The 288,358-nt window shown below is 38.5% G+C and overlaps 9 protein-coding genes across 17 annotated transcripts in view; 5 read left to right on the forward strand and 4 right to left on the reverse strand.

Annotated features, from left to right (window-relative positions):
- The window catches only part of Dhx15 (DEAH-box helicase 15), a 30,387-nt gene extending 26,477 nt beyond the window's left edge, over nt 1-3,910 (reverse strand). The window contains exons 1-5 of one of the 2 annotated variants that reach the window (XM_071592805.1): nt 3,779-3,910; nt 3,505-3,555; nt 3,336-3,425; nt 3,092-3,232; nt 2,608-2,784 (exon numbers count right to left, since the gene is read on the reverse strand). In XM_071592805.1, coding sequence (XP_071448906.1) covers nt 2,608-2,784; nt 3,092-3,232; nt 3,336-3,425; nt 3,505-3,555; nt 3,779-3,828 — 509 coding nt within the window. In that variant the 5' untranslated portion in view covers nt 3,829-3,910. Of the gene's footprint in view, nt 1-2,607; nt 2,785-3,091; nt 3,233-3,335; nt 3,426-3,504; nt 3,556-3,775 lie in introns of both variants that reach the window. The other variant, XM_071592804.1, reaches the window with a different exon arrangement.
- A 412-nt stretch (nt 3,911-4,322) lies between these two features.
- Nucleotides 4,323-25,060, forward strand: Ddx56 (putative ATP-dependent RNA helicase DDX56). The gene is made up of 11 exons (XM_071591842.1): nt 4,323-4,703; nt 4,805-4,966; nt 5,048-5,182; nt 8,380-8,570; nt 9,401-9,661; nt 13,403-13,576; nt 14,164-14,308; nt 15,883-15,983; nt 19,105-19,246; nt 20,958-21,200; nt 24,710-25,060. The coding sequence occupies exons 1-11, from the start codon at nt 4,626-4,628 to the stop codon at nt 24,767-24,769; spliced, it is 1,692 nt and encodes a 563-aa protein (XP_071447943.1). The 5' UTR covers nt 4,323-4,625; the 3' UTR covers nt 24,770-25,060.
- A 6,095-nt stretch (nt 25,061-31,155) lies between these two features.
- On the reverse strand, nt 31,156-88,948 carry LOC139693839 (uncharacterized). The gene is made up of 23 exons (XM_071592140.1): nt 88,533-88,948; nt 79,514-79,645; nt 79,033-79,184; nt 78,199-78,336; nt 77,224-77,411; nt 74,749-74,904; nt 69,743-69,851; nt 67,687-67,902; nt 63,796-64,059; nt 60,364-60,661; nt 59,257-59,405; nt 58,099-58,305; nt 55,014-55,170; nt 54,758-54,912; nt 53,831-54,117; nt 50,368-50,554; nt 45,520-45,790; nt 42,028-42,077; nt 39,605-39,775; nt 36,226-36,369; nt 34,788-35,100; nt 33,814-33,932; nt 31,156-31,703 (listed from the first exon to the last, which is right to left on the reverse strand). Exons 1-23 carry the CDS (start codon nt 88,582-88,584, stop codon nt 31,353-31,355), a joined length of 4,266 nt encoding a protein of 1,421 aa, XP_071448241.1. The 5' UTR covers nt 88,585-88,948; the 3' UTR covers nt 31,156-31,352.
- Nucleotides 88,949-93,233: 4,285 nt separating this feature from the next.
- Nucleotides 93,234-123,010, forward strand: LOC139693924 (serendipity locus protein alpha-like). Its single transcript, XM_071592260.1, has 11 exons — nt 93,234-93,318; nt 96,057-96,245; nt 96,331-96,507; nt 100,776-101,021; nt 105,142-105,282; nt 106,554-106,703; nt 108,690-108,870; nt 111,032-111,234; nt 114,052-114,238; nt 117,508-117,717; nt 121,594-123,010. The coding sequence occupies exons 1-11, from the start codon at nt 93,283-93,285 to the stop codon at nt 121,704-121,706; spliced, it is 1,833 nt and encodes a 610-aa protein (XP_071448361.1). The 5' UTR covers nt 93,234-93,282; the 3' UTR covers nt 121,707-123,010.
- Nucleotides 123,011-123,143: 133 nt separating this feature from the next.
- Pex13 (peroxin 13) lies at nt 123,144-145,767 on the reverse strand. Of its 4 annotated transcripts, XM_071591675.1 has the most exons (5): nt 145,559-145,767; nt 145,144-145,443; nt 134,616-134,851; nt 130,413-130,598; nt 123,144-126,616 (listed from the first exon to the last, which is right to left on the reverse strand). In XM_071591675.1, exons 1-5 carry the CDS (start codon nt 145,624-145,626, stop codon nt 125,577-125,579), a joined length of 1,830 nt encoding a protein of 609 aa, XP_071447776.1. In that variant the 5' UTR covers nt 145,627-145,767; the 3' UTR covers nt 123,144-125,576. The 4 variants fall into 4 exon arrangements, with proteins under 4 accessions (XP_071447776.1, XP_071447778.1, XP_071447777.1 ...); XM_071591677.1 differs by lacking the exons at nt 145,144-145,443; nt 145,559-145,767 and adding an exon at nt 137,070-137,174; XM_071591676.1 differs by lacking the exons at nt 145,144-145,443; nt 145,559-145,767 and adding an exon at nt 136,607-136,674.
- Nucleotides 145,768-145,880: 113 nt separating this feature from the next.
- Nucleotides 145,881-197,648, forward strand: LOC139693498 (reticulon-4-interacting protein 1 homolog, mitochondrial-like). Of its 4 annotated transcripts, XM_071591680.1 has the most exons (13): nt 145,881-146,149; nt 146,235-146,339; nt 151,662-151,896; nt 154,044-154,204; nt 155,790-155,945; nt 158,438-158,606; nt 159,485-159,671; nt 162,270-162,488; nt 165,185-165,383; nt 167,756-167,958; nt 172,885-172,958; nt 177,323-177,445; nt 197,071-197,648. In XM_071591680.1, exons 2-12 carry the CDS (start codon nt 146,292-146,294, stop codon nt 177,433-177,435), a joined length of 1,764 nt encoding a protein of 587 aa, XP_071447781.1. In that variant the 5' UTR covers nt 145,881-146,149; nt 146,235-146,291; the 3' UTR covers nt 177,436-177,445; nt 197,071-197,648. The 4 variants fall into 4 exon arrangements, 3 of the variants coding, with proteins under 3 accessions (XP_071447781.1, XP_071447782.1, XP_071447783.1); XM_071591681.1 differs by lacking the exon at nt 177,323-177,445 and having other exon boundaries at nt 145,883-146,149; XR_011702055.1 differs by lacking the exon at nt 172,885-172,958 and having other exon boundaries at nt 145,884-146,149.
- eIF2alpha (eukaryotic translation initiation factor 2 subunit alpha) lies at nt 186,199-199,200 on the reverse strand. Its single transcript, XM_071591683.1, has 6 exons — nt 199,117-199,200; nt 198,701-198,981; nt 197,818-198,046; nt 195,754-195,986; nt 191,822-191,937; nt 186,199-187,939 (listed from the first exon to the last, which is right to left on the reverse strand). The coding sequence occupies exons 2-6, from the start codon at nt 198,936-198,938 to the stop codon at nt 187,745-187,747; spliced, it is 1,011 nt and encodes a 336-aa protein (XP_071447784.1). The 5' UTR covers nt 198,939-198,981; nt 199,117-199,200; the 3' UTR covers nt 186,199-187,744.
- Nucleotides 199,201-200,053: 853 nt separating this feature from the next.
- Nucleotides 200,054-208,826, forward strand: EloC (elongin C). 2 transcript variants are annotated; one of them, XM_071592830.1, is made up of 4 exons: nt 200,054-200,157; nt 200,378-200,418; nt 200,503-200,693; nt 206,124-208,826. In XM_071592830.1, the coding sequence occupies exons 2-4, from the start codon at nt 200,389-200,391 to the stop codon at nt 206,263-206,265; spliced, it is 363 nt and encodes a 120-aa protein (XP_071448931.1). In that variant the 5' UTR covers nt 200,054-200,157; nt 200,378-200,388; the 3' UTR covers nt 206,266-208,826. The 2 variants fall into 2 exon arrangements, with proteins under 2 accessions (XP_071448931.1, XP_071448932.1); XM_071592831.1 differs by having other exon boundaries at nt 200,054-200,128.
- A 709-nt stretch (nt 208,827-209,535) lies between these two features.
- Nucleotides 209,536-215,220, forward strand: strat (RAB interacting factor STRAT). Its single transcript, XM_071592829.1, has 2 exons — nt 209,536-210,217; nt 214,675-215,220. The coding sequence occupies exons 1-2, from the start codon at nt 210,080-210,082 to the stop codon at nt 214,921-214,923; spliced, it is 387 nt and encodes a 128-aa protein (XP_071448930.1). The 5' UTR covers nt 209,536-210,079; the 3' UTR covers nt 214,924-215,220.
- Nucleotides 215,221-288,358: the final 73,138 nt, after the last annotated feature.

The raw sequence follows: 288,358 nt of genomic DNA on the forward strand, positions 1-288,358 counted from the left end.
TACCAATTTCATAGATTTTGAAAAGCAATTTGATAGTGGATTGGGAAAAACTAATGAGTGTATTGAAGAAAATAGAATAGATTGAAGAGATAGGAGGATCAATTCGAAACCTGTACTATCTCAGACTGTTCAGGTGCGAATAGGGGATGGGGAGTCAGGATGGGCAGTATTAGGAAGAGGTGTAAGGCAGGGTTATCTATTACCACCGATGTTGTTCAACGTATATGAGGAGGAAATGATTATGAAGGCATGGGAAGAATGGGAGATTAGAACGAAAGTCAGAGGCGGAAACGTTGAAATAGTAGGTCAAAAACCATAGCAGGCGGAACAGTTTATGTACCTCGGTAATGTACCTCGGCAGACCAAAATGGTTCAAGTAGTAGGGACATAAGGAGAAGAACTGCCTCAGGCAAAGAAGCTTTCGCAAGGAGGAGGGAATTGATGACAGGGACTTAGAGAATGTTACGAAAAGGCTCATTAAAACTTTGATACGGAGCATAGTTATGCACAGAGTGGCAACAAGATCATTGAAGCAGGATGATAGGCGTAGAATTGGAGGCTTTTGAAATGTGGGTGTGGCAAAGGATGAAGAAGGTGAATTACACAGAAAGGAAAACCAAGGAGAAAGTGCTAGCTGGGTATAGTGGGCAGGAGAGGGGAATTTAGGGATAAATCATAAAAAGGCAGTATAAGTGGATCAGAAGTGTGATGCTGAGGACTGTTATAGAGGGGAGAATGTTAAGCAAACTGGAAAGGTGCAGAAATAGAATAGGGATGTTGAACGGAATGAAGGGAGGTAGGAAACATGCGGAGATGTAGAGGGGCCTGTTGCAGTGTAGGATGTTGGGCTGTGTTTAGTTAGGCGAGACCAGATAATTTATTGGTGATTGTGCCCATCTAAAAACCAACTTTAACCGGTAGATTACCTTAAATAAAACTTTGTAATAAAGTAGGTTTCGCCATTTTGCATTTTAAAAATACAAAATCTACCATCACTGTTTCAGCACCCCATATATTTGAGAGAGAACAGCAAATCATCTATATTCGATGTTTTAAGGCTTATTTTTTGCAAAAATTCATTATCACTGAAGTAATAAAACAATATCTTTCCACCAATTTTATTGGGTACGACTAGTTTCGACGCATCAGCATCATTTTCAGCTCATTATCTGAGGATGATGCATTGAAACTAGTCGTCCCCAGTAAAATTGGTAGAAAGTTACGTCGTTTTTTTACTTCAGTGAGCAAAGCATCTTTTAAAGAGAAGCCTTTATTTAAGATAAAGAATCAGTGTCATCTCTGAGTAATAGTTAGTCATCCACCATTCCAACACCTTGTCCTTTCTTCTACATCCCCAAACCATCCTCCTCTCTCCCCATCAATGAAAATTAATAAATCATCATTACTTCATCAAAAATAGCTGGACAGGCTTTTTTGCATTGGCCCAGATAATAATAAAATGAAATTTGCAACATTAAGCAACCCTAAAACATTAAAATTAAATTGAACACAATATGACAATGAAAATCTAATGTTTAAAAAAATCCTGTTGATGACAGTCTTGGCTAACAGCTCTGCAGAAAGGCCGGGATGTTTTCCATGAGGAAACAGAGAGAATGATGGTAAAAGAACAAATGAATCTTAGGTATTGGCAGTTATGTTAAATTACATGAATAACTACTTAGGGACTGTTTAAGGTGATATGAATGAACATGGAGATAAATTTGTACCTTTCAGGAGAATGTTTGCTAAGGACGCAGGATAAATGAAGGGTATGGAGAGCATGCACATGCCAGCAGAAAGGCTATTGTTGACACGTGAGATACAATGTCCCTGGAAGAAACAAGTTTATTTTGAGGTTTATCCCTTCCTGCACTATTGTATGAAAGTGAAATGTGGTACTACTAGAGGAGTGTTTGTGGTAAAATTATGACATGTATGGCAAGGAATGAGGGGTCATGAGAGAAGGTGGTCTGGATGCACAAGTTTATTTAAGGTGCCTAAAGATGATGCAAGATAAGTGTGCAAAAAATACCTCATTTGTATTCTTCATTCCTCAAGATAACTTCCAGTGAGTCAAGTCTGACACCATCTAGAATACCAATCAGGAGTCTCAATAACAGACAAACATGCTTGAATGAGATAGCGGTGAAAGAAGTATGCAAGGCCAGGGAACCGTGAAGGGAATTATTAAAACGCATTAAGAACCTACATTGATTTAAAAGTGAGCTATTGGACAACCTACCCTTACCCTGTACCTTTCAGGTACTGGTTAAGGGTAGGTTGGTGGAAACTGGTGTGAAAGGCTACATATAATGAAATCCAAAGAGTGATAAATGAATTACATAGATATTTTTTCAGGGAGGATATAATTATGATTAGGGTGAGGATTTGAGATCCTATGAAGGTTTTTAGTCATCAGGGAATTGAATATGGAGATGAATCCATGGATTATAACTTCCTGAATAAAGTCAGCGCTTTTTATGCGAGTTAATATGTTTTCAGAAGTTACCTGCATTAGTCACTGACCCCCTCATGATTGATATTTTTTTCTACTTATACAACATACGCCAACTAAATTCACGCACTATAGTCGAGATTGCTTACTTCAGGATTGTTTTTGGAGAGGAGCAGTCCTCAAATCGAATGCTGTAACCAACTTCTTGTCCCAGGGCCACATCCATTTCCTCGGAAACTCTCTGTGCCACCGACATGGCTGCGACTCTCCTCGGCTGCGTGCACGCGACACCTTTGGTGCCCCTGGCCCGCGTGTACTCCACACACCTTAAACAGGAAAGCCAACTTGTGAGAGACATGGAATAAATGGCGATTATGTGCAACAATTTCCTAATTTGAAATTGAGATTTTAAGATTTTCTCAACTTTTATGGGGAGTGACAGTCAACAATATCTGGCTTTCGATTAATCCAAGCCTGTAATGTTTATGGAAAATTAATGTGACGATTAATCTCAGTACAAGGCAAATTATATTTCGAGATTAATTTTGGACCGGTTAAATTAACACGTAATTGTTCGTGATGGAAACCATACACTATTTTCATCTCTTATCACAAGGTGCAGCGCGTACTCACCATTGCGGAATTTGCGTGGTTTTTCCGGACCCAGTCTCACCAACTAAAACTATACATTGGTTAGTGTCCAAAAGTTTCATAAAGTTTTCCCGGTATTCCCAAACTGGCAGCTGGACTCTCTTGCGAAAGAAATCGTAGTATCTATGCAAGGACCGATATTATGCTATTAATATATTTAAAAACTATGGAAGGTCAAATTATTATCAACATAAATTGGCACAGATCATCAATCAAAAGAGCATACCTTTGGGTGTAAAGGACGCCTGTGAAGGGATTGACCTGCATTGCTGGTTTGTTTGTAGTAGGTACAGGGGCTGGCTTTACCTCTTTTTCCCTATATACAACAAATTTACGAACATTATAAATGAAAATTACATGAATGAAAGTAATTCAGTCTAATAAGCGATACTTACTTATCTTGTATTCGGTCGTTGCCATCATCCTGATCGCCATCATACTCACGGCTAGAGGGAAGAGAGAAAGACTATTAGACCAATTTCAAAGATTCTAAATACCTCAAGAAGCATGGATTACAGAAACTGTGAATTATTTCAACCTCCTGTATTGAAAAATACAAGAATAAAACAGATCTTGGCTAAAAACTATCACTCGATAGGCTTTTGTTATTATTTATGATACTTCTATTCCAGCATTTATAATTCCATATTTCTAGTAGTGATATACCACCTCTTCTTCTTTACATAGGGATCACCGACATCTATTCTTCGTTTAGACATGTCTCATTAACAACTGCTCCTCCGCTTTAACAAAATCCGCGACAATTGTCTCGTGAACGAAAAACCACTCGCATCGACAGCAATGGCGTAATCGTCACTAACAGCGAATTTCGAATTTCGTTTTGTCATGGAAAACACAGATAAATCGGAATTTAATGGTTTCTCCCGCGCACTCTTGCAAAGTGTATTCGTCAACAATCCAAAAACTATTAGATAAAAATTGTTTTCTGCTATTTTGTAATATTTATGCCTATTTACGATCACGTAACTCTTTTATTCATTTAAGTTATAAATTTAAAAATATGGTATGTGCTCTTAAAGAGGGTAGTAGATATTTTTTAATAAAAAAAGACAATGAACGCCAAATATCGCTAGCATAATGCTGCATGTACCCTTATTTTATTAAACTTACTTATTTACTCACGATGCTCATATCCGCTTTTACCGCGCTGACGATACCAGCGGTCACGAACAATACTAATGATGCTAATACTAAAATTCTCTCTCACATAGATGAACCTTGGGTTCCCCATGTGGTTATCGTTCTGGTCGAAAGTTTAATTCCCAAGCATTTTTAGTGTTTTTTTTATTATTTTTACTTGAGTTTCATACCTTTGGATAAAATTAATTCATGTTCGATGTTTGTGGTGGATTGACGAGCTGTGAAGTAAATAAATATGCGCTTCATAAATGAATACCCAACACGAAGGAATATAGCATATAGAAGTATTGTGTTGTTGCAGTGTGTGTAATCGTGAAGTTTTACGCTCTTGTCGCATATTAATTATTTGTGCAAAATGACTGCGGAAAAACAAGAAATGGAAGACGGAAAATGTCACTTCCACGAAATGGAACTGGACGACAGAATATTAAAAGTAATCAGGTGACAATATTACAAAAGAATTCGTTGTTATCATTGTGGATTCGTCATTAATTCTTTTCCCTTTCTTTTATTGCGAAATGTAACCTTCATCAGGCCATTGCCAAACAGGGTTGGCAAGAGCCTACTCTCATTCAGGAAAAGGCAATTCCATTGCTTCTCGAAGGGAAAGATGTTCTTATTAGAGCTCGTACAGGTTCCGGAAAAACAGCTGCGTTTGCAATTCCATTAATACAGAAAGTTCTTACTTCGAAAAATGTGAGTAAAGCGAGAACTATTTACGTGGTGAGATTTGTTCAAAACGTTAGATTTCTGATGTTATTTCATTCTTGATTACAGGTTGCGAAGGAACAGGCCGTGAAAGCACTTGTTTTATCTCCTAGTAAAGAGTTGTGCCAGCAAATACATAGTAACTTCACATCTTTGACCTGCAAATGTTCGAGAGAAGTGCGCTGCGTGGATATATCACCGCAGGTGAGAGGTGGTAAATTATGTGTACTAATCCTTAAATTGATGTCACGCAGTCACATGGTGAAATATGTGATTCTTGTCATAAATCAAATGTATTCTCTCGTCATTAATCAGTGCCCTTTATATTTAAATGACTGCAGGCATACTGTTTGCCTTTATTATGCTTATCACAGCAGTGGCTCATTAAAAACGTTCTTATACCCCATCCAAACATTAATGTAACACTTTTTATTTAATAAAATTGAATACAACATTGAAATCATAATATCGTCACCTGGTAATGACTAGCTATTCTGTTGGTATCCTTATGGTTGGATGCCTCTAGTGATTTAACTCGTTTGTGGTTCGTGGCCCTTCAGCTGGTAAATTTATCCACGGGTGCAAACTCTGAATGTGTTTCTGCCCATATTGTAGTATGTAGATTCCACTTTTAACTTCTATAGCCATTGATGGTGGTATTTCATCCACCACATAGTGTTGTTCATCCAATCTTGATCTCAATCCTTCACTAGTTTCCTGCAATTTTGACTACAAATGTGGCTCTGCCGAAATGTATCAATATTGGTGGCAAAACCCATTTTGGACTCCCTTGCCTCCTTTAATACAATGGATCTAAATGTATATAAATGCAGTGGATCTAAATATAAATAACCTCTGATATCAGTTTATCTTCCTGATTATAAGTAATTTGTTGTATAAATTGGAATGGTTCATGGTCATTGAAATGGCTGGGGATACATCTAAAATATTTTTTATTTATTCACCAGGTATCCACCAAAGTCCTGAAAATACTCACACGCTGATCAAAATCAGGATTTGTCCGATCATAGCTTTATATATCAGTTCAGCTTGTATTACAGATTGATGTCTGCATTCATTCAATTCAGAGTAGTATGCTGGACCAGAAGGAACCTGGCCATTCACTCACTCAAATCACCCAATTGTATTCATCTTCATCTTGCATTCCTTCTCATGGGTTTGTGGAATGTCTACAATGTTTCCAATTATACCCTTGCTCATGGAGCTTTACTTTAAAGGATGCATGTGAAACAATCTTGAAGTGCTGATCCCAAAATGACAGAATCACTCCTTGATCCTTCCTGTGGTATTGAAACCTTTGCTGGACATGAGTGGAGACAATTCCACAATAGAGATATTAACTGATCATATTTTAAGATCTTAGCAATCTTGGAGACAGAGAAGTTTTTGGCATAAATGTAGATTTCTGGCCTCTTGGTATGTACATTTCAAGCTACTGGTTGAGAAATATCCAAAGGCTCTGCACTTCCTGTTGGATATTCATTATGCTTCTAGTGTTAGAATTTCATTTTAAAATCTTGGAATAATATTTTACAATCTTGGAAATCCCATTCTTATTACTGGTGTTCATGGCTGTATGCAGACATTTTTTTGTGTTCTCACCAATTATCATTGACAATACCAATTCACTAAGAATTCCTCTTCACTATCCTAAACATCCACATAACAGCACTCATGTAATCAGATGTCAACTTTGACAAAACATTGCAATCTCAGCACATCAAATGTGTAAATTAGTAACCATAGGCCTCATGGAAGTGTGCTTAATATTGTGCCATTGTGTATTTCATGAGACTGAAAGCTTAATGCTATGCATGCTTCGTTCTCAATGGATCACCTTCATCCCTCCAAAATATTTCATCGCCACATTTGATATTTTTTATTCCTAAATCACAGATGTGTTGCATGAAACAATATCACAATTTTAGTAGAGTGAAAAGAAATCACTTGGTTGGATTTTGAAGGATCCAGGTTTGAAACCCAGTTCAGGCAACAGGTTCAACAATTTTTACCCTAAATAGCTGCAGAGTTTAGCTGTTACAATGCAATATTCTTTTGCAATTTGTTTTTCACATTCCTCGTTTTCAATTTTAATTTTATATTATCCGGGAGCAATATGTTTTTGTGTATAAACTTCCCAGTGGTGCAATGGTAATTCTAGGAATCACACACTTAGCATTATTTGTGAATGGTTTTACTACACATTGCAATGAAAGAAGTAACTTTTTAATTCCTCACACACTTCATTTAAAACATGACCTAGGTTTCGACATTGGACATGTTTTTAATAAGGTGTGTGTGGAATCACAGAGTTACTTCTTTCTTTCAATATGTTCTGTTAATTCCATAAAGTTACACCTGAGACAACAAATTTTGTGGTTTTGCGAATTGAAATATGGAGGAAGTTATGAATATTGTGTAAAATTAACTCTGCATTAATTTCACTAAAAACTCATTATGGCACCAGCTGGTATCAACATAACAATGTGGCTTTTAGGTGTGGTCATATAATTTTTGCAATACCATAATTTCACATGTTGGGTGGGACTAGATAAGTCTGGGGCATCATCAATGTCAAAGGAAGTTGGAGGGAAAGTGATTGTATAGAGGGGATGCACAGTTGATTTCCACAATTTTTTTTGATGTTTGTCATAAAAATAAAATTAAAGTTTATCATAAACCACATGGACTAAAAATTGTAATTCAAATTACAATTGTGGAATCTTTTCAGCTATAGTCTCTTTTGATTTCAAATTATTTATATGCCAATTAACTGGCATGTACTTGTAAAAGATTAAAAAGCTTAAAATAGAATGAAATCTTAAGCTTAGCATATGGGATCCTCATGAAGTTTGATTGATTGCAGAATAGGATTGTGGTCACTTAGGGGAGCTAGATTTGTGAAACATTGTAATGACAAAATAAGTGGCAAATCAAAATTATCAGAGGATCTAGGTGGGGAAATACTCAATGGAGTGGAGGCTAAATTACAGATTAAATCTCTTGTATATAGTGAAAAGTGGTCTCTTTAGCAATGATGTTGAAAGTATCGTTAGCCCCTTTGCACTATGGTAGGAGGGATCATGTCAAATAAGGGAGATTTAAGTGCATAACAGATAGATTTAAGGTGTCATTTTTCCCTCAAATGATGAGGGATCAGAATAAAATAACGTTTGTAGGACTGTGCTATGAGGGAAAGGTGTTTTGGGTCAAGGGTGGTCTGGTGTGTAATCATCACCTGCCACACACCCTGGTGGTGGCTTGCAGAGGACTAAATAAAACTGAATAACTACAAATAAGAATCAAAGATTACTGTACTCACATATACATGACATACTCTGTGGAATCATTAAAGCATGCACTTTATTTTTGTCTGTCAGGTGGAAATGGCTGCTCAGAGACCACTTTTAATGGAGCTTCCAGATATTGTTGTTGGCACACCATCCAGAGTACTTGCTCACTTGAAAGCTAAAAATCTCTGTTTGAAGGATTCACTAGAAGTACTAGTCATCGATGAAGCAGACCTGGTGTTCTCCTTTGGTTATGAAAGTGATCTGAAAGAAGTTCTTTCGTAAGTGAAGTAAACAGTAGATCAAATTTGGAATGAGACAATAGCAAATGTATGGCTAGTATTGCAAGACATCCCGACTTTCCCCAGACAAATCCAATTTTTATGTTCATTTCTGTGCATTGTCCAGATTTTTTTCTGGAGTGAAAAGTATTGAATGCTTGTAGATGTGTGTTTGCATGTGTAAATCAGGCTTTGAAAATGTTTGCCTTTATTATGAGTGTCAATAATATCCCTATTATTAGTCTGTAGTAAGCAGCAGTTTTAATATACAAATATACAAAGCGAACGGTAACTACGGCCGTATAAATATAATGGGAAGAGTTCACCCCAGCCGTACTCTTATAAATGGGCAAAGGATGGGTGGGGGAAATTGGACTGCTGTTACTGCTTGTATTTTCTCCAATTTCCCCCACCCATCCTTTGCCCATTTATAAGAGTACGGCTGGGGTGAACTCTTCCCATTATAGCAGTTTTAATATTTCATTGAAAATACTTCTTTAAAAAAATCCTGAAGAAATCATAAATATATTCAATTTAGTGCATTTAGTTTGGTCTCATATGTGGTTCTGCCATTGAAACTTAATGGAGAAGATTTAATTTGGATGAAAAGGAATAAGTTACTGGAGGCAGTTGATAAAATTATGAGTGAGGATATGGAGATGGATTGAGTTGAAGAAAGATGGAAATATCTCAAATAAGAAATAAAGAACTTTGTAATCCAAACAATAGGAATTATAAATAGAAATAGTATTGAGACAAGAGAGTAAATTAGTATTTAGGTGAAGATCAGGTTGTATTTCTTCCTGCTCACACATGCCTTTTCCCCATAGGCACCTCCCCAAGGTGTACCAGGCCATCCTTGCCAGTGCCACTCTCTCACAGGATGTCAACCAACTGAAACGACTCACACTGCGCAACCCTGTGGTTTTGAAGCTGGAAGAACCAGAGGTGGCTCCTCCATCACAGCTGGCTCACTACCACCTTTCAGCTGAGGAGAATGACAAGGCAGCCATCCTCTATGTCCTCCTCAAGTTGAGACTGGTGCGTGGGAAGACAATCATCTTTGTGAGCACAGTGGACAGGTGCTACAAGTAAGGATTTCTCTTTCTTCCTCTTTTCACTTTCTCAGATGGAGTGTTTGATTTTGCATAATAAATCTCAAGTAGAACACGAGATTGCAAGGGTAATAAATACTTTCTTCTCACAAATTTCTGTGGAACTTTGCTTAATGAGCTCTTTCATAATGAGCAAAAAATACTGTATAAAATGACTTGCTCAATGATTAATGTTTTGCATAATTAGTGATGGGGGGAGGGGAAGTCCAAGGTAATGCTGCTGCATCAGTTTAGCCCTGATCTTGTTGGCACCTTAAGTGCCACCCATAATCACTCATTTTACCAAAATTGCATTCAGACATATTATTCCTGATTTAATTATACAAATGGTAATAACCCTTCCAAAAATGACACTAAAGAAAAGGGGCAAGAAGACAGCCTTGAGAGAATAAAAATAAAAGAAGACATCACAAATAAAAAAGCGAGAACCAGGTGTGAGCATGGCTGATCTAGCATGCACATATAATCAGTCTGCATCAATGGTTTGTACTCTCCTCAAGAGCAAGGGCAACATTAAGGAGATCAATGCTTCAATAGGAGTGACAAGAATATTTACACAATGAGCAAGTATTCTCAACAATGTTGAAAGGTTGCTTCTCACACGGATAAAAAATTGCAGTGCGGCATAAATAGCTAGAACATTATTTGTGAGAAGGGGAAAAGGATTTAGCCGATTTCAAAGGATTTAGCAGATCTCATTAAGAAGATGTCAGGATCAGCGATAGCTGAAAAAAAGTAATTGAGGGAAGCCTGGGGTGGTTCAGGAAGTTAAAGAAAAGACCCAGCACCCAAAGCAGTGTGAGGCAAAATGAAGCAGCATAAAGGCAGCAGAGAACGCTATCGGCAACCCTGCGAGTAGGGGGATGGAGATTATTCCCACAGTATCCCTTCTTGTTGTAAGAGGTGACTGAAAGGTTAAGGAGAAAACCCATAGAACAAACTTTCTGCCAGCAGGGGATGCATCTGGAATGTTCTGTGGATCCACTGTCTGTGTGTGGCCATACCATCTGGCTTGCGATCCACTTGGGTATTTGCCATGCCCAGAGACCCATAAGGGAGAGAAGGAGATCCTGGAGGGTGAGCTTTTTGGTTCCAAGCAGGGTGTCGGATGCCCTGTATGGACCGCAGGGTGATACATCCCTTTGGCCCCAGATTTCACGTAAACTGATGGCTGGTAGCTAGCCACTGCCAGCCAATTGGCTTCAACTGCATTTTTGTTCTGGTGGCGAGTGCCAAGGTTGTGGCCATCTGCGTAGGGAGGTCATAGATGTAAGAGTTTTGGTGGGGACCTTGCATTGAAGATCCACCCTGAAACAGATAACTACGCCTGAAGTGTTATATCCCTCGCCTAGCCTTCCTGTGTCCTGGCGATTGCTTTGATTCAGTGGAGCAGTATCCCAAATGTGTGGATCCTTGGTGGGTGGGTAAGCCAGAGGATGAATCTTTATTGGTATGGAGGAAAAAACCCTTCCATCAACCAAAATATTGGTATGCGGGCTGGGGAGATAATGGTTCTGCCGCATGTAAGTGGTACTTGATAATGTCCTGTGCAAAGGAAGATGAGACCTTGAAAAGGTGTCACCTCTCCTTATACTGAGTGCTTTCGCAGGTCCTACCTGGTGACCTTTAGAGCATCAAGAAACTGAGGGATAGTACACTGCTAATTGAGACCCTAAACAACAAACCAAGTGATAAATTGTTGGCAGTAAGAATGCTCCATTACATTCCAATTGAGATGGAGGTGCACCACACGTTGAACACCTTTTGGGGAGTCATTAGTCGTTACGATCTCTTATACGTGGAAGTTAAGGAGATCAAGAGAGAGATGTTTTTTCAGGGAATGATTGACTGTCATCGACTGACCACGAGGCACAATGGAGAAACTAAGAACAGTACTTCTGTGGTACTAATGTTTGCACGAAACAAGCTATCAGACAAGGTGTTCATTGGGTATGAATCTGTCCCAGTTTGGCCATTCATACCAACACAGTGCATTGCTTTCAAAGCCAATGCTTTGGCCACATCACAATGTGAAGGTAAGGCCATCTGCTCATGCTGTGACTAAGGACCTAGCGAGGTTAAAGAGTTCCACTCAGAACCTCTGTACGTCAATTGTGAGGGTACACACCCAGTGTACTCCCATGATTTTCCAACGATGAAAGACGAAAGGAAGGTCATGAAGATAAAGATGCTGGACCAAGTCCCATACTTGGAAGTGAAGAGAAAATACAGTGAGCTAATTGCCCTAACTTTATCCCGGTCTCTTGCTTCCATTGTAACCATCCCATTGCCAAATTGTACCATCGCCATGAAGACAGATGATCTATAAGAAACACTGCGGACATACTAGCACCAAAGAGGAAAAGTGTAAAAGAGACTAAGAGTAAGGTGGACAACAAGGCATCTTTCAAAGAAGAGCCCACCAAAAGCCCACCAACAGCGGCATGCCAAAAGGGCATGAGAAGACAACATCCATCTCTCCTCTGGCTAAACCAAGGAAGGCGGAGATAATGGAAGAGGGCTTGCAGTATCTCTGATACTGAGGTCCTCATCAGCAAGTGGAAGAGGGAACACCACTTCAACCAATAATCTTCCCACACGTTGGTCATCTCACCACTTTTCATTACTTTATTTATATATTTTAAGGCAAAATCATGGCTTTCATAATGCAGTGGAACTGCAACGGTTATTATGGGCACAAGGAGGGGCTGGCTGTTATAATTCACAATTTTAACCCCTCTGGCATGCAAGAGACACATATTAAGGCGGCTGACTGGGGTATTTTAAAGGGATACACTTTCTTTAGACTGGATGACACCATTGGTCAATGAGCCCATGGCGGAGTAGCTGTTGCGACTCGTGAGGCCTTTTACACCTCCGAAGTCCAACTGAATGCTTCATTCCAAGCAGTGGCCATCACAGTGTACCTCCCTGAGAGGATAATGTTATGTAATGTTTATCTACCAGAGGGTGCACCGGTGACACATTTTCACATGAAAGCCCTTGTCCATCAGTTTCCTCAGTCATTTATATTCATGGGCGATTTTAACATGCACGATCCTTTATGGGGAGGGCCAATGTCCTGGAATAACAAGAGAGGATGGATCTTATCTAATTTTATTGAGGATTTTAACCTTTTTTTATTAAATAGTGGTGAAAAAAACCATTTGTACAGTTTTAATGAAAAATTGTCAGCCATAGATCTCTGTATATGTTCGAGAAGTCTAGCTTTAAAGTTGAAGTTGTCCGTTCATCATGATCTTTGTCGGAATGATCACTTTCCTTTTTTACTCGCAAAAGGGCCCATTTCTTCTAACTGTTTTAGATCTCCATTAGCCACGTCTGATGAGCCAGTTTTCAAATCAATGGCCTCTATTCAAGCGTGATTTCACTATTAAAAACAGTGTTGGCTAAAATCAGTAGCCACTGCAAGTATACTGTCAAAAAAATTTCCATGAATTTTTCTCCGCTTAGCTCATTGCAATGTAAATCTGTGAATAATGTAAACCTATCATTAAGAGACTGTCTATTTATTTTGGATCTGTTTGTTGTATGGATTGGTTGATTTTGGATCTTGGACTATCACTGTGTATTTATTTTGGAGAACAAGGCGTTGGTCTTCTTTAAAATTGCGCTAAAATTGTGAATTGTATTTTATCTCTTTCTGTTCAAACACTGATTATCAGTTAATACGGCTTTGTTTTCTCCCATTGACAGACTGAAACTCTTCCTGGAGCAGTTTAAAATACCTACATGTGTCCTGAATTCTGAACTGCCATCTTCCGTGAGATGCCACTCAGTGCATCAGTTTAATCAAGGGCTTTATGATATCATCATTGCTTCTGATGAGAAGGCATTGGATGACCCAAAAATGCCAGGGACATCAGCTGGGTATGTCTACATCTGATTTTTTGCCGAAGGGAAATATATATGCTGGCATTTTATTTCAAATCACTGTTAGTATTCCTAATCTATCTTAAAGATATAAAGATATTGTACTGTCTCAGAGGCTGTTTCTAAAATTCACAAGTTAATTTAGCAGCCCTTTAAAATTGTATAAAACCCTGTAAATGTATGTGAAAAGGAGAAAAGTGATTACTTTCTACAAATATTTGTTATATTTCATAGAATTAAATATGTGGCAAGTAATAATTGTGTCATTCATCAGTTTATGCTCTGATGTTCAACTTTTACTAGATGCCTATGGTGGAATGTAAATTGTGGTATGAATAGTGTACTACTATCAAAAGCATAGCAATAACTGAAAAACAGGTAGTGAAAAGGGATAGTAAAACTATAAATTTATTAGTTACAAAAGTTGAAGAATCCTTGTTCCAATATTTTTCTGTCTCTTTTAAATAGCTAAAGTATGAGATTCAGAGCTCAGATATTGATACATAATCAACTTCTTATGGAATTTATGTGTGTATCATTTTGAATTAAATATTATGAAAGTCTCTCCTTAATGTGTCTTTCAGGGGCAAGCGCAAGAAGGACCATGAGTCAGGGGTGGCTCGTGGCATCGACTTCCAGTTTGTCTCCAATGTCATTAACTTTGACTTTCCCAAGGACGCGTGTTCCTATGTGCACCGAGCAGGTCGCACTGCCCGTGGCAATAACCAGGTGAGGAGTGGTGGCTCTATCTGGTGGCCTATGCTATCTACAAGATCTGTTGAAAAAGTTTCCTAAACTTTTTTATTTAAAAAAATATTTCACTTTCAAATTATTGGTCAGGGTCCTCTTTAAAGTAGTCTCTTCATTTATGGTGTTCAGTTAACTAATGTGTCCAAGCAGGTTGTTCCTTTTTTCTTCTTGAAAGTGTTTTATTTCTTAGGCCTCTCTCCTCACACACTTTAACCATTTCCTGCCAAAATGTTTTATATCCACTTATTTTTGGTTATTAAGTAATCACTACCAACTATTCAACTAAATCTGTATCCCTGTCCATCCCTTGTTTTCCTGTGAAGTCTTGTCTCCTATGGCTTACTTTTTGCCCTCACTGCTTCTCTCTTTCCATCCTAGAATCCCACTACTTAACTTGCAAGTAAAGACCCACCATACCAGGGCTAACCAAAGTATGCTCAATACACTCTTCCCCTACTGCACCCTCCTCAGCCGATTCGACAATGGCCGAGGCTCACCTCTTAAACAGTTCAATGAAGTTTTCTTCTCTGTGTTTCCATGTGTAGCATGCATGTAGTGTCCCTAAGTTTATACTGCCCCTCTGAGTTCATTATTTTCAAAATTAAAAACTGGTTATAATTTGGTTTTTGTTTAAAATACTCAGATGATTAGATTTGGAAATCCTTTCTTCCTTGTGAATGTAGTATTTCTGGTTGAAAAGAATTGTCATTCTTGGATACCATTGTTTTCCACAAGCTGTTACACCGAGTCCTAATTAGTGTCATGGATTTGCAAAGCAACTTCCTTGTTTTTTCCTAGGAGCTTCCCATTTCATCAAGAATCAAATGTATGTATCAGAGCGTACCAATTGTGTCAGAGTTGGGGCAAATTGCTCGAGATAGTTATGATAGATAGATAGAGGTCTTTATTAGGGCAAAATTGGGACCAAATGGCGCCTTCTTCCATTTAACCCATCATCATATACATATATTATAATGACCATAAAAGTAAAAGTACATGCATACACAATACCTATACATGCCCGTACACTTAAATACATGTAGATGGAGATAGTGAATGTAAGAGAAAGAGTAAGGTCAGTCAGTTTTTTTTTGCATGAACTAAATAGAGTCCCTGATCGTAGAAATTGAAGTGGGATAATAGAATGGGAATTTTGCCTTTCTATGAAATATGGATCTCCTTGTACGTGTTTATGCATGCGTGCTTGATATACCTTGAATTGAACAGGGATTGTCTAGGTGTTAAGGTTTGAGTGGCTGTCTAAGGACAAACTGACAAAGAAAAATGGAAATGGTAACTATTCATTGTAATGCCTCTTGATCAAACTCAAAAGAATGCAATGCAAACGCATGTGCTCATTGCAAACTTTTGAATATTATCCATTCAAATAAATTGTTTTATCTTTCCTTTGATTTGTAGAGAAAAAACTTGGTCTTTTACTAAGCCATGTTGAGGGTACTGTGTCTATTTTACAAACCATTACAGCCCTGCCCATCCTGAAAAGAGGATAAATACAGTGGAACAAGGATTTTATGAGTATTTTTGCTTTCCAGGGAACGGCACTATCTTTTGTGAGTATCTCCGAGCGTTCTGCAATGGCTGAGGTGGAAGAGCACTTGAGGAAAATGACAGGCGATGACAGCATGGCTCTGAAGTGAGTTCCAATCTCTAAACAGTCACTCTTCCAGTGGTCGCCCTATCTTTCCTTACCCCCCCCCCCCCCCTAACTCCCTCATTAATTGGTCTTCATGTCTATTCATCCACCGCTGATGGTTGTACTTAAAACCCTATAAGTGTCATGTGTAATTGCTTAATTTCATGTGAAAATCGCCTGGGTCTTTGAAAAAAAGATGCAGACTTCAAGTGGTTCATTCAATAATTCCAAAATCCGATTTTTTGGATGGTTTCAATAAGTTGAAGAAGTGCTGGGAAAAGTTAAATCTGGCTAAAAGTAGATTATGTGGAAAACTAAAAAAATCTCATATTAATTTGTTTTTATATTTTTCCTGAGGATTTATTGAACAACCCTCGTATAAAAAAATGACTGAAAACATCTTTTATAATAATTTTCTGAATATTAAATAAACTCTTGAAATGAGGTACCACAAAAAGAGGAGATAAAAAAAAGAATGATTTGATTGTTATTAACATTTAAAGCCACTGGGAAAAGAGTTACCTAGAGAGATGCTTGTATTGCAGGGAAACTTGATCTGTGTCACTCACAGTGATGTTGACACTAAAATGGTTCATAAGTAAGGATGTGCAAAACTTTGTTATTATTGATTTCAAAGAGAATCGGCCACTATTTCAACAAATCAAATCTGAGAGGAAAAGATTTGGCATTAGAAATTGAAGAGCTACATGCTGTATGGATGAAATAAATAAATCCCTGTTGAACTTTGAATTCCACTGCAAGGAAAAATTACTACTAGTGAGAGTTTGCATACATGTGATATCTAGCATGGACAACTGTGATCTATGATTCCCAACATTTCTGGTTATTAATACGTAGAATGCATTAGTTCAAAAGACTATGTCCAGTGATCAGTCCTTGGCCATGTCTGAGGAAATGCATTCACTGCAAAGGCACTGCACAGCATGCTCTCAGCCCATTGGCTTATAAAAATAGGAATTCACCAGTCCTATTCTTTCAATCTTTCCTGTGCTCTTTATGGCCTCGAAATGAATGTGAATTGTTTGGTTTCAACAATAATTTTTTCCTTTATGTGATATTTTTGTAGCTTGTATTTCACTCTTGTGTATGTAATCTTTCTGCAAGTAATATTTTCACCAGATCATAGAGTAATTTGAAGATAAGTCTGAATTTGTGCATCACGTCCACAGAGTTCTCTCCTAGCTGTGATGTAATAAATTAATGTAATCACGGCTGTGAAATGGAGGGATGCACACACTATCTACAGACCACATAACACTGTACAGGTGTAAAGGGTGATGTGGAAATGAAGCCCATGTGGGAGTATAATGTCCTTCAATAACCAGACTGTTTTTTAAAAACCACACAAAAAGAGCCAAAATATATCAGAAATATTTGTTTATAAATAAATTGTTCAAATGTTAGCTTTAGGTAATATGCTGTTAGAGTAAGATATTAATATTTGACTAAAATGTTGATACAAAAATATAAAAAGAGAATATTTTCCAAATAGAGCTAAAATACTAGTGATAGCCCATTCTTCTTAGGATAGATATAGATAAACAATTCAAAATATTTCAGAAGCCATGTCATTTATTTTGTTGAAATGTTCAATAATTAAAGAACATATGATGCATTTAAATAGTTAGCAGTTGATAGTAATAAATAAAAATTTTTGAGATAAAATATTTGTTTATGATTTGATTGACATTGCTTTTCTCATTTTGCTAATTTATCAAAATGCCAAAACATAAAAAAATTATTTAAAATTAATTACATCGCCCCTTTTCATAGAGAGATGTATGTATGTACCCCTCATGTTATAACATATTTTTTAAAAGGTTTTTCCAAAAAAAAAAAAGTCATGTATACAGTTATTATTATTACTTTTTATTATATTCAAAGAGTGAGTTATGTAAAAAAAAAGGTGGAAGCCTTTACGGAGACTTAATTAAATATCGAATGACGAGTGGAAGCAAACTGAACTTATTCTTTGCATATTATCACACAAGAGACTGAAAAATGCATTTTATTTGCCTTAATCGAAGTGATGGAGACCTACATGGCACACCATTGTACCAGTTTCTAAATATTATCGCATATAGTCCATCCATCTCATATTTCAGAAAGCTATGAGTACTGATAAATAAAAAAGATTTAAATATGATAAATTTATTGGTATTATTAGCTAACTGTTTTGGAGGATGTTTACTCAACATGTCAATGGGACAATTATTCTCCAGTTTGACAGTTGGTTCAATAGTGTGATACCCTATAGTGATAACATGAAAAATTTTAATTCACTCTTAGAACTGGATAGTTCACATGATTTCCTTGTCACTGCAATGAAACTGCACTGAAAATGCACTGAATGTTAATGAAGTAGCTCAATTGTGATTAGGGTTTATCAATATTTGTGTGATTGCTCAAGATTATGACAGTTTATTATAAGGAATTCAGAGGAACTTGCCTAGAGTTCCTAAAGTGAATAGGTGCCAAAGTTATGTTATTTTACGTTAGATTTTAGTTCTGCCATAGAGAATAATGGCATGAATGAAATAAACTTTTGCAGCAATTCAAGAATCTTAATTTAATATTATAGGTGGTTCCAACACATTGTTTATTACAAATCAAAAGAGCTCAAAAAGTCTTACCCATAGCCTTAGATATACCTATTGAACCTTGTACAATAACCAGTTTTCTTAATAAATATTTTATTTAAACGGTTAATTCAAGCTTCACTGTTAACCCAGAGTGATGACTCCGGGTGCATATATGTTTCTGTTATTTTTAAAGGTATGGATGATAGATGCAGAAAGTTGGAGGGAAAATTATTTTTGGCCAATGGTACATTTAGAGAAGAAGATACAAAATTCAATAAATAACTGTAGGGGTCATTCTCGCCACTGACAACAGCATTCAGGGAAATGTGGTGAATGGATTACACAGGTTCATTTTGTTTATGTGGATTCACTTTTAAAATATGATTTTTTTTAAAATTTTTTGAACTCTTTCCGTATTATTTGAAAACCTTCAAAATACTGTTTTGTATTTGCCTATGTGTGAAATTTTGTTGCATAAATTTCTCATCTATTTCTCCTTCCATCCCCATGCCCTATAGAGCCTATCAGTTCAAATTGGAGGAAGTTGAGGGATTCAGGTACAGAGCAAATGATGCCTGGAGGGCAGTGACTCGGATAGCAGTGAGAGAGGCCAGGTTGAAGGAAATCAAGCAAGAAATTTTCAATAATAAGAAGTTAAAGGTAGGTTAGCAAGTATTTTATATTTGGTGGCTTGAGGGGTGTGTTGTATGAAAACATTGCTTAAAGTTAATCTTTCTTAAGTATGAAGGTAGTTTTGGTTTGTGTCCTTTTTTCATGTCAATCGTCTTCTCAAAATATGTACGTTAATATTGACCTACAGTGTAACCTCAATTATATGTTCGCCCGTGGGTCAACTTTTTGGTTGCCTAAAATCAAGTTATGTCTTTAATTCTGAAGTATAGGGTACAGTATTATTATTATGCATAAAAGGATTTACAAAAGGGTTACATGCAGTTCTCATTAAATTACCTTTTGTGAAAAGTATGTAAGTTTACTTATCAAGCTAGTAATTTCCAGAAATAATATATGGGAGATGACCATTTCTCTGGGCATGTGTAACAAAGGAATATTAGCTCCCTCTATAGTCTGCTTAATTGCATTCTAGTTTGTATAAACACACAAATTTACTTCCACGTCACCTAAAATCCTGCCCTTCTAACTGAAGCTAGTACTTTCAAAATGTTGATTCAAATGTTTTATAGTCAAACACCATGTGACTATGTATGAAGTTATCCCCATCATTAACAGTACAGTGAAAGGTTTAAAGAAACCTGCCCCAGCCTCATCTCGCATATAAGTGTCAACAATGACCAAGTGACATCACTAAGGTTTTGATACCCAAAAGTTGAAAGAATCAACAAGTCTATGCTGTTGTGACACTCCTTGATCAGTGTTTGGAATGGAATGCCTCTCAGAGTAAGGAGTTATTGCTTTAAGCCCAGCTGATTTAAGGGGTTAAAAGCCCCCATGAAACATTCTGTGGAAACAAAAGAGTTAGTGATTGGTATGCCGGGGCAATTCATCCTTTTTGAATGTTTCAGTGTGTACAAAATAACATTCTCACGTCTGTTAAATCTATAGCTATCATGTCGGATGCAAGTCCGCCCTCAGAACATGGGATGTGATGACTTCATAGCCAGATTTTGACTTCAAAAATATCTAGTCTTGGTGTTCCTACTGAGTAAGAAGTGGAACAATATTTGGAGGAATAGCTTCTTCCTCCTCAGAAAAATATTTTGCTGCTCTGGAAAATAGTAGCATGAAATTTGTCAGTACTTTCAACAGGAAGAAGTAACTACCATTCCACACCACCTGCAACAGCCCACCTAGAGGAACTGTTCAGTACAGTTGGGTTATAATGTGTGAAAAAAAGAGGAATCCCTTTGACCCTCAGAATGTTAAAATGCTAGTTATGTTATAGGAAAACTGAACCAAAATTTTTTGTACTTTTTTACGCAGTGTTTCATTATATTCTGCAGTAAACGTTAGGATTTGAAGTAAGATTTGGGGAAAAATTTGATATTGGAATTTAAGATTGAGATGTGAAGGAAATAGAATTGAGCACATCTCTTCTTTTCAATCCAACATTGGCATCTTTTTGAGCCTATTAAGGCCCTAGATATAGTCGATGTTATATTTCCTATATCTGTGTTTAATTCAAATAACCTTCAGGTTCATCTGCAGCAGCAGTCTGAGATCAATTTATCTACAGTACGCTAATCAATTAAGATACACTCAAGATTTAAACTTACGCTTCACTGAGTGAATTTTTCTGGCAAACATGTTAACTGTACTTAGTTTATATACTTGTTAACTTTCTTAATTTGTTGTAAATTTGTGCATTTCATTTTGGCTTATTATTGCATTACAGAGTTACTTTGAGGACAACCCCAATGACTTCAAAATCCTTAGGCATGATAAGGCTCTACACACAGTGAAGATTCAGCCACAATTGGCAGATGTGCCAGACTACATTGTGCCACCAACCCTGAGGCAGCTGGTTGGTGGTATTGGGGGTGGTGCCATGAGGCGGCGGCGGCAGCGAGGACAGCACATGGCACAGAATGAAGGCGATCATGGGCCCCATCACTCCAAAGCCAAGGCCCGATACAAGGTGAGAGGGCAAGAATCTTGATGCGAATACTCCCTCCCACCTGAGGACCCCTCTTGATCATGCCTCTTTATCACTGAAAGTTTTCTTGTTTTAGTGTCTACAAATAGTTACAGTTGCTCCCTAAGTCCTTAGGAAAGAGATAGAAAAACAAATTATTTAGGATAGATATTTTCAATATAATCTTCCTTTAGCTCAATACATTTTCCCCTGGGTTTTCCAACTTCATGAAGCCATCTGAAAAGTAGGATTTTGGGAGGTCCTGAGAATAGGCATGTGTCTTGGCGAAGACCTCCTCATTTGACATGAAATATTTTCTGCTGAGCCATTTTTTGAAGTTTGGAAGAAAAAAGTCCCTGCAAGCAAAACTGTTGAATATGGTGAATGTTGTTATAATTTAAACCTTAATTCCATAATTTTTGTCATTGAAACTGCACAAGTGTGCACTTGGGCATTGTCTTGATGGGAGAAAATTTTTTCTTTGGTAAATATGTACGTTTTTCATTGTTTTATTCACTCAACCACTGCAATAATAATACATAATACTCTCTCTCCATTTCTTGTTAAACTGCATAAACCCAATATTGTGATCTGTCATATGGTTTCAAATGAATTGGCTCCAACCACATTTTAGTGAAGAAATAAAATGATATTTACAGGAAGCACCCAGGTTTTTCCTCAAAGGCAACCTGGCGGTTTGTTTGACGACAATACTCACAAATGTACCCTCGTTTCCTCAACATATGTAACCTGTTTTCTAGTGTCTCCAAAATAGAAGTCCTTCATCTTGAAGAAGACATCCTAATTCAGAAGGCTCTTCCACATTAAAAAATTTGTCTTTCACAAAAGTACTTCAAATTCAATGGAAAAATTTTCAAACAAGAGGATGGTTTGGCTGCAAAATCACCCGTATCCCCACTACTAGCCTAAATATACATGAGGAATCTGGAGGCGGACTTATTCTCATCCAGGGAAACCAGTGAAGGATATTCTTTGCTGGTTCCAGTATTTACACAATGTTTTTTGTGTGTAGTCAGGTATGGTGAGACAACTAGATAACTTTCCACATTATTAAAACTCCAGAGCCATTAATTTCACTATTGAAAAAGAAACTAACCCATCACTTAATTTCCTTGACATAACCATCACGAAGAACCATAAGAAGCGTGTGTTTTCAATTTTCAGAAAAGAGAGAACCTTGCATTCAGACACCATTTTCCACAAAAGTTAGTAGTCTGCCTCTCAGTGATCCACAGCTTCCAATATTCAAAATTCCAAATATCCCAATTCCACAAGTACACATCCAAAGAGAACTGATAACCATCAAGCAAATTGCAGTAAACAACGGATACAGTGAGAAATAAATTGATAAATTATATCACTGGAGGTCATAAAAATTGGCAACAGAAGCAATATTTAGCAGCACTCCCGACATCGAAAACCAAGTGAAGTGGTGCATATGTAGGGCCCCTATCGCTTGGCGTGACCAAATCCCTGTGAAAACATGAAATTAAAACTGCTTTCTACCACAAAAACAGCTTTAAAACATTCTCTTCAACAGTAAAGACCAAGTACCATTTTCCAATTAAAGTGGAGTGTACAAACTGAATTGCAAATGTTCAGCATTGTACGTGGGCCGAACAGGAGGAAAGTAGAAGGAAAGGGTGAAGGAGCATAGAGCCTGTTTTCTGAAAGGGAACAAGTCCAACTTGGCCTAGCACCTGGGCACTGTGCACACAGGCAACTTCATTCCCAAAGTGTCACACCTGGAGAAGAAAGCAACTCGGCTCAACGCCCTCAGGCAATTAGAGATAATAGAAATTTTGAACTCAAAATGTGGAAATACTTAATGAATGGCTGTTTACCGCCAATCCACTTCATGCTTCCAACCATCCTCCCAACATTCACTTTGTACAATGGCGTGCCTGTATCCTGAAGACTGTGGTTCCTCCTCCCCCACTTTCTCCCTCCTACATGCCTTTGTCATCCTTTCCATCCCCAGCACAATTCCACGGTCCACCCCCCCCCCCTCCAACAGCCATCACCGTCCACAGCTCACACCCCATCTACCAAGGATATATACTATATCAATATATATCAAATGCAGTCCCTGTATTTGCGCCTGGTGCTACGTCTCGAAACATAGATTGTCTAAATAAATAATTCCTGTGGAAATACAAAGTGTTCTTTTGAGTCAAGGATTCCTTCCAATAATTAAATATGGAAACTACATCATATATCAAATTTGGAAATCAAATGTAATAAATAGTCCACTTGCATGAAATGCTATTGGCATTCGACTACAGAGACAGTGTGAGTCAACAGAGGAGTAATTGTGTATTACTTGAAGGATCACAGCAAGGTGCTCATACACAAGATTAAATGGATAATATTTTCAATTATTATTTATTTAGAGTAAAAATGGAAAAAAAATGTTATGATGTGGGGCAAAGGTAAATTGTTTTGGATCTGTTATGTTAATACAGATGATTGACGGCAAAATATGCCTTAGTTTGGATGTAACAAAATCCCATTTATATTAAAGGAGAAAGCCAGTCCCCTTAAATTTGTTAAAAGCAAGTTTTACTGTACCTCAAATCCTAAGAAATGAAAAAATGTTAAATATGAAAAGTGAAAAAATATTCAAAGGCCAAACTCGTGCATTAGCTTTTGGGCTGTAGAGTGGTTTCTTGGTGATTAGGGAAGGAAGGTTATTACTAGGAGGAGGACACTTGAGGTAATAGAGATTGTTTAGGAGGAGGGCTTAATGTTGCAAGCTGTGGAAGAACCCAGGAGCTGTATACTATAGAAGTTTAAGTAGTGAATAGGGAAGATTGATTGAAGTGGGGTTTAAGCAGCCAAAGACTTTTTTTTGGTAGCTTAGGTGAAAGTAGGGTGAGAGTGCAAGAAGTGAGTTTATTTACGTGCCCCTACTAGATGTCAATGGTTGTCAGGAGAGAAAAGGGGAGGATGTGTTCAAAGTGATGCATTGACATCGCTGTCATTGGAATAGAGGACGGGGATCGGGATTGGTGCGGTGGCTATCGTACTGGCTTCCCACCCAGAGGCCTCGGGTTCAGATCCTGGAGGTGTTGAATATTTTTCAGAGGTATCTCGATCCCTACTTGATGTGCTTTGTGGAGGGCACTTTGAATGAGTATGCCATGCGTCGGATGGGACATTAAGCTGCGGACCCCTTGGCGCCTTTCGTAAAGAGTAGGCTAATGCCGACGCTGGGTTTCTCTTCACCCTTCATCCTTTCCTGTCCATCCCTTATGGCGCAAATGACCTCAGCAGTCGGTCGCCTCCCCTAATTACTACTACTGGAATAGAGGGGGCCATGAGGAAGGAGCAATGAGTGCTGGTTTAAATGCTTCAGAAGGGAAGCAATTTATTTTTATGGCACATTAGTCATGATATGCACATAAACCTGGGCAAAAGAATTTTTTGAGTAAATGTTGTGGTGGGACTGGGCATTGTTTCCTTTGCTAACTACTGCTCTTAATCAACAGGCGCTTGCATCCAACCCACTGCTGCGGCTAGATGTCACAGGCAAGAAGAGAAAGAGATGAATGAGAGGGGATGGCCATTGCCTCTGGCGCACTCGTGTCAAACTCAAATGAGGTGACACTTCTTGAAACAGATTTGCGACTACACAGATAATCCTATTAAGGAGGATTGAAAAAATGTGGATCTTAATCCAAGTGTATGCATGTGAATTATATCAAAGATAAAGACCATTTCCATCTCATTGGGATCATCTCTTGTATTTTCCTATTGCCAAATGTATAAAAATAATTGTCATTAAAAGTGAAACTTATGTATGGAAGTGATTGGAAATATTAAAAATTTGTTATTTCAGAGTTCATATTTTTTTCTTACTGCTATTTCCAAATGAAGCCTCTTGATCCCATTCATTTTAAATTGCATCCCAGTTAGTTATCCAATCCTAATCTCCCACACAGATTTTATGTATTTTGCCTTGTCTCTTAGGATATGTGAACTTTTTTATTCACTTCAATCCATAAACATCTTAGTTTTCAATTAATTTATGATTCTCTATTTTTATCATTTACAATTTCACCAAACACCGCTTATAACAATATTTTGCTCAGCATTTATAAGGTTTTATTTCTATATTAATGCAATTAAAGGAAAGAAAAAAAGGCTACCTCTAATTGACAGGGAATATCAAGTTGGTCAAGCACTGATGTGTCATATATCCTTATGCTATTAATTATTCAATGGCGAGAGATTTTTTTTATTATTAACTGGAGTCGACCAGCTTAGGGTTAGTTTTTTGATGCACCTTAACCATACACATTGTAATACTCATATGCCAAAACTAATGTGATACAAAAAAATTCTCATCCCATGGTGCATATTATAATAACTCATTACTTAGCTTTCCATACTTCATACCTCCTTCGATTCCATCGAAAATGCCTATTCTTGGCCTTTATGTACTATGCTTTCCTAGTATCATCACCTGTATCACTGTTTTCAGCATTCTATTACTACTCCGTATTTCCTGTCTGGTGTGGCGGACCAACCCTAGAATCATCATTGAGCGCCATTGCGAACGCGCCTTCGCCGGCAAGTGTTTTGGCTTCCGGCGTTCGCCACCAGGGTCCGCCGCCAGGGCGCAACCACGCCGCCAGAGCCACTCTCAGTCTCACTCTCTCTCTGACTGGCACTGGACCGTCACGCGCGCCGCCATCGTGGTCAACCCAAGGACGCTGCTTCCTGGTGAAGGATTCTCTTCTGGCTTCGCCACCGCACGGCCGAATATTTACTGAATAATTACTGTTCGATCGCCTCATTTGCTGAACACAATAAACCTTATTAATTGTTAGGAGGTGTCATCATTTCCACCGCGATTCCTCCTTCAGCCATGTACAAAAGCCTCCAACCCTCTTACCTAAATGACTAAGTTTCTGAGCCATGAAAACTATTGCTCCGTATTAAAGCTTCCCTAGTTTTTTTTCATCTGTTAAAGTTCCAGTCACCAACACCCACCTCTCTCTAAATTCTTCTTTATCTCAAGCAATTTTTGTTTTGTCCCTACTACTCTTACCGCCATCCAAAGCACCTCCCAAACAGTTGAGCTGTTCCACCTGCTCTAGGTTATGTCCTCCAACTTTAAAATTTATCATAGCCTCCTAATTTCTTAAGAATGTCATTACCTTCATTTTCTCATGACTGCTTCTTATCCCAAAGCTATCACAATGATTCTGCAATGTGCTATGTAATGGTAACTCCTCAAAATCTGTGGTACTAACCCTTTGGCTGACTGACTACTGCTAGATCATCTACAAATGTTCCTGGTTTGAAGAATTCTTCATCTGCTTTGACTCCAGCCCTCTCCTTGCCTTGCTTGCCATTTCCTCCACATTTGTTTCTAAGGGATAAAGGGAATATCCCCCTCTTAATCCTCTGCATAGCACTACCCATGCCAAATTTTCATTCATTACCCGCACCTCTGTAGTCTGAGACATGCTCAGATTCCAGATAAGTCTTTATGTCCCTGCAATCTACATTAATATATCCCAGTTCACTCTTTTGAACTCAAAATCTCAGAATCACACAATTATTATATTCTGATTATACTCTTTTATGTTTCTTTCTACTAGTGACCTCACTATTACATCAGCATCACCAGCACCCATCCCTTTTTAAAATCCAAAATAATGCTATTCTTAGGAGTAATTTTCTTTCTTCTCCATCGTTTTGTTGATGAGCCTAAGTAATACTTTTGCTGTCTGTGTGTGAAATCAAACACTGTCTTCAAGTACCTTTATTCAAGCTTTCCCTTTTTTGGGATTGACCTTACAAAGTCTTCTGGTTGAATTCTTTCAATCATCAATGCCTCAAGTTAGCCCCTGAAAACTATTCCTATCCCTTTTCCTAAATTCGTGAGTACTCCTGCTGGGGTCTTATTTATTCCCACTGCCGCCTTTATTTCATTTGTATTAATGCTTTTTCTATCTATCAGTCAAATATTCCTGGTCCTAAGATATCCTTATCGACATTGTATGCCCTGTAAACTCTACATAACCTTGCACTGCTCTTTCCGCCATGTTTTCTTTGTCCTAATATTTGCTTGTCTCAGTTTATTGTTTCACTCTGTGTACTTTTTTTCCCCAATTTTATGTTCACTTTCTTCAGTTTCTTTCTTTCGTCCATCTTCCTCATTTCCTTCATCATCTTTAGCTTTGCAACCCTTATTCTGTTCACTGTTCCTATTATTTTGCTCACTGCTTTCTCTACGCCTCTTTACATATATTTCCATCTTCTACTCTACCCACCTGGTTGTGTAGGTGTCCCTTATACTCCCTCAGAGTTTCACTAACCCCCATTACTCGTTTTCATCCCAGTTGTCATCCACCTTCCATTTTCATACATCCATTCTCCTTATTTTAACATTACACTTCACAAGAACTAAATTGTGATCAGAATTCACATATGTTCATGGGAAGGGAAAATATGTAAGATGACTGACTACACTATTCCCAAATCTATGCTTTCCGTAATATTATCTCATTGATAATACTCAACATTTTCCATGTACCTATATCAATTGTGGTTTTTAAGCCAGGTCTTTATTACAATTAAGCTATTTCTCCTGATAAACTCAATAGTTTTCTTCTTGCGGTCATTCTTCTCTCTGACCTCACTCCCATCTCTCACTTCACCTGTTATTGCAGTGGAAAGATAATCTATCAGCAGAATCCCTTACGCATTCCAGAAAACTGAAGCCATGTCCGGCCAATGTTATTACTTTTGCTTTCTTTGGTGATGGTGAATCAACATGTTTCCACTGCTTTGATGGCTGTTTTGTCTCCCAAGTGAGCTCAAGTTTCATCTGTGGTCACAAACTGGCATAGGAAATCTTGTTGGTTGCTCTTAAAACGGGTCAAACATTGTTTAGAAGTTTTCATTCCGATTCGTTTGTGATCCTGTATCACAAGTCCCCTCTAGCAGATAATTTTCTCATTTCCAATTAGACTGTTAAAATGTGATATACCTGTTCAGATGAAATCCTTACAGCTTCAGCGATTTCTCACACTTTGTGATCCTCCATGACTATTTTATGCCCTTGTGCAATGATTTCTGGGGTTGTGCATTTTGGCTGACCACTACCCAGATCATCATCTAAGCTGTTCCGACCAAACAAACTCGTTTGTCCTCTTGCCAACTGTTGAATAGGAAGAAGCAGTCCCCTCAGAGTGTCTAGTTACAGACCATATCAAACTAACTATGAATCCAAGAATTTCACCTCGTTAAGGTCTAAAAAGTCGAAATACTCTTTTGCTTGCTATTATCAAACTTTCATGTCCTAAATATTGTCCTAACATTCCAAGACCCTATTTCTAACTGGTTCAGCCTTCTTCCAGGTCTTCTGTGCTGTTACTGTCCATTCTACTTGGCAGGAATTTTTCCCGATGATTACCTTGCTTCCTCCACCTCTGGACACAACACTTGGCCTCATGGACTGAGTTCTCTTGTTACCAGGACTTTATTTGGGCATGCTTTCTCATTTAGTTCCATTATATTTTCTTGGGATAAACAATTAACAGTTTCCTTTTGCCTTCCTCAATATTGCTTTTACTAGGATACGATCACTTGCCCACCTTGTTGAAGCCTTATTGTTTTTGCAGCCACCTAAATGAGGAACAGACTATCTCCCATTTTCAGTCATTTTATATGATCAACTTGCTTCAGTATTCAACCAAAGGTTCGTTTGACAGGTGAGACTAGACCTTACCTATCCATGCATGGGTTGTGAAATATACACCAAGTGGTGAGGCATCTTTATCCCCAGTGCCAACTGTTGTTTCCCAGGAAGATCTGGTTTCTGAAATACATCGCACAGCTTGGGTGAAGAAGAGGGTGCTCAGATGCCTTATCTAATCAGGGCCAATCAGTTAGTAGCCCAGTGCTCTACCCACTGGATTGCCTCGAATAATATATGTGGACTCAGGTAATGAGTACATATATACATGCAAGGCAACCTACACATTTGTTCTATTAAATATTTAGAGAGCATCCTCTGCTGCAAGCTCCCAGAAAAGAGAAGATGGCTGGTTTTTTAAACTTTTTTTCATCTCATTTCTCAACTATTAATTATTCTATTAATTTCATTTATTTTAGCCCCTTGACCATCAAAATATCTCCATTGAAGGTTCACAGAGGAGGAAATATCTTCCCTGGCCATTATAAATTTTTTTGATGAAGAAATCCCATCGATGGGAGAGACATGCAATATCTTTCCGGCGAATGAGGAGAACCTATCACCCACCCGAGTAACAACTGATAATGCCCAAGTCTGTGCAGTAGGTACCATTTCATTTCTTGGGAATAATAATCAAGGTAGTTTTCCCATTGCCTTCCTCAATGTTTTTAATGTGGCACCATCACTCAAATGGGTGTCCACAGGGGTCAGATGCTTTTGCAGTCTTAAAAAGGTATGAGAGGTAAAAAGGTTATTTGAAAAGGTTGAGAAATTTTATCTTTTGCTCATTAGGCGACCGTTAGAAATTGCTTCAAGTACATACATGTGATCCTCTTAAGTTGGATTGATTGACCAACTGGATCACACGCATTGTAGAGGAGCTAAATTTGTAAAACATTATGACAAACTTAGTAGTGTATCAAAATTAATCTAGAATCTAGGCTGGGATTCACTCGCAGAGCTAAGGATTAATTACAGATTAGATCTCTTGCATAAACTGGAATGATGTCCCTTTAGCAATGATGTTGAAAATGTATTTTTACCCCCATGGTACTATGACAGAGAGGTGAGATCATGTCAATGAAATTAGAGAGATTAAGTGTAGAACAGATTTAAGATTTGATTATTTCCACATATGAGAAGGGATCTGAGTAGCATCTGACTGCACAACGTGAGGAAAGATGTGTCAAAAGGAGTCCAATCATCTCCCGCCACACACCTTAGCATTGGCTCACAGGGTAATATCTAAATAAATAAAGAAAAACAGAATGCCCCCCATGCTATATTCCTAACAGTTATTTTTGCCTGGACGTAAGTTACCTCACTACTCTAATGGTATACCACACATTCAGCGGGGTCCTGGTTTTCTAGTGGGTAGAATACTACGAGTATATTGCTGACCAGAGGGCCCAGGTTTGATTACTGGGGATGCCTCTGGGCACCTTCATTTCCATGAAAGCCTTGGTGATTTTTCAGGGACCATATCTTCCTGAAATCACAGGCAGCACAGGGAAAGGAACTGGCCTCTGATGTGTGAATTAAACACTCCACCTGGCTTAGTACTAGGCCAGCTCTACCTTCATCGATTAATCTAACCTTCAGATTGATAACTGTGGTTGATTGTTGTTCCGTTTCACATTCATCTATTTTAACTACATGGAAGCCAATAATGTAGTAACTAAAATATCAGAGCCATGTTGACACCCCCACATCATAATTCAAGCAAAGCAGACATTCCATCAATAGCATATGCCAATTATTTCCAGTATTTATCTTAAAGAGTTTTAGGTCTATTAATTTTCATGCTTTGGATCATTTTTCATAAATCTCATCCCTATTTCAATAGTTTTAGGTTACTATTCAAAATTATTTTTAAACCATGTACAAGATTTACAATTTCTCTATTAAGATCTTAGTCATGCCAACCACCATTTCGAAATTCTAGTTCATATTAACTGACGGGAATTCCAAAACTTATCATCCAAAGCTTATGGAAATTATATGTGTAGTTCTGGGGGCACCTTCCAAAAGGATAGATAGAAACACCGGTGTCAAGTTTTAAGAACCTTTGTCACAAGACTTAATTATTTTCAGCTAATGTAACTTGCTCTTCAAAAGTTGACAGCTAACACTCAATTTTGAGCGTGGCACTCAAATCTTGATCTCTAAACTGGCAGTTCAATTTTGTGGCTCGCTGAAACAATTAAATGTGTAAATGTCACAAAAAATATTTATTTGATTTTATTCAATAAAATACATAAATATCTCATTTAATAAATATTTTATCACAATGTCTGAACAATTGATTTCATCAAGCACCATTTTGTATATAAACTAATGACTGGAATTTTTGGGAAACTGGAAGGTCAAAATCCACCATGTCCTGGGGAAGGCAATGTGGAAGCGTTCATTGACTCCACTTACACCACTCCACACGCATACCATGCAACCACCATGAGCAAGGTACCACTCCAAGAATGTGCAAACAACAAGAGACTGCCATCGATGCAGCGCAGGCCCCTTGATGCATACACATCACCACCCTCACTGTTGCTCAGCTGCTCCTCCTCCTCCTCCTCTTCTTTCAGGCGTGACCCCTCTTTGCCACTCCTCACCTCTTTTATGTCGGTGAACACAATCGAGTCAAAGGGGCTCTTGTGAAGACCATCCAGTGCAATTTGAGACTCCTCTTTCAGTGAGTCATTCCGCTTCTCATGCAACCTCATGGAGACCAGCTGGGAAAGTTGCAAGATTTGTGCTCTGCCCAGGCTCTGCTCAATAGGATAAGCATTCATGCTGTATCAGGTTATTTTCTTGCAAGAAAACTCACAAGGAAACCATGGTTATAACTGGTATGAATCGCACACAATGGTGTAAATTAACCCAATGATGGGTGTTAAACATTGTACAATTGACTTTCAGAATATCTGAAATTTTTTATCAAAATGAGATTATTTTTTTGATAAAAGAGAATTTAAAACAATCGACAGAAAAATGTCCAGTGGAATCAAAATTGACATGTTGGCATAAAGAACAAACAATTGATTTGAGATATTACACAAGAAAAAAAATTAGGAGAGAAAGCTAAATTTTTATACTTCTGTACACTGAAATGTCCCATTTTGAGAGAGGGTTGAGACTGATACTTGTGGAAATCCATTTATAAAGCACAAAGAAGGAATCAAGGATTTTGCCTTTCGACAGGAAATTTCCTGAAGAAAATTCTAGTCTTTGATTCTTTCTTTGTCCTTTGAAATGAACCAGACTCGCCAATTATGAATTCCTTCAAATTTTATATTTGAATTAAGAGACAAAAGATTCATGTTAGCGCACCTTTACAGATTTAAATCTTCACCCAATAGAATACACCTAGTCTTTATATTATAAGGAGCAGCTAATAAAAAACTAACCAAAGAGGTATATTATTTCTTACCTTTATAAGCATGTAAAAGTATTTAATAAAATGAACTAATATGATATGAAAATCATGGACCACATATCTGCATAAAAGATTAATTTTTGTGAAAATGAGGCGCATGCATTACAGACCTTTAATTATCTGGGATGTATAGAAATAATCATCCTTGATGGTGAAAATTCCCATTAATCCACACCCACATACAAAATTTTAGCAGCACACATTTCATTAAAAAGTTTTCTTTTTTCCTGACCTGTAGAATGTTCTTTATGCATGCATATAATACTGGTGCCTAATATTGATGCATATGGTGAAGGTGTATATCTGTTGAATAAATCAACTAAGTAGAGGAGACTATGAGAAATGAAACTAAGTAGCCCTGTATTTGATTTAAAAATCAACAATATCTACATAGTCTTAAATAAGAAATTGCTAACTTTTTTATCCTGAGTTGGTATGACACCATGGCTCTATGCTCATCTGTGAAATGGACTGTTGGCTTAGGCATGTGTTCTATCATAATTATTATTGAATAATTAACTTAGGAAGTAATTAATTTAACATTCAATAAAACAAGTGGTTGACATTTTAAAGCTAGATAATAAAGATTAAACTTCAATATGTTGGAAATCTGTGATTTTTGGGAGAGGGGAATTGTTAGTTAAATAAATTTTTACCTATCTCAGAGGTGTTCTAGATCAAAATGGATGAAATTAACAGGGGCATATGAAGAAGAATTGAATTTCCCAAAGAATGCTTTCACAAGGAGGAGGAGTTGATAGGGACATTGAGTAAGGATGCTACAAAAAGGTTTGTCAAAACTGATTTGGAGCATGGTTATGTATTGAGCAGAAACAAGGTCATTGATGCAGGATGATAGGCATAGGCTGGAGATTTTTGAAATAAGTGTGTGGAGAAGGTAAAGTGGACAGAATGAAAAGCGAAGTGCTGGGTACAGCTGGGGAGGAGAGGAGATAGTTGGAAGAAATCATAAGGAGGCAGGAGAAATGGAGAAAAGCTTATTGATTGGCAGTGCAGTGGATGTTGAAGACTGAGATAAGAGGGGAGAATGTTAGGCAAACGAGGAAGGGGCAGGAATTGGATAGGGATGCTGATGGAATGAAGGGAGGGAGGAAGGAAGTACGCATATGGAAGCTTATTTAAGTGCCTGATTTGAGGTTACTATAGTTTGTACAGTTGAATTGAACAAAATTAAAGAAGGGGCTACTGTAGAGTGGGATGTCAGGTTGTGTCTTGTCAGGAGAGGTAAAAAAAAAGTATCGTTGTGTTGTTGCATAGTCTGTGTCCATCCAAAAGCTACCTCAAAGTTTAGAATACATTAGTAATAACACAAGGAAACAATATTGATCAGTCCTAACTCTAAGTCAACCCTAAAAATTTAATAACACAGACAAAATAAGCATTTATTAGATGAAAAGACAAATTAAAATATTTCCGCTCACCTTCAGCACATGGCCTGGCATGCAGTCAATGGCCAACATGTGCAGCCCACTCAATGTTGCATGCTGTTTCTCAACATTCTCATCTTCTGCCAGAGAAGCCAAGGTCTCTGCATCCAGACCTATCATTAAAACATTAGAGAAATGACTCATCATAACAGAATAATGTGTGTTAACCCAATTGGAAGACCTTTTTATGTTCCAACAAATTTTTCCTTAAGTTAAATGGAACAATCATTTGCCTTTTAAGGAAATTTATTTGTACTTCCAGAGTTTCTTAAAATTAAACTCTTATGAAGTGGACTTCTTGCTTAAAAATGCCCATCTACTCTTTTAAGTATTACAATATCAAGAGTAATTCAAAGAAAAACAGTGGAATGCAGTAAATAAGAATTTTGGCCAATTATTGTGCTTACTATAGTGAACTTCAAATATCGACGATACAGGAGGAATAAGAAGAGAAATTTCCCCAATGCTTGAGAGCCAATAGGAATGAAGGGGTATATGGCATAACTGGCAGAAAACTATCTCTATCAGGTAGCCCTACAGCCCTGACTGCCATTCATGAGCTTCAGCTCCCTGGGCACTGAACTATGTTTCCAGGTGTGTTGAATATTTCTGAAAGGTGCATCACCTCACCAATTGAATTATGTGAAATAAGGCAGTTTCGAGTTGAAACCCCCTATCTCAACATCATCAACAATACCTACTGGTGACAAAAAATTGCAGAACAGTAACAATATAATAAGTGGTTAAACATATCTGATACATATTAAGTGGTTAAACTTTTTAGGCAGTTACAAGTGTAGCAAGACAGGTTTTGGACAAATTTGCCCTCAGGAGAGAGCAGATACTACAACAAAAAGACTTGAACAAATCCCCATCAAAAGCAAATTTATACAGCTTTTTCTGCTAGCTGTGTTAAATGTATTAGGATTGGTTCGACTTCAATGGGTAATTATTGAAATGATAGTAACCTGCAGCCAGTATTCCCATGGAGGCCAGCTCCGCAGCTGTCCAATGGTTCCTCCCAGTCGACTTCCCCAGCCATGATGATGTCACCTTTGCCAGTACCCTCAGGCACTGCTGTGGGGGACAACCCCTCCCCCCATCACTCACACCCCAGCCCAACGACTCTGAGACAAACTGTGCCACACTGAACATCACCCGAGGCTCAGGCAACTGCTCTGGTGGCACACTGCACAGCAGGGCCCCCATGGCAGCAACCACCTCTGCCCTCAATGGTTCCTTAACTCCTGGGGGCAGGACATGGGTTACAAGCTTGCCCATCTGCCACAAGAAAAACAAATATGAGAGATAGAACAACCACATCCCATATCCCCGGGTATGCTGGTGGGGGAATAAATATCTATGAATGTATCTTGAAGGAAAGTCTCACAGATGTAAATAATAATAGCACTAGCCAACAAAAACAAATGCATACAAATGAAACTCGCATGTATTCCAAATTGCTGATGACCAAACCACCTTCCTCTGGGAAAAGAAGGAACTTCTTTTTTTCTCAAGAGGAATGAGAATCAATATAAATGAAACAAAGTTTATGCCGTGTTCCAGATATTGAAAGGCTAAGTTAAGCATTAAAAGAGGAGGGCAGAAACTAGAGCTGGTTGAACTGTTTACGTATCTTGAAATGTTTTGGATCAAAATGGTCAAAGTAGGAGGAACATAAAGAGAAGAATTACTTAAAGAAAAGAAGCTTTTACAAGGAGGCAATTGATGACAGGGATGTTGAATAAGGGCATTAAGAAAAGGCTAGTTAAAACTTTTTTATGGATCATGCTTATGTATGGAGTGGAAACAAGGTAATTGAAGCAGGATGATAGGCGTTGATAGGAGGCTTTTGAAATGCGGGTGTGGATAAGGATGGAAAAGGTGAAGTGGACAGAAAGCAAAAATGAGGAGGTGCTAGGTAGTGTGGGGGAGAATAGAGGAATGCTGGGAGGAATTCAAAGGAGACTGGAGAAAAGGATGCAAAGCATATTGATCAGCAGTGGGATATTGAGGGCTACAATAAAGGGGAAAATGTCGGGCAAATGAGAAAGGGGCAGGAATAGGAAAGGGATTTTGGATGGAATTAATGGAGGAAGGAAGTATATGCAGTAGAGGGGCTGCTTGTACAATAGTATGTTGGATTGTATTTTTTTAGAAGAGACAAGATATGTAATTGGTAGTTGTGTCCATCCAAAACCTACCCTAATAGGTGGATTAGCTATAAAAATATGCGTGTTCGTGTGTACATATATATGCATCTGATAAATAAAAGAAGCATAATTGCAGGAGCACTGATAAATATTCATTAAATAATCTTATTCTCAGTATAGTGGAAAATCCAAGTTTCCAAAGGAGCTACGATCCGACACCAACCACGAACACCCATCAAGACAGTCAACTTGCCATTTCCCAGTCTGAAATTTCTCGTCCCATTGCAGCCACTGCATCCAGATTCGATGAAATTGTTACATTGAATGACAGCAGATCCTCTAATGACATCACTGAAACAATTTTTCCCAGGTTCTCCAGTGCCAATGGAACTTGACTCTGATATTTGGAAAGAAAGAAAAACTTTATTAACAGTTATGTCAAAGAAATCTATTGTATCACCTCAATTTTCCTAAACAAATAAAGATTTTGGTCTGCCAGTGTGAAAGAAACAATGGGCTCATAACATGTCAGAGAAAAATTATACCAATAATTCTAAGTAGAAATTTAAATGCAATATTATAATTTCCAATTACAAACCTACAGTGTTCCTAAACAGGAAATAAAACTTAAAGGACCATTTGTTAGAGGGTCCCCCCACACAATAATTCTCAAATGTTTCAGGAGACAATAATGCCATTCAATTTAATCCATATTCTTACTCGTTTCATTAAATGCTGTACACGAAACTTCTTTTGATATCTCTGAAAGTATGCAGAGTACAGGTTTCACTTCGGTTGAAGAATGGGATTTATGTCCTGATATGCAAAAATTCATAGTTACTATTTTTAGCTATAAATTTTTTGCAACATTCTTTCCTTTTTTATCACCTCCTACCTAAATAGAAGTGATTTTGATATTTTTATATGGGAATACCTTTTTAGATTTGTTTTTCAGATACTTTTCCACTGGATGGACTACTGGACATTAACGACATTGACAAACTTTATTTTTGGTTTTCATTGCACATAAAAAATAGGAGACCAAAACATGCCCACTGTTATTTTTTTACATGTATTCATCTATCTGGTTGGTATCAAATGGTTTTCCATAAAGGTAAGGTTTCCAAATCTACACCTGTGACTTATGGTGTGCCACAAGGCTCAATACTTGGGTCTCAGCTATTTATCATATACATTTGGCCAATCTGCCATTTAATATAATTCTTTTAGATTGGGTCACTTTTTGCTGATGGATTTTTGAATTAACCTCCTTGGTGAATATAACGGTGGTATGGTGTAAAATAAGTCACACTCAAATGATTGGTGCTCTGCAATGAATTTTACGCACTTTCATATTGGTCTCTTCTGAAATTCAAAACCCACTGTGACAAACTTGCAAGCGAAATGAATAAAAAGGAATCTTTATGATCAGGAGATTATTAAGCTATATGAAGTCTGGATGAGCAGTTTTTAAAAACCATCTATTTTGCTCATGTCCACAGTCACATAAGCTATGGTGCTCTATTGTAGGATACTACTGCTAATACTATTAGGTTTGGGCCTTGTGTGTGCTTCCAATAGAACTTCCCCCAGGGGGGTTATTCTGTAATTCATAAGTCGCCCAATGCTATTCCCAAAAAGCAGGCTTAACGTGATGCTAAGGTCATAGGAAACTCTTGTGTTGTACTGTCTGTAAAAAGCATCACCCTAATAAGTCAGTGGCTATGCATACCAGATATTTATTTAATGATAATTCAGAGTTACATTAAAAAAAAATTACAGAATGGGCAAAAATGCTCAAGACAGCTTTCAAATGTAAAGGAGTTAGGTATGTATCATAAATAATAAAAAAATTATTTAGATTCTTCTTTGCTTTCTCTAATAAAGTTTGCATTCCCGGTTGCTTCATTCCACAATAGAAGAAAAGATGAACATGATCCGTGATCCTAAACAGTGTATACCTGGTTTTCTTTTAACATAACCAGTACATAATTATTTTTCCAGCATGGAATGGGTTTTTGTATTTTGAATTCATTGATACACAAAAAGTTGTTTCACTAAAGAAGTGTTTCACTTTACGAGGAAGATTCTGGAATGAATTATGTTAGTTGGAAGAGGTTCCACTGTACATATATATAAAATTATCAAATATTCATTCAGGTTAACATACTGTTCATATTCATGACACAAGGACAAAAATATCATTAGGCCATTATTATAAATACAGTAAAACATTAAATTGTTTTGAAAGGTTTTCAATTAAATGTGATAATTTCTTGCCTTTATGTGTAAGGGATTTTCCAATTTAAAAATTTTATAGAAGGTGCATTGGTACAAAATTGTATGCATACAGAGTTAATGACTTTTTTGAACATAAAATTGGAAGCATTTCTAAGTTTTGCCAATTCAATACCTGTAATAATGTCTTTAGCCAATAAAAGTATCATAATTAAAATTAATGAATGCCAAGATATTTACAGCACAGTGAACACCAGTTATAATTAGTGTTATGAAATTTAACTAGAATAATGGTTTCACAATATGGTAACAGTTTATTTGTGATGACATCAAAGGAAATTCAATTTGTCATGAACTCTGCTTGGGGCTATGTTTTTCCAATTATTCTCTAGGTAGCCTTGCTGTCACTAGACCAGAGAAGACATGACTCCTAGCTCAGCTCAGGTCAGGTAGCCCACAAACCCACCCTCTGCCCCCCCCCCACCCAGACCAGTCCCACCATGCCCAATGACAGGAAGGCAGTGAACAAATATGGCAACTAAATCCCTATTGCAGCCTGTGATATTCAAATACTCTGTTCTAGCTGCTCATTATTTGTTGCATGCTTTCTGGTTTAGACAATTGTCAATCTCAGAGTTGTAGAACTGTCGTTTCAAGTATTTTCTTTTCTTTCAATTTGGAGATATTTTCTCCAAGGGTAATATGCACCCCATAACCTTTCAGCAGAACAGAAGACAATTTTTTTAAAAATTTAATTGGAGATGATTTTTATATTAAACATGTAGAACAAAACATGTCATTAATTAAATGTATCAATTGTGCAAAAGTGATTTTTTTAACTTCCAAAAAAACCTGGGAGCAGATTCATTTCCATTAAGATAATTTGGGAAATTGGCTTTAGAGATATAAACCATGGACAATAACTAATCATTTTCCCAAGACTAGGTACTACTGTATTGACTAATGTGCCACATTTTTGCTCAGTAGAGTAATGGAAATATGCATCAATATGTTTAAAAAATTGCAATCCAGAGCAAAGAATAAGTTGACAGTGCAAAAAAAGTTATGTTAAGATGCTACTTGCACTTTGCATTTTAACAGTATCAGTACATATGAGGCAACGATTATGTTTCACACGAAAAATCTTTTGCCAAGGGTATTAAGATGAGGGACTGAATTCTAGAAAATCTGGATTCATATTCAAGAAATGTTCAGTAAAATCTGTGAAAGAGGGCATAAAATTAATATGAGTAACTCATGTAGGGACTTGTGTTATGAAACTAAAAATGTATTATTGTATTTTGCCCCTTAAAGAAACTGACCTGGTGATAATGTGATCTTGTAGATTCAAACCCAATCCTTGAAAAATCGCATTGTTTGAGAGAGCCACTTACCTGCTTTGCTTTCATCCACACCATCTTCAAGATGTCACTTCCCAGGCGAGCCAATCCAAGGATGTCAACACATTCACCCACTTCCTGAGGGGACATCAGGTCTATGTCTTCAGGTTTTAGGGCAAGGGCCAGCATTTCTGGTCCCACAGCTCTTATGGCACTGCAAGTTACCTAGGAAGACGTTTGAATGGATGAATAGTTAATTGAAATACCTTCTCTATTATCCTGAATGTGGGTTGCAGTAGTCTAGCATTGGACCAGTGACTGGAGGGTCAAGGTTCGATTCCCGGGCGCCCTTGGCTCCAGCCAAGCTATGTATTTTTTTGGGTACCATATCTTCCTGGGAAACCATAGCCAACCCAGGTAGAAAATCTGACCCCCCTACCCAGATGATGTGTGAATTTCACATACCATCGGCCTTAGTACTGAGTGATCTCTACCATCACCTACCAAACTGACCTTCAGGTTGACTACTGTTTTTATGGTTTTTTATTATGCTGAATGGGGATAAATAATTTTATAATGCTCTCATCGAAAAGACAGAGCACCCCTCTTCTGGCAAATATCTTGGGCTCTAGCTGGAGAGCCCAAGCTTTTCTTTGTAGCCAATGCAACAGGAGATGCACCCTTTATGAACACACATTTCAAAACATAGCTATTGTCAAGTAACTTTCTAGATTTGCAGTGGGTTAAGCATGACATGGCTATTTTATTTTGCCCATTTAGATGCTAGTGGCTAGAATGCTGCTGTTTACCCTTCCATTCCATTCTTCAGTCCATTAATGTTTTATCTCTTAGATCTAGGACCCTTTGCAAATAATAAGATACATACTGGTGCTAAGGTATTTACTCTTACCTGTCAAAGTTAAAATTATTTGGAAATGGAGGTGCTGTTGAATTGAGATGTCAATTTTTCATTCTGCATTCTAACAGTGTTTGAAATGATCAAACACTTTCTGCCTCTAAGAATATTTCTCAAATTGTACAAAAATCCCATTAAATAGGTAAAAAATGACTCGAATGCCTTGATGGCTCAAGAGACCTCTACCTCAACTAAGATCAATGGCAAACAAGAAAGTTATCAGCAGTTGCCTTAAAACAAGCAGAGCAAAATGCTAGTATTACAAGGTCTGTTCAAAAGGTTCCAAAACTTTTTTTATTACAACAAATACTTCACTAAAAAATGATTGGCCAAGGTCCCCATCAAAGCAGTCTCCAACCCAATGTAGACACTTATCCCAATGGTGTTCCCACTTTTGAAACAGTCCTGGAATGCTTCTTCCGGAATGCTCATAGGCTCCATTGAATTTTTCTCGATCTCTGGAATGGTGGCAGATCTTCCTTTCAGTAGGGTTTTTGGTTTGAGGAACAGGAAAAAGTCACGTGGGGCCAGGTCTGGTGAGAAGGGTTGGTAGGGAAGTAAAGCAGTCTTGTTTTTTGTTAAAAACTCTCCAGTTCCTCCAGTCCAAGTTTTGAGAGAGGAATGAGCTGGCGCTTTATTGTGATGAAAAAAACCACTCCTCCAAAGATCAGGCCTTTTTCCCCCGATTGTCTCTCTAAGATGGGCATTACAATACCCCCAGGTAGTACTCTGTGTTGATTGTCTGGCCTTCAGGCAGGTATTTTTAATGAACCACTCCCTTTGCATAAAAAAATAGTCAACATCACCTTGACATTCTATAGAATGTTGTCCAGCTTTTTTGGGATGGGGAGATGTTTCACCAATCCATTGTGAAGTTGCACTTTTGTTTCGATGTCATGTCCATAAACACATGACTCATCACCTGCTATGATCCTTGACAAGAAGATTTCATCCTCTTCAGCTTGATCAAACAGTTCCCGAAAGCCTTGAACTCCATGTTGTTCCTGATCTGCTGTCATCAGGCAAGGCTTGAATTTGGTGGTGATTCAATGTTTCCTCATTATGCAGTCAGGATTTCATAGCATGAACCAATCAAGATGCCACACTCCTCTGCAAGTTCCCTTGCAGTCAAACATAGATTTGCTTGGACGAGATTGTTCACTTTCTTGATGTAGGGGTCATAAGTAGACTTTGATGGTCATCCGGAATGCTTGTCTTTCACTGATTGCTGCCCCTTTTCAAACTAGGTAGACCACCCATTACATTTCATAACATTCTCAATATGTGCCTAGGTAATCAACTAAAAAGTTCTGTGAAGGATTCATAGAGTTTCATGTGGACTTTCATAGAACAATGCTACTCCTTGAAAGAGCTCTTTTCCATGGATCCAATTTTTTGCCACACCTCATGAAATACCCTTCACATAAACGACCATAAACCATCACTTTGGTGGCTTACAGTTGTTTAAATCCTGGTAGATCACTTGTGATTAAACAAAATATTCAAATATTACAAGTCTTCACCAAAATACAAAGTATACATCTTAATGCAGCATGCTTACCTTCATGGCTGTACTCCTGCTTGATCCAGCTAAATCATCATTGTTTCTTTCTGTAATAAAGATTTTAATAATATGAATCCGATTTATAAAATAGCTTACTGATGCAAGTGACAAAGAACAATGTTATTTTTCTTTTTGATAAGTATAACTCTATAAAACTGCAATAAGTCAGCCCCAAGTTGAAAATTCATAAAAAGAGAGGGCAAAAACTTAATCTCATTATTTCACCATGGAATTAGGAATGAGTTTTAATACTGAATGGACGTAGGCAAAAAATAAAATGGGAGAAAAAACCACATGTGTCCCAATGATTTCTTGCCCTCACAGCATGAAAAGAAGTGAGAATAATGCTTAACCCTGGAACGGTAACACTTTTTTTTCACCCTATTCTGGTAGCATGCGGTGACAATTTTCAAAAATTCGTATCTCACAACCATTATGACTATGAGCCCTATGGGGGCTCATTTTTTTCATATTTTAATGTAAAATCATGTGACCCTGATTGATGGGAATTATAGTATAGGTCCTGAGTCGCAAATGTAAGCCGTTTTCATTTAGTGCGAGATTTCAATCCACCCTGGGGTGTTTTTTCACACCCACCACCATTCTAGGGTTAAATATAGCTGTGGCTATTGAGGATGCAACCAAGAAATGGTACATGGAAAAGTTCTGAAGTTCAAATTCTTACACCTTAAAGAGTGGTGGGGCTTAGTAGTCCCATGAATATAGTCAATGGGCTACCGATGAAAGTACTATGATTTATTCATCATCTGATTTTGATGCCTTTTTATATTAAATCAAGCCACAATAGTTGGTAAGATAGCACAGTAGGTTACCTACTAAAGGGAGAGCTCAGATTTAAAAGAACAAATTCCTTGTCGCTTTCACAATATTAATTAAGCAACCCAGGTTTATTGCTGTGCTACATCTTCCGATGAGTTACACAAAATTATCAATAAATAAAGTCATCAATTAAATAAAATTATCAATATCAAAAAATTTAAAAGTAAGTTCCCAACTTATCATTCGCACAACAATAGGTAAAGCATTTGTTAGCTGATTGCAAAAAACCCTCAGGAGAGTCGATCCTGGAGCCAAACATACAATCACCCAGGAGATCCTCCCCAATTTATCTCAGGCTTTTCCAAAAACAAATTTCAACATTCTCCAGAGCTCCAGACATTAATCCCAGCAATCAAAAGAGATCAATTTCCAATGACACTAGTTGTACACCCCAAGTCGTGCAAATAGTGGAGAAAGGCAATGTGGGGGTCATCATGGACAATAGCATTTATATTATGAAAGGTACAGAATTATTATTAACCAACAACAAACATGAACTAGCTACAGACACCATGCCCAAATTCCAGAGTATGTAATCATTCAATTTCTTTGTGCTCGGTGATTTTCCATTCAGGTTAAAAGTAACTAATCCAAATGCATTCCCTTGTTCAGTGGTTTTTCGGTCTTCTGAAGGTCCACAATATTGCCATTCCCATGAGACCAGTTGTGTCTGATATATTGACCCCCAATCACCTCATGCATTGAGCAGCCTATTTTGTCAATTTTTGATGTTCTCACGGACACATTGAGTCAAGAACTTGCAAAAGTGAGCTCACAAATATCCAACCCCAAACATTTTTACCGCCATAGTGTATCCTCGAATCATTCAATATGTGCCATTTGTTTATCAGAGTACCCACAGCAGAATCTATGAATCTAGCCAAAATAGCCCTCAAGATGGGCACCCGAGCTCGAGCAACTTATGAATGAATTTCCCTTCTTAATCAGTGTGCTTACCAAAATTACTTCATATTAATTAAAAAATTCTACAAAATTCTTAAGGTCTGGCTGTAGGTTCTTTGCTGTCTCCCATCCTAGCTGAGAACATTTTTAAGGGCAATTTTGGATGAAATTATTTTCATGTGATCATGCATTTGTAAAAAAATATTTTCTGTTGACCTAGAATGTCAATATCTTTGTGTGTCAGATGGGGCAGTCTGAGACAACTCAACAAATTCATGAACGTACCAATGGCAGAAACAAATAAGCCAAATTCACTAAGTACACCTAAAACCAAGGGACACGAAACATCTTCAACACAAGCTGTAAGCTGAATAATGCACAGAATACACTGACCAAATCATCCGGTGCAATTAAAGGAATCATCTCTCACAAAACAATGGCAGCCTTTCACTCTATACAGGTTGATAACAATCCCCCTGTCTCAACCGAAAGGAAAACAGAACTAAAAGTCATAGAATGAATTACCAATGACAACAGTTATTATACCAAAATCATAGACTCACTGTACAATCAACAATGCATCAAACTAGCCATCAAAGAAGTTTGCGGAACGCTCCCCATTGACTCTGGCACTCCTAAATGGTAGCAAATTGAGTGGATTTTGTAATAAATCGATCATATAGACCTTCCATTTTTTGTCTACAGTTATATATTGAAATGGAAATGCCTGTTTATTCTCCACTGAGAGCACCCATCTTGCCAAGATTTTGTTTAACAACAAATTTTTCATAAAAAATTGAAACATTTTAGCTCCTTGTGATACATATGCCCGTTGCCTAAAGTACTTCTCTAAATTTGATTTTTTGATCACTTAAAACCATATTGTGGCTTTTGTCAATCATGCTGAAACTATAACAGAAGTCTAGTTAGATATGAGGCTTACAAAAGGCAAACCTTTTCCAATACTACGAGCACCATCTCTAGGACTTTCTGAGGACTCAGACCATTGAGTTATGCTAACTGCTTCTAGCCCCATTTATAACCTAGTAAATTAGTTTTCATTCTGTAGCTTGCTGGTGATCACATACAGCAAAACTTTTCATTTCATGGGTATTATGAAAACTATATATGCAACAGTACATGCAGATACTTCCTCAATAGTTAATAACTTTGGAGCAAATTCAATTTTTTTATTTGCTGAATAATAATTAAATGAGTCGCTTAGCAGTACAATTAGCACTTGTGATGGCTGAAGTATTTATGCCCAAGAAATCCAAGATATGTAATCCAATACTCTCAACTCATTTCTTGAAGGTTCCATGTTCATTCTAATTATAAGGGTAAAAATATAAGAAAACGGGGAGAAGTAATAACTATGTAGGTCATTTGTAACCTGTGAACATTGTAAATACACCCCTTGGCTAAACAACAAAGTTTTATCCACCAGCTCCTTAATAGTGATGACAGTACCACTCAAGTCAAGCCACTCTTGAATAATTTCTTTGTAAAGAATTGTATTTTTCAGGCATCATGCAACAAGCTAAGCTCGATTGTTTTTATTGCTCTTTGTCTACTTAAATTCTGGTTATATCACAATAAAGGTAGTCCAGGGGGTAGATCATTGGATTAATGACTGGAGGGTCAGGATTCAACTCCTGGTGATACTATTGCCCACACGCAGCTTTACCCAAACTGTGCGATTTTTCAGGTACCAGACCTGGTAATGCTTGTATATCACAGTCTTACCTCTTCGAATCGGGTTTCCTGATCCATCCCATGGTGAGTCCTGATGCCCGGCACGTACATTCAGTGAAGGTCTCCTGAGGCCTGGAACCCTGAGAACACCACCCCCAGCACCCTCAGGTGATGACCCTACACTCAGTCTATTCAGAATCTTCCAGTGGGGCGTTACACTGTCCATTTGCTGCTGCACTGCCTCCAAAAGGGCTCGAGACAATGCCTTCACCCTACTCACATATACAACTTCCTCTGCTTCTGATAACACCTTAGCACAGACCTGCAGAATTCAAAACACTTGGGAATTATCAAGACTGTCTGATTAATCCATCCTTCTTCACCCAGCAATAACTTCTACCACTTAGTCATACCGGCAAATAGTTTCTATATAAACCTAGTATTACCAGAATTACCTGGTGGCACACACAAAACAAATGAAAGACTTTTTGGTGGTAAAAAGCATCTCAATTTGAAATGAGGGCCAATATCCATCAAACCAATCACATTGTGAAGAAATAGTGAAATGACCCAATAGCACATTTATTTCAGATCATTTACCCCAAATTATCTATTGGTATACTGTTACCGAAATTTAATTTACATCGCACACTTGGCCACGAATTGCAGGGAAAAATGGCAAATTAAATAATTTTGAATATATACTTAATTTTATTCTATGAGCATTCTACATTTATTTTGATCATTTAAGAGAAATTTCAACATTGCCTGCATTACATAATGCCTAGGATTCATGCCTAATGTGCAAGAACAAAAGTTAAAATTTCTCGTAAACATTCGTACCATATTAATGGAGACTGGCAGACCTGCAGAACTTTGTTCCAATAATTCTTGCCAATTACTTCAATAAAAAATTTCATATACTTAAAATTACTGATGGTTGATTACTTGTAATTACCAAACCTCATTATTATGCTGAAAAACCGATAATAACTTTTTCCATTACTAAAAAAGAAAGAAAGACTTACTCTTCCACAGATTTTATTATACGGTACAACGCGTTTCACCGACTTGCGGCATCATCAGGTACAAATTTGCAAAACAGACAGAGCAAGCATATATACCCTCAGGACAGAGTGGGGGCGGGGAGGGTTGGAAGGATTTGAGAGGGGTGGGGGCTCGCAGGTGCGTTGATGGATTGTTTTGACCATTTCCAGGCTAATTTCTCGGAGAGGAGTGGGGAGGGGTATGGGAATCCTTTTTTAATCCTTTTGGGATTAAAAATGGACGCTCTCGAGCAATTAGAGATTAGAAGGCACTTGGTGAACCCCAACATGACACTTTGTAATGAGCAATTATTCCCATACCCCTCCCCACTCCTCTCTGAGAAATTAGCCTGGAAATGGTCAAAACAATCCATCAGCGCACCTGCGAGCCCCCACCCCTCTCAAATCCTTCCAACCCTCCCCGCCCCCACTCTGTCCTGAGGGTATATATGCTTGTTCTGTCTGTTTTGCAAATTTGTACCTGATGATGCCGCAAGTCGGTGAAACGCGTTGTACCGTATAATAAAATCTGTGGAAAAGTACGAGTCTTTCTTTCTTTTTTAGTAATGGATATTAATTAATTCCACGAAGTGAAGCCTGAAACAATAGAATATAATAACTATTTGTCCACTGACCATACACACAATACAGGTATGCAAATGTGAGTCATCAAATACAAAGAAAAGTGCAATGTACAGATACAATTCAACCCTATGAATATGCTTATAAAAGAACATATACTTTAAAAAGTGCAATAAAAACAATACATTAAAACTGCCTGTCATTTAAAAATTCATTCAATGAATGATAGCACTTTATTAGAAGTTTCTTGAGTTTCAATTCGGAATTGCATAATGTATCACTCATTTTCAATGACTAGCGTAATTTGTTATAAATTTTTACACCTATTGCCATTGGGTTTTAAAGGAAATTAGTGATTCAAGGTAACTTGTGTGGATGTTGTGATGATATCTAGTGTAATAAAAGTGAGTACCATGATTCGATTAAAAGAGATGGTATTATTTTATTATCAGGACAGACACTGCTAATATATACATAGTTGGAATAGTAAGGACATTTAATTTTTTGAACAAGGATCTAAATAGGGTCCCATGAGTGGCACCAATATGCGCCTGACTTTTTCTTTGAATCAAGATAAATTTGTGCAACATGCATGCAGAGAATCCCCAAAACACTAATGCATACAATGTCCTGGAGAAAAAATTAGAATAACACAGGAGTTATAATATCTTTAGAGACAAGTGTTATTCAGGAATCTAATAGTGTACATCACAGTTATTAATTAACATGATTGATTATTAACATGAATATTCCATTCACTGGTTTGTTAAACACTTATGTAGACCTAAGAACTTAGTGTTAGATGCACAAATAATTCTTTCAATGTCAAGATTTCAAATTAATATCCTCTTGCATTTAATCAGGCATTATTGCAAGGACCTTAGTCTTTTTGCAATTTCATTTAAGTCTGAGTCACAACACCAGTTCTAGACACACTGTAAGACCTTGTGTATTTTAACCAGAAACCTTTGACTACTCTTGTGGGAAATTATAATGTTTGAGTCATATGCAAATGTTATGTAATTAATGCTTTGATCATTTTTATTTCTTAATGGTAGTTCATTAAAAATAAAAATAAGATAGGCCCAAATATTAAGCCTTGCATAACTCCCTAGCTAATAGGATAGGAATCTGACAGATTTCTGTTTTTTGCCCTCTTTGTGATCATTCAAATAAATAAGATTTTTAGCCATTGCAAGGCTATACCTCTGGCATCCACTTTATCAGCCTTACTCAAAAGGAAGGTATGGTCAACAAGATCAAAGGCATGAGTAAAATCTAGAAAAAAATAAGGACTAAAGACTGGTTATCTAAGGAATTGGATATAGAATCGAAGGTACTCATGAGTGCTGACTCCATAGAATTACCTTTTCGATAACCCCTCAGTAAATCAGAGATACTTTGAATTTATCAAGAAACCCTTCCTAATCTAAAATAAAAAAGAAACGCAAATAGTTTAGCAAATTGAGATGAGAGATTTGTCTATAGTTGCTAATTATTTCCATTTTTCCACTTTTAATTTTTTATACTGAGAAGATCTTGCCAACTTTTAAATGATCAGGAAATATTCCACCTTTCAAGGATTCATTTATTAAACATTTTAGAGGTTCAATTATATAGTTCTTGCATTCCAACAACTAACTCCAGGCATTCCATCAATCCCTGGAGATGGTTTTCTTCAAAATCTTTTGAAGGCAGGCTAACACCTCTTTATGATCACTGCGATATCAAGACAGTGTTTCTTATAACTTAAAATTATTATCTTTTGTTCTAACAGTCCAAACGAAACATTCAAATAAATGACAGAATTTCTAGTGAAAAGTTTAAAGCTGGTTTCAAAAGAGTGCCGAGTAGACTTCTGCCCAAGTTCTTTATTCAATAGATTGAATAATTGACAGACAGTCCTGGATCAGACACAAATGAAACATTTTATGGGATCTTAACTCGTTAGTACTTAGTCAATTTGTGTTTTGGACTTCTTACTCTAGCATGCTCTAAAATTAGTTTTCAGGTCATAAGAGGCAAAAACATTGCACAGCTCTAACTTTTGGACTGAGCCTAAAAGGAAATTACGACATCACCTGTTAGAATAAGTTTTCTCTGGAGGATACATTAATTTCAATCCAGCTTCTCTGTAAACAATTTGATATCACCAGAGGGGGAGTGATATATAGCCCTTTTAAAACAATTTTATGATAACTAAATGAAAGGACTAACTTTGTAGTTCCACACGAAAACGATTTATTCACACGACCCGGGTTTCGAAGTAAAGCTTCATCATCAGGTAGGAAGTTTTACTTCAAAACCCGGGTTGTGTGAATAAATAGTTTTCGTGTGGAACTACAAAGTTAGTCCTTTCATTTATTTATAATGAATCGGTTCCATAAAGTTACGCCAGAAACCATTAATTACAATTTTATGATTATCACATTTCCAGTCGCAAGCAACACACTTAAAGCATAATTCTTCAGGATAACTTTTATCTCATGTACATCCAAATCCACATTGTCAAAAACTAAAATAGCGACACCACCATATTTACACTTAGAAGAATAAAAATGCATAATATTTTCAGTTGCAAGTTTTGTTCCAAAACATTTTTCCCTACTTTTTAAACAAATCTGGAATATTAATATTATCAATTATATATAAACATTTTTGTGGGTCGCCATAGTCCATGGGTAGAGTGTTGGACTACTGACCGGAGGGCCCAGGTTCGATTCCCAGGCAAGCCTCTCTGGGCACCTGCAGCTCAACCCAATCTATGTGATTTTTCAGGCACCACATCTTCCTGGGGAACCGTAACTGGTGCAGGGAAAGGAACTGGCTCCCCTACCCTGACGTGGGAATTTTACATGCCATAGGGCTTAGTACTGGGTGAACTATCATCACTTACCAAATTGACCTTCGGGTTGATGACAGTGTTCATATATAGTAATTAACCCAAGTTTTTTTTATTAACAATGTACAACAAAATCTGGAATGAGGGCCCACCTTGAGTCTCAAATGCTTCTAACCAAATTAGAAAATCATGCACCACGATCCCAAGGACCCAAATTGATGAGAATTAATTCTAGCCCCACACCAAACTGGGATGTCAACTAATAGTGATGAAAAGAGGAACTCGGGTAAAAAGACTTAGTCAAGGATTTGTTTTCCCTCCTGCCAAAACTCACATGCAGGGAGAGGCACTAATACCTCTCCTTTCCAATTTAACACTCCCATTTTCACACTCCTAGGTTAACATTTAAACAGTAATTATCACACTTACTTCATAGTAGCTTAAAAAACCTGCTGGTGTTTCCATGCTCCTCCTGAAATATCTTGTGTTTTCAACCAATGTATCAGCTGCATTAGCCCATGATGCCTCAGGAACTCGATCTAATGACTCCTGTGGCACCACCAACAGAAAGTCACCAATTGTGGCCAAGGAGGACCCTGTCCACTGATCTGGTGGTCTGTAAATAATGGAAAGCTTTTCATTATTCTGCGACTAATAATTCAATGAGCAATGAACCCTTATGAATTGAATTAACCTTTTTACAACTATGGCAACTTTTTTGAAAATAATTTCACTGGTCTTAAGATGCTTATAGGTAGAAACATCAGTTTTATTTGTTTAAAATACACTATATTCAGTTGTACACTTATTTTCTTAAATAATTTAGGGGTTGCATAATTCAGTGTGTAGGAATGAAAGCTGATAACTACCTAAATTAAAATCCTTCTCTACCACAGGTGCTTATCATACTGTAAAAATTCAAATGGAGATTTGGTGAAACAGTGGGTAGAGTTCTGAACTATTGACCAGAGGGTTCAGGTTTGATTCTTGGTGTTACCTCTGAGCACTCTCCGCTTCACCCAAACTGTCATCTTTCAGGTACCATATCTTACTCGGAAACTTGAAGGAGGCTAAGGATCTTGGAATCCCGACAATTTCACTGCCTGAATTTCACACATGCATAGGGCTTAGTAATAGTCCATGACTCTGACCTTGCATTATAGGCAAATTGTAAAATCAACCTTCAGGTTGATTACTGCAATTTCTTAGAGCTTATAATAGCTACTTTGAGGTTTTTAATTCTTTACTCATGGTTACCAAGAATTTTTTGCTAGCCACCCAATAATTGTGAATTTAGTTTAGCATTGAGAAATAAAACCCAAATTAATAGCAAATGAAACAACCCCATTTCTCCATATTTGGTCTCCACTTTGAATTATCTACTCTTGGTCAAAGCTTTATTCATCTCCTCCTTTCATGTATCATTTCTTGTTATTCCATGTTCATCACTGCAGATGTCTTTGCATCAGTGTGATATCTGCTGCTGTAACAAATGTCTACGATTTCTTAGTCCACAATATATCCAAAATCGAACTATGAAGGTATTGCTGTTAGTAGAGGGGTTAAGACACACAAGATATTCATTTCATCGCCATGTTTCCTGAAGCATACCTCAAGGTTCAACCCTGGGGCCACTATTCTGATATGTTTTCCCCGACCAAACTGCTTTAAGAATTAAGAAGGAATAGTACAAGTTTTTATGTTGATGGCACTAATGTTATACTAGGGCAATGCAAAAAGTAAGGTCTCCTATTTTTGTTTCATGAAAAATCAAATTTTATTCTCAACTTTGAGTACATCATTGGAAAGGTTGAGCATTTAGCTATTTTTCTACATAGTTGCCTTGATGATCAATCATTTTTTGCATCCTTGTCGGCAGCTTTGAAATACCGGCATCGTAACTTTCTCCCACTGCGTCGCAAAGCCAACTGAGGACTGCTTCTGCGATATAACTTCATCGCCATTTAATTGAAGTGTACGGTGAGAAGTGTATGGACATCAAAAATGTGCGGAAGTGGTGCACTGAGTTTTTTGATGGCCGGGAAAATGTCCACGAGCAGCAGTCGGGGAGGCCGAGTTTGCTAGAATCAACGGGGCTCCAATTGACAAAATGGTGTGCAATAACCAGAGAATTACCCTTCATGAGATAAAGGAAGGCCTTAATGAAGAGAGCGGCTACTTCTCCGTGCAGAATATTGTGTCGGAGGTCCTCGGCTACAACAAGGTGTCTCACCAAAGGAGTGTGTTTGCATCATGACAATGCACGTCCACATGCGTCACATCAAATGACCACCCTACTCAATGAATTCGACTGGGATATTATCGACCACCCTCCTTACAGTCCAGATGTCCCGGATAACTATCAAAACTAAATTCAAGATGAAATGTAAGTAAAAGTAAAATGGTGCATTTTTCATACACCAAGAATGTGACAGTCTGCAGATAAAAATAAATGACTAATCAATTGATCAAGTGATAGAATGTAAATTTTTAGGTATTTGTGTGCAAATATTTCTTGGGATGCACACGTAAAAGTCCTTCAGTGTAAACTCAGTTCCACTTGCTATTATAAAGAGAAACCTGCAAAGACTACAAGCAAAACATCACTACTTCATTTATACTATGGGGAAATGCATTTAAATATAACCTGTCGTATAATACTTTGAGATTCAGCTGCCATCTCTGTAGCCATCTTTAAAATGCAAAATAATGCCATCAGAATAATCACTGGGACACCTCATTATGCTCCATCGAGGCCTGTATTCAAGGAATTAAATTTACTACCATTCCCATACACCAGCCGGCCCCGGTGGTGATGTGGTAAAGTCCTTGCCTGTCAACCCAGAGGCCACAGGTTCTATTCCCACCTAGGTGGATTTTCCTCCACCTAGGACTTGAGTGTATGAAATTGTCTTCAATGCCATGTCTAAGGGTTAGGTGGTAGAAGGGGCTATAAGTCTAAATCTCGCCAAATTAAGTCATTTAATTAAAAATGATGTGTTTTTAATTCTACATTTAAAAAATAACATTGGTAACTATTCTCTTAACTCTGACTATCATCAATATTACACCAGAAGGCTGCACAACATCCATTATGGCAACATTGGAACTATAGCATAAAAATTAGGGTCCAAGAGTCTGATTACATAAAAAATCACCCAAAATTTTAAAGGATACTTAGGGAACTATCACTTTCGAACATTAATTAAAATGATGCCTACAATGTAACATATTCTACTCTGTTGACGAATATCTCCACAATATTCCTGACCACTGAGTTCCTACTTAAGTTTATAGAAATTCTCTTAGCCTAGTTTATAATAATGCTCTATGATTTTAATGGAAACTTGTATTATTACATTTAATGTGTGCTCTTGCTACATTTAATGTAAATTTTAGTACCACCTTTTGTATCTCAATTGAGCCTGGATGCATTTTACCCCCTTTTGACATGCCTTATATATCATTCACACCATCCACATGGTACTTTTGTAATTTGATCTTTGAGCAAATAAAATGTATTATTATTAAATGAATACTGCAGGAGATCTTGAAATGCCATCATATTACTCAGTCTTGAAAGTGGGAAAAAGGGTACAGAATTACTCGGTCTTAAAAAATTAGGGAGAAGTTTTGGAAAAGGTTAAATTCTCCTAAATGAATATGGGAATATAAAGCAGTGAGTATGCGCAGTCATGAGGGATAGTTCGCAAAAAGTAACTAATGAAATTCTAAACACAATGTTTGTTTGTTTGTTTGAAAAACAGATCAAGAACTGGAATCTTGCAAATGAGCAGTCACCATATTATGATGTATTGACTCCAGGGGAATAGCTGTTAAGCGATGATATGTATAATACTGGATGAAAAGTAGACTGTTGACATCAACTTGCCCAAATGCTGTCTCCAGTATTGAGTTCCAACTCTTCCTCTGCTCCGAGTCCAAGCAAACAAGTGAATCTCCAGGCTTGGCCGTCTCCAATTTCCATTTCAAAGATGCAGCATCCACTAGGTCAGGAGGGAGGAATTGCAGGAGTGAGCCAAAGAGCAGGCTCACCAGGGATGGTCTCTTCCCCTTCCACTGCAGCCACTTTGACCCCAGGCGCCCCACAGTGTACTTGGGTTGACCTCTCTGCATGCCCAGTGATACTGTCTCTACCTCCATGTCTGAGGCCATTCTCTGGAAGAAGGCGTTAGGTAACTTCTTATTTCCTGATACCATCCTATTACTCAATGCCTCTGCCACACTTCTATCAATTTAGGATAATAACAGATTAAATACAGCACATTACATTCTACATGGTATTGCCCCAAAGGCAGCATTTTGAAGTGACAAGTGGTATTTTGATGTTGGCATTTCCAAATACATAGTCTGGTCCCTTCATTGAGAGCAAGCCCCATAGTCTCCTCACTCTTCTCTTTCAATATCCATTCCCAAGAGGGAATTCCTTCCATTGTGACTTCATGCAGAACTAGACTAAATTGTACAGCAGAGAGAGACCCCTTGATGCAGCCAAATTTTCCCTTATATGGCCAAATTTTTCCCTAACATTATCAGATATGGGTCACCAGATATGGCCACATATTTAAATTTTTGTATTTCCCTCAACAAGAGCAACATTTTATTTAATTCAAGATATCAAATAAATTCTATTTTGAATAAACTTAAATAATCTACAATTAGTAATTGTTTGCAAAAGACTACTATGTAATATGTACAATATTATCTTTGAATTTTTATCCTAGGAATGCCTTCATTCAAGATTTAAACAGATTAAGGCCTCTCAAATGGAGCTTAAGCTGTCCTCTGACCAACTCACTAGCTGCTTGAGCAGAACCAAGGCAATATCCGAAGGGTGGTGTCTCTTATAGAGTGCCAAAAGAAGCTCTTGTGGACTCAACTCTCCAACCAAACGCAGTGCATCAGCTCCTAAGTATTCCAAAACCTTCTCAGGCAGCCCCGCAACAATAAAACCTGGAACAAGGACAAAGAGTTGGGTGCATTGGAAAGTAGAGCAAGGTCAAAATCTTATTCCCTTTCAAGTGGACCTACACAAAAAGCAGTCAAAAACTCACCTCCAACAGCTTCAATGTCAGGGCCACTAAGGGTTTGCAGAATAGTCGGGCTCGAGATATTCACCCCTGTTTCACCCCAAAGGGCAGCCTTCACCTCTAAGTGCAACGCTAATGACCTGATTGCACAGTTCTGCAGATTCTTTGGAAATGGCTTGTACTGAAAATGGCACCATTTAATGACAAAAATTAAAAGTAGGTAAAGCTAAGTTGTTCCACACCAAAACCATTCATAATAATGAGAGTTCCATCATATGGGATATTTTGCCTAAAATTTATTTATTCACATTTTATATTTATAAAGAATTTACAATTCAAAAATATGAGACCCATATTGTTAGTGTGGAAATACAGTTAGGTAAACAGCCTAAGTATTATAACAAATGTCACATTTAATAGTGAATTTAATCATTGTAGCTTCTTAGATACCTCCAACCTTAAAGCATCAAATACTCGATAAATGTGAAAATAAAGTTTGAGAGTCGTGTAACATCCAAACAAGCCTTTGGGACTGTTCCTTTAAACTTACTCCACTTCCATCCAGCTATCTCAGGTTTTTGGGTGCCCTACTAATTGAAAATTGTTAATTGGAGCTCCTTGCTATTGAATGAAGAATGTGTAGCATGCACCACACAGATTAGAAAACCAGCCACAAACATAGTGTCTATGATAGTGCACTTTATGCCTCGCACATACCTAGGAGTTCTGATACCATGGGAAGGACATACGCAAGGGTGTGAGGAACCTTCCATTCCAGTATCATCCACCCCACCACCCACTCAACAACATCTGTTATTGATTTTCCAAGTTTCCGCTTCCCATTCTTGCAAAGAGCCATGCCACCCGCCTCGTAGGTTCAACACTGCTCTTCTGCTTCAACCATAACTCTGCATTACAGTAGAGTACCATTGAAGATCAAAAATTGTGACCAAGATGAAGTTTTACTTCAAGAATAAAATACTTCTTCTGTGCACAGCTAGCTGCAGGGTGAGTGGAGCATTGCAACGGTAAATGAATGGCACAGGTGGTACCATGGCACTTTGAAACAAAACTAGTTTCAGGGATGATGGGTGTTGTGGAATGATGTCTAGCCTACTTATAATCTGAAGAATAGTGGCCGAAACTATAAGTGGACTGACAACTTGGCATATGTACCAGGGTATTCTAACAAGTTTTTGACCTAACAAATGCAAAACTTTTTCTTCATATTTTTATTTTCCATAGTTTCCTTTGAAATAAATACTTTTCCCTGAAATGCTCTAATTTTTTTTAACCCTCACAAATAATAGTTGATGTCTGTGGCTGCAAAATAGGCTTTAGCATATGCAATAACCTCCTTGTCCTATGAAAACCTCTGTCCTCCAAACAAAGCTTGTTAGGAAACAGGAAAAAGTCATAGGGGGCCACATCTGGTGAATGTGGTGAGTAATCAACCAATTTGAAGTGCGATTCATGAATTTTAGCCATGGTAACCACCTAAGTTCGAGCAGGTGTGTTGCCCAAATGGAAAAGCACTTTTTTTTCTTCTTCAAATGTGGCAATTTTTTGCCATTTCTGCCTTCAGCTTGTCAAGTTATGATGCAAAATACTCTCCCAGTATTGTTTTCCCTTTTTGAAGATAATCAATGAACACAATTCCATGATCATCCCAAAAAAGTTACCATCACCTTCCTGGCTGATGGAACCATCTTAGCCTTTTTATGAAGCAGGGTCACCCTTTGCAGCCGACTTTTCTTTCATCTCAGAAGTCTAGCGGCAGATCAAAGTTTCATCGGCAGTTGTGAATAAATGCAAAAAATCTGTTGCTTTGTTTAAACCGCTCCAACAGGGTCCAGGAAATGTTCATCCAAATGAGTTTTTGGTTCAAAGTGACCACTCTGATAGCTTACACATGCCCAATTCTGCAGTCAATATTTGAAAATGCATTTTTGATAGATTCATAGCCTCTACTATCTCTCTTATTGAGTCATTTAGGGCCGTTTGGTCAACTTTTTGATGTTATTTGGTGGTTGTCACAGTTGTTGGCCATCCTGAACTGTTTTGGTTCAGCTGTCCAAAATTTCACGATTGTAAATGATGCTGCAGAGTCCCCATGCACAGCATCCAATTCATCTTTGATATGCATAAGTCTATTGCCTTTCAAAAACAAATGTTTAATTACAGCTTGACAATCAATTTTCTCCATTTTCACAAAAACCCTCACAATGGCTCACTCGAGCAAAAACAGGGTTCAAAATGGCTGAAAATTTAGTGAGTACCTTCCAATGCAAGCACAAACATTTCCTAACTTCTTGAAGTGTGTATTGCCATTGAAGTTCTGAATGAGACCACCAAATGCATACTGCCATCTTCATGTTGAGGTCCAAGTTTTCAGATCAACTTAGCATTTAGGAGCATTAGACTCACATTGAGCCCCCATGCTCCTATGCGACTTCCCCAGACAAGGAAACATATTTTCAGCCACTGCAATCGCCTTCCCCCAGAGGCACTTTTTGAGGAGAAGAGGAAACTGACCTACCAGTGCCATCTTGGAAATTTTTATGTGGCTAACCCCTCCCCTGGGACTCTCCTCCTGCCAGCCAGTTGTCTGATTCAGAGATTTGCTGACTCTACAAACATGATCCACTGCGAGTGGTTGCCTCCAATCCTATTGTACCCTGGTGGTGATCAAAATGGGGAAGCATTGCCCCTTCATCTTCCTGATGAAACTCCACATTAATTGTCAACTCTGGCTCATGTTTCCTGAGGCTAGGTTTAACTCCAAAAAATCAAGTACACATGAATGCTTACACAATTTACACCATTGGGGGAATCTGCTTTCACCTAACAAATGAGCCAAATGAAAGGGTAGGTAAATGAAAAGACTAACCAAAATAAAATGAGGAGAATAAGGTAAAATAATGTAAGGTTATTACTTATGACCATTACACTAAGTGAAAAGAAAGAGCAATATAATGTGAAAATCAGTATTTCTAATGGGACAATGGTGTCACAATAATAAATTGCCTTTTTATATGATTAATAATCTTCTCTTAAGACAAATCAGTATAAAATATTCCCAGAAACCAAAGCTGGTCAATGTCCCTACCTTGATCCTACCCCTGGCCTTGCACTGATTGTTGAAGTGACCCAAAACCACAATAACATCGTGAGGATCAACAAGTTCCAGGTGACGGCAGTGCATGCCTCGCAACAGTGGTGCAGCCCCTGGAGTCAGTGCATCCAGAGACCACTTGCCTCCTCCAGGACCACGAAGCTTCAGCTCTGGCATGGCAATGTCAAGCAGCATTGAGAGCTGTACCAGAAAATTAAGAGCAGGATGATATTTAACACAAGAAATTATAGTTTCAAAAACTGCGTAAAATTGCATCAAATCGGGTACAAAAGCAAGGCCTAAATAACTGTTGGGCTAATCATTTTTTTAATTTCCTTATCCACTAATTGAAAGAAACTGAGAAATGAAAAAAAAACAATATGAAATAAATCTAGCTCATTGTGGCAACAAAACAGTTTAAAGTACCACAATTCCAATTAATTAGAGGCCAATTACAATCACCACATTACAATAGCAAAGTGATTCAAGAGGGCAATACTCTCAATGGTTAAGCAACATATGTTGTGGGCTATATAATCTATTCTAAAGGTAAAGGAACATGGGGCAGGAAAAAAGAAAATTATACATGCTATGACCAGGAGTAGCCATTTCTTGCTCGAAACAAAAATATAGTCCGTTTAGGCAGGCAAGAATGATTTTAGAACATTCCTCTTTTTTTCAATATTTAAAAATGTTTTAGTAATAAACGAGAAGCTTCTTATAATTCCAACTTTTTGGAAGAATCTGAGTATATTACAATAGGAGGAATTCCATTTAGTAAATGCTGCTCTCAAGTTTTGACAATGAGACAAGAGGTTGGCTTTATCAACTTTTTTTCAACACAAAATTTGCACTTTACATTACACAACGATTACAATTTACATAAAATAATTCAGAATCCAAGTAATTAAACAGTAATATTAACACATTTTCACATTGTTTATAACAATTTTTATAATTATGTTAGTCGCACTAGCTACTGATAATACACTGACAATCTGAGTAAATTTTTCTGGAACAGAACTACACCATCCACCATCTTGTGTACTTTTACCTGAACCAATGTAATTGTTAAACACTGACAGGGCTTAAAAACCTGCTGAGGTTACCAAAGGACTAACTAGAGCACAGGCTGCACCTCCAAACACTCACAGTTGTCTCATGCAATCCAGAGAGGGTGACGAAAGAGGAATCTGCCACTATAGCCTGGGATATTGCCGAGAGCTCTTGGGGAGGAAGGTATTTGAGGATCTGGGCTGAATCTCCACTGCCTAGAATGTGCTTCAAGACCCAAGACTGACCTGCAAACGCATCCACACACACAGCAAATGGCTCTCAAAATTTCATATAAACTAGAGGGAAATGAGGAGGCAGGTGAATTGAATCACCATGATGGCTAATAGCCATGCTGTTCAATTTGAGGAGCCCAGCCGAGCACATCCGCGCATCCCATGTGATATTTCCATAAGCATCGAGGATAATCCTAATGTCTTAATTTTTGACTGCATTTATCACCCTTTAATTATCTCGTGAACAGATGACCTATGTGCATATGATTGAAAGAGATTCCAACAATACTTAAGCTATAAGAACCACATGACATGAAAATAATTTCTTCGTCTTCTGCTGTATGGAACAAGTTACAGAAAAGAGATTATGTTCGTGAATTGCAAGGATGTAGAGAGGAGAGTGCTCTTCATCTTTCACCCTTTGGTTCCTTTTGGATATTTATTTAAAATTACTGATGATAAATAGGCTACATTATATAATAAGCATACCTATTAATTCAAATCAAAACACTATGACAGGGACTAGAATTTTACATTAATTTCGCAGAACTCTGATGCACAGTAATACATTTCAAGGTAGTAATTACCCACCAAGGATGACTAACTGACATGAATAAATGAGGGAGAAGAAATATTGATCAATTCCAGCTGCTACCACAGTAGTCAATGGGAAGGTTAGTATGATTGGTGAGGCAGCCTCCCCATTTAGGAAGATTATTTAAGATACAAAGGATACACCAAATAAACAATATGCTTTACCATTATGGCAAATTTACATCCTTAAACAATTATAAATTTGGTATTTAAAATTGAATTGACTTCTTTTTCCTGGAATACTCAAAATATTTCATTACTCTCTTTGCTTTTTGGTGATTTTCACCTTTTACTGTTACAGTGTTTTACATACTTGCATTTCCAATAGAAGCAGGGAGGTTACTTGCACGTAAAGAAAAGTTTACTTTCAACTTACTCAGTTCATTTTGTATCTTTTGCAAGATGGCCCATGACCTCAAAGAGAGCTTCTCTCCATATTGTGCACCCCATGGCTGGTCAACATCCAGCATGTGCTGAATGACCTTCTGGGGTACATGTTGCACATTCCAGGACACAATGGCCGATGTGGACCAGAGGCCACGAAGAAGTCCTGGACCAAATGTAACTATGTCATCTCCAGCCACAGGGAAGGTAGGGCCATTCATGCTTTCATTCTTAGGCTGCATCTGGCCATCTTCCAAATGGACCACTAGGTGTCTTGTCAAAAGACGAGCCTGATCAAATAAATGAAAATAAAGACTAGATGACAATGGTCTAGCATAGTTAATAATTGCAGGTATTGTTTATATTATTTTGTTATACACTATTTATTTCATGGCATTAGAGCAAATTAGGTCTTAAGACCTTTAATAATAATGTTAAAAAAGTCTTGCAGCTGCAAGATAATCTGGGGCCTGTTTCTCAAAGCTATAAGCCTTACAAAACCAATGATATTAATAATACAATTTAAAACTACTGAAAGTAAAGGATTTGATCTTTGAGAACTAACATGGAATTTGAGGTTAGGATCAAATTTTTTAAAAAATCAGTAAAATAGAAGTACAGTGGAACCTTGTTTAATGAGCACCTGCAATGCAGAATGAGCAGCTGCATGTTTTATATGTACCCACAAAAGGTGCTGGTCCAAATTTTATGGGGCCTCATCTTTAAAATAAACTCCCAGCTGAGATTAAGACCCAAAAAAGTGTGGCTGCATTTAATGTCAATCTGCTTAGGTTCTTGAAATTAAAAATGTTTCATTCATATGGCTGCGTAGGTTTTTGCGGCGGTGGTTAGAAGGATTCTGCATTCTTGGGTTTCACTGCGTCTTTGTTTGATGCTGACAACAGTTTCGCTGAAGTTTCATTCGGCGTCTTCAGGTCAAAGATGAGGGACTCGGATTTTTGCCACCCTTATGTAGGTTGCCCCGATCTCAATTGCTTCTCTAATTAATCGTGGGTAATATCTACTCTCCTTTGCTATTCCGCTTGCTTTTTGGAATAAGATCTCGTGACCGGGTTCACTCCATTTATGTTCTGAGATGGCCGACAGGTGAAACTGCTTACTTGTTGTTGCCCGGAGGTGTTCCTTCATCCGAACTTTCATTGATCGGCATGTTTCCCCAATGTAGGCTTTCCCACATGAGCAGGGTACTTGGTAGACCCCTTCGTATAGGTCTTTTGGAATTCTATCCTTCGGTCCAGGGAGAGCATCCACTATTTTCTTGGTGCAGTTAAATCTTGTCACCACGTCATGCTTTTTCAGGACTCTGGATATCTTCTCGGCTGTTCCCGATACATAGGGGATAGTAGCATATGCATTTGGGTCTGGTTCCGTCTATTTGATGGACTTGTCCCAATCCTGTCTTCGCCTTTCTTCCCTGGTGGTCCTTTTGAGGACCATATCGTTCCGATAGCCGTTTTGCTGTAGTGCTTTCAGGAGGTTTCTTTTCCGTTGGCAAAGAATCGGCGTCAGAAATTTCATAGGCTCGGTGAACTAGTGTGTCCACCAAAGAAGTTTTCTGGAGCGGGTGGAGGTGAGCGGCTGCGTTTAGATAATGGTCAGTGTGCGTCTTCTTCCTGTGGACAGCGTGTCCCAGCTTCCCAGCACTCTTCCTTGTGACTAACACGTCTGGGAAAGGTAGTTGGTTATCCTTTTGTACTTCCATCATAAATTTGATAGAGATGTTGTGAGTTGAGGAACTCGAGGAATTTCTGAAGTTCTGCTGTGCCGTGCTGCCAGATGACAAAAGTATCATCCACATATCTTAACCACATCCTAGGTTTTTTCTGGTACTGGTTAAGGGTCTTCTCTTCAAAGATCTCATTCCAAAAAGCAAAGGAGAGTAGATACTACCAATGATTAATTAGAGAAGCAATTGAGATCGCAAAAAACCCAGAGAACATCAACAGAGATGAATGCTACCATCTCCACAACGAGTGGAAGAGAGTTCTCTGGAAATGGACCAATCAGCAAGAAGCCACTAGACGGGACCACCTACATAAGGGTGGCAAAAAACCGAGTCCCTCATCTTCGACCTGAAGACGCCAAATGCAACTTCGGCGAAACTGTTGTCAGCATCAAACAACAAAGCAGTGAAACCCGAGAATGCAGAATCCTTCAATGTTTCATTCAATTGCTCAATTTATTAATGACGAATGGCATGTGTCTGGTACCCATTGTATGTATTTTGTTACTTAACCCTGAAATGTCCTATATCAAGTGTAACAGTTATAACAACTTGATTACATGACAAATAAAATGTATTATTATCAAAAAGTGAGAAAAAGGTGTGATCCTGGCTGATCCAGCATGCATGCCCTATCAGTCAACATCAGCAATTGGCATTTACCTCAAGAACAAGGACAAAATTAAGGGGATGGATGCTTCTAAGGGAGTAGCAAAAATATCTACATATCTGTTAGATATTCTCAATAATGTTGAAAGATTGCCTATCTCATGGATAAACCAAAAGAAATTGCAATTAGACAACTTTCATTCGACAGCATTGTTTTCTCAGTATGGAATTAATTACTGTATTTAACATTAATTTATATGGGAAAAATTGTTTCACTAAACTAATGTTCCACTTTATGAGAAAGAACACAGAACAAATTATACTTTTTGCACAGGGTCCTACTAAATAAAACATTTCAAATTATAATAAGATATTAACATTCTCAAATTTTGAACAATCTTAAATTAGGACAGACGTATTATCTATTGGCTGTTGATTTGAAGTTAAGTAAATTCCTTTAGCCTATAATAATACAACTTTAAAAACTCCAATAATGTTATTTCAGTCAGCCGGAGACCATAATACAACTTTAAAAACTCCAATAATGTTATTTCGGTCAGCCGGAGACCATAATGGGGAGAGGTAAGGGCTTGACCGCAAGAAGATGTCACTACTGTTGCACTGTTCAATACCAAGTAATCGAACACTGACATTGAACACACTATATCAAGCAGTGCTTCAGCACCAATGTCTTCTCAATGTCAAGCCCTTGCTTCTCACCATTTATGGTCACCAGCTGACTGCAATAACATTGGAACTTTCTCAAGTTTTCTTATTATTGGCTAGAGGAAATAACCTAGCTTCACATCTTCAATTGTTAGCTGAATAGAATAGAATTTACCATCACCAATAATATGTTATCGACATGAATTGTATTGTTGATGTTTAATAAATGAAAATCAAATGAATTTTCCACCAAATCAAAACGGGAAAACAAATCTCTTTATCTAGGACTCTGGTTGCAAAAGAAGGAAATTTCAAACTCAATTTCTTTCCCCAATGGAAGAGGCTGATTGATCTGGAGCCCAGGTGAGTTTTAATTACCTAGTTTTGGGATATCTGCATAGTTACCTGAGTTAAACTTAATTCATTTGCGTCAATGTCCTTCAAATATTGAGGATGAATTCTTGATATATTTTTGCTGATGAAGAAGGAAATTGGTAGAGCATATGCAAACCGTCCAACATGAACAAAGCTTTCCAGTGTAATGTGGTGTTGATCAGACGAAGCTGGTTCATCAATTGCATCAATTATAGCATCATGAAATGGCGTCACTTTGGAGCTGGTGTTTATCATTTTAACATGCATGCTCTGTGCAATCAGGCAATGGCATAACTGAAAGAAAAAAACATTCGCCACATCACTTCGAAAATATTTTCCAAAAAAACATTTTGGATAAAAGATAAAATTGGTTTCATGATATCATTGGTTTCACCATTAAGTGAAATTAAAATGGTAGACTGATCCATCCATACATACAAAAAAGGGTCAGATTTCAAAATTTACAGCATGGTGAATTTAAAAGCGGCTGCTGTTTGAGAACATTGATATATCTGTAAATCACTTAACATATCATGGCATGTGATTTATAATCTTGTATTGCCATGTGCCTCATAGCCTGACTGCTATGCCAGAATCCTGCCTAGATGAAAAAATATCCAGTTAATGTAGTAATAATGGTTATACTTTACTATTCATTATGGTTATCTAATCTCCAGCGCAGAACTGACACTTTAATTATTCCTATCTCTGGTGCAGACATTGGATGAAAAAAGTTTGTGTGGAAATTTATTAGTTACCTTCCATAAAAAAGGAATATGATACAATATAACAAGTTTCAAAAACAGTGAAGTGGCATCCTCCCACCTTAATGAATGCTGATTCAACTACAGCTTTAAGTTTGGGATCTCTCCAAGAAGTGTACATTTAACTTTATTCAAATTGGTCATTTTTTTACATAATTTAATACTTATTACCCTGTCAGGATTTTTTTTTGGTTCTATTGAGCCAAACAAAAACTAGAACGTCCCCATTTCTTCTATTTCCAGCCAAAATAAAATGACAGCCTTGACAATTTTTCAACCAGTTTTTTCATATCATAACAATTTCTCCCCTGTGTGCTCATGGTCACATCCTTTTATGTTAGCCATTGTCTACCATCCTGACCACCATTGTTCAATGATTTCATAACTACATGCACTCTGGAGTTCATTAAAACAGTGCCACTGGTCCATTTTGGAAGGAAGATTCCAAGTTGAGAACAAAATGGCCAAAGAGGTATTGGGTGCATACCAATCCTATCTTTGATAGAGGGACGTATTGATTTTGGACAACCTGAAAATGTTGTTTCATCTGTCTTAGATCAGGGGGCCAGATCACAGATTATAATTGGCAATGGTGAGAACCCCAGATGTGAGGGCCCATGTGAATAAGTAGGCTCCAGTCATTGGTGCACCCACTCCTCATTTTCTTCTTCTCTGATCACATCCCATTCCTCCCCACCCCAGTGCTCTGCTTCTACATTTCAGTGCAATATGCTTCAGACTCATTGACATAATTTGTCAACAGTAAACATTTAATGCAACTCATTTAAAATACAGTGCCCAATCCTCCTCTACCTTTTATTAAGTTTTCCCAGGTAACTTTCTCTTTCCACTCACCATATTTAAAATCCCAGTGTTTGTCTTTCTCTCTGTCCAATGGTTTCTCTCCATTCTCTCTCACACCACCATCTTAAGTCTCTAGTCTACCATCATTCTTTTTCCTCAAAAGCAAGATTTCACATCCATAAACCATGAGCACTCTATATTACTATCTTTTCCATGTTACATTTTTCCACATTTTGACTTGGTGTACTATCAATTCTCTTCCTGCAAATTCCTCTATCATTAATGATTTTTTTTAGGATGTCCCCAATACTATGCCTCTCTTCTCTAAAAAAATTCCCAAATACATTAACTGCATCTATCCTAGTTTTTCCCCTCCTAATTTTTAATGTAGTTTTCCTCTACCTCAAGAATTTCATTGCTCCGTTTCCTTGTGGTTGATTCTGACCCCATGCATCTCACACTATTACTCTAAAGTACTCCATAATAACTGCATTAAATCCCCTGAATCCAGTGACTGCCTGCCTGAATCACCACTACTTTTTCATCTGCAAACCTGACCTACTAAATCATCTCGCCACCCACTTATTCCCAGCTTAGTCCTTCCCATGCTATCCTTAATATTTTCTTAGCATCTATGCAGAAAAAACACCCATAAGAATGGACAACCCTTACCTCACTCCCCTGACAATCCCTGTTCTCTGTTACCCTTACCTGCCCCACCTGATTCATGTGCAAGTTCTGAATAAGTTATATATCCCTTCAGTCTAATCTCATATTCCACAATATTTCCATTAGCTCTTCATGTTCAAACAAACAATACTTCCCAATTGCATTCAATGTTTCTTTTCACTTTTGCTTTCAACACTGCAAAATCATGAAATGTCCCGATCCCCTTCCTAGAGCCAAACTGATTATCTAGGTTTATTGTTTGCAAACCTTCTTTTGATGATTCTTACAGCTACCTTTACTTCATGTAATATTAAACATCCTAGAGTCCACACACAGATCTATGTCACTTTTTTGGGATAGGAATTGATGACGAAATTCTCCAACTGGATTCCTTCATCATAAATCCTCCATGTAAGTCCAAAGGAATACTTTCTTCCATTTTTCTTTTAACTATATGGTGATTCTATGCTCTTACCATCTATTCTTACTGTCTTTTTCAACATCATCTTACTTATTCCATCTTACTAACTTGTATTCCTGGACTCAGCCTATCCTCATTTATGTTACATTCCCATTATATTTCTTGCTCGTCAAAATCTTAACCATTAACTCAAAATCTTAACCATTAACCTTTTCTACATGTTCTTTCCACCTTACCTGAAACTCTTCTACCACTATCAATAACTTCCTTGTCTATTCTATCATGGTAGGTATACTTCCTCAACCATTCTCTCCTACCATCCTGTGCATCCCATTCCCCTGTTAACACCAGATACTTCCTTGCTGACACATTCCCATTTATTTCTTTTAATTGATCATACTGGCCATCAAATTATTCCTCCTGGGGATGACTTGTTGGTATATACACCTGGGTTACTAATAGCTTGGTTGGGGAATCTTTTATCTCAGTAAGTAGACTTCTTTCACTCACCCACTCTTTATTCACCACTCACCTCCCCATTCAGCACTTCCACCACTCCTAAATATCTCTTCTCCTCGCATGCTCTACTGCTGGGAATCACATCTGACCCAATAGACAGTCCCTTAGTCAACAGGATTCTTTATTCCCCAAGTCCATCAGTATTTATTACAGGAATGATATTTGTGGTGGCCTCCACACCCATGTTTCCAAAGCCTCCAATCAAAATGTATCCTCCTGCCTCAACGACCAAGCTTCTGAGTGACAGAAAACTCCAGCTCATAACAAGTTTTTTCAAGTCTTCTTTAACTCCTTAATCAGCAACCTAGTAACCAGCTGTCACCTTTCTGAAGTATCATTGTTGTGTTGCATATATCATCGAGATGATTTCTCATTGCATTCCTCAATGTTTTTAACATGACCCCATCACTCAAATGGCTGCCCCTCTGGGGCCAGATACCTTTGCAGCCACCTCACTGAGGAACCAACACTGCATAGACTACTATTAGTCACGCTCCTAGTGTTTGACCTATCTGATATGGGAGACCCTACTAGGAGGAAATACCAAACAACCTTGAATGCAGGTAAACATTTAATGACAGAATGTAAAATCTGGATATCACTCTAGATACATTTCTGAAATATGCCATTTATCAATTAAAATCATAAATCATTGAAATATCATACCTATATTAGATAATGGTGAGCTAAACATTAAGGAATTCACTTAAATGATTAGCCAATTACATAATGTGCATATATTACCTGTAGTGCAGTTGCAAGAGATGGATTATCATATTTCTTGGCTGGCTGGTAATTAAGGACTCCAAAGTCTGCATTTGAATGATTGAAATTTGTGGCCAGCTGGTGAGGAGAAAGGAGTGGTAGGAATGGCACACCAAATGAAAGAATTCCTTTCTGGACGTCATCTTCCTTCAGCTCTGTTCCATTTCCCGCAATTACTTGAAAAACTGCTCTGGCCTAAATACATTTCAGTTAGTATTATTTACTCTAAAAAATTATCACATACAATAAAAACCCAGCCTAAAATATCATACACCTGGAATTTAGAAAAATATATTTTATAGGTACACAGTGCTGGATTTATTTTGAATACACACCACATGATAGTACATTATATACATTTATAGTGGTACATAATATATCCATCTCTACTTTCCCCAAAATTCACTCTTATAAGAGCCCACTCAATGGCGATCAACCAACACACATGCATACAACACTTACACAAGTGAATATTACCGACTAAGATGCATAATTTGTTTAAAAAATTGCAACTTTCAACATGGCCAATCAGCATCAATTTATATGACTGTGATTTGGAAGTATTGATATCCATAAAAAATGTTAGGAGAAAAAAACTCTCCGATGGTTTGGTGAAAATTGAAACCGCTGACATTCGACAGCATAGTTTTTCAATCCACCACTTTACTCTGGAGTGTGAGATATTCCTTTGTGTTAGCCCAAGGAATTCTTTGTTATGAGTACTTTTCCACGTTCAAATACCATGCACCCCTGGTCTCTCTAAGAGGTACATACATGCAAATTCTTCGATTATTTTTGCCCCTTCCATTCTCACCAAGTGCCCATCAAATGTAACTCTCCTTTTCAGCATGGCACCTGTAGTTTTGTCTGTATCTAGGTACAGCTTGAGAGCAAGTCTCCCCTTACACATTCCATTGTATCTGATTGGGCTGAGAATTTTTCTCATGGTCTTTATCTTATTGAGCTTATGTTCAGAGTTGCGACAGTTAATAGCTTCATTTCTATCAATTTAGCATAATTATCAAAACAAAGAACCAGAACTGAATCTAAGAACTGAACAATCACTCTAGATCAAATGATTATTTCATTTGCCTTTCCTCCGCAGAGGCAGAAATATGCAACCACCTCACAACAAGCCCAGTTGAGCCCAGTATTTTGCAGAGCTCCAACTCATATGCAATCCAAACTCAGGCTTCGTATGGAAGAGCATGAACACACCCAAGGCATGGACCTCAAAGCCTCCCTCCCATTCAGAGTGCCAATTGCACCTTTAAGTTCCCTCTTCCCAAAATTAGTTTCACTGACTTTCAGTAATGTGGGTGAAGTTCACTTTCCCCAATCAACCCAGTCCCCTTCTCAGCCCTCCCTCCCCCCTTTTTCACTGCACTCAATGGATTTGTGTCACTGGCTTCCCTCTCAAACTGTTTATATGAAGCCTCCCCCCTCTCATGTACAGAATCGCAACATTCTGAACTAGGGAAGTCATTAAGTTTCAGCTTTCCCCAACAAATTTGCCCACTTATGGCCACCAAGGTGACCAATTGGATTACTTCATCATATCAGTAGAAAAATTTTAGTTATCCATTTATGAAGAATCAGCCCTTAAAATATGAAAATAATTTAACTGAAGTCAATTTAGCTTTCAAGAAAGATTTCCAAAATGAAAAATTTCCTGGCATGTACCTGGGGAAAATACTCAAAATTATTTAAATGTTAGGCCCTAGGAGAATTTAGTCATGGGAAAATCCCTCTATACTGGTAGTACTTAATCAAAACTGAATTTTGATATATTTACTCATTTCCTTTACCCAACAGACACCTACACATTACACAATATTATTAGTAGAGCTTTAAGAAATAAATTTACATTTTCTGATTCAGCTTTTATATTCCCAATTCACATCAACTATTTCTTTTAATTGTTTCCCCGCATTTTGAATAGAAGAAATGGAGTAAGAGCTTCACCTGTGTGATGTTACACATCCTAAATACCATGAAAAGGTATCAGGCATAATATAATGATCAAGGAACAGACCTGAAGTCTCTCAAACTTTAGTTGGAAAATACTCGGCCAGACATCATGAGGAGGAACAGACATGCTCTGTAGTTCATCTGGAGTGAAGCCAAGCAGGAGGAAACTGTACCTGGAAATATCAATCAAAACAAGCATCATGCAAAAGGCATACAAGTTAACCTCTATTCCTCAAACTAAAACCTTCCCACCAAAATAATCCCAAAGTAAGATTGGTTAGTTCCTAATAATAATAATAATTCATCAGCCAAAAAAGCCTTGTTAATATGCGAAAAATATAAGTCAAAAGGATTTGCACTTATTTGGTTATGCATTATCACAGTCTGAGTAATATTTTATATGGAAGAGGACACTAAATAAATCACAAAACACTGATGCTGCATACTGTCTGCATTCTTCAAATGAGAGAGAGAGAATGTACTTTCCCACAGAATTTAATTAGTTTGGTGCAGTGCTATTCACCATGATACAGCATCATCAGGCCATCAGACATTACTAACTTTAAATTATGTGATATTGCCATATTACAGTGAGCCACATTGCACCAAACAAATTGGGTAAATTATGTTTACTCAATCATTTGATGAATACGCTGACATCCAAATGTGAACCCTTTTTGAACTCGACAAAACAGCCAAAAAAGTCTTGATTGTATTCTATACTCATATATATTAGTGATTCATTACTGCAATGGCATTGCATGTGGATCTCCCCTTACTGAACCCCAACATTATCCCCTAAGTAATCATTTGCCCTACTCTCGATGCCTTTGCTGATGATCCTGAGAACAACTTTAGCAGTGTGTGACATCAAATGGTCAATTCGATCACCTAACTATTTGATCAGTTAACTATGCTCCATATCAAAGTTTTGACAAGCTTTTTCTTAACATTCCTAGTCGACATCCCTGTCATCAATTTGCTCCTTGTGAAAGCTTCTTTAACTAATGTAATTCTTCTCTACTACTACAAAATAGTACATTGACCATTTTGGCCCCAAACTTCTGAGATACGTAAACTGTCCCACGTGCTCTAGTTTTTGCCTCCTATTTTAAAGTTTAATTTAGCCTTTCTCTTTCTGGAAAACCACATAACCTTTGCTTTATTTATATTTATTCTCACCCCCATTTCTATTGCATTGATTTTCCAATTAACTCATCAATGCTTTCAATCCCTTTACTGACTGACAGACTAAGGCTTGGTCATCAACAAACCTAAGTGATTTTAGGAATTTTCCACTGACTTTCATTCCTACCTCCAGTTCTTCCCATGCCTCTTCAATCATTTCCTCCACATGTACATCAAACAGCACCGGTGATAATGACAAACCTGCCTTATTCCTCTTCCTGCCCATCTGGACACCCCACTTGCACCTGAGCAGTCTGACATTTACAGGTTGCTGATTAGCCTCCTTTCTCCCCAATCTATTCCTATTTTATGCAATATATTCATTATTTTTCCCAATTAACTCCATCAAAAGTCTTTTTGAAATTATCAAATTGAAACAGGCAAATACATCCTGATTGTATTTATATTACTCTCAATTAGTTATCTCATTACTGCAATGGCATCACATGGGCCTCTCCCCTTCCTAAACACAAACTGATCAACCCCTACAAGGGTCATGGTCAAATTAATTTCCACTCCAAAGAAAGCACCAACCTGAAAAACTAATAAATTTGACATTTAAGACCAATAAAATGAAAACGCAGTAAACCAAATGGTAAGACACTAGTCAAATTGTTTTTTAGCCTTACAGATAAATATATAAAAAAGGACTTTGTACTACCACAAAAATTACACTCAAGAGAATCATCAACTAAAAATTACTATTGTTTTTAGCATTACATTTAAATGAATCATTAGAAAAATATACTGCCAAACATCAGGGAATGCAAATGAAGTCAAAAGTATTTAAACTCTTGATATAACAAGCAAGTTTGAAAACAGAACCTCTCAAATTTGGGCTGGGTATACCACAGCAACTCTTGCACGCATTTCTTTCACCTCAACCCAGTAAAAAACTGTACACATTCACTTCTCTTTGCCTTACATTCCTGAAAAACCGCATCAGAACAAAAATCTATAGACTATTCATTTTCAATATACGATACAGTAAACTCTTGATTATCCTTGTCAATGGATGAATGATGAGTCACAGCTAGTGAAAAAAAAATTAACCAAAATATGCAAAACATATGGCCGTGAAATAAACTGAGATGCTCTTTTTCATTACTTCAGATTAATCTGAGTTTATTAGTGAAGGAAAGCACAATTTTTCCATTTTACAGCCATTATTTTAAAGGTTGAATCATATTTTCACAATTGCACAGAAGTATCATCAAGAGGATAGCATAACTGATTTTCCTCTGAAAGTTAAACCAATCACATAGGTAGACAGGAAAAAGCAAATGACTGGCTATGAAGAATATTAACTAAGGATTTCAGATACGGATTCTTATTCTTCATATGATCTACTAATGGAAAAAAATCAGTGCAGACAGCTGATGACTTTTGTTGCACAGTGATTCCATTTAATTGTCCCTAAAGGAGAATATGGCATTTTCAGGGATAATGAATGAATGAGAGTAAATCAATAATGGGAAGTACAGCTGGTGCAAAAATGTTTACGTGAAAAAGTTAAATACTAATGGAAACTTTTTATTACATGACATTAAAAACAATTAAGAAAACTCAGGTGTTTCAAATTTGTATTTTTAAAAGAGAACAATGAAGTTTCAAAGAATTTAATTATCTTTAAAATGGTAAATTTATTAAAATTTTGAGCTGCTGGGACGAGAATTGCATGGATTAATTAAGAGTTTGCTGTATACAACTACATACACGTATATTGGAGAAACTTGCCAACATGCCAACTCAAAAGAACAGGCACAAGAAAGAAAGATTAATTTGGGAGTGAGCATGGTTGGTAGAAAAAGAATAGATTCATCAAACTGTGGATGACTTGATCCCTTGGTGGCTTGCAACGAGTCACTCTACCCACTGTTCCTCCAAGCTCAATTTCCCGTACCACAGGACGACAGCACCACCAAGAGGGACCAGACAAGACAATAGCAGGGATGGTCCAAAAAGTTTTTAGAGATAATTCTAGGCCTTCAAATGAGCAATGAAGGATGATGCACCACATCATGAAAGCAAGGGTTTGGAGAAGGGCCAAGGCACACCAATTCAGCACTCTTTGTTAACTCCCTCTTTCCTATAATCAGACTCAGTTCTAATAAAAAATTGCTTAAAAATATTTTCTGATAAGCCTCTGAGACAATGTTTACCAGAGTAGTTTCCAACCTAATGAATAAACAACATTTAATCCTCAATTATTTTTAATTTTTCATTATTTTCTTTTAAGTCTACACTTTTTCCACCAGCGGTCTAATGTATTTAACCCTTTAAAATAATAGTTGATACCTTTGTCTGCAAAATAGGCTTTAGCATATGCAATAACCTCCTCGTCCAATGAAAACCTCCATCCTACAAACAAAGCTTGTTAGGATTAAGGAAAAGTCACTGGGGGCCAGATCTGGTGAATACGGTGAGTGATCAACTAATTTGAAGTGCGATTCATGAATTTTAGCCATGGCAACAGTCAAAGTGTGAGCAGGCCGTGTTGACCTGATGGACAAGGTCTTTCTTCTTCAAATTGGTAATTTTTTGCCTACCTTTTTAAAGATAATCAATTAACCCAATTCCATGATTATACCAAAAACAGTCTCCATCAACTTCCTGGCTGATGGAAGTCTTAGCCTTTTTTTGGAGCAGGGTCACCCTTGGCAGTCTACTTTTCTTTCATCTCAGGAATCTAGCGGCAGATCTAAGTTTCATCCACAGTTGTGAATAGATGCAAAAAATCTGACCCTTTGTTTAAACTGCTCCAACAGGGTCCAGGAAATGGTCATCCAAATGAGTTTTTCGTCCTATGTGACCAAATGTGGCACCCAACATGTGGATAGCTTATGCACGTTCAATTCTTTGGTCAATTTATGACAAACATTCTTTTGACATGCCCAATAGCCTCTACTCTCTCCCCAACCTTAACTTTATGGTCCAGGAACCATATTGTAAACGTTTCTGATGTTATTGGTGGTTGTTGCAGTTTTTGACCATCCTGAATACACAATCAGCCAAGCTTGTACGGCCACATTTAAATTCAGCTGCCTGAAATTTCATAGGTGTAAATGATGCTGTAGGGTCCTTATACAGAGCATCCAACTTGTCTTTGACTTGCATAGCCATACTGCCTTTAAAAAATAAATATTTAATGATAGCTCAATACTCAATTTTTCCATTTTCACAAAAACCAACTCACTCTAACAATTGCCAAATAAGAGTGCTGCCTATTCACGTTAAGGTTGGAAATTTTCAGACAACCCTCATATGTAGCCCTCAAGACAAAATGTGGAAACTACATGGAAACCTTATTTATTACATGAGTTAGACCAATATAGCCATCTAAATTGTCAAACTTTGCCCCTGGAGCAAGTTTTAGTAAAAAAATTTAAGCTAAGTGGACGAAACTATGGGGTTACTAACAGTCTAAAAATTTACAAAAACATTTTCTATCACCCAAACTGTAGAACAATAATGCACATTTGTTACCATGTCTTTCTCTTTGAACTAATTTTAGCTGAAAAAATATGCTATCCACAGAAAATTACACTATGCTACTTGTCTACATGAGCTAGGTAAAAGTACCAAAGGTATAAAAAAGTACTTTTACAAAAATAGGAAAGCAGCATTTTCATTTGAATGAATAAAGGATACACACTAATCACAGAGATAGCCGATGCTAAGATAAACTATAAAGTGGTGCAGGCTCAGGCACACTGCTGGTTCATTTGAAAAGCACTTTCAGGGAGTGCTTATTTTATCTAAGCTCACCAATAGATCAACTTGACACACTTCAACTTGAGCATGGGAATTATGCTAAAAAGAAAGTGTGAGGGAGACAAAGAAGAAAGGATAGTTCTTTTCAGTCTGCTTTGAAACTAATACCTTTGGTAGCTGAGTTTCTTCCAGTTAGAGAGTGGGTAGGGGTGCTCTGACTTAATTATCAAGGTAGACCATGTTCTGGTCACCGCCTTGCCCTTGCTATGCCATTCATCTGCCCTCGGACTTCCTTTCCACTCCCACTGTGACAGCAAAAACAAACTGCAACCAAATTATCAATCATCCATCAGTCATGAATAACGCCAAAATAAAAATTTGCAAATCCACATGAAAAATAAACTAATGCAACCAAGGTTTCACAGCGGTCCAGCATCATCAGGTAAAGAAGTTGCATCCATAAAGGTGTGTGTGTATGTATATTTATATAATGTGTGTGTATATACATAGTGTGTGTGTATGCACATAAAACTCTGATTACTAATGACCAAAATCAGTGATATTGTTGACACAATAATGGCAACCATTTTCTAAGCCTGATGCTGGAAAATATACATAAAAGTATTTTTCTGGTGAATTGGCTTGTACTTACAGGTTGAAATCATAAATATGTATACCATAAGAGTCTGGTTTTAGAGAACATTTTGGAGAAGAAGAATGTGTATCTTATGGGCTCGGAGATGAGGTAGTTCATCACTCATTTCCAACAATTTTGTTATATTTTAATGTGTTATAAATTCCTGCACCCATTGCAATTGAGCACTTATATGAAATAGCTGATTTACGCTTACTTGTGTGGATGTTCTGAGGATTTCTAGTTGAATAAGAGTGAATATCACTATTCGCTTAAAAGATATGGATATTATTTTTTATGAAGACAGACATGGCAAATATATACTTAGATGGAATGGTAAGAACATTTAATCTTTTTAACAAGAGCACACATGGTGTCCTATAAGCGGCACCTTGTACATATTAATAACTTTTTTAACTAAAAAAACTTGGAGCAACATGTACACAGATGATCCTCAGAATACTATTTGACCTTGAGACAAAATTAGAATAATACAAGAGCTTAAATACCTCCAGTGACACTTACGCAGGAACCAAATGGTGTACATCAAAGTGTGCAGTTTAGAAGAAATTACTAGCATGAATATCCCACCCACCACTTAGTTGAACATGTAGACCTACAGACTTAATATTGAATGTACAAATAATTCTTTCATTGTTAAAATTTAAATAAACAACCACTTTCCATATTTTCCAATTAAATGCACGAACCTGTGTCTTATTGCAATTCAATTTAAGTTTAATTACATAATTTTATTTAAAACTGATAATATCTTAGTACATGCAGTAATATTACTAATCTTCTTGAAAATTTTCCTAATACTTGATCAGACTTAGATTGTACATTGACACTAGCAACTTATGACTATTTCTAGAAGAAAAATTTGGCATTTGAGAAAGTTTGTATGCCCAATAGAATCTCAATATTACATAACACCTGGGAACAATCAATGTCAGGGTTGTGAAAAACAAAATTTCCTAAAATCAAGGTTAATTTCAAAGATCAATGGCCAGTGGTTTTCAAGCATAAATAAATCATCCATGTAGTAATTGCATATCTAATAATTAAATGATAAACAAAAATTCTATTTCAGGGGAAAAAAGATATTTGAATGAAAAAGTAAGGTTTTAAAAATTATCAACTATGAAGCACCTATGTAAGTAAAGGAAGAAGTATATGTAAAAGTTTGTATTCAGGAAAATATTTTCCACAGTTTCCTATAGTGAAGGTCACTTTTTTCCTTATTTTTAATATTTGAAAAACTTGATAAAATATATGTATTATCACACATTCACCAGGCAGGATGTTAACATGCCAGGTAACATTAATTGTGTTAGTTTATAGTAACTGGTCTTGAATTATAATTAAAAAATAGTCAATGGCTGAAATAAAAACCATAATGTTTATTATTCATATTGAGAGAATTTATTTCAATTTCAATAATGTGACAATTATTTCCCTTTCATTCCCGATAAGCAAAAAGAGTATCATATTTAATTCTTTACCCATCAGTTTATTTCCAATACGCCATGGATACTTGGGTTATAATGAGAGCAAATCATTAGTTTACTTATGTGGAAAAAATTGAAGCAGAAAGCTTTGGATTGCAACTGCTTAGTGTAGGAGGCACAAAATCAACCATGTTGTTTAGAAGTAATTGTAAATTAGTTAAACATCTCCTTTTCAAATATTCTCTAAATTTGTCTATTTTATTACTTTGCAAATTTTGTTAGGAAGTTTAGCACATTTTTTTAAGCTTCATAATATGAACCACGACTTTTGCATGGCTTACATTATAAAAAAGTGAATCAAGTATACCACAGCAAGAAAAAACAACAAAGGAGACTTCAAAGACTAAGTCAAAATAGATATTCTTTTGCAGTTACCCAGATTTTAGAAAGAAGTTTGATTGTTTCACAAGAAAGAGGTAAGGGGGAGTATGCAATTTGGTTTGCATCAATAAATACATACTTCAATTCCAAACTCTAATATCTTGAATTATTTCTTACAATCTCTCAATGGTAGATTCAGGTAGTGATGCCAGGAATGGTGATGGCAGTGATCCAGCCAAAGGATTTCCTGCTTTCAGCAGTCTTCCAAATCTGTCTGGCTTCCAGTAATCTGCAGTTCGGAACCATTTTGCCAAGTACTCACCCAGCACACACTGTGACCTTTCTGAGAGCAGCACACCTGCTAGCTGAAAGAATGAATGTATCAACTTACATTAGAATTATTAGTTCTGACATATTGGTACACATCTCAATAATATTTCTTCATTAAAATTATTTTTTGTGAAAAAGTATGTTACTCTAAGAATATGGGAGAGTCCATTCTCACTTTCCTACATATTTTCAGTGATTTCCAGTATTCTCACAATCAAATAAATTTAAGTATGCTTTCACTATGATCCTGATCTGCCAATGCAATCATACACTCCTGATTGGGCCCCATAGATCGGGAAGGTCTCAGGTGAGAAGTAAAACAAGGAGTAAGCCAACACCAGGCACCCGCCCATTTGAGCAAGTAGCTAACAACAGCACTTTTCAAGTCCTATAAAATGTTTCTTATTATTGCTTAACGTAAAATAAAGAAAAAGTTAAAATTTGCATAGTTAAATGGACGATAAAAACAAAATTACACTAGTACCAAGCATACTGCAATAGCACAAGAAATGTTAGCATGAATTTTGAGAGATATTTCACAACTGTAAAATAATACAAGAATGGCACTTCCTTTTTAAAATTTTAGAGTCAAATGCAAAATAATAAGACGAAGATTTTGAAACCCTTTAATGAAAATCAACAAATACAAGCAATTTCAGGAACTGAAAGAACCATGGCGGCTCCATGGATCTACATTGAGGGTTTTAAGTGCCAATGAATTTTCCTCTGGGACATAAGAAATTTTGCATGCAAGCCAAACACCAAAGGACATTCTTAAGTTCAAGTGCCTTCAAAGTACTTTTGAATGACATTGCTCCTCACCTTGTTCACAAAAAGATCCTTGCTCTCCACATCATTCAACAGATCAGCTGATGCTATTATGGCAGCTGTTTCTCCACCACGAGCCCTTACGTATCGCGCCAGGCCTTCTCCTCCAACACTGAGCCGCTCATCTGCATGCTGAGACCAAAATCGGAAGAAATAGTGGAGCACCCACATTCAATACCCATGTCAACACTTACAACAGCACCCAAGAAGGCCATCCACCATATAGCGGTATCCTTGTGGAGGGGATATGGGCTATCATGGCTGAATATTATCATGGGAGACACTTCTGAAGGGGTGCTGCCTCCAATGACAAATATATAATTTGGCAAGTTATACAATATTGTTTACAGTGTTTTTTACAAAAAAGGAGTGACCTTTTGGTCACACAAGGTATTTTATTAGTGGAAAAAAAAGTATTTCACACTTTTTGGCTATATTGCATCAAATTTATAGGACATTTAAATTACATGAATTTTAGTCTACTATATTGGTTGATATAAGAAAAAGAGAAAAAAAATTAAAATAACCATTAGCATTGAAAATCAACTTTTGGTAAACAAAAAACTAACAGCTTATCATTTTGCAGTGATCATGCTTAAGTATAGGGGCAAATGATTTTTTCACAAACCAATACAAGAAATGGCCATTTCAGTATCATTATTTCCGTATCTCATGCAAAAGTACAACACATGCGCAAGAAGGTTTTAGTACCAGATATAGAAACTGTAAGCACACATCAAACAAGAATCCTTGTCTGAAACATCTGACACCTGGTCTTTTGCCTACCAGCCCCCTCAGAGGGTAATATGCAAGTGAAGACATACAAACCGGCATGAGATAAAACACCACAGGATGAAGCTCTGAAAATATCTCTGCAGGTGCTGCAGCCAGTGAGCCACTAGCTATGAACTCTTTCAAAATAGGATTCATTTTGGTGTACAACTGTTGAATGCGAGGGGAGATCGCTGCTCTTGCATGCACTGGAAAATGGAAGGAACTATTTTCATGATTTCCTTGATGTATTTCACATAAAGTAAAATCATTATCATATTAGAAGCACTTCAGGATATGCATTGATGATTACTTAACTCTGTCATCTGCAAATTCACATTAATGCAGAAAATTCATACCAATTCTGACCAAGGCAAGTGACTTTTACGTCATGAAATTTCTGCATTATCATATTTCTTATTTCCTCATTTAAAGTATTGTTACCAGTTTGCAGCAGCAATTAAATTTTCTAAGCATACATAAACCATGTTAAAAATTACATTTGAAAATTTTAAATGATAATATTTTGCTACTCTACCAGAATAATTAGTTCTGCATTCCTCTGCCTGTTTCCTCCGGAAGAAACAGACAAGATCCTCTGGGCCATGAGTTTTTTCTTTCACCGTCTGGATTGAAACAGTAGTTGTTTCATCACCAACTACCAATGATGCTGCAGAAAAAATAAGTTCACAGTATCTTAAATCACTTGTAGAAGGACCGATGTTAGCAAAAATACACTTAAGTACATTAAAAAGTTGTAATTGCAGACTTGAGCTGATATTACCTGAATGATTGTGCACCTTTGAGCACAGAGTCAAATTATTTTGTAACCATCTAAGTCTATTCAACCCCTAGATATATATTTAGCATGGCCCCTGAAAACTGCAGCAACTGTTACCATAGATGTGAACTTTGGTTAAATATTTTGGGCTTTAATATTATTGCTATATTTATCCCTTGACCCCATCCCCTTTTTGAATACTCCACCTGCATAATCTCATTATCTCCCAGTTTAGTTGAGGACTTGCATGCAGGAGATGACCCAATAACCCAGTTAACGACTGTAGTCGTATGCTTCATCATGACACACCTCCACTAGTTGCTTTTCTGCAATGCATTCCTGCTCCATATCTCCACTGGGCACATCCCAAGTGACGAACAGTTGGCAGAGAAATAAATGCAGCATTGTGGCTGCATACATCACAAGAAGAATTATCTCTATGCACCCAGTAAATACAAAAAAATAGGACTTCATTCTGCATTCATAGCTATCTGCCACAAAGGCGATGCAACTCAGCAATTCAATGGCTTCATTTCCCCTACTATTGACCAAAACCTACCTTCTCTCCACTGTCCACAATACTTGGCATGACCCCCTGCCTTCATGTAGGCACAGAATTCATACACTGGATGCACTATGGAGGGAGAGACTGCTCGGTGGAGATTGTATGGGCTCTTGGAAGGTCAGTTGGCAACATTTGTTTCAAGGACATTGTAGATTCCCACATAGTTAGGTGAGAATTTTGAAAATGGTTTTGCCATTTTATTCAAGCATAGAGATTGAGAATGACGGCTTGGTTGATTGATATTACATTTTTGTTTGTTAATAGCTTGCTTTGCTAGACATAGCATTTCCAGCACTCAGTCTTTGATTTGAACATACGGGAATCAAGGAATGAGTTTTTGAGGAATTTAGACAAAGAAAAGAATTTCATCAATTTCACGACTAATAAATTCAAGACATTGGAAGTAGTAGGAAACTCAACACACACTCTCACACTCAGGCCTTGCTTGATATTTAATTCTTTGCATTCTCTCCATCCATCACCAAATCTCTCCTGGTTTGAATGATATTTTTCTGTCATATATCCAGAACCTTTTAGCCCACCCTAGATGGAACCCAATCACTTGCTCTTCCTCAACCTTGACCCTGAGTAAACACCACAAACTGCAAATGTTGTAGGAAGGACACTATTTTTGCCCAGCCAGGGAGGTAGAACTATCGCTTTGTTTAGGATCATTTCTGCTGGCAAAACTAAGAGCTAATACATTATCAATTATAAGCAGTTTGCATTATAACAGTTCTCGTAATGTAAATAATTCAAATTAATTATGCACACATTTTCCATTTTCTCAATGTGCAAATGAAAACTCAATTCTTTCCCCTTCTGGATGATAATGTGCTATTAAATAATCACCAGAGTAATAAATCTGAATGTCAATTTTTTAGATAAGGGTATAGGTTATCTCATACCAATCCCTATACAGTCTGCAAAGGTCACTTACAGAGTTGGGAGGCCCAGCTCCTTATCCTATGGTGCCTTTCGTCTCCCAAGAAGTTATGACATGCAAATAATTATGCAGTTTGTGTGAAGCCAAGCATGCCCAGAGGTCACACCCATTATTTAACCAAGAGCTCAAATAGCCAAATACTCCACCCGCAATGTGGCCATACATTTATTAACTTTGATTTAATGTTATTACTCTAGGAAAAGCCTACTTTTATGTGGATACATATTTAAAGTGAACAGAATAAATTTGTGGAAATAACTTATCTAAATTTTCACATGTATTTATGTGATAATGAAATATTTAACTACTCAGATTTTCTTTGAGGATTCATTATCAATATTACCATTTTGATGTTCAAAAAAATAATGAAAATCAAATTCAAATAAGGTAGTGGGGAAAGCAAATGATTTTTACATTATGAAATCTCTTCATTTCAATGAAAAGTGAATTATTATTAAGTGCTAGGATTAAAAACAAAGAAAAAATACTTTGTTAAAAAATTAAATGATGATGTAATTGATTTCCACATTTTTCGGGCTGCGTCCGCGTATGTCGTTTAAATGTACAACAGTTGTTGTTGTTACAACTGTTGTACATTTAAACGACATACGCGGACGCAGCCCGAAAAATGTGGAAATCACCTACTCATCGCCGCGGAAACCTTCGAACGAACGATGATGTAATTGCTTGAATTAAATAGTTATCCCATTTGGCAAATAAAAAGTTTTCATTCCGAAGGTTAGGTATGAAGAAAAATGTAAAGCTAATATTATTAACCTTTTTATATAGATCAAGGTAGTCTTGATGGACCCCAAATTTTGGAAGAGGAAAGGATCACATGGTGAGCAAGAGGAGAAGTGGTGGAGGTGCTGTTGACTTTGAAGAATATGGAAGAGAGGTCAGTGGAGGGTGAGACTGGGGGCAAAGACATAGTCCATATGAGTTGGGAAGAAAGTCTCCTCTTGCAAAGTTTCCAGTTGCAAACTTTTCTCATCCAAAGTGTCTGTTTGGCGTCAAATGGTAAGTTTACGGCTACATAGAGGTATCCTCAATATAATGATTAGAATAAGCCAACCTCTCTGATACTAGCGTTGAAATTCTGTTGTTCTCGTTTATAACCATGGAGTCAGACTTGGGAGATTAAGGGGGCAATTGCCTCTTCCTTGCTAATGGTATACATCTTGGATCAGCATATGACATTTTAATTGAACTCATTATAAGGCATATGAACTAAAACTGATGTCACGGATATAAGAGTTACTAAATGAAGTGCAAAACTTCTATTATTGTAAATATGATTGCTTTGATTATATTTGATTGTATGCTGAAAACTATTACTAAATCAATAGAAAGTTTCCACATTATTTAAAGTGTTTAATTCATGCTGTGGTAAAGTACGAAGGGGCAGATTACATTAAGTCAAAGAATGCACATCAAATGAGAAGTTTTACTAGCTCCACAAGTAGATACCCAGAGCTTTTAAATCAATGTTGAACAGACTTAATTTGTCATCATGGTTTCAGGGTGAAATCCAAAGATCGTAGTTTACCCACAGGGCAAAGAAAATGCAACTGAGTATCAATTGTCACTGTGTGAATTGCTTACATTCAATAATTTAGGGTATCTTCTGCCTGTCTACATGCCACCCAAACAGCTTCTCTTCCTCCCTCTGCCCTGCTTACCCAAAATTCTCACTTCCATTACAGCCTTCAACATACCACCTTTCTTCAGTATTTCTTCCATCCACTCTCTCTGCCTCTTTCTCTAGAGCTTCTCATCTTTGCCCACCCTCCTGCTTCACACCCTTGCATTTGCCTAACTCTCTCTCAATCATCTTCCCTCCACGCTCACAATACGTTCATCTTGTCATGATTAAAGAACTTGCTTTAGCAAATGTGATAGTTCGTGGAATAAAAGTCAAATTATTTCCAGATAAAAATGCTGCTTTTTCTTGTTACCATCAATTCAAAACATTTATTTTAGCCTAAGCTAATACAATCAAATTTCCCATTAGAAAATTCTAGCAAGTCTTTTTCTTGTATTTAAGTTAACCATTTTTTTGTGATGTTTTTCTTTCTTTGAAATCAAAAAATATTAGAAATAGAATGGACAATGGAAGTTGACATACCAGTTACAGAATGTGTTATTTCCATAGCTAAAGTTTGGGAGGCATCTGCTTACTGCCATCAATAGGCATTTACATTTCAGTGTTTTCCACCACCTTTGATCTCCTGTATACCATGCACATTTTAGACCCTCAATTTTAATTTGTATTTTAGTTTCATGTGTTTTATATCTTTCTATTAAATTTCTTTATATTTGCATTCTGCAAAAATTTTAACTCTATTAAATTTAATTTTCAGTTACCCACAACAATAAACAAATACATTTAGCAAATCAAAAAACATCTAAATAAAGCACCAAGAATATGAACCAAATAAAAACTTTAAGGCACAATATAGACTACACAAAGAGAACTATCTGATATCTGGTTTTGTGCACTACGTTAATTGTTCTGGGTCTTCATTCCTCACATGCCTGGAAAAGTTACCAAATGAAGCAATGACCATCATGTAAACAACAACTTTCAAAGAATCACCCTATGTACATAAGATAAGATATTCAACTAATTTAAATGTCAATGAGCTCAAGGTCCAACAATTGTTTTATGGGATCAGAAAATCTTATCTGATTGAGTTCTAGAAATAAGTTAAAGTTACAAAGTTGCTAGATTTTTAACTTAAGCTGCAAAGCCTCCCTAAATTGCGATATAACTCATGTTACCAGCTTGTGTGTAAATTGCAAAGACTATGCTTGGAATTGATGGAATAAAAAATTGAACGAGTACCATGTTCAATTAATATAATCACCTGGCATGCTAAAGACATGTCAGTTAACACAGAAAGAACACTAATCCAGAAAATTAGGGAATTAAAGAAATTTTCACCATAGATTGATGAATCAGGAAATGTTGACAAATATTTCCAATTAATTTCCCTTGCTGTAATTTCTAATAAGAAAGGTTCGAAAGAGCATTATTTATTCTGTAAAAAATGTCAGAAACAAAAAACTGCAGGAAATTATTTAAATGGACCAATGTATACTAATGTAAACAAAATTGCATGGATAAATTGCAAGCACTTTGTACTAATGGCACAGCTGAAAATAATGGAATGCTCAAAAGCTCCATTCAAATATTATGGGAAGAATCAACCCCAGCCATACTCTTAAAAGTGTGCAAAGGATATGGTGAGGGAAATTAGAGAGGAAAAATAAATTAATAATTAAAATTAAATTAAAATAAAATGATATAGGGGTAAGAACAGAACAAAAAATTAAACCAGAATATGATAAAAAAGCTCTGGTTAATGTATATTAGATAGCATTGATCCTTGCCCTTATCAAGCACTCACTCAGACAGGGCTTGCAAGAGATTTCTCCCTGCACCACCAATCATAGGTAAGAAAATAAATGCAAATTAATCAGGCATACTTAAGCTTGGATGTAATAAATAGCCTTGATCCTTGCTAGTCACAAGAACTTGCACCATGAGGGCTTGTGAGAGATTTCTTCCTGCGCCAGTGGCCCGCCAATCACTCACTCGCTTGGGTATGTGTAAATGCCATAACCCTTTCAAATCTCACTCGCCCAAACAGGCCTACCATGGAATCTCTTCTGATGTTCGAAAAGTGAAGAGTCAGGCGTGATATTGTGGAATCGAGACATAATGAAAACTTCGTTGCAATTTTCCACAGTTAAAACTTTATTGCCGACCATGGTTTCGATACACTGTATCATCTTCAGGTGAGGAAAAATACAAGGAGAAGGGATATATATACACAAGTTACAAGAAGGGGTGGCAGGGGAGGAGGGAGCGGGGGAAGTAACTTGTGTATATATATCCCTTCTCCTTGTATTTTTCCTCACCTGAAGATGATACAGTGTATCGAAACCATGGTCGGCAATAAAGTTTTAACTGTGGAAAATTGCAACGAAGTTTTCATTATCTCTTCTGATGTTAGTCGTGTAACTCTCACTTTGGGAAAGGTAAGGGAGGTACCCAGAAGCTGACAGTGTTTCGACTGCTTAGCAGTCCTTCGGAGAAGGATTCTGCCGTGGATTCTTTCCATAATATTCAAACCATTGCAGTTGATCCTTCCATAATATTAAAACTGTGATAGTTACCGCTCCTTTTAATTTGTTCCAAAGTTCACCCTGAAAACTTGGATGCTCAAACTTTATTTATTTGTAAGAGGAATGCAAAACAATTTCAGTGCACAGGTATCTTAGTATGGTTGATTGTGGTACCTCAGTAGAAAAACAATCGCCAAATGCAAAAATTTGGCCAAATTATCACAATATTTGAATAACTAAATGAGGAAAAGAATCATTACTATAAATGCAAGTTTAACTGAGTTTGAAATTCATTGCATCTTCATTATATTACATTATATTATATGATTCATCTGAGACAGAAAAGGAGTAATTATTTACCTTTTTACAGTTTGTCCATTGGGATCTGTGCACACCTTACAATCCCAATGAGCCCTTAGTTTTCCATGGGGCTGGACCACCTATTTGACCATACCTATTGCCTGAGGAGCGACTCAAACTCAACCTATGGCAGATGAATATGTTGTTTACTAGACTACCCCTAGCTGGCAAAAACTGTGAGCACTGAAATGGTGATTGCAAAAACACTATGAACATTCTTTGAAGACTTGCTAAAGCATAGGTGCGTTGAGAAATTCTCTCTTCTGCCCTAACTATCAAAAATTTAAAGATATTATCACTGAAAAGCCTTGATCATAAATTTTTTGTAGCTCTTTTGACCACAGGCACAGATAAAAGGAGCTGTGTTAAAAGAAATTAGCCCAAGTACCTATCCCAATGAAATGGGAAAGTTATTAATAGAATAAAAATATTATTGTAGATATCTTCTTTGTTTGATACTTTAATTGTTTGTCATTGAATTATTATTATTATTATTACTATATTAATTCAAAGGAATATTTTGTACAATTAATTTTACTTTTTTATTTTCACAATATAGTTTTACAAAAGAAGCACTAACAATTTTAGAAAGATTTACCCTGTCCAATCTGACAATTTAGTTCATATACTAAGCCATATGTCACCCACAGAGAATGTGTGCATTTGGTATTTTCATCCTGTTAGTTTCGATGATTTCATGCTTATGACTGTGTAAGAAGAGTTACCTTAAACTGATGTCTATCTGAAATTTTTGTTTTATAATGCAAAGAAATTGAGATAATTATCTAATCAATTGATTCCATATTATGGCATAGAAGAAATTAAATAATAAAGAGAATCCGGAGAACAATTTCACTCAAATGGCCTCCGCCCTACCAAGGACGACAGACAAGATTTCGCTGACGAGTGGGAAGGATTGAGACGAGGGGAAAGAAGGGCGGGAGGGGGAAGGGCCACCCTTAGTTAGAAACGCTAGTCGCAAAAAAGTAAGGTAAGCCGCCTTCGACAGGTCAAGAGGAATTCCCCAACTCGGGAAAGGCTGTCAAAGCGGAATCAGAGAAAATGCATCACAACCGTCTCGGATGCCTTCACCAACGCATGGCGGGGACAGGAGGAGTGAGTTATTACGAGCGATAAGACGCCGAGTTCTTACGCTTCCTCCTGAGAGCATTAGTTTGGCCGCAATGACATCGAACTGCAAAAAATCTCATTTCGCCTGCCTTTTACTTTGACGCATTCCTTTAACTTCCCCCTTTAACGCCTGCCTTTAGCTCTGTTTTACTCTTATGTCAGCTACGTACGGCCTCCAAGCATCCATTAACATGCGGCACCAAGGCTGTAGCCACCAATTGAAAGCTTCATGATGTTTAGCCACAACTTGTTCTAGAGACAAAAATACGAAGTTTTCCTCTCAATCCCATAAGAACTGCAACAGACAATATTTGAACTTGGGTCAAATATTGGGCAGTCGGACGGATATTAAGACAATTGCCTGAGAGTAGCTGAAACCAAGGATAACGCACTTGGCTAACATGTTCGTGACAACTAATACATGTAATGCAATCTAGAACGCTCGAAAATTGAAACCAATGCATTGCACGGATTTTATACAGACGTGCACATGCGTTGTCAAAACATTTTTACAGCCACTTCGACTGTTGTTTCAGCACTCGTGTATGACGGCTACAATCGGCTCAGCTTTAGCAAACTCCAGACTACCACTTGATGATCAAAAACCTAACCCCTCCACTTCCTCTTTGTCACATTCTTTAATTATCATTATTGAAGAGTAAGTAGCTTTCAGTGGTATTGAAATGGGAAATAACGAGCATGGCCAGGGCCGGCGCATTCTAATTGCCTTACTATCAGTGACGTGGAGAATGGGGCACCGCGGTCATAACTCTGTCACACTGCATGCACAACCTTGGTTCGTATTATTTCAATAAATTTCAGTACGCCGTCATTCTTAGCTTAGTCCTAGATCGAACAGAGGATGGATAATAGCAGCTAACTGGAATAGTCGACTGACGACATAACTATGCCTTCGCACACTTCCAGTTCGTAGACATTTTGAAGGAGAGAAAACGAACGCCTACCCAACCATTTCGTTAAAGGAATGCCGGTGTCTAATCAACACACGGAAATCATTGAGTGACGTCACACCGAGAACGCCAACTGACCCACAGGATTGAATTAAACCCCAACGAACGTCAAGTATTTCACGTTGAATTCCTGCAAGCCACAAGGTAAACATTTTTTAAAAATATGCTCGCTAGGCTCAGAACTAATAAGTACTAGAGAAAGGGAAAGCGGAATGGGAAAATTTCTGTGAGGCGTCTACATTGGTTGGGCCACATTTACCACACGTACTCGTAATCACGTATGTAGCTCAATATAATTCGGTACAGTGACGCGGGATTCGTCAAACGGGAGTGCGGGAAGACGTTAGATGTGAAGCAGTTTCACTTTAAGAAATGAGATCGGTAGTTAAGAGGTTGTCAAGCGAACGAATAACTACAGAAGAGTTCTCTTTTAACATCGAATATTGAAGTCGCCTCATATCGGCAGGTTACAAAGAAATTTCCAGGGCGACGAAACGTACTAGGTTTTCTTTGCACAATAAACATGACAGGGCAAGTTAACAAGCACCGGAGACATAATACATGATCGCACATCATCATTAAATATAAAGTTCGTATCCCAACAAACCCTGAAACACCAGCTTTTAGGAATGTGTATTTAAGGGGTTTTAAAAAGAAAAGCAAACTTACCAGACACCAAAATCACCAGCACAACCCACGACGACGGCCGTGGGGAAGCCATCGGAACCCAGTTGTCAACTTCTTTCACCACTCCCGTACTCTGCCCCTAAAATCTGCGGAATGATGCACCCTTGAAAGACAGCAGTCTCACCTGGCGGGGACAAGTGTGCCGCGGAATTCCACCAGGCGTGCGCATGCGCGTATTTTCTTGGAAGGGGAGCATATGGAACTTGAATGACACCTGATCATGAAGATATTTTTCCATTTACTTCTCTCATTCCTTTGCAATTGGCGAACTGTCGAAAGGCACCGCTTTAAAAGGCAAGTGTGCTAATTTGATGTGACCATTTTTTCTCTCTGCTACGTCTTTTGCATTTGCGTCATTGCGGAATATATGTTTCTGCATACGAAAATAATACAAACAGCCAATATACTGAACTTTTTAAATTTAGCGATAACATAGAACTTAAAGAGCGAAAGTATACGGAGGATAAATGATAGGGCTGGTGAATACACGACCTAGGAAAATTCGTCTGGTAATGAAAGAAAGTATTCATGCAGGAAATCCAGTCTATTTTAACTCCTCAGCGTTATTTTAAAACGCGTTTAACACGTCCTTTTTGATTAAATATTCTATCCACCGAGCAGAAAAATAAGCTAAGTAGAATATCGTGTCGGAATAAGAAATACAGTCGTGGCCATTTAGTTAGGCTCTTTGTCATAAAATGTGACGGGAGTTCAAAGTTTCTGGACAGTGTTCAGATAAGGTTTGTCGGCGACTTTTAGGCGATAAAGAGAAGCATGCATAATTCCCTACTAGAAGTCGTAAAGATACTATATTTCATGTTGTTCGGTTGCATGTCGAAAATTATTCTTTAACTTTTCAATAATATTTAGCGAGACTTCAAAGCCATTAAAGAATTGAATTCCACGGGCCAGCAAAACCATTATACTCAACCTAATATCTACATCACCACATACACTATGATGACCTGTACCAAGAAGAAAGGCACACTAGTAGAACATACACGAATTACCAGGGATTCGTTACGAGATATATTGGTATCCAATTCATCTACCTTCTTGTGTAATTCTTAATCAATATTATTCCTGGAGTTCCGCTTGAGTACAATTAAACATATGCGTATACGATGGCATACCTACGCGGAAACGAGGCAAAATGTTATTAAAGGGATTAAGGAGTGTGTCCAAGGCACATCCCAGAATTTTTTCATTTTTCTTCCCGATGACCTCTTAAAAATAGGAATAAATAAGAATAACATCGATATATTATTATATTTGAAAGGCTTAGACTAGATTTATATTTGAATTATGATTTAAATACATCCCATATGCCAATTGAGATTATGCTAGATATCCACAATTACTGTCGGACCGCAGCATTTAAATTTCAAAGCGAATGTGCGATCACGCAGAAAATCTTACCTTCAAAGGGAATACGGAAAGAATCAATGAGGCAAACCCTAGATCTGTCATTATTTATAATAACGTGTAGACTATGAATTATATTAAATTTCCTATTAGAAAAAATATTTTCCGTAAAATATTTTCGCAAAATGTCTCAAAACTGACTAGAATATTTGAGATTATTATAAGCATACTAGTTTATATTCTTCATACTTTATAATTCGCATAAAACAAAAATACTAGAATTGCTTCAATTTTTGATACTTTAAAAGGGCGCAAAAGTTCTCCATTCCGGAAGTGACGTCAGAGGCGGTTTGTAAACAAATGACTGTACGACATGTGACGTCTCGCAGTAGTAACGCTCGGCAAATTAGTTAACTTCTAATGGCAAATCAACCGATTTAACCACATAGATTATGCGTTGAGCAACTAAGAATTTGCACGCTTTCTTCTGCATTAACCTTGTCACCGTTGTTAGTCTGTTAACCCTAAATATTGTCCAAATTCTTTACTTAATCCCGCTTTTCATGGCGGATATCAGTAGTCTTCACCTTCTTAGATCATACATACGATTGCGGAACTGGTCACCTTTCATTTAATATCCCTATCCTTGTTATCGGATAGTTAGTGTAAACTCTTCATATTTATTACACGAAAGGCGAAGTTCCCGGACCATTTTCTGGAATAAAAATAACAAATCGCGTGGCAAATGAATTACATGCCCGAATTGATGAACTATGTGCTACCAATTTACATGATATAAGAATGATACAACGTAGCTTTAATGCTGAAAACTACATAGTGGACATTTCTCTCACAATCAAAGCTTTAAATTTACTACTATTAATTACAAAATCAATTACGCCCTCATTATTTCAAGTATTATCACCATTTTCCCTTCTTAGTCCCAACATTCCTTGAATTAACCGGTAATATGTAACTAAATATTTGACGCACGTAGGTGCTATATAAATGAAGACATTGAAAGCACAGCGCACATGTTATTGTATCAGTCATCATTACTTGAGTTGGTAGATTGTGCACGTGCGACAGCAATAGCAAAATCCAGATACGGGACCTTACCTGCTACCTCATAACCTTTGATACCGGGTATCTCGGGTTATCTACCGATTTTGTTGCAACTGATTTGTTTTTTCAAAACATCCACACTTGATGGCAGTTAATAAACATTATTTTCGCGAGACAATTCACAATTCCAAAAAGTGGGTATTAACAATTGATCTGTTATGTACCTTCTTAGTTTGTAATACTTTGTAGTTTAAATTAATGTCATTTGGCAATTTGTAAGGAATCTTTTTCACAGCATATGTATTCATAATAAGTAAAAATAATAATGTTGGAGAAATATTAAGTAAATATTATTGTAAATTAGCACATTGTTTTCAGAAAGTTTGTAATTATGTTACTTAGCCTGTGTCAAGACATTTCATATATGGCCATCTATAATACCTTTCAGATGTATCTGTTAACAAACCTGGAGATACGCATGTGATTGATGTTGAAATTGAAGTGGAGAATGGTAATGAGTATAGCAACCTGCCAGCCTATTCCCTACGAGCACAGGCTCTTGCCGGCCGTTTATTCATGTAGACATTACAAACTCGAATAAATATAATGCTACTTTGTTGAATCTATTCCTTTCTCTTCATACAGTTCAAGTTAATGTCAGTTATGAATAAGGCTACCGAGAAAATACTAGCAAACGCAAACATAGAGTAGCAAATGAAATCCCTTCCAGGATGGGAAGTAATAATGTAGCATTTTATGACAACTTACTTGTTAGGATTTAAAATTCATCAATTTAAAATGGCTAATGAGGAACGGCAGCTTAATTACACTCTGCATTTTCCCTTGGTCGAAGATGAAAAACATTCACATTATTCCTTTAAAAGTTGCCAAACATTAAAACAGCGATGATTACAGCTGCAAAATAATCACGTCTTCAATTGTAAACATACATCTCAGAAATATACCCGCGAGAGGGAAAGCGAGATGCTCACATTAAGTTATACAGCGTATAATCGACCAATACTCTAATACTTCCCCTATAACCGTTCTTTTCAACGCTACACTTTCCGCAAGAATAACGTCTATTGTTTTCGAAGTCGTGAGTAGTTGATATCAAGAAATCACGCTAGCGCTACCGTAGACCTACCCTCAAAATTTAAAATAATATATTTTCAAGGAATGAATTAATTAATATTTCGTGAATACATCTGTTGCTTTTAAAAGAAGAGTTTTTATTTTAATAATTTAATTTTCCATAATGGTATATTTTTTAAAATAATTCTAAATTTACAGCGACTATTGAAAACATTGTAAACGCGCGAATTTGGCGCTCGCGTTTAAAGCAACGGTTGTATTTCGAATGCATAAGTAAATATTTTCATCTGTAAGCTATTTTTGGACCGAAAACCTAGTGTTCTAGAATAAATTCGTTATATTTGAGATAAAAAATTCTTTAGAAAGAAGAATGGAAAATGCTAGTGGTCGTAACAATGCTAAAACACTAGTTGAAATCACAAAACCCCTGGCAGAACAGGTGAGAATATCTTTAGAAGCAATATACTCATTCCTAATAAGAAACTTGGCGAAGTAGAACCAATAGAGTCTATAACTTACGAATAACAATGCTTCGAATATCTTTGTTTGCCCATTTTGTGCCTATTCTTACGCTTATCGCTGCATAAAATAATCTGCCAATGTCGTAAATGTATGAGGAAAGCATGTCTTCTCAAAAAATAATCCTAAAGCCAATATTGTGGTAGTAAATATGTATAAATGAGAGGCTGTTTCGCCGTTTTGAGACGTGAAGGTGATTATATTCGGTGAACCGCACCAAAATCCGGATGCGTTGTTCATAGTAAATACGCACCGTTCGGATTCTGTTAAAGATTGGTGATACATACTTCAAAGGCTGCTTTTACCCTTTGCTCTCATAGTATATCTGACCTGTAGTACCTAACCTTAATTCATTACACACCGTCAGAGCATTAATCTTTACTCTCTATTTAATTGAACTAACCCTTCACTGTAAGTAGTATCCATTAATTATTTTTAAAAAATGCAAAAGTAATATATTAAATTATTAACCGATATCTATATAATTTGTTCAACAATTGGATCTGCTTTTCAGCTGGCTCACTTTGATGAGTTCATCATTGGAGTTGAGGACCGACATGTGATTGAAAAGTTGGCAGACCTTCCAGTGACTGATTACTGCGGTAACTTATTCCAAGATGAAGCACTAGATCACTCAGCTGGTTCAAAGAACTCTGCATTCGAAGCATTGGAGAATATTACTGCTGCAATGGACAGCTTATCTGAGTTGTTAAACAAGAAACGGGTACTATTTTGCTTAGATTATCGGTGGATGTATATCATTTTGTCAGAGTTCCTCATCAAATATTTGGTTTTCCCAAAGGATACATCCTGGAAAAATTTGACCTCCAAAACCATCAATAGGTAAACAAAATTTTGGAAAATGGTATCCCCAAAAAAAATGGAAAAGCTAATATTTGGGAAGGAAAATCTGAAGGAAAGCTATTAAGTTTTAAATTTAGAAATGGCATAACTCTCATTTACACTCAGTATACACATTTACACCCAGCTCCAATGTCATTCTGGAGATGCTAACGTTAACATTTTGTGTTCAAGTAGGACCTTCAGGTAATTGCTCAAAATATAAGCATCTTTTTGAAATACCATAACTTGTAGGCTGGTGTTATATATTTTTTATCAATAATTTGGTTATCAACATAGTGCATATTATTTTCTCTTTTCTAATATATGTGTACAAGCTAATTACTTTAGTTTTTATGCATATACCAAATTAATAATGGAGTTTTTAAATACCAAAGAATTTTTTAGAAATTTTGGGATTAAAATAAGCCATGTCAATGAAATATACATAATTTCTGATAAAGTATGTCTAAAAAATAGAAAAACTTTTACAAAGGTAGGAAGAGGATTAATGAATAAGCTTCAGGTGCAATTACAAACAAACTAAGGAAATTATCTGATATCCCACAGTTTTAATGTGAATTACACCATTATATGGTAAGCAGAATATGTCATTACGCTAATGAATTCATGTATTTGTAATTAATGTATTTTCTTAATTGATCGGACTCCTTATGTAGTGTGTGCATGCGTGAAGTTTTCATATGATCTTTTCGATGTGTGCAAAATGCATGTTCTGTATCCTGTACAATTTTTGGTGATTTATTTTGAGAATTTTATGGGAGCAAATGACAATCACCAGGTTAATTGCAGGTTTAATAGACATGGAAATAGAAGATCCACAATCACTTAGCTTCGAGATAATTCCTAAGTAAATTGTGTTCATTATTTCCTCAAAAATAAAACAGGAAACCTTTGTTAGATATGGCCAATTTTTTCATGATCTACGTCTTCAGATATGTCATCACAATTTGAATGTCACAGCTGAACACTGGCTGTAATTCTATTATATTTTATAATTTCGAATAAAAAATTCAATTGCATGATGCTTTTAGTGGAGACCATAGTGGAAAAATCACTAAGGTTTCTCAATTATGATTATATCTAATCCCTTTCTGAGATATATCTAACCCCTTTCAAAATAGTAATGAATCACCCCTGATCTGAATGAATAAATTTCTAGCAACATTTTTGTGCAGATTCACTCTTATACCTTAGTTTTAGTTGTGTATGATGTTTGGTTGAGGAACTTGCTCACTTATCTTTAGCCATCGTTTGTAGGCACCTCTTCGGATTTGCCTCTTCCAAAGTTTAAAGTAAATAACACTTCAATAATTATGCCAACTTGCAAAAAGAATATTCTTTAAGCAACCCTGATAATAATTAAAAACATCTTGGTTTACAACTGGAAAATGAAAGCTAGATGTTCCTTGTTTAATTTTCTTTTATCATGCCTGTTGCAAAAAAAATGTGTCTAAGTATTAGTATTATAATATGTAGGTTGATCTGGTGAACAAATTTTCGAATTCAACTACATTATTGCATTGATCGTTTAAAAATCAATGTATTTTAATTTTCTTTCTCCAAGCTGAAAGTATTTATCTATATTTGGTTCACCACCTCCATTGGGCAGGTACTGTCAAAACTGGTGCCAGGCATCATAGTGAAATCCCCATCTAATCAGTTTGTCATGAATGATCATTTTGCCAGTGTTTTCCAAAATGAGGGAAACATTCATTCGCAAGTGTTTAACTTAATAATAATTATACGTAAGTGTTCTGCTGGTCAAGTACATGACGTAGAACATGGTCAGTATAGTGAGGAAAAGGAATAAAATAATAATAATTCACAAGAAAGATTACTACGCAGTACAAAGTGTATCACACAAGAGAAAATATCATTCTAATTACAATTTGTCACCCAAGAATTTCTCTATGCTGTAGTAAGACTTGAGGAGTAATAACTTCTTTGTTCAATTTTCAAAGCAGTCACAGTTGACTTTTTTTATGGTTATTGGCAGTTAATTATAAATAAGTGATGCTGCGTGATTTGGGCCTTTTTTTTAGAAATATTGAATGGTTGATTTTTCCGGTGCGCATTCACCCTTCCACATGTCAAGTGATCATGCACGGTGGAATTTGGTAAAAAGAAACATTGATTCTTTTTTACAATTAAAGAGCAATGTAAGATGTATATGCAAGGCAGAGTCATCAATTTCAGGTCCTTAAATAGTGGCTTTCCTGGGGTCCAGATTGGAGCATTCACAATTGCTTGAACAGACCATTTTTTTGCATCAATAATGCCTTCATTGATGCACTCGACTTCCCCCAGAAGACAATTCGGTAGGACAGGTAGGAATGAATTTTGGCATTGTATACAAGTTTCAAGGTCTCAAGTGAAGTAGTTAGGGAAATTTTCCTGATCATGTAAGTCAAAATGGCAATTTTATTAATTATTTCACAAACACGAGAATATCAGTCAAGATTTTCACTCTGAGATAATCCCAAAAATTTTGTGGATCCCGCTTGGTGAATAAATTAATGAGAATCTATTCTAAGAGGAAGACTTATATTAGGTGGATTGCGGAGGATGGTCATGTATGTAAAATTTTTACTTACATAGGCAGCATCAATGGATGCATCTGAAATTAAAAATTGTGTGGTGTCCTTGCTGTTTGCTCTATGTGATGCACTCACAATATCAGAGGACTTAAACAAGAAGAATGCTGATTCCTTGTTCACCAAATGCCTCAAGTGCCTGACGAGTTTGGAAGATGCAGCTTTGAATCATGAAGCCATTTGTGAGTTCAAGGTACAGGCATGTGTGCTCACTTACCTGTTCTTTTTGCACCACACTATGTTCTCTATGATGCAACTCCTTTCTTTTATGCTTTCAGGGATTCCTGAGCAACCTTATCAACTGTTTTTCAATCATAAAGACTAAGATTCCCAGTTTAAAAGATGGCAGCAGAAAGAATGCAGTGCAGCTGTATATCCTTCAATTGAAGAAGTGCCTCCCGCTTCTACTGAAAATTCTGAAAGCAAAGAGGTCAAGCAAAGATCAGCCGATGAATGTAAGTGATGAAAATGCAATGGCTCATTAGGTCATCATAGTAAAATTGTACTGCAACTATAGAGAACCATCCAATAATTTGGTTTGATAGGTTAGGGTAGGACCCACATTGTATTAAACCCTATGGTAAAAGGAATTCACGTATCATATTATGGAGATCCCTTGTGGAAGTGTCTCCTACATTTTCTAAGAAGTTGTGGTTTTCAGAAAATTGCACAAAATGGGTTTTTCTGGAAGTTTCCAAGGGCATCACCCATATTCGAATCAGGTTAATCCCTTAAGCCAATAGATGAATGCTCTGCCTACCACTTTCTCAAACTTATAGGTACCTATAGTGCACTATAAAGGATGACAACACTGACTACCTATAACATGTTGCATAAAATTAATCTATGGATCAAAGTATGCTGGCTATTGTAGCTGATGAGTCCTCAGCCACAGTAACAATGGGGTGTGTAATTTGCTGAATGAGAACATGCTGAAAACTAATTGGCAAATGATTTTGTGAAGAAATAGTTTTTCACCCTGAATCCATCAAGTTTCATTTTTTTGAGAGTAAATATTCCCAGGTCCCATTGGCTCATTCAGTAGTGCCACTCTATTGGGGGATATACCGGGTGTTTTCCAAAAGTAATGCCATTATTCTAATGTAATTCATGGAACAGATTTGCACAAACACTTAAAATTCTTCAAAGCACTGTCCTTGGGCCTCTACACATGTTTTCCTGCGATTCTACCTTGACTGATATGTGCCCTGGAAGGCATCTTCAGGGACCTCTCACAAGGTCTTCGTCATGGCTGATTGGATCTCTTCTATAGACAGAAAATGGGTTCCTTTCAGGGCTGCCTTAATCCAAGGGAACAAAAAGAAGTCTGCAGGGATGACGTCAGGATTAAAAGGGGGGTGGGGCAGTGTTGGCAGCTGGTGTTTGGTCAGGAACTCATGGACTTGTAGTGCATTGTGGCAAGGCGCGTTGTTGTGATGGAGTTGCCAGGTTGTCTTTTCTCATCCTAACAACCCTTTTTTGGAGTCTTTCCAGCGCATCCACTTAGTGGGCAGAGTTAATCTTGAGGAACAAACTTCTTATGGACCACTCCTTTACTGTCGAAAAAGACAATGAGGATTGTTCTCACTTTTTACTGCTCATTATTTCCTTCATTCTTGCCTTTTTGGGCTTGGGGGACTGTTTGGTGTGTCACTCAGAGCTTTGGCATTATTTTTCTGGGTCGTATTAAACCCAGGTTTCATCCCCAGTGACGATGTTATCCTAATAATCAGGTTCATTTTCAATACGTTGCAAAAGTTCACTTGGAATTTCCACTTGGTTGATCTTTTGTGACCCAGCTGGCATACAGAAGTTTACAATAACTGATGTCCTGCCGCTTCCACAGCTTTGAGAGCACTGAAACCGGTTTCACGGCAAAGCTCAGCGTCCCTCCGACCTACTCCAAGTGGTTTGATCCCACTCTGACCAATAGGAGTGGAGCAGGAAATTTAATTGCATTACTTTTGGATAGCACCCTGTATATTTGCCCATTTGTTCAATCAGGTGCAGCACCAGGGTACCAATAGGCTTAGTGTTAATTGTCATGCAGCTTTGCAAAGTGCATAAGGCTCCATTGCTTCTCTTTGGTGTTATGCATTTGTCTGTTACAGACCACCCATAATATTCACTATGATCCCTGCTCACTTGAAAGTGCAATCAGGATAATATTTTATCTCAGAAAGTGTAACAAGAATGTAATATAAATGAAGGAAGAAGTGTGTAATAAGAATCTGGTTTTTTACTCATATTATAAAATGTGGAAAGCTTACGAGCAATAATTTGATGTGCAAAATTGCTGTTTTTTTAGTAAGAACTTGGCCTGTTTTAAATAGAAATGCACATTTGACAATTTTCATGATGAGTCTTCTTCTTGAGTGGATTCATTATGCATGTATAAGGAATGTTATAGGCCTGCAATCTCAAAAAAATTTCACTCCCAGTATATGTGTACATATGATGCTAAGACTGGGCCTTAATGATATATGTATATTTAGTGGAGAATGAGTGTGAAAGCTAAGTACATTAAGTCTATCCAGTCACATGTTCAAAACAACTTCTTAATTCAGTTCCATTTCTGTACATGCAACATGGTACTACTTCTGTCACGTATGTACCATATTCTGTAGAAGTAAATTAATAGCCAAACCTAAATAGTGTAAGATGAAGAAGAAATTGTTGGCCATGTCTGAAGCTTCTACAATAAAAATTATTCACCCCTGAATGTTTCAAGTTTGATGTTAGAAATTTTCAAAGTCCATTTAGACATTCCATTGGGAATATAATTGATAATAACAATGATAATTAGTAGCGATAATTAATAATATTGCGTTGATAAACTAAAGACGTAATGGCATGGATTATGTACACACCTCAGCATGGTAAGGGTTCCAGTTCCTTTCCATGTCCTTGGTTTCCCAGGAAGATCTGGTATCTGAAAAATCACACCGCTTGAGGGAAGCTGTATGATTTTACAGACTTCCCAAGGGAAGCCCAGAGGCCACCCTTAGAGTCTAACCCTGGCCTTCTTGTCAGTAGTTCACTAGCCTACCCGCTGGAATAACATTTTCCCTTCATATGGATTAAGAATTAGGAAAACATTGATTTAGTTACATCATTTGCCCTAAGTATGCAGGCATCTGAGAAAAAAATTCAAAAAAGTTTAATGCAATAGAAAAGAATAGTTGCCAGTATTGTCACTAAGCCACTCTAGAAAATCTCTTGTAACAGCTCTGAAATGTGATGTGAATAGCACAGTTTTCTACATGCTAGACTGAACTAATAATGCTATCTAAAGTGCAAAATCGCAGTGAAGATGTTATAAAAGAAAGAAAGCTCAAGCAGTTTAACGCTAGAAGAATATAATTTTGTCCTGAATTCTGTTGAGGAAAAACTTATATATTATATATAATTTGATAATAATATTATTATGCACAATAAAGGATAGTGTTATTCACCAGTTGTGAAGAAAATGTTTCCATAGCTCTCCTACATCATTGGTGTATAACGTCATAATGGCCAAACAAGTTTTCCCTGAAATGCAGGATATTCACAGGCTGTAAAAATCATTCACCTTGAATGGGACTCAAACCCAGATCCTTCAGCTTCTTTGTCAAGTGCTTTAAACAATAATAGGTAGCTATTATTAGGTATAATATGCTACCTTGGTTGCTTAATGAGTGAAATCTCTTTGCCAAAAATGGAGGAATATAGGTTTGAATCCTGGTCAAAACAAACAATTTTTACAGTCTGTGGAAAAGCTTAACAGCCTGCATTTTGATACACATTAGCAGATGATGCCATTAAACTGACTGTTGCAGCATCTCCCACAGTTCTCTGAAGTTTTCTCTGCTTACTTTTTATATATTTATGGGTATAACAACTCATTATCCAATAATAAGTTTATAATAATATGAATACCTAATTAAAGCATAGCTGGTGAAAAATATTGGGTACCATCAAGCTGGGGATTGGGATGGTGTGGTGGCTAACATACAGGCTTCCCACCCTGAGGGCCCGAGCTCAAATCCCAGAGGCGACATATTTTTCAGTGGTATCTCGGACCCTACTTAAGGTGCTTTGTGGAGAGCACTTTGAGTGAGCACGGCATCCGTCGGAAGGGACGTTAAACTGTGGACCCCTTGGCACCTTTTGAAAAGAGTAGGCTAATGCCAATGCCGTGTTTCTCTCCACCCTTCCTTTCCCATCCATCCATAATGGTGCAAATGACCTTAGCTGTCAGTTGCCTTCCCTAAAAACCGTTACTACTACCATCAAAGCTGGGTAGCTGAGCCTGATAATGCAGAGGACATACTTTCTATTTCCACCCAAGGTTCTATCTCTGTAAGTCACTGGCAGCCAGCCATTAGTGGCTTTTGTATTATGACTTACTACAGTGTTACAGTTTTCAGTGTTTTAAATGATACTCTCATGGATTGTGAATTTCTTTGGGGAAGTCATATATATTCTCTTGATTTATTCATTCAGCATCCTCTTCCTCTTAAATCCAGGAGATTAGTCAAATTGATAGTATTATGTGTTGTATTTAAAAGTTTTCATTGATTTACTTTCGAATAAGAATCTATTTCTGGCATTTTTTTAGTTTTGGTTTTTGCTCTCAACAGTGTTTTCCTTTGATGTGAAATCTCCTTGCCTTTCTCCACTGCACCTCTTGGTCACGTCCAAACATCACATCCCAAGTAACTGGCCCCCTTTTTCTCTTCAGCGCTGCAGTGAGTCTGAGCACTATGTCCTGCAGAGAGTGAACCGCTGCTTGTCCGAGTTGAGGGACAACTTGCAGAGTGAGGGTGATGGCGTAGAGGGCAGTGCCACCAGGGGCCACCACCGTGAGCTGGTTGAGACAGCCTGTGGACAGTTTGTGATCCTGGTGGATGAAGCACTCAGCCTGCTGGCCATTCCGATGCATGAGACAGTCAGCGAAAAGACGCAGGCCACAACAGAGATTGCTCAGGTATGGGCTGTGTTCCCTCTCTTCCCTCTCAAGGCTCCTTTGCCCTTCCATCTTGGTGCAACCAGCTTCATCCGTTTGGAGTTGTGCATTGGAAGGAGTGCTGCTTACGATCTTAGAAATTGGAAAACGAAATCAATCATTGAGCCAGAATCAGAGGAGTAGCCATTTGAATGATGCACCAAGTACATAGAATGCTGCAGCCTCATTTTTACCAATTGCGACTTGAGTTAAGCAGAGACCAGGTATATTTATTTACAGAAAATCTTGGACTTACAGACTTCATGCATTCTAGGTGGCAGCTCATAAGTTTAAATTCATTCCTAAATTTGAAATAATGTGCATTCCTGTATTCCAACATATCCTTTTACATTACTCAACATTTTTTGTAAGGAAAAAATGACTTGTTGCTTGCAGTCTGGTCATAACCCATCACAAAGTTTGGCAAAATATCTCAGAACCATGCCATAGGGAACAATGCATATACTAAGAGGAAAAGTCGAAATGGCTAATGCCTGAAAATAGTTTATGAGAATCTTGATTACCTTGCTGAGATATATACATACGTGGGTTGTGGTAGTCCAGGGGGTAGAGCGTTGGACTGTTGACCGGAGGGGCCTGGGTTCGATTCCCAGGCAGGGCACTGTGGGCACCTTCAGCTCCACCCAAGCTATGTGATTTTTTGGGTACCAGATCTTCCTGGGAAACCATAACCGGCAAAGGGAAGGGAACTGGTCCCCCTACCCTGATGTGTGAATTTCACACGCCGTCAGGCTCAGTACTGGGTGAACTCTACCATCACCTACCTTTGGGTTAATTACTGTGGTTATGGTTTTTTTTATATATACATGCGTTCCTTAATTTGATGATAATCACTCTCTTTACCTATAAATTGGTAGGGAAAAGTGTGAGGGACTATATTTGCAGTAAAAAATATTTTACACGAGCAATAAGCGTAGGTAAACCTAAGGTTCTAGTTTGCTTTCATTAATTTATGGATAATTTAATGGAACATCAGCCATTATAATTCAGTATGTTAATACCATCTGTTGACAACTTACATATGAACAGTCAATATCAGGTATTTCCCGTACATGATGATAGATGGCAGCTCCATCGCGCACAAATGACATATAGGGGGTGTGGCAGCCATTTAAAACTTTGAAATTATTATATACTTTTCTAGCCGGTTGCTGCACCCTCGCCATTTTCAGAGTGAGCCTTGCAACCTCTCGTATTTACCAGAAGAAATGTATTTAATTGAATTCAAAGTATAAAAACTATGAAGAAAACTAATTACGAAACACTGATATTCTTATACGTTCTCACTTACTGTGTCTGTGTATGGACACTGGAATACATATTTATTTTATAATTTATTTGCAAAAGACATTTAGTACACTACATTCACTGAATAAATACTCTTAGTATTTTTTCACACAAAAACTTTATGATCCTACTGCTTGTTTCAACCCATAGGGGACATCTATTACACAATACTAAAGTGTTAATCCTAATATTCTCTGTTATATTCGTCAAATGCATTAGACAAAGTAGAACTCACTGATAAAAATTTAACAGAGGTAGTACAATCAGAAAGATGTAACGTACTATCAATTAAATGGATTGAAGGATCCATATTAACTTCTTCCAAAAGTTACAGTTACTACACACGCAGAGGAAAAAAGTAACACAGTAAAACTCATTTCCCAGTATCTTTTAAACAAATTTAGGTAAACAAAAATTGTGAGGAAAACCATAGAAAAATAAGTGAAAAAGAACAATTCTTCATGTGTATAAATTCTTAGCTGGAGGAGTTTTTCAGTTTTGCCACCTGGTTCCTTCTCTTGCACCATCCACTTAAATATGTAATATAACCAAATGAGAGAGTCTAATCACTCATTTCAAGGCACTTTATCTTCAAGTAATATTTAAACAAAAGAGTTTCTGTTTCTTGCAAAGCGAGAAACGTTCAACATCGAAACTAGATTATTTTTCACTTTGTCAAGATTACCAAGAGAATCTGTTTTTATCATTTGGCCTATGCACTCCCTGAAAAAGAAAAGGACATCAAAATTGCAAGCAGTTAAAAGGTTTTAAATGAAGGAAGGATTCAAGGAAGAAATAACACAAGTTTTGCCAAAGGTATTGACTGGAATTCAATGACTTGAAGAATAGCTCCCGGAATACAAGTCTGTACTAGGATTATCTATACAGAAATAAAAATAACAACCTGAGTAATTAAGATATTGATTACTCATCTTGTAATTGAACTATTGAATCCTAAAAATTAGGCTGGAGTTGCCAAAGCCTGGTTCACACTAACCAATCAATTCCTTATTCTCTTTCTATCTGAGGCCACCTCATCTGCAGCAACCCTGATTCCCTGAATAACTTCCCACCAGGGCTTCATGCCTCTCTTATCTGATGTTGCTATCTGGACTTCCTCATGCACAAAAAATCCTAAAACATACATAAGTCCCAAAAATATCCCATAGTAAGAGAAGCAACACTTAATTTGCAAAACCTACTTCCGTGATGGGCAGTCCCAAAAGATTATTCTTAGAGATCTTGTCCCCTCCTCTATGACAACTAAACCATCACCAATCTACTCTCCAAATGCCACTCTGTTACATTAAAACATCCCATCCAGCAAACATTTCAAATCATCTTAAAACCATAGATCCCTTTCTAAATCCACTCCAATTCCCAAACTCCATGCAATCATGCATGCATCATGAAAACCCGCTCCATCCTTGTCACTAATTCCCTTCTGCGACAGCACTTACTCAAATATCTCCTGTCCCTTCCCTCAACAACCAATCACCCATAATGTATGCCCCTCTTTTTATCCTTACTCTTCTTTCCACCCTCATTCCCAATATTCCCTCTTCTTCTTGTCAGTTACTCCTTGCACTCCAATGAAGGTGGCTGGGACCACCTTCATTGGAGTACAAGGAGTACAAAAACTTTATAGTCCTAAGTGAATGTTTCTTTTATCACCTCTTTTCATTATATTTTCCACTAACAAGTTTCTGTATATGTGTGTGTGCACTCAACTACTGCACTATCTATTGACTATGTAAGTGCTTATGAATGTTGCCAGAGTATGACTTTTTTCCCGAAAGAGCAAAATAAAGTAGAAACATTTTTATTTTGCATTGAGATAATATTTTGTCACTCCATGCATGTATTTTATGCATGAACAACTTCTTTGAAACATATTATGTTTTATTGCTATTCATATAGGTATCTCCTTGGCTTATTGATGTTGCTAAGTTTTTTGGTGGAAATTAAAGTTTTAAAAGTATTTTATTTCAGGGCATTTCTCCCATAAATTTCCCACTCATGGATTCATTCACGTATTTCACATCCTCAGTTTTCAAAATATAATATATGAAAATGTACTAAATTTGCAGTTATAATTTATTTAAAAGTAACTTTATTCATTGTGACACTAAGCGATTCCGGATAATTTGTGAGGTAAGAAGTGTTTCCAAAGATAAATTGCCTATTCGGTTGTTCTTTTTGAGTAAGATCATTAGATTTTACTGTTTAATTGATTTCTGCAAAAATTATTCCATGAAGAAAGTGGCTGTGAATTTATGTTTTCTTTTTTATTGACAAAACTGGCAACCTCTCCAGAATGTTTGTTCCATCCCCATGGGGGAGTGTGGTGACAAGCTAAGAAACGGGCTGTTGGGATCCCAGGGGTGCACAGGCCACATTGGGCACCCAGAGAGCAAATTACATAAAAATTGGACGTAAATGAGTTATGAAATAATTACAGCGAAGTTATTTTTTAATTTAATTTTATTCCAATTTAGGGGAAAGATAAAAATCATTTGCATAGAGGAAGACTATCACAAATGTTGGGAGAGGTCATCATGTGCTGACTACACCAGAATTTTTTATTTAGGGACTGCTTTGTTGATAAAATATGCAATTCTTTTCTCATATAGATATTTGCCTGTGCATTTTTATTTATTTTTACATGGTTCGATTGCTGAGATAGATTCACGGTCTTCTTGATTTGCTTTCAATGGCACATTTTGCAAAGTCCATGCATCTCTTATTATGACAGTTCCTCAGTTGTTTATACCAAATTATTCCACTGTTGCAGGAAAACCAAAAGTTCAGGGATTGCGAGCTTTGTGATGTGCTGAGTCCTAAGGTTGAGAAAATATTGTGCCTCTCCATGTCGGTGTCTCATGTGGCGGTTTCCACAAAAGATGCAGAAGCCATTGTGTCCAGTGGCCAGCAGGTGAATTGACCTTGACCTGAGTTCTCCCTAAGTAACTCCTGTAGAATTCATCCAATTTTTTTTCTAGCATGCACATTCCAGTTCCCTTACAAAAACAAATAAGTCCATTAAATCCCTAGCATTCTCGATTTGGCAACCTGTGCTGTTACGTTTCAAGCATTTGAATGCTAGATAATTTGAAATTTAGGTTCACTCATAATCAAAATTAAGTAAGCTGCATATTATGCTAGATGGTGTGTGGTGTGATTTCATGTATTGTCTATGTGAAATTTTGAATTGGTGTAAATGAAGCAACATAGCATTGAAGCTACTATTAATAGCTATAAAAACAAAGTAATCACTTGCCATGTAGATGTCGTAGCTTAAAAATGATGATGGATTATTTATAATGGGAATTTTTGATCATTCAGTATCAGATTGTAAAATCTTTGCGGGTAGTGGAAATACACTTTCTGAATGAGACCTGATGAACATAAAAGCATTCTTAGGACTAGTTGATGCATGAGTATGACTTTTAGCTTTGGGATTTTTAAAAACAACTTATTTTGACAACCTAATGACACTTTTCCACAAGTTTATTAGTAACGTGCTATGAGTTTTGGTTCACAAAACCATCATCAGGTAAAGATATGTCAAATAATGACTACATAATATTTATGCATGCTTGAAGAAGGGGAAGGGGGAAGAGTAAGGTAGGTGGGGACATAGAGGGTAGAGATGGAAAAACCCATAGACAATGGCGAAACTAAAGGAAGATAAAGGAGCGTGGGGGACCAAAGAAATGTAGAGGCAAAAAGAGGGAGGGGAAAGGATAAGCCCATGTGGTAATCATAGAATGGAAGGTGGGGGGTAGCTGGCACCCTTGTGGTTGGATGTAGTCACTACTTGACTTGTCTTGTACCTGATGATGGTTCTGTGAACCGAAACGCCTGGTATGTTACTAATAAACTTGTGGAAAAGTGCAGATTTGTGTTCTCATAATGACGAACTTCCACTTTATCCCGCCTGAATCTGTTGAATGTACCTAATGACATCCTGGACTGAGGCCGAGATAATTTATTTCTTCAATTTCCCGCGGTAATGAAAACAATATGTGCATTGCTCAAATAATTAGAAATGTGTATTGCTCAAATTATTGTAATATTGCAAATCGAAATAATAGGTTGTTGCATGAAAAAAATTGTGAAATTGCCGCATGATTGAACACCTTGTTTCATTTCCTGTCATCATAAGTGGACTAAATAAGAAGAAATTTCTTGTTGATTTTGAAGGTTTTGAGAGAGCTTCAGTCTCTGAAAGGTGCATTTGCTTCCCTTGATGACAACTTTTATGAAAAAAACATACATGCAAGCAATCTCTCCGAGGCTCTGTTCTGCCTGGAACAGAGAGTCAACACTGCTCTCCTTCGATTGGTTGTTGAGGTAAGTTTGCTCTTGAGCTCACTCTGGAAGACACTTTGGGGATCGGGATTGGTGCGGTGGCTGTCATACTAGCTTCCCACCCAGAGGACCTGGGTTCAAATCCCGGTGGTGTTGAATATTTTTCAGTGGTATCTCAATCCCTACTTGAGGTGCTTTGTGGAGGGCACTTTGAGTGAGTACGCCGTCCGTCGAATGGGACGTTAAGCTGCAGACCCCTGGGCGCCTTTCGTAAAGAGTAGGCTAATGCCGACGCTGGGTTTCTCTCCACTCTTCATCCTTTCCTGTCCATCCCCTATGGTGCAAACGACCTCAGCAGTCGGTCGCCTCCCCTAAATACTACTACTACTGGAAGACACTTTTTGGTGTCATTCTGAAATTAGTATCCATTCATAGAGAGTAAACTTCTATTGTGGGAATTGAAATTTTTGACTTCTCTTAGCACATTAGGGAGTGAGTCTTACTTGGGTTTTCACACAGATCATTGTGGAAAGGAAATCTCACATATTATTAATACCATACATACATTTTCTCCCATTGGTCCAAAATTGGCAAAAGTTAAAAATAATGGAATTGTCATGCAAGTCCTACCTTGGTATCAAACTAATAAGGATGAATTTTGTTTATATGCTTTCTTCAAAAATGTATATCTACATCTCTGAGAATGTTTATAATAAACTTCTGCTAATGTAGAAATCGGCCAATATAAGGTGTGGTCACATTCATTGAAGTAATGCAGCAATTAAATGAAATCAATATTATTTGCAAAAATGCACATGCTTTAAATTCTGCCTCTAGGAAGGTGACCTTATTATTTGATTATTTTTATGTATCCAAAACTCTCATGATATATGAATTGGCAACTCTGCAGATAAATGAAAATTAAGATAATCAGTCATGCAAACCAAGATATTGGAATGAATTGTTTATCATACGCAAAAATTGGTGATATATTTTGTATTAAAATGTTTCATTGGATGAAATAAACAACTTAGTCACATGGTGGTTTTCACAATTCAATACTCTTTGTAGGATCAATTTTCTTCAAACGTCAGTGCTGTTGAAAGTAGCAAAGATGCCATTACTTATGTGTGATTCAGCTGAACAATTACTTTCTCTGAATATACATGGGACCTTGGTTGTGCACTTTGTGTCCTTTGTATGTTCTAATACAATTTGTTGAAAAGAGGTGCTGCAATCCTCTGTAGGACATTAGGCAATTGCAACTTTTGTTCTTAAGTGTTTGTACAGTACATTGATTATTATTGCATATTTGCGTCTTGGAATGTTAGGGTTGTAGATATCTGCTCTAATTGGAGTTTGCACTTGTGACTGGCAAAGCTTTATTTGGTTTCCTTTTGTGGGAAAACAAATTAACCTGTGGCTGCTGGCACAGGGAGAAATTCTCGCTTAAGCCCTGTGTGGTTGAGTGCTTGAGACTAGCAAGGATCAATGCTATTTGGTACATCCAAGCTAGAGAGTGCATTAATTTGCAATAATTATGCACTTATTTTATTACGTGTGATTGGTGGGCCGCTGGGACAGGGAGAAGTCTCTCACAAGCCCTGTCTTGTTGAGCGCTTGGTAAAAGTGAGGGTCAATATTGTCTAGTACACCTTAGCCGGAGTGTTTTTGCGATCGTATTTTGGTTTCATCGTTTGTTCTGTTCTGAGCACCCTATATTATTTTATTTTTTAATTTATTTTAATTTATTTTTTCTCTCTAATTTCCCTCACTGTATCCTTTGCCCACTATTAAGAGTACGGCTGGGGTTGATTTGTCCCATAACATTCATAGGGCTGTAGTTAGCTTTCCTTTTAATTCATTCCCTTTGTGGTTTTATTATTCTTGACCGAATCCTCTTTGGGTGGCATATTGCATGAGAGGTAGTTTTAAACCTTAGTGTAAAAATCCCTTCTCCTGTTTGGGAGATTGGTTCAGGATGAGGTTCAATCTGTGATTCTGTTTTGTGTGCATCACGGTGCGCAGGTGTTTGGTGATCCATTTGCCAGTCTCCTCCACCTGTTGGAGACGAGCTCCCGGGCAGAGGGACCACATGAGACGAGGTGTCCCGAGGATCTGGAGGACTTGATTGCCACTTATGACCTCCATATGGATCGCATGGTGCAAATTGGGGTGTTTGCTATCTCCTGCTCAAACGACAGAAAGAGTAAGTTCTCAAACATGTACGCTAGCATTCAAATGCATAAAACACATTTTATGAAAGTTTCAAAATGGGTATTTCACAGCTATGAAGCATTTTTGTATTTCATCGCATTGGGTAATGGCAGTAGCCCACCATCATGTATTCACTGTTCATGGTAGATCCCATGAGCTAGAATGTAAATATTTAGGATAAATGTATAAAAATTTGTCCTCGTAATGATAATAATACCTATTCATCCCCTGTTGACATTTACTTGGAGAACAAGATACATGAAAAAATACAAATACAGGTATATGTAGTTTAAAGTAGAATGTATGCAATATATAATGGTCCCTTCAGTGTAGTGCCATAATAATAATAATAATTTTGTTGTTTGTCACCAAATGAAAAATATAGGGCAAGTCAAAAAGCACATAATGACATAAAAATATGAGTTATTTTAAAGCTTTATTGTTATAATTTAAAAACTCTTCTATCCTCTAGTTATATTTTGCTCAAGTATATTTTCTTAACTTTACCACCAGGTTAATGAAATTTCTGGTTTTTATCGTACAAATTATGGTACATTATGTCGCAGAAAGGGAATGGAAGTAGCAGCTGAGTGTTTTCAGTTGAGGAAAAATTCCAAGTCCAAAAGCAGTTCTTTATGTACTAGCTATCAAGCCACATATTGTTCATTTGGGAAATTTGACACAGTTGGAGGGGGGGGGCAAGAACTGACTAATATACCTCTTCATATTTCCAGACGTCATGCAGAAACTTTGATTTTAGCTCAAAAAAATAAATTACTCCCTTAAGATCCCATTAGGTTATTATTTTTTTAACTTTTTATGTGATGCTTAGTTTCTGTTGTTATGTTGATATTATCATAAGTTATATCAAAAGCAACCATTTTCTGTGATTTTACAACACTTTCACACTACTTAAAATTGATTGCCTGTAGACTCAGAGTTTATCAGTAGTGATACCATACATCCTTGTATTAGCAGAGGGGTGACATCCATGTTAAGCCCAATGTGCATTAAATTTGGCTGCACAACATTTGAGATAGATGAAACTAAATGAACTACATTGTATACATATATAATTTATTTGAAAATTTTTTAGGGAAGTACTTTCAATGAAATATTAAAACTAAGAACAGTGTTATTATCAACATTTTTAATAAAGACAACCATTTTCTATGCCTAATGCTAGGAAAAATACTTAGTAGTAAGTATTTTTCCAGTGAATCGGCTGGAGCTTATAGGTCAGAGTTATAACACCTGTATCCAAGGCCTATGTTTGCTGATTGCTGGTCTCATAAGAATATGCTGTTTTAGACCTCATTTCGGATTAATTAAAGCGCATCTTATGGGCCAGGAAATATGGATATTTTTATTGCTTTTCAATTTGATGTCAGTTGGAACCATCTTTTGTGCCTTTTCTAAGGGTTAATTAGAGATAACTGAGGATTTTATTTATATGAATATGAAAATAAATATATTGTACTTTTAATAAATTGATTAGTAACTGGATATTCACTTAGAGGGCATACATAATTATGTACGTGTATGTATGTTTTATTTTGAATTATGACTGCTGAATCCTTGTGATATTTGATTCCAAGGAGAATGAGTGATTTGCAGATTCTTTTAATGCTTATTTGGTTCACGGCATTTATAATTAGGTGATTGGGAATAATTTAATTTTTGAATGAGATATCTCTTCCCTCACATAATCCATTAAATAGGTTCTCTCTGAAACTCAATGCAGCCAAGTCTTTGGAGTGCCTCCACTTCAGTTAATTCCACAAATATAAGTAAGGGCCATCTGGTAGTATTGTTCAGCAGCCTCAGATACTAGGTCCTTACTTTTCCATTTACAAAAAGGAAAAGATTTTCATTATTGATGTACTTCATATTTTGATAGTCGCCGCCTTTACCACTCAGACGAAGGTAGCTCTAAGAGAAAGATTCTTGAATGTCATGCCTGAAGCTCTCCTCTTGCCTACTCTCCAGAAAGGGAAAGTTTTTCCTCCCTTCTTTCATTTCCCCATCTTCTAGCTTAAGTGCTTATGTATGAGTATTCTTAGATGCATGCATCCCCCCTCCCCCCTCAATGCCTTCTCCATGAAGCATGGATCTGTGCGGCTGTGCACTGCTAATATCTTTGACCACCATAGGGATCCTAGGTCTGCGAAGTTGTCTTGCCAGTCTCGAGTCCCTGGAGCCAGAGTTGGTGCCCACAGCTGTGTCACTCTACCTGAATCCATCAAGTGAGCCCAAGGCCTCCCACCTGCGGTTCCTGTCGGCACACTGGAGGCAAGAGGTTGGAGAGCTGCAGTTCCTTCTGGATGGCATCGTGGACCCTGTGGCCTTCTGTCGGGTGAGTATTGAAGGCCAGAGAAGGGAGAAATGGTCTCCATTCAAAATTCATCCTTGGCACTGTAGTGGCAACGATGATAATCTTCCTGGAGCCGGGCATTTGAAAGTGTTAATTGAAAAGAATAGTATATGTCATATTATAAGGTTGAGTGAATTTGACAAAGAGAGGGATCTATGAAACTTAAGCTCTACGACCTCATGGAATAACAAATTAATGGAAAAGTCCTATAGCCATAATAAGTTAGCACCACTCATCCCACAAAGAAAACTAAATTTGTTGTGATGGTTTGTGGGAAAAGAAATTACACTTACAACATTCTGTTGCAAGTGCCTATTTTCCTTCAGTTCGCTGAGGAGGGCCACTTAGTGGCCGAAATACGCATATCCGATGCACACCCTCATATTTTCCTGTTTGTTGTTTTATCTTGATGTTGTTCAATTTGAGTAATATTCTCCCAGTAGTTAGGTCCTTTTTGAATGTGTTGAGTTAGTGTTTTCCTGAGTGCTTGGGAGTGTGTCAGCTCTGTGGGTGTCCCTGGTGCAGACTTGATTCCCATTAGCAGTCACGGATAGTGTGCATGTATTCATAAACCCAGGTATCCTTATCGAAGTCCCTTTAAGCCTGTGAAGGATCCCACTTGGGTTGATTGTGTGTGTCTAGTTGGTCACTGGCAAGGAAGTAAGATTTGTGCAAGCTACTGCAGAAGGGTATTCTTTTTGAGAGGTTGTAATTGGTCACTACTGTGGAATTTCTTTTCCCAGAAACCATCACAATAAATTTAGTTTTCTTTGCAGGATGAATGGTGCTAACTTATTATGGTTATAGGAGTTTTCCATCAATTTGAATAAGAGAGGGATGAGGAAGTATATAGAAGAGCAGAATAGGAAAAGATTGTATGGAGAGTACTCCACAGAAAAGAACTATAGATGGATCGTACACTTGTTGAGGCACAATGGATTAGTTGAAAACATGACAAAGGATAACATTGAAGGGAAGATCCTGCAAAGGAAAGACTTGGGGACAAGCTCCAAGGGCATAATAAAAGAGTAGCTATCAGGAAGGATGGGAAAGGGAATCAACAGGGAATAGGGAAGGAGTAGGGAGGACTGTGGAGTGAATCAATCTTAAGATTGAAATACTGATGATGAAGATGTTACGGTGCTGAGCACCTCCTTTTGGGATTCTTCCAGACTGCAAGTGTAGGAAGGAAAATCGTTGTTGAAAGAATTTTTATTATCAAGGATTAATAAATTTGGGGGGGTTGAATCAAAAGCCTTATGATAGCACAATGTGACCAAAACCTGTATTGTTTTTACGATTACCAAATATTTTGTGAAAACAATGTTCCTTCACTCAATATTAGGTGTAGTATCTCCATCCAGAACTCTTCAATTCCAGACACTTGGCCGCTGGCAGTGTCTGGTATTTCTCTTGGACTGTTTTATGCCTGTCTTTTTCATAGTTGAATTGAGACTGAAACCACTATGCACTTACAAATCTTAAAATATTACCTGTAAAATGTTTGTATGTTTATTATGTGTGTGTGTTCCTGAAAACATGTTTCTATTTAAAAGAAATTAGAGTATCCATGATTATACCACAAGACAAAGAAAGAAGGTTTATTTGATATAGCATCCTACTTCTTTATTTCAAAAAGGACCCCTTTATGCTGGCATCATAATTTATAATCATTCACCAGCCAGCACTAAATATACCAATTCATGTCTAATGTTTACATAAATAGATGGAAATCTTTTTTAATCAAGAATTTTTTTATGATCTAAATTAATTTTTTCATCAAGGAATCAACCAGCAGTAACTTAAATATAACCATTTCTCACATATATGTACCGGTATGTATATATTTTTGTATTGTGTGACATATTTTATTTATATTTTACCATTATGAAATAACATGAGGAAATAAATTAAATATCAAAACCATGGTTACCAATCCAAAGGACAGCTTGAGAGGTGAGGGTACAGCTCTTAGAGCACTAAGCCTTATGCAGTATGTGAAGTTCAGGCATTAGCAGGGTAATAAAAGGAGGCCAGTTCCTTTCCCTGTGCCACCTATGGTCTTCCAAAAAGATCTAGTACACAAAAAATCATGCAACTCGGGTGAAGCTGAGGGTGCCAGAGGTGCGTGCCTGGGAATCAAATCCAGGCCCTCTGGTCAGCAGTCCAATCTCTACCTACTGGACTACAATGTCCCTATATTATTAAATAATACCTTTGTTTATTTTATTTGATAATCCTGCCTAATGTTTGTCTGTGGCGTGGCCCAGTAGTAATCATTCTTGCTTTTGACATTATTATGCAATTGGAAAATATTCCTGGACTTAAAAAGTCATGGCTAGGCAGCTGTTAAGTGTAGCAACAATGATTTGTTTGGAGAATCGTGGAGGGCTTGTAATCTGAGCATATTTAATTGTCATTCGTAACATACATGTATGTATGGTTGGTCCATGCATTGGGTTGAGGACTGGGCTACCCACTGGAGGGCCCAATTTCAATTCTGGGTGAAGCCTCTGTGTACCCTGGGGCTCATACAAGTATTTTGTGTTTTTGGGTGCCGTATCTTCCTGGGATATGACTTGATTACAATGTGAGTGGAAGGAGCCGGCTACCCCAATGTCTGAATCTCACACATGCCAAATAGGGCTTATTATTTGGTGAGCCCTACTTACTTGCTCATCAAACTAACTTTTACGTGGATTAGCAGTTTCACAAATAAGAGCTGCATCGCTGAAGTGGAGACCAAAGTCAAATCATGGACAAATGTAGCAGTGGTGATCTTGTCTCCGTTTCCCCCAGGTGTCCCTTGAAGAGATACGGACGTTGATAGTGAGCATGAGAAGAAGGAGCAAAGGAAGAGAGGATAGTGAAGATCCACTGGTCGCCAGGATCATCTCAAGGGCACAAAGAACACTGAGTGTGCTACGCCATGAGGGGTCGGACTTCCTTAAGAGACAAAGCATTCTCATCAGCGACTTGGAATTTGGTGAGGCACATTGAACCTACTCCCTCTCACACATCACTGCACAGATTGATTCACCCATGGATTATGCTACGGCACATGCATGATTCCTCATTGGTGCGGATGTATAGGTTTCACTACTTTTTCACTGGATATCCCATTCTTTTCAATTGGAGCTAGATTAATGGTTTAGTGAATCAAATATATCATAGTTTTCGTTGAACAGTGAAAAATTGCTCTTAAATCGCACTTCTGTAGGTTAATAAAAGTTGAGTGTTCTATGTGATGGGCACAGGTGTCTCATCCTTTTTAATGGATTTTTTTCCTCATTTCCTAACCCTTTAAATACCCTTCATATCCACCTTTTTGATGTTTCCCGGAGTATTTATGTAGATGAGTATTAATGAATTTGTCAATGAAGTTATTGAAATCTTTGTTTTTATGTTAATTGCTTCAAGAGAACTTCATTAGTTTCTTTTGTTGATATTGTTTTCTAGTAAGTGATAGACATATCACACAATTTTGGCAGGTTTCAAAATGTTTGTTTAATGTTGGAATCATTCTGGAGAAATGTCACATGGGTGTCCATTATGGGTGGCATTTGATGAGTAAGACCTCAATACTTACTGTGATACGAGGGTAATTTGAAAGGTTCTCGGAATCACTACCAGATGTCAGTGCTTGGGAAACGAGTTTCCTGCATAGTAATAGGTAATCCTTTGTGCGTAAACACGTCATTCGTCAGTGCCCAGGGAAGAGATCTGTAGCTTGGATGCCTCTCTGTTCTTGTTCCCGACTAGTAATTTTGGAGAGCAAAAAACTGAGATTCGATCAGTGATTAAATACTAAATAAAGAAAGGTATGAAAGCAAAGGAAATTCCTGCTGACTTTCAGAACAATTTGGGGGACTCTGCTCCTTTATATTCAAGTGTTGCCAAGTGGACAAACAAGTTAAAGTTTGGCTGGGACAGCTTAGAATGATCTGGGTAGTGGTTGGCCAAAATGTGCCACTACCCCAGAAATAATTGCAAAAGTGCATGAAGTGGTCATGGAGGATAGCCGACTGAAAGTGCAAGAAATCGCTGAAGCTGTAGGAATGTCATCTGAATGAGTATATTTCATTTTAACAATGGAATCGGTTATGAGAAAATTAATTTTAAAATGGGTGCCGCAAATCTTGACGCAGGATCACAAAAGCATCAAAATGGAAATTTCGAACAATGTTTGACTCGGTTTGAGAACAACGAACGAATTTTCTTTGCTAGTTAGTGACCACAGATAAAACTTGGGTTTACTACTATACCCCAGAGACAAAACAGCAGTCCAAGCAGTAGAAACATGTTGATTCACCACCACCAAAGAAAGCCAAGGCAATATGGCTGGCTGGAAAGGTGATGGTTTCAGTTTTTTGGGATGCGAAAGGGATTATACTGCTAGATTATCTTTCCACTGGTTGAACAATTATCGGACAATGCTATGCTAACCTCCTGGACCAAATGTAGCAAAAGATACATCAAAAAAGGCCAGGTTTGGCAAGGAAGAAAGTCATCTTTCATCAAGACAATGCACGCCCGTACACAAGTATCGTTTCCATGGCAAAAATACGTGAACTAAGATACGAATTGTTGCCATACCCTCCTTATTTGCCTGATTTGGCTCCATCAGATTTCCATATCTTTCCCAAGCTCTAAATTTTTCTTGTTGGACCGAAATTGTCTTCACACAAAGAACTAACAGCCGAAGTAGATGGCTATTGTGCAGGCCTGAAGGAATCCCATTTTTGAGATGGGATCAAGACATTGGAACATTACTGGACCAAGTGCAATATTTAACAGGGAGACTGCATTGAAAAATGAAAAAAGTGTCACTGAGTTACGTCATTTATTTCTATTCCATTGCGAGAACTTTTCAAATTACCGTCAAACATTGTCAATTTGAGAGATTGCCTAATGAAGAAGTACTTTCATCAGTTTTTTCAAGCTTTGCAAGCAATTGCCAGTTTAGGGAAAGAGGATGTTACCCTGATTATTGTTGATTTAAATTTTTATTAATTCACTCTGCCACAGATTTTGATGGGCCAGCTATTATTTTTAGTAAATGAAAAGCAAGAGGATTTTAGCCAACAATAGTTTTCTTTCAGCACGAAATATTCATTCTGTTAGGGCACGCATTACCCTTACCTACAGGTATGGGGTCATGACTAAGTATAGGAGCTCTCTTAAGTATGCTTCATTAGTGTATATTTCTTACATTACAGAAATCCCTTCTTATTTCTCTATTTCGATGCAAATGTTTTCAAATCATTTACGTATCAGAAATTAGTCTGCATATTACATGTCAACTTTTAACGTTGTGAACTTACTGAAATGTAATGCAAATGAGTTTTGATTGGTAAAGTTTGTATTGCCTGACTCATGTTTCTACTCAGCGTAATTAATTAGTAGAAGCTCATGCAATTGGATATTTTAAGAACTGAATCAATATTTCCATTTCAGAAATATTCTATGATAGTATAATTATTCAAGAATCAAATGGAGTACATTCCAATGTGGCTAATGGTGTAGGTTGTGTGTTCACTCACAATTTTTGCAAGCAGACCTGAGAATTTTCAGTTTGTACCACTTTTCTATGACTAAGTAGCAATTAAACATTTTTCACTCCTTGTACAAATTTTACTTTTGCTTCTTCAGTGTTAATCACTATTGGAGGTCAAAGCATAGCTTGATGCAAAAGAAACTCATATGGAGGTGAACATGCAAACAGATGCTGTGTGGAGAATATAGGTTCACTTCTTTCAGTCATTGTAGCGGGCAAGTTGTCAGTCACCACTATTATCCTGCACTCCAATGTAGACAGCCTCCATAAACTACTTGGTTTGAAAGAAGTAGTGCAAATGGAGCATTACTAGCAGCGTTCCTTCGCCAGTGATCCTAGGCTTTTGCAGGGATTTGGTGGCTTTCGATTGTCACTGCATACTATAGAACATTTTGTGGCTTAACTTTTCTCTCGCCATGAATCAAGTATTTTCAGGAAGCTGACTTTATTTTGCAGAAACAGAATCCATCAGCACTGGCTCAGTACAAGGAGTGAAGCTAATTCCACATACTGTACACAATGTGTTAGGTATAGGTTGTTGTCTGTTTTGTTTTGAGTCCTAATCAAACTTCATATAGCCACTTGAACGCTACAATCCTGTGTATTATTATACTGTACTACGTTATACCAAAGAATCCCTTTGACCTCTTTCCAACCTCCTATCTCCTCCTTTTAACCATGTTGCATTCCCCTTTCAGGCATAGCTGAATGTAGAGCTGCTCATAAAATTGCATTCCGTGAGGGTGGTGTTTCAAAGACTGAAGAAGAGAACCAAAAAAACAGACAGAGGGTTATGCAACGGTGCTTGATGATTGCATCCATGCTTAGGAGGCTTGAGGCACAAATGAGTGAGCAATCTGCAGTTCTGTCCGTGTGCTCCCTTGGAAGGTTTGACCGTACATCAGCTGGTGAGTGCATTGCTTTTCTCCATCAAATGTCACTGATGAATCTTTTATTCGGCAGATTGGGTTGATACTGACTCTCCACAGGAACTACAACCTTGACGTGGTGGAAGGGTTTGTGCATTCTGATGACCCCTAGAGCTGTATTGGTGGAATCAATGACATTTGCTCCTCGTAGGGTCACCCATTGTCAGATAGGTCAAAGGGTAGGAGTCAGATGAAAGGTAGTCAAAGCAGCATCTGTTCCTCAGTGAGGTGGCTGCAAAGGCATCTGGCGCTGGATAAGGGTGGCCATTAAAATCATGGTGTCACTAAATAAACACTATTGAGGAAGACAATAGGGAAACAATTATTGGCACTTATTGAGATAGATAGATTTATTCACCACAGAACAGTACGTAATTATTTGGGGTTCATTGAAGATTCAATCAAATTTACAGGTACATTAGATTTACATATATACAAATTCATACACATAATGGATGGATTTGAAAAGCATAATAATTGGTATTAAAGACTTAAAAAACAGATTTCCCTGCATTGCCTCTTCCTATTTATTCGTGGTCACTATAAAAAATATTATTTACAAAGAAGACTTAAAATTTTTTTGAATTTAGATTCTTGGGGAAATATTGGTTTTTAGCTCTTCAGGGAGTCAATTAAGGAACAGTTTTCCTGAAACTTCTGGGGTTTTTCGTAGTACTATTACTCAGCAATGGCCATTATAAAGATTATCTTTACCCCTGGTGTCATACTTGTGAACATCTCTTTTTCTGACCAGAGAAGGGGTTTTGGTGCAGGCATGCAGAAGCACATTATACATATACTTGCAGGGAATGATCATGATTTTGTGACATTTGAAATACCGTCTGCAGGATTTTCTTGCATTTGGTTTCAATATAACCCTTAATGTTCATTTTTGAAGGGTGAGTATTCTAGTGACGTTTCCATGTGCTGAACTCCTCCAGCAGATGCCCTATCGAGCTATGAACTCAAATACACCATGGTATACTGGGATTAGTACTTCTGCATTACAATAGTTAGCAAGATTTGTTGAGGGGGATATGGCTGAGCATAATATTTTAGTACATTTTTCCATTTGGAACCCCCAGCTTAACTTTTCTATTTCTAAACCGATTAAATTGGTATTTTTCAACCGAGAAATAATTGGTTTCCTATTTCTACAGAAATATTTGACTGAACGTCTTTATTACTAAATACCAAGTAAACTGGTTTTTCTTTAATTTAGTTGTACATTATTGTCATGCAGCCATTGAGTGACTGAATTCACCATAGCATTAAATATCAATATCAAATTGAAATGATTTAGTATGACCTGCTATTAGACTTATGTCATCTGCATAGAGCACCATGCTATTATTCTCTGGAGAGATTATGGCTTTTTCAATGTCGTTCACATACACCCGGAAAAGTAAAGGCCCTAATACAGGACCTTGTGGAACACCATATTTTAGAGTTTTCATTGTTGATCTGTGGGTAACACTATTTTTTCCGACAGTTTCTACGTACTGTTTCCTGTTTTCCAAAAAACCGTTGTAAGCCAGAGATGAGCTACTCCCCTGATACCATAATGTCCTTGTTTAGTCAAAATAATTCTAGATTTTACAGAATTAAAGGATTTTGGTAGATTCATATTTACTCCTATAGCATGCTTTTTATCATTTAAAGCTTGGGCAATTTTAGTCACAGAATCAGTGCATGCAGTTTCTACACTTTTAGTGTTTGTGAAACCATGCTGTGACTGAGAAAAAATAGCTATCTTTAATGAGGAATGTTAATAGTCTTTCTTCGATCAATTTTTCAAGTATTTTTGAAATGCGTTGAATTAGTGAGATTGGCCTGTTATCATCCAGTCAATCTTTGGCTCCCTTTTTATGTAGTGGAATAACTTTGATTTTTAATTCTTCAGGAAACTGCCCAGTGAGAAACGATTCATTACCTATATTTGTAATAGGTAAACTGAAACATTCCTGACAAAATTTTATAAGGTATTTGATATGCCATCATGCCCACTGGATTTTTCGTCCTTTAGTTTCTTGATTACACTTCTTTAATTTTCTGTGGTGGGATTTAGTTGAATTGATTCACTTGCACTCATTACTTTTTCTATTCTATCATTTAGTACATTTTTCTGTGCTGCAGTTTCACCAATGATATCTATGAAGTATTGAATGTGTTTGCCATGTTTTGAGGATCTCTGATTTGTTTTCCATCAATTGTTATTGAGAAACATTTTTATTTTTTCTAGGCTCTGATATTTTATTGGGATTTTCATAATTTATGACGGACCATATGGCTTTTGTTTGATTGGTAGAATCTGAAATAATTTTTCTGACATGGTCATTTTTTGCTTTCCTAAACAGCATCCTGTACTTTTTAGGCCATGCTTGGTTATTCAAAGAAAATCTGGCCTCTCTTCCTTTAATAGGGTCTCAATTTCCAGCTATTTATTTGCTATGTATTGAATGTTTGGATGTAGAAACTTCACAAAGCAATTTTTTGTGCAACCAACTATATTGTTCGTATTTTGATTGGATTCCTGGCATTTTCAAGATTCCAGGACTAATTGTACTACCTGTTGCTTTAATTTTCCTTACTGTCTTTTGTGGATAATTTATAAAAACACATTTGAAGCTCATTCTGAAAGTAAGAATGCAGAAGTCAAAAGATGTGCCTATTTCAAACATTTCTCTGTTGATATCATGACACTTGTGACACAGGATCAATTCTATATCCATACATCTGATAAACCACTTTCAGCAAAATTATTGTTTTATTTGTTATATCAGTATCATCATAAAATCACTTGTATCACAAATTTTGTTTTAAGAAATTAAAAATGTGCCTTGAACCGCATTCCCATGAACACTGACCTCTCGGTCAACAGCAGAACAATAGATATTGATGTGGTTGACTTTGATAATGAGAACACGTCTACATTTTTCCATTTATTACATTTTATTCCAACTACTTTTGATGCAGTGCATTCTTTTCAAGTCTGTTTTCATCACTATTGAACAATTCCACATCAGCCCTGCTACCATATCATATGGATTGAGGGATGATGTAAATTGACAGGGAGAGTGCACAATGTGCCACACTGTCGTAGTTTTGCACATGTTACAAAAGGTTCTCCCTCCCTTTGTAATTAGTATTTACCTTTAGTATTTTTACTTTACAGAAGAACTTCATGCATTGGCATGGGTTCTTCTTCAATCAGGAGTTTGGGGAATACAACACGTACACTTAACGTAAAGAATGGGATATTCTGCTTAATTTCAGCTCAATAGTTAAATTGGTCTAAAAACAAAAGCCAGTATCTTCCTGAAAGCATGGGTGCTCCCTCAAAATGAGCTATGGTCATGATGTAGTAGCAGTTTTTTGGCCCGCTAAATAACCTAACATTTTATTGGGTTTAGTACATTGCTCTATCATGTATTTCAATTCGTTTGTTCAAATTAATGTTTCTTTCTTTCATAATAATAAAGATAAAAGTGCATAATGATAAATATTTTATTAATTTTACATCCTGAACCTCATAGCCCTTTTGAAAATATTTTTGGATTAACTTGTCATCCTAGTCTTCTAACGACACATCTGGTTTCACTTTGGGCACATAATGGGGATTCTGCAGTATATTTATCTACATTATAAAAAGCAGAAGATGAGCTTTCTGCTCCATTGGCACAGTTGAAGGATGGCATAGTTTTATTGTTATCCATCAAAGATGGCTGGCGGTCTGCAGCTCTTACAGTGTTCCATGTGGTGTTTGCCCGCCTCCACCCTGAACTCCCCTTCTTGCTCAAACTCCAATCTGGTGATTGTGTGCGCTCTTGTCACAGTGTTAACTTTATTTTTCAGGCATTGAAGAGAGATCGCCATACCGCATTGGTGAGAGGTCGGCAGTGTTACTGAGTGAAGTGGGGGATGGTGTGGGAATGGAAGCACAGGGGGAGCCATCGGGTAGCAAATGACTTGTTGAAAGCTCTATTCTGGTGCCTATGTGTTTGGTGACACCTTTGTGATTGCAAGGGGCATGGGGTACCTATATTGACCTCTATTCTTCTTTGCTATGCCACCTGCCCTTTCCTTTTTCTCTGTGACTTCATATGTACAGGTATAATACACAGAATGAAACATGGTAATCCAATGGGTAAAGCATTTGGGTGTTGACCAGAGAACCCAGATTGAAGTCTTGGTAATGCCTCTGGACACAATACACTTTAAGCTGTGTGATTTTTCTTGGAAATCACAAATGGCCCAAGGAACCACTCCCTCCACCACAATGTTTGAGTTTCATATGCTGTGGGGGTTTAGTATGAGGTGAGCTGTACCTTAAAGTACTACTTCGTATCCTCATGCTGCAACCTCTGCTTCCTTTAAATGCACATTATTCTGTAAATTCCTTCAACAAACTCTCTGTCCTTGGAATAAGTTCCAAAACAAATATAGTTAAGTGGACAATACCAGCAGGTAATACTAATCCTCTTCCCTGGCCCACCTCTGAGCCATGTATATAGTAGACTGCTAGACCAGCTTCATGTTGAAGTTACAACATGAATCTCCAGTCAGTAAAATCACCTTGGGAGAGAGATAGCATTCACACAATCACCATTTTCAACGCTGAGTTTTTTCAAACCAACTCTTTTTGTGTGGATTCCTTAAGAGAGCCATAGTCTTGACTGCTGGCTGTGTGGTCTGAAATATGCTCTCCAACCAGGGACAGCATCAGTCTGGATAATCTCAGCCTCTCCGATCCTGGAATAAACTGGTGTCCTCCTCACTAACAGCCAGACCCGCCCAGATCCCTCCTTGGTGAGGAAAAGGATGCAGACAATACCAACTGTCAAAGCACATGAGGAACTCAACTGCCAACTACTTCTCCATCATTTTCCCTTTGAGTGGCAGGGAGTGCCGGCCTGCACTTACCTGCATCTAGGCTTAGGATACCTCTTGGGGGCCCTTTCTTGATACCTCCAACACCTGATCGCAGCAGGCTGGCTGGTGGGGATAGGGTTGGTAGACCCCCCCCCCCCCCCCGTGAAGTACATGCCACATAAGAGGATGAGCTCCATTGCAGACCTATCTATATTCCAGCACAAATATGTGATTCTATGATGAATAAATGTTTATATAGTTGATTGTTTTATAGTTATAGCTGATTTTTTAATGTAAGAATTCTATTTTCTTCATATAAAGTGTTAACAATAAACTACTATGACCCTTATCAATCTGATCCAAGAAGTTTTTGTGAATTCCAAGATGAAAATTCATAAGTGTCTAATGGGCCAGGAAATATGGTAATTCTAATACTGCGGCCAAATTGTGAAAAGTCCAAAGCTCTAGCCCTGGACTACTGCATCCACCAATGTTTAGACATGTTGTGTTAAATAAAATAATATTGCTTTCAATTTTTAAAATTATTATTCATCTCTCAACACATCAATACAATGGATCAATAAAATTCTTACACATAAAAACAAAATTCCAACCCTAAAACAGTTCACATATGTACGATAAGTGAATCATTAATATGATATTTCCTCCACGCTATACACTCAAAACAGAGCCTTCGGATACCAACATCAGTGATCCATGACACAAAATATGTTTTCATAAATATGACCCAATTGCATCGCAATTGCCACTGGAATGCTTCATAATCTTTGGAATGATGCCCTTTTGATGCAATGACCGCTGTCAACGTGGTGATGTTACAAACCATTATTTGAACAATAAACAATGCTGCCAACACCAAACAATAATACACCCATTACATTCAAGGCAGCACATACATGTAAGCATTACTTTGAAAAGTTAAGAAAAACAGCTAGCTTATGCTGTTAATCACCATGGACTGTTAACAGCTTATGCTGGAAAGCACACTTAATAGCTTAACTCACATCTGGTATTCCTGTTTTAGCAACAAATGAGATATGAATGTAAAATTGAGACATTTGGTCAGCTTGCTATCATAGAAAAACCACTCCATGAGTGAACTTAGGTTTGTCAGGTGGTAACCATTGCCCTTTGTCAACCAGCTGACCTGAGAAACAGACTGGACATCCATGAATTGCATAGGCATTTATAAGTATTAGGGGAACATGTGACAACAATGACTTGAGAGGGAACTGGTGAGACTTCTTTGCTAATACATTGAAAAAGATGCTTCTGCATGTAACAGATTTGGGGGGGGAACTATTGACATTCAACTAATATTAGGAAACTATTGCCCTAACGAACTATTTACTTCACATTTAGATGTTTAATACCACAATTCTATTGTTTTGATCACTTCGGAATAAATGTAGGGGCGACTACTTCACAACTGCAATTCCCATGTCATTTTCAAGATTTTGATTTATTAAAGAGAATATGAGTCATCAAAAGAGCACTAATACCACCCTAATTTGATGCCCCTTCATGCTACAGTGGTTTTACTGGCAAATGAAACACTGCTTCACCCTGTTCCCCCATCGAATGACTGTAAGTTAGAACCCAATTCCCTTGGTTTACTCTCCATTGCCTAAGCATCCGTAGGAGTACTGTTTCCAGACTAGCAGGGGCAAATCACACCCATTTCGTACTAGTGTGACTCCCAGGATAACTAAAAAGGTAGCTGGGAGTTTAATTCCTTAGTTATAATAGTATTGGACATTAGATTGCAAAGTCATTTAATCGTGGGACTTCTGTCTGACAAAGTTTCATAGATCATTGGATGTAATTCTGTACCTTTGTAGACAACTTTTTCAACATATTTCTTGACTCTGTGCCATAATACAAGTCCTGGATCCTAATGTAGTTCACCCGTCCATCATTGGAGAGAGTGGAGTGCGTTAAGTAGGAGACTTAATTCGCCCTTTGTGCCAGTCAAGTAATGCATCAATGTCCTCTCAGAATTCGATTCCTCTATATTTGCAGTACTAATGATGGCCTGGAATGAGTCTCCTTATCACTAAAATCAACTCCTAGCTTTAACTTCTTTCTATCCCATACCATCAGGGTCATCAAGAATTTGGTTTATGCAAGATGTTCATTTGCTCTTTGATTCAAATACCCTGCATATTTTTGAAATATTGTCTTTCATCAATATAATATTGTGTCCACCATATATTTTAACTAGTTATTAAAATATTTATACTCTTCATTTTTTGATGAAAAAATTTTATATTAAGAGCTAAGGCCCTTCGTTATTTTGAATGTCCTTTGCTACTATTCAGGGACAATTTATGAGTGTTCATGGTCAGCATTTTAGAAAAACAGTCATAGGCACAATTTCCATTTTGCTCACAATTTTTATGATCACTTGCCACCATTTGGTGCTTTGCTTTGTTTACCGCAGAATAAACTACCTTACACCTTCGAGCCTACTGGATTGATCGAAGAGAGGGAGGCTGTTTGGAGTAGTATAATTTCAGTTTTATTAGTCACGCAAAGTAATGAATCAAAGGAAAGTCTACAAGTAGTTTCCCCTATGATGTATCCCGATGTTCTCAAAAGGTGCCAAGAGCTCAAAGAGGTCTCTTCCTCTTAAGTCTTCCTGCACATCTTTTGTCCTACTTGTAGTCAGTATACATACATTTACACAACCACATTAAACAATACATTTAGAGATAAAAGCTGACCACCAAAGGCAATAAGACAATCAGGGTGACCACAAGACTGCTGCCTCATCAACGGTGCTCGGAACACCTTGCATTGATGCCAGTATTTAAATAAACATGGTAACTGGGAGAGCACTAGAAATGCCACATTTAAATAACCAATGATAAGATTCATAACCAACCAATCTTACTCATCCTTGACCAATTTCCCATGGGAGGTGAGAGAGTGCCCGAAATTATCTAGACACCTTGTCCCCCATCAGCTGGCTTTGAATCAGAGCCAGATTCCTTTGGTTTGCTCTTCTTTGTCTGGGCTGTGGCCGGAGCATTCTTTCCAGTGCTAGCAGGGGCACTACTGAGGGGAGTTGGTGCTCCTTGCATGCCTACAGGATGACTATTGACTGCAAGGGGGCCAGCTGCCGCCATCAAATCAGAGCCTGATTCCCTCGGTTTGCTCTTCTTTGCCTGGGCCGTGGCTTGAGCGCTGTTTCCAGCGCTAGCAGGGGCACCACTGAGGAGGGTTGGTATTCCTTGCATGCCTACTGGATGACTATTGACTGCAAGGGGGCCGGCTGCCATGCACCCTGGATTGTGGAGGAAAGGCATTCCTTGCATGCCTACAGGGTGACTATTGACCGCAAGGGGGCCAGATGCTGCCATGCACCTTGGATTGTGGAAGACTGGAATTAATTGCATGTCTACCGGGTGATTATTGACAGCAACGGGACCTCGATTGACGAAGGGCTGAATTCCTTGCATCTCTAAAGGGATAGCATTGAATATGAAGGGGGCAGGTGCTGTGTTCCCTGTATTGAGGGGAGGCGTGGATGTGGTCGCTGTTGTCATAGGATTTGTCGTCGTGGCAGGAGTGTTTGACATCTGAGACCCACTGGAAGGAGCTGGATTAGGCTGGCAGGTTGGTGGGGATGGATTAGGCTGGCTGCTCTGCGGGGCTGGTGCATCAGGAGCATTGCTTGGCGTCTGCCGCAACCGCCTCTCCACCACCCGCACATAGTTGGCCGGTATCAGCCCCACTTTGATGGGTGGCAATGGGTTCTGACCAGTCTGCTGTGTAGACGGCATAAGTGCAGCCAGCAGCCAGTCCTTACTGTTAGCACGCTGCCGATTCTTGGGTGCTATGATGAGTTTGTCCCCAGCAGAGAAGCTGAGCTCCTGATCCATCGTTGCCGTGAAGTTGTAGGATCCAATTGCAAGCTGGCACCCGTGTTCCTTGCCCTGCACCCAGGCCTCGCTTTCCTCGCCCTTGCTCCCAGGACCACCTGCAATGTGCATTGGAAAGAGGATTGGTTAGGAGGGTGGGGATGGAAGAGGGGGGTTGGGGAAAGGTCCCTCTCCTATTTTCAATCCTGTGCCCTTGGTTTTCCACTGCTTAAAGAGGACTGCTCGACCGGATGCTTAGCAGCATGTTTTTCATCCTTTTCATTACACTTAAAACATGGGAGTCATCCCAAAACTAGCTGGATATAAAGACTTGGTCTCTGTCTATATCTGCTTTTTTTCTGTAATTTCTTTTATTATTTTTCTGACAAGAATTACAGTGTGGCAAAAATCACCAAAAATGGAATACACATATTTCTAAGAATACCCCACCCATGATTTCAAAAAATCAAAAGCACACCAAAGTCTATTATTATTTCTTTTAGTATCATGTCAAGATATGTAACACATGCTTGACAGGTACTCTGTGTGCCCTCTGGAATGTAAGTCAAACACTAATATTTTCAGCGACGGAATGGTGAGGGATGTACATAGTGGGGATATGGCTATGCATTGCTTTTTGCTTTAAATGGAAACAATGGAAAGCAAGTGAAACTTCATCATTACTATCTTCTTCGTCGTAATTCTCTATTTCTCATTATAATAAAAACCATGAAAATTAATTAAAGTTAAGGCAAGCGGTCTAAATAAATACGTGCCTTTGATGTTAAAATCCTCACATGATTACTTTGGGCACTATCAGCTTCTTCATCCCTCCTGTTCTCTTTAATTGCCTGTCTGCCAATACGTTCACATTCAGAGCGCTTGGAGGAAGGGGGAAATGGGGACCTCCCTCACTTAGCCTCAGGAGGGAAATTTTTCTCCTGAGTGCCAATGAAAGAAAATCCAATAACTCTCAATTCTAAATACACATATGTTCATATGCTACTAAACCCCACAATAATATTGTAGATGAGTTTCCCAAACCAATTCACTGACACCATTTGAGCCTTGGTGTTAAGTTACATCACGTGTCTTGGGTCAGCGCTGGCATAGACATTGCCAAAATTTGGAGTCCTCCCTCCAATTGGTTGGGTGAGCATAGATGGAGGGCGTTACACCACCACACGGTATGGTATCCCAGCTTATTTCCCCAGCTAACTTCTATCATCAAAAAATTCTCAGAAAATTAGAACATTATAATTTTTACATAAAAATTTTGATATGATAGTTATAATAGAGAAAGGTGATATTCTGCACATGCCATCAAGGGGAGTGGAAACTTTTTTGTATCCATGAAATCTGGGCTTCTAGAGGTGGAATAAGAAGACTGACTTCTTGTTCGGACCAGAACATAGAGCATAATAATGAGTGCTTTTGAGTATGTGTTTGGAAATTGATTTTTCCCCAAATTTATTCTATGAGGGCTTCAAACACCATGAAATTCTGAATGTGTGCATCCAGGATCAAATGGAGTAGACTGGTTTTATTCACCCCTCCTCAGTATCAAACCAGGCTTTCACTCAAATGTCTCAGGTTTTAATCAACAATAAGGACTAAGAAATGAGTATGTACTTCTGTATTACTTAAGTAGAATATTTTATTACCTCATAATTTGGTCTGAATTTTGATTATGAGAGTGATGTGGCTCTTTTGTAACAATTAATTATTTGCTCCCTCCACTTTCCAAAAGTTCATCTCTGTACATATTATGTGCAATTATAAATCTGAACTGTAAATATTTGGTGCTCTGAAGAGTGTAAAATGTTCCACCTATGCTAGTTTAAGACCAACTATTTTAGTTTAATTTAGCCTTCTCCCTTCTTTTTAACATATCAAATTATGCTTTGTATACATTGATTCTCAACCCATAGCTATGACATTGAATTTACAATTCACTCACCAATGCCTGCAACCCCTTGGCTAACGGAATAACTAAAGCTTGGTCATCAGCAAACCGAACTGATTTTATGAATTCCTTACTAGCTTGCATTCCTATCTCCATTTCTTCCCATGCCACTTTAATCATTCCCTCCACAAGTATGTTAAACAGCCAGCCCCTCCGGACTCTCCGTTCCCCACTAGCACGTGAGAAGTCTGAGACATTTACAGGTTGCGGATCAACCTCCTGTCCCTCCAATTTTTGGAAACATACAATTAATTTTTCCTAATTCTCTCCATCAAATGCCTTTTTGAAATGTACGAAACAGGCAGGTACCATTCTGATTGTATTCTATGCTCCTCTCTATTAGTAATCTCATTACTGCAATGGCATCATGCGTGCCTCCCCCTTCCTGAGCCCAAACTGGTCATTCCCAAGTAATCATTTGCCCTCCTCTCCATTCTATTGTTGATAATCCTGAGATACACTTTAGCTGCATGCAAAGTCAAACTTACTGTTCTGTACTTCTCATGTGATGTAGCCTTTACATTTTTTGGAATAGTAACTCATACTGATCTGACACAGTCTTCCCACCACATTCATTCCTCATAAATGCTACAAATTAGTCTATAAAGACTCTTCCTCCCACATTTTCCTAAATTTTAAGTAGTTCCACAGGAATACTGCCTACCCTCATGGCCTTATTTAATTTCAATTCCCTCAATGCCCTTTCTATCTATTTTTTGAGTATACCTTGGACCTATGCTATCTTCACCCATGTCATATTCTCTTTCTATGCCTAAACTTGCTGGTCTAAATTCTTTACCATACAGTTCTTCTATTATACCCTTCACATCTATTGGATCTTTTCTGCTTCAACCAGTACTTTACCTGACTTATCTCTAACTGTTAACACAGATTCCCCCTTATTAATTCCTAATAATGTTTTAATCTTCTTGTATACTGCACCAATATCACCCTTCCTCTTTAAACTTTCCATATCCTCACACCGCATCTTCCACCACGCTTTTTTAGCTCTATTGTTACCATCTCAATTTATCATTTGTTTCTTTGTAATTCCTTCTACCTTTGAAATTACATTACTCCATTTCCTTCTCTCATCTATCTTTCTAATCATCTCATTTGTGGTTCCCTTGTCCTTTTCCAATTAAAAATTTTGTAGCTTTCGATATCTCTTTTTTTTACATTTTTCCACTTTTCCTCCATATTACTTAGCTCTTTTCCCTCACTCATGATTTTCTCTACAGCCTTCTGGTACTCCTTTCTCGCCAATCTGGTTAATGCTTCTACATTCTATTTCCTAACCCGTCGCCCCTGCCTTATCCTTTAGGATCAAATGCTACATTTCATTACTACTAAATTGTGATCACAGTGCGCATCCTGTACCAGAAAACTGCGTACGTAGAAGAACAGCATTAGGCAAATAATCTTTTATGGGGAAGGAGTTGATGATGGGGACATTCAGTAAGGACATTAATAAAAAAATAGTGAAAACTCTGACATGAAGTGTGATTTCGTATGGTGTGGAAATATGGTTGCAGAAGTAAGATAATAGGAATAGATTGGAGGATGTTGGAGCATGGATGAGGAGAAGAAAGGAGGAACAGAAAGGAAAGAGATTTGTTAGGAGATATCCAAATGAGGAGGAAAAAATGAATAGAGAGCATTTTGATTGGCAGTAAATTTGAAGATCAGGATAGGATGAAGATTGTGAAGCAAGCAAGGTAAAGAGAGAGGAAAGAATCAGTATGCTGGATAGAATAAAGGGAAATAGAAAGTATATGGAATGGAAGAAAGGTTTGTTATAGTGCCAGATGTCACACTGTGTCATGTTGGTTTAGGATAAGAACTAGTTGGTTGAACTGAGTTGAAATGGTCTATTTTAATCCACCTTAATAAGTAGAACACCATTAATGATAATTAGTGCCAAGGAAATGAGATACACCCCCACTCACCTGTCCCTACAATGTATGAAAGCAACTTCCATGCTAAATAGGACACACTGATGACGATCCCAATGAAGATTCTAAGTGGCCACTGGCTGGGTCCAGAGGATGGTCCACTGCTCACAACCACTTTATCTCCAAGATTTGCAGCCTCGCCCCAGACTCCGTTGAAGGACCCATCTAAGTGCCTTTGGCCTGATCACAATGAACACATGGGAGCATTGATCAGACAATTGCTCAGAGAATAGTTGCAACTATAGAATCATTTATATGAGTACAGGAACTTACCAAATCATTTAAGTTCAATTAGCTGTTCATATCAACAAATAACCATCAAGATTGAACGATTCTTTTATCAAAATGAAAAAGACTGGCAGAGGAGGGGAAACACGAGGAATGTTAGGTATAGGCAAGGGGACCCAAAAGAAACCAGAATTATACTCCCCAGAGTGCTCGTTTGCAGTGCAGACTTCTGCCACTAGGCATATGTTGTCTGAACCTTCCTGCAGCGAGTGCACCAAGTGATAACGCTAGTTGAGATTGTGTGGAGTGCCTGCAACCTTTCAGGGTGAGCTGTCATGTACAACTGGTGTTTTTGGCAAGGTGGATTCTCATGAACAATGCAAAGCCATAACATTTTGATTCCTGATCGGGAAAAATACCACAAACTGTTGTTATGTTGAAGAATGCTTATAGAGAGGATACTTTAGGAAAAATACAAGTTTAAGAGAGGTTTACCCACTTCAAAAGGGGAAATGTCAACTGAATAACTTGGCTACAGTGGTGGTTCATCGTACTCAAAAACCGATAAATGTATTAAAAACTTGTAAACAAAGATCGATGGGGGGCAATCGACAAACTGAGTTGTCTCAGATGATGGGAACAGAGGTGGTCAATTTAGTGCCAAATTCTACGAACTGTGGTAGATGCCATGACAGTAACTCTTAACTGAGTCATCTGCTAATATGCATTAATTAAAATGCATAAATTTCATTGAGTAAAGATCATCCATCCTGGTCAAGGTGAATGATTTTTATGCTTTGACATTTCTGCATTTAAATTAGCGCCAAGCTTGCTGACACCAGAGCAAAAGGAGATTAGCTTGGAAGCCTTGAGTAAACTGATGGGGTAGCTCAAGGCTGCCCAGGATTTTTCCCTCCGAAGTCATCCCTGGCAGATATTGATGCTATAAATATGATCCCTAACTCAAGCAGCAGTGCAGTCAATGGATGTCAAAGAATTATCCTCATCCAATGAAAGCTCATCAGGTGAAATCAAGCATCAAAGCAATGCCCTCATGTTTTTTCATGCAAGAGCTATACTGTGATTTCATTCATCTCAAGCAGAAAATGAATGAAGCATTCTACCTAGAAGTTTTAAATTGGTTGTGCAACAGTTTGCATAAAAACATCTCACAAAACATGCTTCCTGGGATCGTGGCAGTCTGGTGAACATTTCCTTTGTCCACCCTCACATGCTGCACTCACAGTCCACTAATTCTCAACCAAAAATGGTATAACTCCATTGCCTAACCACCCTTACCTAATTTGATGCTCAGTGACTTATTTTTGTTCCCCTAAATGAAAAGGGCTGTAAAAGGAAAACGTTTAATATATGTCAATGGAGTGAAACAAAAAACAACCATACGAGGCTCTTAAAGGTCTTGGAGAAGATGTGTTCAAAATGTTTTTTGAAAATTGGAGTAAAAGGTTGGACAAGAGTATTCACCCAAATGGGGAACCACTTCAAAGGTGACTAATGTTTGTACTGCAAAAAAATGAATAAAGTTGGATTAAAGGAGGAATTCTGGTTTCTTGTGTGTTCCCCCTCGTAAATAATAATAATTCATTCACCTTATGATCACACATAGAAGATATAAGACAAGTCATAAAATACAGTAGCTTAGTGAATATTGGCATCAAAGGCTAAACGAAATATTGGAATATCAAACTCAAGGAAGAGACACCATGAATAAGCATTTTCAATAATATCTTCAATGAAAGAATGATATTTCAACAAAAAATATTGAGATTAACATGTCAAACAGATATTCATCCTCAAAATATTACAGAGAAGATATAAGACGGGCATTAGGATACAATAACTTAGTAATGCAAGTTCAATATACACATATTGGGCTGGCAAAAGTTGTGGCAAATAATAATAATATTTATTGGTCCCAGGACTTTACAAAGTAAAATGTAGGACAAGTCAAAGAACAATTGGCTGCTTCAGTGTTCTGAATACTCCTGAAACTCTTTCACACTATAAAAGTATTTATCTTTGAGAAAATGCTTGAGATATTTCTTTAATGTACCCTTGGAAGGAGCAGATTTTATGCCTAGTGGCAGATAGTTTAAAATTTTGATTACCACATGAAAGGGACTCATTATACATAGCATAAGATTTGCAGAACAAATCTACATCAACACTCAGTTGAGTTTTAAGCCCATGAGCACTTGAGCATTGGTGATTTCTTGTTTCATATTATCCTTAACATATATAAGTAATAAATATGCAGAAAAGTTAAAGTTAGAATTTTCAATTCTTTACAAAAAGGTTTCCCATGGAGAATATTTTCTATACAACTAATACATTTTTTGCATTATAAAAATTCTACAGAAGCCAGGTGATGCTACCCAAACAATAATTCCGTACCTCATATGTGACTGAAAGTTGCCATAGTAAACCATTTTCAGTATATTTAAATCTACAATTTTTTTAAATTTCGTAGAATAAATCCACTTTTTGCCAAATTAGAACGTAGTTCATTGATATAGATTCCTCAGTTTAAGGACTCTTCAATAGACAAACCTGTACTTGTAAATACAGTTCATTTGTAAACTTGGTGCTGTAAACCCCTTCTATGGGTTGGCCTTTTAAGTAGAGGTCTGAGGCACTTTCCTTCTTTTTCAAATTGAAAATAATGTTTTTAGCACATTAACAATTAGTTCATGACAAACCATTTTTCCAAGAGCAATAATATGCTGTCAAGCTTAGCTTATCAACAAGTTAGGGTCCTTGGGGCTCATTGCCAGAGTTGTATAATCAGCATACAGAACTCCGTAGTTATTCTCAATATACAGGTATGTCTAGGTAAATCATTGATCTATCATAGAAATAATAATGACCCAAGAATAAAATAGATATTCACTAACTGAATAATAATGATTTTATGGTAGAACAACATTCATCTTTTTTTAAATGACTCATTGGGTTCAATGAGTCATTTAAATCAGGAGCAAGTTACCTATAAATTCTGAAACCCATTCTATGTTGACCAACCATTGCTCTGTTAGTCCATACAGAATTTTAATGATGACTTTTCATGGTTCTTGTATTGTATCTAAGAAGATTAGAATATAAAACAAACAAATTGATCTTTGGTTGTCACAAAAAATAGAAATGACGGATGGCATTAGAGATGATATATGCCGCTTAGTTGGTTGGCTACAACCGCAATATTCATGGCCATGTCAATTTGATGTTCAATGGAATTTTGTAAAAAGAAACATTCTCATGGACTTTTTATCAAATTTAATCTACATACTTTCAAGTAAATTACTGTTGCCTCCAAATTCTTCCATTCATTATCATGATACCACCTCAAGATGTTTTCATTTGCCGCTATGAAGTTTTTAATAATGCTATATTGTGTAGGGGCATAATGTAAAACATTAGGGTCATCAGCATATTGTATTACTTTAGAACCAGGGTATTGTTATTGGCTAATGTTAAACCATTGCTATAATTACAAAATAAGAGGCATAATATATGTAGAAAAGGAACATTTCTCTCGAGTTATTCTTCTTTCCTCAGGCAATCTAGAATAGCTGGTCTAGCCAGGGGCTTTTGCCTTTCCCTTCCAAATATCCAAGGGGGAAGGGGGTAGAACAAGGGAAACTGCCTTCAAAATGTTGAGCAAAATAAATTGTAATTTATTTATTTATTTGCCTTAGTCTGAAAACAGCACTCTGGCCTTTATATCGGACTATTAACAAAGATAACAATGGAGACGATTACAAACACCCAAGCCCTAGGTGGAGGAAACCCACCCAGGCGGGAATCGAACCCGCGACCCATGGATTGGGCAAACGAGGACGTTACCCCGCCGCCACCGAGGCCGGCCGTAATGAACATGCATTAAGGCAAACTGTTGCCTTTTCAATAGAAGAAACTGTCATCCCTTTAATTGCATGCAATTTAACATACCCAAGAGTCTGCGCAGTTGACGGCTGCACCACTGGAGGAGCCTGAAGATTGACAGAGCTGAGAGGATGTTGCGCAGGTGGCTGAGATGGTCAGCCACGCCAAGGGCAGCACGAAAGGAGGCATGGAGGGCCCCCAGTGTTGACTCAAGCATGAAGGACACGGACCCAAATGCCCTCACAACTGACTCAATTGACTCAAAAGCAGGCCTTGTGGTCTCTTCTGCAAGGGCTATCAGCCTGCAAGAGAGGTGATAGTCGGTCACCCACTGACACGCACCATTAAGACCAGAGGCCTTGACTAATGCAATCCTTTCCACTAAGGGTTTCCAGCCAGTCTCTCAAGTATAGGATCATCCCTCTTTGGCTACAGAGTAAAGCATCACTTGCAAAACATTGCCAGCTAATTAACACAAGTATGCCAACCTCCAACACTTCAAAACTTGCAATTTGTCCTCGGATTTAAATATAATTAACAAGGATATTGTAGACGCATCCCCAATGTTATGTTCTCAGAAATCAAAGAACAACCAAAAAAGTTAACTTTATATAAGCATTTATAGGTCCGACCAATATAATCAGCAAAACACAGTCAATGCCTGCATTTAAGTACAGTAGTCAGCATGCATGACACCAGAGAAATGAAAAATTTCCTTTCCCCCTATTCCTATTTTTTGAGGGACATTAACTTTTTATCCAATTTGGAATACATAAACAATAAAAAACTTATAAAATATGATAGTTATGTTAGTTGCCTACACTGTCTGCATCGTCAAATAATACAACATGCAATGCTACTTTCAAGGCTGGCTACATAGACCATGTAGGTTAGAATGAATGGCAAACGACATTTTTGTAATTTCAAGCTCCTAACCACTTTTCCAATAACCAATATTTTCCTTCAACAGAGGTTGTAGCTTCATTAATCCATGTCCCCTTAATTATGATGTCCTTTTTCCCATATCTAAAAAGCAAAACTGAGGTTCAAAAGTATAAAACCCAATTTATATATTTACATAAACCCTAGCAAGTTTTCCAATTCCAATTGATGATTCTATCCTGAATATGCAAAGTGCATGATCATTAATTTAAGTTTTGAGACCACCATTCTCCAGCATGATTTTCTACAGAGTTAAGATTAACCTTCAATCACCCTTACTTTTTTATCATGCACACACTCTTCAGGCCAAATATCTTGACTTTCAACAACCTACAGCTTTCCCACCTTTCATCCCTTCTGTGTAATGGGCTCTAAGCCAGGCACCTAGTGCCCAGTACAATACTTTTAAATCTCCAATATTGTTTCCTTCGATCACATTTAGCTTGAAAATGAGAACCAAAACCTATGAATTAATTGTGGACTGGTTGATAACACACCATAACTACTTATTACTAGCCACTAGACAAGCCTGCCATTATCACTTGTAGTTTCATTATTATCACTACACTCCTTAAATTTTTTTGCAAATTAGCAAATTTAATCATACTGGTATTCTACAGAAACCTGAGTGGCCCAAAATTTTATTGTGGATTTTTAGAGCCTCATGTAACATTCAGTATGGTAAATCACATGACATGTTTACAAAGGGGTTATTTAAAACTAAGGATTGAAATCACTTTGCCCGGCGGAATTTTATACCGCCAGACAGAGAACCTAATCTTCACTATCAACAATAAGTTAATTACTGTTTTTTTGAATGCCAAAGTGAATGAATAAAAAAGGCATTAGTACAAAGACCGTAAAAACACTATATTTGACACCTCATGGTTTTATACCAAAGAAAAAATGCCTGACCAATCACATGTAGAAAAACAGAAGTGTTTCACAAATCCATTATTTGATGTAATACGCGTGATTATCTAGTTATCACAGCGGAAATATGGAAAGAATTAGAGTAGCTCTGAATAATCAATAGTACTATTACGAAGAATGTAAAAACAATAGAAGTGACACCTCTTAATGGTGAATCTAAGAATTAACACCCAAAAAATTACGTTGAGGAACACGACGTTTCACGAATTATAAATAGTATTTCGAAGGGGTCACTTGCATCCTGCATACATACTATGTCCGTTCTTGAATTTATCCGGAGCATCGACGTCAGGGTTCGCGCAACAATTGACCGATTTCGCTCAAAGAACAGATGCGATTGAAAATCAAGTAATTACAATAAAAAATTAACGAGTTCACAAATTATATTAAATGAATTGATTCCACATAAAATACTGGCTAATTTTTAACAAATTATTAATTGGATTGTTTCGATAAACTACGAACAGTTGGGCGTAGTTCTTAAGAGACATTTTTGAAGAACCAATACTGCCACTTTACTTCGCCTGTTTTACTCAACAATTTTGGTTACATTTCATGCAAAATTAGAGCTTTAAACAGCACCCTGCGCTAAAATTTAAAGGTGTACTGCACCAGCTGATAGTGATATCGCCACTTTTACTTTACCTGTTTTCCTTCGACAATTTTGATCGCATTTTATACCAAACACGATCGTTCAACCCCCTCCCCTCAACTGTAATGGTTTTACTACGCCAGCTGAAGACCACTGTTGTAAACAAACTGCCGCCATATTGAAAATATAGCTAGGCGGATTTTAAAGGCAGCGTAGCCGGTGTATCTCCGACCCCTTAGTGTGATATAACTCTGCCCGCAACTCGTTATATGCGATAAGAGTCATTTCGTTCGGTATTATAACGCCGGCGGAGAAACTATACAGGCGGTTCGTAATTGCCTCCGAGGGATAGGTTATTATGCGGTAGAGTTTCTTAATGACAAACTTTCTGAAAGATTGCCACTAGACCTTCTCTGACATAAGTAACTGTCATCCACGCAACACGAAAATATTCATGGAGCGCGATCGCTTGGGTGGAGTAGAAACAGTCGATTGGAGGGGTAAAGAAAAGCTTCTCTTCATCCAACAAAAGTGGCCTTGGACCTGGCCAACAAGGAATTGGAAGCGCCCTTAACTACCACTCTCTCCATAGGGTTTAATTTCACCCCAACACCAAGATCTATTCCCTGTCTGCTAGTTGTAGATGTGGGGAACACCAACAAGAAACTCCCAAAAGAAGAGACAGAAGAAGCAACCCATGACACACCACTGACCCTGAAACCTTTAACAAGATTTATAAGTATTTTTTTTTCAGAGGTCCTGATGGATGGATTATATATTTTAATTGGTTTGTCAAAGGCATATCTTGAAATGATAATGAAGGAATTGTGAATGATTAAATTACTCAAGCACACATCCTTAAATATTAAGTTCATTGAAGCAAAGACGCAATAGTCTCCTGGATGAAATTTTCACTCTATTCGTTTAATCAAGGCAGGATGACGCTTGTCGACAGAAGTATTATAAATGATTGTGGGAATATTCAATTGATACTTTAGGACTTATAAAAGGCCAACAATCTCAGGTGCCTTGAGAGAATTACTTAAAAGAAAAGATAGAATTTTAGTGGCTGCCACTACATAGCCAAAAAATGGTTATTTAATCTTCCCTTCTATCACAGCGTTTAACATCCCACTACCAATACTTCTTCCATCCATTCACTAGCTTTTCTTTGGATTTCTCCTACCTACCTATTTATTTTGCCAACACAATCATTTCATAATGTACCCCCCACTACTGCGCCCATTTTCCTCCAAAATACTGTCAAATACATGAGCTTGTTTTGCATAGTGTTATTAAATGGAAACTCAAAAACAAGTCACAAATGAAAAAGAAGTAATTATGCACTGGATCACTGCAGTGGATTTACATATTTATGCATATAGCAGGGCTACAGTGGTGTTGACTGACTGTTCACAAATTGTTTCCAAAGTCCACAAAAATGTTTCTTATGTGAAGTCTAGTGGGCCTTCAAAGAAATGCTCAATTTTTGAGGCATGAATGGGTGATAAAAACTTAAGATAAACATGCACATAAGGTTTCGGAAGGGGTTGCATGGAGAGAGGTGGTATGGCCAGGGAAAGTGTAGTGCTGTACTTGGACACTGTTAATGCTTGAAAGTTGAGGTATGGATAATTATCAATAAGTTAGGAGAATCATTAGCAAATGCCAAGTTATTTATAAGCTTTGATGCATTATTTTGCTGCTACATTCACAACTATTCAAAAACACAGTCTGAGGTCTTTAGGATCACAAATAATAATATCAGGAACAGCTGAATGTGAATGAGAGAAGTACACATTTTTTAATTGCAAAACAGTTTACAATGATAAGTTCTCTCTTATTGGCATTGTCAGTGAGGGGGGGGAGTTTTTCATCCATTTATTAAGCTATGAAAGGCTGCTAACTTTCGAGGTAAATGATGCATTAAGGATACAGGAATAAAAGGGTTAGCGTTTGTTGTGTTACCAAGTCCAAAGATGTTAATTATCTTTCCTCATCATGATTAGGTACAAAAAAATTGAATGTTACCTCTTTCTTCATGGTACATTAAACATTTTTATGTTGACTATGGAAGAATAAAATTTTATTTCTAATTGATTCATTTAATGGGACAAAATGTCAGAAATTAAGAAAAGCAACACAGTTATGAGAAAATAAAAGATAAGTTTCCATATTTGAATTACTTTTTAAAAGTTATTGACTGACAAATTACATATTTACAATTTCTATTATCAGGAAGAAGGATGAAAAAAATACATTAAAATTTAATTCCCAAGTGATGATAGCCAGAACTTTGGTGCAGCTTCCAGCTACATACAACAAAATAAAAAAAGAGACCAAAAAGGCATTGGCGAAGAATTATCAGGCACCATCGCAGATGGGGTCACTTAACAAATACCTCACTTACCCTGGTACTGGAAATTGACCACTCTTCTGTGTGGCTATGCACCTTGCCTTAAAAATCATCATAACTTAGATGTTATTCTCAAAAGTCAGAACGATCTCAAGTATTTACCCCCACAATAACTTTCCTACATAAGAATTTACTTCAAATAAATGTTTGCTTCTTGCAGTTGATAATGTTCCTCAGGAAAACATTTGGGCGAGTAAAACACTGTATTCTTTAAGTTCATGTCTATATTATTTATTTTGATGCATTATAATATATTATTAATGTTAATGCATCATATCATTAATATCCCAGGAATACCTTCACATGGAATGATATCAACAAAGATCAGCAGGCTATCCTGGCACCTACCCAATACACACAAGCCCTCATCCCCTAGCAACTTATTCAAAACTGTACAAGTGAAAATTCTAACCAGTTGAAGTAAATTGAAATAATATATGTACTTATCAGTAATAGAAGTTGAATTATTACTTCCTCACTCAAGTTTTTATTCCAAAAGAAATTTAAAATAATGCTGGATTAGCATCAGTATCACAGAGAACCTCAATAACAGTTTTTAAATGGTGCCTTATTATAAACCTCTCAATTTAATATCCTGAATCATTCTCTCAATTTACTGATATTCATTAATATTTCATTTTGCAATTATGAATAAACAAATGATTACCGTGTAGGTGCCTCACTCCAGGGAAAAATACTAATAAATAATGTTATAATTAACTTGCCAATATATAAATAGAGCCTAGAGTGAAAAGTCTTAACTTATCAATCATTATAAAAGGAAAACTGGAGTTTTATACTTTTTAAAAAGGATTAAATATTATTTCTTAACAGTGGATACATCGAAAGCCAAAGCTTCAGCTGATCAGACCTTTCCAGCAGAATTTTGTGAAAATTTTAAGCATTCGTAAAAGATATTGACATTATCTGATATGTGCACACTTATTCGCAAAATAAAATTTTACTAGAATCTGAGAGGTGGATAGCAGAACTCCATACAGTGGAGTTGAGAGTTGCCAAAACTCAGGAGAAGAATATGCCCTTGAAGATTGAACTATTGAAAACTACAATTTAGAGTTTAAAAAGAAACAATTAGGATTAAAATGAAACAGTTTCTGGCGTCACTTGGTGGAAATTCTTCATATTGAACTTAAAATTAAAACACTTCGCTTTCCCACACAAAAAACTTTTATTTACGACCTAGGTTTCGTTATGGTATAACATCATCAGGTTATGTTACGTTATGTTACATTATGTTACCATATTGTAGATGCCTCCTAAATATTTTGTCATCAGCATTAGTGACCATCCAATCACCACTATCAAGAACGTCATGGTATGGATAATAGCCATCATCTAAACATTGGAATACTAACATTCCATTTCTTAATTTAACGTATAACTGAAAACTAAATAATCAGTTATATGATATAATAAACATTATTGATGTAATCAAACATTTAAACCTTAATATTGGACAGAGAATTTAACATTTATTTCATCTTTTACAATACCAATCAGAAGAGCATGTTGAAACGGTACCTATTTCAAATTGTAGGCTACTGCCACAGATGCTTAAAGTTGACCATGTTTTCTTCACATTGAGTATTATAATTTTCACTGTTTAGAATTCACTTAAAAATTCATTATATTTGAGTTAAATTTCAATTTCCACCATGATATGATACAGAGAAGGGAATGAACATTTTGGATAGAGATTAATAAAGCCTATGTTTACTCATCTTTGTTGATATCATTCCATATTAAAGTATTCCTGGGATATTAATGATATGATACATGAAAATTAAGATGGTATAGTCAACCCAGTACTAAGCCCAATGGTGGGTAGCATTATCACATTAGGATAACAAGGGGTGCAATTTCCTGTCCATGTGCTGGTTATGGTTTCCCAGGAAGATCTGGTGTCCAAAAAATCACACAGCTTGGGTGGAGCTGAGGAAGCCTTGAGAGGCATGTGCAGGAATCAAACTTGGGCATTCCAGTCAAAAGTCTAATGCTCTACCACTGGACTACCGAATTCCCCAATTATAGAATATGAATGAATTTTAATTAAATTTTCTATTGCGTGCTATAATCTTAACTAAACAAATACAGGAATTACTTTGGGGTAGGTAGGGTAATTAAATAGGGGTATCGAGATGGTGCAGTGGCTAACGTACAGGCTTCCCACTGAGAGGGCCCAGGTTCAAATCCTGGAGACAACAAATATTTTTCAGTGTTGTTCCAATCCCTGCTTGAGGAGCTTTGTGGAGAGCACTTTGAGTGAGTACGGCATCTGCCGAATGGGACCTTAAACTGCGAACCCCATGGCACCTCTCAACAAGAGTAGGCTAATGCCATTGCCAGGTTTCTCTCCACCCTTCCTTTCCCATCCATCCCTAATGGTGCCAATGACCTTAGTTGTCGGTCATCTGCCATAAAAACTACTACCACTACATTGGGATAGATAACTTTCTGTGGCAAAGAGGGTGCAGAAATTGGGAAATTTTAATGTCCATTGAAGCTTGTGGTTAATAGCATTCTATTTGCTGTTATTCATATTTTAAAAATTGAGGAATCTTTGATTAAATTTCGTCACATCTGATTAAATTAGATCAATCAAAGTTTATGGGGATGGTGTTATTTTAAGGGGGTGCGGTGACTCATTAATGATTTGATGAGACATGGCTACCCAAGAAATTTTGGAAGTCGAGTTTATCATACAAGCCTTTCAGGATATCCACATTAAAGTCACCAAAAAGAATCACACTGCCTACATTTAATGAAGGCACAAGCTGAATTGTAATGTCCAGACCTACATTAAATTGTTTAATATTTCATTCAGGAGTGCAGCGTATGCAATAGATGGCATAGCTAATGGATTTGATTTAGTTTGAAGTAATACATCCCTCGAATTCCTTCTCAAGGCAGTCATTAAAGTCAATAGGTGAAATAAGATTTGGTGCTTTCCCAGCGTTGGCCGACGTTTCGATGCCCGACTCGTGACGATGCACGAGTCGGGCATCGAAATGTCGGCCAACATGGAACCCCTGACCCGGTGGAAGACCCGAGAGAACTTCATCAAATAGGTGAAATGTTAATATGAGGCATACATGGCAACACAACCTTCTTTAATCATAACAGTTACAGGTTTAACTTTGTGGAATCCCTTCATGATGAGGGTGAAAAAGAAACTTTACACTTCCACGATAAAGATTTAATATTTAATCATGGTTTTGATGATGTGCAGCATCGAAACCATGGTCGTGACAACCATAACAACCTTCTTTGTTCCGGGAGCACCAAATGATAATAAAGGACGATGCTATAGTACACAGAAAGATGCCATTTCCTGTGGACTCAGCTTAGTGTTCACAAATCAATGAAATATGAAGGTTTTGCCATTGTAGTGTTATTTATAACACACTATCCTTGTTTGTTAATGACTGAATGTTTATAAAGAGAATATTTAGGCAATAGCTTCTTGGAAAGGATAGATTAACTTAGTTTAGGATGTCTGAAGCAGGACCAGGGTGGTACTAGTTGCCTAGATTTTATTTTTGATGAACTAGCTGTGCTTCTGGTTTTCACCCAACTTCTGGCAGCTGATTGAGTTGCTGGCAGCTGTTGAGTTGGGGTGCTTTAGCTTTCACTCTCAAGTTGAGGAAGGGTTAGGAGGGAAGACATTCAAAGGGGATTTTCATGGGGGAGATTGAGTATGAAAGGTTAATGTATCTGTAACGTAACATAACCTGATGTACCTCCCCACCATACCCAGCACTTATTTGTTTGAGAGAAAACCTCTGGAGTCTTCCACCAGATTAGTGTTTAATTGTTTTCATCAAATTGACGAAATGGCATCCAAAAGCCCAGAAGACAACGACCCTGTTGGTTTTTGAAATGCTGGCAGCAATTGAGACACTAACCCAGGGGAAGACCCCAGAGTATTTCACTCAACAGATATACCATGAAAGCACAAGATCTTTCAATCTACTCATTTGATTTCCTTTCTGTCCACTTCACCATCCTTCTCCACACCCACATTCCAAATGCCTCCAATCTACGTCCATCATTCTGCTTCTGCCATGTTTTCATGCCATACAATACCTCATTCTATTTCAACCTTTTCTTAACACCCTTACTCAATGTCCCAGTCATCAATTCCCTCGTTGCAAAAGCTTCTTTGTCTAGAGCGATTCTTCGTCTACTGCTTTTACAACTTGGACCAAAACACTTCAGAGATAGGTACATTGTTTCATCTGCTCAAGTTTACCAACTTCTATTTTGATATTTAACCTAGCTTTCCTTTTGCTTGAAAACCACATAACTTTGGTATTGTTTACATTTATTCTCATCCCATACATATCACTGAGACTCCGATTGCACTCGGTAATCACTTAATAAATAAATTTGGTACTTTTTCACACAAAAAATCTTTATCGTATTACTACCAGTTTCAATGCATAGGCGACACGATCGGGTATCATTGGGTTCATCAGGAGCACTCAGCAATGTTTGCAACTCCTTGACTGACTGGCTAGCTAAAGCTTGAATATCCACAAACGTAACTGATTTTATGTATTCTCCACTAACTTTCATTCCTATCTTCAGTCCTTCCTATGCCTCTTCTAAATGTTAAACAGAACAGGTGCTAATGGACATCCCTCCATTAACAGATAAAAATCTCTATGCAAACATGATTGTTGAAAGCTCAGTTGAGGAAAATGATAATCATATAATCAATCTACATTCAATCCTCACACTGATAAATATTCGAAATATTTAGTGAGCGAAAATTACACTGAAATCTTTGTCTGTAGATGAAATTGTCTACTTATACATCCTCTATAACGGCAACTAGCTGGAACAGAAAGTCCCCCAGAATGTTAACAATCATCCAACTCTGTAAGTAACTAACCCAAATGATTCCATCTTTCACATGACATGTTCTTTAACTGACTTACCTAGTAATTGTAAAACTGAATTTTTCCTTCAAACAGAACTTTGAGCAACGATGATGTTTAGTTCACCCATAAATTATACAACCGGGCCCAAGACGTATCAAATAATTAAGACATTATAAGTGGGCCGTTTCAATCCAATAAGCGATAAATGAATACAAAATGAATTTAAAAAATACAGCCCATGGCACAAATATTCAGTTGTTATGGGTGTGCTGAAGTTTGGTAATGGTTCAGATAAGCTCTGAGGAAGAACACAGGAATACTGTCAGATTTTTTTTTGTCATGATAACTTTTCCTATTGCCTTACTTTTGATGTAAACACTCCATACATTAATTTAGAGGCGTCGTAGCATTCTAGAGGGTAGAGCACAGGGCTATTGATCGGAGGCCTCGGATTTCACGTGATACACACGAAACCTTTGGCTTCACCTATAAGAACTATGATTTTCCGGACACCATTTCTTCCCGGGAAACTGCAGCAACAAGGTAAGAGACCAGCCCTTCTACCATCATGTGTTAATCAGACACGCTATTGGGCTAAGTGCTTGGTGCACTAACCACACCTATAAAACCAACCTCCTGCTATATTTCTTTGGTTTGGTTATGTTGAGCATATTTAATGCACATCTCGCTCCCTTATATGATAACCAAGCCTTTATAGGCACTCTGCCGCCAACCTCAATCGACTACCAAAAAATAAAACATGTGATCTAAAATATAAATGAGTGCATCACTACATATTTTTACCTGTTCTCGCTAGCGTTGTGATAGCAGTACGGGTATCCTGAGTAGGCAGAACCATAACCTCCATATCCGTTACCGTACATGCCCATATTACCGTACCCTCCGTAATTGCTATAACCATTCATATAGCCACTATTGGATGGATACCCTCTGTACATCTGTGATCCTCCTAGAGCTCCTGTATAGGTGGTGGTCTTCCTGGTTGACAAACCTGTAGGTCTTGGAGGCAGTGGAGGTGGTATAGTTGGTCCGGAGGGCATTGATCTCACATTTACCTCTGGCACTTTTGATGAACTTTGCATGCTAGAAAATGAATAGGTATCAAGTAACCCACATGAAAGATATTCACCATCAAGTTTCTACGAACTGGAAAATGGTATACAAGAATAATTATCCGAGAAAATATAACCTTACTAACCTCAACGGTATCGTATCTGATCTGAAATTGACTCCTGCTACCTCCCACGGTTTTACGGGAACAGCCATGGAATTATCAATAAATCTTTCGACTTGAACAATAACCGCAGAAAATGAGGAAAAAATAATTATTGCCAATCATTCGATTGACGATGTTGCGCAGCCATGAACGCGGTTGTTTTGGCGACGAATTATCTTGCCCATCGGAATGCGTGTTATTTCATAAGTAATTTTTTATTATTAGCTAGATAAATTCCATACCCTTGAATTACAGAAAAATTGAAATTTACTCTATTTATTAAATGGCCTCTTCTCTAATTTTCTATAAATAATTTTTAATCGTAAAATTCTCATTCATGTGGTTCTTTTACTTCGTGTATGGCTTGAATATATATTAGTAATGAGTCAATAGACGTAATTAATGACTTCATATCGGTGGACTACTATAACAAAATGTTTTGCATCAAGCTTCTTGGAAAAGTAACTTTTACTTCCACCGCGACATTGTTGGCTCGTGGCCTTAAACGTAGACAAATATAACCAGGTTTAAACAGCTGATGATCTAATATAATCTGTTAGATGGGGATCCAGAGTAAGAGTTAATAGAAATTACTTACTACTGCGAATACATACGTATATTAATGGCAAGTTGGATGATTTTTGTTTATCGTTCCTAGGTTCTGTTTTTATCGAACGAAAGATGACCTGCTGATGAACCAAATAAGCGAGCGAGAATGGACGAAGTATCTCTTCTTGTCTCGCAAAGAATGGAATCGTTGCAGGTAACGAAATCCGTGAATATAATATATTAAATAAATTACCTCTATTCTGCGTAAAAAAATCGCCAATTTCGTAAGCAACTTTTCTCCGCCCCATTGATGAAACTTAAGTTGTACTAGAAGACAATATATGCTGCAGTTAATGTTTAAACCCAGAAATTGAGGCCTAAAAATGTTTCCGATACCAACTACGAGTTTGTTTAAAGGTTTTTTGTTTCAGAATTATTTGGCCTAAGATATTTTTACTTAGTCGGCTCATTAACGTTCCATTGAACGTGAAAGCAATATAAAAGCATTGGATTAAAAAGCTGGTCAACTCGCAGACAATTTATGAGTTAATTATTGATATAATATGGTTTTGTTCTCTGTGTGTTGTTGACTGCTCTCTCACTGTTCTCGGCAATTATTAATAATATTCGTTTCTGATGATTTTAGAGGGTGTAATTACATATGTAACAAGTTTTGTGTACCTTCAGTCCTACCTTTTTTCTGAAGCGTGTGAAATTTTAAAACCCGTCGATGTTATCACGTTTTTTGAAATTTCCATAAATTCACTCCTTTCAGCCTTGTTTCGCCCTTGTAAATAATGGAATATCCATGAAATAATTCACTTGACATTATTTCCTGACGCGGTCTGTGTTCTTGGTTGAATTCGTCGAGTGCATAAAATGCAAATTCCTAATACGTAGTTTTGGGGTTTTTTGAATTTTACATAGAATACAATCTTCATGAGGTGGTGTTGCGTTATCCTCTGAAGACCTGTAGAATAGTCCTGGGAGGCACATTGATGGTAGTTAATGTTAGGGGCACTAATTCCAGTTAGATCTAAGATTAGGGATAGAAGATAGACTATGTAGTCAGTGTCCCTGTGAGGCAGATGGATTTAATCTCAATTGGTATCAATTAAAGTGAAAATGTCTTTTTTAAATCACCATTGGGGGTGGTAACTGGTCACCGTTTCAATTATTTTTTCTTATGGAACACTATGGATGGAATCAATAGAAGAATGAATTCAGGAAAATATGGATCTTTGGCCAATGGGATAGAATTCAATGCAACAATTTCAGAGTGTAAAAATCATTCGATTGACTGGGATCCTATCCCAGTCAGGGCGAATGATTTTTGCACTCTGAAATTGTTGCATTGAATTGCACATTAGCGAATGACTTGGTTAAAAGTTACTGTTGTGGCATCTCCCGCAGTTTCTCTAGCATTTGGCAATGGGATAGGTGTTTAATTCCTAGTGGGTAAGGCAGAGCCTGTACAGTAGTCATGAAATATAATCCATGCTCGGATAAAGCAACAGTAGCAGAAAAGGAGCCATCGAGGAAGAACTGAAAATTTGTTGACCCATTAGGGTGATGGTGTAGATAAGTGAGAGAGGTGACGGATGCTCTGAAGTAAACACCTTAAATGATTAGTTATAGACTTGCTATTGAGTAGAGTGTTATATGATTCCAAAACATGGCAAATGAAAAAAGTGGATGAAGTTCAATTCAAGGTTTCCAAATTATGATTTTGGAAAAGGCTGGAGAAAACAAGTTGAGCATCAGGGAAGGCAAACGAAGAGGTGTAAGACATGACTCAAGGGATATTGAAGGATGTAATAAATGGGTTACTTGTCGGCAGGGGAGAAGAAAGTAATAGGCATTTCAAAATTTTTGTGATGCCAGGTCCTGAAGAAGGAAGTATCGTTAAATAAAAGGTTTGTGTGTTGCTTGGAAGTGCTTTAGAAATCCATGACAAAGTGTAATTGTGTTTAGGGGCAATTTGAAACCCACCTTTAATTGTTAGACCTACCATGGCTTTATTACCCATCTTGCTTTATATGAGCTAAAATGCACGGGCCAAACTTTTTAGCCCCTTTCCTGAATACCTGAATTTCCTGAATAATTACCTGTCCCAATTTTCTATCTTCTGCTGTTTCACTGTTTAATTCCTTTCTTATCTACTGCCTCATATTCTAATACTTTCATTCACTTTGTCCTCCCCAGTTGATCAAAAGCAGTCTTATAATCCATGAAGGTAGCAAATAAATCTTGATGATATCTATTCAATCCTTGCTATTAATTTTTCATTAGTGTTGTTAATCACATGCACCCCCCCCTCAAAAACCCAGCTTGTTATTTAAATCTATTTTGGTTGCCAGGCCATGCTCATCAATTCTCTGTTTTGGATAGTGTAATGTTTTTTTACAATTTTTCTGGTGGCTTGCTTACCCCTGGTATCCTGAGAGGCCCCAAATTCCAAAGTCTGACCCTATGGATATTTTCAATAGCAGATGGCTTTCAACAATCATGGAGGGGGGTGGAGTTTCTGTGGCTTGGCCTAGCAAAGTATCAAGGGTAACTACGGTCTCTCTTTAACATCACTTTTTAACTTGAGAATGAAGCCTTTATGTGAGAAATTTTAGGATTTGAAAAGAGGCTCTTGAGAGGGAAGTATAAAGTGACTTTTGTCGGAGTAAAAGCTTGGAAGGGCAAAAGATAGAGAGGAGAGCAGGGTATGCGGCGGCCAGCAGTTAAAAGGAATATGGAAGAGGTCCAACTAAAGATGAAGGTTATCTTTCTCTGATTAACATGTGGGTTGGGAAGAAAATTTGAATTTGATGTTTTATTTGTGTGGATGTATAGTTGCTACCCCCCAAGTTCTCAGAAGTCCCCCCTGTGCTTATGTCAATGGTACATGTACTAACTTTTCCTTGTGTAAAATTAAAAATATTATCCCACGTTACTTTTATTTGAATGATGTTTTTTTTCAGGTTGGAGACTTAGTAAAGTCTTCTGATCAAATTCCTCAGATAAAAATACTAAAGCAAGACACTTGACTATTATTTTCTAAAACCCCTGAGTGATCCTCCAGGGATACTATCTATTCCAACAGTATTGATCACCTTCACTTTCTTTTTTCTGTCTCATTGTCTATTAATTGTCTAGGAATTGTCTAAGTAAGGAAACTTGCACCTCTTACTTGATCCAGGGTGCAACATAATCTACTGTCATGTATCTGGTACAAATCTTCATCCTCAACCATCTTTCTACCATTAGTGGATTCACTTTGAATTCATTTTACTCCCTCAATTAGGTGAGATAATTTTTATGGCGATTCAAATATATATTAAAACATCACCCATTTCCCATCCCATGCATCCTCAAAACAGAAAATACTTCATGCGGAGACCAAATTATGCATCTGATGGGTAGAAGAAATAAATCATTGAGGTATTAACAAATTGACCATGACCCCAACTTCAGGAAATTATTCTACAAAAAAGATTGTGAAAGGTAACTACTGTGGAGTACTTCTCTGTTCTCATAAGGTTTCATTGTATGTAAACACTTGTGCTACTGGATTAGAAGTAAATGCACATCAGGCTGACTGGGTGCTTTTTTATTGCTGTGTCTGTAGTTTCCTAATAACACTTAATCACAAGCCTGAAATAAATCTTTTGATTCAGGAATTACTTGGGACAATAGACAGCAGAGCTATGAATCAGATTTACCAAGACCTAAAAGATTGAAATGTATTCAGAATACAGTTTCTGTAAGATTATGTAAATTTAATACCATGAGGAAAATTTCTGTTGTGATTAACTTAAATAATCTTAGCTTGATTCACCGTGAACCAGTTTCACTGTGGTAACCTTGAGCATTTATGGAGAACACTCTTCGTGTTGTGGAGTATACCCTAGGATACCTCTTAGGTTGGAATTTTGTAATTATTTTTGGTAATTAATGAAATCTGGTACCTTTGCAAGAAATATATAATTCAAATAAGTTTAAATGATAAAATAATCAACTTGATTGTTGGCTTTATAGGTTAGGTTAGTGTTCTCATATTGCTTGTAAAATTTAGGCTAACGAGGTGGGGCGGAAGATCCTTTCCTTGTGCCCCCTGCAGTTTCCCAAGAACACCAAGTGCAGAGGAATCTCACCCAGGAAGCAAGCTCATGATCCTTTGGTGGTCTGCATAAGCATTCTATCCAATGGGCCACCCTGCCCAAACAAAATACATGACTAGAGGTCACTCTATATTTTACACTCTCAGCTCAGGAAAGCATTATCCAGTGTTGACCCAGACCTTTGAAATGGCTCCAGAATTTGCAATTAAATTTGCATGATGATACTCCAATTTCCCATCTGCACCTCAGCTGCATCCTGGACGATGTTACTATTCAGACAATTGCTATTCAGGTTATAACTACTTGATCACAGAAAAAATGGCAAACCATGAAATATTACATACAAAGTCCCTACAGTGTTTGTTTTAATGGACAATGTCAAAATCAGTGATTTTTTTATGACCGTCTGAATTCATTTCTTTTCTCATCCAGGTAGAAGAAATTTAGATAGCATAATACCATATAGCTACCAGGGTTTTATATACCTTCATTAAGTTCTCAATTCATGTATGTATCCTTGCACCACTGTTGGTGGCAAGAGAAGAATTCATCAAGGGATATTTCAGTGGCCTTCTCTTTTCCTTCAGTGAGCACTCACATGAAGTATTTGCTAACATTTGTGTGCCTATTTCACTGGGTGAGAAAGAGCATGGATTGAAATATCCCAGATGGGCTTAATCTATGACCTGATGGCCATAAATATTTAGGCCAGCATGGGAGGGGGGAGGGGAGGTGCATAAATTAACTGCTCCCTCTCCTCCTGGTCACTTTTCTTCCTTAACCACCCCCCTTTCTGCATCTCCCTCCCTTCAAACTCTTGAAATCTAGATGTTGCATTAACCCTTCTACTTTTGAGATGTATGATCAACCAATCAAGCTTTTATTGGTGTTTAACAAGCATTTCCTAGCTCTTTATAACACATAAGGTACACTGAAGAACCACAACCAAACATAGAAATACCAATAGAAGATCTAATAAGAGCCCTAGGGCTAAAATATATAAAAAATGCCAGTACGCTGGACAGGAGCCCCATACCTAAACAAGATGGATATGTATCATCAATTCAGGCCTGTAGGTATAGACATCTTGTCAGAATTAATGCCCCATTTAATCACACTTAAAAATTTACTTGCTGTACTGGTCATGGGTGTTCAAAAAACTTGAAGTTAAGCATTTCTTGCCATATATTGGCATAGTAGTATCTTCTTCTTTTAACATCTGTCTTTAGAAAATAGGTTATTTGCATATTTTATTGAAATCTCCAGTTTCCTTTAAAAGTTGACTTGGTCTTAGTAATAGATGACTATGAAAGTGATCTTACTGCCTCTTAGTGAAGTAGTCATGCAAGCTGAGCATGATGTTGGTTTTCGGATATCTTTTAACCATCATCAACTCAAGTGGATGAATGATGCACTTTTTATAGATCCGTGCATTGTCATCACTGGATGCAACTTGCGTCCTGCTGCGCGGTCACCTGCAGAATGGCATTGCGTGGGTGAATGGGGCATGGGAGAGCGAGAGGGCGCAGGCAGTCAGGGAGACTGCACTGCGTCTGCATGCCTGGTCCCTGGCTGTCTACCTGAACATGAAGGAGTCCATTTCACAGGTCCACTACGAGGAGGTGCTGCAGAGGATGAGACACATTTGGCTCACTGAAGGTGAGCTTGATTGAGGGCTCTGCTCTACTATTGGGTGCTGTGCTCAAGTATGTATGAATGGGCAAGAGTTGATTTCCGGGTGAAACATGATACTGCCAATAATAATCATTGTTCCTCAGTTTAGAAACTCCACAATATTAAAGAATTTTTATTTTGAATGTTCATATCTCATCAATGTTTTAATCTGTCATCTCAAATTATTTATCTTCTACAAAATAAAAGTTACAGCAGGTGAGGGAAAATTCTTGTCAAAGCCACTTATTAATTGTGCACATATGCATCTGAAAGAATCATAGCATTTTTGGAAATTTTTAATGTATAATGAATTAACTGAAGGAGCTTTTTTGTAAAAACTGAGTGCATTCTTACTAATTGAAAAAAATGCAATGATTAGGATATGCAGTTTTTTTTATTAAATCAGCATGGTACTGTAGTATTTAGTGGAAAATGTGTGATATATGATACCTGCTCATTTATCACTTAATGAAATCAAAATATGTTTATCGATAAAATTAAAATGCCTTTCTGATTTCACCCAGTATTTTTTTATAATTGGCCTTGTTAAAAGAAAGTGTAATTTGCAAGGTGCATTACACATTTTCTCGGCTTCATTTGTTCTCAGTTTCATTTTGCTTGGAATCTATACCAAATCAGGGCAGAAGGAGAGGGAGGAGTATTAAACTGGAAAGGAGAGGTATTAGTGTCCCTCCCTGCCTGTGAATTGTGGTGTGCATTGGGAAGTAGGGAAACAAGTCTTTTCATCAGGGTTCCCCTCTCTTCTCATCACTATTAGTTGACCTCACAGTTTGGTGTGAGGCTAGGATTATTTCTCATCAATAATGAGATCATGGTGCATGCCTTTCTAAGTTGGTTTGAAGCATTTGAGCCACTAGGTGGGCTTCCATTCCAGATTTTTTGTAAATTGATGTGCTCATTTGTCAATTTTACATTATCCAATTTGGCAGATCCCCTCGCTATACACTGCTTTATCCTATACTGTAGCAACCAGAGATAATTATGAACATTATTTCTAAACAATCTAAAATTGAAGTTCACTAGTGTCAAGAAAACTAGGTACCAACTGCTAGAAGTAAATGACAATATACCTCACACTCATTATGAGGGAGTGTATGAATGAGAATGTTCAGATGTTTAAAACTATTTAAGCCAGACAGGAATATGACAATTGCTTCTAAGGGCTTTCTTACAAAAATCTCTTTTGTGTCAGGCTTCCGCTTATTATTAAGCCATTGGCCAGATGAAACAAGATGAGTGAGGATATGCATTGTCAAAAGGCTACCATGGTGAAAGTTGGTGCAGGAATTTCAGTGTACAAATCATTCACTTTGACTGGGACTGCAACCCCTGGATTCCTCGATTTCCACTGGGTTGCTTAAATCAGTTTAGCTACAAAAGCATCCTCTTATTACACAATTTCTGGGAAATCGAGGGGGCTCCATATTGGAGTCCCACTGAAGGTGAATGATTGTAGCCCTGAAATTTCTGCATTTGAATGATCTTCAGCCGATGACTCGATTAAAGTAACTGTCTTGCCATCTCCTGCATTTTTTTAGCATGAAAATTAGTATTTATATTTAGGCTTCACTGAGCATCATCAAACCATAGAACTCAGGTCTAACTAATGAGAAAAAGCATACATTTTCTATACATTTTTAAATTGCTTTATGTTGCCTAATTAGTAATTTCATAAATATGTTCTAGTTTGTTGAAAGAAGATACTTTGCTTTTCCAGTTTTCCTGTTGAGTATTTTAATTGCAAACTAGGTTTCGTTACAGCGTAATCATACCTGAAGATGCTCCACCGTAATGAAACCTAGGTCATAATAAAAATACTCTATTTGGAAAAGCAAAATGTCTTCTTTCGTCATGAAGGATTTCCACTATCTCATGATGGTGGTAATCCTTCAGGTATCTCCTTCAGGGCAATGCAGCATATCCAGGGTGCGGCAGCATAACTTCCTTTTTTCAAGTGAAATTGCATAGGAACAAAGGCAGTTATGTTGCCGCACCCTGTACTATTCATCTTCTCCAAGTCAGGTCTGATGTGTGAGTCATATCAAGAGTATTTTAAGATACTCTGACCAGGCAGAAGGAGTGGTGTGTGAAATCTTCTATGATGGTTGCAGTTGGAGGGCCTCGCCTTCAGTGGTGCTGCCTTGGTGCTATTTCTGGTTGCTTCCTTGGACTCAGCCTGGGAATGACAATTGGACGAAAGCGACTCGCAATTGGGCACCTTCGCCTCCCTGGCATGCGAGCAATCGTCTGCAGAGACTGTCACGGGATCGATGTACGTAAGCAAAGGTTTTTCCATTCAGGTTTCAAGCATTTACGTAGTTTTGAGTTCCAATTGGTAGATCGTGCTTGAAACCAGATTCAATCAATTCATCTCTGAAATCTGTGGACTGAACAAAACGCATTACTCTTGGTTCATTCATGTACCATATATGCCTGATCACAAGTAGGGTGATTCCTTTCATTAAGCTTATGGTGGAATTTCTTTATTTTGAATGGATTGTTGAATCAAAAAAATGATATAGCTTCATTTCGTTTAGGTGGGCACTAGAACTCTCCAACAGCATATAAATCTTTGAGTTCACAATGACTACGAAAAATCCTTAAATGAGAAAAATAAGTTAAACCTATAAATGCACATACACTTACCTAAAGCCTTCTGATGGGACGTGGAGTCTTGTCAGCCATGCTTCTGGCTAAAAACAATGTTTTAAGGTGCATTAATGGTAGTGATGGGGTCGTGGGCATTATCCCTTAGAGCCACTCTCAAAGACTTAAGAAGCCAACACCGATGACAATAAAGAAGTACTCTCAGAGAGCTGCCTATGTAACCACCCTCCCTGGAAGTCTTGTGTATCTGTTTGCGCTAACCTGCTGCCCACTTTTAGATATGTGGTGCAAGACCATCTTTTCTCCTGCCAAACTGAAATGTAGGTACTTGTATGATTGGATTCTAGGACACTGGAGCACTTAACAAGAATTGGAAATTCACGGAAAAATTACATCAGCGTAATGCCAAGGTTTTCAACGACATATTAACCCTAAGGTATTCTCTAGAGCAGTTGTGTCACTGTGGAAAGTGATATAAAGGCAAATAACTGATGGGCATATGGCTGAGGGAGACGTGGCACATTATTTCTACTTTTGTGATCAAATGTTGTGCGTTCGAAATAAATTCGTATTGGTTGGATAATTTATTTCTTGGGTCTCACTTCCCATTATGTTTCGACCCCCCAGTGTAATAATTTGTAAACTTTGAACATAGGTTTTCAAAGCATTGTCATTGGTATCAATAACTATCAAGTGCTCTACTTAAGAGTCATTCAGAAATGTCTGTGTCCGAATATAGATTCAGTAATGCCAGATGATATGGAGACTACCAAAAGTTATCAGTAGTAGAAATAATTGGGTGTTATAATTATTTCTTACAGTTTTGCATTAAATCTATATGATATTAATTTTTCCAGAAGGTAGACTTTAGGTTCCTGCATGCAAAATGTATAAATCAAATACATTGAGTCTATCAAAGAACCCTGTAACACTCACTTTTAGTCTCTATTCATGTGAAGCTTCCATATATTTAGCATCATGCCCAACCTTACATCATCATCAAATGCACCCCTCACACTATGCAGCTTTGTTGTGTGGATTTTGTTTTGTGACTTCACTCTCTTCAGAATTATGAGTAGGCCCTGCATTGTTCCCTCTTCATGAGAAGCAAAAATGCACCATGTATTCTAGCTGGTGAAGTGTGTATGCAACGGAGAGAGACAATGGAGGGAAATGCATGACCCCTTCCCTCCTGCCCCAGGGACTGCTCTTTGCACTCTTGCATCTTTTATATCACCCTCTGCTCCCAGGGCGTGACCATGGCCGAGGACATCCCCTGCCCAACAATCTCAGGGCCTGACCAGATCATTGTGCAAGTGAGGTGTGCATCCGTTGACCCAGCTGACATCAGGGTGTGTTGTGGCTACGGGCGGGTGCTGCGCAGACACCTTGGCAAATATGATCCAGTAAGTGCTCTCCTCTGTCCCTTCTGTTCTCCTCATAGCATGTTCATTCCTGGGGCAAGTGCAGGGTGCATGTGCACCTGCTCATCATTGAACCTTTGATTCCAAATGGAAGACCCACGGAAGTGTGTTACATCACTAACTTGCTTGTAGAATGAAATATTTATGAATTCTGAAATATGTATTGGAATTGATGTGAACTGATTGTTTATGATATCATTAATATTAATTTTATTTTATTATTTTTCAACAAGGGATAAATGTGCATAGTGGAAGAAAGAGTGAGTAACACTCAATAGTGCCAATTTTCTGTGAACATGGATGAAAAATTCTGTTTGATTTACAACTTAAAAAAATGTCACCGTGATCAAAAATCAAATATAATAGTAGGATGTTCATTGTCCACTGACCATACATATCATATAGGTATAGGAGTCGTCAAATGCACGGAAAAGTATTAAATACAGGTATATTTTGACACTATGAAAATGCTTAAAAGAGAGCATATGCATTGAAGTAAGTAATAAAAACACAATGCAATATAAACTGCATGTAATTCGAAATTTCATTGAATGAATAATAACATTTCATTAGAAGGAGCTTCCTGAGTTTCAATTTGGAATTAAATAATCTATCACCTGTTGTCAATAATAATAATAATATAATATATTTCTTTGTCCAGCAGACAGTGTATAGTATTTTCCAGCTTCAGAAAATTTTTTAGAATTCTTTTGTAGGTAGGCTAACACCTTTTTATGATTACTGGGATATCGATAGTGTTTCTGGGACGCTACAGTGATGAGCATTCAACTGTTTTTACATTGGAATATTTCCCTGGGTTTTTGTAAAAATTGAAAAAGTTTCATTCATTCTGTTTTCAATAAGTTTGGCTTCAGTTATAATTGTACCAGAACTATCATGGACATCAGGAATTGAGCTATATACCGGTTTGCTAATTGACTTGTTTATTATATTCCATGCTTCTTTGGTTTTATTATTGGCAATGAGTAGCTTATGGTCATTGTACAATCTCTTTTTTTGCCCGATAATTTTGAGATAATCTGACCTCAAATCAGGGGTATTTGAAAATTTACATAATCTAGCTTTTTCCTTGATTTTTCTTGAGAGGGCAATGATGTCATTGGACAGCCAAGGCCTCCTCCTCCTTCTATACTTCAAATGATTTTCTTTCCCTCTGACTGCTGGAATAACTCAATCAAATGAATAACAGAATTTCAAGTAAAAATAGTTGAAGCTAGATTCAAAAGAGTTGGCTGAGTAGACTTCTGCCCAATTCTCTTTTTTCAATGCATTGATGAAACTTTCAATATAACTCCCAGGATAAAGCTTTTTGTAAATAAACCTGTCTGGTTGATTGATGGTTAGTGTGGATCTGTCCAGGGTTAGTGTATGTGCCAAAACATAATGGCCGGGCAGTCCTGAATCAGGTACATATGAAGTACATTTTGAAGGATTGTAATTTGTAATTTCAAGTACATTGTCAGTTTGCATTTTGGATGTGTGTATAACTCTAGTAGGCTCTGAAATGAGCGTTTTCAGGTCATACAAAGCAAAAAAATCGCACAGCTCTGATTTGGACTGAGTCTAAAAGAAAATCACCAGTTAGAATAATAGTTCTCTCTGGAGGATACAATAATTTCAATTATTGATTCAGCTTTTCTGTAAAACATTTGATATCACTAGAGGGAGAGCAATATATCCCAAGTAAAACAATTTCACGATTATCACATTTCCAGTTACAAGCTACACATTCTATGCATAATTCATTACTATAGGGTACCTTTATCTCGTGTACATCCAAAGCCATGTTGTCATTAACGAAAATAGTGAAACCAGCATTTTTACACTTTGTTTGTGAAAAACTAAATGCATAGTTAAAATCACATATTTTAATAGAACTTATATCTCCGTTACTCATATAATGCTCAAATAAGCATAGAAAGTTAGGTACATTTAAAAAAAATAACTCACCATTAATACTTGAGTGATGGCTATTGACTCCTACAACATATCTGGAAGTATTAATTTAATCTGTATCACATTCCTAATTTTATAAATTAAAATTAAAACACTTGTGTTAAGTAATTACATGAAGAAAGAATAGTGAAAATTACATGCCATTGTTTAAGTGCCGCATTGAAAGTTGTTTTAGACGTTTGATATTAGGTTAAAAGTGATGGTCCTAATACACTTTATGGTGAGGCTGGAAGAATGAAAGCAGGCACAGACTTGGAGTTCTCCCCTTTCACCTTAAGGCCGAACATGGTTTGCAAAATCGTTCTTTTCATGTTCATGGAGGTAGTATTATTAATGATGGAGAATGGAGTGTAAGATACATGTACGTACAGGTATATTTGGCAATTTTATGTTGTGGGAATTCACATAGATTAGGTTAATAGGGAATGTTATAATATGTCAAATTGTGTTTGAGTGAGCTGTCATTGCCTCCCTCTCTTTCCCGGCTGGTGCTCTAGACCATCTCAGGCTCTGAGTTCCCACTGGTGCTGGGTCGAGATGGGGCAGGTGTGGTGCTGGAAGTGGGTGATGGGGTGAGAGGTTTCCTGCCTGGGGACGAGGTGTGGTTTGCCATCCCACCATGGGTCCCCGGAGGTGGTTCCATGTCACAGCTAATCATGCTCCGAGGTAAGCTTTTCCCTCTCCCTCTGGAGAAATACTAAGTGACCCCCTCTACAAGCACGTGTGTTGGCTGAATTGCACATCGTGTGATTATATATACAAAGACATTACCAAAAAGAAGGGTAATGGAAGTTTCAGGAACAATAAATTGTGTGTGAAACAACGTTTGAATGTAAATGATCATACAAGAATAATGCATCATGGAAGGAATTATTGAAATAAATTTATTCCATCTATTCATTGCAAAATGTTGAGAATAAATCTATCTATCAAATGTATGATTCTCTAATTGAAGATAAATTCAAGCTAGTGCATTCGAATAGAATAACCTGCAAAATTTGCAATTTTCATCACTTAGAATACAATGAGTTGTCTCTAATTGATATGTTATGCGCTTTTTAAATCATACCTGGCATACTTAAATAGTTTCAGAGGCTCATTTGGTGATGTGGTACATTTCCATGGGCGATGTTTCATTCATTGTGCACATTTAAAAAAAATGTATCATGCCAGACCATAGGTAGTCCTTGGGTCATGGTTGGCCAGGTCTTATTTAAAGAGTGTTATGTGTTCCTGAATAATGAAGGAGAGTACAAGGGCATGGCCACCTTCCTCAAGAAGGAGACCAAAATTGATAGAACTTCTGTACAAAAAATTATAGTTAGTTGTATGTCCGTAGTTATAGTTCAAGAATGAGTAGTGATTTTGCTCTCATGTTATGGTCATCCCTGCTATGCAGTGATAAAGAAAGTATGTTTTTTGGAGTCTTAGTATCTTGTGTTGATGAATGAACATTGTCAGTAATTCTGTGCTAGCACTGTAAGATACATTGATCATAAATTGCTTTCTCTTAAATACACTCTTTCTCCAACCCTGGGGCTCAGGACTGAAGGGTGGTGATGATAAGGGATCGGCGGCCTCTGCGACGGGCAAGTGGGGCACCGTAGTGGCGCATAAGCCCAGGGGCGTTGGGTTTGAAGGTGCTTCAACTGTGCCGTTTGCTGCATGCCTCGCGTGGGAGGCAGCCACGGTGGGAGCCAAACTGGGACCAGAGAACACTGACAAGAAGAGGTCTGTTGGCTTAAAAGAGAAAAGTATCCAACGCATGCACTTTTATAATTCATTAAGCAAGAGAAAAAAAGAATCACTTCCCAGTACTTAGTCAAATATCCGATGCGTCGGTGAACACCAAGGTCCCAGGGTGTCCTGTGTGGACATTTATGCATGAAAAAATTCCTCATGACCTGGTCATGTAAATATTTTCATTTCAGTTAATGGTCATTATTTGTAAGGTGATTCTGCTTAAAATATTACACAACTCATTAAAGTTACCATAGAAAAATACTCTGTGGTTGAAAAGACAAAATCATCATGAATCATTAAACCATAGGTATATACATCTCAATAATACCAGTTAGACTGAATGCAAGTGTAGAAATTCTTTTCATTTTGAGAATATTCAAAACCTCCTGCATGATGTCAATCACAAAAAAAAGGTGACATTTTTGTTGAAAATTTTCCTATCTGGCCAGTTAAAATCAGATAAGTGATGCAGTGCCTAATCTTACATCATATATTGGACTGTTTTGAAAGTCTTTATGGGTCATGCTTCTCATTTTCTGATAAATTTATTATGTCATTAATTATTGGAGGCAATGTAACTTTCTTTTTTTACTGTAATTTATGCTTGAATCAATTATTACGTCAAACAGTTTAGGTTGAAAAATGCACTTTAACTGGAACTCAATCCATGTTGTGTTTAAACAGATAAGTGTGGTACCCTGCGAGGGGCATCCACAAGGACCCTTGTGTTGGAGCACATTAAGATGATAACTTTTACTTGGGCAATACAATGGATTATTTCATTAGATTGACTATTGAGTTGTGCCTCAGTCATGCATTCTACAATAATTCTCTGCTAATATCCCACCTTGTTCCCTAGTCAAAGGAATTTGAGGTGAAAGGATTAATCTAAGGCATTTTTTGAGAGATGATGGAAAATTGAGTTATCTGAATTTGTTTACCAAAGAGGCTAGTGGTTATAAAACTAATCTTAGAGTATGAAAGGTTCGAGGCCTCGAGGAGGCAGAAAAGTTGAGAATCACCTTTCCTTTCTCTATGACTCCGGCATAACTTTAGCAATCGAATAAAGAAAAAAATTAGTAATTATGAGGCAATTATTTGGAGTACCAGTTTCTCACATTTGTGGGAAACTGGTACTCCAAAAATTTAAATATGTTTTGTATATACCAACAGTTCATGACCATAAACAAAAAAATTGTAAACATTGGTATGTAGGTAATCATGAGTATCAGCAGTTGAAATGCAAAGATTTTAATTTTTTGCCATAGTAGCCTAATTAATGTCTTGGCATAGTACATAACTCATGATTTGGGTGCAGGGTGTCTATGCCTGGGTACCCTCAGCACACCATGTTATCTGGATGCCCTCAGAGTAGTACAGTAAGGCTCCAAAGGCACAACTCAAGGAACCCTATAAGGTTCTGCAGTACTCTTTCGCTATTTCTTTTCCCTTTTTTGGTTCTTTGGTTTTTGTGGAAAGGATCTTTTAGAGTGGTGGGAGATTGTTTGATGGGTATTATGCCTGTTTGGTAGTCTGCAGGTTGACTCTTTATCTTGGACTCAGGGCATTGTCTAAACTCTGCTGTCATGACCCTGAAAAAGCTGATGGAAAGCCAAATATCAATAGATGTAGTAATCCTCTTAGTATCCAGGGCTGATGCATCAGAATTAGCTCTCCAGTCTTAAGAGTGCCATGGGTCACAAAATGCATCAGGTGTTCCCTAGACAGTAGCTAAGTCAGAATAATCTATTTGTGGATTCTTAAATACAGGGTAGTCATAGCTTTTTTTATTTGCCTAATTTATTTTGAAAAAATCAATTTTATGTTATATTGTTAGCTTAATATGTCATGTACATATAGTAAAAGGTTACTAGGAACAACCTGGCACCATGAAACCTGTGACTTCAGCATGGTCATCTTCTGTTAGAATTGCACGGAGGGAAGAGGTCGCAATCTTGTGATTGAGAACAGAGCAATGTGCCCTTATACACTCTTTAACTCTTCACTGAAGAGAAAAGTCCACCTCTCTTTGAAAAATGACTGTTGGCAGCCTAACGGCCAACAGCCATTGGCGCATATGATGGGGTAATCATACAATTTGACCATCTTGAAAAAAAATTCATGCTCATCTAATATCTTCACCTACATTACATTGCTGAATTCCAGTCATTTGCTGAATAATCAAGAGTTAACATCAGGAAATCGGTAATTTTTTTCAACTCAATGCAATCAAATCCAGAAGAAGAATTGCAACTTGCGGTTAGTTTAGGTATAAAAATGGATATTAAATTTTATTTTGACCATATCCTTGTTTAGCCATGCCAATTCATTTGGTAAGAAAGTATATTTAATGTCAGGGCAAGGGAAAGAGCTAAAGCGATGCTCCTACTCTCTTTGTCTGCTTTGTGGCTTTCAGCTTCTTGGCATCCTCTGCTGCGGATATGCATCTCAGTCAATTTTCCTAAGAACCATTGGTATTTGTTTTTTTATGAGTGCCATGTTGTAATGTTTATCCATCCTTGAAGGATGGATTTTTTGCAGCTTATTCTCACAAAAGTTCATTGGTATGTGGGTGTGATCTGGCAGGGTATTGGTGCATGGGGGAACTACAGGTGTCGGCATCCTGTTGATCCAGCTGCTTTCGGCATGGGGTGCACATGTAACAACGGTGGTAGGGCCCCACGGTGCTCACCTGGCCCGCCGTCTTCTCCCGCAAGAAAATGTTCTGCTCTACAATGAAGAGGAGGGGTCGGGGGATGAGGCGGCCCATGGGGACTACACCTCACGGCTGCGTTGGAGTGAAAAGTAAGGAATGCTTCATTAGATGTAGCCCACCATGCCACAATCAACCCTTTCACTGTGGGTCCTATATTCTTTTTCACTTGCAGTCTGCTTTAATGTCATAGTGCTTGGAAGAGAGTGACAAATTTAGTTCAGGCCTTCAAAAAAATATTCTTTTACCCTATGAAGATCAACTTAAATCTCCCCAAGTTATTCATGTTGATTTTTGTTTGGTGCTGCCTCAGTGAAAATTTGATTCCATTAGAGTAAATCTATTGTAATTAATGTAATTTATAGTATTTTCAAAAGAATTTACATATCCTGAATGTATGTCATTCTTTTCAAGTCCACATTGAACTACATATAAAACAATGCTGTGAGAATCTCGCATTTATTTTTCTGTATCTTAAGTGAATGTAAAATCTCACTGCCGTATGGATATGAAAAGTTGATTAGTATTGTGTTTTTCCAGGTTTTGTTTATAAAGGTAAGTTTTTGGATTTATATCATGTCTTTTGGCTGAGGAAAATTTGTTTTTTTTTTTCAAATGTATTGGTGATTAAGGTATAAGGTGATTATTTAAAACATAATAACTTGTGAAGTTATCCGCCAGCATGGTAATCTAAGCTGTGATAAATAATGTTTTTGGTTAACTATTAGGAGTGTTTTTTTTAATCAGCTAAAAGAGCACCAAAACTGTTTGACTGTTAAACAGCCAAATTTAGCATATTATCTAATTTTTATATTAGTCTTTTTCCCTAAAGCAAGGTTGAAAGATAGTAAAAACAGAACATCAAGCAGAAGGTAAAAATTCTGAAAGAGTTGAGGTAAATATAAGAAAATTGCTGTGAAGTTGTATGTTCATATTTTAGATCCAAGGATATTTGAGTATGTATTCAGTTTTCAAGCAAGAACTAGGAGCATTGCTTTTCACATTGTATTGATGTATCCTCAGACCTGGAAAGTGGGGAGTACTTAATATACCTTTGTAATATCTTCAATCCTTATAGATGTGTAATAGTGATAATGGCAATATAAAATTAACACATCTTTGTTGTTCCCTGGCGACCCTCAATGGCTTGAGATCCTTCAGTGCTGGTTGCTCATTGTTGATGGCAAAGAATGCCAAATGCTAAACTAATGGCATTCATATTTTGCCATTTTATTTTGTTCATAATTTAGAACACATATGCACAGATTAACTATATACATTCACATATTCATGTGCCTGTGTATAGTTAATCTGTTAATAAATGACTAATCCTGGCTTCATATAGCTGCCTATAATGTACACAGGTACTCTTGTCACACAGTTAATTGTAAATTATACTTTTTCCAAGCATGGCATTAAATATTTAGCTCTAACAACCTCTATGAACTTGATTACTTGATTCAGTGAATTTTTAAATAACAGATATGTTCATGATTATTGGTTCATTCATTCATTCGATGCATTTGGAAAAATATGGTTAACTACAGAAATTGTAAAAATTACTGTTATACTGAAAGAAAAAAAGCTTTATTTTGCAAACACAATTCCCCTGAAGCTAATTCTAATTTCCTTTTTACCCAAAAATGTAGAATGCTATCATTAAGGAATCCAAAATACTTTTAAAAGAGAACATTTTTAAATGCTGCTCCAAATAAAGCATATTAAACAGGGTAATTAATCAACAAACCTGATAGAATATGACCTTGTAGAAATGTTATTATCTTCTTTGAGGAGGGGGAGAACCTTATTTCTAATCACCAGATTGATTCATTCATTCATGATATCGTTTACTTATCTTGGGGCAGAACCTGTACTCCATGGCTGATATTCAGAGCCAAAGGCCAATTATTATTTGTATAGACATATTGAAAACTATCAGAGAGATAGGAGTGTTGAAGATTTGATTCTGTGCTATTAATACCATTTTGCTGAAGTTTATTTAAGATTCATTGAATGAAAGACACAGTTAAATGCCTTATAAATATTGCATGCAGTTAATCAAATGGATGATTTATCTTCTAAAGCATTTAGTATTATATCAACAAAATGCCTAGTAGCAGAAGAGGTAGATTGACCTTCACAATCATAATTGTGTAGATGTAAACAAATTATTATTTTGGAAAAGGTCATAAAATTGTGTCTTGATTACTAGATGAAATATCTTACAAAATTTGAATGATAGAAACTGGTCAATAACTGGAAGATAAACATCTGTCACCTTTAAATGGATAGGCATAGTGTTTGTTATTTTTATAGCTCGAGGGAAAATACCCAACTGAAAAGAAGAAATGAAAATTACGGAAAGGGGTTCCTCAAGAGAATTAGCAAGATCTATAATGAATGTAGGGGATAATCCATAAATTTCAGGGCATTTGAAATTTTTAATTTTTTTATCAACATTTTCATATGTAATCTTTATTTGAAGTCAGAAGTAATGAAGGCTGATGTACAAATCATGTATTTCCACAAATATTTCATCGGACATGAGGCCTCGTATATATTCCCAGTTAATATGATGATTCATTTGAAGGACAAGATATGCATGTTATTTGGAAGCAGACGTATTGGTGTCCAGAAGAGAAAATAGCATTAGTCTACCTAGTTGTGGAGGAATATCTAGAATAGTTTTTGGTGCATTTTATTTCAATGAAAACTCTAATGGTCCTCTCTTTAACTTCTCATTTATGGAAATTTCTTGGATGTTAGTGAATTTTTGTATTTTTCCCAGGTTCGATGTAGTCTTCAATGCTGTTGGACCAATCCTCTCTGAGGCTTGTTTAAACTCCTGTCGAGAGGCAGATCCTGTGCAGGGTATCCCCGCAGGAATCGTGGTGACTGCATACTCGAGGCCAATTGCATCAGATACCCGAGGCCTCATTGTTGGAGCACTGTGCTCGGTGTGGACGTATATGCGCTCTTTGATCCTCGTGAGTATCCCTATCTACTTTGTGGAGTGTCCCTTTGCCCCTCTCTCCATTGTGTGTGCAAATGCATCCATGGTTTGCGTAGCTACAGCGTAGTATTGGAGAAAATAACCCAGTCCGGAAAGAAAAGCATCAAATGTCCCAAGTTTTGACGTAATGAATGAGGACTATTCAATAAAGAGTGTTGAAACATTTTGAATCGCATTATTTAATGTGAAAAAATTTAATTTTATGTTATATTAGTGGCTAAGTATTCAATGTAAGTATCGTACAAGTTTCATTAGTTTGACTCCTATTTTGTATCAGTGGTAGTCGTTGCAGGTTCAAACATTTTCAGTTTTCCTGTGCCTGCTCCTGATGATGAAAAATGCTTTCCATGAATCTTCACATTACAGGATAAAGTAATGTGGGCTTAGGTCTGGATGAGAGGGAGGATTTAGGAATGCATTTGACGTTGATTCTTACAAGGTAATCATGAATTTGAAGTGGGTTTCATGAAACCCACCATGCACAAACATGGCTCATGTGCAGTTTTTCTTTTACTGACTTACAGGTGGCACCCGATGAAATGTTCAATATTTCTGATTGTGCTCCTAATGACTGATTTGATGGTCATCTCTCACAGTGACAGCCTTGGGTGTTAATGTTTACTTCCTTAAGAGCAGTGACTGGAGCTCCAGATCCGCTTTTCTTTTAAATTATTTTCTCCCCTCTTTGAACATTTTAAACCATGCAATAATTTCAGAGTGTAAAAATCATTCTCCTTGACCGGGATTCGAATCTGGATCCCTCAATGTCTGGCCAAGTGCTTTAGCCAGTTAAGCTATCGAGGTGTCCTCTTAAACTCTGAAATTTGACATTGAGGGATCTGGGTTTGAATCCCGGTAAAGGCGAATGATTTTTTCTCTCTGAAATAGTTGCATTGAAATGCATAGTAGCGGATGACTCTGTTAAAAGTCACTGTTGCGGCATCTCCTGCAGTTTCTGTGGAATTTAAAACTATCTTCTCTCTCTGCTCCAGGAAGAACTATCTCTCCACAAGCCTCACGTAGTGCTACAGACGTCTTGGCTGGCAATTTGTTCTGGCCAGAGTAAAATTTCAACGCTGCATATTGCTCCCATCATTGCTGTAGGTGACTTTGATAGGTTTCAACATGCAACTGTTCTTGCTGATGTAATACTGAAATCAAATCAATTGAAATTGTACCACAAATATATTATACCCGAAGGTAGCAATTTGACAAAATTAAATATTTTTTTACACATTATGGGATAAGAATTTTATGTTCACATGATATTTACAGTTTGCAAATGATGGGAGCTGCTGTAGTATCAGCACTAGCTCTGAAGACAACGGTAGATATCAAAGGCATCAGTTTTTGCAGTTTCACTTGTATGCCATCAAGGGCAATATCAGAGTAGTGCACTACATTGATCGAATAGGAAATCACTCCCGTGATAGCTGTATTCCCCTGGTTGTCTGGTTAGCTATTGCTTGATCCCCTGCAAGTCCAACTCACTTAATGCCCTTTCAACCCATGTTATTCACAACTGAAGCTCTTCCTATGCCACCCTAATAATTTCCCCAGCATATATTTAAAAAAGAATTGGCAATTATGGACAACCTTGGCCTACTCCCCTTCCTATCATTTTTCATTATAAATTTCAGGACTACATGAGTAATCAAACTTTTGGTCTTGTAATCCTTGTATACTGTTGTTTAAATGTCCTTGGGATGGGTGTCAAATCATCCCAAAGAAATATTCTATTCACATTCTTTTCTAATAAATTATTCTTGCCCACTGTATCAGGAAAACCAAAAAGAAATATGTAGACTCAGCTGTTTAAATGCTTCGGCGTTACCCTCACTCATGATCTCTCCTGGGTGAAATACATGTGGGGAATATGTGGACAAGCTAACAAAAAATTAGGATTAATTAGAAGAGTGCTGGGTAAATTTGATGAAAAGGTAAAAGAGAAATGTTATCTTTGCTGGTTAGGTCTCATTTAAAATATGCTGCTAGTATATGGGATCCTCACGAAGTTAGATTGATTGCTGAATTGGATCGCATGCAGCTTAGAGGAGCTAGATTTGTAAAACCTTGTTATGACAAACTGAATAGCTTATCCATCATATTGGAGGATATAGATTGAGAATCACTCATGAAGCAAAGGTTAAATTACAGATGGAAGTACATGCATAAATTGGAAGAGGAGAAAAATTATTCGGGTCAAAATTAGTCTGGTTTCAGCCCCTGCCACACACCCTAGCAGTGGCTTGAGGGCACTAAAAAATATAAAATAAAAAAATATACTTAGTGTTGGGTGTTTATTTCCCTACCTGCCCCATCCATCTTGTGTGCACGCATGCGCAGAGCCCCCTGGACCTGGATGGGTGCAGTGTGGGGTGGATGGATGCCGCCGTGGCGCAGGAAGCCCTTGTTCAATTTGGACGCCTCATCGAGAGTGGCCGCGTGATCCCTGTGGTGGGCAAGGTGTTCCCAGTTGGCGATGCCGAGCTGGCGCTCCAGCACGCAGACACCACTGACCCCCTTGGCAAGACAGTCGTCCGATTCAGGTGAGTCCTCCCATCATCCCACTCCCCATCCCCTCTATCCAACGGTTGAAAAAATACTTTAAATTTATAAATTTTTGACTGTTGTTATAGTTCACACACTCATTGGTATGTAGTGTACATATTTTTATTTTTTCAGTCACAGAAAGATGGACAATCACATTGTCGCTTTACATTAATAAAACACTTTTGTAATTTGTGAATGTAATTGTGTATAATTTTAAATGTTTAAAAGTCTGGGTTAAAGAATAAAAACAAAAATCCTATGGAGACAATTAGAAAATGAAATCATCAGCAAACATGACACAAGGTGCAGCTTGAATCATTAAGAATTCTAGTTATACTTTGAAATCAAGGAGAGAGTCAATTAAGATTGAGTTATTAATTTAAGCAATCATTATCTATGTTGATAAGTAATTACTGTGTGATCTGGGATGAGAACCCCTGGAGACTAGGTCACTCATTTCTAGATGAAACTTGTCTCAAGGGTTTCAGCCATGGGATTTTACTACTGCACAGTTGATGACCTAGGAGGAAAGACACTGAAGCATATGTCTTCCCTCAGCTGACTTCTGCCCCGCCTTCTATTCAGATGTGAGGTCCTAGCAATTCTTGCAGCATGTCATAACGGTGGTTTGCGGAATCTTTTGCAGGTGTACCATTTATTTGTAGGAAATATGAAAATTAACTCATATTGTGAGATTTTAGGCTAAATTAAACCAATGCTTACCTTCCCATTTGCACAAATTTAGCCCTTGTTTTCCTAGAGGGAAATCTGAATTTTGAATAAAATGAAACATTGCAACAGTAGTATCTTTTGCACCTTTTCCCACATAAATTCTATGTTATTCGGCTCTACTTTATGGAAATTTGTGATGGATGGTGAAAAATAAAATCTTTGTAAGTTCCACTGACATGATGATGTTGGCTGTTCAAAGAAGCTGGTCATTCTTAACAATATGCAGTGGAACTTTCAAAGTTTTTAATTTTTTCAATTCTTTTCCCAGATGCTTGCTGCTTGTATCACTTTTAGGTGATTGATACACAGAATTAAGAGCCTTTATATAATTTCAACACCTAATAATTTTTTTTTCAATACCTCATTCGGTTAATTTCTTTCGACATAAAGAGAACATGATAGGAATACAACCTAGTATGCTGTTACTTTTCCAAATGAACTCATGCCTTGTTCTAATTATGGGAACTTTTAATTTATTAAGCTATTTGTTTTTCTGTTGTGTATGAGCGCTTGTCAGTCTAGTTGTTTGCCCATCCATAGATGCTCATTTTCTCTTGTGAATGTGTCCAAGTTTGTTGATTAGATCACCTCATTCTTGAGACTTGGTCTGGAACATTGGCTGGAGAATTGGATTGCTATTTATTCCTCTCTGCATGTTGCTCTCTGACAACTTTCTCATTTAGATCTCCCAACTATTATTTTCATATGATTAATTGGAATGGAATATTGTGACGTCGTAATACCAATTAATTTGGCACTAGGAATCAGGTCACTTCAGACTTTGGGAAGTTTAAATAAAATAGAGAAGGAGAGTAAAGAATGGGCTTTAATAGTTAAGTAGTGCAAATATTTGCATGTTATGTTACAGTGTTAATTATATTGTCTAAGTATAAAATATTATAAAATTTGAATACAGATTTTAATGATCAGTGCCTGCGCACATTGCGTTTATTCCAAATAGTCGTGTAAAAATGGGTCTGAATTACTGGATATTTAGTTCATTACACGTATTACATTGGCTTTGCTCATCCATTTCATTAAGTTCATTGAATATATTACTTTAGATGTACGATATTACATATATTACATTGGTTACATTACATTGCATGCATTTCATTACATTGCATTACAGCTGTTGGTCGCCTCCCCTAAATACTACTACTACTATTGCATTGCATTACATTATGTGCATTACATTACATGCATTACATTACGTAAATTACATTTATTAAGTTCATTTTGATTTTAAAAGTAACTTTCTTTCTTTTTCTCTATTTTGTTCTATCCCCATGATAAATGAGCCCTAAATGTGGAAATCAAGTGAGATTCCTCAGTTGGGCAGCAGTGTGTGTCTCAAAGTGTATTTTATTTAAATTTTGCATGAATAACCGTACTGGATGTCGATTTTAAAGTTTCAGTGGTATAACCTCTGAGCAGCAACTTGATATAGCTTCAGAAACAGTTTTATGGTGATATTAGTATCAGTATTTTTCTATTTAATAACATACCATATCACTTAACAAAACATATTTTATTTTGATTGAATTAATATTTTATTTTTTTGAGCTGTCTGACAGAAAATATTTTAATATGTACTAACTTGCATAAATGTGAGAACTTTGTTAATTTTTGATTTGATGAGCCAGTCTCCCAGCTACTATTCATTACTGTGGATTAATCTTGTAGCTTTGTTCATTTTATTGTTCAGAAGAGGGTCTTTGGTAGTTTCTAGCAATGATCAAAGGTGAAGGGAAGTCAATATTTCCCGATGTGGTTAATGACCTCCTAAAAGCGGTGTATCTATCTTCTCTTGAGATGTTAAGACCTTCAATTGATGTCCCATGTGAATGCATGGAGCCTAGATCTGTCAAGAGCCTATTTCATTTATTTGTACCCATATCCTTCAGGGCATGACTTGGAAGGAAATGAATTGCTTTTATAGCCAAAGTCAACAAAATGCTTGAATATCTCAATAGTTTCAGCCTCAACTTTGTGGAAGTTCATTTTAATAAATGAAAAAGAAACACTTGGATTGGAACAAAGTGTTTCTTTTTCATTTATTAAAATGCTTGAATACATTTTATCTTTCATGAGTTAATTCCAGAATATGTAAGGCATGGAACCAGAAGTGCTACTCATCCAAGAAATTTAAAATAGAATAATTTTGTAATCAGTTGATATCTCTTATCCAATTCCAAAAAAATTATATTTTTTTAAAATTTACTCTGTGTGATGCTGGTGTTTTCCATAGTTCACTTTTTCCTTTGCTTTGGAATCTCTTTCTAGTTTTCAAATGCATTTTTGCAACATTTTATTTATCTTCAGTTGCTAAGGCAGTAATGTACATGATGTGGCTCTTTAAGTTACCTCAGTATTTATTTCACTGCCACTAACTTTTGATTGCAAATATCTCATTCTCATCTCCAGGGTCATTTCATGTGAAATCGCCCGCCTGCTGTGGTATCCTATATTTAATTTTCTTGCAAATTAGAATATTAAAAGCACCATACATATTTTAATGCATAATTTTTTTAAATTTCTTCCATTAACACACCCTAGGTGGATCATTTAATGCTTGTGTGTATGCATGTATACTGGAGTAAAGGTTTGGTTAATGACTAAGCACCCTAAATGCTGCAGAAATAAAATACTTCAGTAACTTAAAGCGTATGTGTTATGCAGCAATTTTGAATGTCACAGTTTATCAATTGTGTGCATCCAGGCGGCTCATGTTTTGGAAGGAAACGTGATAGCTTGTTAAATAAACATTCTATTCCACTAATTAAAGATTGTTTACAACTAATTTGTTGGTGTTATTTCATCATCTCAGGTGAATAATAGACAAGTGTCAGCTTATGTACAGTTTTTTGAAGTAAGGGGGAATGTTATTTATTTAGAAAAATGGTCCACGTACAGCAATGTTGCCAATTTATCATGGCAAATATAATAAAATATAGAATAAGAAATGTATAAATAAGTGAAGACAGAATTACATCATCAGTGGGCGTATGAATTGTGAAAATGAGGATCACACAAATGAATGAGGAGAAAAATTGATATAATGGAAAGGTGTGTATGCATAGAGCCAATAAGATATTGTGCTGGGAAAGATACCACTGGTTGACATTTTAAGCAAAAGTATTACTAATTCTCTGTATGTCTCTAGTTTATGTTTGCATGTATAATATTACTGGACAATTGGAACAGTTATTCATGTCTGTACATTTTCCAATTGAATATCAAAAATATTAGATGTTGCCAAAGATATTTGTGAAGCATTTCAGTTTTCCATCTCACCTAAAAAGAAGTGTTTAGCCAAGACTTTGTTTTGCAAATCAGTGTGGGAATATATTGGCGTTAGCAAAAGTTTTTACTGCAAACAGTGTTTGCAGTAAATACTGCCCCAAAAGTATTGTTAGCACCTTGGTTATTGCATTGTCATATTGTGAGCATGCCTCAGTAAATCGTTGAATGATAAGGATTATAATTTTATGTGATGTGCATTAGTATTCCTCAGATATTAATTATGACTTCAGCTCTATTCACTACTCACTTTATTGCAGAGCATTCAGTCCAGCTGAATGCACTTTTAGTAAAATTTAACATTTCATTTTAATTATATTGGAATTTTTTCTTTCAAACACATAGATATTTTCAAAAGTATTTTTGTCCTGTTGCCATATAATTTCAAAGAGGTGTACACTGAAAATGGCTGTTGAATAGGTGACCGAAAGTGTTCACAAGAATGTTCATTATTTCCTTGCCCCTTTATTTACCATTCATACATTTCGGTCTTACATTTCAGGGTCTTTGAAATGTTATTTCATTTTTAGAATTTTGGAAATGTTGGGGATATACGTTACCATCTGTAAATAAAATTAAAGTATTGTCTTATTCACCATAAATTATTTTAGAAGTATACTACATGTTTGGAAAATTCCTTAGTGTATGTTGATAAAAAAAACAGGAATATGTGTTCAATCAGTCTACCGTCGAATCTGTGCATCATTACTAATCAACCAATTAATGAATATTAGTGTGGTGTGACTTGAGTTTTTTTATATGCCTGCAAATTTCTAATGATTTTTACAAATTTGCTGCCGGAGCATTTGGTCTTTCAAAGTCTGTTAATGCTGAAGTTTAATTGTTGTCCTTCTCTCATTCTTCCTCTGTCTGGCAAACAATTGCAGCAAAGTTGCCTTTTGCATGACTGCAGCTACTTTGGAGCAGAGGAGTGTTGTGCTGAACGGGGGTACAAGGCAAAGTACGTACCCATGCGCACCTGCTCTTGTGGGTTTCTGATGTGTATTGCAGCAGTCTTTGTGTGTGTGTGTGTGTGTGGACATAAAGAGAGAGAGTAAGAGCAAAAATATGCCTCTATCTCTCCGCCCTAACCCCTTCCACCCCCTTCTCCTTCATACCTCCACATTCCCCACCCACACACATCCCCACCCACACCCCCTCACCCCCCAGCCACGCTGGCCAAAAACCAAACACACATGTGAACATTGAAGCCAAAAATTTTTTGAACACCTTGAAAATCCAATATTATTTTAGGAATACAATCCAAGAGAAATTTTACTCCCTGGAGAGCCTTCATTGGTAGCCTAATAATTTTTTACTAATTTAAATTTCTAGAATTGTAATCCCAACAAAGATGAGTGGCCCCTATCTGAAAAACATGCAAATCTATCAAGGCCTTACATTTAAACTGACAAATTGCATATGAAATAAATTCATCTCAGAGTAATGAGACGTGGACAGAGTTATGATCATCATGAAAAGACTAATATTTTATTTTTTGTGTCTTAGGTTTCTATGTGATGTTTGCAAATTGTGAATTTTAACCTCTTATGTGTTCCTTGTGTATTCACCATCATTTAAAGTAAAAACTCAATAATGTTCAATTCTTTTTACTTCCCTTGTATGTGTGGTACATGTTTATGCATTAATAGGTGACACACACATCATGTATGTAAACCATATCTGAAACCACCAAATAAGAGCTGGAGCGCTCCCTTTCAAGGTGAGGACACACCATTCTAAATTCATTTAATCTCGATTGGACACCAACTTAAGGGTAGTCTAACCTAATGGCATCAACTTAAGGGAATTATCATTGCTTCTGACAGTGTAATTGGAATGCTCAGGTTCTTCCATCCCATTAAAGTTTAATCCGTAAAGTTCCACCCCATCAAAGGAAGGATTTATATGTTCATAGATAGATAAAAAATAATTATGTGCTCCATGCATAATTGAATGAAAGATAAATCATGCATGCAGCATATATACAATCAATTGGTCAAATAATGTACACCAAAATAGGGTAACAATCGGTACAATAGGGCATTTCAAAGTGCTGTGATAATGCCAGCAATCCTTTTCTATAATTTTTTGAGAAATGTGTTATTAGCATTAAATAGATTACATGGCACTATTTTATATTGCCATGTTAGAGACCTTAGCAAATCGATATGAGGGCTAATTCAGAAAGGAGTGTGATGCATAAAATTCAGTGAATGTATCATTTATGATAACTAAGCCAAGATCAGCTCTTGGAAAGAAGAGACAACTAAAGACAATTTAACTGAAACTTCATGAAAACCACATGAAACCCATGATTTGTACTATGCATGTGAAATGAGTTTGTGATTGGTGGACTTGGGGAAAAGGAAGGAAGCTCTGAGCTGAAGATCACTTTTGGGAAATGGGCTATGCTGAGTGGGATGAGAGCAAGTGGGGATTGGGGCAGGGTAGGAGGCAGCAGAACGGATAAGCAGATGGCTCCTGGTTCTGTGGTGGACCATTGCTCTCAAATATGACAATATTCCTTGATTCAACCATTGACAAAAACCTAATGGAAGACTTCTTTATTTTAGTTGACCTTTTTACATTATTTCAACCTAAACATTAGTAACAGGGTATTGTTTTAAATGTTTTGAAGGGAAAGGGAATTAAAATGCATAAATTTGTTTGCCTAAAACTAGATTTTTTATCGGGCCAAAAATTGCCCTTTTTTCACTGGCAATCTCTTAACTGTCCATATACTCCTGGGACTCCAAAATGCCAATTTCGGCTGGTATTAGCTATACATATATTCGATTTTGTTTTTTCAAGGACTGGTGTGAAGAAAAAATGAGTTTTGAGGAATGTATTTTATTCATGTATCTCATTTAGTTGCTGCAACCTGCCTGTGGTATGTCTTAATAATCAAATTTATTTTCCTAAAGATCAATTCCAGCAGTCGACTTGGAGTATGAAGTTTAAAGTCACTCATTAAATATTAAATAAAAAAATGATTTCCAAAAGGTGTTTGAATAGTTATATCTTGACCTCTTGAACACTCCAGGAAGTCTAACGCTCATTATTTTAGAAGCTTACTCACTGGTCAGCCTGAAAGAGAATGCTCAGATATTATTACTATTATGGCTGCTTATCATGGAGCTGTATTGTTTATTTATTAACAAGGACCAATGTTTTGGTATACACTGAAACAAAGGAGATAGATGTTGAGGGTTCACTTTACATTCTTAATTGCCTGGAGTCAGCAATTGGCTTTGCCATTATTTTTTCTATAAAGTGTACATTTTGTCTTTGGCAGTATGGCAGAATTTATGTCATGATTTGTAATGAAGTGGGCGTGTGAAATGGCCTCAGGCCTAATGCTGTGTTTCAGGACCAAGTGTGGTGAGGATATATAGTTTTTTTTATTATTAATTTTCTATTGGAATGTTTCATCATAGATCAGATGCACGCCAAAACAACTTAAACTCATCTACAATTCTCCTCAATTGTAATTCTCTGTTTCCAGGGTTGCTGTCTGTGACATCTCACACCCACACTTTTTCAACAATCTCAATTTTAATAAGATCTCAACCTTTTCTCTCCATTTTTGTTATACAGTTCTATTTTTCAATTAAATCTGCCAGCACTGTTATTATACCTTTAAGAGACATCTCGCTTTATGTGTGAGACGTCTCAAACTCTGATGTAATTCCTTCTTGTTCTGCTGGAAGAAGACACTTAGCTTTTCTGCATAGAATGCGTTCTTCTAGTTCTGGTTGCCTCTCAGTCCTCCCTCTGGATGGAAGGTTCTGTACTTTCTCGTTCTCCTGGAGTGAATTCTCAGTAGTGTTAGCGTAGTGCTGGCTAATTGTGTTAGCTGGCAAAATGGGGTGTAGCCAGCTGAATCACCTGGGGAGGGATTCTAGGTCCCCTAGCTGTTCAGTCACGGGCATATTTCTGCTACTGCGGCACCATTGGATAGGCAGTAGCTCAACCAAGAACACCAAATGGGGTCTCTTTAATAGTCTTCATTTTTCATGGAAATCTATTTTGACATTTACCCAGTAAGGTTACTATACACACATTAAGAAAGTAATTTTCTCCCTCGGCACCCATTTACTCCTTCCTTCAGGCACTTTCAGGTTTTGAATTAACTCTCTGGGTGCATTGAATGGGTTGAAAGATTTGGATGCTCCTATTGCATTTTCATTGCCTTTTCAAGCACATTTTTAATATATCTTCACAAATTTAAATGCCAAGCATTATATAAAGAGTATTTTTGGAACACATGTATCAAAATATCCAGGTGTTATTGGGATACTTACTACTCTTATCATAAATTCTGCATATCTCTCTAAAATAGCCTGTGATTTTGGCACAAAATCAAGCACATATGGATGGCACTCATTAATGGTTACAAATACTTCTCACTTCACTCATTTCATGGTGTTGTGACATAATTATTAGGAAATATGTGTGTAGAAATATTAATTGCTGCAGATATGGATATCTGGTGAAATGAGAAAAAGTGGATTGAGGAAGTAAGGAGGTGTGCAGGTTCAGCTGCACAGGGCTCTCGACTCCTGCAGTCACTCCAAATGTGCTACAAAGTTGTGTACCTATATATGTCCTGAAGTTCTCAGGGTGGGGTCACCTGATTTTTCAAATATTCTTCAGGTTATTGTTTCTTCCAAGAAGTTCCCCATTTTGTTTTGGTGATTTCTTGGGGGATAGTGGATAAAATGAGCATTTTAGTGTAGGTCACCTGAATAAGTCAGATGGTGTCAAAGTGCTGATAGGCATCAGGTTACCTTTTGCAAACTCCGTCCAACACATCTATTCCGCCTGTGGTCAGTTTAGAACCTTGTACACAGCTTCATGACCTCCCTGCAAAATTAATTACTGAATTATCTGTAGCAGTTTTAATCTTCTTGTTCGTTGTTGTGGTCATTCAGTCCTCATTAGAACTGTGTCTCAATTTATGCAAATATCTCTGTTCTGTAAGAAGTGTTGGTATTTTGTGAGCAAAACTAAAATATAGCTGCTAACATTTTAAATTTGTAAACTGTTTGTTATATTCATAACTTTGTGATTGATTTTAACCAATTTTTTAGTTTAAATGCAATATTCTCTTTTACAAATGGTACTTCATTGTTCAAGCTTGTAGTTCTCTTGTACCAATTAAGACTCTTGATTGGCCGATGTGTGTGCCTCGTGATTGCATCACATGCGGTTCACTCTGGTGTGAGAAAGAGGGAAGAGGTGTTGCTTCATGGACGCACAATGGAGTCATGTCTAATTGTGCAGCATCTTCCCTCGTAACCATCTGCGTTATTCCTACAGATCTGAAACCTGCTGCCAGAGATGTGGCTACTCACGAGTTGAGGAAAGGTAGGAAGCCACTGCGTAGCACAGCTGCCCACGAAGAGAGTCCCTCTGGAAAGAGCAATTGTTGATGCAGTCGAGGTAGTTTTTAGTTGGGAGGGAAAGCGCATATGTGTGTGCGTGTGTGTGTGTGTGCGCATCCACTGCAGTGTGCCTTTTAGGAGTGTCCCCTTTTCTCTCTCTCCCCTCCCCCATAAGGACAAAAGGGGAAATGCGACCCAGACATGGTTCAGTTGCACAGGGGTCTCCCTCCCTTCCCTTCATGCCTGCCCTTCCGTAACATGCACGCACGTTATTACCATGAATGCAGACTCTTGCGCACAGATGGAACAAGAGACTTGCTCTTGGATGTGTGTGTCTCATTACCTCGCTTCTCCTCACCCATTTTTCCGTGGGCGATTGATAGTGTGTGCAAGCATGTGCCGATGTGAGAAGAGGCCGGTGCCCATCTGCGCATTACAAGAAGCAGCCCACATCATCTGAAGCGTTGAAAAAGGTGTGAGTGAGGTGGCGGAAAATCAGATTTATTGCTCAAATTCCAAGTCTGCTCTGCCAAAATTTGTAAATATGGAAATGATTAAAAGTGACCTCAAAATGTCTCTGTGTCACCTCTTAAGGATGCCTGGGGAGGGGGGGGGGGGAGTTACTTGGCTCTTGAAATTGGAAATTGTCACATTTGATCATTTTGTTGCAATGGTCCTGTTAGTTTGATTTAATTAGATTGGGTGGAAGTTTTAGTTTGGAAATAGGTATGTTTCATTATATGTGACTTTGTATTAAAATTTCAGTGTATGATTTTCCTTTTATGGTTATGAATAACCTCTTTCTTAAATTGACCTATCATTTAATTGGGTATAAGCCTTAAAGCATCCTTGCCCATTGAAATTCCATGTGCTGCAGGTTGGTAGGCTGACTTTACATGAGAATGTAAGGGTAGTGTTTTACATTTAGCTCATGTATTTGGGTGTTTTAAGTTCCATAATTATGAAATGCACTCGCCTCTGGTGGTCGGCTGGGTGAAGCCCAATCGGAGTGGTATGCGTGAAAGGGGTTGATTGCATTCACATTTCCCCCCCTCCTCTGTTCACCGTGCTCTCTTTTGGGGTCAGCTTATTTTTTAACAAAAATCCCTGGCTCATTGTGTGAGATGCCCTCAAGTACCACAGGTGAAAAATGAGCACTTAGCCCACTCTTGCAAGAATATGATCAAATGGTGTACTTGAAGACGTTCTGGTTCAAAAAGAGATTCGATTGTCAATAATGAAAAACAATTGAGGGGAAAGATACCTCTTGAGTTGGCCACTCAAAATTTGAATGCTAGGAAGTAATTTGCTCTTTACAATGAGCTGTGACATGTACATATGCGTGAGTTTGCAGAGATCAACATCTTGTAATTGCAAAACTTTACCTTGGCTGTGGGAGTTTTGAGCTTTGTGCGCTGTCCCCACTGAAATACCTCACTGTACTTAATGGGCCAGATGAAAGGAGCTTTTCTAGCACCAAATTTTATTTTCTGTACATATTTGTATAAATATTAAGCTCTTGCCAGACAAGCATTGTGGGGAACCGGGCAATTAGAAGCATTAATTGAATGCCATGTGGTAGTCTTGACCAAGGGTGGGAATTCATTGGCATCAATTGGAGAAACTTACCTAATTAACTCATAGACATGGGGTCACTTTTACTATGCATAAAATGATGTACAAACAATCAAAAGAAGTGAGAATGTCTAGCACAAATTTAAAAACTTTAAATTGAACTGTAGTGTTATTCTAAATTGTATATTCATTAAAATAATTTATATTTTAGACAAATATATTAACATTGTGTATGTTAACATTCTTTATTTATTGGAAACTTCTAACCCCCTGAGAATTACATTTCTCTCTAAACTTTTGTTTGGTTGATGTATTATATTTTATATACCTGATAAAGTTATTGTGCTTGTTAATTTATGTGAGCAGTACCTTCATGTTTTGTTTTTGTTGACTTGTATGTATTCTAATAGCTCTTCTCTAATACTCATCCTGTATCAATTAGAATCCCTCAGATAATCAGGGGCCACATTCTCTTCATGAAATCAGAGGCAGTATTAAAATATTGAATAGCTTAGAAGCAATCATTAGATAAAGGAAATATTGTAAGCGTGGGAATATTCCCATTGTGTACTGCCGTCAACATTTCCATTGCCATTGATTCATCATAAATATCCAAAGTAAATATTTGTATACCGTTGAATTAACCAAAAATTGTGGTCACCTGCCTATTTTAAGTCAAATTTAAATATTCCTTTGTGACTTATTCAAGAACTAACTTAAATGTGCATACATATTAAACTTCATCTCATCTCCATATTGAGTAAAATGATTAAAAAACTTGAATGTGTTTTGATTTGCCCTTTGGAAATTTATAGGAAATGCTCTCCTCACTTCGAAAACGAAAGCCAACATGCACTTCATCCCATTGAGGACACATTCAGCAGCACTACCCGAGGCATGTCATATTACATTTTCAAACAATCTTATCGGTTTGTTTAGGTTTTCTTTTCACATGTTGGATATGGAAAGGCTGAAGTAGGTCACCAACTTCCCAGAGAGTCTTTCAGTTTCTGGATTGTGGTTCCAGAGGTGAGATAGTTGAGCAATAGCAGGCAGCCATTTCACACGATTCCTTTTTTTGGTGCCAATTCAACTTTGTATCTCACCTTTAGTTACAAAACCAATTGTTAGGGTGAATAGATAGATATTGATTGGGCTATCGGCAGTTGAAATAGTAAAAAAAGCTCAGTCATCATAGTGAAGGTTACACACATGGTCCCTGTATGATTTTTTTAGGTGTCAAATGTAATGGATGATTGTACAAAATTTATGCATGGACATGTGCTGCATGATACATTTTTATCTTTTGAAAATATTTACGTAGTGCTTAATTCTAATATTGTCGTGTCACTGTTGTCTTGTTAGGCAAAATGATCGATGAAAATTAGTTTCCAATTGAGGGTAACACTTCAAATCACTTTTTTTACTTTGATAAAATGGAAGGAAATGGTTTTACAGGCTGTGGATTACACCAAAAATATCTTAATTTACTGACAGTTCAAAAGTTATGGAGTTGCAGTCTATTAAGAACATAAAACGTTCATGCATGAAGAGTACAGCAAAGGTCATTCACTTTTGAGGAAAATAGCCGATACAACTGTGATGGAAGTAGGAGCTGTCACTATTATTCCTCACCTTCTTAAAAAACTTAGTGCAATAGTTGGGTCTTTTGGTGCTTACAAAATGTAATCATTTTGGAAGGTGGTCATCTGATATCCTGGACAGGTTCCATTGTGTGTGCAAAATGAAAGTTTGAAGTTGTTCTGGCTATGAGAAGATGTGCCCCCAGCAGAAATGAAAGGGACCAAGAATCTGACCTTTCATTCAATTTCACATATTTCATTGTTTTTCTGATCAGCCATTTGTCCAATGTCACTAATACCCAAGCCATCCAATTATTTTGTGGCACCTCCCCTTATTCTCTCTCAGTTTTTCGATTTTTAACTATCAATATTGTGAGCACTAGAGCTGTCGGCCCTTCCACATAAGCCATAGGGCATGGTAGAATAATTTACTGGTACCTGTAGTCATGTCAACTCGTGAAGGTAAGTGGTCTACGAGGGTCATCCGGAAAGTAGTACCCGTTCGTGAAATAAAAAGACAAAAGTAAATATTAACAAACATAAAAAATTTTATTTGAAAGAGGATACTTTAAACTACTTCTCAACATAATCTCCAAGCAAATTAAGGCATTTGTCATAACGTGTGACAAGTTTCTGTATTCCTGCTGCATAGTCCTTCGCCGCCAGCTCATTGAGATACGCGAGGGACCCATCTTGCACAAATTTTTGCATAATGCAGATGGTGTTTAACAATTTCATGAACAATTGTTCGAGAAACATTGGGAAAATGCTCACAGATGTCATCAATTGTGACGCGCCGATCGTTCCTCACGAATTCGTCAACTGAGCTCACCAGTTGGTCTGTAATGACAGACGGTCTCCCCGAACGCTCATCGTCGTGTGTGTTCCCCCTCCCCATGTTGAAGTTGCGACACCACCGCCGAACAGACGACTCGTCCATTACATTGTCTCCATACACCTCCTTTAATTGGCGATGAATATCACATGGGCGAACGTTTCTTGCATTGAGGAATTTAATCACTGCCCTCACTTCACAACTGGCGGCGTTCTCAATTTTTTTAAACATTGTAAACAATCACAGAAACAACACAGGCAATGCTAGCGTCACGCAACTTGGCTCAGAGAAGGCAGACAAGCCACTGAAGCTATCTGACCTCGTCCAGCGGCTACTCGCGTCGTCAGCACTTCATGCGGCACGAACGGGTACTACTTTCCGGATGACCCTCGTGTGTGTGTGTGTGTGTGTGTGTGTGTGTGTGTGTGTGTATATATATATATGATGTCATGTTGAGGTAAGGTTGAGCCGGGAACAATTGAATATGATGTCATCTTACTTTTCCACCCCTCCACAGATCACACTTTGCTGGACTTGGTCTCCTTTTATTATGTGATAAGTGAACCGCCCTTAAATATCCAAAACCTATCTTAAATATGTTTCAAATAAACAATAAAATCTTTCAAATAAATTTGCATATAAATAATGTAAGTCCAAAGCTGTAAATATGGAGGTGCATAAAAGTGTACCTTTTCCCACATTTTTGTTTGGAAAGGAAACTTGGGTGTGTGGGAATTAAAACTTGCACAGGGTGACAAAGTGCCATGGCAATAGGATACTTGATAGGTTCTGAAGGATGTGAAAGAGGATTGGGAACGTCCAGGATAAACGTCCATGAAAGAACATGGTTTGGGTGTACTAGTGATATGCAATTAATGAATGAAGTGTGCTTCACTGACTTGATCACGTGATAGAATGGATGGGAATTGGGTCACCAAACCTGCCCACATGACAAGAGAGATGACTGAACATGATTGGTTTGAGAGCAAAGGGGGTAGACTGTAGAGAAGGTTCTTGGCAGTGTTGTCGAAGAGACTTCCAAGATGGGGAATATTAGATCTTGGGAACATGAAATTATGTTTAAAACAATGTATGCATGTGGCAACAGAGATGAAAGAAGTGTATAAGGATAGAGTGGTGTGGAATAAATCAGTAAATGGGAAAAAGTTCCCTTAAATAATGTTTCTGAAGGTTGCTTGCCCCAGTGACAGCAAGGTAACACTCTCGCCTGCAAATCCAGAGGTTGCAGGTTCAATTCCTGCCTAGGTGGGCTTTTCTCTATCGAGGGCTTTGGTGTTTGTAATAATCTTGAATGCAATGTACAGGGGTTAGTTGGAAGAAAGGTCTATGAAGTCTCAATGAAGTCCAATTAAGTTGTTGAATAAATAAATAACTTACAGAGTTTCTTTTTACATCGCCTGCCCTGAAAGACTGAGGTACGAAGGGTATGGATGTAAAATAGAAATGGATTCCATTCACCAAAATTTGATCAAATATAATATGAAGATATTTAAAGAGTAGGTGTAATTGTGTAAATGAATGATATCCATTTTAACTATACTCATTATAACACTGACTTGGTTAATTTTTCATTAGTCCAAAAACAGCACTTTGGCCTTCACATTAGACTTTGAACAATGGTATAACAACAATGACAATTACATGCACCAAGTTTTTGGGATTTTAAAAAGTTAAAATTGGTTATTTTAAAAAGAATTAATCTTAAATGGGTTGGTAAACTGGTACTACCAGTCCACTGCTGAGAGCATTTTATTTATCAATATTTACCAACTAGGCACTGATTATGATGTTACCTCACCTTATAAGTTTCTAGAAGTACATTTCTACCAAATCCTGTCACTACTACTCTGACACCCATGTACTATAATGTTGACATCCCATTTATCTTTTTTCACAGTCATACTTTGACAGTTGAGTATTCTGATCAGAGCTGTTTGAACCTGGGACACCATTTCTCTATAGGACAGTGAGTAGTAGTTCCTGGTGACAACTCTCTTTTGTGTATATAAAGTTCTTCCTCTTACGGTGTCTCTTATCCAGAAGAAATAGGAAACTAACTCCTTCATAATGGACATGCTTATAGCATTATCCTAGCAACTAAATTGAACAGAGAAGAGTTGGTTGGAATTTATGTATTTTTTGAGTAAAATGATACAGTTAAAATAAGCATTGTAGGTGGAGAACCTCGCAGTTACAACAGGAAAGTCTTGGCCAAATGAACGAGCAGATCCTGAACTGTAATACATGTAGAGTCCTCGGATCTAATATTGTATTGCCCCAATATGACACCTCCCTCATCTCTTTCTCAACTTCCCTAGCAGTGGCAAATCCCAACCTCTTTCAAATATTTGTTGTCCATATTTGTGGTGATTTTGAAATATCTTATTGATTCTATGATATGATGATAATTATCTTATGATATTTAGTTTGCATTCTTAGAGGTTCATTTTTAAGATTGTAGTTAGTTTATAGTATAATTTTATTTCCAGCATATGGTGGTGGCCTGAAATCTTTTTGAGTAAACACTAAGATATACCAATTGTTTGCTAGACATGCACTGCACTCGTGGTCATACAGCTGTCAATGATTGGCCTAATTTGAACCATGAATTCAAGCATACACAAATTTATGATCCAGTATTTCTTCCCCAATGGTTGATGTTTGTTGGTTCCTAAAAGACATGTATGGAACACGTCACATTGATTGCAAATGAAATGAGGCTTAGAGTAACCATCACATTTGGCAGTTACCAGATTCTCCTAACTTTTCTCTGAATACGCAACACCTTATCAATGCCGTTGCTATTACCCCATATCCGAATGTCATAAAGAAATGTGCTCTGAAATAAAGAAAACAAGTAATATATAGATAGATCTTATCCTAAGCCTTCTAAATTGGTAGTTTTTGACAGTTTATTACAAATTGTTGCCATCTGCACATTCCTTGATTTAGCTGTCAATTTAGTATTGAGGAGCAAGTCCAACATATTTATTGGCTGAAAATCCTGACATATGTCCTTAAGACTACACAGTGATTGAGTCTTATTTTCATTCATTAAATATCTGTTTGCAGTGACCCAAATGGCTGCATCTTAAATTTGGTTCAGGAGAAGTGTTTGTAACACCTCTGCCTCCCTGCTCACATAGTATAGCATTGTATCATCTGCATACATTATTCAATTGCCCCTCACTCATTTAGGTTCTCTAAAGTTAGTGTGTGCAACTCCCAGTCCTCATATGGAGTAAGGGCAATGTGACCTATATGTATCAACCCCATCCATCTGTGGGGTATATTTAGATGGTCTCCAATTAAAAATTATTTATACTCTACATGAATTTATATTCACCTCTTGAAACATGATCTGTGTTGAGTTATTAGTATCTTTTTGGTGTTGCAATTTGTTGTTTGTTTTGAATAATTATTGCTAGATTGCCTTGAACATGCATTAGGAATACTGATCCATTTTTGTGATTATATATTAAAGTCGTGGTAGTCCAGGGGGTAGAGCATTGGACTGCTCACCGTAGGGGCCCAGGGTCAATTCCCGGGAAAGGCACTCAGGGCACCCGTAGCTCCACCCAAGCTATGTGGTTTTTTGGGTACCTGGTCTTCCTGAGAAACCAGAACCGGCACAGTGAAAGGAACTGACCCCCATACCCTGATGTGCGAATTTCACATGCCGTTAGGCTTAGTACTGAGTGAGCTCTACCATCACCTGCCAAACCGACCTTTGGGTTGATTACTGTGTTTATGGTTTCTTTTGTATTAAATTGTGAAATTAAACCAAAAATTTCTAACTATGTACATATCTAGAAATGAGGCTTAGTATATAGTAGTTCAAAAATCATTTGAGTTATACTCATGTATGGCATTATATTATTCAGTTTTACTACAATATATACTATATCAAAGGTATGTTTACTCAAGAATTAATTTTGGAAACTAAAATATTTTATGCATCATGAGTTTATGTCATGATGTACAGCATTATGTAATTAACCCTGACAATACCATGAGGGAATGACTTCAGTGGAAATTGTGATGGTAGACCAAAAGCAGGAGCAAGTGTTCACTTTTGTCTTTTTAATAATGCCTGATGCATAAACAAAATGGACAATTTTAAGGCTTCATGTTATTCTATTTTAACTCATTGTTATTCAGTTTATTATTCTAGAAATCAATTGAAAAAGTTAATAATTACATCATAAGGGTTAGCTAATGGTTTATTTAGCCATAAATCTCAAAATCTGATTACCAAATCGACTGGTGAGATAAGAGTGGAGAGTAAATGGAAGATGTATAACAAACTGCATGCTTAGTCCTACGTTCTTTCAGTCAGCCACCAGCGCCAAGCCAAATGCCAAGAGAAGAGAATCATAGGGAAATACGTGGGACGAGTTAAACTTTATGCTGAGTTTCAATCGTGGCTTGAGCAAGATAAGGGCTACTATCCTGGATCATCAGTTCCTTAGCATTTGAAATGAGGCAATATCTACTTTATCACTTCATGCTCACCTTGCCCAAAGCTGCTATAAACGAAATTTTGAGTTTTTTGGAATTAAATGAACAGTGGATCTTGTAATAATGAGACATCTACAATATCGCTTGCCATATCTAACCCTCGTTATTACTGTTGGTGATTTCATAATCACTCATTAATTGATTACTATGACTTTTAAGGATGATTTAGCCATCAATGTTTGGGCATTTTTTTCATAGGAATAAGGATATCATTTGGGAAACTGTAAATAAAAATTTATCAAACATTTTTATGAGAATGCTGTTTTTTATAGTATGCATTGTTACAATATGTGACATTATGCATGCACATTTTCAGTCGTATATATCGGTAAATGGAGTCATTTGATTTCATGAACCGTAAGAGGTTACTCCTGAGATAATGGATTGAGAACTTACATAATTAATCAATGCAAAGGCTGAAAATAATAACCTTCGTCCTTTTTGTATATACAAGTGCTCAGTTTTAAAATTTCTACTATGACATAAGAACTGTCACAAAATTACCTATAATCTACATATGTTAGCAAGACTTCAATAAAAATGAGCATGAAAACCTTTGCATGCTCATACAAGCAAATTAAAATGCCCATAACATTTAAATCGTTCAGATCCCAGCCATTAATTTATATTTTTGTCAATAATGCCACGCGACAAAAACCTGTAGCATTTCCTTTAAATAGCATTTATTAAAACTTTATAGGAATATATTGAGAAAATGAGTTGCAGCCCTGAAGAGTAAGAACTACCTAAGGCACTTGACCATTCCTTTCCTCCCAGTGATGATGTAATTATTTTCAATCATAATCCACACTTACCACCTTTGATGTCTCACCACACTTTTTCTGATCCAAATTGGGGCTTTCAGAATCTTGTCTCACTTTGGACCTAAGTCGAGGCCCACTCACGCTAGTGATGCCTTTTCAATTTGGCGACAAAATCAATTAGAAGAGGCAGATTGTGACAGAAGGCATTGTGAAGAAAGGTGATTATGGTTTAATCCAAATCCGCCATCAGGTGATGATATTGCCAGCAACAACACTGAATGCTGTCCAGGGTAAAACAATTGAGCCATGATCCATGACATAATTTTATGTTTTCCATGATCATGCAGATGCTGAACCACTCATAACATCAACAACACTCTTTGAGTGCCTTTCGTAAGCCTCTACTTAACAGCAACAAATCAAAGGGCAGGCAATAGATTATATCATGGGTATTACTTGTTATATTGAATTTCTAGTGACATCAGGTTTCCAGTGTATCTGTAACATTTCTCATCCTTGCTCACCAATTTTGCTGCTAGTGGAGAACATAATTAATTTTAGTTTCCAACCAGAGTTGTCAAACCCAATCTTTACGAGTTCAATCTCATAATTTTGAATGGGTGTCCATAACATCACTTAGATTACTGAAACAAGTACAACGTGCACCAATTTTACATCTCCCCTGAAACCAATATACTTTTTTCTGCACATTTGATTTCCAGTAAGGTAATCATTTAGGGAAGTGCTACTGCCACATTATTATGTAGAGAATAGAATTTTCTCTGCAGTTTCTAGAGGGCATCAATCACCTCTTCACCAAGCTAGGATCTGATACTGCAAGTTGAACTAACGAGGGTCTTCAAGTTTTTGGCACTTAAATGAATAATATTATGACTGGATATTTGTAATTCAACTAACAGGTTATGGAGCAAGAATGTTCATCAAGAATGATTTCTGATTCTCCAACCACATTAGTTTATTCATATAAAACTTTACATAAAGAGGGATGTCTCTCCCCACACAGCACACTGCCTCCACCACCTTCCCCCACGCCCCCTCTACTCCTCGCCGCTCTTCTTCCCTTCTTCATCCTCATCCTCTCCGTCCTCCTCCTCGTCTCCCTCCCCTCCAACATCTCCCGAGAACTCAGCCTCCTCTTCATCATCATCTCCAGCAACCTCGGCATTCTCTGCCTCAGCCCGCTCCATCTGCCGTGCCAGTTCAGCCTCATCCGTGGCAGTGACCACTTTTGGCTGAAATGGCAAGAAGAGTGTAATGACAGAGATGATGTAATTGAGGCATTTAGCAGCATCAGCACAGGAGTACTTCTCATTCAATAAGTGCTTCTTCCCTAATGATTTCAATTGTTCCAACCGTATAGTAACCAAGCACTTGAAACCAAAAAACTGTAATTTATACATTGAGTAATATCTATAAATTGTGTGGAAATTATCGTATATCACCCACTGAATTTTGCATGATGAGGAAATAAATGTGAATCTACAAATGCTGGTCAACCAGTCGTGAGAATTTTCCAAATCACTTTAAAACAAGTTGCCCTGAAGGATCATGCACCTAGAAATAATTGAAGGAAGTCGTAATCTCGATGCCTTTTTAACTGAATGATGAACTTCTATGCAACAAGTCCTAACTCTGATTTAAATAAGTTTGTACCTTGACATACAGGAATTTATGTAGGCACCCAACAATACACGTCAGATTAAATGCCGTGTCATGGCCAAAGCAAAATTGCAAAAAGGAAGATGACCCAAACCCTGAAATGATTCCCCGCACATGATCTCATGCATTGCTGCTTGGCTCAGGAGCAGAGGAGGGATGTGCAGAAAACCCAACTTTGCCTGCGCCTTCCCAGAAAGAATGATGCAACCGGGGAACTAAAAGGCCCAGAGTTGGGGTGTACAACACTACACTAATATTGACTTCAAATTGTATCATTAATAATAATTTGGCCCGTTTGATTGGAATCAGGCAATTTATTTTTTCAATTTTTTATGGGGTACCTTATTTTTAAACCCCCAATACAATTTTGTTATTATTTTAAAAAATTAGTTACATGACCTCCCTTTCTGTCATTCTTCCCGTTCCCACCTTTATCTTTTGTTGATAAATCTATCCAATATTTTCCTAATCGGTTTCTCGCGTAGACATTTCCCAATTTGTTTGACGTTGTGCAGATATTCCAGGATATCTTCCAGTTCACGTCTTTCCTCGGCAAAAATTGGGCAATGAAGGACTCTTGTGTATTGCCGTGTCCTCCTCCATCATACATTTACATATCCCCTCCTTTTTTTCTCAATTTTCCTGAGGTATGATCTAAACTCCCTGTGTCCTGTTAAAATTTGCATTATTTCTTTGTGAGTTTTAAAGTTGATCTTCATTCTTTCCTTCACTCTAGGTAGGAATTGTCCGGTTGTTTTCCCCTTCTCTAATGTTTCCTATCCCGTTCACATTTATCCAGGAAATACGCTCTCATAACCTTTCTGCTCCTGCTTCACTTCTCAGCTGGAGACAAAGTTACATCTCCTAGAGTGGCCTCTTCCGTGACTTGATTCTTCTTTCCTCTATTGAGAATGCTATTGGCTGTATCCTGATTATTATTAGGGGAAATTCATTACAGACCATATTGTACCTCCCGGATACTGCAATTAGGCAAGATCTTTGGGCCTCCACCTGTTTCCTCTGGATTCTGCTGTAATTAAGCCTCTCCCCCTACACCTCACAGCCGTATGCCAATATTGGGATGGTGATTTATTCGGTTTTATATTTCTTAAGCTAATTGCGGCAATGCAAAGTCTGTTTCTGCACACCCTTCTTAAGTTGTTAAATATTTTCTTGACCTTGCCTGCTGCATAATTTGCATGTTCTTGGAATGTTAGCTTGTCATCAAATTCAATGCCCAGGTATCCAAATGTGGAGGCTCTTTTGACGTTTTGGACCATAGATTTTTACAGTTAGGTTTTGTAACAATTTTTTCCCCAACTCAACATATTTGGTCTTATTAACAGAAATTTTTAATTTTACTTTCACACTCCATGACTCCACTATATGGCAACATTCCTTGGTGGTTTTCTCTATTTCTCTCCTGGAATTTGCAGGCATTGTGATCACAACATCATCGGCATAGGCTGTCTAGGCAGTTTTCAGGAAGGGGCTGATTCAGCAGATCATTCATGGCCATGTTCCAAAGATAAGGACTGAGTATAGATTCCTGTGGTACCCCTTTTGTAATGTTCTTTTCAATTTCCAAGTTATTTAGTGTATTTTGGTTGTCCTATTCAAGAAATAATTTATTAAGTTCTACTGTTGGTCCCGGGATTTTATAACTTTTGAGTCGGTTTATGCCACTGAAGCCACCATAAGGAATCAAATGCTGATTTGTAGTCTACGAATTTGGCCACCTGGTACATAAATTTATGATTTTTGATTTCTAGCAATAGTTTCATTGCAGCGGCTGCAGTGGATCCACCTCTTCGGAATCCAAATTGGCTTTTGTGAAGTATAACCTTCTCACCAATTGCTTCTTCAATTTTCATTTTGATGATTCTTTCGAACATTTTCCCCATTTCAGGTAGTAGTGTAATGGGTCTGTATGCCTTAGGATCGTAAGGATCTTTTTCTTTAGATTAAAAGATGGTGTATAGGATATCCTTTTTCCATGCTGCAGGTAATTATTTGTTTCTGCAACAGTCCCGTAGCAATCTAGTTAAGTAGTTCAGGATAACCGGCTTGGCGGCTTTGATCAATTAGGCATTTATGTCATCAATGCCTGGGGCCTCTCTCATTTTCATTTCATTGATCATGGTTTCAACTTGATGTGATATCCATCTCCATACTTTGCACTGTTAGTTTCACTCTTAATTACTTTCTGTTCTTCAGTTTAACTTTCTGCTGTGTCATCCGGTACTAGTGTGTTGATAATATTAGAAATGGTTTCACCCAGGAATAGAAGCTCCCCTTTGGGATTGGTCTTAGCTGAGTATGTTGGCAGGATTTAAAATTTTTGTTAATGTATCAGCCAAAATTTTATGGAAGCGCATCATACAAAGAAAGATTCAACAGAAATTGCAAACATGCATATTGTTAATGCCTGATTCTTATGTCAGAAAAAAATTAGCAGTTTCATCAGCATTTGCATGCATACGAAGATAGGATGAGGGTTTGACTGGCTAGTTTGCATATCAGAAAAGATTTGCAATGGTGGAAGGCATTATTTGGTGGAACTCCTTTGTGATGCATAGGAAATGAAACACACTGCTATTCAACAAAATATATCTTTTCTGCAACCAGTTTCAATTGTGATAAGCTGAATCAAAACCAGTTGCAGTAAAGTTATACTTTGAGTAATAGCAGAGTGTTTCATTTTCTATGCATCAGAGAAGATATGTTTCATTTGAATGATGAAAACCCTTAGGGCACACCATAGTGCCTACCTCTGAATGGGGAACGGGGAACAATAGGAAGGTATGATTAAAAGTAAAATAATGCAAAATTAATTTAAAAGTTATAGGTGTTAGTGGAATACAGTTGCTCCATTGAAGCGTAACTTAAAGGTCACAATTGCATCTACATCTACATAATACCCCGCAAGCCGCCGAAAGGGCGTGTGGCGGGGGTGTTAGGTCACCAACCGTAAAAAAGAAAAATACCACATGCAAAAAAACAACACGGAAAATTACACCCACAGCAGCGCACACACTCATGCAAAAATCCCTTCATCCAATACTCATGCAAACACATATACCGCAAAACAACAAAAAACTGCACCCCAGGATGCAGCACGAAAGCCATCCTACAACACGCAAGCTTTGATTGTATTTTGGTGAAAATGCACCACGAAACACTCTGCCCCCAAAGAGTCTTTAAAAGGCAGGGAATGCGACCCAACGTTGCAAGTAGCAGGAATTTCCCCCCGCGGAGAGGGACGAGGGATTGAAAGGGAAACTTAAAAACAGATGAATTGCTGGTTGGTTTGACAAATAAAAATGGTTCACTGGCCATAGAGAAACATGGCATGGAACAACTATGGGCTACTTGAGGTTTTCACATAGATGAAAGAAAATCCATGCACACTCCAGAGGAATCATAAAATTAATGCATAGATGGATGCTACTTACAGCCATTTGGATCTGAAAGACTCCTCCCATTGATGTTATTGTCTCCTCAATCTTTTCTATGGCATGACTCAATGCTTTCAATCCATCCTGCTTCTCTGGAGTTGATGTAGTCATCACTATCAATGAAATGAAAACACATATTTTATTCTCAGGTCACCAACTAATTTAGGTATACGAAGGAGGATAAAAGGACAAGAGTTAAAAACAAAAGGATCAGTAACAGTGTCATTGTAAAGGATATCCAAACACAGCTCCAATTTGTTGCATAGATGCACAGCTATAAGGTGTGATCTATAAGTTCTAATGACATAGAGTGAGAACATGAAATAGTATCGATGTAGACCAATATGTGTCGGTAGGTATATCCAAAGCAGTGCCGAGCAAAAAGTTTCAGCTTTCTGGCTAATTCAGTTTGTTCTATGCACACGTTTGCATAAAGGTCGAATAGTGTCTCCACATGAATTTGTCACTGGATACAAACAAAAGAGATGTGCAAAAGTTATGTTTTTAACTTGGGAAAAGAGAAATTGTAACTCATGAAATGACCCCTGAATCATTTGGTGACAAGTCCTCGAGTCACATGCTAATGTTCAAGAGGTTTTTGCAAAGTGAAGCCGAACATTGGCGGATGATGATGATGAATGGTTTGGATGACCTTTGTTTACAACCATGTCTGAAATCATCACCTAAGCACACCGAATCATGTGCAAAGATTATCTTCCGACTGCTTTAAGCACTTCTGATTAATTTTCTATTGGGTATGACACATGCCGGCACATTTACAGGGGTAGAGAGTGAATCTGGTATTCAATTGCAACATTCTGAGATGCCTTCAAGAGGATATTCAAAGAAAATGTCCTCAGTTTTGGAGTGAGTTACCTCATGCATCATGACAATGCACTAGCCCACAATTAATTCTATATTTGCACACAGTTTTTGGAAATTAATTTTACCTTACACACTTGATTTCGTACCCAGTGACTTTTCCCATATGAAGTAAAATTAAACGGTCGCTGCTTTGAAACTGTAGGATAGATAACATGCTTCAGCGAGTGCTGTGAGCAATAAATGGGATGACCATGTCAAAAAACTTCTGGCACTAGAAAAAACACTTTAGGCTTGCACCTAGTATGACTTTACCCTTGGATGCCGCATCAAGTTGGACAAAAGGCATACCATTATGAGGGTGGTCATCACTCCCAATGGAGCAACTAAGCATCAAGTAGGAGCACCCAGCTCAAGACTGGGCGATGCTCTACAAGGACTCCCTTTCAATGAGTTGTCCAATACAGATAGGTGCTCTTTGATGTGGAATGTGAAAGGTTGAAGGATTGCATGAGTATAATGTGATGCCCCAGATTTTGTTAAGCATGAATGAAATTGAAGGTCTATGCATGGAAATGTGTGCAAATAACATAATTGATATTGATCTTATAGAGCAAGAAATTTTAACAGATCTAATGCCTTGATTGCCATTACAATTTGTGAGGACAGTCTGAAAAGATTCTGATCTAACAAATGAATGAGAGATTTTTTCTTCAAATCTATTTTGAATTTTCAACTTAGTCCCCTTTCAAGTCAATATACTTTTCCCAATTACGCTCTTTTAACTTTTTGAACCCGTTCCAAATATTACTGTATGTTTTTCTCACAAAAAATAGGTATTAGCGTATGCGATACCAACTCAAAGGCTCAACACAAAGAGTGGAATTGGAAGTTCTTCATGGTAACACAAAGAGTGAGTAGGCGCACTGTCCAGATGGAAAAAGCCCTAACTACTTCTTCAAATGCAGTCATTTTTTTGGCATTTCTACCTTTGGCTATCAAGTAACAATGCGCAATACTCTCCTGTTATTATTTTGCCTTTTGAAGACAATATATAAACTTCCGTGACTATCCTAACATAAATCGCCATCACCTTCCCAGCCAATGGAACCATCTTTGCCTTTTTCGCAGGAGAGTGTCCCCTTTACAGTCCACTGTTTTCACTGTTCTTCTGTCTTAGGAGTGTACTGGTGGATCCAAGTTTCACCCACAGTTATGAATAGACGAAAAAATCCGACTTGCTTTGCTTAAATCGCTCCAACAGGGCACCCTTGGCAATCTTCAGTTGAATGCATTTTTGGTCCTTAGTGACCAAACACAATATTTGGATAGCTTACGTATGTCCAACTCTTCAGTCTATACATGACGAGCACATTCTTCATTCTTTTGATATGCTCATAGCCTCTGCTACGTCCCTAACCTTAACTCAATGGACTTAAAAAGGCTGTAAGATGCTCAATTTATCCTTTCCATTAACTCGATGGTTGTCCAGTAACCATTTGGTGAACTTTTCTGATGTTATCAGTGGTTGTCACAATTCTTGGTCATCCCAAATGGTCATCATCAGCCAAGCTGCTATGGCCACATTTAAATAGAGCTGCCCACAATTGTGCCATTTTAAATGATGCTGAAGTGTCCCCGTACACATCTTCCAATTCTTCTTTGATTCACATATGCATATTGCCTTTCGAGCACAAATATTTCATGATAGCTCAAGCTCAATTTTTTCCATTTTCACAAAAATCCTCACAACGACTATCAAATGATTGTCAAACAACAACTGAGCATCTGAAATGGCTGAACTTTTGATGAGTACCTTTCAAAGCATGCCAAAAACATTCATTCCCCAACGTTGGTTGAAGAGTACCGCCATCTTCATGTTGAGGTCAGAATCTTTTCAGACATACCACGTACAGTACATTCATGTACAGGTTTGCTTACAGTTGAAATTCATATTATAATAAGATGAGTTTTTTCAAGGGTTATCACTGCAAGAAATGAAACTTTAAGCTACATCATTTTGATCCAGAGAGCATACAGAAAAGCTCTATGTGGAAATCTCTGGCATCACCAACATCAAAGAAAGCCAAAGGGTCTGCTTTCTGAATAGGCCTTTCTGTGGGTAAATTTATGGTCATATCATTCTTAGATGTTCAGAGAATGGTGCGCGGGTGTGCTACCAGCACACAAAACTGTAAATGGAGCACACTATGAGAAGAGGTGCACTGAGAATTCTCCAAAGCCATGTCACCCACAAAAGGCCACATTGAAAGGAAACAGGCTGGATGCTGCACCAAGATACAAATGTTGTTGCTGAATATCTTGCTTAAGTCAATGAAAAGTGTATTCCTCATCCTCCCCATAGTCCACAACAGAAAAGAGTTAATTATGGCATGAGGTTTCTGATTATTCCTAATTTCAACTATTGAAGGGCAAAATCATTTAGAGTTAACCATCACGAGTTTTAGTCAGCATCCAAAACCACAAACAAGAGCAGAAAATTTTAAGTCATTAAGGTAAATTAAGACAGGGAGGCATTTTATGGAAACTGTGAGAAAATCTGAAGATTGGCATCAACCAAGTGATGATCTGAAAGGAAAAGAATGTGACGGCACCCCGAATGAAACAGACAGGTACATCCAAAAAAGAAAGCAGGGAATATAACAATGAACTGCAATGGAAATCGTCAAAAATAAGCATGACGGCAGAATCAAAATCTTACACCTTTGAAATAAGCCATACCTCTCTTATTTGAAATTATCCAAAGGGCTAATGGCCCAAAAAAAACACAAATTCCAGCAGTTAATAAATATCCGAAAATACAACAAGACAAACATTAGGAAAGACAGAAGTTATGATTGCATCCCATTCTACTTATTTTAAGAATTTTACATCAGATTATTACTAGCTGCATAGGAAAAAATTTTGTGGAAAATAATGGACAAAAATGTCTTGCAATTGATAACTTGCCAAGAGCCATAGCCTATGTTTTTTAAAGTAAGCATACACTAATGTGTAAACCCATCTCTTTATACACAACATAACGTCCACAAAGTATCTGTGTTATTGTGCGGTGTGGGGTAGGTAGAGGTGGGTGTTGCACGCACCATAGAGTGGTGGAGCTATCAGGTTGATGCGAATGGGCATGTCCTCAGTGGATGTTGCAAGGCCAGCCCGCAGTGCAGTCTTGACCGCATCAATGCCCTCGTATCCATAGCAGGCCACCTCCACATCTGCTCGGATCTTAACTGCCTGTGACGTCAGCTTCTGCTTGATATTTGACAGCAGCACCTCTTTCGTGTGGTCATCCAGCCCGCACTCATCCAAGACAGATGGGTCCCTGAATTGAGAAGTACAGAGAAATTATCAGGGGATATTTGAGGTCATATATACCAATAGGGTTGATTTGCTAGGAGTAGGATTTTCAGAGAATGGCAGGGAAAGACGAGTGTTGGGAATCCCAATGTCAGCAATAGCCTACTCGTAGCAAAAGGCACCAAGAAAGTAGACTAATCCATCTGATGAATGAACTTTTCTATACATATATAGCTTTATATAAACAGAAATAGATACAGCCCCATCTATATATAGATATATATGGCTTCCAAACATTAAGGGAATCAATGACAAAAACTTCATTGACTTCCATATTGATGATACCTATTTGTAAGTATCCTCCTTTAATTAAAAGGTTTAATGAATGGTCCCATGGAAGAGAAATACTTTAGTGAAAGCATATTAATTAAACTTTGGATTCTAAGAATTATGAGAAACACTGAGGAAGGCCTGTTTGAGAATTACTCCCTTTGCTCTGTAACATTGATGAGGTACTTAAAAAGTTATTGCGTAGTAACAGAAGCATTAACTTCCATTAAAGGAACAGTCCCAAGACATCATCACACCTGAATTAGTGGTAGCTATTAGGGGAGGCATCCTTTAGCTGATGTCATTTGTGCCATAGGAAAGGAGGATGTGTAAAGGGAACCCGGCATTAGCATTTATGAAAGGTACCAAGGGGTCTCAAGTTTAACGTCCCATCCAACGGATGGTGTACTCACTCAAAGTGCTCTCCACAAAGCACCTCAAGTAGGAATCTGGATACCACTAAAAATGATCGGCCGCCCACAGGATTCGAACCCTCTGCGGGAAGCCACTACGTTAGCCACTGCGCCATCCCAATCCCCATTACACCTGAATCAATATTTTATGTACATAATACAGTTTGTTCCCACATTTATCCATGCCCAATGTCCCTTTTTTCCATTATAAAAAAACATTCTAATTTCAGGTAATACCTTTCAACTATTAATTGAAAGGATGGCATTGAAATAATAATTCTCACACAATCTACCCTCTTCTCCCAAAATCTTGGGTCGATTTCTCAATATTTGAGTGAATTAAAGCCTGTTTACTTTTCCTTTCAGGTGCATGGCTGTTAAAGGAGTAACTGCTGCTCCTACACGAACTATTCATGGATGAAACCAAGATATCAACTTCTACGAGAAGGACGAGCAACATCAAATATCATGCTATAATATGCTTGGAAAGTTATTGATGACCTCGAAGGTTTTCAAATGCCATGTAGGCTTGAACTTTCTGTAGAGAGAGATGAAGTAGAACTTGACCAGATGCAATTTATAAGAAGTTTATAAGATTCCTTCAGTTAGATCAATTTTATAAACTCTAATAAAGAATCATTATGTTGCAATTCTCACTTGCGCCAGCAAGAAAGTATTTAAAATACTTTTTATAGTAAAATGAATTGAAAGGACTAATTAAAGAGACATACTAGTGTCAGGCACCAAATTATCCAGAGCAAGGAAAAGATTGCATGAGTTAATGGGTGCAAGCAGACAAAAATTGTAAATCAATTCTATTTAGTTTCTAGAGAAAAGGTAAAATCTGTGGAGGATTTAGTCATCCAAGCAGTCCCAAGTTCTGTATAAATTTGATTGGTAATAAAGTTAACTGTGGAAGCTGAAGCTTCCCAGATTTTAAATAATTGGCATACTCATTGCATACAAAAATCACGCGGTCATTTTTTCCATTCTATGAACAAGTTTAAAAGCCACATAAAGACTGTGTTACGTTGGCAGAAAGTTTAACACATGAAAACTAAAATCAGATCCAGTTTATCATTTGAATCTGAATACTAATAACCTGCTACTTACAAAACAGCCTGCTTAAAGAAGTCGTAAGCGGATGCCTTTTTCTTCATTTTCTTTTCGAACAGCCATGCAGTCTGGTCATACAGCTTTTCAAGTTGCTCATCACTTTCAAATTCCAGGAGTTCCGCTACATGTCTTAAGATAGAATGAACAGCTTTTGCCTTGGCATATCGCTCTGTGCACTTCTCTACATCTTCTGGGGAAACTCTTCTTTTACTTAGATCAATATACCCTATTTAATGACAAAAATAGTCAGTCAGTACTAATCTACTGACGAGAAAGCATTTGGATAGGGTTACTACACTATTATTGTTTACTCTAACCAGGTGATCAAGATGCAAGAAAACATGAAATCAATTGTACGTAACACAAGTCATCACAATGTAAGATAAGTCACATACTACACTAAGTATATATATTACAATAGGCCATACTACTGAGTATTTACACATTCTTTCGCAGAATAGAACATCTTATATAGTTCAGAGTTTAACTTAATGACTACCAACACTCAATTTCATTCAACGACTGGGGCAAATTATTAAGTAATTTGATGCCCTTTCCCTTGGGTCCATCTTACAAAGCTTTAGTTCTTACACAGGTTATATGTATATCATTAAAGTATGTCATCATCTCAAAATGCATATCAACATATTTCTTATGATATAACCATGCACTTCACGGTATGTTTTTTCAATCACTGATTTTTCGACTTAAAATTTGTATACATGATAAAAAGAGTAATTTCATTTCTTCGAATGGATGGGAAATCATACGGTTTCCCAGGAACAATTCTCATTGCCATTTTTTTCAAGCTTAAAAACATTCTGTTAACAAGTGATATTATCCCCAGCAAGAAATACTATTGATAACGTAGAATACTAACCTTTTTCTCGGTCGACTCTTATTACTACAACAGGTTCAGTCTTTCCCACTCTAATCAACTTATTTATAGATCTTATTCGACGCCTGGACAACTCAGAAAGCAAAATCATTCCCTCAATATTGTTATATTCCAACAAATGCACATATGCTCCCATTTCTGCAATGCTTCTTACATTCACCATAACAACATCTTCAACTTCTGGATATTTGTCTTTATAAAATCGACACGAAATCGGCATTTTGAGTACTTGCTAAGAATCTTACAATAGAAGTCCAAATTCCCTGTAAACAATCATGTCAGGCATAAGGTGAATTATATCAGAGATAGTAAAATACTAAGTAAGCTATTGTACAACTGCAATGCTCAAATAACAACTCAGTACTTATTAGGCATATATAACATCTAATTATTCTTACAACTGCCAGGAGATGATATTTTTAACAAAATATTAAACGTAATCCATGTGACACTTTTGCCGGATTATATCGTCAGTCTTCTCGAATCTACTCTAGCAGAATTAGTTCAATACATTTCCGTATAGATGCCACTGCAAAACACGCTGCCATGCAGCTCTCTGACACAGGATTATGCTAATAGTAGACTCAGAATTGGTATTCAGAATCGCCGTCTGAAAGTCACTGCCGTTGCAATCGCTATGACGTCTCCTCATTGAGTACGTATATATTTCGATGACGGCTTGCAAATATTTCTTTTGCTTATGTCATCGAACTATTCTTTTTACTGCGTTCCCGAATTTTTCTTGTGTGCCATATAAATGTATTTGTAAACTAATAAATTTTCACTGCATAAAACTGCATCTGAAGTGGTTTCATTGAAAATCTTCCTATAATTTAAACATTTTTTCCCGCGATGTTATCTTCCACTCTCATAGTTTGCATTGTTTTTCTTCATAATTTAATTCTCCTCTAAAACATGTATATTTATTCATTTACTTCAGGACTAAATAGACATATTATTCAGTGTCAATTTTTCCTTAAGAATAATTTGTGATTCTCTGTAATGAAGATTTCTGGTATGGTTTTTATGAATTGGATTAGTTTATTAATTCTTTCTCTTCAGAAGGGTAGTCCCTAACTAAACCTGAGAGAGGTGACTCTATACTCGTATGGTCGTTTGTTCCTCTTTTCTTATATTTTTATCGAGTATTATTGATCATTAACTTTTTAATTCAAATTCAGAGTAGAATCGATTGCCCATTTTGAATCTCCCGCACATATGGACAATTGCTCTAGTTCTTTCAATGGCCTCTTGAAAAAGTGGGATGTTAGTATCGCAGTGGTAAATTTACTACGCAACCATTTATGCACGTAATTCCCATCTTTCGGACCGTTGGTTTCCTTGACTTTCGTTGCCTGGCGTTGCCGTTGACGGAATAGCCGTCCGTCCGTCTGATGGTATTTGTTTGAGGTGAGGTATTCCTCACCCATAATAAAGAGGTTGGGAAATTTCAATTTATTTTATGTTAGAAGTGAATTTACACTATTTTTACATGATAAATGATACGGCTGCTTGCTCCGTTGGGTATAGTAAAGAAAAACGTGTTTGTCATTTCCAGGGAAATGGATCGGACAAAGTCATTAGTCATGTTTGATGTTGTGTTGTTATGTGCTTAGTGTTACATGTTTTGTTTATTCTTGTGTGAAATTACTTTAACAGGTGTAGCAACCATGTCCGGTGATATGGCAGATGATAAAAAGGTGAAGTAGAATCCCTGAAATCGTTTTTGTCAGTCCATCCGTCAGTTTTATTCATCATTTATAACTTGTCGTTTGCTTTATCAGGAGGAGGAGAAGGCGTATGGAGGATGTGAAGGGCCTGATGCAATGTATGTAAAATTAATATCGTCTGACGGGCATGAATTCATTGTGAAAAGAGAGCATGCCCTGACCTCGGGGACCATCAAAGCCATGCTCAGCGGACCTGGGCAGTTCGCAGAGAATGAGACGAATGAAGTCAACTTTCGTGAAATACCGTAAGTTATCAGTGAGAATTGTGTTGAAATTCTATTATTCTGTATAAATTTAGTGAAATGTCTGTCATGACCTCGTTGTTCTGTCCTAAAACATGTTGCTCTGTATGTCAACATAGGTGCTGTCGTGAGTATTCATGTTAAAGGATTATGATAAATTTTTCGGTGCCAAAGAGACTAAATAAAATAAGTTTCCGCCTGGGTATTTGGTAATTCTAGTAATTCGCAACACCCTCTGGAAAGAATCAAACTGCATACTCATGGTGTTAAGACGACAGTCCTATACAATTTTGCATAATGAGTTGTGATCTTGGCGTGCACAACCTTGCTACAATTTATCTCGTACCTACAGAATCGGTTTTATTGTATTTGTATTAATTGAATTTGAGCCTGTCTAAATATTCATGCTCTTAGGAGAAAGCGGAAAAAATACCCCCTCATGTATTCTATTCCTCAAGTACTGGCAACAGCTCATTAACGTTTTCTCTGCTTTGTAAGCGTACATTGTTGAATGCCAATTTTAGGAATTAAATTGTTTGATAAAATTGGGTCTGTCTGTCATAGGTGTAATCCAAGATGAAAACAAGAGAATAATATTTATTTTTCTGACCAACATAGTATGTGAGTTTGTAGAACTAGATTGTTGCCTTTCCAGCCTGGTGATAATTCGTGTTTTATATTTTCTGAGTCTTAGTGTCTGGCGTAAATTAATGGAATCTAATCATTTCATATAAAACAACAACTTTTTAATTCCATTATTTAGTTATTATAATGGCCCAGACGTGAACTTGGAATAAGAAACGAACGTGATAATAATTTTCGTCAAAGCCTGAGAATTTGAATAAATTTATGGTGTAGTTACCAAACTCCTGTTTTTAATTCTAACATTTTATAATTCAGTAGTTCGTACTTCTTGTATCTCATCAGTTCTCATATCATGTGTGCATTTGTTTAATTCATCTTGATTTGGCCCATTTAAAGCTGTAGAGTTATTTTATATTGGTAAATGATTCACTTCAATACTTTTTCCCGATTGATTTTATTCCACTGTAATTCAACCCCCTTTGAATGGTCTTTTAATTTCACTTCATGCTCATAAACGGTGGAATGATGTTTCAGTAAGTGTATTTAGTCCTGTGTGACTTCATAGAGTGAATTTGGATACATTGTCCATCCTTGGAAAATATTGATTTACCATGTATTTCTATCTTAAAATTGATTTTATCTCAGATTTCCAGTTTTTTCATAATCTCCAGGACATGTCAAGGTTATCAGTTTAGCATAATGCCCAATAGGGTAAGGCTAGTTTGATGGAAACCTCAAATTTCGTAATGTCTTGATGCACATCAATAGTAATATATTCATGGGTTGGCTATGGCACAGAGTTTTTAATTGTTATCAGAAATATATTTCATGCTAGATATAATGTGATCCTTTTGTGTTGGCAGCGTTAAGAAATCTATTGCAGTAGTTCTGTGACACAGTAGGTCTTTAGTTACAAATTAATTGAATCCAACGAATTAGGTATTATAATCCCAGAAAAGTAGGGTTTAAAATTGAAATTTGAGAATTTCGGAGATTATTGTGATATTATTTATTTACCAAAATAAACTCTGGGTTCTGATTATCTTTAATGATTTTGCTCTAGATAAATATAAGTTAAAAGATTTCTCTTCATTTGAAATTATCTCTTTTTTTATGAAATGTCGCATTTTTGTGTCAGCCTTATGTTAAATGATTTTATTCCGTATCTGATATCACATCATTTGATTTTAAATGTTGATATACCTGCATTGACAAAAGCATGATTCTTGTCTGTTGGCCTATTGACCTCTTAGTATCTTGATCTCATGTGGTTACTTTTTTTCTCCTTTTGGCACCTGTGAATAACTCTTTGATGTCCATCTGCAGAAAGAGACGGCATTAAATTTTAGTCTATTCATAATAATTTAGTTGCTAAGATAGAATGAAAATAAGATGGACTATAATATGGGGAGGCGTAGTGTCCTTGTGCAACTATTCATGTTTTCCAACTTGGCATCCTTGGCCTATCACCTCCATTGGTTAGACACCACTTCCCCTCCCCCAATGTTTTGCCTCTCTCCGCATTGGAAGTCACACAGCAGTATTGTTGGTGGCTGTTATTCGTCAAACCCACCAAAACTCCCAGGGCTGATGACAACTGACTCGACATGCGAAGAAAGTTGGGACAATCGGGAAGAGGAGAATTGATATTGGGAATTATATTAATGGGAGTAGATTAGGTGCTGGAAAATGATGGACAGATGGGCAGTGACTATGCTTTCACCATTGCAAAGAGATTCCCCCAAGCGGTGTACCATCAAGTTCGTGTGCAGCGAGTGTCGCTCACAAGACCATTATTTTGTATGACTAATGCCAGCCACCTTCTTTCCTCAATAGATTAAGTCAATCGTCTCCTGGAATAGCACAAGTTAGCTGGTGGAGGGGATTTCAAATGAAATAAAAAGCTCCTGCATGGCCATTTAGTGAAATATGCACAAGTATGTACATTGCAATGGCAAAAGGTTGCCATCAAAGCCAACCTTTTGCCTTCAATGTGGCTTAATTCCAAAGGAAACCTCAGTACTTCACATGAAGGAACGTGGAAGCTTACATTGATTTGTCCTTATGCCAGTTGATAGTCAAAGCACACCGAAAACTGAGCAATGGCTCTAATGCTCTCTAAACTATAAAATCTACTAAACAGGAAATGGCCATTTAACAAGCTAAATGCTACATCATTTATCCCATTTTGGAAATTCTGGGGTAATTGCTATTTGTTTCCACAAGGCAGCTGTTTCAAATGAATTCAATGAAATCTCATTGAGGCTAGAGAGTAATATTAAGGGTTGAACTGAACTTGATACAGTGTATGAGAACCACAGAAGATTGAACATTTTCTTGCATAGGGTTGTTAGCCATTGAAATTCAAACAATGGAATGTATGATGTGGGTCAAGAAGATCAGCTGTGGCACTCACAAAAAGGAAAATGTCATTCTTCTGTGAACTCCAATGGAAATCTGAGGCCATTGAACCATGAATCTTCATGTCCCTTCAGAACTAGAGTAAATATACTAGTCCCTTCATCCTATGCTTCAAATCCTGCAGTTCAACGTTTAGAGTAAATGGCATCATATCTATCCACGACCTAGATATTCTTCCGTTAACCCCACCCTTGGAATGGCTATTAGCAAATCAATACACTGTTTTAGGCACAAAAAGTAATTTGATGCCTTTCTTCCCATCTCTGTTGCTTTATTTCACCATTAGTCTGTCTGCCAGTTTTTGTTTTATGGTTAAAAAATTAAAGTATCTTTCATTTGATTTACATTAGAATCTTGGCTTACTGTAACAACTGGAAAACATAAAAATTTATTGCATAAATCATGATTAATTTCCATGATGATAAATTAGCCATGGTTTTCCTGCATATACAGGCGGGCATACCTTGACAAATTCTTTGTCATCATCACTGTCACCACTTAAGAAATTATAAATCACAGTAATTGCAAGTGAAATAGAGATAGCTTTATTGATAAATAAGTCCAAATTCTTTTCAAAGTGAAAATACACAATTGAATGGCAAAGTCAGTTTAGATTTTAAAATTCTTAGGACTTATTGTAGAATTTGATAGAGAGAATAAATATATTAATGATATGTAGGTATTTTTGAAGATAAAGTTTTTGCACTCCCCAAATTTTGCCAAAAGGTGCCCTACATTCCATCAAATATGGTAAGAGTTGGCAGTTTGGCATTTTTTTCCCAGTCTATATCTGCATAGTGGCGTAAAATTTAAGTCTGTGCACAACTCAGAATTTTTCTCGCCTCACCCAAATTTTTTCAAGAATAAATGTTCACCTTCTTAAATCAGGATACTTGTATGCCATGAAGTGATGTATTTCTAAATACCCAGCATGTATTCATTACAGTAGTGACAATAAATTAAAAACTTTTCTCTTTGTGTTGTGAATTAAGTGTTAGTGAATTAAGTGTGTAGTTAAATTTTAGCATTCTTGTTGGCATGAGGTAGTAAATATATTTTCACTACATTAGTTTTTGGTATTTATTTAGAACTAAAAGTGCATTTAACCCTGGCCGATCTTATTAGGTTTCTGAGCAATAGCGGCCTGTCCCTGGGATCCGCAGTTGGTGTTCTCAAGGTCAATCAAGTCCCTCATAAATTTTTCATGAACAAACAACTGTTATGTTGTTCCTGCAGAGGTCAAGGATACGTATAAAGAGTATTGAGCAGCAAAAGTGTGCTAGAATTTGTAAAAAAGAATGTAAGCATACAAAATGCAAACAATTTATTCAAAATGGACACAAATAATCTTAATTGCCGCTGAAATTCCATCAAGTTGTTTTGTTTACTTTTGTAAAAACAGCTTTGTCTAAATTTGACATCAGATTTTTTTTATTTCCAATAATAATTTCATTGAAATACAGAAATCGGCTAGGACTGCTCTGCAAAATTGCTGTACATAACATCAAGATTATACTGTAGTTACTTCAAGTAACCAAAATGAAGAAATTACTCACTTTTCAAATTAATCGTTTAAAATAATTTACTTTGCATTGAAAGAGAGCACATGTTTTAATATTAGTTTGCGAGTTTCAGAAATGATCTGCTGTCAAATCACCCACACTGTGTCACACTTATAGTTCAGTTTGTTATCAGTCTTATTAAATGGATTTAACTCTATGTAGCTCAACAAATCTCAAACTGTCAACATGACATCGAGTTATTCATTTAGTAGTAGCAATTGAATTTAGTATAAATTGCTTGACATTGAAGATTTCCATGTGGATGTGACTATTGGATTGTACAGATCTGTAGTCCTGTGATAGAATACTGGGCCTTGCAGGGCCAAATGCATAACAGAGAGAATATCCAGGTCTGTTCTGGTCATTTTTGGATTTGGCTTTAACATTAAAATGCTTAAATAAAAGGGTTTGGTAGTTTTCAGTATTCCCCTGACAAAGATGTGTGGTCTGGATCCAGTTCTGGGGTAATAGATGATCAAATGCTGCTGTAGATCAGTTACTAAAATTGTAATGGACATAAATGCCAGTTCATGCCAAGAGAATTAAAGATAAAACGTTAGAGTATTTGAGTTAAGAACTTCAATATAATGCAATCAGTTAAGATATTCTATGGGAAGTCATGTAAGGTGTTTATTTCTAGTCTTCTGCCATGGTAAGGCCACAAAAATTGGGGTTTGAAGTCTCTCTACTGCAATATCCTATTGTTTATAATGTCTACAATTTTCATTTGGAGCTATACTCCTTCTCAGATTCACCTCTTATGATATATATTTTTCCTGACGTTTGCTTAATTGATTTGGATGAAGGTTTTGTTTTATTTTCTGGAAATACTTCATGACAAATCCCTTCCATTCTCTATTTACAGGTCTCATGTCCTGCAGAAGGTTTGCATGTACTTCACTTACAAGGTTCGCTACACCAACAGTTCCACTGAGATCCCGGAGTTCCCGATTGCACCTGAGATTGCCTTGGAACTGCTCATGGCAGCCAACTTCCTCGACTGTTAACTCCTATGCCTCTCCTCTATTTAACAAGTGATTATAGAATTTGATTGCATACACTAAAATAATCATTGTAAACTCCTAATGTGCATTTTTGCATAGAACCCTTTGATCGACAGACCCCCTACGGGTCTTGGTCCAGTGGCTTGATATGGTACATAAGGCATCCAAAGGAACATTTTCAAAGACAAGTTCACTAAATTATTCCATGCATTACTAGTAGTAACTGCTGAAGCCTATTTTGCATAATCATAATATATTACTTTGTTATGTAATATACACTGCTTGTTTTGAAAGCTGAGTTAACAACACCAGCTTTGGTTAGGCATGTTAATTGTAAGGGAGATGTGGACAAATGCTATAATTTTCTGCTACTTCCAGTTTATGTTGGAACATCTCATTTAATAAAAATCACTGGACAACTATAGGATGTTGCAGGGTTATCTCTCAGCATTTGAATCGAATATGATTTGTTCAAGTTTTTCCAAGCATAGAATGGAATTTTTAATTGATTCTTTCCCACTTTGCCCTCAAGTCACTTAAAAACTTTTTACAGTTCCAGCAGCCACAAGAAAACAGTCCTAGTGCTCCAAAATATGTTACACCACCACTCAATAAGGGTGCATTTTCCACCTCCCTAGTTAGTCTACTAATTTTTTAAATGGGAGGCACTCTGAGCCTTTTCCTGGCTGACACAATAGAGGTGACTTGAGAAAGGTTAATAAAGCTGGCCCTCTTTTCGTTGATGAAATGGGTTATGCTTGAATGTGCTCCACAACTTTGCGGCAGAGTCATCAACCACCCATGCTTAATGATGAATGTTTTGTCTCAAATCAAATTAGTCAAAATGTTGACTTGGGCTCGGAGGTGGTTTTTCAGGGATGGGGGGGACTGTTTGTCCATCGGAGGGACGTCCTTTGGCCAATTCACGGGAATGACAGTGCCTTCGCTCACTGGGGTGCACATCTTATGTGGCCATGGCAGGGTGTGAATTGTTGTTAATCTGAATAATGTATTTGAGTAATGTGACCTGCACTTAATATATTAAAATTTTGTAAAAGTACTTGTAGGAAATTCTTAGTGATTTATTTATTAATTGCTGCCTATTATGACTTGCATTGTCCCATGTCTCCTCCTTTCAACTGCTGCTGTTCTAAGAAATGATTTTGCATTCAAGTCGCTAACAGACAAACTGGATGAGCTTTTTTCCACAAAAGTGTTTCTCTCTCAGGTTTCGTATCTAGATCATACACACACACACACAAACGGCCTTCTCTTGCTGTTGGAGTGCTAGTGGGATTTACCAATGTTTGTGCCAGTGATAATTGTCCTGTCATTGTTGAGTGTATATGATTTGTTTCTTTTGTGCATTAAGAATTGTAAATACATAATAAAATAATTCACTCTTTGACTCTATCCACGCCCTGGATTATGAAAACATTTCTCCAGAGTTGTGATGCTTATTATGTATTGCGTGAAGGAGCTGAAAGAGCTAATAGCCCTGATGCTTTACGGTGGAACAGTGGCTCATTTGAAGGTCTCCAGTTTAAATTCGGTATTGGGCCTGATGTTCTACTTTCATGTACATAATAGTTTTTCTTCGGTTGTATTCGTGGTGTGATGTCAATTAATAGGGAACTTAAAAAAATCAAACCACTCCAGCCCTTTAAAATTTTTTTCACAGCAATCTCTTGCCCCTTAATCCTTATTGGTGTACGACGGTAAATTTTGGAGACCCAACTTCTAAAGCTGAGTCATGTATAATGAGTATTGCACCAAAAGCATTCGGCATTTTTAGCTCATGAGATTATTGAAAAAATGTGGCTCTTAAGAATAATCAATTATGGGATAGCTTGCAGGCGATCGTCATCGGCTGAGAAATTGTTCTACTTTTTGCCAATGTGCTGTCTAATTTATTACAGATTGCTAGTTCTTTGCTTTTTACAGTCATTGTCAGAAGTGGTGTCGACTCCTGGTTCCATACTCTGCATTATTTCATCATCAGGAGGGTGTGCATTCCCAAATTGCGGTACCTTATGTTGAAAGCTTTGTTTCTGTGTCCAGCACACAGGAAATTGTGACCAAAGCCCTGAACAATGCACATGAGCACACCATTGTGTACCCACGAGAATTTGGACTTGATGAGAAGTTGGAAGGGATTTTCAGCAAAGCAGTACATGAAGGGTGGATTACTGGTGAAGGAAAAGGGCGTTTACTTTTTCTATGTGGAGATTTCTTTGGGAAGAAGGATGCTTGATTGTTTAAAGAGTTGACCTGCCCACCCATCATGTAATGAAGCCAGGCGACCACTTTAATCTTGTCCTTCTGAATGGATATCCCTTGGACCCTGAGCATACACGATTGATTTCAATGCCACAATTGTTTAGTGAAGTATCTGTAGCTTAATATGTGGATATGGTGTTAAACATATCTTGGATGGGGGGTTGTGTGCAGAAGTTAATTCACTGGAGTGTATGTACAAGGGGATGCTCGGTGCTTCTCCTGATTCATGATCAGATTTCACTGTGGAATAAATTTCAGAGAATAAACATTTTGTTTTGACATAATGTTGTGTATTGCATTATTGGAGATATTCCAGAAAACCTATGTTTTCCCCAATCGCTTTACAGAAGTACAGTGATGGTCGCCAAGGAACCAAACGCGACCATTATGACGGCCTGTTTTAATTAATATTATTTTTGGTAGTTAGCGCATTTTAATGAGGTAGAAAATGCTAATGTTGTCCCATTACAGCACCTTAAGTTGGCAGTGCATTTCAGAATAAGCTTCCTATTAGTATTGGGCAACTAGGCTTCATTAACGTTATCACTGGCTTATTGAAAATCTAGGAGTGATAAAAACATGTTACGTAGCTGTTGCAAGCCGTATTTGTGACGAGCACTTTCATTATGACAACATGAAGGAGAGTAACTGTATGTTTAATAAATATTAATCGGGCTAGTATCAATGGTCAACCTTTCGATTTTATTCCGAGACAAATCGAAGGATATCTCACCAAGAGAAGCCGACCGGAGTGAACAATATAGCAGCGAAAATGATTAAAGAAAACTTTCACTGAAGTATTGCCAACATACGGGTCGCAGTCAATAAGTGAATGCTTTATTTGATGTTCCCTAATAAAATATATTTAATGACTTTGATGTGTTTAATACAAGGAATCATATCAAATTTTAATTATATATGGGCGCATTATTAGGCTATTTATTAATGCTAATACCGTAAGCATTTCTCGGAAATAATAAAAGAGTGCTTGGCGCAAGCATTGGGGTTAATCCTCGGAGCAGCATATTTTAGTTAGATTGAAGATTTTAGCAAAAATCACACTAATATAGCTTTGTATATATTTTTTCTTAATATTAAACCTAGAGGAAATAACACTTTTCGCCTGTGGTTATGCAACTCGTCGGTGAGGTAGATTTTGGAACGGATGTACGGTTCACTTAGAGGTTTTAGTTTTTTTCTCAGTGTAGTGCTGTTAATCGTTAAATCCTAGTAAACATTAAGAAGGAAATCAAGTGCTTTCGCAAACTTAGGGGTTATTAGGGAGCCATTGAGTGTATCTTAGATGTTGATCCTTTGCTTGTAAGACTAGCTATTTGTCTGTGTTAGTGAAAATGCGTGACTACCGTGTGGTATTTTGAAGCATAATATTAACATTATTTAATTTATATCGTGATAGTAATTTTCGTTTGCAATATTTCTATTTTCATTTTCAATTCGTTGCCTTATATTTTGGCGAATGTTACTTGTTGTTGTTAATTACCTGCGACGGTCAGTCTAAGTGATCACTCTTGTCGGGATGTCATCGGAGGAGAAAACCCCTACTAAGTCCGTGGAAGATCTTATTAGAGACGGAAAGAACTGTAAAACTGTAATGTGTTTGCATTGCCCTTCAAAGATTCTTACGCCAAAAAACGGAGCATATAGAAAAGTTGAGGTTTGTATTGCCAAAAAGGTCAATAAATATTATTTAGAGACATTTCCTACTGACAATATAGGGAATGTTATCAAGTGTTATGTTCTCTCCAGAAGTATGAATCAGTTGATTTTTATAATTTAATAACTTCCATGCTGGACATAAACGTGTTTAATGAAATTTTCATATTGAATTGTAAACATGAATGGGAAGTAGGAATCTTAAGTGACAGTTGCTGTCAAACATGAATGTGGTTTGAGAAGAAATATTAAAACTATTTTCAAATTATATATCGCAAAAATTAAGATTACGCCCAGCCTGACGACTTATGGCTTCCACTTGGATTTTCTACTAAGTTTCACTCACTTTTCAGTTCAGTTCGGCTGCTGTTTTACCTTTTAGCCCATCAGAAACGAAAACAGTGTGTCCATATTTGGCATCAATGTATTATAATTATGTTGTTATCCCCGAGCCAGCTGTAACAGTTCGGCGGCTATTGAGGAATCACTTTGCCTCTCTTCCTTTTCAAAGAGCCTTTAATAATCAAGACTCTTTGAATGCCGAAATTTCTGCACACACAAGTGTTAATAATTTTATCTCATTACTTTTTTATGGCAAAAAGCAGTAGCCAAAAGTATTTTATCTTTTTCGGTATTTTGAGGCACTGTTAGAAAATTGAACGGATGGCTCAAATTTTCGTCATATGTTTTATTTTTTTTTAATTGCACCTTAAAGGTTTTTAGAGGCATATCCATGGTTTCTAAGGCAGCCATACCCGACCCCGTACACCAAAGACTAAACACACGCTGAGTAAGGCCTACTCTTTAGTAGATCTCCCCTTTAAATCGTCAGGCCTTAAGGACCCATTTCAGATTTAACAATTCCAAAAGTCACGACAATTGGCCGTCGTAATGCTTTGAGTGACTGATGTTAATGTTTGCGTCATAATAGGCCCAGGCCTTCAATTCTCCCTCCATCATGGCTATAATAGACTCAGTATCTTAGGATCAGACTTAGGATATAATAAAATCAGTATCGCCAGTTACAATTAAGAGGCTGTGTTTATTTACTTTCCTTACCTATGAGGAAGATGCAAGTACTTACTCAACTTTTAAAAAAGATGAACTCGATCATCAAACTTTTCTGAAATTTGAGGAAACTCACACAAATATATTGAGGGAGGATTTCCAGTTGCCCAAGAGCTTAAGAATTCTAATTACAATTGATTTTTTGTTCTTAAAATGTGGTGATTATCTATATTAATGGAAAGTTGATTGTTTCTGATAGAGACCTTGAAAAATATGTGTTGAAATTAATATCAATTCAAATGTAAATATGGCATCATAAAGTTAACAGATTATTGGATTATGCATTTTTCTGAAGGGAATGAAATACTAATGTCATCTGTGCAAATTACAATAGAGTATGCCATCTTTATTCCATTAGTCTTCAAGTTGTGAATTGCAAGTTGAAATGACTCATATGTAGGTATTTATGGAGCAGATGATTTATTTCTCCATGCTGGTTGGATGTGATATATTAAATGTGGTAGTGCGCTCAGGTTGTTGAAACTCTGTAAAATCTGGAACTTTTTTATATGTGTATTAACTGATGAAAATGAATGATAGTGGTGTTTTAATGTATACTTACTTACAAATGTGACACTATTCTCCATTTTACTAGACCATTTAATGGATATACTTGCCCATTATTAACTTACGCAATATACTTTTCAATTAAAAGACTTATTAAGGTTTCTTAATTGAAATTAGTAATATTTCCTAATGTTAATATGTTCAATAATATGAACGTAATACTTCTTTTGCGGATTATTTTCTTCGGTAGTAAAGAAAACTCCCTATCTGCTCATATTCATGGGTTTTATTAATTTTTGATACACAAAAATCATTATGGATTTTATTCACTTCATATTTTTTTTCCAAACTGTATTCAGTTTTGTGTATTCCTAGAAAAAATATCTCACAATCTTTTGCAGAATTTGGAAATTAATCGTAGTCTATGAGTTTATTAATAGCAGAAAAAATGTTATTTGTGTGCTTTCATCATTTAAAGTTGGTTTATCATCACTTTTTGTTTTTGGTTATCATATGAAGGATGTCTTCATAGTTAGATTATTCATGAATGTCAGAGAGTACAGGGCCATGCTTGTAGTACTCTTCTTTCGTCCTCAAATACAGAAGAAAGATAGGTATTACCTCTTTTTGATAGGCGACTCTGCAGTCTTATTACAAGATATGACTCACACCAATTTAATGCAATTTGATAAATGCTCATTGGCTCCAGTTTTATCAGTAATATATCATGATCCAGTGGGTCATGGCAGTCCAGCATTAGAGCATTGGACTACTGACTAGAGAGCCCAAGTTCGATTCCTGGGCAAGCCTCTTCGGGCACTCTCAGCTCCACCCAAGTTATGTGATTTTTCGGGCACCAGATCTTCCTGGGTGACCATAATTGTCTCAGGGGAAGAAACTGGCTCCCTTGCCCTGATGTGTGAATTTCACATGCCTTTGGGCTTAGTACTGGGTGAATTCTGTCATCACCTACCAAACCAACCTTCGGGTTTATTACTGTGTATGTATATCATGATCCACAGTGTAAAAGGCTCTGGTCATGTCAAAAATATTTTCATTACTATATGTTTGTTATTGATCTCTTTTGTGATGTTGTTATTTGCATTTAAAAGGATTTAATTTGCTAACTGGTGAAACAAGATCATGCTATCACCATCAAGATAACCAATGAGCCTTTTACAAAATGTATACCTTTTTGTATATACAATACATATTCATGTGTGATGTGTTGGGAACTGTTCCATAATAACAGGAACAAAAACAATCTCAGTTTTCCTCTTGTTTAAATTTAATGATGTCTAGTTCTTCTATGCCCATTACCTATCTATGTACCTTTGTCTTTAACAAAGTTTAAGTCTTTTTTTTTACTGTTGTTAATTGAAACTAGACATGATCAAACTTGAATAAGTGGAAAACTACAGGTATCTTTATTTTTCTTATGCATTCAAATATTTCCCCAAACTATGGTATCATAGATATGGAACTATAGTTGATTAGTTTATTTCTGTCATATATACTAGGGCCACTTAAGGTATCTTCAGGGTATCAGGATAAGCATCACCAGCCTGGGACCGATCTAGTAATGACACAAAGGGGTTACGATGAATTCCTCTGCCTTTTATTATTTTGCCAGTGAAACCATTTTTTATGTAGACTTTATCTTTCCTATCCTGTCCAGATAGGAGCACGACAACCTTGGATCAGGGTTTAAGATACATAGAGTTGAATGGCATTTCATAAATTTGAACAGTTTCCCCATGATTGGATTGAGCTACATGGGGTAAGTCCAGGAAAGAGTGGGTACGTTTATTTGACAGCTCAGCAGTATTAGTTATTATGTTCCCAGGGTCATCATTAACCTAATCAGGCTGTTCATTCTTGTTGGTTTTGATTTTGTTTTTTTATGATATCCCATGTTACTCTAGAAAAGTTTGAGACATCCTAAACCATTGATCATTGTACTTTTTTCCTTTTTATTGAGGGCTAATAATCAATCACATGATGATGATGATGTAGTTACATTGAAACTGGTCGCTTTTAATTTGTGGAAAATTGCCAATGTTTTTTTAATCATAAAATTCCACCATATCACGCCTGTAATGTCTCTTTTTACCCGTAGTTGTATTCATCCCAGGCATGTTACAGATTTCCTTGTGATTCTTAAGCAGCTCCGAAGCCATGTAATGCTGCAATGACCATTTAGTTTTTGTCACTCCTTGCCATAATACGCCATGTTATCTTAACTAGGAAAGATCAACTCGTCACTAGAAAATGCTGTTATTCACGTACTTCTTACTAAATGTGTTGGAAATAAACACGTTTATTTAAAAAAAATTTGTTGATAGATTGGCCTGCTGGCACTGAGTCAAGACAAATGATGTTGCTTTTAATTATCCTCACTTATACTGCTGGTTGAACCTCCTTTTCTGTGCTCGTGTGTCGAGTAGCCAAAATCTGGTTGGCCATTCCTGGACCCCTTTTCCTGTAATAGCAGAGAGATAAGGGATCGCATATGGAATACAGAGGCTCCACCATTTCTGAAAAATCATTAGGATGAACTCTCTGGCTTGGACTATGGCTTTATTCATGAGGTTTCATAGCACCAAATGAAAGTTGGTGTCACTTTTTTTTTTAATATCTGTGTGTGAATCTTATTTGACAGCAGAATTGAAATTCATTTCATGTTATCATCATTTATAAAAATTGTGCTGGGTGCCCTCATGCTTGCATTTAAAGTTGCAATGGCTAAATCAGTCCATTTATTATGATTAGTAACATTATTTGTTGTTATAGTTTTCCAATTGTTTCGAGAACTCAATTCTCGCTTTGTTTGAGTGTATTGTGCAGTCAGCAGCAATAATACCATCCCCGTTTTGCTTGCAGTTCAGTCTGCCGGAGCCACGTCGCAAGAGGGGGGCTGACAACGAAGAGGATGCCTTGAAGGAGGAACTCCTCACAGACTTTTGGCTCGTCGAGGATATGTATCATTTTGAGAACATGGGATTCTCGAACTCAGTGGGCAATGTCAAATACCTGGCTTGTGCAGATTGTGAGATGGGCCCCATTGGCCTCTACCAGATGGACACAAAATGCAGCTACGTCGCTCTGGCCCGTGTGCGCCACACTGCGTGATGAATGTCGCCTGCTGATTGATTGTTGCAGTTTTCCATTTCCATTTGATATGACGGAGCTGCAGCATTTGGTCTTCTCTCTTCCCCCAAATTCTGCTTGCTCCCATTCCCCCCCTCCAATCCCCTCCCTTGATGCTCACCCATTGTGCTGCATGACGCTGCCCTTCTACTCAGCAGCACATGACCTGCATGCAACCTCTCTGCTCTGAACTTCTCCTCCATGCCATCGCAGTGGAAACTTGATCATCTTGTGCTTGTTGCTGCTATATTTGTCAATAAATAAATGTCTCTCAATCAAGCCTTTTGTTTTTTTTATATTCCCTCCAAGGAATTGAAGAAAATGTGAAACCTTACAGCTGAATTTTGAGGCAAGAGTGGGCCTCTGCTGGGGATGATATCCACTGCCATATTTAATTTGGGTACAGGGCATGCAGAAGGCCTCATAGGCCTCCCAAGCTCTCTCAATATTTCAAGATCTTAACTTTATTCTGATATTTGTGATTGCATTTGAAGCAGTGTCCATTATGGTTGCAAGCAATTAATGGAAATGTACTTTCTAAATGTCACTGAATGGTTTTCTGATGAGCGTATCTATTTGTAGAATGGGTTTTGATGAGCAATCATTGCACCATCCTCTGTATCTGATGATTAAGTGATGTCCATGGGAACTCATTGCAGAAGTGGATATAAAAACCAACAACAGTAATCAAGCCAAAGACTGCTTATAGATAAAGATAAAAACTTTGAAAAATATCTGTAGACTGGTTGGTGTACTGAATAGTTTTCTTTGATTGGCAGTGAGTTTTCAGTATTTTGATTTTCCTTTAAGAATAATTTAACTCTGTGATGACATCTTAGAGTGCATCCTGCGCTTTCAGCCTTTTCAATTTTGTTTGATGAGTCAATGGCATAGTGAATAAGAAATATATTTTTGCAGATTTTAAAAAATGCCTTCAACTGCTAGATTCATGCATGAAAAAGATTTCCGTTCAGAGCAAATGTGCAGCACCCACCATGCACCACAGTTGGTAATCCCATTCATACCAGTTGTAATCGTTACAATCTTGGTTTTAAGATTTGAAGATCTTGGCCCCAGTTCCCCGCTTAATGTTACAATGTTGAACCAATGCGGTGGTATTGGCTTTGTCCAGGATTAATGTAATATGTTTGAGACAGGGGAATGCTAGTAGTAATAGTTTTTATGGGAGGCGACCGACAGCTGAAGTCATTTGCGCCATTAGTGATGGATGGGAAAGGAAGGGTGGAGAGAAACCCGGCATTGGCATTAGCCTACTCTTGTTGAAAGGTGCCAAGGGGTCTGCAGTTTAACTGTCCCATCCGATGGCCTTCGTACTCACTCAAAGTGCTCTCCACAGAGCACTTCAAGTAGGGATCAGGATACCATTGAAAAATATTTGTTGACTCCAGGATTTGAACCTGAGCCCTCTTGGTGAAAGGTCTATATGTTAGCCATCACACCATCCTGATCCCCTATGGGAATACTAGAGGATGTAAGGCCTCTCAAGGAGACCAAGGGAATATATGTAGAGAACATAGATGAAGAAGTGAGAGAGAAAAGTGTAGCATTAAATTATCAGATAATCATTGCATTGAAGAACCCCAGGAAACAGCAGAGCAAATTATTAGCTTCAGAGCAGTGGGTAGTATTGAGTTTGCAACGGGCTGCTATATCTTCCCTGGTGGTTACTTTGTTATGAAGATTTACGTAAGAAGGAGGTGAAAAAATTGCAATTCAACTAATTCTTTCTCCCGACAACTCTTCTCTGTGTAATATTATGATGTGTTTTGATTTGGAGAAAAAGGGATCTTTATGCATCGACTCAAATTCATATTCCTCTTTCCCCCTCCAAGGTTACATTAAGATGGATCCTTTCCTTTCTAGACTTAGTCAGTGTTATTTACATTCACCATCATAATTGGGTAAATTATTTTCAGATTAGGTTGATGAACATATTGATTAGTTTTAGACATGATGTGGTGGAATTCGAACATAATAAAGAAAAGATAGTAACAATTTCCCACTAGATAGGTTTAATAGCTCAACCCAGTTTCAATGTACTACATCATCTTGAGGTGACAAATTGTATTCAAGTGCCGTCTCATTTACATTTTTGCATACAGGGAAAGGGGGAAAGAGTACACAAAGTCTCAGAGGTCCAAGTGGGTGAATCACCAATCACATATAGGCAGTGGGAATGGCATCAGAAAGCTAGGTGGTGGAAATTGCTGGAAAAGAGTTCTTCAACATTTTTTAAAATTTTCTCCGTCCATCCTTTCCTTCCACATTCCCCTTCCCCAGATACAAAAATGTATAGATATAAGACGGCACTTGAATTCATTTTTGTCACCTGAAGATGATGTAGTACATCAAAACCGAGTTGTGCTATTAAAGTTAGTGGAAAATTGTGACTATCTTTTCTTTAATAGTTTGATGAATTTCTGCGCTCAATTCTTCTCCTGGCTCTCCTCTTCATGATTAGATTCTCATTTCCTCTGTTTGATGCACATATGTGATCCAAATATCTCTTCCTATTCAATGGGGAATGGTACTCGGGTGGATAGATTCATGGCATCCTGTTTGGAGGGCCCGGGTTTGATTCCAGGTGGTGCCTCTGGACACCCACAGCTTTGTGGGGTGTGATTTTTTGAGTGACTTATCTTTTCTTGGGAAATATATGTATTTGTGTAAAAATCTTTATAACCTACGCATATGCAAATACATATATTATCAAGTAACATACATGTACACCTATGAATATATACCTGATATCTACACAATGTTTAATCTTGTGTTGACTCCTATATTAAATGTTGTTAATATTTCTGTAGTGACTTTGGTTTCTTATTATTATGATTCCTGATTGTCCGGGAAAAGAATGAGTATTTTTATCAATCTGCACTGGAATCAATCTCCCTTATTTTATCTTTGTGGTCTGAATACCTGAGTAGTGAGGGGCTACAATAATTCCTTTTGTGTCATCGTTAAACTTGTTTGTTCTGAACCTTTCTAAAAGTCTTAGTCTTGCTTGTTCTCTTTGCATCTCAAGTGGCTTCCAGCCTAATTCCCCTAAAAGACCTGTCACTCTTCTTGTTATAAAAATGTTTCACCAATCTGGAGTATTTACTCTGGATTTTATCTAAATCTTTTTGTCAAATTTTCTTTGAAGGATCCCAAATGCTTGCGGCATATTCCAAATGAGGCCTAACTAGAGTGAAATAACACTTCTCTTTTACTTTCTCGTTACATTTCCCCACCACCCGTTTAATGAAGCTGAGTTTCTTTAAAGCAGATCAGCATCTTGTCCTGATGTGTGCTCTTTATGAAAGGCGTGGTGTTAGAACTACCTCAAAATATTTAACTTGAACCCTCTATTTAAAAATTTATGCCCTGTTCACTATTTCCTTTGATCCGAAATTTCTAAACCGCTCATTTGCCTACATTAAGTACTAATCCCTATTCCTAGCACCAATCCGATGTTGTGTCCAGGTCTCTAGGGAGTAGCTCGCAACCTGATGGGCCCCTTATTTCCTTGTATGCCACGGTGTTGTCAACCAATAATCTGAGATTGCTACTAACGTGTGAGCTTAAGTCATAAGTGTATATTATTACACTTACCTGGGGGATGTTCGAAGTTACATCTATATCCATCTGGATAGGGTTTCGAATTTTCATTAAGATATTCCCATGGCATTTTTGATTTTAAGGAGTGTATGGCTTTGCACATGATACTTTTTGTTTTACTCTGATATTTCTGTAGTTTCTGTTTAGATGCATTCATATAAACTACATCTTCACTTTTTAAACTCTTTTAAAAATCTGATTGTACCCCTCTTTGCCTTCTTAATGCTGATCTGACTTATCCTATGTACCATCTAGGTTCCTTACTGTCATATTTAAGTTTGAATGTACATTTTAGAGTTTTTACTAGACAATTAAAATAGCATATCTGGCCAATTCTACACCTGCAATTATATATTCTGGGATGATAGGATAAAATGTGGACATGCAAGGGAATGATGGAGAGGGGTGCTTACAAGTAATTTGTACTTTCTCATGCACACTTTCCGGCATATAACCTATGCTATTCATCCATGTTTTTTTTAACCAAGGCAGTGTGGGAGTGAGTGTTGCTTGTATTCAGGGCAACATTCACACAGATGTTTTATGAGCTGTGGACATACATTAGATATTTCAACTTGGTCATCAAATTTATGACAATTTGATCCTTGTCATTTGCCTTAGTTCTGGCAGTTTTTAAAATGTTTGACCTTGATGATAGTGGGTCGAAAGACTTTTATTGCATTATCTACAGAAAGGAAGAGCGCAACTTGCTGCAGTCATTTTTAAAATTACCCATGTAAATTCATATGCATTCTGGTCATCTCCATTTATTCCTGACAGCTCACAAATTCCAAATATAATTTACTTATTATAATTCCCACAGGGTATATATACCATATTTAGTGGAGTACAGGCATTCGTGACTGCAACAATAAAGAGTTTGTGTTGGTTTCCTTGTGAAATAGATCTTTCGAGAAATAAAATAAAATGCAAAAAACTGATATTATGGATAATATTATGTGGGTTGTTAAATAATTCGACCCTTTAAATATCGCTTCCAGGTAAATTGTCGAGCGAAATTGCCTTGTAGGCTTTCCTGGGCATTTTCCTTAAAAGCTATTCAAATTTAGTTAAACTTATTTCTGCTAACTACCTTCTCCATTCTTTTATTCATTAATATTTTAAACAGACTCCTGTTTCTACGTTAATACATCTCTCTGTTACCGTGAATGGGAGAATAGAGAGCATTCTGGTGAATTCTATACCCTCAAGCCCGAAGGAAGGAACTGCAAGCACTTTGTTGTTGGCTGGTGAGTAGTACCATAAACATGTGAAAACATCTTTTTAACGCATAACCTGCATTTAAAATATTGACGCCATTACAATTAAGCTGCTGATTGGATGAAAATTCATTCTAATGAACATCAAAATGTTTTGAACCGCTGGGGTGTTATGCTGGACATGGAGGATGGAATGCTAATAGTCCTGTATAGCTTTTGTTTCTTCACACTGCACGGTCGAATTTAATAATAAAGGACATTTTCTGTGAGAAGTGAGAGTATTATTTCTGAAAAGAAATTTAAAGAAGAGTCAAAGGATGGGTCGATGTGAAGTTGCACTGCTTTAGTCTCATTCTCGTAATGGGAATGTATCCTGAATGCAGTCGTGCTTGGCGGTCTCAGATGTGCGTTTCACATGGGCGTCGCAAGATGGCGTTTATGGTCACTTGGGGCCAGATCAATGACGTTTGGCATGCGTCTAGCGAGCGGGACCTGCGAAACCCCGGTGTTCACATGGAGAGGGCAGGGCTTAATCGGAGCCACGAGGCCTTTAACAGCGTAGATTAATTTCGCCGTAGGACCTGAGAGTTAGCATAATTAGGACTATACATATCTGCAGTGCTTAATATGATTGAGTTGGAAGACGTTGCGTGTAAAACAATTGTTACTAAAACTATAATGTCGAAGGAACGGGTCCGTACACTAAGCCCTAACGAAAACCCGATGGGCAGTTCTATGAGTGTGAACAACATGCTCGGGAACTATCACGAAACTTTTCAGATAACAGAGGATATCTATATATTAAGTCCTTAGTTAAATTGCCGAATAACCTTTTGGAGGAGAAAGTTAAGAAAATTACTCACTTTAGTCTTTCGATATCACCGAAGAAAGGTTGACCGTAACTTTAAGATAGGCAATTATCATTTAATTTTAATGAATGATAGCGCATAGTATGATACCCGCTCAGGTTTTGATATATGGCGGGTCTGCCGCGACAATCCGACCCGTCGGTTGGTCTGGTGTGTGAGCTTTTCTTTGGTACAATGTACTGGATTTTTTAATTGGAATATTTACCGAACATAATCGTATTACCCAAAATAATCAACGAGAAGATAAGTTTTGTATAGTTGACGGTGTATTTCTTATTTTCAGCGTGTGCAATTCACACATGCTTCTTTACCTGTGCTCTGACCACCGGTTCCTTTGCTTTGCATGCTTCATTCGTTTCATTTACGTCCATTTCACTTTTTCGATCGTTCTTCACACGCACATCTCAAAAGTCTCCAATCTAGGTCTATCGTATTGCACCAAAGACCAGGTTATTTAATTTTTTTATTTACACAGTACCCTGCAAGCCACCGCTAGGGTGTGTGGCAGGGGGTGACTACGCAACAAATTACTTTTGACGCAAAATATTTGTACTCCTTAGCGCGGTCGGGCAGCATTATTCTGATCTCTTTGCATTCGTAATGGCATCTTAAATCTATCTGTTCTACACTTAATCTCTCTAATTTTACTGAAATGATCCGTACGTCTGATGTAATACCAAGTACCTACCGTTGTACGATGGGGTGAATAATTTATTTTTAATATCATTGCTTTGCATTAACAGCATTGCAGAGATATCCTTCCAATTTATTCAAGAGATTTAATCTGTAATTTAACCTTCGCTCCGTGAGTGATTCCCAGCCCAGCTCCTCTAATTATTTTGATACGCTACCAAGTTTATCATAACAACGTTTTACAAATCTAGCTCCTCTACGCTGCACGCGATCCAATTCGGCAAATCAATGCAACTTCATAAGGATCCCATACATTAGCAGCATATTCTAAGCGAGGCCTAACCAGATAATCGTTCCATACTTGACCGTCTCTTTTTGATTTCTCCCAACAATCCTTTCTCCTCCTCCACCATACCTCGTTTGTTTTGCTTTCTGTCCACTTCACCTTCTCCATCCTTTGCCAAATCTCGCTCAAAGTACCTGCCCTCAATTCCCTCCTCCTTGCAACATCTTATTTGCCTATCGCAGTTGCTCTTCATATGTCCTGACTACTTTGACCACGATGGTCCAAAATACTTCCGAGATACGTAAACTGTACAACCTGCTCCAGTTTTTGTCCTCCTATTTTGACGTTTAACTTAGCCTTTCCCTTTCTGGAAAACCGCATAACCTTTGTTTTGTTTACATTTATTCTCATCCCATATCTATCACACCGAATTTCCAATTCACTCAGCGATCCTTGCCACCTCTTGACTCACTGACTCCCGCCGACTTTCATCCTTACCTCCAGTTCTCCCCGTCCCTCTTTAACCACATGTACGAGTATGCATATTGCAAAGGAAACACTTGGTTTTTCCACATAAAATATTTATTCACGACCTAGGTTTCGACGCTCAGCGTCATCTTCAGATGACGCTGAGCGTCGAAACCTAGGTCGTGAATAAATATTTTATGTGGAAAAACCAAGTGTTTCCTTTGCAATATGTATCGTTTCCACAAAGTGACGCCTGAAGCTATCTCCTTTACGAGTATGCATGTTGTAAAGCACAGATCATGGAGGTGATTCCCCGCTCCATACCCATTCCGTCTCTCCATCCGTTACCCGCACCTGTGCAGTCTGAGACATGTACAGGCTTTGAACAAGCTTTCTATCCATGTATTATTCCTGTCTTCTTCAAAATGTTCATCAATTTTGCCCATTTTACTCGCCATTTCTATTTTCATTCGACCAACCTTAAAGTTTATTAAATGAAGAATACAATGTATCTTTCCACTGTCTTTTATTTACGTACAACTAGTTTCAACGCTCCAGCGTCATCATCAGGTATTTGTTTCCCGCTCTCCAAAAACACATTGGGGGACAGAAATTCAAGTCAGACGAGGAAGTGCAAGAACCAGTCGTCAGTTGGTTTCGTGACGCGGTGGGGAGAAAGGGCCGGCATTAAAAAGCTGCTTACAAGGATGCAAAAAGTGTGTAAGGCAACGATGTAAAAAAATAGCTAAATGCTCAGCCTTTCCTACGATGTACACGAAGTTGAGAATAAATTTGATTTTTCATGAAAAAAATAGGAGACCTTACCTTTCGAATCGTCCTCGTAGTTCCCATTCCAAAAATGGGAAATGCAGCCATATGGACTGTATATTAATAAGTTTGATTTCAAACGCAGAAAAAGTGGCAATTATGATAATCAATGAGAGGATTACCTAGGGGATGGTCAATTTGGGTTCACGAAGGGGTGCCATGGTAGTAATAAGGTCACCAATAGCGAGGAGCATATGAAATAATCCGGATCTATTTGTTTATTTTGTAGATTTCGAAAAATGTGTTTGATGTAGTAAACTGGGCAGAGTTAATGAATGTGTACCACTTATAACAATAATAATCATGAAAATCTTCTCCGTCCTCCTTCAAATCAAACCTATTCAATGACTTACTTAATTAATGTGGCAAAAATACCAAAGTATGTACTTCGGTTGCAGCTTACGGAAATATCATTTAAAAATTTTCCAAATGTAAACACTTCACACAAGGAGCAACGCAATAGTGAACAAATGCAAATACTTAGAGCGAGCACACCTCTCATCGAACTTTGCTAAACACCCGATGGAATAGATTTGTTCCGTTGGATTCAAGTGGATTCAAGAGAGAAAAAATTACTTCGTGTGGACTTATTTATGGTTCAGGCGGAGTGGAATCCAGTATGCGTAATTGAGTGGTGCGTACTATGTAGAGCGTAGAGGCGTCTCACGGTTTCGCTCGTGGTCCTCGCACTCAGATTTATGATTCGAAATCGTAGGAGGACGCTGCTGTGAGAGAGCGGCTTCACTTCCTGGGGCCGGCTTTAAAGGCCGAGCGAGGGTAGGAGCATCAGGAGAGCTGAGAGCTCTCCTTCGTATTTTACGGAACCGTTATGTTTGAAATCACTCGAGGGAGCGTCTCTATATTTTATCGGCCTTCCGCTCAGGTGCTGCATATGTTCCGATGCGTGCTGGGAGCCGAGTCGAAGGCAAACGCCTCCGATTCGCCGCAGCATCCGAAAGTCTCGTTCATCTCAATTACTGTTCCGCTATGAAACTTCACAACGTCGACAGACAGAGCGTGAGATGACGAGAGAGAAGGAGAGAGGGTTGTGGTGGTCGTAATACAGTCGTCAGTGAGGGTAAAATAGAACTGATTTTTAGAAAAAGGTGGCATCGTGACTCATGGCAATGAATGAAAAATAAAGGATACAGGTATGATACTAAATAAAAAAATACTTCGCACAAATAGATAAGTATAATAGTAAGAATCACACGATTAAGGCGTAGTCATATCCCATTATGTGGTTTTGTTCTTTTTACGGGTGGTGACCTAACAACCCCCGCCACACGCCCTTGCGGCGGCTTGCGGGATATTATGTAGATGTAGATTATTGGTGAGGAATTGAGACAAATCAGATTGGTGTCAGATACCTTTGACGGGAATAACTATTTTCCTATCCTTCTCTCTTAATGTGTGTATTTTTGACGCTGTATGCAGGTAGAAAAAATTCACTGTGGGGATAAAAATTGTTAATTGTGTCATGCAAGAGTGTACCCTCCAAACTCCTTGATTGCTAAATTACAAGAAACTGCAGGAGATGCCGCAGCAGTAACTTTCAACGGAGTCATCCGCTAATATGCATTTAAATGGAACAATTTCAGAGAGTAAAAATTGTAAAATGTTGTCTCTGAAATTGATGAATCCTAGATTGCTGGTTTCAACGCTAATGGAACCTAATTTCACTTGCAGTTATGGGTAAACAAAATATATCAGCTTATAAATGCATATTCAGCATGTGACTGCATTAAAAGTGAATCCATTAAAACATTTCGTATTTATTTCATTCATTTAAAACTGGACTCTTGTTTACAATGCAAATATATTTAAGCGATGATGTGAACGAGTCGATGCTCATATTTTTATGCTTTGCAATTAGTGAATTGAATTACTATGGAGACTGAGCGGCTCTAAGACAGACGGACAGTGACAATATCATGACTATGAGGGATTTAAAGTAAATCTATGTGAAAAGAACTTCTTGAATTTGGCAGTAGTTTAATGAAGACGCGGATGGTAGGTAATGTGGAAGGATTACCTGCAGGAGAATCAGATAGATTAATTATGAAAATCTAGTTGTGAAAGACATCAATTAATCAATGTATCAGAGACTGAGGAGCTCGGTTGAAAACAAATTTTGTAATTTATCAGACATGATAAAACAATTCCACAGGCTATGAATTTCAGAGTGTTTCCATATTGCGATGGAATTGAACAAAGCTTCTGTAGTCAAAATACATCAAAAACTGCCGGAGATCTCTCTCCTCTACCTTAATTATGACTTTGAAAAACCAAATGAGTTAATTATGTCTGATTGACCTTCGTTTTGATTTTTTCTGCTCTTACAGTTAGAATAAAAAGGTATATATCTTTTGGCGACATTCGATATTCGCTTGGAGTTTTTTTTATTACTTCAACATGATAACTAAATCCTGGAATCGAGATGAACAACTCTATTTAAAAACTGTAATTATTTTCACACTGATCGGAAAGCATTGTGTTGCTTTGGATTATTCATAAGAGCGCGCGGGAATGAAAGTTAAGCAGTTATTCTAAAAAGATAAGAAATCAAATCCGACAGATGGGAAAGAAATTCAGAGAAACGTGAATGAAGAATTCACGCTAATACATGTAATATGAAAAGAGACGTTACGTCATGCACGTGAAAAGATCGAAGCCCGTTAGAGCAGAGTGAGGAACCACGGCAAGAAGATACACCCCGCGGACGATAGAATGTAGTTCGGGAAAGGAACTGGGCATTTTTTCACTGAAATCCCTAAAGTGAAGAGATGAAACATTTATTTGGAGCAATTTTGTTATCAGTAAAAAACTGTCGGAGCCATTGATGTCAACAAGGAAGGAGGCATCATGCTGCTGACGTCTGAATTCTAAGAAGAGTTTTCACCTGTATTTTCGTGATGAAATCACTTAATCCTCACGACTACGGCAAGATCTTGCCTTTCACGCGACCCTTCGTCCTCCACTTGGAAATGGATCGAAAACCGCGAGCAGATTAACCAAAATCCAAGGAAGCTGTGTCAGGCTCTTCTGACTTTTATTTTTCCTATCGGCGACGCACGAGGGGTTTATCTCGGCAAAATACCCGCAAAAGAAATATTACATACAGGGCTTTTAAATCAAAAAAAACCCGAAAAATTACTGCATTTTCAGAAAGCACTCGCCAAAACTCGGATCATGTCATGTATTTCGGTGTCTTTCCATCACATTGAGGAGCTCACAAATCTGGAAGACATGCAGGGTCCGGCTTCGCACGGAAATGAACCCCACGGCTTCATTGCGGTATAATGTGACGAAGGAGAAATAGTTGGAGAGATAATATACATCTACTTAATACCCCGCAAGCCGCCGCAAGGGCGTGTGGCGGGGGCTGTTTGGACACCACCCGTAATTAAGAAAGAAAAAAACCGTATGCCAAAGCCACAAATCTATACTATCCACAAACAAAAAATGTTATGCATTCATGCAGGAACACTTACACCCCACACACATTCAAACACTCAAACTATCAACTAACATACACATACACCTACAAATATACCTGGTAGAATAGAATATATCTTTGCAATTAAACATTTTTTTCCGACATGTAAATTCAATGTTTTTAATATTTCTAAAGTGACTTCGGTTTCTTACCATTATCATTTCTGATTGTTCGGGGAAAGAATGTGTATTGGTGTCTGTACTGGAATCTATTTCCCTTATTTTATCTTTATGGTCATATCTACCTAAGTAGTCTGGGGCCATTATAATTCCTTCAGCGTCATCGTTTCTTTAAGTGTTCATTTAATGAACATGAACTTCCACAAAGTTATGGAAAAAATAAGCGAGTAATTTGAATGGAAAAATGCACAAGTTTTCCGCTATCTCCATGATTTGATTACATAATAGGAAACATTAAGACACATTTGGTGAGAATAATGAGCATGGATAAAAAAATGGGTGGATGGGGGAGGATTTCTAAGTCTGGTTTTCATATGAGCAAATCTTAATTTGACAGTGACTCATACGCTTGCAAAATTGCTAAGCTTGGCGAAATAGGTGTGAGCAGGTGAAAATTTGAGTTCACTAAAAATAACGACAGTAGTGACATCTTCAATAAACACAAATACTGGCCAAAAGATAGAATAGGATGTATACTTTAAGTTTTTATTTGGAATATGGTCTAAGTATTTGGGATCCTCAGGAGAATGCGTTGATTAAATAATTTGATGAAAACTGACAAAATAGTTGCAATTTTTCTCTTTAAGTAATAGACTTTTAGAGTGTATAGTTGAAATTATTTGATTGTTCATTATACACTAAGTCCACTGCATCACGCATGAATTGTAACCGTATAATTGGAATGTAGTGAGGAGAGAGTTAGCAAAATTCATTTTAAAAATGTTGCGGGGACTTAGTACGGCGGGGTTACTGGAAAAGCTATCCTGGGAGTCCATTAGCGCACAAGAAAACCAAGAACTTGTGAAAAAGACAGCCGGTAAGATCAGGAGTGATATGAGAGGACATTCTTGAGTTTATTTGCGACATCGAGGTGAAAATTAGTGAGGCCCTTCGCAGGATGTCGCTAATTCAGACCGAGCGCATAATAAAACGAGACAATTTAACAGCGATACTAATGGATTCATATACTAGTCCTTTCTTCCCCCTCCCGCACATTTCGCGAGCAAACAGAAACAAGATATAGGACCCCAGAAGCAGCATGCAGAAAACCTAGGCACTTGGATACACTTGGTACTTGGTACTTGGCACTTGGAAAACCTAGGCACTTGGACAGTAAGTCCCCAGAAAAAATAGAAAAAACAAATAATTTTGGGTAGATGTTTTTTTTATTTTAAAAACATTATATCTTTTTAGCTCGATACACGTTTCCAGCGTTTATCCAACTTTTTTAAGCCGTCCAAATGGTAGGATTACGGTAGGTCCTCGAAATAGGTATTTTTGTTGGCGATGGTCTCCTCATTTGACGTGAATCGTTTGCCTCCTTGCCATTTTTTCAAGTTTGGAAATAAAATAAAATCACTGAGGGGCCAATCTGTAGAATACGATGGATGTCGTAACAATTCGAATTTTAATTCCATAATTTTCACCAAAAAAACTGCGCAGGTAAAAATTGTCTTGTCTTCTTGGAGGAGAATTTTTTTTTCTTTGCCAAATGAGTTTTTCTTCATTTATTCGCTCGACCTGCACAGCAATGACGCATGATATATGTATTCCCTTTATTGTTTGCCCTGTTTGCAAGTAATCGATGCAGATGATTCCGCTTGCGTCCCAAAAAGCCGTAACCATCACTTTGTCGGCTGATTTCACCGTCTTCTTCGGAGCCGGATCGCCATTATAAATCCACTGTTTCGACTGATCCTTTGTCTACATAGTGTATCCATGTTTCGTCCACAGTTGTGTGTTGACGCAGAAACTCGGCAAGATTGCGACGGAAAAAGACGAATCGACCACATGGTCGCGTTTACTCTCCACTGAGAGTGAACTTAGCTAAAATCTTGCCGAGATTTTTTTCACATCCAATTTTTAGTTTAAAATTGAAAACAATGTACGTATCTCATGATATATACAGTGTTTTCTTATGATACGTACAGATATAGCCTGTGGCCTCAACTATTTTGCGAACTTTAATTCGTCGATCACTCAAAACCATAGCGTGGATTTTGTCAATCATTTTCACTTCTACTGGACGTCCCGAGCGATGTTCATCAGTTGGCGATGCACGGCTCGGTTTTAACTCATTGGTCCATGAAAATGGGCCGAAGGGAAACAAACTGCAAAGTGCTATGGTTGTCAGGGGTGGAGAGAGACATCAAGGAAGTCAGGACAAGCGGATGCAGGATATTCTGGGTGATAATTGAGCATCGAAGAATGTATCGGAATGACGTGTAAGCCGGGAAGAGAATGTTAGACGGATTGAAAGGAGGAAGTACGTATGCGGAATTGAAGAATTGTTTACTGTGATGTGTGGGTGTTTCGTAATTTAGCGTTATTTTAGGAGGGGCTTATAAGTAAAGCAGTGATCTCATAGTCCGTTCGTCAGACTCCTGCTAATGATTATAATAAGACTTTTTAACTTCAAATTAGGCGGGAAAAAATAAAAAAATCATAAATGACTTAATACCCCGCAAGCCGCCGCAAGGGCGTGTGGCGGGGGGTGTTAGGACACCACCCGTAATTTAGAAAAGAAAAAGAAAAAAAACCGCATGCAATAACCACAAAATCATATATCCACAAAAAAAACATGGCATACATTCATGCATGAACACTTACACCCCACACACATGCAAACACTCAATCTACATCTTACATACACATGCACCTGAAAGTATACCTAACAGCTTTGCAGTGTTTAACTTTGCTCCAACTTGTAAATTCAATTTGGGACTTGGGATGAAAGTGTCCCCAGTAGTAAGGGCATACGGTTAAGTGTTATGTTTGCGAGGAAAGCAATTGCAAAGAGGAGTGAGTTAATGGCCGATATTCTAATTGAAAACGTAAAGAATATTGTATCAGCCATCTGAATATTGTGGCTGACGTTGTGAGGTTTCGAAGCAACAAATGACGGAAGCCTATCGTAGGGTATGGGTTATGGCCTTTTGCGCGCGGTGTGAGGCTTTCGCGACTCGAAGGCGATCGCCGCGTGCGGGAAAGGGTTGCCTCCTTGCGTGGAGGATGGGCATACGATGGGGGAAGTCGGGGAAAGGAGATGGAAGGGAAGGGAAGGGGATGGGAGGCGTTTTGGAGCGGGCTTAAATCGCAACTGAAGAGGGAAGTATTGCAGGCGCTCATCAAACTTTGTGTTTCTTAATCCCCAAGGCGATTCGTAACGGCTTCAAGGTCCGTCCGACGTTCCAAGGAGCTCCCAACAGTAGTGCAGCGGGAGTTAGGGAAATAAACGCGACTCAAATAAATAGAGAATATTTGCGGATTCCCTCTAATTCCTTCGGATTTGTTCACCATCTCCGACAGGTGAAATGTTCGGCTATTCCAAGGTTTCGTGAATTAATCAAAGCGGTTTGACGTTAACAGGTCGCGAATGGGGAGGAGTTTTCAAATGGATGCGAACCGACAATGTCGTAATTTATGGTTGTTTGCTTACTTAGTTGCCGCAGAGGTGCTTCAAGCGCCGGTTGCCTGGCAGCCGTCGACCCACATAAACACCCTCCTCACTGCTGTCTTCTTCCTCGCCCGACAGGTGTCTCCCCTCGCTCTTTCGTTGCCACCGCAGCGGGTGCAAATGTTTGTTTTCGTCTCCAAAGTGATCCCTCCCTTCCTCCCCATTTGCCCCCAACAATCATCGCGCCAACATTCCCCGCAACTCCCGCGTCTGTGGGTGGGGACCGGGGTGCGGGTGGTGCACGGGCCGAGAGCAGGGCCATCGAAAGGCGAGCGCCACCTTGCTTTACGTATACGATGCCCGTTTCAGCCAACGGCCTCGGTTTTTTTGTGCTTTCTCGTCGGAGGAGAGGGCGTTGCGACTGGGAAGCAATCGACGAAATAATCGGATAAGCAAAGTTTCGTACGCGATGGAGGGGGGGGGTTACCACGAAGAGTTTGGAGCCAGAGAACACGCGATTGGGCACCATGTGCAGAACTTCGTTTCACTCAGCAGGGCACTCCTTCCTCTGCGCAAGTCTCACACGTGGCTACCATCCTAAATCCCTCTTCACTCGGCTGAGGCCAATATGTATGTACTCGTAGTATCTCCGAGCCATAAAACGGGCACGATCAACTGAAGGCGGCCGGTTAAGCCGCTGGGGGGGTTTGGGGGTAGATCGGAGATGTTCCGGCCTATGCATCTCGGAGAACACAGGGGCGAAATAGTCTTTCTGGTTCGCATATGGAGGAATGTAGGGAAGTAATTGTTGTGCTACTCAATAGGAATTTTGAAGAGATATTCGAATGCCACTCTCATACTCTCGTATGTGCTCCTCGTGAACTTCATGTATTGTTGGTGACAGCACATATTAATTTAATTTCTCACCACTCTCGGCGCTAGCGTCCATGCGACGATGGCACGTGATTGGAGAACATAAAAACATGCCCTCCCTCCAGAGATTGGACAATTTGACAACGCCGACTCAAGAGGTGTATATGGACCATCTTCCGCGTTCCGTGACTAGCCTTTAAAAGTGGTAATGGGAACAGTCCCGCTCCCTAGGCACTCATTCTCGAGCCTAAAAAATTATGTCTCTTAAGATTTAACGTAAAATGCAATGCATGTAATACGTAATTGCACGAGAGAGGCCCTTTTGTAAAACCCAGCTCCCCAGCGATATCCAGTGAAGGTGTCAATCCACTATTCTGCTTCTAGTAGTGGTGGTAGTTATTAGGGGAGGCGACAGACAGCTGAGGTCACTTGCGCCATTAGAGATGGGGGAAGTGTAAAGAGAAACCCGGCGTCGGCATTAGCTTACTTTTTCAGAAAGGCGCCAAGGGGTCTAACAACTTAACGTCCCATTCGACGGACAGTGTACTCACTCAAAGGTCTCTCCACAAAACATCTCAAGTAGGGATCCGGATACCATTGAAAAATATCTGCCACCTACAGGATTCGGACCCCGCCCCCCCCTCATTGGGAAGCCAGTATGCTAACCACTTTACCAATGAGATCCTCCCATCGTGTAAGCGCACCATAATTGAATCATAAATGTTTTCTGGAGCTACCAACAATTGGACTACGTCAATGGATGCATGACATTGGAACTCTTCGAGAGACAATTTTGCTTCGGGTGACGTCATGCAGACTACCTTTTCTTAACTCAATGAGTATCTACATCTACACAATACCTCGCCAGCCACCTAAAGGGCGTGTGGCGGGGGGGGGGGTGTTAGGTCACCACCCGTAAAAAGGAACTAAACCACATGCAAAATCAACACATACATGCAAAACTATGCCCACAGTAGCGAATACATTCATGCAAAAACGTCTCAACTTAAACGCATGCAAATACATACGCGTATATTATCATCAAACAAATAATGGCACCTTAGGATGCAATATGAAATTTATCCAATAACGTGCAAGCTAGAATTTGAAAAGTAGGAAGGCGGAATTTCACTCCCAAATGGACATGCAACATACAACGCTCTCCTCCCCAAGGATACAGGTAGAGAATGTGATCCAACGCTGCAGGTAGCGGGAGGGTCCCCCCCTCACAGATAGAGACGAGGGATGAACCTCAAAAACAGAAAAGGCAGAGCGAACAATACTGTAAAGAGCCCTACATAATTTAAAGGCATTCTAATGAGGTCATGCGGAAAGAAAGAGTTATTATGACAAAACACACGAGGTTATTGAAAGTGCATGTATTTGAGAAGCACTAATTACTCCCTTGAGCTGAGGGTGGCAAGTGGAATTTTTGCTACCTATAACCCTACATTAGCTATCCCGTATTGTCCGTGAGAAGAATGAGTCCTGGAGCCTGCTAGTTGTCTATTTCTCAAATTTTATTTATATATTATCCAAGCGACCAATGTATGTTGGAGTGCGAATAATTTGCGAGACATGCGGATTTGAATTATTTAGTAAGTTCAAACTAGCATTGAACGAATTGAAAAAGTATAATAATAATAATAAGAATAGAATAACAATAATTTTGTTTCGACAATTAATTAGGATGAGAAAAAGGGAAAACATTTCGTCATATTTCACATTGGTACTTGATTTGTCATAGTGTTCGATTTGATACATTATTGTATCGTTAATATTTCATTATGCATAAAATTATGATGATGACGGCATTCTAATAAATCGATACATGCGTAAAGACTATTTCGATTCGATAGTGCGCCAATACCCTAAGATGACTGGTCATTCGCGACGCCCCTCGAGATCCACCAGAGGATCGTCTGCGAAAGCCTTCTGGTCTCCGCCGGCGATTGCCCTCGGCGGAGATCGACCATCGGACGACATGCGATGCTGGAAGGTCATTTCGAACTGTTATTACCTAGCAACGAACTAACCTCTTAATTCCTATCATTTAGCTTAACTAATGTTTACTTTACATCTTGTCGTTCAATGCAATATTTCACGTGGGTGTTTAATGGCACCCAACATTCCTTTTTATGAATGTACGAGTAATCGTATAATATAGGCATCGCAGACCGTATCATGGCTCTTTTGCTGTATTCTCATAAGTTTAAACGCGCTTCTTGCGTCTTTCTTTTGCATTCATTTGCATATTTTTGCATATTCTATCTACAACGAGCACATTTTACCGAACGTTGTGTATTTTCTCTGTATTATTTTGCATATTTTGGGAGCCCATAGATCGGCATAATTTATCTATAGCTGATCAATCATTCACGTTGTCCCCGGTGGTGCTGCGTTCTCGAAGGGGAGGGAAGGTGTGATTAACTCGGTTACGAACGAGAAACTTAAACAAAACGGACCAAGATGAGAGCCTCTCCCATCCAACCTTCACCCGATACGGTCCCAAGACATCACAACTGAAATAGTGGTAGTAGTTATTATGGAAGGCGACCGACAGCTATGGTAATTTGCGCCATTAGAGATGGATGGGAAGGGTTGAGAGAAACCCGGCCTCGGCATTAGCCTAATCTTAAGGAAAAGCCCCAAGGGGATCGCAGTTTAACGTCCCATCCGACGGACGGTGTATTCATTCCAAGTTCTCGCCACAAAGCACCTCAAGTAGGGGTCGGGATACCACCGAAAAAAAATATATTTTGTCTCCAGGATTTGGAACAGGGTGTGGGTAGGAAGCCAATACGTTAGCCACCATACCATCCTTTCCTTGGGAGACGGGGAAGAGGGGAATCCCGACGAAGGCATGAGGTAGAAACGCCAGTGTCAGCCCACGACCGGAACTATGGCGTGGGGATGCGAAAGACCGGTCGACGCGACGGGGGCTGGAAACATCTTCATGGGAAATCCATTGCGGAGACTACCGTGTACCCCGATGTCACCACCTTTAACGGTTGCGGAAATTGAACGGTGGCAACACGCCGCGGCCTCTGAAAACCATTACTTCTTGAATCACAATAAAATATTCTTTTTTTGTTTAAATATGCAATAATAAAGATAAGAAAATGGAAGAATGTATGGACAGGGTTGGACAGAAGGAAGCACAAAGATTAAAATAATAAATTGAAATGGGTATCAAATAAAGCAAAAGAAGCATAGTGGAGGCAGTTCGAGGATATGGAAAGTTTGCAGAGGAAGGGTGAAATTGTTGAGCGCCATTCAAGAAAGTTAAAACACTGCCAGGAAGTAAAAAGGGAAGAGCTGTGTCAACGGTTGGAGATAAGTCAGATAAAATAATAGTTGAAACAGCAAAGATCCAAGAGAGATGTAAGGAATACATAGAAGAACTGTATGACAAAGAACTTAGGCCAACAAGGTTAGACATAGAAAGAGAACATGACGTAGAGGAAGATAGCTTGAGTCCAGACATACTCGACGATGAGAGAGAAAGATCATTTAGGGAGATGAATTCATATGAGGCCGTGGGGGTAGGCAAAATTCCAGTGGAACCTCTCTGAGGTTTAGGAAAATGTGGGAGGAAGAGTCTTTAAGGACTAATTCGTAGCATTTACTTGTATGAAAGAAGAGTCTGGCCGGAAGACATTGCTAGAACAGTCCTAGTTCCTCTTCCAAAAAGGTAAATGCTACATCATGTGTGGACTAGAGAACAATAAGTTTGATTTTGTCCACAGCTTAAGTGGTTCTTAGAATCATCAACAAGAGAATGGAGAGCAGGTTAAATGATTACTTAGTGGATGATCAGTTTGAGTTTAGGAAGGAGAGAGAGGCACGCGCGATGCCATTGCAGTAATGAGATCACTAATCGAGAGGAAGATAGAATACAATAGTAGGTGTCGGAAAGGCGTTTGATGGAGTGAATTTGGAAAAATTAATGAGTATATTGAAGAAAATAGGAATCGATTGGAGGGACAGGAGGCTAATCCGCAGCATATGTCTCTGACTACCCAGGTGCGAGTAGAGGATGGAGATTCCGGATGGCCAGTTTTAGGAAGAGGAGTGTGGCAGGGTTGTCCATTGTCACCGGTGCTGTTCAGCGTATATTTAGAGGGAATGATTAAAGAGGCTCGAGATGAACCGGAGATAGGTATGAAAGTTGGCGGGGAATACGTATAATAAACTAGGTTTGCTAATGACCTAGCTCTAGTTTGTCAGTCAGCCAAAGGGTTGCAAGCATTGCTGAGTGAATTGGAAATTCTATACGGTAGATATGGGATGAGAATATGTATAAATAAAGCAAAGGTTATTCAGTTTTCCAGAACCAGAAAGACTAAGCTAAACATTTAAACAGGAAGGCAAAAACTAGAGCAGGCGGAGCAGTTTACGTATCTCGGAAGTATTTTGGACCAAATGGGTCAAGGCAGTAGGAACATTTGCTAGTTACTTAGACTAGTATTAGACATTAAAGAGAAGAATTGGGTTAGAAAAAGAAGCTTTCACAAGGAGAAGGGAATTGACGACAAGGACGTTGAGGAAGGATGTTAAGAAAAGACTCGTTAAAACTTTGATATGGAGCGTGGCTATGTACGACACTGAAACATGGTAATCGAAACAGGATGGTAGACGTAAATTGAAGACTTTTGAATATTTGGGTGTGGAGAAGGATGGAGAAGGTGAAGTGAACAGAAAGGAAAGCAAATGAGGAAATGCTGAGTATGGTGGGGGGGGGGGGGGGGAGAGGGTATTCTTGGGAGAAATCATAAGGAGGCAGGAAAAATGGATGAATGGCGCATTGATTGGTGGTGGGATGTTAAATAATGTGGTAGAGGAGATAATGCTAGGCAAATGAGGAAAGGGTAGGAATAGGATAGGGATGTTTTATTTATTTGTCGGCTTAATTGGGCGAGGTTTAGATTTATAGTCCCTGCTGCCACCTACCCTTACATTACAGAAATTATATTGAAGAGAATTACATACAACCAAGCCCTAGATGGAGGAAAATCCACCTTGGCGGGAATCGAACTCGCGACCTCTGGGTTAGTAGGCGAGGATGTTGGACGGAATGGAGGGAGGTAGGAAGTACACAGAGATAAAGAGGGACGGACTTACTGTTAATGGTGGATGTCAGGTTGTGTTTTGTTAAGAGAGACGACGAAAGTATTTATTTCTTGTGTCCATCCAAAACCTACCTCAACAGGTAGATTATACAATTACCAATAATAATGAGACAAATTAACCATGGGCGATGAAGACTTCACCGGAATCGGCGAGCGAGCAAGTCAGTCACATGATTCATAACCGAAAATTTGTGGAGTTCATTTTTTCATCTACGTGGCTCGCATCCAATTGGGGATGAGACAAATGACGCGCACGGCGCGCGCCTGGTGGTCTTCTCGCTCCGTCAAACATCGTGACGCCGCATAGCATAAGAGGGACGAGCGCATTTCCTCGGGCCCTGACCCCCTTCTTCTCCACCCCAACCATTAATATATACGCGCGAAAACATACGAAGGGCATGCTCCGCATTCCTTGCCCCGCGGATTTATCCCTCCCGTGTTTTATAGCCCGCCGACAAAAACAAAAGAGCCTCTACCCTCGGAAGCCGAGTCCGCTCTTCTTCTGAATCCCATAAAGTTCTATAGTTAGACGCATTAGCAATGCGGTGGCGCCTCACTCCATTTCCCACCCTCCCCCTCCGCCTTTAGTCTCTAAACCGCGGACTGCTTTCCTTATTCGGGCATGCGCTTACTGTCTTGCGGAGGGTTTGGAGGGGGCGGGGGAGAGTCCTCGGTTAGCGTAGAGGTCTTGCACTCGCGCGCGACGACGCCTCCTTTGTTTTTTCCCGCTTGGCCGCGATGGCAGCGCAGACAATGGATGCCATGCACATGGAGACTTTGAGGCCGCGGTCGGGAGCAATCTCGGGCAATGGGAACGGGAGTGAAGGCCCACGGGGCTCTCTGGAGCGAGCCGACCGGCGGTTTATGGTATCCGCGCGCACCAATGGACACGAATCGACCTCCCAAGTCGGACGCGGCACGTAATAAAGCTCTATAATATTGAGTGCGGCCAGCATATACTGCGCGCGGTGCCATATTTGGCCTTGCTGAACATCGCTACGTCCATTCCACGTCTCTAACTGTAATTGTTTGTCACGCATAATAAAAATTGATGGAGATCACTCCTTATTCTGCTTGGTTCAGTAATTTGACCGGTTTCACATTTTATTTGCAATAGCCGTTAGGGGTAATACATTATTGAGTGCAGTCACATTGACGCGCTATGCTAAACTTTTGACTTTCTGGACATTGTTTTCGTTTAGCGTCCATCTTTTCCCACCCGGAAGTCATTTGTCTGGCTTGTTAGCAGAACTGTATAGTGTGCTTGTATTCACTATTTAATGGGTTTCACAAATAAAGGGTTCTAAGTAATAAGTTAGTCAACTCTGCGCTCGCCACCATAGTGGAACCTAGTGAAGATGCTTATTTATGTGTAGATCGTGTCTCATTCTGTAATTATTCGTCTAAAGTATGTTAATATAAAGCGATCAACAACACAGTATAATTTTGCTAGGTTTAGTATTTCGACGGATTTTGATTTGATATAGAGGAGATGATCTACCTTTTAGAGCACGGTCGAAGTTTCACGTGATTTCCATAGGTAGCCATGGCGTCCATTGCTGTTATCTTAGACTTCCATTTGTCTCAGTTTGACATTATTATTCTACCACACAACAAATTGGCTAAAATCACCCAGAAACCTTTTAGACAAGTAAATGCTTCGGCTTTATTTTATATGCAGTAGCTGATGTCCATCTTGTCACATCATAAAAAATGTTTCAGGCATTATTAGTATTACTGTATAGCATCCTAAAAGTCACCGCTAGGGTGTATGGCAGGGGGTGAATGCACACCAGACTAATTTTGATTCGAATAATTTTTCCCCCCACCACGGTCGAAAAATGTTATTCTGATCCCTTATCGTTCGTGGGAAAAATTATATCTTAAGTCTATCTATTTTACTCTTAAACTCTCTAATTGTATTGCCATGATCTCTCTTACCATAGTACGATGGGGGCAATAATACATTTTCAACACCACTGCTAAAGAGACATCCTTCCAATTTATGCGAGAGATTCAATCTGTAATTTAACCTTCGCTCCGTGAGTGATTAGCAGCCTAGCTGATCCAATATTTTGGATACGATACTAATTTTATCATAACAACGTTTTATATATACAACTCCTTTACGCTGAACGCGATCAAATTCGGCAATCAATCTAACTTTGTGAGGATCCCATATACTTGCAGCATATTCTAAATGAGGTCTAACCGACGATAGATTACCTTTGTCTTTGACCTTTCCGTCACATTTACCCAGTACTCTTTTAATAAATCCTAATTTTTTGTTAGCTTATCCACATATTCCCCATATGTGTTTCGCCCAGGAGGGATCGTGAGTGAAGGTCACGCATAAGTATTTAATCGAGTTAACGCCTAAGTATTTGATGAAGTTAGTTTTCTGGAACTTATTTAGCAGCGGCCCCTTTTATTTAAATGCGGCCCCTCGCGGCATGCACTCAATGGTTCCTCGTCCTATCTGGTATGGGCGGCCGACCTTGGCATGCGATTGCGTATTGCATTTAAACAGGCCCCCCTGCCTCCAGCGCTCCTTTGCCCCGGGCAGTCCATCTCCTCTAGACTCCCCGACCCAGGACCCGAATGGCTTCCGTCAGACCAAATGGGCTGTCCAACTGCAATTTTCACAAGAATCAGCGATGCTTCCTCTCGCGTCCCTCCCTTCGTGCATTAAGTAAATAGAGGAGCAGGCCTGGACCCGTTGCCCTTGGCGACCCCACTGCCGCAGCACTCGACCCCAGGCGCCGGCGCTACGGCCAATCCTGAAGTCACGTTTCTCTCTCTCGCTAATTTCAATAAATCATCGACGGTTGTTTCAACGATATTATTCATATATTGGTTCAAACGTAAAAAACAGCATATTTATAGTGATATTAAAAAATTCAAATGATTTGGAATTTAAAGTCGATCCTGAGGCCAAATTTCTCAAAGCTGCATGTCGTATTACAAACTCTTCAGGAAATGATCTTCTCTATTGTAACAATATAAAGCTTGCAATTGGCGTTTTGCGTAATGTAGGAAAGTGCTGCGTCATTTGTTGCCATATGTGGACTCCGTATAAGTGCCAATCACAAATGAACTTGAGGGTTGGAGCAATGCGGTTCCTGGTGGTAGGCGAGTAGTTGACGAGAGAAGCCGCCGTTGCGTTGGCACCCAAGACTTGAATTCCGACAGCGCTAGGGTCATATTCGGGTCAAAATTAGTCTAGTACGTGTTCACTCCCTACCACACACCCTAGCGGTGGCTTGAAGGGTACTTAAATAAATAAAATAAAAATGAATCGAATATCCAAACCCATTTATACTACTAGTATACTACTACTACTACTATACTAGTATACTACTACTACTAGTATACTACTAGTATGGCAACGCGCAAATTAAGCCTCGCTTGCCCCAAAGTTCACATCCTGGGTTGCTCGATATTGGTCACCGGCAATGCTGTCTCTCTCATTTTCCCCGGCGGTCGTTTGTAGTGACTTACTGTGAGCGAATCGGAAAGCAAGCAGTAGAAAACTTGCCGTAAGAAGTTTGGTGGTGCATGCAGGAGATAATTTTTCTTTTTAAATAAAATTAAATAGAAGTGATGTTTCCTTCCGCAGTGTAATAGGTTGGCGCTTGGCATTGCCTGGGAACACTCAAAGCAATCAATGCTACTTCCGCGAATGGTCTCCTTAAGTATGGGAGATACGCGTGAAGTTTTCGTTGGGTGAACTATTAATCTTTCGATTGAAGCCTCCATAAGGGCCCGTGCGAAATACATTATTTTCAATTGTAAGTATTACAAAAAAAATGAGGAAGCGAAGGCATGTATTTCAGAATGCATTGGTTGCATTCCCTGAATTGCACCCTTCCAACTCTCATAATCTCAAAATAGTTCCTTCGAACACCTCGTGCCCAACTTTTGAAGCTTTTGCGAAATATGGTATTTTTTCCACTGGCGCCTCTCTAGAAGATGCTTCTGGTAGCGTAGTGGACGTGCATAGCCATGGGAACAGATGGACATGATCAAAGAACTGCGGAAGACAGTTTAGTGGGATATTCTGCTAATATGCATTAAAATGTAGCAACTTCAGAGTATAAAAATCATTATCCTTGACTGTGATACATGTGAATATACATACGAGGTCTGTCCAATAAATACGCGAGGCCATAAAAACTTTGTTTTGCAAAATTTAGTCTACATCGATTTCTTTCACTTCCAAGTACTCTCCATTTGTTACTCTGCATTTATTTCATCTTCTTTTCCACTGTTTAAAGCACCCTTGGAAGTCCTTGGCAGTTGAGCTTTTTAGTTTTCTCGTCGTTTCTTGCTTTATTGTGTCCACATCTTCCCAGTGATGTCTCCTCATCACATATTTGCACTTTGGGAATAGGGAAATGTTGCAGGGGCGAGATCTGACGAATAAGGGGGATGATGAAGGATGGCGATTGAATTTTTTGCCAAAAACTGGCCAACAATCAATGCTGAATGTGCAGGTGCATTGTCATGGTGAAGGATCCATCCATCATGTTCGGTTAAAATATTGTGCGCAGATGATTTTCGTGAATTCAGTTCATCAGCTATAATTCGGACAGTTCTTCGACGATCGGTAAGGACAAGGGGCCGCACACGATCAATGTTGTCGTCAACATAGGTGGTTGAAGGTCGTCCCGGAATTGCATCATCTAAGGGGTCTTGTCGGCCATCTTTAAAACGCTTAATCCTCTTGAAAACGGATGTTTTCTTCAGAGCATTATCACCGTAAAGAGCTTTCATCATTTCGGTAATTTATTGATAACTTTTACCACACCTCACCAAAAAACTTGATGTTAATTCGTTGTTCCGTGATTTCGTGAATTTCCATTTTCGACAAATAATAAAAACAAGGACAACAGAAACTAAAATAACTGATACTATTCGCACAGCTCGACGATCCGTCAAGCACAGACGGCTCATTGGGTCTCAGGCAACTAGCGCCGCTAGTGGACGAGTCTAAAATCCGCGTCATGGCCGCCAGGTTGCACCCGATCGCGCATTTATTGCAAAGTCCAAGTATAACCATTAATATATGTGAAAGCATGATAAAATATATTTACTTCGAGCAGAAACGGCCTTAATGGTGAGTGGGGCCTTGTGCAGCCACCACGCCGCTGGGCCTGACGTGGTTGTAATGCAGCGGGAGCGGTAACAATGTGATCAGCGGAATCAATGTGGTTTCGACAAGACAGCAAATAATAACCGCGCGACGACGAAGGGTGCTGCAAGCTTTCTAACGCTTATAAGTTATTCTTCCCGCTCACACAAGAGAGTTTGTACCGCCAAATTTTGTGTTATAAAAAATGAATACATTACACGCGTAAAAACGCTTCCAAGCTACAGTTTTAAATAAATTTAACGGTAAAATCAGGTTTTATATTAACGTTTTAAATTCTTAAGCTTAATTTAAATGGCATGAGAACGCTTCTTTGGTTAGCCTCTTAATGCTGAATTACGTTGAGATATGTTATTCATGTTTTTAAGCAATTTCACATAAAGAGGCTCCAAATTTGGTAATCTCAGCCGTACATTTCATGGCCTTTTCTGTGAGGTCCTCGTGAAGTCAAAAGATCTCTCACGTGATCGTAATTTGTAACTTATTTGTAATCGACATCCGCGGGGCCTCGGTGGGGCCCTGTTAGTTAGGTGCCGACGCACCACTAGCCAGCCTCAGAGGCGGGCAGTGACTTCAAGGATTTACAGCTTAACTTTAATCAAGTTGGCCAAGAAAACTAGTTACAAATCTAATCCGTTTCCCCTAGACGACACCGAACTCCTTACTAAAATTGTTAAAATCAACTTGTGAAGATTATATCGTAGTGAAAAATATAAATTCATAATTTAATTGCCAATAAATACATCTTTAAAATAGAAATTTTGATCGATTGGGCGACTGTTTTGCAAAGGCCAAGTCGGGACTGAAAGGTGGTTGGGGAATCGTCGCGATGGTGCTGCAGAAGGTCTTCGACAAGCAGACACTCGACTCTACTTTTGGTCTCGTCCGTAAAGACCTTCGGAGGACGGGTTTAGCGCAAATATTTCGCATCGCCAAATATTCAGAGATAATGGTGGTGTGCACTGCCATCTTATCAATAACAATACAATCTGCGATCAAGCACACACTTAACTGACGGTCTGAATTCAGCACTTAACGCACATATCAGGAAAAAATTGCTGCCGATACTTTTTATACAAACTTTGTATGGATAAAACTAGCGTATACAACTTTTTTTTCGCGATACATTTCACGATAGTGTGTGGAGGGGCAGGAGCAGGGCTGAGGGGAGCCATAAACATTCCTGAGCATCATGAAAATCCAGCAATAGGCGATGTAGATGCGGATTCGTATTCTATAATGATTGAGATATTTTTGGAAACTCATTCGATCTTTAAACCGAACGCGCACGCTTTTCTTCCATCTCGAGTTACCTTGGGGAACGAATATTGATGGGCCCCGTTTGCCCTTTCGACAGCACTTGATGGCCGGCTGTGGGCCTGCTCCGTTTTACGTATCTCAACTGGCGCCGTTTCCACTCCAAGCCCGAGTGATTTACCAGAACGACCGAGGCCGACAACTCACATTTTGACGCTCCAAACAAGCCCACAATCCATAGCTCGATTAATCAATTAGCGATGCGAGGGCGGACGCCGCCGTGACATTCCATCTGGACAGAGAGAGGAGACGAGACGGCTGGGCGGACCATCCTGAGGGGATAGGCGGCACGCGGCGCAGGGATGCATGCCGCGTCACATATGACGAACTATATTCCCCGGTAACCGCCGCGTCGTTGCCTGGAAATTGAAAAATAGCCAACATTATAAATATAAAAATGTACTTGATTGGAAAACTAAAAAAAACACGCTACCATAAAATAATACAGTGAAAAATTAGGAAAATATTTTCCTCAGTGGGCGAAAATCGCTCCGCGTTTAATTAAAGTCAGACCTTTGAATATCGTGCCGTTTATGTACGGCTCGAAAGCTGGGGCGTTGAAGATGCAAGAGAAAAAGAGTTAAAATAGTGGATTTTACGATGTGGGTTTGGAGAAATATGGACACGAAACAGAAATAAATGTAAAGAAGCCGTACGGAAGCATGCTAGGGAGCATTTACTATAAAACGCGGGAAGTTTTACACCTCAGAATTATGAAGAAACTGTCGCTCTGGCTGACCTGGTAAAAATATCCAATTCATTCCTTCCTTACTTGCCGATGCTCTGTAGAGCGTATGCATATAATCACAATGCATGATATTCCAGGAACTGCGATGGATAATGGAGCGACGTCAGCATCTGTCCGACGTATTAGAAGCCGATATCTGCTTCAAACGGAATGCAGAATGTCTAGAAACTAATGGGTAAGTGAAATTTTCTTAGATTTTTCAGATAAGCATTGTCGGGACGAACGTAAGAGTCTGTAGCCAATCGTATCGGGTTGAGGATTGCGTATAGTGTACACAACTTGGCCGGGAGCGATCCGCTCTTCAAAAGAGCACTTTTGCTTTCACTTGTCAATCTCCAATTAAGTTAACTATAGGCATTTACTTTTAGCGTTTTTTGTTCCTTATAAGATTTGCTACAGTTCAGGCCGTAGAGCAGATCATTGGAATTGGATGAATTCCAACTTCAGCGATTGCGCAACCATCCCACGTTTTCCCATCCCTCCGTATATAAGCCAAAAGCGAAATCGGAATTTGAACAATTGAGCAGCATAATCCGTCATCGGTAATAATAAACATTTATTTTATTCATGCCAATTAAATGAATCTGGTCAATTGTATGAAGTAATTTAAACAGTAGAAAGCCAATTAAAAATAAACAGAAAGTTCTTATAAGTAGTTGATAAATAATACACATATCTTAATGAGGCATTTCCAAACCCTGAGACACGACAAAATCAGTCGATCTTCGGATTTAACCCGACGAGTGATTTATTCATCCAAATTCTCAGCAAAAACATCGCCTTATACTTTGGAAGATACGATTAGCGACCGACAAAGTAGCTATCAGCGGTGATTTACAAGTGTTTATTACTATGTTTAGGTCTTTCTTATTTATGATACCATAGCGACCGTTCGAACCTCCAATTAGGATCGAGGCCTTAGGATTGGGGAACCTTTACGTCATGTCACGACATAGGGATTGCCTATGATGAGCAAAGAATAGGAAGAAAGTAGCTTCTCCTTTGCCTGGTCCTCCTCAGTTCCTGACAGCCTCTCCATTTCGCAGTCCGGAGTGGTATCTTTTGGATCACACCTCCTCTGCTTCGAAAGCAAACAATCCCCGCCCGCCACTCAACACACGTCTCGCAATATCTCCCTCATTCCTCCTTCCGGGAATTCCCCTCCTTCCCATCTTCCCACCTTTCACTCCCAACTGACGCTAAATCGCCGGCCTCGTCCACGTCAACTTACGGTTATTCCAACCTCGTCTCCCCTTATAGGTACGTCCAAAGTTCATTGGCGCGAATTCACATCAAGAACATCTGTTTAAGATGGCGCCATCTTCAAAAAACTGCTCTTCCTTCAGCAAAGGTGGAGTGACAGCAGACTCTTAACACTGTATGTGTATCTACATCCACACAATCCCCGCAAGCCGCCGCTAAGGCGTGTGGCGGGGGGTGTTAGGTCACCACCCGTTAGCTAATAGAAAAGCACATGAAAACCAAATCATGTGACTCCTACATAAATATTAGTTTGTTCATGTACTAGACAACCTTAATCAAGAGAGAGAAATTACTTACTTGTAACAATTTTTAATAACAGGATACGTACATTCAAATCATGCTGTAGAACTGTGAAAAAAGATGGGTCTATTAAAAAAAAGAATAATATGCAGGAATAAACATGCAAGATATCGACAAATATATACACTACCAATTCTAATTATCTCCTACCCGATTGCTGTCATGTCTCTTATGATCTCTAATGGTTCGAGGGAAAAACGACATTTTAAATCTATCCGTTCTAGAATAAATCTCCCTGATTTTACGTACGTGATCTGATTCACCATGGTAAGTGGGGACCTGTAATATGTCCTTAACATCCTCAGATAAGTAACCTGCCACAAATTTACGCAGTATATTTAACCTTAATTGAAGCCTACGGTCAACTGGTGACTCTCATCCTAATTCTTTCAATAATCGCGTGACACAGCTACCAGGATCATAACAACTTTTCATAAAATAGCTGCTCTTCGTTGCACTCGATCTATTTCCGAAATTAAGCGTACCTCTTGAGGATCCAATACACTTGCAGCATACTCAAGGTGGGACCTAACTAACTTGAAATAGCAAAGCATCTCGACCCATTCATTACAATTCTTAAGCATTCTTTTTATAAATACCAACATTTTATTAGATATTCCGCAAATTTCACGAATGCGTTTTCCCCAGGACATATCCGTAGTTATCGTTACCCCCAAGTATTTCACCGATTCCACGTGTGTATTATTGGTTCCCTGTATAGTGGGTTTTTGGGTGAAATACTTTTCCACCAAAAATTTATCGAAATATATTTATTCAAATTAAATTCTGAAACATCGCACTCAAATCGTCTTCAACCATGACTACACTAAAAGTTTAACTATTTGCTCGGTCTTCCTGTCTTCACTTCCCTCAGCTTGTCGATTGCGCGACTTTTCTTCCATTTTCCTCACCAGCTCGGTCATTCAATTTCAATGTTCAGTTAAGGTGACGGTCCGCGGAGCATGCCGCCATTTCTACTCCAATGATTTGTCTGCATACCAATACCTCGCGAAATGACCCCTCACTTGTCTTTCTATACAATACACTACACGCCAGTCGACTTGGTCTGACGATTCGTCTAATGAACCGCTTCCATTTGAATTTATTATTTTCAGATGGGGCGAAATAGAACGATCGGCCCCTCGACTTTTATTGCGTATTCTCCTCCTCCCTGCCCCCGATAATCTCGTCCATCACAATATTCGATCGCCTCGGTCATGACATTCCCGCGTCTCCGCTTTCGAAAGTGAAGTCCAGCAGAATCGAGCCAAGCGCGCATACATACACACACTTACACACACAAACACACACACACACGCAAACACACACACAAAGAGGAAAAAAACAGATGAAGGTCGCAGTTTCAATTCAAAGCATCGCCTCGATGGTCATCGAGGCGATAAATGCGTGTCGATGGCTTGGCGAGATGAAACGGACCGACAAATTGCCTCTCGGATGGCCTGTCCCTTCGGGGCGATCGCCGCTGCCCAGTGTGCGTCCTCTCCTACTAAGTTGCGCGTGACTTGGCGGGGGAGGAGTGCCCTTTCTTTGCGTTCCTTCACGGTGGGTTTTGGGAAGGAGAAGTTCTCGAGGGCCCTATCGTTTGTTTTATTATTCATCTACATCTACATTTACATAATACCGCCGCCGCCGCAGGGGCGTGTGGAGGGTGTGTTAGGTCACAGCCAGTAAAAGAAATAATATATATATATATATATATATATATATATATATATATATATATATATATATATATATATGTGTGTGTGTGTGTGTGTGTGTGTGTGTGTGTGTGTGTGTGTGTGTGTGTGTGTGTGTGTAATATATATAAGATTCACAGAATTGGGTGTTGACTTATGATCTCGAAAAATGTCTGGTTCCGTGCATGGAACGCTGAAAATTAAATTCTGGTGTTCATTCTTTTGTTCGTGCATTTTTTTGCTCTCACCTTGAAAGGAAACTTCCTCAGTGTTTCGATCCGATGGATGTGCGAAATTTCCTCATCATTATCCACTTCAAACGTAAGATTACGTAAGATAATGATTGGAGAAAATAATCAATAACCAAATAAAAGAAAAATAATTGTGGACAAATTAGAGTGTGCCAGACACACACCGCTTTCTGCCTAAAAGATAATATGTATTTAGGGCATTACGTAAATCTAGAGGCCAATAATAGAAATGGTTTGTTAGAGTGACCCATGCGAAGGAGGGACAAGTCCAGTTTATGTACTAGCAATCATAAATATATTAATTAAAAATTTCAACAATGCAGTGAAAACTTCATGTGTTTCGTTTCCTCTTTGACAGCTTGGTTTCCCGCTCATGAACGCGTGGACTGCTTCAAGTCGGAGTCAACCCCGTCCGTTTGCTGTCGCCTGTAGCTGTCAATTGTAAATGTTTGTTTCGTTTAGCGTTACGTAGTTCGAGTGTCCACCCCACGTGGCGTTATATCCATCCAGCGATCTGCATGCCATTCGCCGTGAGTGTCACTCCGTCGAAGCACTTCCAGCTGGGCAGTGCCATTTCAGAATCTGGAGCGATCCGAACCATATGGTATTCGATGAATATCCCCACTGCCCCTCGCGTCCTTGGATTTAACGGCGAGCAATCGTGTACCCACGTTAAGTCTTTAGTTATAGTGACACCTAGGTATTTTACCCCATCAACTGCTTCTAGGTCAACTCCAGCTAGTCTGTAAACAAATCGTTGGATGGTTCTAATAATCGAACATTTTCTATGGTTTAATGACAATGCTCATTTTGTACACCATTTCGGAATGCAATCTAGATCCTTTGCTAGTTTTAAACGATCCCCATTCCCTGTTTCGGCTGCGCATTAACCCTCTTCCCCATTTCAGCGCACTGAAGAGATTCCCTCGCTGCTAGTGGAGTCAAAGCGGCGAGGATTGGGATCCCAGATACGTACGAATGTATATCTGTATGTGTAAATATCTGGGGATGAGGATCGTTTAATTCTAGCGCAGGTTCTAGATTGCATTACTAAAAGGTGCTCAAAATGGGGATGGTCATTACACCTTAATACTCGTAAATGTTCGGTGGTAAAATTCTTTAAAAGATCAACGGGATTTGCTTACAAATTAGGTGTAGTTGACCTAGCAGTAGTTGGTAAGGTAATATACCTATGTGTTACATTCACAAAAGACTTAACTTGGGGGACTCACATACGTGAAGACTGCGGGCAAGCACATAAAAAATTGGGATTTATTAGACGCATTGTCGGCAAAAGTGACTCGAAGGTCAAGGAACGTTGTTACCACGCTCTTGTAAGGCTTCATTTAGTATTTGCATGTAGCGTATTGGATCCGAGTGAAAAGGCGTCATTCGGGAAATTGAGAGCGTTCAACGCCGGGCAGCCCGTTTCGTTAAAAGCTCTTACGATAAAACGAAAAGCATCACTGAAATGCTTCTGGAGCTGGGGTAGCAATCATTAAAAGAAAGACGATTCAATGCTATATCTACATCTACATAATACCCCGCAAGGGCTTGTGGTGGGGGGTGTTTAGTCACCACCCGTGAAAAGAAACAATGCTACATCAGCGGCGGCGTACACACTTATGCAAAAAATACCTTCATCCAACACTCATACAAACACGTACACTATCATCCAACGAACAATTGCACCCCAGGATGCAGCATGAAATCCATCCAACAACGCGCAAGCCAGAGCATGAAAAGTAAGAAGGCGAAATTCCTCTACCGCATGAACATGCAACAAAAAATGCTCTCCTCACCTAGGACTAAGGTAGGGAATGTGACCCAATGCTGGGTTGAACTTATTAAATAAAATCAAATCCGTATGTTTCTGAATCGAGGTCCCGCAAATTATTCGCACTCAAACATACATTGGTCGCTCAGATGATGCATATAAAATTCGGCAAATAGATGCCAGAACTAGCAGGCTCAAGGACTCCTTCTCCCCACGAACAATAAGGGATAGCCACTGTAGGGTTATAGATAGCAAAAAGTCTACTTCCCACCCTCAGCGTCTAGGTAATAATTAGTTCTACTCAATTGCATGCACTTTCACTAACCTCGTCTGTTTCGTTGCCAAAACTCTTTCTTTTCGATTGACCGCAATAGAATGCCATTAATGTAGTGCTCTTTGCAGTATTGCTTCTACATCTACATCTACTTAATACCTTGCAAGCCGCCGCAAGGGCGTGTGTCGGGGCTAGGACACCACCCGTAATTAAGAAAGAAAAAAAACCTCATGCAAAAGTCACAAATTCATGCTATCCACAAACGAAAGATGGTATACATTCATGCAAGAACACTTACACCCCACTTACATTCAAACACTCAAACTACCAACTAACATGCACATGCACCTACAAATATGCCTAATATTTTTGAAATGTTTAATTTTGCTCCGAGTTGTAAATTCAGTGTTTTTAATAATTCTAAAGTGACTTCTCTGGTTTGTCTGTTTTTAAGTTTCCCCTCCAATCCCTCGTCTCTCTCTGTGGGGGGACCCTCCTGCTACCTGCAGCGTTGGGTGGCATTCTCTCCCTGTGTCCTTGGGGAGGAGACCGTTTTAAGTTGGATGTCCATGTGGTGGTGGAGTTTCGTCTTCCTACTTTTCAAATTGCCCGTTATTGGATAGATTTCCTACTGCATCCTAAGGTGCCTTGATTTGTTGTATGATACTACATGTATTTGTATGCGTGTCGAATGGAAGGATTTTTGCTCGAATGTATATACCACTGTGGGTATAATTTTGCATGTATGTGCTGTTTTTGCATGTGGTTTTGTTCCCTTTTACAGGTGGTGACCTAACACCTCCCGCCACACGCCCTTGCGGCGGATTGCGGGGTATTATGTAGATGAATGTATATGCTTAATAAGGTATAAGGAGTGTAAGGGGCGGGAGTGGAAGTTTTCGATCGAGAAGCGTCGGAGGCGTCATGTGGGAGATGTGGGAGGCCTACGTCGATGGGAAAAGAGTTTAGAGAGGGCCCTCATCATTCTTTACCCTCCGCTTTTTGATGATGTAAAGGCTATGGAAGGCGCCGAGGGCAAGGTGTCCTTTTGTTTGGGTTGCCTAGCTATAACCTCTGCTTCCAATGTGTTCCACTGCGCTTGACTTATCCGGCCTAGTGTACTCATAATCATCTCATTTGGAATATGCCGCAAGTATTTGGGATCCTTGGAAGAAAATTTGGCGAAAAGAATTAGATTAAGTCCAGAGAAAATCCGCCAGATTCGTTAAAAATTGTTATGAATAGAGCACAAGTGTGACAGGTCTCTTAGGGGATTTAGGCTGGGAGCCACTTGAAGTGCGGAGAGAATAAGCGAGGCTTAGGCTTTTGGAAAGGTTCAGAACAAACGAGTTTAACGATAACACTAAAGGAATTATAATGGCCCCACACTACTCTGGTAGATCAGACCACAAGGATAAAATAAGGGAGATACGAGGGTCATCCGGAAAGTAGTACCCGTTCGTGCCGCATGAAGTGCTGACGACGCGAGTAGCCGCTGGACGAGGTCAGATAGCTTCAGTGGCTTGTCTGCCTTCTCTGAGCCAAGTTGCGTGACGCTAGCATTGCCTGTGTTGTTTCTGTGATTGTTTACAATGTTTAAAAAAATTGAGAACGCCGCCAGTTGTGAAGTGAGGGCAGTGATTAAATTCCTCAATGCAAGAAACGTTCGCCCATGTGATATTCATCGCCAATTAAAGGAGGTGTATGGAGACAATGTAATGGACGAGTCGTCTGTTCGGCGGTGGTGTCGCAACTTCAACATGGGGAGGGGGAACACACACGACGATGAGCGTTCGGAGAGACCGTCTGTCATTACAGACCAACTGGTGAGCTCAGTTGACGAATTCGTGAGGAACGATCGGCGCGTCACAATTGATGACATCTGTGAGCATTTTCCCAATGTTTCTCGAACAATTGTTCATGAAATTGTTAAACACCATCTGCATTATGCAAAAATTTGTGCAAGATGGGTCCCTCGCGTATCTCAATGAGCTGGCGGCGAAGGACTATGCAGCAGGAATACAGAAACTTGTCACACGTTATGACAAATGCCTTAATTTGCTTGGAGATTATGTTGAGAAGTAGTTTAAAGTATCCTCTTTCAAATAAAATTTTTTATGTTTGTTAATATTTACTTTTGTGTCTTTATTTCACGAACGGGTACTACTTTCCGGATGACCCTCGTAGATCCTAGTACAGATAGATACAAATACTTATTCGTTCCCCGAACAATCAGAAATCATAATATTAAGAAACCGAAGTCACTTTAAAATTTTTAAAAACATTGAATTTACAAGACGGAAAAAAATTAAGTATTGCAAAGTTATTAGGTATATTTGTAGGTGCATGTGTATGTTAGTTGGCAGTTTGAGTGTTTGCATGTGTGCGGGGTGTAAGTTTTCTTGCATGAATGTATGCCATGTTTTGTTTGTGGATAGTATAGATTTGTGGCTTTGGCATACGGTTTTTTTCTTTCTTAATTACGGGTGGTGTTCAAACAGCCCCCGCCACACGCCCTTGCGGTGGCTTGCGAGGTATTAAGTAGATGAAGACGTATAATAGACTGATGGTAGTTTAAATATTATAATACCTTTCTGGTGTGTAGTAACTTGGACTCGGGTTGTAGCGAAGGAATAGGTTAGCTGAGTAAGACTACGGATATCGGCAGCGGCTATCAGTCGAAAATGAGTTTCATACATTCGGCGGCCTCAAATTTGCTACATTCGCGCCATCACACAGACCGTATAAATTAAGAGAAACACACTCTAATACGGACAGGTGAGTAGTTTCACTTCATTTCCCCTAAATTGCAATCACAGAGAAACCGAGAAAAGATTCCGGTAGGAAAACACAGTTTAATATCCATCCCGTATCCCTTAACACTCTAACACTTCTCACTAATCCGCCGTCAAGTAGAGTCTGCTGTTCTGACACCCTCTGCCACATGCCGCATTGGTGAATCTCAGACATGCTTTCCGGACTTTATCGGTTTATTGCATGCCTAGCAGAAGCGTAACTCTACGCAGGAAAAGTCGGAGCAGAACCCAAGACATTGTTGTCAGGTGCGTGAGGCGTGGTTGCCAAAGGAGGCGCTCTGCCGAATCCCCTTTTGGCGCCGACGCATCTGCGCGGGTGTGGGGGGGGGGGGCAGAGATAACAGCACCATTTGTATGCCTGTAAGCCTTCGTACACGGAGTACGTACATAACTACCGAATCAAAATGACTATTGCCAACACGTGTTGCATTACGTTAAACAGCGATGGCGGGGTCGAGAGGGGTTGGGGAAAGGGGGGGGGTGGGGCGTTCCCCATGCCGAATGTCTCCAAGGGCAACGCGTCGTAAACAGCGGCGTTGTATAAATAAACTTTACTGTCGCGGAGAGGAATGGAGGGCGTCTTTTGGGGGGAGGGTTGGGGGGATAAACATTCGCCCGATTTAACGCCCCCTGCCTCTCTCGGCGGTGGAAATATAAAAGGATTCGCTCCGTCTCCCCTAATTTCTGAAAAGTCTCGCTTGGTGGTGATTAATTAGTACAAGTGATAATCTCGCCTCCCCAGTAGGGGACGTCGTAAATCGCGACGATCGCTAAATTAAAGGCGGAATGGCTGGACATCTATCTTTCCCTCTCTGCCTGCATTCCGTTGGCTCTAAGATTAAAGAGGGGCGCCTGGAGCGATCTAAAAATATCGATACAATATAGCACATTAGATGTATAATTTTTAGCATGCTGATTCGGTAAAAACGATACAATTCTGTATCGATTCACTTGCCAACATGAAATGGGTCGAAATTTCTTCTTTGGACGATTGGTTGCATTTACAGGTATATTATACACCTGTATATTGGCCAGGAAGTATAGATTTCAATTTTAATTGGTCTACTAACTCATAGCTCATTGGGTACTTGGAAAAATATAATCTCGTTGTATTGTTCAAGTATGTTAAGTTGAAGTTCACTAATATACAAGTAATGCAAGTGATATACAACAATACTTGTAAATAGTATTAGTGAAATTCATTAAGCCACATCGTTGTGCGTGTGAGTGTAAGACACGCGTCATGGTGCCCATACGCAAACCACCGTCAAGTGTTTTTTTAACCAAAATAGATCTTTCTATTCGTTTTTCCTTTTTATTCCGGACGCAAATTAGGAACTAATCGGAATGCATCTTAGAGCTAAACATAAAAGGCATCATTCGCTGTGCAAGCTTATCCACACCTACTGAATACCCCACAAGCCGCCGCAAGGACGTGTGGCCGGTGGTGTTAGGTCACCACCCGTAAAAAGGTACAAAACCACATGCAAAATCAACACATCCATGCAAACCTTTACTCAAAGTGGCGTATAAATTCATTCAAAAATCCTTTAATTCTACACGCATGTAAATACATATACTATCATCTAACAAATAATTACACCTTAGGATGCAGTAAGAAATTTATCCAATAACGTGCAAGCTATAATTTGAAAAGTAGGAAGGCCTAATTCCACTACCATATGGACATGCAGCATGCAACGGTCTTCTCCCCAAGGACACAGGTGGGGAATGTGACCCAACGCTTCATGTAGCGGGAGGGTCCCCCCCCCCACGGAGAGAGAGGAGGGATGGAAGAGAAAACTTGAAAACAGACAAGGCAGAGCAAACAATACTTATGAAATCCCATTGGAAATATTTGAAAGACTTACTAATGAAATAGAACATCAGGAGATAATTATCGTCACCAAATTATGTCGATATATATCGCTTATTTGAATTTAAGATATCGACGGCTGGCTTGCTCTACTCCCACTCGATATATTTGGCATTTAAATGGGATGCCACACAAAAATTCGCTATTGTTTTTGCTCTTTCATTTTTTTGCTTAATGACTCAATTTGACTTAAATAAACTACCCATGCTAATGGAGGGAGCGATGTCAAAGGTCAACCTCGAACCATGGAAAAGAACAACTCTCGCTTGAGAGAAGAAGACGCAACGATTTTGAGGCCCCGGGAAAGGCTAAATTTTCCATGAAATGTGAGCGTGTCCTTAGAAATCAATCAAGGAAGATGTTTCTGGGAGGCGCTCTATTCTGTTGCCACCCCTAGCTGTGCTGTCGCCAGCTCTGCATAATTTTTGTTTCAGTCAACGATGACCGTTCACACTGACGTGACAATGGCTCTTTGCGTGGCCTTCCGTTGCTATTTGGTTGTTAAGAGAAGAGGTTAATGGAAACCGTCCGTATTGGAGTGGCACAGGAAAATTATCCATTTTGCATTATTACTGGAGTGTGCTCGGAGACACCCTGGAAGCGCGAATATTACACGCAACGCAACATTTCGGATAAATATAAAATTATGCGATTTTTACGCGGCTTGATGCGATTTTGATGCAGAGAGGAAATAATGCCAAATGTTTTCCGCCGAACATATCCTTAATTATCGTAACACCCGAGTATTTTTACGATTCTATGTTTTTTTGTTGGTTTTTTGTGTGGTGTAAGTGTTTTCGGATGAAATATTCTTCCTTCCAAAATTGATCGAAAGACTAATTCTTATGTAATTCTATCTTATTTGGAGGAGGATTCATTGGAAGAAGAAAAAAATGCAAGGTGTAGATGGATTGAGAGTTGATGTTGATTCTCCAAGGCATGAGTGGTGGAAGAAATTTCGGGAAAGAGGGTGAAGTAAGGATGAGAATGGTTATTTTAGATGGCATGACGACAGATGGAATTGTGCCTAGTTCCTAAAAATTGATTAAGTCAACGCAATAGGCAAACGATAGGACATTTGTTAATTTAGATATCTCATAAAATTTTGTCTTACTAGATTACTATTTAAAATCTAGGAAAATATAGATTTACATATTTTTGTTGCAAATGCCTATTTTCCTTCAGTTCGTTGAGGTGGACCACTTTTTGGTCGAAATACACGCATCCGACGCACACCCTCGTCTTTCTCTCTTTTTTGCTATCCCTTGACGTTGTTCAATTTGAGTAATATTCTCCCAGTAGTGAGGCATGTGTCATCTCTGTGTTTGTCTCTGGCGCGGAATTTATTCCAGTAAACAGTCACGGACAGTGTATATCTGTTCATAAAACCCAGGTATCCTTAACGGAGTCTATCACTGCATTATCATCAGACACGCCGCTAAAATGTAACGGACGTTGCCTCTGCTGACGGGCGTGCTCAATCGAGAAAATGCACGCAACCTCTCGGCGATTAGTTCCTGGGCATACTTTATCAAAGGGCGAAGGTGGAGGTCAAAAAACAAAAACCAAGCAGTTTGCGAAACATTTCTGCGAGATATTCAATTAGTTTACAGAAGCTAATTGTTATTTTGTTTAAATAGTTTTTAGTGTTGAGTTTATTAAATATTTTCATTAGGTTATAGTATTTCTGCCTAATATTTTGCGTTAGTAAAAAGTATTTATTCAGTATGTATTTTTCCTCCTGTTATTAAATACTCATGCGGACCATATATACACGAATTAAAAACTGTGTACTCTTTGCCGTAACCAGTTTGTGCACAAACAAGTTAATGTGCACATTCAGTAAGTCGGAGCAGTTAAATTAAAGTTCGCGGAGATTTAATTTCTACCAGCCAATGCTTTGTGAGAATGTCAAAAGTGGAGCCAAGACGTCTTCCGGCCAGCCGTTCCACCTTCAAGTATTTTCACCTACGTATTTAACTAGATAATAAGTTTTAATTGGCTTCCTGACGCTCCTTGAAATCTTATATTTTATTTCATTTATTTATAAATCATTTATTTTAACAGTGCTAGCAAACGGAGGCATCTGAGGACACATAACTATACTTAGTTGTTTTATGGGATCATAAATACCATTTTTGGTAGTAATACAGAGTGAATCAGAATGGACTCCCTAATTAGACCGGTGAATTGTAAACAAACCAACCATGATAATTCAAAAATGTTTTTATTTCTGAAAATGACATTCAATTTCATTTTTTTCCATTAGGTTTTAAAAATTATTTCATCCAGGTGATGATCTCGGTGAGCGATGCACATATTGAGGCGTTCAAAAAGGTTTTCGAAAACTCTTCTCAGAATATCTTGCGTTATTTCAGCAATGACATCTGTAACTTTGTCCTTACGAGCTTCCAAGATGAACTTTTTAAGCCTCCGCTTTGAGATATACCCAAAGATAAAAATCACATGGGCACAAACCCGGGGACCGAAGGGGAAATAATGAAATATCCCCTCGTTAGGAGATCAGGCGGCCGGAAAATTGTTCTTGCAGGATTTTGCGTGACGGGCGGTATGAGTCATGGCCACGACCTGTTGAAACCAAGAGGCTTTTGTGTCATATTCCTCACTATATTCTTCCATTTTGGGGAGTAAAATGATCCCCAGAATCTCACAATAGCGCACAGAGTTCACAGTAGTAGTTGAACCTCGTGGTTCAGAAAAGTAAGGCCTAATAATGTGTATGGAGGACAAAGCGCACCAAACCGTCACTTTGGGGCTATGAAGAGGTCTTGGGTGAAGTTCGCGGTGGTTTCAGTCGTCCAGTAATGAACGTTTTGCTGAGCCGGAGAAGTGAAAATACGCTTCATCGCTAGATAAAAGCGCCCTCTGCGTCACCACCACACTATTATTGTTCTTAAAGAACTTTCCTACGACTAAGCCTCGATGCTCACCAGACTTCAACATGGTAACTACTAAAAATGACGTTGTTTCCTCCAGCTAACGCCGCTACTACCACTCCGCTAATTCACCTGCGCGCTCTTTAGTGATTTTTCAAAACCTCGGAGTCCATTCTGAATCACCCGGTATATATATTAATGGCAATTGCAATGGGTTTTAATTTCACCAACAAGGAAGTATGGTGGAAAGGAAACAAACTATGCAAATTTCACTTGAATAGAGATTTATTCACGACCCTGGTTTCAAACACTTAATGTCATCTTCAGGTGTCAGACCTGAAGATGACATTAAGTGTTTGAAACCCGGGTCGGGAATAAATCTCTATTCAAGTGAAATTTGCATAGTTTGTTTCCTTTCCATCATGGATAAATTTCACAGGGTTAACCCTAATACCGTTCGGTTTGTTTAAGGAAGTATGGTATTCTAATATATATATGTGTATATATATATATATATATATATATATATATATATATATATATATATATATATATATATATATATATATATATAACACTTTTTGAAAGTCTCACGGACGTGAATAATAATGTATAACACTTAGCACTAGTGGACACAGACAAAAACACAGAAACACACAAAAAAGAGACTCACTATTTTTCGAATTTTCGGTGGTCGTTGCCACCTTTATCAAGGAAGAGAGGGACAGAACTGTTCTGTCCCTCTCTTCCTTGGAGACAGAGATTCGTGTAGATTATTCCATAGTTTTAAAATAAAACTAGTTCCTTTCACGTGCAACTACATACCAAGAATAGACAAGGCGCGTCTCTGTATTGTTTTATTGATGACAAGGTCCATTCATTGATCTACAGGGTCGCACCCAAAAGTGGTAGGACTGATTTTTTACAAGAATTTTATTGACGATATACTTACATCGACTTAATAATCTTCAAAGTATGCTCCTTGAGCTGCTACACACTTAGTATAACGTTGCTCCCATTCGTACGCCCGCTGGAAATTTTCTTTGGGGATGCCGTTGATGACCCTCGTCGAAGCCTCTTGAACGGCCTTTATCGAGTGAAAACGTCGTCCCTTGAGCTGTCTTTTCATCAGGAGGAAGAAGAAGAAGTCCGGTGGTGCCAGATCGGGAGAATAGGGCGGGTGCGGCAACGTGGCAACGCCGTATTTGGCCAGGAGCTGTCTGACGACGAGCGCGCCATGGCACGGCGCGTTGTCATGATGACATTGGCCCAGCAGTTTGCGATGGCCGGTCAGACTCTTTTCACGCGTTCTCGGAGGCGGGTGAGCACCTGCACGTAAAAGTTCGCATTCACAGTCTCCCCTGGTGGGACAAACTCCTTGTGAACCACTCCATGACGGTCGAAAAACACAATCAACATCGTTTTGATTTGCTCATGCGAGCCTTTTTTGGACGTGGGGACGCGGAGGTGTACCATTCCGCGGATTGTCTTTTCGTTTCGGGGTCATATTGAAAAACCCATGTTTCATCACCAGTTATCACATTGTCCAAACAATTTTCATTTCGGTGCAAATTGGCTAACACTTCTTCGGAAATGCGCACACGCGTTGCCTGTTGGTCGACACTCAGAATTTTCGGCACCATCTTGGCGCACACCTTGCGCATGGCCAAATCCTGTGAAATAATGCGTTGGACATTGGATGCAGACAGACCCAACTGGTCTGCAATTTCTTCACTGGTTAAGCGTCCGTCTGTGTTCAGCAGTGTCCTCACTCTGTCCACATTCGTGTCGGTTCTTGCCGTCGACGGCCGTCCGGAGCGATGGTCGTGGTCAACGAGCTCCCTACCCTCTTTAAACAACTTGTGCCACTCAAATACTGTGGAACGGCAGTGTTCCCATAAGCCTGCTTGATCATATCGAGGGTCTCAGTTGCCGTCTTCCCGAGTTTCGCACAAAACTTCACGGAATAACGTTGCTCTAAATTCAGATTCATTTTGTTTTTTGACGCGGACAAAAAACTTGCTTCATAAAAACCGGTGTCCTCACTCAACGACAGCCCGCAGGCGACTGAGGTTGGTGTCGGTCTGTTGCTAAGAGCCCCCTCCACCTTACCCTGCCAGGCAGACCCCCCTCCACCACTCCGTTCGCGCCAGAGAAAATCAGTCCTACCACTCACTTTTGGGTGCGACCCTGTATGTTACAATTTTGGGACAACTGTTTATGGTTTTATCCATTTTAAATATTGGAAATTTTCCGCAATAAAATTTTAGGTCTTTCTTCTTGCAATATCAAGCAATTCCAACAAAGTGTCCCTGACACAGGACATCACATTATCCTGACCGATATAAAACTCCAATAATCTCTTTGTTTGTTTGTTCCACTCCTTCCCCAGAAATAACGGACAGATTGAGTTGGAATTTGGTGTAGAGATACATTGCAACTTGCATCAACACAGCGGCGCTTTTAGTTTTGAAAGAATGCTCCAGAAACGCTCATGTTTTAACGTAATTAGCGTTTAATGGGTAAAACTAAAAATTTCTCTGAAAAACTATTTCCAGTCACTCATTAAAATATGAAACAGTATAGCTATAATTAATAGATCGTTTATACAAATTAAGCTAGAAGATTAAAATTTCTAATTATTCTATTTATTTTTTCGTGTCTTGGTTAAAATTTGGAATTAAATTTATACAAACGTGTATTGGTTGTTATTTACATTCGCTTTCTCTAATATATATATATATACCACGAGTGTACGGAAAAACTCACACGAGCGGCACAATAATGGGCTGACACAATATAACACAAATAGAATAGAATAGCAACATTTAAGAGTGTCTCTCTTGAAGAAGGCCTCTGAGAGGGCCGAAAGCTCGAACAATTTACCGTGTGAGTGTCCTTTTAAATGTTACTATTCTATTCTATTTGTGTTATATTGTGTCAGCCCATTATATATATATATATATATATATATATATATATATATATATATATATATACATATATATATATATATATATATATATATATACATTCAAACACGAAATCCCGCCAAACGGCGAATAAATACTCATATATACAGAAACAGATATAAGGAAAAGGGATAGGAACACATATAAAGGACGAACACAATAGAGGTGGGGAAGGCGGAATCGAACGGATCACAAGAGTAAAAATATTTCCTCAACCGGGACTCGAACACCGGATCTTTCCACTTGCCGGGCGGATGCTCTTAACCACTTGAGCTATCGATATATATATATATATATATATATATATATATATATATATATATATATATATATATATGTATTATCCATTTGATTTCGAAAGGCAATTTTCTCCTTTGGACTGAAATGGCATCCATGGGGCACCACAGCGATAATATTTTGCTTTGGGTCGATCAAATCATCCACCGTGGCCCTTCGAGTGCTACAGGAGACTTACAAATTCAAAGGGTTGGTGGACCAGGATCTCCAGTCACTACTGTTACGGTAGTGAACATTAATACCGCTGCTGCCATCTAGAAAGAAGATAGTCGAAAAGCTTTATCAGAATCGTTGACGGATTCCATTGGGTGCCAGGCATGCGTTTAGTAGCAGAACATTTATACACGAGACATGTTTGTGCGGGTGTGCGTTCGGATACCCGGAAAAGAGTAAATTACGGGATTTGGCTTCATTTTGACTTGATGCTGCAGGATAATGAGCAGCTTCTTTCGAAGGTCATTACCACAGATGAAACTTGGCTATAACATTTTGATGTTGTCAGCAAGCAGCAAAGCTCTGCGTGGAAATGTCCGGCATCTACAACAGAGCACGCAATTGCAAATGGCGCATACTATTTGTGTTTACTGAGATTTCGCCGAGGTTGTATCAAGGTCACGTTTCTAAGCAACAGGCTGCATGCTGCACCACGATGATGTAGGACTCCGCATCGCAAATAATATTGCTTAATACCTCATGAAAATCAATATAAATCGATGTTCCTCCCGCTAGTCCAGACCTAGCTCCATGTGATTTTTTGCTCTTCCCGAATGCGAAGAAACAATCTCGTGGTAAGCATTTTTCGTCATCAGAAGCAGGCGAACTGAACTTGTTTCAACTTGCAACGGCTTCTGATGATGCTATACTTAAGTATAAAATAAATTAAACTTGTCCCACATGCGCACTCAAACATTAACCTAAAAACATGACATTACCTGGAATGTTTGTGCTGTAAACTATAAGAGTATGAAAATTAATGACCACTCCTTGTTGAACTGATCTCTTCTCGTGTTCTCTTCTTTCGTCCTGTGTTCTCGAAATCCATCCGGCAAACCTTATCGAAATCCCACCACCTGCTGAGCAATGCCGTAACATTGAGCGCACGTGTCCTTCCTTCTGCGTGTGTATATATTTAGCTCTTGCTATTCTGATGTCTTGCATCTCTCTACCTCTTCTTTGCTCCCTCAGGCGTGTTAGCCATTTGGACGGAGATCTGGAAGGGAAAGGGGAGACGAGCGAGGTTTCAAAGGCGGCTTCAACCGCAGGCGAGATAGATACAGTCGCTCCCGCAACGGACACATCTCAATGTTTAAGTGCCCACCTGCTTTAGCGGGCGCCCTCGAGGCGTTTGGGATTATTGGCGCCACCAGCTCGTCCGTTTCATACCTATGGATGGTCGACACGCATGGACAATACGCCCCATCAAAGTGCTACGAAGAGTCCTGGAGCATTCGTGAAAAATCTGCATTAAACAGCAGTATCATGCCATTGCAATTAGTATGTCTTGTTGCGATGTTTTATCCTTTAAGGATCTTCAAATTGATATGTCCCTCAGGTAGTAAGACTAAGTCGCTAAAAAAATATTTTTTACCAGAATTAATACATTCCCTCTAAAGTCTTCGAAGTAACATTCGTGTACGTCCAAACTGCTGCCAGCGGGTTTTCCACGCCTCGTGCGCCTTCTGGAAAGCAGCGCCCGGAATGCTGCTAAGCTCCCTCTTTACGGCCTATTGTAACGTTTCCACCGATCAGTGGTGATCTCCTTTCAGCTCGGATTTGAGGCGGGGAAGAGGAAGAAGTCTGATGGAGCATTGTCTGAAAAAACTTGGATCCTCACTCACATGATCAAGAAGATCTTGGCAGATCCGCGTGCGACTTTTCTTTCGTTCGTCCGAGAGCACCAACTTCGTGCACACCTTTCTCATGCCCATTTTTTCGCTCACAAGTCGATGCACATCATTTTTAGGGTACCAAGTTTATCAGATACCATGCTAACACTTAATATATAATCTTTGTCCAAAAAAACTTTTCTTCTTGCAAGACGTTTGTCACTTTTTGAGGTCGAAGGGTGTCTTGGACGTTCGGCGTCATCAACATCTTCTCTACCCTCCCGAAACAACTTGTGCAACTCGAAAACCCCACGATCTACCCGTGGCGTTATCATCAGAAGCTGCATCGAGCATGTCATTTAGTCTCTTTTCCGGTTTTGCCCAGTGTAACGCAAAATTCGATGGATGGCGTAGGGCTGTTCCATTTACTGGTTCATGATGGAACGTAACGAGGTGACGTTATGGAGGTTTCGCAAAAGAACAATAAAACCTCCGCAAAGGCTGGATGCCATCTACCTTTGACCCCCAGCCTTTCCTTAGACTCCCCTCCAACGAACCCAGTCAGAGAAACCGCCACCCGTTCGTCCGTCTATCCGGGAAAAAATAAGTTACGCTACTACTGGGCAGACCTTATATAGTTTTATCACAGTCCTCCATGAAATGTATTCTGAAGGTGGATTTAGAAAGATGGGGAGGCACATTTTTAACAAGAGAAAATAACATTCATCAGCAGATACCCAACTCGAAAAGATCGAGGCCCGGTCGTCGTCGTGATTGGTTGCTCTCTTTTACTCCCAAGCGATCCATCATGGGTCGCGCAACTCTCTCAACGAATCCAGAATGAATATGCAAACTGCGTGATTTTCAGGATGTTTTCGTGATTAGAGCTCCGCAATCAAGAAGTTCGGTTAATTAATTCCCAAGTAGCGAAATATATTTAAGAACACCTCAGAAGATCCGTAGGCTACTCCTGAGACAGCACGCATAACCATTGCCAGTGCCTTTTCGACCGTTTCGCCCATTCCGAACGCTTCCCGGTGGCATGAGGAGTGCGAAGTAATTAACATCTATGTTTACTACACTGGACACCAAATTCCCTCCCGTTTTCCCCATTCACTCCCCCTCTGCCACGAATTTGATGTTTTCTTTAATTCCTGAATGTTCTCCAACAAAAGGACGACACTATCATTTCCTCCGGGCGAATGAGACGCGTCTGCCGACACGCCGTAAACTCGGAAACGCCCAACAGAGTCAGGGTTTTTTTTCATTATGATTAGAGTAACGGGAAATTTCGGGGAATTTGGAGGAAAAATTACTGAAAAAATTTGTTTTAGGTTTTTCGTTATTCTTCTTTTCGGTGACGTGCCCGGCGTTCGCGTGTTTTTGTAGTTCAACCTCGTTTGTTTGTTGTCAAAACCCTTCCCGCATGACCGCATGGGATTGCCATTAAAGAATGTACTGCTCGTTACAGTATTGCTTACTCGGCTTTGTTTATTTTGAAGTTCCCCCTTCCATCCCTCGTCTCTCCCTGTGGAGGGGGGGACCCACCCACTACCTAAAGCCTTGTGTCACATTCTCTACCTGTGTCCTTGGGGGATGAGATCATTGTATGTTGTATGTCCATGTGGTGGTAGAATTTTGCCTTCTTACTTATAAAATTCTAGTTTGCACGTTATTGGATACATTTTTACTACACTCCAAGGTGCATATGTTTGTTAGTTGATAGTACATGTTTTTGCACTCGAGTATGTGAAAAAGGTTTTTGAATGAATGTATACGCCACTATGGGTGTAGGTTAGAATAAATATGTTGATTTAGCATGTGGTTTTGTTCTCTTTTACGGGTGGTGGCCTAACACCGCCCGCCAAACGCCCTTGCGGGGTATTATGTAGATGTTCTATAAAGGGAGGCACAGAGTGGACGATTCACTAGGAAATGTGAAAGCAAATTCATAACTTCTTCCTTGAAGTAATTAATAAATATCGAAATTCCGAAATCATCAAATTTGCTCGAAACAAAATTTTATTTTTCATGCAGTTTGCTGAAAAAATGTAAAGTGTATGTTTCATTTAAGTAAATAATAATAATTGAAAGCAATAAATTCAAATTAGATATTTAGGAAAGGTTAGGAATCACCTTTTAATGTTCCGCATCAGATTACGTGCTATACGTGACAACCGACCACTGTTTCAACAGATAGCTGTCATTATCAAGGTGAAGGGTGATAGCTGTTCGTCGAAAGCATAGTACAGTTGTTAATAAACTGGTGTGAAAAGTGATCTGTCTCATTCTAGGTTGGTTGATTGCACAATATTATGCCTCGCCCTGTTCTGCATGTATGTGCAATGGAGAGGTGCGGATGGAGAGGCGATCCCTGCCAAGGAAGGAAAGAGAATTCCGTCGACGAGATGCTTTGCGACTGCTTTGGCGGCGCCACCTCCGCAAATCTCTGGACGTGTGGGCGTCCAGATGTCTTTCGCGGAATTGCATTTTCAGGAAGACACACCTGTTCCAACTTTGGACGAATATGATAAGTGAAGAGTTGAACTTTGCGAGATAAGTGGGAACGGGGACAAATGGGAAAATGAAATGACCGGGAAGGAAGACTGTTAACCAAAGTGTTTTAGAAATGGATGGCCAAAGGTGAAAAGGAAGAAAGGTTGTTTGAAGAAATGCAAGGAAGTAGGGATTAGTGGACGCAGAAGGACATTTCGAATGTTGAGGCGTCGGAGTGTTGAATACGATGATGTACAAAGAGGGGAGAATGTTGGTATTGGGGGCGGCGGAGAAGAATGTGTGTAGGGTCGGAGGGAGTGAAGAGGAGAATGGGAGTATTTGGATTTGAAGAGACGTTATAGAGCATTGGCATAATTAGTGCCGTGTTAGGCATATACAATGCATCCTAATTATTGTGGAAAGTTAATGTCAGGTTTAGCAAAAATAATGGGGGATTGCATTTAGCCTAGTCTTATTTTGAAATGAATTGAAAACCCAAATTGTGTACGCGATGCACATTTCTTCAGGAAATTATCGTCAAGTATTGACATCTGCTGGAATGTTACTGAATGTACGTAAGATCATCGAAATCAGTCGCGGATTCTGATGTAATTGGGACGGTATCTGCTCATTCAGGGCACACGACCCACTTGCGTCAATGGTAGCAAACATCTGACTGCGGTGTGACGGATACCGCAATCAGCAATACATTAGAAACATAAATATCCTCGTCGGTGTTGCCGACGAGGATATGTATGTTTCAATTAGTATGGCAGGTTTCATCGCCTCATTTGAAAACACCCTTTCGCATAGTAAACATGTACAGGGTGCGTTCCAAAAGAAATGCTTTTATTAAAAAATAATAATTTATTGAACAGATTTGCACAAACACTTCAATTTCTTCAAAGTACTATCCTTGGGCATCTACACATTTTTTACCGCGATTCTGCCATGACCGGTACGCGCCCTGGAAGGCGTCTTCGGGGTCCTCTTGCAAGGTCTTCGTCACGGCTGATTGGATCTTTTCTATGGACGAAAAACGGGTTCCTTTCAGGGATGCCTTCATCCGAGGGAACAAAAAGAAGTCTGCTGGGGTGACGTCAGGACTATGGGAGGGTATGGCAGCATTGGCATGTGCTTGTTTATAGGTGACTCTGTAATCCGTACTTAAGATAATCCACATTATACTATCTACATTTCTTCTTTGATTACCAGCCATTCTTATTCTACGAAAAGGCTTAAATATTAAATTTTGTCAAAATAAAATTAAATTATATTAACTAAATAGAATACGTATATGGTATATAAGCAAGACTGAATATATGTATTTGTTCTGCATGCCTGGTATAAAACACGATTTACATACGTGTTATTTTGCTCTTGAACAGTGTTAGTTAATTTAGGGTAAACTAAAAATATTAATACAATTTATTAATATTATATGACTATTGTACATTTCATATATCATGCATCATGCAATACATTTAATCACGCGAGCGTGGATTCGAAAATGGTCGTAGGGAGTTTGTGCCAGAGGTCTGCACATGCACCCTGCCGTCTGTGATAGAGAAACCAAACACTCGGCTGCAAAGTAAGCTCCTCTCGAATTCGTATTATAATACTGGTCTAGTCAGTTGAGGGTGAAATAATATTTCTTTGGCTCCTATTCTGTTGTTATGAATCATATTAGTCCATGTACGAGTAATTCCCTAAATTGCATTCATAAGAAAGGAAGTTCAAGGGACTGTTGTGGTAAAATTGGCTTTGGTTCAATTTTTGGATACTTGTGTGTGCGTTGGCTCAACTAAAGTTTATTCCATAGCAAGGCCACATTTTTCTTTGATGATATATGATAAGGAGGAATTTTGTGAAGAAGTATGTTACTAATCAATTTACTCGTGAAGGCGAAATGTTTCCAAAGTTATCTTTTTATTCAAAGAATTATTGTGAATATTACCCATTGTTTGATAAAAGCTATGCTTCAAGGAAATGCACAATGTGAGCATAATCGTTACTTAGATCAGTGAACCGGGAATTTATTAAATTGATATCTAGCCGGCAAAGGGAATGTTTAATCGTATATATATACGAAATATGAGAGAAAAGATCCTCTTTTTGAACGATCTATTACCATTTCATGAAAACATAAACAATATACAGGCCGTTTATTTTTCTAATATACTTCGCCATCATAAAGTGATAGAAAAAAATATATAATAGCACTTTAAAAAGAATGATATCATGCGATGAATGGAAAGGTAATAATAGCTTACCAATGCTGCCTTGATAATATCGTTGGAATCGAATGGGTTGGAAAATGATTATTCAGGTAAATATTTGATGTAAAACCGCCGAATCTACGTAATTATTAGATGGGCTGATTCCTATTTGGATTCACACCCGTTTTATTCAAACAGAACCTTACTGCCGAAGTACTCAGTGTCGTGAAGTTGTACCAACGATAGGCCAAATTAGATTAAACCCCTTCAAACATTTTCCTTATGCAAGAAAGGCTTAGAAATATTTTTCAACCGTTCATTCGTTAAAATGTAAGGATGGTTTAAATTACTCCCAGATACGGGACACAATGCTAACTTAAAAAAACGTAGCTTTAAAATGGAGACAAAAGGAAGGTTACCGAGCATTCGCAAATGTAACATTGTCAGGACCCTCCGACGCCCCCCTGCCGCTTCCTTGCTTCTTTATGCCCCCATAGACTAGAGCACCACCCCACGGGGGGCGGTAGCGCCCCCTTTTGAGACCACTGCTTCAGAGAAAGGATCCGCAATTTCCGATTGCACTGGCTTGAGAGACCCTTATAGATTTTAATGTTCTTCCAAGAACGTCGAACCGCTGAAGATTTCCTGAGATCTGCCGTGAGTTCGTCATCCCCATTTCGTACCGGAACAATACGCCTTTTGATCGTCTTTTATTTCTTTCGGCGGAAGGGAAAAGAGAGACAAAAAATGTGTCGAGTTAAAATGACATTCGGAATCGGTTACGGGAGAGGGGGACATAGAGAGGGTGAGAGAAAGAGACATTCACTTCTGAGTGGAAGGTCAATGCGGCCGTTACCGGATTGCGCTCCCCCGCCATCTTGTCGCCCGCCTCGACAAATTAACGTCTTCTTTCATTAATGCGCGTTCTTGTCTTCCGTTTAATGCGTTTACACGCGTGAGCACGCATGAACGTATATAAATATAAATGCATCTATATGTTTTCACGCAAAAAGACCCTCGTAACTCGGCGATGAGCCTCGTATTCAATTTTAAGCTCGATATCGCCTCGATGGGGAAGCTGCCGGGAGGATATGGGGCGCGTGATCGCGGCCCTTTGCGACCCCGCGCATGCGCGGTCGTTGAGTTCGCCTCTAAAACTATCGCCGACTATAAAATAATCTTCACAGTGAGGCGGAAGATTTATGGCATAGATCCAAAGGGGTTAGGAAAGGACCATTTTAATTGTTCAATCCGTCTATTTCCATCAATTTATACTTTTTATTCACACAAAAGGATCAATCAATATACTTGGTATCAGCCATCAAATGCAACAACAGCACCTTATTATGAATTAAATCATTCTAAGGAGGAGCTCGGGTAATTGATTTAATGAGGGCCGATGGGGGAGCAGAAATATAGCCCAGGCCATTTTCTTTTTCTAACTGATTTCCACGCTGAGGAAAGATCAATAAATCAGTGAAAATACAAAGGCTGAATGCCCAAGTTAATTCCCCGGAAGATGACTCGGTATTTCATGAGTAATATCTGAGATGTCATAAAAAATTACCAGATAATCGAGAAGTAACGTATAAACTCCCAAGGACGTGGGCCCAGTGTACGATCAAGTTAAGGGGCATGAGTTGTGGTAATGTGCGGTGATAAACAGTGGAGTTAGGAAGATCTGTTTTGAAAAAAATGCATGCTATTCAGAAGTGGGGCATGGAACTTAAAAGGGAGAGGAGAACTTGCGCCATACTGAGAAGTAGATCTTAAGAACGAGGTCGGTGCAGCGGAAGAGAGCAACGTAACGGTTGCCGGGGAGCGAAGAAATTAATAACACGACTACAGTGAGATTATCTAAGGAATTATGGAGGCTGTTTTCAGAGATGAGAATAGACAAGAAAATGCCAGATATTCTCTATTAAGGTCGACGATTGAAGAGGGTATTTCCAGGATACGAGTATGTTGTCGGAAAACAGGAAAATGTGGGCAAGATAAGAGTATTAGAGTTGGAAAGAAACTTATGCCGAGAGGGAAATGGTAGCAGAGTAGGGTGTTCTCATTGAACGGACTGAGCGGAGTCCGTCTCGTAGGGAAAGGAATAATGGCGGTCGGGTGGCAGGGTGGGTGTCTACCACTTGATGACCTTTTAAAGGGCAGATTCTGAGTGCCCGAAGAAATGAAGCACACCCGCAATATAGCAATGCAAATGTACAAGAAGGCGGACCGAAGAAATTGCATCAACTCTAAGAGGGATCAGCATCACATGTTCAATTGGAAGGCTTTAAGGACGGAGAGGAAAAGCCTTGGTGGAGAGAAGGATAGAAGGGCAAAGCGATTTTAGAGCTGGCAGATCCTGCACGGATACTAAATTTTGTTTAAATCCGCGAAGAACTTGAAAATGAATTTGGTATTTATGCAAGGTCTGCCCTAAGTAGTAGGATTGAGTCGATTAAAAAAACATTTTTGATCTATTGAATTGATAAATTCACTCAAAAGTCTTCGAAGTAGCACCCTTGTGCGTCCACACAACGCTGCCAGAGGGTTTTTCAAGCCTCGGACGCCTTCTCTAAGGCGGCGCCCGGAATGCTGCTAAGCTCTCTCGCCACGGCCTGTTGTAATGCTTCCCACCGAGCCGAGGAGGCACTCAGTCACACAGTCGAGAAGCTCTTGGCAGATCCGTGTGCGAGTTTCCTTTCGTTCGTCCGCGAGCGATCGCGGCACCAACTTGTCACACACCTTTCTCATGCCCATTTATTCGCTCACGAGTCCATGGACACCATTTTTAGGGTGCCAAGTTCATCATAAACCATGGGAACACTTAATCTGCGATCCATGTCCAAATAAGCCTTCACTCTTCCATGATTTTTGTCACTTTCTGAGGGCGAAGGGCTTTCTGAAAGCTCGGCGTCCTCAACATCTTATCTTAACTCCAGAAACAACTTGTGCCATTCAAAGACACTTGATCTACCCATGGCGTTATCACCATGAGCCGCATTGGGCATGTCATCAGTCTCTTTCCCAGTTTTGCCCCGTGTCACGCAAAATTCGATGGATGGCGTAGCGCTGTTCCAATCACCGTTTCATGACGGAGCGTAACGAGGTCACGTCTTAGAGGTTTCGCAAACGAACGATCCGCACTCCGCAAAGGCTAGGAGCCAACTGCCACCGGCTCCCAGCCTTTCCTGAGACTCCGCTCCCTTAAAGCCAGCCAGAGAAACCGCCGCCTCTCCGTCCGTCTATGCGGGAAAAAATAAATCCTACTACCTTTGGGTTAGCCCTAGTACATTTAAAGGATGTTTATTAAACCGTACCAAGAGTTAAAATGATGGACACATTGGGTTAGACAGGAATTAATAAAAGTTTCACAAGCCATTAAAAGTTTGAATAATGACATAAAGTCTGGTGTGTAGTTGGAAAGGAATATATTCTCGGAATTTGTAATGACAAAAGGTTTATTACGAGTATACTCCGTCTCCTCTCACCAAATTTATTTTAATTTTTATTACTTGGTAGTCTACCGCTTAAGTTACGTTTTGGATGGGCACGCAAACTGAATAGGCCCACATTTCTTAGCAATGTTTCAAAAGCCACCACCTTCTATACTGTGATGAACCCATCTTTCCCATGCTTCCTCCTTTTTTCTGTCCAAGACACCTCTCCTACTTCCACCACTTCCTCACTTGTCCAACGCTCTACCTTCTACGTCTATTACAATCCTCAGTGTTCAATCGTCTATCAGAATGCACTGCATTCACATTTCCTACCTTGTTTCCATTTCTCCCAACAACCCTCACTCCTCCCCCCTTCATCGTGACTAGCACTTCTTCGTCTGCTTTCCCAATCGTGCATTTCATCTTTCCTATCCTTCCCCAGACCCATAATTGCAAAGCCTACAACCTACTCCTATCACCTTGCTTCAACGACCCAATTTTCCAGGCCACACAAAACCACACTCCATTCTGAAATTTTCATTTGTGTTTTCTCAACATCCATATTCAACGTTGAATAAACTTTAATTAATTTATTATTAATATTTAATCTTCTTTAGTTTAACTGTTAATTAGTTCGTTTAAATAAACATACTTTGTAACTTCCACACAATGTCCACACAATTGTGTGGAAGTTACAAAGTATTTTCATTTAAACGAACATGAACCTCCACAAAGTTGAGCCCGAGACCATAGAATTCATGTTAATTAGTTATTATGGTTTAATTAGCACCTGAAGTAGTTGATGGATTCCAGGTTTGCGAGCATGTTGATGATTATTTTAATTAACCGTTCAGAGGCGATTCAGCCTTTATGACGGTTCGATATGGTGTTTATTTATTTATTTATTCAGTATTAGTCCGAAAACAGCACGTTTTGGCCTTTACATCGAACTATTAACAACAATAACAATGGTCACATTTACAAACACCCAAGCCCTAGATGGAGGGAAACTCACCCAGGCGGGAATCGAACCCGCGACCCTTGGAATGGCAGACGAGGACGTTACCCCGCCGCCACCGGGGTCGGCAGTTCGATTCGATACAAATTGATTGAATTAGAGGTATTTCATTCAATATAAATCGATCGTTTAATGAGATTCAGCTCTTCAGTGAATCTTGGTCCCGAACAAGATATCGATACATCATGTCTATCGACGTATCAGTCCGCAGGGTTTGACCTAGATGCCGCTGATTCATTCATCCGTTCTGGTCGCAGTCCTATTTCTGCTCGACGTGCCGCGTAGCCTAGTCCATTTTGGACTCTGATTCACTCTCAGAGCACTCGCTCACTGGGGTGAGTGATTACCCTCTCTGCTCGGGCGGGATTCGAACCCGCGGCATTTTGCCATCCGCATTCTCCATCCGTTCGACGGCATCCATCCAGATTTCACGTTGAAATATCTTTTTTCCCTCTGAAAAGAGTAATTTTCTCAGATTTGCGACCTAATGGACGTGCTCTATTAATGGGCAACCTAGATTAATCCCATTGCAAAACTTCACATTCGAAAGAAAAACACGCCTAGGAAGTTAGCCAATCCTTTCGTCGGTTTAAAAATACCGTAACCAAACCTTTATTCTCTCTCAAAGGGATCATTAAAAAAAATTCAGTCGTTATTTCTGACAGTATTCAAAGCAGCAAAGGATATGCAGGTCGAATGTAGTTAATGACGCATGTAAAAAAACAGGCCAGAGAGTTAATACCTCTGGATGATAGTAATTAGACTGTAAGACTATGACGTTCGTGTTGATTCCAATACCTTTCGTCTCGCTGCTAACTCTCCCTGCGAAGGTTGCCTTTCGTTATCTCTTCCGTTTAAGGCACCGCTAAGCAATCAAACTTAGTACGAAGAATTAGTTATGAGTATTAAAAGCACATAAAACTGTACGGTGATTGTCCATGAGATTTCCACTGCTCAATTAAATATCCCTTATGGTCATGAACATGAGTGGGTAGACTATTGAGAACACGTGTTGAATGGGGGAGAGATAAAAAATACCAGTATTGGTTTCTAAAGGGCAGTTTTGTTTCATTCCGGCACAAATGCCCTTTGTTTAAAATGGGCATTACCGTAGGTAGTATAACTACCCATCGCTAAAGTGCGCTGAAACATATATGGGTTGTCCACAAAAAACGCAACCCGCGTCAGTTGTCTGTGGGCCGTTACAGTGTGCTGATCACTATAAAGTTTCTTTTCAAACACCGTTGATGGGGAGCACATATCGGGACAATATGCGGTTACATTTGAAAGAAACTCGGCTTCATCAAACGGGTGGTGGGGAAATATAATGAGAAAGTTAAATAGAGGTGTTATGTTGCTCTAGTTAGTTACCAAACATTTGGTATGTGCCGGTGGTATTTGGGATCCTTGGGAGAAAATTTGGCGAAAAGAATTAGATAAAGTCCAGAGAAAATCCGTCAGATTCGTTAAAAATAGTTATGATTAGAACACAAGTGTGACAGGTCTCTTAGGGGAATTAGGCTGGGAGCCACTTGAAATACGAAGAGAACAAGTGAGACTTAGACTTTTAGAAAGGTTCAGAACAAACGAGTCTAACGATGACACTAAAGGAATTATTGTGGCCCCACACTACTTAGGTAGATTATACCACAAAGATAAAATAAGGGAGATAGATTCTAGTACAGATAGATACAAACACTCATTATTTTCGTGAACAATCAGAAAGCATAATAGTAAGAAACCGAAGTTATTTTAGAAATATTAAAAAAATTTCATTTACAAGTCGGTACAAAATTAAACATTGCAAAGATATCAGGTACATTTTTAGGTGCTTGTGTATGTTAGTTGATAGTTTGAGTGTTTGCATGTGCGTGGGGTTCAAGGGTTTTTGCAAAAATGTATACCATGTTTTGTTTTCGGACTATAATAAATTTGTGAATTTTGCATGCGTTTTTTTTCTTTTCTTAATTACGGGTGGTGCCCTAGCACCCCCTGCCACACGCCCTTGCGGTTGCTGGCGGGGTATTTACTATAATTTGAGGTAAATAAATACAAAATCGCCCTGTAATTTAACAACCAACCCGTCCACCTTTGCGCCCCTCCTGCCTCTCTTCATTTCCCCCAATCGTCTCCCTTCACGAAATCTCCACTCTCGACATTACCGTCGGTCAAGTTTTCGAGCCGAGCGCTCCCCATCCAAGTTGTCACTAATTTTAATGAAGATCCCTATGGATCCATCCCTCTTGGTTAAAGCTTCTTCACCTGAAGCCATTCCTCACCTGGCGTTCTGACTACTTTGCCAACCTTCGTCTAAAACACTTCGTAGGGATAACTTCGTGAACTGTTCTGCCGTGGTTTTTTTGTCTTTACTTCCTTTGGCCCCACGATCTTTACGTTGATCTTATCCTTTCTATTCCTGGGGAGTCTCAATACTTTAATTTTCCTATGATCGAATGTCATATCTTACCGTTTCCACTAATTCTGTAATGCGCCTAGCCGTGATTGCAATAAATATAAAAATATATTCATTTATTAGGACTGCGAACCCAAGGCTGTAATCCTCCACTCCACCACAAATTGCTGGGTTAGATATATCCCCCTGGAGTGGCTGGGCTCCAGGGGGAGATTACTTCATTTCCTGAAAAAACCTTAAGATTCTTTGGCTGCTAAAAATCAAGAGATGGCTTTGAATTTTACTGAGAAATGTTTTAACAAATGACAAACGTATTCGAACAAAGGCGTCATTTTCCCCTTACACTACGAGAGGAGAAATTCGAAAACGCCGGGTGTGTTCATGAACATCGAAAATCGAATACCTCCCCATTCCAGACGACCGCCCCACCGCCTTGGGAGAAAAAAAAGGCGAGCACTCGGCAAAAATGGCGGTTTCATCGGATTTCCGCGATGTTTACGCGCGCAGGCGTGACGTCATGTCAGCGGTTGAAAGGAAGAAAGGGGCTTGTTTACGCGCGCGTGTTTGCGGTCGCCTGGGTAACGTTCCCTTATTGTCAATAGTGGGCGGAAGCGCGTCGCGGCCCGCCGCGAATAGGGCCTCGGTGTTAATTCGCGCAGACGGTCTCGGAATAAACTTCCTCGTGCCATCCAAGGCCGTAGACGTCGTAAATATGGTTGCGCGTGTTTATCAAACGAAAGGATATATGCTGATGGAGGAATAGTTTCTACTCTCCATCTCCGACTGGAGTTGTTTAACCTTTCCGAATGTCGATTCACTCTTTCGGTATCCCCAAGAATAGTGCCCCCCCTTATCGCGTGCATTGGGCGCGGCGCCATGCGGGCCTCAAGGGCATGCGAAATCAAAGCGAGGGATTTTCGGTGAGGGAGTGAGGGGGCGGGGCGTTTCTGTTTATTTGGAGAGTTTGGAAGGAGCGACTGATTAGATTGGTATCGTCAGTCCGAAGAAGAGCGGGCGCATGGTGGCTGCGATCACTGCCTCCTGCCAAACACTCCCTCTCGTCCGTGGGGCGCTTTTTACACTCAAGTTGAACGACCCCCGCTTCAATAAATCCTCAACAATGTCCCCAAGGCATAAATCTACTTCTACATTTACTAAATACCCCGCTAGCCGCCGAAAGGGCGTGTGGCGGGGGGTGTTAGGGCACCACCCGTAATTGAGAAAAAAAAACATAAAAACTACCGTTTAACATATACATGTACCTGATATCTTTGCAATGTTTAATTTTGTACCGAATTGTAAATTAAATGTTTTTAATATTTCTAAAGTGACTTCGGTTTCTTACTATCATGATTTATGATTGTTCGGGGAAAGAATGAGTATTTGTATCTATCTGTACTAGAATCTATCTCCCTTATTTTTTCTTTGTGGTATGATCTACCTAGGTAGTGTGGGGCCATTATAATTCCTTTAGTTTCATCGTTAAACTCGTTTGTTCTGAAACTTTCAAAAAGTCTAAGTCTCGCTTGTTCTCTTCACATCTCAAGTAACTCCCAGCCTAAATCCCCTAAGAGACCTGAGCCAGTTGTTGGAATAGCGTTACGCCATGTATCGAATTTTGCGTGACACTGGGCAAAACCGGGAAAGAGACTAATGACATGCTCAAAGCAGCTCATGGTGATAACGCCATGGTTTGATCGTGTGTTTTTCGAGTAGCACAAGTTGTTTCGGGAGGTTGGAGAAGATGTTGAAGAGACGCCGTTCGTCCAGGACGCCCTTCGACCACATGAAGTGATAAAAATCTTGAAATTGTGATGGCTTTGTTGAACAGGGGTCATAAATTGTTTGCATGGTTTCTGATGAACTTGGCATCCCTAAAAGTGATGTGCATCGACTTGTGGCCAAAAACATGGGCATGATAAAGGTGTGTGCAAAGTTGGTGTCGTGAGTGCTCTCGGACGAACAAAAGGAAACTCGGACGCGGATCTGCCGAGAGCCTCTCACCCATGTGAGTGAGGATCCAAATTTCCTAGACATTGGTGGCTGACTTCAGACTTCCAGACTAACCAGACTTCTTCCTCTTCCCCCGCCGCCGCAAATCCGTGCTGAAAGGACGTTACCACGGCTCGGACGAAGCGTTACAAAAGACCGTGACGAGAGAGCTTAGCAGCATTCCGGGCGCCGCTTTCCAGAATGCATACGAGGCGTGGAAAACCCTCTGTCAGAGGTGTGTGATCTTCGAATAATTTTGAGTGAATGCGTCAATTCTGGTTAAAAATAATTTTTAATCGACTCAGCCCTACTACTTTTGGGACAGACCTTATAGACGTCCGCTAAAGCCTGAAGCAGTCAAACCCTATTCATTCTAAAAACCAAATTCCGTTGATTCGAAATATGTGGTTACAAAGCCCTCATTTCTTTCAGTGGAGCATGAGTGAACATCGGGAGTGTAAAATCAACATTCATGGAGACTTTTAAGTGGCAGCCAAACAAAATAATCCGAGAAAACCTGATGTTTTTTTTAACATTGACTCATAGGAACACTCCTTTGAAGTGTGAATAACCTCGCACTTTCCCTCGCATTAAGTGAACCCTGTTCCACGACGCGTTCCCTCCTCGGCCATCGCTGACACGATCAAGGGTCGTGACCCTGTGTCGCCGAGGCGCCTCATACGAGGACGATTCGGAAAGTAAGGTCTCCTATTTTTTTCATGAAAAATCAAATCTATTCTCAACTTTGTGTACATCGTAGGAAAGGCTGAGCATTTAGCTATTTTCCTACATAGTTGCCTTGACGATCAATCACTTTTTGCATCCTTTTAACCAGCTTTTTAATACCAGCGTCGCTCGTTTTCTCGTATAAATGGAGCTAATTTAAAATGTGGTGAGGCGTTCGCTTATTTTTCACGCACACCTTACATAAATCGATTTGCGCTTCCTTGTAGTCACTTTTTTACACACGTACTTCACGCCTTCGCGATGCATGATCCATAAACGGAAGTCTGTGAAAAAAAAGAGACGTATTCCGTTCCCATCCCACGGCTGGTGGAATATCGTATCGTCGACGCCGTGGATCAATGGGAGTGGGCGGCCGAAATGAAGATCACAGAGGCCGGCTCTTGCAACTGCTCGCTCTCGCATCGAGTCCGTGACATGGCGATTCGATGCGGGACCGAGAGAGTGAAAGGGAGGATTAGTTAGTTAGTTACAGCAGCAGCAGCAACGGGGATCGGGGGCGTCTTTTGATGGCTGATCTGTTTGTGTGCGAGCTCTCTCCTTTGAGAGGGATGAAGCCTTACACCCCCTTCCCCCGCCTCAACAAGTACCCTTAAATACCCCCGCGCCATCTCCCCCTTCCCCCCGTTCCCCCCTTCCCCCGCCATGGCCCGACGCCAAATTCCCGCCACGAGAACAGAGAGGGTCCCCCACTCTCACTCACTTGCCCGCTCCTCGGCCTTCCTTTGTTGCTATTGCTCTTTTTTTTCCTTCTCTCTAGTCCTTGCCACAACATCTCCTCTTCCATCCGGCAGCCTTTTACATCCTTGAGGAACAGAAGCCTACGTCTGTCTTCGTGAGTGAGAATGTATATCGTACGTGTCCATTCACTCTAGGTTAATTACATGGAGTTGGCTCAACACTAGGCTGTTTTATTAACAGCAGCCATACGGGTCCAGATAGATAGAGAGATATTGGCCTTTATTTGGGCGAAATTGAGACCTAATGGTCTCTTCTTCCATTTAACCCGTCGTCGTATACATACTATACGAGGCATAAAATTTATAATTACGTGCATATATACACATAAATACATATAGGCAGGCATGAATTCATTATGCACAGATTGGCACATCGAAAAGGAAAGGGGAAAAATATATATACATCCATATATACATACATATACATATATAAATTAAGGATACACCTACACATACACACATACTCAAAGTAAATGGCAGTGAAGAAAGAGAACAATAAAATAGGGAAAGTCCAAGGAAAGAATGAGGTTTGTGGGCAAAGCTATGGAGAGCATGGCATTTCTCACCTAGTAAAAACCCACGCAGGAAAACACCCATGAAGAGAAGGGGGGCGTGCAAAACCTGCGAAAACCCAGATAAGTGTTCGATTGACTGACTCTTAGACTAGGCACCGTTGCACTCCCACAAGTCCAGAACAACAGGACCCAGCGCAATATCCTCTCCTTCAAAACAAGCCCTGCTTCGTTTCCGCGAACTTCCCCCTTCCCTCCTCCGCCCTCTCCAGCCCCTCCCCACTGCTCATCCCCCTCCCTTCCTTACTTCCTCCTCTCCATGCATCGCAGTCTTTCTCCGTCGACACTCTCTGCGTGTGCCCCGCATCCACTTTTGCCTGACTTCTTGGAATTCCTTCCAATAACCTTCGTCCTCTTCTAACGAGCTCAAAACTCCTTCGTCTGCCTCACTCCTTCCGAACTTTTCCTCCTTTTTCCAATGCCCACCTCTGCGCTCATTCTCCTTTCTCCAACGACCCAGGTTTTCGAGCTGTACGACACTTGGGTGGTCATGATTATAAACTGCCTGCTTTTTTTCCTTGTTCTTTTGGGCGGAAATATTAAAATATAAAATAAACATACACTCCCGAAGAAAGTTGAAAAAAATTAGTCCCCTTATCAGAGTGAATGATCTTTTATGCCGAAAAATATTTCTCTGTGATGGCAATCCCTATTCGACGAAAAAACTCGGTGTTTGAGCAATTCATTTATACGAATTAGATTTGAATTCTATAAAATAACAGGAATCGGTGAGTGAGTTCTTCGGATTCTTCCCATGAGTCAAATTTAGTAGTTTCAGGCGTGATGTGGTGGAATTCGAACACAATAAAGATCGGATAGTAACAATTTTACAGGAGGTAAGATTTATTGTATGATCTAATTATCTATTTATTTATTTTTTATTAATTTTTTTATTTATATAAATCCTGCAAGCCACCGTAAGGGTGTGTAGCAGAGGGTAAATACATTTCAGAATATTTTTACTCGAACATGGCCCTGATGTATTGATCGGTTTCGATGTATTACATCAGGTACCAAAATGAAGTCAAGTACCGTCCCATATACATTTTTACATCCCGGGAGGAGGGAAGGGAGAGAGAATGGAAAGGTTTGCCAACCAAACAATAGGATTCGACGCACAAAATTTTTCCGGGACGCAAAAATCTATGCAATATTCAAAACCGGGATGCAAAAATGTATATAAGACGGCACTTGACTTAATTTTGTTACCCGAAGATGCTGTAATACATCGAAACTCGGTCGTACAATAAAACGCATCAAGTGGAAAATTGCTGCCATCCGCTCTTAATTCGACTGAGTCTTTGGCGCACCGCAAAATCATCATTTTGTGTCGGCACTATGGAGAGACATGGCAAAAGACCAAAAGGCGGAATATAATCTGAGTGAATAATAGCTCTGCAGTCACTAAGTAAGGATTCGCGCGAGATAAGAGACATGCTATATATTGCATGCACTCTCCCTTTCAGCTACATTTACATAATACCCCGCAAGCCGCCGCAAGCGGCGACTATGGGCCTTGGCTTCTCCCAAGTTAAAATATTTATCTTTTCCTAAATAATTCATGGTATCTTCGACCTTCTGAAATATTTATGACCCAACGGAGAGAAAAAACATGTGTCCTTCCGCGGCTGATTGTTTGATGGCACTCAGAACACAACACAAAATGGCTGCCGCCTGCCTGCGGATAAGTTACGAGGGTCATCCGGAAAGTAGTACCCGTTAGTGAAATAAAAAGACAAAAGTAAATATTAATAAACATAAAAAATTTTATTTGAAAGAGGATACTTTAAACTACTTCTCAACATAATCTCCAAGCAAATTAAGGCATTTGTCATAACGTGTGACAAGTTTCTGTATTCCTGCTGCATAATCCTTCGCCGCCAGCTCATTGAGATACGCGAGGGACCCATCTTGCACAAATTTTTGCATAATGCAGATGGTGTTTAACAATTTCATGAACAATTGTTCGAGAAACATTGGGAAAATGCTCACAGATGTCATCAATTGTGACGCGCCGATCGTTCCTCACGAATTCGTCAACTGAGCTCACCAGTTGGTCTGTAATGACAGACGGTCTCTCCGAACGCTCATCGTCGTGTGTGTTCCCCCTCCCCATGTTGAAGTTGCGACACCACCGCCGAACAGACGACTCGTCCATTACATTGTCTCCATACACCTCCTTTAATTGGCGATGAATATCACATGGGCGAAAGTTTCTTGCATTGAGGAATTTAATCACTGCCCTCACTTCACAACTGGCGGCGTTCTCAATTTTTTTAAACATTGTAAACAATCACAGAAACAACACAGGCAATGCTAGCGTCACGCAACTTGGCTCAGAGAAGGCAGACAAGCCACTGAAGCTATCTGACCTCGTCCAGCGGCTACTCGCGTCGTCAGCACTTCATGCGGCACGAACGGGTACTACTTTCCGGATGACCCTCGTATTTCTGTTTTCACTGACCATTTTCGATTCTTGAATACCAAAATATCTGGATGTCCTTTGTTTTTAGTTGTTTTATAATACGCCATTATCTTGAGTAATCTCCGAGGAAGCAATGCTAATATTTATCAAGATACATCAACAGGAGTGTTTACGGAAGCGACCTACTTATGTATTCCAACACACATTAGCGTAAAATTGAGGAATAACTCCATTAAACTGTTTAATTAACTTTCTGTTCTCATGATCGATGTATGAATAATTTGGTGTCTCACATTTTAATTTTATGACAATAAATAAATAATGTTGATAATGTTATTTGCTTCGGAATGGGAGAGAACAGGAAGTGGCCTACGATCGTCAAGTTGGAAACGGTGTGCCTGAAACGTGTGTTTATACGGTTCTATGGGCAATCCCTCGCAGACTTATTTATTCATTTATTTCATTTGTTAATCGAATGAGACTGATATTTATATTCCCTTCTTTCACCTCACCCATAAGCATTGCATTGAAGACAATTACATACACCCATGCCCTAAATGAAGGAAAACCCATCTAGGCGGGAATCGAACCCGCGACCTGTGGGGATTGGTAGGTGAGGACGTTACCCCGTCGCCACCGGGGCTGAGCTGATGACCAATGGCAAGTGCGAAAATAAAGAGTCGGAAGAGCTGCAGCAACATCTACCATTGTGCCATGCCTTGTGGAAACAAATTCCTAATTTTTTTGTTTTGTTGTCTCCGTCGTAACTTTATGGAATTTGCATTTTATATTGAAATGAAATGAAATTATTGACTTTGTAATTCCACGTACTTTATTAAAAAAACACAACCCAGGTTTCGAAGTTGAACGTCGTCGTTGAACGGTGGTCCTCATAGAAGCAAACTTGGTATATACAGGGTTCGTCCGGAAAATAAGTGTACTGATTTTTTCCCGCCGCTCCAGGCGCGCCCAGCACCGCTCTGACGGGCTGCGATTGGAGGGGGGTATGTTGGCAAGCGACGCTGAAAAAGGCAGTCGGCTCTGAGCTGTGGTGTAGTGAGGAGCTCTGTTAACGCGAACCTCCACGCTCGACCCACGTCACGGAACGCGATGCCGAAGTTTTTGGAGCAGCGTTATTCCATCAAATTTGCGGTAAAGCTTGGGAAATCGTCTACCGAAACTGTCGGTATGATTAACCAGGCTTACGGAGAGTCAGCCATGTCCAGAAACATGATCTTTCGGTGGCGCAAGATGTTCGTGGAGGGCAGAGGTCGACGACGAACCACGGCCTGGACGCCCATCAACGACACTCACCGACGAAAATGTGCGAAAAGTTCGCGATGTACTGAACTCTGATCGTCGTCTTAGTGTTCGGATGATAGCAGAGCAGTGTAATGTGCCAAAAACAATAGTGCACGAGATTATTAGGGAGCAATTACAGATGCGAAAAATTTGTGCAAAGTTGGTGCCGAAACTGCTCAGTGATGATCAAAGACTCAATCGCTTGGAAATCACGACACAACACTGCAAAAATGATCCACATTTTTTAGAGAACGTTGTTTCGGGTGACGAGACGTGGATCTTTGAGTACGACCCGGAGTCGAAGAGACAAAGTGCGGAGTGGCACACCCCATCATCACCCCGTCAAAAGAAAGCTCGCATGAGCAAATCTCGGATCAAGGCGATGCTCATTGTCTTTTTTGGCAAAAGGGGAGTCGTCCACTACGAATTTGTACCTGAACGACAAACTGTAAATGCTGCATTTTACGTCCAAGTGCTCGACAGGCTTCGAAAACGAGTCGCCCGCGTCTGGCCAGCGATCAAAAACGTCTGGCGGCTGCATCACGACAATGCGCCGTCTCACACCGCGCTTGACGTGTCGGACTTCTTGGGCAAGCACGGCGTGGCAACGCTGCCGCACCCGCCCTACAGCCCGGACTTGGCACCACCGGACTTCTTTCTGTTCCCGAAGATAAAGAGGAGTTTGAAAGGAACGCGATACGGGACTTTGGACGCCGTCAAAGAGGCCGTGACGACGTGTCTTCGAGAGGTTCCCGATGATGCCTTCGCGGGAGCGTTCCAGGAATGGAAACGCCGCTGGAACAAGTGTATCGACTCACAAGGGTCCTATTTTGAGGAATATTAGCTTAAGATATGTAAAAGTGTAATAAATTTTTTTTCCTGAGCTCAGTACACTTATTTTCCGGACGAACCCTGTACATATGCCTTCTGATTGGGGGATGGGGGAGAGGGAGGGATACAAAACTCCATTGGGCAAGTTCCTCCTTGCAAAGAACCCATTTCAAAAGTTCTGACTGCATCGAGCCTTTGACCTATATTTTCAAAATGAAGAATTTTAGTCTCAAAGTCACTGTTGGGATCATTCTCGATTATGACGACGTTCAACGCCGAAACCTGGGTCGTATTTTTAAATGAAGTGTGTGGAATCACAAAGTCAATAATTTTATTTCATTTCAATATGTTATGCAAATTTCATAAAGTTACGCCGGAGACAACAAATATTTTAAGTGCGCCGGTAACGCAGTTAAGGCAAGCCCAAGTTCCCTGAATTTCCTCGACCTATCCATTTGCAAAGACAAAGACGGGTTACAGTACTCCATTTTTCGCAAGGAAATGTATACCAGACAATTAATCAATTCCTCTTCAAGGAATTGCTTCGCTCAAAAGCAGGATGAGAACACTCGGCGCGAGTCGGGAAGAAAAGGGGCGTGCTGCTTGCTAGTCAAGGTGGCTCGTCTGACGCCACGCCGAGATGCCTTCGCATCCAAATCATCGAATGTTTTAATGGCCCGATCACCGCTGACGCCACGATGACGACGGCGAGTCGATGAATGGTGTACACTTCCGAATCGACACAATGGTGCTCGCAGGGAATGGTTCTTGAGAGGACTACCCGCAATTCATTAGAACGGGGCACAGATTGGACGCCTGCTGCATCCAGTCCTGTATGCCTTTTCGCACCGCGGGAATCATTTGATCTCTGTCATAGTTATTCGTGATGGCGTCTTTAAAGGGATTATTTTTTAAATAATGATGTTCCGTTCAATGTAGTTGATGTCCAGTCCAGGACCAGTGACTCAGCACTGTTTCACTGCTAAGCTCTCAACTTACCACCAAAATAAATTAATATTATGAATTCCTACTTAAGATTAAGCCCTTCATCCCTGCCTCCCCTCGTTCCGCAAAGTATGCATTCGCAATCTTTTCCTTCCCCTACATCGCTTGCTCTCCCCGTCACTGCCACTGTCCACTCACTGCCCACAACTCTCCGAGAGATATCATTCTCTCTCATTATCCAATTCATTTGTCCTGCATGACTCGGCATCCGTAATGGTCTTATATCCGCTTGCCCTGCCTCCTTCAATGCTCTTCCAACAACCTTCTCTCCTCTCATACCTTGCTTAGAAATTCTTTGATTCTTTTCCTTTCTGTCCATTTTACCTACAGGTATATTCAATTATTCTATATCCCCTACTCATATCTCAAGTTTATTCAGCCTGTTCTTCTTCTTTTCCTCATCAGACCAAGTTTCAGTACCGTGCAAAACTACATTTCATATCAATTTTCAACGATTTCTTTTTTTTTTAATCCTTGCTCACTAAATTAATGTCATTAACTTCCTCCTCTTTGCAAACGTTTCTTCACCTTACGAAAATCTTAATTCAATCACATCGCCTCCTTCTGCTAATTCAACTCTTTAAATTATATCCCCTAAGGTTGAATAACTGATCGAAGCACTTTTCCACTTGATAACATTTTTTTTATTTTACCACCGGGTTTCGATGTTCTACACCATCATCATCATCCGGTCGTAAAATAAAAGAATTTTATCAAGTGGAAAAGTGCTTCGATAAGTTATTCATTATATTCGACTTCCACCACATCACGCCGGAAGTTACTCGATTTCCCCTAAGGTTCTTTAACCAGTTCCGTCTGTTCTTGGCTGTTGATGTGAACGGACGTGTCTGAGCGAGCTCTGGCTTAAATCTTCCCCACCCACCTGCCCTTTACCATTGATTCAATTGTGTAGTGGCTGTGACCGACTAGTGGCTGTTCAGCAGCTGTAGCGATAAGTGTTTTACATTTTATTGTATTAGTACAGGTATTAATACGATGGGGGTAATATTCTTGTACAGAGTATCGTGCTTATAGGCAATCAGTAATATCCAACGAAATTCTCACCTCTTAGCAAATCGAAAACATATAAGTGATATTTTTTATTAGCATAAAAGTGGACTTAGAAACTATCAGTTAATATAACTAAAAGTAAATATAATTCCGTTAATGTGTTCATACGTACAGGGTGCGTTCCAACGGTAATGCGATTGAATTTCCCGCGCCGCTCCCATTGGTTGGAGGGGAATCAAACTTCCTGTTGTACCTGGGGGGGGGGGGACGCTAAGCTTTGCCGCGAAACCGGTCTCAGTGCTCTCCAAGCTGTGGAAGCGGCAGGACGTTAGTTATTGTAAACCTCTGCACGCCGACCGTGCCGCAAAAAATAGAATCGACAATCGAGCAACGTTTCGCGATTGCTACGTTTTGTGCTAAACTAAAAAAAAATCTCTTGAGGAGACTAACGAAATGAGTTTTGAGGCTTACGGGAACTCTGCTCTGTCCTGTACACCAAGTTTCCTTCTATGAGGACCACCTGATGATGACGGTAAACTTTGAAACCTCGGTCATGTTTTTAAATAAAATATGTGGAATTACAAAGTCAATAATTTCATTTCATTTCGAATTCATAAATGACGGAAATACGCAAGTCGGTGGATGAAATCATGTGTTGAAGTTGCTACCATCTTTAATCGGTGAAGTAAAAGATGTGGTATTTCTGACCCCTTTGCGCTGCCGTAGGAGAGGCATCATGGAAGCACGATTGACAGGATTAACTTACAGGTATCGATTTAAGTATCGATTGATCGAATGGTGGACCCAAAAAGTCACTTTTCCCGGGAACGATTGAGAACCGGAATTAACTGCTAATGGTGGCGACGGGAAATTATATTTCGTGTAAGGTAATTTAGTTCGTCATCATTATATTTACTTGTTTTATTATTCTCTTGTGAACAAATATTCTGGCAAAAATTCAAGAGAGGTAACGCGTTTCCTCGAATGAGGTTACCTTGCCGGGATAGGGAAACCTTCCCCAGATATCTCCGAAGCATTTTACTTCGTCACGATATCATAAACAGTTGATTGGGGTACCCGAAGAATCGAACTATTTCGAAATATAAATCCCAGTGCGTACACTTTCGATAATAGCGGCTCTTCGATTGCACTCCGCACTTTTACGTAACATCTGGACCATTTTGAGGTTATTACTGTTTACTAGATGCATATAGATTTCAAGAACTCCAACCGAGACATCCAGGGGAACTGCGATATAGCGGGAAATACAAATTGAAATTTTTCCGGATTTAAGCGCCGTATGCATATATTACATATGCCGTAATGTATGCAAGCTGTCGTCAAAATCATTTCCACAAGTTCAGTCATTTAAAGTCTCCATTAGTTGATGATGTGGAACGTCCCTACAGGCTTATTAAAAAAAAAGAGAGGAACACACGATCTGTGATTAATTCCTGAGTCCCCCACGATTATATTGCGGCCCAGAGGAATCATCCCAATCGTCCTCCGTAATTACGAATCGCCAATTTTCTCCGGAAAAAACGATGCCTCAGACCTATCCGTTTTAATGCCCATCCCTACAGGCTTGAGTGCATCGCCTTGTCTTCTGTAGCAAAATGAAGTTTTCAAGTTGTGCTCTCCATGCTTTCAGATATTCAACCTGCTTCGGAGTGCTCCCTACCAAAAGCCCTCGGATATTTTATTCACGCTGTTCTCCCTCCCGCAGCGGCTATTAATAAATCAAGTGTGTTTGTGTTCAAGGGTGTGAGCATTACTTATCCCGGTTGAAGAACGCAAAAAAAAATCACCACGCGAGCCCTGGAGGAGTGATGCAACAATTACGATGCGGCGGGAGGCACGCCATACCACGTGACTGGTCTCGTATTCATCTCGCGTCACGGGTTGCGTCATTGTCGTCGTCTGCAGTACTGTAATATGCGCAATGATTCGTTTGTCCCCACCCCCACCTCCGCCTGGGTTATTTCTCATCCCGTCGGAATGCGGAGTCTCCTGTTTTCCCGGCTCGGCTCGGCGGGGAGGAGGCTTTCCTGCTCCCGTTGGGGCGAATGGGCGATTTTTGTACGGAAGACGTTCCAACAACCCCCGCTGCTTCCCCCCCCACCTGCCCGCCCCCCTCCGCCGCCGCCGCCAGCTCCCAATCGCCCGCCTCCGTGAGGAATTTGGCCAATCGCCATCTCGCGGTGCTGAGTTCTAGATCGCCAACCCGTCTTCGATCGTACCCTAGAGCGATCCGCTGAAAAGGTGAATTTTCAAATGCGACTTATTTTTTAAATTTATGATTTCGCTGACGGAAATATATGTACATCACAAGGGAAAAAACAAATGTTCTTCCTAGAATATCCTCGTTTATAAAAAATATTCGATTGAAATACGGGCTAGCTTACAGATTTAATTACGTACAATCCGACAAATAATTCGTAGATACGTGCCGAAGAGATATTTTGAAATCTGGCACACCAACGAATACTGGAAAAAAACTATATTTTTTGGAATGGGGGATGTTTCACCAATCCATTGATAGGATTGCACTTTTGTTTCGATGGCATATCCATAAACCCATGAGTCATCACCTGTTTTGATCCCGGACAAGAAGGTTTCATCCTCTTCAACTCGATCAATCAGTTCCTGGCAGACTTGAACTCGAAGTTGTTTCTGATCTGCTGTTATCAGGCGGGGCACGGATTTGGCGGTGACTGGATGCATCCTCAATTATTCAGTCAGGATTTCATTTCAGATCACATTTCTCCACACCCATATTTCGAAAGCATCCAATCTGCACCCATCATCCTGCTTCTGTGACCATGTTTCCGCGCCGTAGGTCCCATAGCAACGTTATAACTAGCATTTTCTTAACAAACTTACTCGACGTCCCTGTTATATACCTCCTTGCGAAACCTTCTTTGGATAACCCAATTCTCCTTCTTATGTGTCCACTACTTTGACCATTTGTGTCAAAAAACTACCAAGTAAACTGTTTCCTTGTATCTAGTTTTTGCCCTCCTATTTTAGAGTTTAGATTAGCCTTCCTCTTTCTGGAACACCAAATAACCTTTACTTTATTTACATTTATTTTCATTCGATGTATATTGCTCTGAATTTCAATGTACTCAGCAATGCCTGCAACTGCATTACGTGCCTGACTGAAATACTAAAGCTTGATCATCAGTAAACCTAACTGATTTCTCCGCCTACTTTGGTTCATATCTTCCCATGCCTCTTTAATCATTTCCTCCACATATACGTCGCACATTGGAAGTGATAATGGACGGCCCTGCCTTACACCTCTTCCTAACACTGCCCATTCGGACTCCCCGTTCCCTACTTACACCTGAGCTTTCTGAGACATGTACGTGATGCGAATTAGCCTCCTGTCCCTCCAATCTATTCCTATATTCTTCAATATAAGCATTAGTTTTTCACAATTCACTCTATTAAACGCCTTTTCTAAATCTACGAAACAGGTAAATACGTTCTGATTGCATTTATATTCTTCTCGATTAGTGATCACATCACTGCTCTGGCATCACGCGTGCCTACCCCCTTCCTAGACCCAAACTGATCATCCCCTAAGTAATCATTTGCCCTACTCTCTATCCTTTCGTTGATGATCCTGGGAACCACTTTTGCTGCGTGCGAAATCAAACTTATTGTTCTCTAGTCCTCACATAATTTAGATTTCATCTTCTTTGGAAGAGGAATCCATTCTAATCTGATCAAGACTTCCGGCCAGATTCCTTTCTTGTAAATGCTACCAAATAACCCAAAGAAACTCTTTCTCCCATATTTTCCTAAAATTTTAAATAGTTCCAAGGGAATGTTGTTTGTCCACACTGCCTTATTTAATTTCATTCACATAATGCTCTTTCTGTCTCATCGTCGAGTATACCAGGGCCTAAGCAATCTTCCTCTACGTCACATCCTCTTTCTGTATCTAAACTTGCTGGCCTAAGTTAGTACAGGTCTTCTATATATTCTTTCCACCTGTCTTGGATATTTCCTGGTACTTCTATTATTTTAGCCAACGTATCTCTTACTGTTAACTCAGATTATTCCATCTAACCTCCCGATAGTGTGTTTAACTGCTAGTACGGCTCACCTATTTCCTTTGCAAACCCTCTATATCCTCGCACTGCATCTTCCAATATGCTTATTTTGCTTTATTTTTTACCTGTGTCAATTTATTTTTTAACTCTTTGTGCTCCTTCTACCTAACTCTGTGTTTTACATCTTCCATTTGCTTCTCTCATCTGTCATTCTTGTCAACTTATACGTGATCCATTGGTTTCCTTGTCCTTTTCTTATTTACAGTTCCTATAGTTTATTTTGCGGCTTCCGACATCCCTTTTTTGATATGTTTCAATTTTTCCTCGTGAGTACTCCACTCTTTTCCCTCATTCATGATTTTCTATACAGCCTGCTGATAATCCTTTCTTGTAAATCAAATTATTGCTTCTACATTCCATTTCCTAACCCGCCTCCCCTGCCTTATCTTTGTGAATCGGACGCTATACTTCATAACAACTAAACTGTGAGTCCCGCAGTTGCCATGACTCATTATCTCTTTGCTATGAATCATTTAAATACTGGTAATAATAATTGAGGTGGTTTCCCGTTGTCTTCCTCAATAGTGTATTTAACATGACACTACTAAATGGCCACCCCACTGGGGTCAGACGCCTTTGCATTCGCCTCACTGAGTAGCAGACGCTGCGCGGACTAC

Source organism: Hetaerina americana, unplaced genomic scaffold (assembly GCF_022747635.1).
Source record: "Hetaerina americana unplaced genomic scaffold, ioHetAmer1.1.p SCAF_5, whole genome shotgun sequence".
In the NCBI taxonomy this organism is placed as follows: domain Eukaryota; kingdom Metazoa; phylum Arthropoda; class Insecta; order Odonata; family Calopterygidae; genus Hetaerina; species Hetaerina americana.

What these genes read in the sequence shown, in the direction of transcription:
- Ddx56 (XM_071591842.1), top strand. Translation starts at nt 4,626, where the DNA reads ATGACTGCGGAAAAACAAGAAATGGAAGACGGAAAATGTCACTTCCAC. An exon ending in GCGTGGATATATCACCGCAG is followed by an intron (nt 5,183 to 8,379) that starts GTGAGAGGTGGT and finishes TTTGTCTGTCAG; the next exon opens with GTGGAAATGGCTGCTCAGAG. An exon ending in CTGCCCGTGGCAATAACCAG is followed by an intron (nt 14,309 to 15,882) that starts GTGAGGAGTGGT and finishes TTTGCTTTCCAG; the next exon opens with GGAACGGCACTATCTTTTGT.
- LOC139693839 (XM_071592140.1), bottom strand. Translation starts at nt 88,584, where the DNA reads ATGGCTTCCCCACGGCCGTCGTCGTGGGTTGTGCTGGTGATTTTGGTG. An exon ending in ATGCAGAACTAATTATTCTG is followed by an intron (nt 79,185 to 79,513) that starts GTAGAGTAGCAA and finishes TCCATTTTCCAG; the next exon opens with TGCATGCAAGAGCAGCGATC. An exon ending in AGGAAACCCGATTCGAAGAG is followed by an intron (nt 42,078 to 45,519) that starts GTAAGACTGTGA and finishes TCTTTATTACAG; the next exon opens with AAAGAAACAATGATGATTTA.
- LOC139693924 (XM_071592260.1), top strand. Translation starts at nt 93,283, where the DNA reads ATGGACAGCTTATCTGAGTTGTTAAACAAGAAACGG. An exon ending in TTGTGTCCAGTGGCCAGCAG is followed by an intron (nt 105,283 to 106,553) that starts GTGAATTGACCT and finishes TTGATTTTGAAG; the next exon opens with GTTTTGAGAGAGCTTCAGTC. An exon ending in CATCAGCGACTTGGAATTTG is followed by an intron (nt 114,239 to 117,507) that starts GTGAGGCACATT and finishes TTCCCCTTTCAG; the next exon opens with GCATAGCTGAATGTAGAGCT.
- Pex13 (XM_071591675.1), bottom strand. Translation starts at nt 145,626, where the DNA reads ATGGCTGTTCCCGTAAAACCGTGGGAGGTAGCAGGAGTCAATTTCAGA. An exon ending in TCAGATACGATACCGTTGAG is followed by an intron (nt 145,444 to 145,558) that starts GTTAGTAAGGTT and finishes TTCATTTTCTAG; the next exon opens with CATGCAAAGTTCATCAAAAG. An exon ending in CACAACGCTAGCGAGAACAG is followed by an intron (nt 134,852 to 145,143) that starts GTAAAAATATGT and finishes CCTCTCTTGCAG; the next exon opens with GCTGATAGCCCTTGCAGAAG.
- LOC139693498 (XM_071591680.1), top strand. Translation starts at nt 146,292, where the DNA reads ATGGACGAAGTATCTCTTCTTGTCTCGCAAAGAATGGAATCGTTGCAG. An exon ending in CGGCTGCGTTGGAGTGAAAA is followed by an intron (nt 162,489 to 165,184) that starts GTAAGGAATGCT and finishes TATTTTTCCCAG; the next exon opens with GTTCGATGTAGTCTTCAATG. An exon ending in GAACGGGGGTACAAGGCAAA is followed by an intron (nt 172,959 to 177,322) that starts GTACGTACCCAT and finishes TTATTCCTACAG; the next exon opens with ATCTGAAACCTGCTGCCAGA.
- eIF2alpha (XM_071591683.1), bottom strand. Translation starts at nt 198,938, where the DNA reads ATGCCGATTTCGTGTCGATTTTATAAAGACAAATATCCAGAAGTTGAA. An exon ending in TTCTTTAAGCAGGCTGTTTT is followed by an intron (nt 195,987 to 197,817) that starts GTAAGTAGCAGG and finishes TTCTCAATTCAG; the next exon opens with GGACCCATCTGTCTTGGATG. An exon ending in GATAGCTCCACCACTCTATG is followed by an intron (nt 191,938 to 195,753) that starts GTGCGTGCAACA and finishes TTTCATTGATAG; the next exon opens with TGATGACTACATCAACTCCA.
- EloC (XM_071592830.1), top strand. Translation starts at nt 200,389, where the DNA reads ATGTCCGGTGATATGGCAGATGATAAAAAG. An exon ending in ATATGGCAGATGATAAAAAG is followed by an intron (nt 200,419 to 200,502) that starts GTGAAGTAGAAT and finishes TTGCTTTATCAG; the next exon opens with GAGGAGGAGAAGGCGTATGG. An exon ending in GTCAACTTTCGTGAAATACC is followed by an intron (nt 200,694 to 206,123) that starts GTAAGTTATCAG and finishes CTCTATTTACAG; the next exon opens with GTCTCATGTCCTGCAGAAGG.
- strat (XM_071592829.1), top strand. Translation starts at nt 210,080, where the DNA reads ATGTCATCGGAGGAGAAAACCCCTACTAAGTCCGTGGAAGATCTTATT. An exon ending in GAGCATATAGAAAAGTTGAG is followed by an intron (nt 210,218 to 214,674) that starts GTTTGTATTGCC and finishes TTTTGCTTGCAG; the next exon opens with TTCAGTCTGCCGGAGCCACG.